The 288,358-nt window shown below is 40.2% G+C and overlaps 1 protein-coding gene across 4 annotated transcripts; it reads left to right on the top strand.

The window, feature by feature from the left end:
- The first annotated feature begins 78,437 nt into the window (after positions 1-78,437).
- Positions 78,438-253,930, top strand: LOC140490231 (trans-2,3-enoyl-CoA reductase-like). 4 transcript variants are annotated; one of them, XM_072589091.1, is made up of 13 exons: positions 78,438-78,530; positions 78,753-78,872; positions 102,030-102,081; positions 120,687-120,731; positions 158,925-159,028; positions 166,104-166,219; positions 174,249-174,354; positions 178,512-178,584; positions 198,132-198,175; positions 209,888-209,945; positions 211,643-211,728; positions 212,246-212,291; positions 212,371-213,276. In XM_072589091.1, the coding sequence occupies exons 2-13, from the start codon at positions 78,789-78,791 to the stop codon at positions 212,517-212,519; spliced, it is 963 nt and encodes a 320-aa protein (XP_072445192.1). In that variant the 5' UTR covers positions 78,438-78,530; positions 78,753-78,788; the 3' UTR covers positions 212,520-213,276. The 4 variants fall into 4 exon arrangements, with proteins under 4 accessions (XP_072445192.1, XP_072445193.1, XP_072445190.1 ...); XM_072589092.1 differs by lacking the exons at positions 78,438-78,530; positions 212,371-213,276 and adding an exon at positions 251,086-253,930 and having other exon boundaries at positions 78,621-78,872; XM_072589089.1 differs by lacking the exon at positions 78,438-78,530 and having other exon boundaries at positions 78,621-78,872.
- The last annotated feature ends 34,428 nt before the right edge of the window (positions 253,931-288,358 follow it).

The raw sequence follows: 288,358 nt of genomic DNA, 5'->3' as shown, positions 1-288,358 counted from the left end.
CATGAGGTTATGCTGCAGCTGTACAAAACTTTGGTGCGGCCGCACTTGGAGTATTGTGTACAGTTCTGGTCACTGCATTATAAGAAGGTTTTGGAAGCTTTGGAAAGGGTGCAAAGGACATTTACTAGGATGTTGCCTGGTAGGAAGTGAAGGTCTTACGAGGAAAGGCTGAGGGACTTAAGGCTGTTTTCGTTAGAGAGAAGAAGGTTGAGAGGTGACTTAATAGAGACATATAAGATAATCAGAGGGTTAGATAGGGTGGACAGGGAGAGCCTTTTTCCAAGTATGGTGACGTCGAGCACAAGGGGGCATAGCTTTAGATTAAGGGGTGATAGATATAGGACAGATGTGAGAGGTAGTTTCTTTACTCAGAGAGTAGTAAGGGTATAGAATGCTTTGCCAACTTTAAGTACATTTAAGTCATCATTGGACAAGCATATGGACGTACATGAAATAGTGTAGGTTAGATGGGCTTCAGATTGGTATGACAGGCCGGCGCAACATTGAGGGCCGAAGGGCCTGTACTGCACTGTAATGTTCTATGTTCTATGAATGAAGCAGGAGAAAAAGCCAAGGAAAGAAACAAGAGAGATGAAACAAAAACAGAAATTGCTGGTGAAACTCAGCAGAATTGGCAGTTCTATTGAAGCGTCACTGGAACTGAAATATTAACTGCTTTTTTTCCCCCATACATGCTGCGAGACCTGCTGAGTTTTTCAAGCAATTTCTTTTTTCTGTTTCAGCTCTCCAGTAACTGCAGTTCTTTATTTTATGAGACAGAGGAGGGTTGATAAAGATATCAGACTGATAAAGACACCAATAACCTAAATGTGGAAGCTGTTTTTGCTGGCCTGCCTGTTTGCAGGCCATTTTGATCAGTCATGATATTCCTCTCGCCTGGCTTGACTCCTTGCCCTGGGTGACCCTAGCCCACTAGAACATGCTGTAACAACATAACTTCTGTTTTTCCCACATAACTGGTGAACAGTTTATCTGCCACCTTCATTGACTCAAAGTCTAAGAACAATAGCTCATTATGTTTGGTTATGCTGCTCCTCGGACGCTGCCTGAACTGCTGTGCTCTTCCAGCACCACTAATCCAAAATCTGGTTTCCAGCATCTGCAGTCATTATTTTTACCAATGTTACAATCTTGGCAAGGCTGACCTCTGCCTGGTGCATGCTCACGTAGGCCATCTAGTGGCTATTATGGTTCTGTGTCTGATTGAGCAACTGTCAGCTCAGTATTCTGTGCACAATATAATCCCTTGTACCCTGTAACGCTTTGGAACAGCATCGGACCGTACTAAGGGGAGGTGGGTTTTTTTCCCATGATATCATGCAATAAAGTTTGTCCACGCTCAAGGTCTGAATCTGGGTGATTTTTTTCAACAAAGAATAATAGTGAAAATGTTTAATTCCTCAAAATGAAATACAGAAAGAATAATTTTCAGAACATGCATTTCTTAAGTGAAACTTCTTCTACTGTTCTTGTAAGTAGCAGGAATGCATGGGACCAAAACCATACAGTTTCCTAGCACACAAAGCTGCTTTGCAAAAGCTCACATGCAGGTTTAATGTCAGAATGGATTTCTTGCAATAAATAATCAATTTCCTTGTTTTAAATTCTATGTTTCCAGCTGATTTTCAAATCATGCCTTAAGATATTTGATATGTGCCTTTTACAACCTTAATCCAAACATGGATTAAAAAAAAGCTAAACCAAAGAAGGGTAGTAAAATGGCTGACCTTGACAGCAAGATAGCATTTAGCTAATTATGCCATTAAGGACCAAAACCCTAACAAAACTGTAGTCAATCAGGATCAGAAAATAATCTACTGGATACAGTCATATGTCCCAAAAAAGATGGTTGTGCTTTTTGGAGGTCAGTTATCTTCACTCCAGGATATCTCTGCATGAATTCCTCCAATTGGTGAAATAGGCCCAACTATTTCCAGTGTCTCTATCAATGGTCTTCCCTCCATCATAAGGTTAGAGATGGGGCTATTTTGTCAAAGTTCAGAATCTTCATGACTTCTCAGTTACTAAAGCAGGGCATGTCTGAATGCAGAAGGATGAGGACAATATCCAAGCATGTGCTAATGTGTGGCAAGTAACATTCACATTACACATGTACTAGGCACAATTATATCCAACAAATTTCTTTTGCCATCTACCTCCTATCGCTTTGGTGTTTAGTGGTATTACTATTGCTGAATCTCACCCTGGCAATATTATGTGCATTACCATTGAATCAACATGTGTAAGACTGCATATGGGATTGAAGTCAGGTACTAGTGGAGCCAGAACCAAGGAATGACCTTGATATCTGACATTTTTACATGTCTGCTGAATTTTAACCTTAATAGCAATTCTTTGGAGAACAGCATATGTAACACAGCTTCTCCCCTGTAATTTCTTACTCCTGTACAACTTCGGCTAATCTTAATCAGAACATAAAAATTTCTTTATGTCATGTAATATTTCTGATGATTGTAAGTAGCAATCAGGTTATTGCTTCTCCAAGTCTTTACTCTTGCTGTCATTGGGCAGTACAGGCAACAACATATTCAGGAATTCCCACTTACAAACTCTAGCTAGTGGAGCTAGCATTTAATCTTTGCAGCCTGCAAAAACCTAGCTGAGATTCTGAAGAACGGCTGTCACTTTAGCAATACCAGATCTTCTTTGTCTTCAAACCAGAGGAGCATACTCATTGAAAACATTCATGGGAAACTCCATATCCCATGTTCATTTTTATTTTAAGAACTTTCATTTTATGCCAAACTATTTTAATGAAAATAAATGCTTACGTCTTTGCTATGAGTTGACAATTCCTTTTAAGTCTTAACGTGTGAGTTTGATTTAAATTGAGCCCTGGAGAGTTTCTGCTGCTGCTTTTAACAATGAGTTCAGCCTGGATTTCTAGGATTGGCTATTCTTCAATTGATGGAAAGTGACTTATTTACTGTTGACAATGTAGAGCTGGAAGCTCTGGATTTTCTGAATAAACCAGTCTTTCAAAATGTTATTTCTCTTCCTGTATAATTGAATCAAACTGCCTTAGGCCACACACATCAGAGTTCACAAGCCATAATGAATGATGTCAACTATCTGAGAGACTCAGGAATGGTTGGAGTGGAGGGGTTGTGAAATTGGATTGAGCCTGTAAATAAACGTAAGGGTCAGAATTTGAAATTAACTCATGCCTGTTTTATAATGATACAAGCAGCATGTGAACTTGCACTGCAAACTAATCACAAATACTAGTGTTCGGCAATCAAGAGCAAACCAAGTTGCTGAGTGACTGCTCACTTCAGAAGAAGGCCCATGGTTATGAAAGGTGAGCATTACTTACACCCAGCTGACTCCTTTTAACGGGAAAGTACATTTGGCTACCTACAATGCTGGAACTGCTTATGGGAGAATCTCCAAGCAGGATACAGCGTGAAAATAGGAGTGAAGGTGGTCCCAAGTATTTCTGGTGCAGCACTGGAAGCCTTAGTAATCCAGTAGATCACCAGAATTGTGTGACATTTCTATGTGGAAGTGGTACCAAATTCATGGATCATGTACTTGCTTATGTTGACATGCTCCCACTGTCCAGTTGTCTTACTGTTGCCTGTCAGTCTGCCAGCCTATGGTCAGTTGGCAAAGTTGTTTCATGAGGTCAGAGTTAAATAGGTTGTAAAAGTTAAGTAGGAATTACTATGTTCACACTAAAATCAAAAGAATTGCACAGATGATTCTTGGGCATCTTGAAGTACGAGAACAGCAGGATGCTTTAGAAGGTCTTGGGAGGCAAATTATCAGGATTTAACAGGTTAGGAGACAAAAGGGGAGATAGAATGAGCATATAATGGTTGGAGCAAACATTACCAGTGACAACCAGTCTAGGGCCAGATAAAGGGCTTTGCTTGGGTGAATGAAATTATGTACATCAATTTAAATCAAACTCCCATGTTAAGACTTCAAAGGAATTGTCAACTCATTGCAAAGATGTTAGCATTTACTTTCATTAAGACTGGAGTCATGCCTTTTTGTCTAATTATGTGCTGGCAAGACTGAAATGAAAGTGATAGAATGAGACTAAAGTTTTTGGAAGTGTCTTGTATTCAGTAGAGTATTCTGGCTAGTCTAAGTCAACTTCACCCTCTGAAAGTTTGAATAAACAAGCATTAACTTGTACTCAAAGTATTGTGTTGGATCATGAGAAGCTACCACAAAATGAGGTTGTTGAGGAGTGGGCAGGTCCTGTTCCTCAGCAGCTACCATTGGGTTCAATCCAGTGACTGAAATACGAAGGGAGCAGTGGAGTGAAAGCATCATGACTGCTGCCAGGTAATGGCCATTCACCAGCAATGTTATGCTGAGACTGGACACACAGCAAGTTCATATCTGGTGGTATTTGGTTGTGGTATGTCTCAGGTGGCACTCACAAAGCCACATGTTCCAATGCCATCAGCTTCATGTGGGAACTTGCTATCCTGGCAAAGCTGCGTGCCTTCTCTGCCAGGTTTACCCTGTTCACCAGAAACATAATAAACTCCTGTTTTCTGTCAAAAAGCTGTTACTTCTCCTATACAGCAACAGAGACCAAATTAGGAGATGTTTAAGATGTCATCTGCTGCAGTCTTGAACCATCCCAGCTTAAAGAAATTCAAGCTCATGGTTTATTAGTGAATGAGAAAACTTTTGTGCATACTGCTTTAATCACACTTGCAAAGACTCCAGAAACAACTCTGGTTTCATTTCCAATGCACTATCTCATTGAGTCTTAGCAATAACCAGCACTCCCTGTCAACCTCTTCAACTTTCTGCTGCTGTGCAATTTTAACAGTGAGGGTTAGCTTGAGTGGCAACATTGAAAATAGCTACATCAAAGTCAAACAGGTGTCATGTGGTCTCTAACCTTACCATCGCTGATCTCCCTACCCTTTCTACTTCCAGCATACACACTTAATACATGCACTAACATCTTCACCAAGACTATATTTGGTGCTAGCTGTACCACATGTATAAAGACAGAAGCAAAAAAAAACTCATTTAGGGCTTCCCCTACCTCCTCAGACTCCACACACAAATTCCCTATGCTATCCCTGATTGGCCCTACTCTTTCTTTGACCATTCTCTTATTTCTCACATAAGTGTAAAATGCCTTTGTGTTCTCCTTAATCCGTTCTGCCAAGCCTTTCTCATGGCCCCTCCTGGCTCTCCTCAGACCATTTTTGAGCTCCTGCCTCACCTGCCTGTAATCCTCTAGAGCTGAGCTTGATCCTAGCTTCCTCCACCTTATGTAAGCTACTTTTTTCCTTTTGATGAGAAGCTCCACCACTCTCGTCATCCAAGGTTCCTTTATCTTACCACTTCTTGCCTGTCTCAGAGGGACATATTTATTCATCACTTGCAACAACTGTTCCTTAAACAGTCTCCACATGTCTATAGTGCCTTTACCATGGAACAATTGCTCCCAATCCATGTATCCTAACTCATGTCTAATCGCATCATAGTTTCCTCTTCCCCAATTAAATATCCTTCCATTTTGCCTAATCCTCTCCTTCTCCATAGCTATGTAGAATGTGAGGCAGTTGTGGTCACTATCACCAAAATGCTCTCCCACCACAAGATCTGATACCTGCCCTGGCTCGTTTCCAAGCACCAAGTCTAGAATGGCCTCTCCCCTCGTCGGCCTGTCAACGTACTGAGTTAGGAAACCCTCTTGAACACACCTTACAAAAACAGCTCCATTCAAATCTTCTGCTCGAAGGAGGTTCCAATCAATATTGGGAAAGTTAAAGTCACCCATTACAACAACCCTACTACGTCCACACTTTTCCAAAATCTGCTGACCTATGCTTTCTTCCATCTCCCTGCTGCTATTGGGGGGCCTGTAGTAAACCCCTAACAAGGTGACTGCTCCCTTGCTGTCCCTAATTTCCACCCACACTGACTCGGTAGGCAGATCTTCCTCGACAATGGAAGCCTCTGTAGCTGTGATACCCTCTCTAATTAGTGGTGCGACACCCCCTCCTCTTTTTCCCCCCTCCCTATTCTTTTTAAATGCTCTAAACCCTGGAACATCCAGCAACCATTCCTGCCCCTGAGAAACCCATGTCTCTGTTATGGCCACAACATCATAGCACCAGGTACTGATCCATGCTCTAAGTTCATCACTTTTATTTCTGATACTCCTTGTGTTAAAGCAAACACACTTTAACTGATCCCTTGGTTCCTTCCCAGGAAAATCCTTCCCACTAGCTGGTCTACCTCTTGCTATTGCCTCATCTGCATCAACTCTCATCTCCGGTATACAGCTCAGGTTCCCACCCCCCTGCCATACTAGTTTAAAACCTCTCGAACTACTCGAGCAAACCTTCCACCCAGGACATTGGTCCCCTTCCACCCAGGGGACATTGCTGTATCTACATGCAGCAAGGGTACCAGCACTGTTATCAAACCTACATTTACAGAAAACTACAGGCATTTTGGAGTCTTATTTTGCAACTAGGCTGTCTGCTTTACAAAGGAATGAATACCTATCTTAGCTAAGATTCTACAAATGAGTACATACCATGTGCTTTTCAACTCCCAGAACTGGATATCATAGCTAAAAGGAACTTGCAAATCCAATCCACTCTGCAAAATAACTTGTATACTTTAAATATTTTCTGTTTCTTCAGAGAACTGCTCCTATCTTTTGAAGAAACTATATGGAATAGAGGAACAAGCATTCACTTACATGTTTCCATGGAAGTTACCTAATATCTTTATCTCCTGGCAATTTTTTCAGTTGACCATATTGTTAGTCTTAGTCCTTCAACTAGGAATGATCTTAAATCATGATAGGAGCTCAGAGTCAGCAATAGAACATAGAACATAGAACATAGAAGAATACAGCGCAGTATAGGCCCTTCGGCCCTCGATGTTGCGCCGATCAAAGCCCACCTAACCTACACTAACCCACTATCTTCCATATACCTATCCAATGCCCGCTTAAATACCCATAAAGAGGGAGAGTCCACTACTGCTACTGGCAGGGCATTCCATGAGCTTACGACTCGCTGAGTGAAGAACCTACCCCTAACATCAGTCCTATATCTACCCCCCCTTAATTTAAAGCTATGCCCCCTTGTAATAGCTGACTATTGTAATAGCCTCATGAAGGGATGCTTACTATCATCTTGGTCCTACAATAAAATGTCCGTACTCTCGGGAGGATTTAAACTATTAAAATTATCTCATTATAAAAGGTACTTCCAGGTACTTTCTAGCACATAGACTCTGTTAACTACTCTCAGTACATAGAATCTCTCATTTTAGCATTCTAGAAAAGGTTAGAGTTCCAAGGTATAAAGTATGAATCTACAAGTTTTATAATGATTATTTAATGATGTGCTATTATAAGAATCAAGCCTGTGAAACATTATACTGGTTAAAACATAATAAATGTAGAATAATTAAAATAAATTCACCTTGAATGATCCACTTGAAGGGTATGTGAATCTCCACCAGAAAATGTTGACATTGATTACTACATTCAATGGTACTCCAAATGCATCAGTGCATCAATTGAAATTGAATGGTGTAATTTAGATTGAGTGTTGATCACAGATGATCATGACTCAGAAGCCAAGCATTTGAAAGTGATCACAGCTTGATAAATTTATTAAAGTAGTTATATAGGCTTCTACTGGAGCTATAAACAAACAAATCTCACTGCAAATCTCACAGCAGTTACCAATTCTGGATCAAAAAATGGGGGATGCTACACCTGAGATGAGGTGGGAGAGATGCTCAATAAATAATCAACAAGAGATCCATTCTCAGGTGAATTTGAAGTTGGAGCAGGTTGGGGAAGGCCTTGGAGGGGATCCAGAGGAGGTTTACAAGAATGATCCTGAGGATGAAGGGCATGTCAAATGAGGAGTGGTTGAGGGCGCTGGGTCTGAACTCGATGGAGTTTAGAAGGACAAAGGGGATCTGATTGACACTTGAAAATTACTGAGAGGCCTGGATAGAGTGGATGTGGAGAAGTTATTTCCACTCATAGGAGAGACGAGCACCCGAGGGCACAACCTCATGAAGGGATGGCCCTTCAGAATAGAACTAAGAAGAATTCCTTCAGCAGTGGGTAGTGAATCTGTGGAACTCATTGCCACAAAGGTCTATGGGGACCAAGTCATTTGAGTGTGTTTAAGACAGAAATGAATAGGTTCTTGTTTAGCAAGGGGATCAAGGGTTACAGGGAGAAGGCAGGAGAATGATGTTGAGAAACATTTCAGCTATGGATCAGACTCAATGGGATGAATGGCCTAATTCCACTTCTATATCTTATGGCCTTATTATTATCCCCTTTCACACTTTGAGTTTCTGCGATTGTCATCATCTTTATGCTTGGGATGAGGCAACATCACAATATGTGAAAGGGCAATAAAATAATTTCATATTTGTTCACAACCATTGGGTTTAAGCATATGTATTATTCAGAGGAGGTAGGAAAATAGTTCATCTGACTGTTTCAACTCGAGGTTAATGAAAAGATTTCTGACTTTCCTAAGTGGCTGGGAATATTCACATTAAATTATTCTATTTTCTTAAGTTTTAGGTCTGATCTAGAGACAATATTGCCAAAGGTCACATGACATGTTGCTAGCCATTTGAAAAAGTTGTAAACATTTTAATGAAAAGGCTTGAAAGTTCATGATATCTTCATGCTTCTACAGGCAGAGTATATCTTTCATCTTGTGAACTACATTTAGAGAAAGTATATATCCATGCCAACTACATATATTGTTACTTCTGAATTTAGGACAAAGAGCCACCACAGACAGCCAGACATTGTGGTGTGACTACAATCAAGGAGGATGTGTATTTTAAATGTGGGAAACTTTCAGCAATGGGGATAATGAAATTGGTGGGTCACAGAGCAAAGTGAATGATTTCAGAGTTGTATCCTGTTCCTCACACCCCAAAAAATCACAAATAAGTCTAATTAGCAAAACTGGAGAAAATTGTTCATGCAAGGAATAGTAAGGGATGGGGGAGGTGGTGGATATCATATAGTGTAATTGAGGTGAATGGTTTTGATACATTTAAAGCAAAATCTAGGTCAGAACATGAGGAAAAATGGATTAGAAGAATATATTAATGGGGTTATATGAAGAAGAGTTGGTCGGAGGAAATGTGAGGTAACAATATGGCAAAGATCAGTTATAAAGTCATGGAGTCAAACAGCACAGTAACAGACCCTTCAGTCCAACCAGTCCATGAGTAGCATAATGCCAAACTGAACTAGTTCCACCTGTCTGTTTGTGGCCCATGTCCCTCCAAACCTTTCCTACTCATGCATATATCTAAGTGTCTTTTGAAGATTGTATCTGTGCCCATATCCACCACTTCAGGCTGCATTGTCTATCATGTTTATAAATTTTGTGCAATAATAATTGCAACTTCAGCATACTTCACCATAAAAGTTGGCATGGTTAATTTCATATTTATATTTTCAAACCAACAGGAACAACACATCATGTTCTCTTCTTTACTCCAGGTCTCTGAAAGTAAAAATGTGTGCTTTTGTCTACAGGGGTGAAGGTGTCTCATGTTGTATGATGAGGATAAACATTATATTGTCCGCGCTGCCAACAATACCTTTTGTATATTGGTTTCTGCAGAGTTTGCATAGTCTGGTGTGTATCAGGATAGCCATCTGCTAGTCTAACTAGAAGAGTCTCTTGTAATAAACAAGATATAGTTTTGTGCATCTCTCTGCAACTACTTATGTAATAATGGTACACCTTAATACAGGGACTGTTAAGAAGGCATGTTTGGGATCTGAGTCCTTCAAGATTCTTAATTAGTCTCCTTAAGTCCTCATAACATCATCACAGTGGATGGTGTTTATGCTGATTAGTATTAACCATTTCAGACTCGTACAACACCTCCTGATCTACACTGTTAGGTTCCGGATGATTGGTCCAAGAGACTGCTGAGTGAGTCTCTTGGAATAAGAAAGCAGCAGCAGGGAGCTGTCATAGCAGGAATTGAAGAGACTATGCATTGGTGGGTTTTATCCTAATTATGTTTCACCCAGCAGTAACAGAATGCTAGCAGAAAAGGACAATGGTTAAGGGAGAAGTACAAATGTATCAGATGTTGATTGTACTGCCAGGCATTCTGTGTACCATAGTAGTGAGGAGGTGGGAGTTCACTTCCATCATGTTGTGTCAAGCTCTCTTGTGGCATTTTGACTGGAAGCTACCCTGGAACATGCAGTCATGTTCAAAGACATGGCAACTAGTATCTCACTGTAGGAGCCACACTGCCAGTTTTTGCAGTTTTAATGTAGCCTCAAACAGCTACAATACAAATTTTGAACTCCATAGACGTATTTGGAGAAATTGGTGAACAGATTGATCAGGGCTTCCACAGTATCATGCATCATCTCCTGTTCCCCTCTCTTAAATACAGGCAGGATTGTTCTGCCATTATTATAAATGACTTGTGCTGATTTCCTCCAAAAGACTCCATAATTTCCATGCTAATTGCCATATTTGGGTCAAAAGAGTAAGGCTCCCGTAAGAAACTATCTGAAAAATCATTAATACAACAAGACACAAGGCCTTTCTATCAAACAAGTCATTACAGGGGCAAGTGAATTAACTTTAAAATGAGGAAGCATATCCAAACTTCCAATTTTCCTCTTTAATGGAGAAGTGAGTGACTATAATCTTGGGTAGTTACGGCATTGTGCAGTTAATTCACTACTGATGCTTTGCCTGATTCCACGTGTGGAGTGAGTTCTTCAGTAAGTGACCTCGTTACATATTTTATCGAGTGTAATTCATAGACTGTGTCGACCTGTCTAACTGACTGCCAACACATTTCTCTGTTTCAATAAACTGTGCGTGCTTCATCTAACGATGTGCAGCAATGCAATTAACATGGTAATGAAAAAGATAGCTGGCCATGAAGGAGTTGGCCTGTGAAGATTCCTATGGCAACACTGCTCAATGATAAGGAAATCCAGTTTCGAGTAAGCTATACGTTGCCAGTTCTTTCTGCACAGTTAAAGAACAGGCACTGATATAGCTTCCTGTGGCGAGCATAAAATCATCACTATTATTACAGATTTATCTCTTGATCCTTATTGGCATCAACCTCCATAATCTCCTCAATATAATCACAGCGGCTGTTGCAAACAATTTACTCACACCAAAATAAAGATCTGTGATTTGGAATTATGGTTTTTGCTAAATAACATGCGTTTGATTAATTGTAGTTCACATTCATGAGTAGGAGATATTTATTTACTTGTGAAAGTTTCAAGATTTTGGCATTTGAAGAATATGACACATTTCTCAAAACCAGGTAGTGCTGTTATCTAATACTGTACCCAACAGCTCTCCTTCTGTTTTCACTTCCCACATAAGCAACTCTCGGGCACAGAATATTTAATTTATGCCTATACATGTTTAAAAGCTTCATTTGAGCTTGAGAATACACAATGCCTCCCTACTTTTGTAATGCAAACTTTAAGGGAAAGTCTCTTTCTTTCTCTCCCTCTCTCTCTCTACAAATGCTGTCTGACCTGTAGAGCTTTTGAAACAATTCTTTCAATTGACTCGTGGGATATGGACTTTACGTTGCTTCTGAGAAAATTCTGGTGAACTGTCTTCTTGAACTGCTGCATCTATGTGCTGTCGCTAGACACACAATATCATCAGTGTGGGAATTCCAGGATTTTGATGCACCAACATTGAAGGAATGGTGATATGTTTTCAAGTTGGGATGGTGAGTACCTTGGTAGGGAATTTGCGGGTGGAGGTGTTCCCATGTATTCATTCCTCTTGTTCTTCTAGATAGAAGTTGACATGTGCTTGGAAAGTGCTACCTGAGGATCTCTGTTAATTCCTGCAGTGCATCTTGTAGATAATATGCACAGCTGCTGCTGAGAATTGGTGATTTTGTTTTGGATAATAAAGCTCTTCAGGAGTTGATCTTTTGGACCAAATGTTTCTTGATAAATACTAAAGAAGTACAGCTTGGCATATAGGACCCAACTTCAACACTTGTAAACAACAAAAAAGAAATGTGAATTGTGGGGATTATAATGCAGATCTTCAAAAGGACTTAATGAAGTTCGTGGAAGAGGTGAACAATTTGTAGATAACATTTAATTCAGTAAAGTGTGAAATGGTTAACTTTGATTGGAAGAATGCAGAAAGACAAAATTGCTATGAACAATATGAGCAGAGTGCACGATTGTATTAGTCACACTATTCCACCTGATGCAACATTAAGTAAAGTATTTATACCCAAACCTTTGATTATTATCAATCATATGCTTTCCCTATACTAAATTTGGAATGAACAAATCTATCAATTTTTTTTAAATAAACACAAAATCATTGATTTATTACAAAACAAATCTCTTTCAATGAAGATGCAGAATTGGTTAAAATGACCAATTTGTCATTCAATATATATATATGTGTGTATATGTATGTGTGTGTGTGTATATATGTATACTGTATATATGTATACTGATATAAACACACACACTGTATATGATGGTACAGGTTTCAAGCACTGAACGGCCTACTCCTGCACCTTTTTTTATGTTTCTATGTTTCCACAGCTAAATAACCTAAAGCTATGTATTCACACACCCACATACACTTTCTGATCAATGGTGGATTTTCTTGAAGAGTAAAGCATTCAATGTTTCAAGTCTGTTTGTCTGTAGTTAACTCATCAATCATGCATGGTTGTCCTTAGCAGCTTGGCAAATACAGCTTTCTCAGGACATGCAGTTTTAAGAAGTTCTTTGTTTTTCTGGGAGAATGACTGAATCAGGTTTCACCCTGATTTCACAACCAAGGTTTCAGGAACAGGAGCGGAGAGTTGGGAAGCTTGATATGTAACAAACTTTTCTCAACTGAATATCCAAACTTAAACTTTAAGTCTGTAAACATTATTCAAAAAGAACTGCCATAAAAGCCAGTTATAAAATATTTACCTGAAGTATGTTGAAGTAGGAGGAGAGAGTGAGGACTGCAGATGCTGGAGACCAGAGCTGAAAATGTGTTGCTGGAAAAGCGCAGCAGGTCAGGCAGCATCCAAGGAACAGGAGAATTGATGTTTCGGGCATAAGCCCTTCTTCAGGAATCAGCAATTATCTGGATCAATGTAGTTTGTATCAAATGCCTTCTTTAATAGAGAAGTTCAAAGGTGTATTTCCATTGATCTTTATGAAGTCTAGCCATCTTCACAATTCTTCACTGAAGTGTATAAAATTGATTAAATATGAAACATCTCTCTGCATCACTGAAAGAGTGTGCAGGAGCAGAGGAATGTCGAGTGCACGTATATGTGCACAATCACTGAAGGTGAGAGGACCAGTTGAGAGAACACTGCTAAAACTCGTGACAGCCTAAGTTTTACAAATAGTGGCATGAGGTACAAAAACAAACAAGTTATGATAAACTTGTATCAACACTGGAGTATGGAACAATTGGGCACAAATGTAACACTGCAATTTTATGAATAATGTAAAAGGTTTAGACAGCATGCAGAAAAGAGTCTTAAGAATGGTTTCAAGTTGGTTAACTTCACTGACATAGATTGGAAAATTTGAGCCAGTTTTCATTTGAAAATGGAATATTGAGAGGAGATTAGATCGACATATTCAAAATCATGAGATTTATGGACAGGATAGATATCTTATAACCTATTCTTTTTGATAGATGTAGCAATAATAATCCAGCGCAGATTTAAGGCAATCAAGAAGAGAAGCAATTTCAGTCTTAGGGTAAACATATTCAGGCATCGAAGGGTTAGGATGTGGAATGTTCTACCTGAAAATGTTGTTGTGGGGAAAATTATCAGCCTTTGAGTCAGAGTCTGGGTTCAACGACAGACTTTATTGTACAAGGAAAGACTGAAGCTCCGAGGAAAGAAAGACACCAATAGCACAGTGGTCAGCTGCAAGTCTTCTCTTGACCTGGAGCACATGTCAAGCTGCTTTAATGCATTTTGTAATACAATAGGGCAGTGATGAGGCTATTGTCTTTGTAACATGGTTTACTTCTTGTAAACATTGCAGAATCATTGATAGTTTTGATGCAGTCATTGTCAGTTCCAGCACAGCCTTCATTAATTTCTGCATAATCCTTGTCAGTTTCAGTGCAGACATTGTCAGTTTCAGTGTCTACACAGAAGTCCATTGCTGTAGTAATGGGTACTAAGTGCTCTTCCTGAAAGGGATGATTACTGCAGACCTGGCTATTATCCGTATCAAACTATCAGCATTTGTATCAGAGGTGTTGGCTGGACCCAGACACTTTGGCAGGCAGTATACACTACTCATGTGTATTCCCTCCCAACCCACCTTAAACTAATCAACTAGTTTGTGAGAGACATAAGCTGGCCTTCTGGTGACCCTAGGTGGTATCTGTGTTCTGCTGTCTCTGTCCATACTGTGGTCCAGCAGCCATCTTGTGTGTCAAGTGGCCAACTTATGACTCAGCAGTCATCTTGTGTAACCGTGTGCCTAGTGTCACCCTGCCCTGTGCCATCTCCCACTTCAGTGTGGTAGAGGTAGGTTGATTTGAGTGATTTAAATGGCAATTGGATCATTATTTGAAAAGGGAAAGTATGTAGGGCTATGGGGAAAAGGTGAGTGAGTAGCACCAGGTCGGTATGCAAAGAGTTGGCAGGGACATGATGACCTTAAGCTGCCTTCTGAGTTGAAACCATTCTATGATTCTTTGCATGTAAAAACATTTCCTAAATGACTGGTTTTAATTTTTATACTAGTCCCAGACTCTTTAACCAGTGGAAATCATTTCCCTCCAGGTATCCTATCTTTTCCCTTTAACATGTTTAAACAATTGTCAAATAATTTAACTCACAGAGTCTAAGTATAGTTTTGTCAAAAGTACACTGCACTTCCCTGATGGTCAAGAAATCCTTCCTAACTTATAATGCCAAGAGCTGCTCACAGTACTCCAGATGTGGTCGAATTAGGACGTTGTATGGCCACAGCAATTTGTGTCCCCTCGTATTCTAGTCCCCCACATGTAAATGCCAGCATTCCATAAGACTATTTGATTATTTCCGTTTCATATGTTTTGATGATCTACCTATCTCGACGTCTACTATGTTCTCACCTGCTTCTTTTCTCATTCTGTTACAAAACTATCTAGCCATGTAGATTTATTGCTTTTTAGTTATTTTCTTCACCTCTGTCATTTTGTTTACATTTTTAATCCATGCTTCATCAGTAGTTTCCTTGGGGTATCTGGTTTAAGTTCTGATGGCAGGTAATAGTCTATATGTTTGACGTTCCCTTATTTTCATAATTTATTTCAGCATTATTAGTTTTGCACAGCAGCCACTTTGCATTTGTCCTCTCTTTTTTGAAACTTCGTTGTAAAAAATTGGTTGGTGATTTTTAATTGCAAGTTTCTTTTCCTTCCTTTTCATTGTAGTTCTTACCATCTCTTTTGTCATATAGCTGTTTTATTTCTCTCTTGCCTGCTCCCCAAAGTCAATCAGTTGTTTTTGTAACATACTTTTGAGCTATTTTTCCTTTAGTTTTATGATGTCATTTACCTCTTTAGTCATCTATTCCTTTAACACTATACTGAGGCCTCAGCCAAGATTTTGTGCTCAAGTCTGGAGTGGGGATTTGATTGTAGCAAAACAGGTACAACTGAGTCAAATTAAGCACACTAATGAACAAGCCTTTTGATCTCTCAAACTGTTGGTTTTGAAAGGTCCTCATATTAAAGTACATTATATTATATTTGTAGTGATTGGAACAAGGTCAACCAGATGGATCTCGTAGAATATGAGTGGCACTGTTAGCCTAGTCCAATCAAGGAGTCCTGGCTGACAGATATAAACTGAAGAGTAGGGGTTCTATTCGCACTCTGAGTCAGCTCTGTGCTAGCTAGATGAATAACATGTTTTTTGCATGTATAAGTAAAGAGTGACTTGATGACTGGATACTGGCCTTTGTGGAGTTATTTCAATATTAACTTTTATTTATTAATTTGCCTAATGTGTATTCATTAGAGTTTTTTTCATCACATGAAGGATATTGCTTAATTAGTTCTGATATTTACTTATCGACAGGAGGAAGACAGTTTTGGTTATGACTGTACTGGGCTTTAATGTGGTAATGCTGAGAAGATGTTTTTGAGTTTACATTGATTATATTTCCAGCTAATGACTCTTATAATTGTTATCTTCATGACAGGTGTTGCAGTTAATCCCTTTAGTGTCACTTTAAACTTTAGTCGAAAAGGAAATTGGGAGAACTGGGGAATTAATGTCATAGTTCTAAACAGGCTGTATCTTCCTCCAGTCAATTCCGATGAAATTTCCCAGCCTTTTGGAGATAGAGTTGAAGGTGTTAGGAGGGAAGCACGGTATCTAACACAGTCACGGTAGATATTTTCTAACCAACCCATTCAGAGACATTTATGACACAGCTCTGGAGGAGGTGGGGCTTGAATCAGTGCCTCCTGGCTCATTATAATCATGGCACATTGCCATTGGTCAGAAACTTAACTGCATGTGTGGCAATCAGCCTGCTAATTGAGCTGGTTAAAATCCAAATTAAGGGCACTGTCTGCTCCTATTAGCATTTTACCCTTTCTGAAGTGATCATTGCTACAGGGTGAGACCAAGGGCAAAGCACTGGCAGTCTCCTAATAAATTCCTAGAAGGAGACCATATTGTCAGGAGCTCCATTTTATTTTCCATGACCAAGGAAAACTTTATCAGCAGCAATGGCTGCATTGGAACCCAAGTCTCAAGCACTGCAATAATCTTCTACCACTAATCCTCCACCAGGCCCTGCCTATCACGCCAGACCTCCTCAGAATAATGTCTGTGAGGGTGAGTCAACATTTGAGGCCATTTGCATCAATTTATACAGGCAACAATACTTTTTGATATGTTGTTGGTTCCAACGTGACTTCAAGCTGCTTTCTCATAAAACCCTCCACTCAGTCCACGATATTTTTTATTCTAGCATCAGGGAGGTCACACACCATCTGTGATTCACTTTGGTGGTTGAAGAAATTCCTGCCCATCCTCTGACTATTACATCCCCCATAGTTAGTGAATTTCTATACTTTGGTGTGCTTCCCTGTGTGGTGCCTTTGTGTTCAGGGCTACATTCCTTCAAGGTGATGTTTCCAGCATTCAATACTGAAAACGTACTTGTAAACGTTACATTGCTGGATTATTCCTGCTCAGCCAGTTCTTACTATCAATGATGGATATCTACTTACCATGTGAGTGACTCCCTCTACTGGTGGAATGACTTCCTCCAGGCAATTCACATCCTGTTGTGTTCCCAGTTGCTCTGCATGCCTGTGCTCAAGTTGAAACTGCAAGAGGCACATCACACACACATTCATAACACACAAAGTTTGTTGGATAACCAACATGGCACAAGAATTGTAAGCAATAGCTCTCAGCTGTCCCATCATTATATTTAGATTTGCTTGCAGTCACAATCCCAATGCACTTTGCTGAAGTGGAAACCATTTTGAGAAATTTTGATGAGTATTCATGAAGGCAAAGTGCCTGCTTCTCCTCATTTGGCAGCTTGTCCTTCTTTGTGGTCTCCTGCTTCATGGTACCAGCCATGCTCAACTTGTAGGACCACCTTACAAGAACACTCACACCTAAAGACAGTTCATTTGTGAAGGAGACAATAGAAACAGAAGAGCTAAGACAGCCACACCTCTCTCTGTGTCAAATAAATTCAATCTTCAACGGGGTCTTGGAAAAAGCGAACAGCTCAAGCTAATAAATCAATAGTTTAACTGTAAACCTGCATAACCACTTTAAATACCATCGCTGAGGGAGTCTTCATCCCAACTTGCATCATGTTCTGCTGAATAAGGTCACCTCATTGCAAAATAGCAATGACAACATTGCACACTGACCTTCGTGGTGATCTCACTCCTCTGAATGTTGCTCACATTCAACAATCTTTTGAGTGTAAATTCAAATATAGTGGAATTTTGAAAATGTGCAAATGACTGTAGAGTGCCATTTTAGGACATTGGGTGGCCATGTAACCATCAAAAATTAGACGCTTCAATAAAGCTTCATTTCCCTCACTATGGAATTATTATGGAAACGTCATATCTTTCTGGCTGTAAAATGTACATGTAAATATAGTTTTCATTTTACAGATTAACTCTGTTTTTATTGCTAATGTGTCTCAGTCCTCACTTTGTGTCACTCTTACAATTCTGACATTAAGTTTGTATCTTTAGACTCTTTGTTCCATCTCATTAGTCTGCATGGGATCTAATTTTTCTCTTCATCATCCTCACTGTTTTTTTCACCTAAGCATCTGTTGAGCATCCTAAGTACCATATAAACACAAGTTACTTTTGATATATTACAGTATTTGGAAATACTTCTCATGTCCACATTGTCAGAATTTAATGATTGGAGACATCCTATGTAACTTTTTTTCTCAGGAAATCAAATGGGTCGAATATATATTTTTCATAGGGTAGTTTCTGCAATGGGCTGGATATGACACCCAGCTTTTGTTTTTATTTCTAATTCCCTTGTACAGATTATAATAATTGAGCTATCACACTAACAACCTAAAAGCTATGAGGTGTACCCCACCAGGGCAAGTTCTCAAACTGTATCTAGTAAATCTGTTAATTTGCCAGACTTTAATAGAATTTGAAATGGTTTATTTATATTTCTTACTAATGAACCTCTCATTCCTTACTAAGTCTGGCTTGCATGTGACTGGTATCCTCAAGAGTAACTAATAATGCCCAATAAATACTGCGTTGTCAGTATTGTTCAAATTCTAAACATAAATAATATTAAAAGAGCTTCATCTGCAAGTTTCTAAAAAATATAACCTGCATTCTTTTCTTCCAATGCCAACACGTCCATTCAAAATGAACATTTTTAAATATTAAAAAAGTATTGTAAAGCTAGCAAGAATATAGCTCAGTTTTAATAGGAGTTACCAGTAAAGTGTACTTCATTTAAGTTTGCACTATTTCTGTTCTGATGGCACCTATAACAAATTCCTGTTTATATGACCATTGCTCATTGCAATCTTATTTTCAGGAAGATCTTTTCTCCTAGGCTCACATTTCATTCACATTTTAGTCATGTTCCACCTGCTAATCAGCATAATTAACCTTCACAACATTTTCTTGCACATGTATTGCAAATGTCAAACAGCCATAAATATCTTTCTCTTAATAAAATGTTCAAAATCAAGGAATTTTAATTTCATTCTGGGGATTAATTAAAATGATGGTAACAGCTTTGATTTAGTACGGTTTTCGACTTCAGGCAAGACTAACAAAAATACTCTTATTATAAAATTTGTACAAGTTTTTGATTGTTGTCGCTTTCTTCAATTGTGATGTAACAAGGCATAGGTCTTGTTTGTAAATCATTAAATTGCAAATTAAAAAGGTGCTGTGACTAATTCCAAGATTTGGGCCAGCACAGGAAACAATACAGTAGTTGGGTTCTAGCTCATCTGTTTTTCTTTAATTGTAAACAGCACCATCTTTTTAAGCAAATAAAAAAGATTAACAATTACATTGATTCTTTTGTAATGCATAATTTTTGACCATTTAGCCTCGAATCTATGGTTTAGATTCAAAGCCACATTCCAAGTTTTGAGTAGCATTTCCCATAGGGCATAGCTCCCCTACTAATGCAAGACAGAGACAAAGGCTGGAAGCACTGTTGGTAATTTATGCTGTTGTAAAATTCTTCTTTGCAGAGTTACGGACAATATTTGAGCTGACGTAGACTTGAATGTTTGGAGGCAGGCCAAGGAATTTAATAGGATTGTAATAAAATATGAATTAGCTGTGTAATATTCCTTAGCAATGAGCCTCTTGTTGAAATACAAAGAGGGGTGCAGGTTTTGGAAACCCAATATTATCCTGCTCACTTCTCACTTTTATACTGAGATACACTGAAAGATCTGCAGTAAACAGAATTGGTTGGATTGTAAGTTAAATATGTTCAGAGCCAAATAACACAAACATTCAGCATTCTAGAGTTAATGGCCAGACAGCAGGTTTTCCAAGCTACCAGGGTCAACCAGATAATAGCGCAGCCAGGAGTGAAATCAAACTGATAAGCTGGAACGTCTTTAATAAAGTGAAACCGGACATGCTGTTTCTTTCACCATGTGAAAGGTGCATGCTGACAAGATGACTTTGAACAGTATATATTTCCCTATCTTACTGGTGATTTCCAACTTTTGGATGTGACTTCAACTATCTTGAAGGTCTATCTTTGATTAGGATCTATGCCAGGTGCCAGGTGACCAATTCAATGTATTGTGGGACTGCCACTTGCTTTGGCAGATGATAGTCAATCTAGAGAGCTCTCACATTTGCTGCAGTGTTTGGATTTCCGCAGCCACTGCGAATCATAGGGCTCAAAATCTCAAATTCCAGGTTGGGTTTAGGATTATTATACTCACAGACAGTGCGTCTAGATTAGAGTGGTGCTGGAAAAGCACAGCAGGTCAGGCAGCATCCGAGGAGTAGGAAAAACGATGTTTCGAGCAAACGCCCTTCATCAGGAATAGAGGTTGAGTGGAGAGATAAATGAGAGGGGGGTGGGGGTGGGGAGAAAGTAACAAAGAGTACAATAGATAAATAGGGATGGGGATGAAGGTGATAGGTCAGAGAGGAGGGTGGAGTGGATAGGTGGAAAGGAAGATAGGCAGGTAGAACAGGTCATGGAGATGGTGCTGAGCTGGAAGGTTGGAGCTGGAGTGAGGTGGGGGAAGGGGAAATGAGGAAACTGGTGAAATCCACATTGATGCCATCGGGTTGAAGTGTTCCGAGGCAGAAGATGAGGCATTCTTCCCCCAAGCGTCGGGTGGTAAGGGAGCAGTGGTGGAGGAGGCACAGGACCTCCATGTCCTCGGCAGAGTGGGAGGGGGAGTTGAAATGTTGGGTCACAGGTGGTGGGATTGATTGGTGCGGGTGTCCCGGAGATGTTCCCTAAAGCACTCTGCTAGGAGGCGCCCAGTCTCCCCAGTGTAGAGGAAGCCGCATCGGGAGCAACGGATACAATAAATGATATTGGTGGATGTGCAGGTGAAACTTTGATGTATGTGGAAGGCTCCTCTGGGGCCTTGGATGGAGGTGAGGGAGGAGGTGTGGGTGCAGGCTTTGCAATTCCTGCAGTGGCAGGGGAGGGTGCCAGGACGGGAGGGTAGTTTGTTGGGAGTCGTGGACCTGACCAGGTAGTCATGGATGGAATGGTCTTTGCAGAAAGCGGAAATGGGTGGGGAGGGAAATGTATACCTGGTGGTGGAGTCTGTTTGGAGGTGGCGGAAATGTCGTCAGATGATGTAATTTATGTGAAGGTTGGTAGGGTGGAAGGTGAGCACCGGGGCGTTCTGTCCTTGTTACGGTTGGAAGGGTGGGGTTTGAGGGCGGACGGGCAGGATGTGGTCGAGATGCATTGGAGGGCATCTTTAACCATGTGGGAAGGGAAATTGTGGTCTCTAAAGAAGGAGGCCATCTGGTGTGTTCTGTGGTGGAACTGGTCCTCCTGGGAGCAGATACAGCGGAGGCGGAGGAATTGGGGATATGAGATGGCATTTTTGCAGGAGGTAGAGTGGGAAGAGGTGTAATCCAGGTATCTGTGGGAGTCGGTGGGTTTGTAAAAATGTCAGTGTCAAGTCGGTCGTCATTAATGGAGATGGAGAGGTCCAGGAAGGGGAGGGAGGTGTTAGAGATGGTCCAGGTAAATTTAAGGTCAGGGTGGAATGTGCTGGTGAAGTTGATGAACTGCTCAACCTCCTCACGGGAGCAGGAGGTGGTGCCAATGCGGTCAACACTGTAGTGGAGGAAGAGGTGGGTAGTGGTGCCGGTGTAACCAAGGAAGCTGGACTGTTCTACATAGCCAACAAAGAGACAGGCATAGCTGGGGCCCATATGGGTGACCATGGCCATCCCTTTGGTCTGGAGGAAGTGAGAGGATTCAAAGGAAAAATTGTTAAGGGTGAGGACCAGTTCAGCCAAACAAATGAGAGTGTCGGTGCGCCCCCTTTATCCACTGCTTTGATGGTGAGGTTGGGATTTGGAGCAGAGGGAGTGGAGGGCTGCGCATTGTGAGGGTGAGAGGTTGGAGTGGGGACAGGGGTAGACGGGTTGAGACGGTTAATATCCCGGCGGCAGTTGGAAATGAAGAGATTGAGGGGGAGTAATAGGCCAGTGTGGATGTCCAGGTGGATGGAGTGTGTTGGAGGTGGGTGAAGGGGTCCTCGGAAGGTGAGCGGGGGTCCTGATTGTAAAAGTAAGCTTGGAGGTGGAGGTGGTGGAAGAAGTGTTCAATGTCACGGCGTGTATTAAATTCATTGATGCATGGGCGGAGGGGGATAAAGGTAACGCCTTTGCTGAAGACTGATTGTTCGTCCTCAGTGAGGGGGAGGTCAGGGGAATGGTGAAAACTCGGCAGGGCTGGGAGCTAGGACCTGCTGAACACCTCTTAGGGAACATCTCCGGGACACCCGCACCAATCAATCCCACTGCCCTGTGGCCCAACATTTCATCTCCCCCTCCCACTCTGCCAAGGACATGTAGGTCCTGGGTCTCCTCCACCACCGCTCCCTCACCACCCAACGCCTGGAGGAAGAATGCCTCATCTTCCGCCTCAGAACACTTCAACCCTATGGTATCAATGTGAATTTCACCAGTTTCCTCATTTCCCCTTCCCCCACCTCACTCCAGCTCTAACCTTCCAGCTCAGCACCGTCCCCATGACCTGTTCTACCTGCCTATCTTCCTTTCCACCTATCCACTCCACCCTCCTCTCTGACCTGTCACCTTCATCCCCACCCATTCACCCATTGTACTCTTTGCTACCTTCCCCCACCCTCTTGCCTGACCTATCACCTCCATCCCCACCCCATTGACCTATTGTACTCTACGCTACTTTCTCCCCACCCCCACCCCTCTCATTTATCTCTCCATTCTGCAGGCACCCTGCCTCTATTCCTGATGAAGGGTTTTTGCCCGAAACATCGATTTTTCTGCTCCTTGGATGCTGCCTGACCTGCTGTGTTTTTCCAGCACCACTCTAATCTAGATTCTGGTTTCCAGCTTCTGCACTCCTTGTTTTTACCTCACAGACAGTGAATGGTGAGTGTTGGTGTTTTTTTTTTATCAGGTGTTGTATTCAGTTGGTTTAAACAGGGTATGCCTTGTGTATCTTTTAGTCACTAAGATTTTCCTGGCGCTGGAAGAAGTCACTTCAGGAGTTTTATCGGAAATGAGCAAGGCAAATCTTTCAGAACTGGCAGGTAAGCTAGATTTGGAGTTACCTTTGTCTGTGTGGAAAGGGGAGGTCATTGCTGCAATAGCTCGACATTTACAATTACCAGAAATGGGCTTGGAATTTTTGGAATTGTCTACATTTCAATTGCAAATGAAGCAGCTTGAATTGGAGGAAATGGCAAGGGAAAAATAAAATGAGGCAAAATAAAAAAGGAAAAAAAAGAATAACCCTGGCACTGTAATGATATTAATGACATAACTGAGTAGGCAGAGATATCAGCAACAACAAGAGGTTTGTGTGTGGCGAGTATCATCAAAGGTGTGTGCGGATGAAGTGGAATATCTGAACATTAGGTGTTGAGTGCCAGGGAATGCTGTGGGTAAACAATGGTGGTGTAGTGCTGGGAGATGAGTTGGAGATGTCACTTGGAGGTGATTCTGACCACTTCCACGAAGTGATTATACATCTTCGGGTATTTTTAAGCATTCTTTTCCTGGCATGTGGGTGTCGCTGGATAGGCTAGTGTTGATGCCTATTTTGTTCTACAAATCCAGACGACGCAAGTTTTCTGTACAAAAGCAGCAGCTTTATTATCAGACAGCCGGCGAGAGATTCAAAATGTCCCCAAAGTAGCCATGTGTCTCAGCTCTACACACACACATGGTATATTTATAGGAATTCAACAAAAGATTTATCAGTCACATGTGCAATTGCCATCACATAGTTTAAAGTAAGTAATGATGAATTTACAAAGCCCGATGAATGTCGATGTCCTGTGATGACGTGTGAATGGATTACAGAAACTGATTATCGTATTGTTCATGATTATGTGTTGATGGGAAGAGATTAAGGCAGAAGGGTTTTGCTTGCTGTAACTGGGGGATTCACATACCTATGCTAATATAGAGAGGAAGTAAGACAATGGGAGGCAGTTTAACAGGGTTGTGGTCAAGATGAAAGTGAGGACTGCAGATGCTGGAGATTAGAGTCAAGATTAGAGTGGTGCTGGAAAAGCTCAGCAGGTCAGGCAACATCCGAGAAGCAGGAAATCGATGTTTCGAGCAAAAACGCTTCATCATGAATGATGCTGGGACTGTCAGGGGTGGAGAGATAAATGGGAGGTGGGTGGGGCTGGGGAGAATGTAGCTGAGAGTGCAATAGGTGGTGGGGGCAAAGGTGATAGATCAGAGAAGAGGTTGAAGTGGATAGGTGGGAAGGAAGATTGACAGGTGGGATAGGTCATGAGGATGGTGCTGAGCTGGAAGGTTGGAACTGGGGTAAGGTGGGAGGAGGGGAAATGAGGAAACTGGTAAAGTCCACATTGATGCCATGGGTTTGAAGGGTCCTGAGGTGGAAGATGAGGCATCCTTCCTCTAGGCGTCAGGTGTTGAGGAATTGGTGGTGGAGGAGGCCCAGGTCCTGCATACCCTCGGCAGAGTGGGACAGGGTGAAAGAATCTCTGGCCACGGGGAGGTGGGGTTGATTGGTGCGGATGTCTCTGTGAGATGGTGTCCGGTCTCCCCAGTGTAGACGAGACCCCGTCGGGAACAACGGATACAATAAATGGCATGTGTGGAAGTGCAGGAGAAACTTGGATGGATGTGGAAGGGTTGTGGCCAAAGCTATCAGTCTTGTCTGGGAAGAGCAAATACCTGTGTCTGAGGCCACAGGGAAATCCACATATCTGGCTCCATTAGGCTCCGTTTCTGAGATAAAGTCAACCTTCCCTGACTGAGATGTTCTGTCTGTATTGTAAGAGTACAGGCTTTCAACTGATGCTGCAGTAAGTCTTTTGGTAGTGGAATGTTTAACTCTTGAGTCCCCAACGTGTCTTGAAAGAGACATAAAGCATGGAACTGACTCATCTGTGGTATTTTAACTTCCTCACTAGCATTTGTACCCCATGCCGATTAAGAAGCAACCCATATTGCTTTGCCTCACATGTAGGCCAGACTCTGTGACGATCTTGGATAGGTTTTTACAATCACCAAAAATGATTACATGATTGTCATTAGGTAGCTTTTATTCCACATTTCAAATCGATTTCAGATTTCACTGTGTGCCATGATGTCCCTTTGTCCCAGAATATTAATTAGCCTGAGATTCAGAGTCACTGGTCCAGTTGCAGTTACAACTGCAACACCACTCCCCTAGTTTTGCCTAGTACTCAGACTCTGAAATTTGACTTCCCTGGTGGCCTGTTCCCACGACTGTTCAATGGTGACTCTTGAGGCAGTCCTAATCTGTAGCAGTAATGCACCTCACCTGTTGGCCACTTCTACCACTAATGCTTCTAGACTATCACTTTGAAATCTTCTGCAACTCTGGAATTCACTTTGCCACTATTTTCATTGCTGACTATTGTGTCAATTCTCTTGTCATAACAAATTGGCTGTCAAGGTTTTCTGCAGATTGTGTGCAGAAATTACCACTGTTAAGAAACCAAGAGCCACTTTGGAAACATCAGTGTGAGTTACAATAACTATGAGGTGCCTATGTGAAACTGTGGAACCCTTTGATCTGAACAGGCTTGGACATATAATCAAGAGCGATTCTTGGGACTGAGAATTAGGATATATGAACTTCTAGCGCATTGAGACAGACCAGTGACACTGAACCCAAGTTTTATAATACTTGTGAACAAACAATCAATTGAGGATTGGGGAGACCTGCAATATCAGTTATTGTTGGCGAAATGGTTCAGTGGTATTCCGATGAATTTGCTAATCATCATATGGTTATTTTTTGCCAATCTGTCATATCTGTCACCTCATGGTTTAAAAACATTTTTACTTCCTTCTGAAATAATTTGCTTTGAAAATGTAATTCATCATTCAAGCACTTTCAGAAACAACCTGAGGTCTGATAAAGTGCTTGTTCAGAAGTTGAAGACCAATGGTTCTGACTTCCATCAATGGAGCAGAATATGTTGTGAGGACCTAAAGGAGCTGAACTTCCCTCCTGAACTTATCATTAAAATGAAGAGAGAGTAAGAATCAACCTACCTCTGTTTATAACAAAAATAGAAAAGACTCGAAACACACAGAAAAGGTGGATGAATGAAGTAAGTACAAACATGACAATTTTTTTGTGGTCTGCTTTGACAATGCCTCCATGTATATTTATGCAAGATAAGATGCTGACAGGTTCTGTTATCAAAGATCTGGGTGATTAATATAAAAATAGCAATTGTTTTAGACAGAGAGAGAATTATGGAATGGGTCCACTTAATTTAACACATTCTAATTATTAACATACTCATTGGTTCTTTACAGAACGTATGCAAGGTGATTATGCATAGAAATGTCACATGAAATAACTCTGCAAATGCTGGCATCCGTCACCAAGTCAACCTTTATTTACACGTTAACAGTCCTTGACTATAGTCAGCATCTCTGACAGTCTCCCTTTTTAATCTGTCAGCCAGGGTTCCCTGAGTAGACCAGATGAACAGCCCCAGTCAGAGAACTGGGGCATTGTATGAGGTCCAGCTAGCTGATCTTGTTACAACCACTACACCATGAGCTGGCATGGAAGATAGGATCAGCCACTGGGGGTTGGAAGGGACTTGAACTGTAATGAGGAGTGAGTGGAAGTGCAAAGACTTTTCAATGTGAAGCTTAGATGACTGAAGTGTAAAGAGATGACTTGGACAAAGTCCCAGAGTACAGAGACAGGCCTTTTCAATAGCCCATCTCAATATGTAGCAATCAGCTCACACTGTAACCACCTCCAATCTGCTTTTGAGGGTCAGAAAGTGGATTCCATTCCATATCCACAGGAAGGAAATTTGGGTCTGATGAAAAAACTGTTGACTGACCTGGATCTGCCAGCTTGGGAAATTTCCCAATTCCAGCTCATAGATAGCAATTTGGCCCAATGAGCTGGATTGTCCTGTCAGTTTTAGGACCCTGAAGGATGATCGAATGAAACTACAAAGTCCTCATGCCTCCTGTATCATGAAGAGGGACTTGCCTCAGTCATGGAGAAAATAAACACTTCCCACATGCCAATGTCACAAATAAACATAACATTTGCATATATATCATTGCACTATTCATTCAATTTAGACGACAAAGTATGCAGAAGCTACAAACAGTTGTTGCTAGTCCAAGAAGTATATTAGTATTGCAATAAAATGTTACAAGAATTATTGAGCCAACTGCCAGCTCAATGGTGCAAAATTTCAATGAATCAACATTCTTAGCAAACTCTCAAGGATATTACATCATATTGAGAATGGTAATGATAATGAGATGATGTTGAATAGTACAATGTAACAGTGACATTAGCAGTCAAACATGTAAAAGCGACTGATTGCATATCTCACTGCAGTCTGTACTGGTGAGATATACTCTCAGAGACCAGTATTATACACAGAAGTGTAAGAAAAGAGTTTGAAGAAACATACCAGTGTCAGAGGGCAGTCACTCAAGGGTAATAGGAAAATATTACAGGCCCATATAATACCAAGGGACAAGGTTTATCATCTGTGCAAAGTGCAGAACAGAATCCAAGCCACAAGACCTTTAGTGACACAAACTGCATTTCACAGTACAAAGCTCTTCAATTCAATGGAAGTTTATATTTTTGAGGCTTGCTCTTTTCTGATTCTCTGATAGATTACTGATGCTTATCCTGTCAGGAGTAGCTTGCATCATCACATGTGCCCATTCTGTTCCCATCTCCCATTTTTGCAGACTTTGTGGAATTATACATTGTGTAAATATGTTTGTTATTTGTTTTTGGTCATTTTTTTTGTCCCTTTAATTGTATTGGAAATACATATCCAAGGGAATGGGTTTTCATGCTTTTACTTTGCATTCAGTGACCAGGAGAGTTCTTGTCCTTGAGTCACAACTTCTTAGATTTCCTTTCTGAACATCACAAAGAAGGAAGTAAAGCTTTCAACTCAGTGAAGATCTAAAACAAATAATTTTATCAGCAATTAAGATTTTATTTTCAATGATACTTTGAAGATGAATCTTGTGGACAATCCTGAAGTTCATGATTTCCATGGAATCTGAGAGGTGGTGAGTTCTGTAGACCTCACATTAAAATCATAGCATTATTAATTGATAGCGTGTGAATTCATATCCCTCAAAGGCAACATGCACAATTGAACATGGTTAAAATCAAATCTGAAATACTTAATCGGTATCAATATAATGAAGGCTATTGGATTAAAGTAAAAGCATGGTAACAATGCAACAGATTTCCAAAAACATTTGGGAGGGGGTGGTGGGGTGGGGGTCAACTTTCTTGAGCCTCTCCTATGCACATTAAAGCAAAATACTTGGGGATCTATCTCAAAATCCATGATCCATGCCATAGCTTAAATTTTAACTGCAATTCTTAACTACAATGTGAGGGCTGGAGAACGGAACAGGCTGGGTAGCTCTTTCAGGAGCCAGTACAGACATGATGGGTCAAATGGCTTCCTTCTGTCCTGGAAAATTCTATGATTCTATGTGTAATGATATAGCAAGCTACTGTTTGCATCTGAATTACTACCAGCATTTTATTGAGAAGGCCTTGCACCATCTTTTTGGGGGAGCCAGAGACAGATAATAAATGTTCAGCTTGAATTATCTGTATCCTGGTATGCATTAAAAAATAGTTCTATTAAGCTTGCACCAGAATACAAGAATTAAAGTCAACTGCTTTGCCATGACCACTACAATAAACGTGGCAATTTCTATTTAGGTCATTATTAATCATAACACCAACTCCATAGAAATGATGTCATAGATTTAAGAGAGATGCAATTAAATATAACACTCAGTCAAGTCAATTAAGTTATAATTGCATTATTTCCAATGGTTAGTGGAATTAAATGTAATTTCTATAATATATTAATGGAATGTATTTTCATTGTTCTCACATTTTGTGTACCCAGTAAGATGTAATGCATAGTTATAACAGTGTCACTATGTACTTGATTCATACAACATTTTAAAGGTTAACAATTGATCAGTAATAATGAGAGATAATTGCATGTAATGGAGGAAATACCAAAGTAATAAAAACATTACCTTACACGTTAAATAACTGAGTAAATAATAATACCTGAGCAATTAACAATTGCACCAAAGGACTCCAGGATCCCGTATAAAAGTGAAATCGTAGCTATGGTACAGTACTGACTCCAACTTTTATTTGATAAACTTTTTACCTCTTAAAGGTAGGACATTTAATTGTTTACCAGATACAAATTACCTCTGACAGTTATAGCATAAGATCATAAATACAAAGGGAAATGGTATTGGTTCTGATCAATAAGTGGAATAAAATGGAAGGCATAATGATCAAACTGAAGTCAAAGCATCGTTACTTGAACGATTCTAAATTGTGTAAATTGTTCCTTTGATAAAAATGGGCAGGTTCAGTTTGGACTTGGTTCAGTTTGTTGTTCACTGTTTATTTCCTCTGCCTGCCAATATCTAGAGTCCCAGACGATATGCCAAATGGTATGAGTCCCGTGTAAAAATGGTTTGACAGAAGCAATAGATCAATTTTCTCCAATAAAGATGACGATGATCAACACCTGATCTCTTTAATGGTCCTGGAAGTTATATTTGCCTCTGATTTGTTTTGAATTTAATACAGCATTTTTAAACCTGTATTTCAGTGAAATTATGCAATTGTTCCTCTTGTTCCTTTATTCCTTCATGGGGTGAGAATATTGCTGGCAAAGGCAGCATTTGTTGCCTATTCCTAATTGTCCTTGAGAAGTTGGTGATGAGACACTTTCTTGAACTGCTGCCATCCATGTAATGTAGCTACAATGACAATGCTCCAGTGACAGTGAATGAACTTCACCATAGTTTCCAAATTAGAATAAATATAGCTTGCAGCAACTTGAAGGTGGTAGTATTCCCATACGTCTACTGTCCATCAGCTTCTAGGATATGCCAAAGTGAGGATAGAAGGACAAGTTAGTAAGTGAATTTGAATAGTCACGGTGAAGAAGGCATATATTAGGAAGAAGAATATGGATTTGTGTAACATAATTGCAAATCTCCAGAAGTTCCAAAGACATTTACAGATAATTAACTTTTAAGCATTGTTGTATTGCAGGACACCGATAGATAATTGTTTAAAGTCTTTTGCTTCAGTGAGGCATTGGTGACAGGACCTTGCCAATCATGTTACAGAATCCAGTGATTAGAGGCTGCGAATGGTCTCTGCCTGACCATGCTCCCGGATTTAGTGGGGGATCGGGTGATTGGAGGCTGCGAGCGGGTCCTGCCTGAGCATGTTCCAGAACCCGGTTACAGAACCAATAGTTATAGGATTGGAGGCAACGGTGGCAGCCAGAGATTGGAAGGGGTAATGTTAGTGGTGATGTTTGTTCCAGGAACGACACAGCGAAGGAGACTGGTGCCTGGTGGAGCACTTAAGACGAAACTCTGTAAAGTTAGGCACTGTCTTTATTTCTTCATTTGTCTTCCTTTATATTCTATGTTTAGTTTATTTTCCTTTCTTCCATGATCGCGCCAGAGAGTGGTGACACCATACAACACTTTTCACTGTATTTTATAACAAGATATCTGTGACAATGAATACATCAAACCAAGTTAGTCTGTTTCCGTGATGCTAGTTTGGGATAAATGTTTGTAAGAAGAGAAGAATTTTTGCCCCATTCTTTTTTCATCTTTTAATGTGATGAAACAAGGTAGTCTTTTTCACAGAGATAACCAGTGTTGCAAACTTGGTTTTGAAAAGAACTAGACTCTGGTTCATTCTAGAACACTGATCTCCAAAATATTTAAATACGAGATCAGTTTTTGAATACAAATGCAACCCAGGTCCTGTTCCTAACAAAATATAGAATGGACAGTTTATTTTCAGTGCTGTGCAAATCTAAAATCAAATTAGATTATTTACAGTGTGGAAACAGGCCTTTCGGCCCAACATGTCCACACCGAAGCGCAACCCACCCATACCCCTTACCTAACACTACGGGCAATTTAGCATGGCCAATTCACCTGACCTGCACATCTTTGGACTGTGGGAGGAAACCGGAGGAAACCCATGCAGACACGGGGAGAATGTGCAAACTCCACACAGTCAGTTGCCTGAGGTGGGAATTGAACCCGGGTCTCTGGCGCTGTGAGGCAGCAGTGCTAACCACTGTGCCACCGTGCCGCCCATTATAGGGATACTCACCCAGTGTGATGCTTATGCCTGCACATTACCTGCCAGTACCTGGGACTGGAATTGCTGGTCACGAACAGTTTATGAAATAAGGTGTCGATATGATGGATGCGATACAGGGGCTTGGTTATCTTCACTTAGAGGAACGCTGTCACACAGAAGGTGTGTGGAGTTAAGGAAACTTTGACGTTAAAAGCAGAAAAGTGAGTATGTTCCTGTGTTGCAAGTCCTAAACAAAAAAATCACTGTGCCTGGATCCAACTTTCAGTTCATTATCATTTTGCACAAGAATTATCTCCATGTCAACTCCATTGCTTTGTAAATCAAACAGCTGATGGAATTTTATAGCCAATCCAGCAACGTCCACTTGAAGGAATGGGTTTGAGACAAACACGATGCTTTGTTCCACCTCATCTAAATTCCTGAAATTGCCTGTTGAATTCCTAGCCAAACTCATCAGATCTGCCAGCATCTCTGGGAAAAAAAGCAAAGTTAGTGTTTTGAGTCTGATGACTCTTCATCAGATTAGATTACTTACAGTGTGGAAACAGGCCCTTCGGCCCAACAAGTCCACACCGCCCCGCCGAAGCGTAACCCACCCATACCCCCACATCTACATCTACCCCTTACCTAACACTACAGGCAATTTAGCATGAATAATTCACCTGACCTGCACATCTTTGGACTGTGGGAGGAAACCGGAGCACCCGGAGGAAACCCACGCAGACACGGGGAGAACGTGCAAACTCCACACAGTCAGTCGCCTGAGGCAGGAATTGAACCCAGGTCTCTGGCGCTGTGAGGCAGCAGTGCTAACCACTGTGCCACCGTGCCGCAGAACTCAGAACTCTGTTGAATTCCTCTGCTAACTTCCTCATGTGTGTATAAATAATTTCTGGTTGGAATCATTATACTTTGTCTTGGATTTTTTTGAAGTATTTCCTCCAGACTTAGTAAGTGCTACAATATTTTAATTTTGCTATTGGCAGGATCACAGATGCAGTTTCAATTTAAATACATTCATAGTGCTGATAATGAAGTGCAGGTTCATAGCTCCTTGAAAATGGAGTCGCAGGTAGGTAGGATAGTGAAGAACGTGTTTGATATGCTTTCCTTTATTGGTCAAAGTATTGAGTACAGGAGTTGGGAGGTCATGTTGCGGCTATACAGGACATTGGTTAGGCCACTGTTGGAATATTTTGTGCAATTCTGTCCTCCTTCCTATTGGATATTGTGAAATTTGAAAGGGTTCAGAAAAGATTTACCAGGATGTTGCCAGGGTTGGAGGATTTGAGCTATAGGGAGAGGCTGAACATGCTATGGTTGGTTTCCCTGGAGCGACAGAGGCTGAGGGATGACCTTACAGAGGTTTATAAATCATGAGGGGCATGGACAGGATAAATAGACAAGATCATTTCCCTGGGGTGGGGGAGCCCAGAACTAGAGGGCATAGGTTTAGGGTGAGAGGGGTAAGATATAAAAAAGACCTAAGGGGCAACTTTTCACGCAGAGGGTGGTACATGTATGGAATGAACTGCCAGAGGAAGTGGTAGAGGCTAGTAAAATTGCAACATTTAAAAGGCATCTGAATGGGTATATGAATAGGGAGGGTTTGGAGAGATATGGGTCAGGTACTGGCAGGTGGGAATAGATTGGGTTGGGATATCTGGTCAGCATGGACAAGTTGGACCGAAGGGTCTTTTTCCGTGCTGTACATCTCTATGACTGTATGACTCAATGTGTGCAGAGTCACTGTTCTTTCTCTGCAGAGTTCACAGTGGTGATGAATTACTTCAGAAGCCCCCAATTTCCTTGCATTGCTTGGGGTATAGGATGTGCAACACAGAAGCATTTCCAGTCATTTTTCTTCATCTGCACGGACCGATCGGATAAGCACATAATTATTTGCAGGTCTGTAGAGATCAGGCAGAGACGTGGGATTAGCTGAGCTGCTGTTGCAGAGTGTATTCATGGATATGAGCTGAAAAGTCTCCCTATATGGCAGGATTGAGCAAAAATCCCCATCGCCTAACTACTGGACAAGATCCTGGGCTTTTCAAAACTTTTAAAAGTCAAGGGGACAGCTGGGCTGAGCTCTGAGAAAAATACACAAACCGGTCTGGAATTCCAACGTACACCTCCACTCTACAAAAACACTCAACCAAACCTAACACTTTCGATTGAAAGTAACTTTGACATCTCCGGCTACCCAGCACAGCCTACACAGATACCGAGCATTCAACAAAAACCGAAAGAACTGTGGATGCTGTAAATTAGAAAAAAGATAAAAGTTGCTGGAAAAGCTCAGTAGGTCTGGCAGCATCTATGCAGAGAAATCAAAGTTAACGTTTCAGGTCTGGTGACCCTTCATCATTTCTAAGGAAGGGTCAATAGACCCGAAACATTAACTTTGATTTCTCTTCACAGATGCTGCCAGACCTGCTGAGCTTTACTGAACATTCAACTTCAATCAAAATCCATTTACACATACTCTTAACTGTTGGGAAGCTAATGGACTTCAGAAGGAAAAACCAGAAATGCAATGGACAACACAGATTTGAAGGGAAGTAACAGGGTATACAGTCTGTATAACTGTTAGCCCTGATTTCAGCAGGGAAAGCCTTTCCAACATCATGTTTCTGTACAAACAGCATCCCCACAGGCTTCCACCACCAACAAGCAGTTTCGGAATCAAGAATCACAGAGGCCAAACAGAGAAGCTGAGTTGAAAGGCTGAACCAAGAGCACCGTTGGAACAAAGGACATCTGAGCAGGGGAAGCGAACAAAGCACTATCCGAACAAGAGCTTCCAGACACAGGCCTATTCTGAACCGATAACAAGAACCTCAGTAACCAGGTGCACTGTAAAATCCCGTGTTCCTCAGTACTGAGCTAAAACTCCCAAGACCTAAATTTACCATCTTAGAGAACAGGGACAGGAAGGCAGGTGGTGACAGTACATGGGACCCCAAGATAAGAAGTCTGATTAAAGTTCCTGTGATTAAAACTGTTGTTTTATGTTTAAATAGTGCTTAATCTGTGTTTCATTTAATAGTGCATTTCATTAATATCCTCTATATTGTTGATAGTGTTAATTTCGCTGTTTATTGTACTTACCTTTATTTCTCGTGTTATCCTTACCTTTTGTATTGTCAATAAACAGAGTCTTTTGCCCTGAAACACCTATCTACTGCCTTCTTCATTTCACATTCCTAAATAGGTCCAATGTCAGAACCAGGAACCTGGGGTGATGCGAACCACCTAAAAATCAAAATTACAGATTGCAAACCAGAGCCCGACAATGTTTCTAATATTGCAATACCCTGGCTTCACACATCAGTTCCTTTGTCCTCATTCCCGCAACAAAATGTATTTATTTAAATTCTGCAGTGATGATCTATCTGGACCAAACTGAAACACAATGTAACAAGCTGGCAGAGCCTGTGAGGAGCACATGCATTTTTGTTGCCACACAGCTTTTGTGCATACAACAAGGGAACAATCGGGTGGTGAGATCAACTGTCAGAGACTCTGCGGTTGACCAATCACAATCCACATGTTGGAGTTTACAGATGTGTAACAATAGCTTGTTTTGCTACTGGAGTCTCATATAAAAAGTTTTTTTTAAATATATCTGTACAGATATAGAGAGGCTAACTTCTGCAAGGAGGGTTAACAAACAAATCACAAAAAACTATAATATTTTTGGATGATTCCACTATTAAGAAAAATGTCTGAAACCAGATTGAAGATCCTTCAAGACAGAATTTACTTGTATTTGGAAAAGAATGGACTTATTAAGGATACTCAATCTGGCTTTTTGCAAGGGAGGTCTTGTCTCACAAATTTGATTGAATTGTTTGAGGAAGTGGTGAAGATGATTGATAAGGGTAGGACAGTCTTACATAGATTTCATTAAAGCACTTGACAAGGTCCCTCATGATAGGCTGGTCCAGAAAATTAAGCCACATGGATGGGATCCATGGCGAATTGATAAGTTGCATACAAAATTGGCTTGGTCATGGAAGACAGAGGCTCGTTGTGGAGGAGTATTTTTCTGACTGGAGGCCTGTGGCCAGTGATGTTCTGCAGTTGATTGTAATTAATATAAATGATTTGGATGAAAATGTTGGTGGTCTGATGAGTACATTTGCAGACAACATGAAAATTGATATAGTTCTGGAAAGTGAGGAAGGAGAGGGAGATCTACTGGATAATTGGGCAGAGAAATAGCAGATGGAGTTTAATCCTGAGAGTGTGACGTGATGCATTTTGGGTATTCCAAGATGGGGATGGGAGAAATTTGTGGCTGTAAGGGCTGCTCCTTTGTTGAGATGTTGGAGCTGATTTCCTTAAATTCCAGGAGCAGTAATTACGGTTTTATAAACTGTTACATTGTTTTGGAGCTTTAAGGAGAAAAGATCAAAACAACAGCACTTTTTTAAAAAGAAGAGGGACAAAAGGCAATGATGATATGGTCAGTGAGAAAGAGAGAGAGAGAGAAAGAAGGAGAAACCTACATTGCTGTCTCTATAGCAATGAATCTGCACATCTACTTCCTTTGCTATTTGAGTTCAAGTATTTCTGAACATTGGAGTGCACCTAAGAAAAATTAACCAACAGTGAAATTCACAGCTGACCTTGGAAGAATATGTGTGGGAGAGCTCACAGCACAGGAGCAGACAAGTGCATGGTTTTTAAGTGTAAGCTTGCTGCCATTTTTAATAGTGAATAGAGTTGATCCTTTTTGGTTATGTTTTATCAAAATCTGTCTTGATTAAAATTTGAAAATATAAAACATAGATACAAAGTTATCCTGGATCAGTAATTTTAGAACAGTAAGTCTGTGCTATTTTCTGGGTCTGGAGATTGTTAAAGTATAAAGATGGCCTTCAGTAGAGAGATGTGTTCTTAATGTCGGATATGCGATATTATGGACAATTTCCATGTCGCTGACGATTATGTCTGCTGGAAGTGTTTGGTTGTGATTCCTATCAGGTTGCATGGGTTGGTTGGAATGGCAGTTAGAGACAATGAGAAATTTACATGAGCTATGGGGTGTGATGGATGGCAGTTAGACGAAGAGAGAAAAATCAGATACAGACAGGTACATGGGTTACTGCCAGGAAAGATAGGAGGGGTAGACAGATAGTTTGGGAGTTTCCTGTGGCTATCCCCATCTCAAACAAGTATGCTGTTTTGGAAAATGTAGGGGATGATGGACTCAGGGGAATGTAGCACAAGCAGCCAAGTTTCTAGTACCGAAGCTGGCTCTAATGTAATGAGGGGTATGTCAGGTTCCAAATGGTCAATTATTTTAGGGGACTCTTTAGTCAGAGGCACAGAGAGATGTTTCTGTGGTGACGGAGAATTCAGAACAGTGTTGGCTCCCTGGTGCCAGGACCAAGGAAATCACAGAGTGCTGAATATTCTCAAAGGGGAATGGGACCAGCAGGAGGTCACTGTATATGTTGGAACTAAGAACATAGGAGGAAAAATGATGAGACACCGAAGGGAGAATATAGGAAGTTAGGCAAGAATTTAAAAAGGGGGTCCTTGAAAGTAGTATAATCTGGATTACTCCCAGTGCTGCGAGCTGGTGAGGGTAGGAATAGGAGGACAGAGCAGATGAATGTGTGGCTGAGGAGTTGGTGCATGGGAGAAAGGTTTACATTTTTGCATCAGTGGAATCTCTTCTGGGGTAGAAGTGACCTGTACAAGAAGGATGGATTGCACCTTAATTGGAAGGGGACTAATATATTGGCGGGAGATTTGTTAGACCTGCTTAGGAGAATATAAACTAGTAAGGTGGGTGGGGAGGTGGGGGTGGGACCCAGGGAGATAATGAAGAAAGAGATCAGTCTGAGACTGGTACAGTTGGGAAAAGGAGCAAGTAAAACAGGACAGGCAGGAACAAAGCAGGGAATGAGGTAGGATTGATTAAATTAAACTGCACTTATTCCAATGCAAGAGGCCTAACCGGGAAGGCAGATTAACTCAGGGCATGGTTAGGAACATGGGACTGGGATATCATAGCAATTAAAGAGATGTGGCTCAGAGATGGACAGGACTGGTAATTTAATCTTCCAGGATACAAATGCTGAAGAAAGGATCGAAAAGGGGGCAAGATGGGAGGGGTGTTTTTGATTAGGGGTAACATTACAGCTACACTTAAGGAGGATATTCCTGGGAATGCGTCCAGGGAAGTTATTTGAGTAGAACTGAGAAACGAGAAGAAGATGATCATCTTATTGGGATTGTACTATAGAACCCCCAATAGTCAGCATGAAATTGTGAAACAAATTTGTAAGGAGATCTCCATTATCTGTAAGAATGATGTGGTTATAGAAGGGAATTTTAACTTTCCCTACATAGACTGGGAATGCTGTAGTGTTAACAAATTTCTCTCCACCTAAATCCTTAAATGTATACAAGAAAATTTTGTGATTCAGTATGTAGGTGTACCTAGTAGAGAAGGTGCAAAACTTGACCCATTCTTGGGAAATAAGGTAGGACAAGTGACTGAGGTGTCAGTGGGGCAGCACTTTGGGGCCAGCGACCATAATTCTATTAGTTTTAAAATAGTAATGAAAAAGGATAGACAGGATCTAAAAGTTAAAGTTCTAAATTGGAAGAAGGTCAATTTTGATGGGATTAGGCAAGAACTTTCAAAAGTTGATTGGGAGCAGATGTTTGCAGGTAAAGAGGTGGCTGGAAATTGGTAACATGAGTCTAGAGATAGCATATTCCTGTTTGGGTGAAAGGCAAGGCAGGCAGGTCTAGGAAATGCTTGATGATGATAGAAATTGAAGTTTTGGTTAAGAAAAACAAGGAAACATTTGTCAGGTATAGACAGCAGAGATCAAGTGAATCCTTAGAGTATACTTAAGAGGGAAATCAGGAGGGCAAAAAGGGGACATGGCACGGCTTTGGCAAATAGGGTTAAAGAGAATCCTAAAATGATTTTATAAATACATTAAAGACAAAAGGATAACTAGGGAGAGAAAAGAACATGTCAGGCTGCCTTGCTGATCTTTGTGTGGAACCGCAGGAGATGGGGGAGATACTAAATGAGTATTTTGCATCAGTGTTTATTGTGAAGAAGGGTCTGGAAAATACAGAATGTGGAAAATAAATGGTGACATCTTGAAAAATGTCCATATTACAGAGGAGGAGGTCTGGATATCTTAAAATGCATACACATGGATAAATCCCCAGGACCTGATGAGATGTACGCTAGAACTCTGTGGAAAGCTGGGGAAGTGATTGCTGGGCCACTTGATGAGATATTGGTATCATTGATAGTCACAGGTGAGGTACTGGAAGACTGGAGGTTGGCTAACGTGTTACTACAATTTAAGAAAGATGGTAAGGAAAAGCAGAGCACTTCAGACTATATAGTGGTTGGACACATTATTGGAGGGGATCCTGAGGGTCAGGATTTACATGTATTTGGATAGGCAAGGATTGATTAGGAATAGTCAAAATAGCTTTGTGCATGGGAAATCATGTCTCACTAACTTGATTAAGTTTCTGAAGAAGTAACAGAGAATTGATGAGGGCAGAGTGGTGGACAAGATCTGTATGAACTTCTGTAAGGTGTTCCATCAAGGTTCGTCTTGGGAGACTAGTTAGCAAGGTTAGAACTCATGGAATACAGAGAGAACTAGTCATTTGGATACAGAAATGGCTTGAAGGTCGAAGACAGAGGGTGGTGGTGGAGGGTTGTTTTTCAGATTGGAGGCCTGTGACCGGTGGAGTGCCACAAGGTTCAGTGCTGGGTCCACTGCTTCTTCTAATTTATATAAATAATTTGGATGTGAACATGGGCGGTATATTTAGTAGTTTGCAGACGACATCAAAATTGGAGGTGTAGTGAACAGTGAAGAAGGTTACCTCCGAGTACTACAATTTCTTGATCAGATGGGCTGAGGGGTGGCAGATGGAGTTTAATTTAGATAAATGCGAGGTGTTGCATTTTGCAAAGGCAAATCAGAGCAGGACTTATAGAATTAATGGTAACGTCCTGGGGAGTGTTGCTGAACAGAGTTTGGAGTGCAAGTTCATAGTTCCTTGAAAGTGGAGTCTCATGCAGATAGGATAGTGAAGAAGGTATTTAGTATGCTTTCCTTAATTGGTCTGAACATTGAGCATACAAGTGGGAGGTTATGTTGCTGCTGTACAGGAAATTGGTTAGGCCACATTTGGAATATTTGTGTGCAATTATGATCTTTTTCTTATAGTGTGAAACTTGAAAGGGTTCAGAAAAGATTTACAAGGATGTTGCCAGGGTTGAAGAGTTTGAGGTACAAGGAGGGTCTGAATAGGCTGGGGCTGTTTTCTCAGGAGCGTTGGAGGCTGAAGGGTGAGCTTATAGAGGTTTATAAAATCATGAGGGGCATGGAAATGGTAAATGGACAAGTTTTTTTCCCTGGGTTGGGCAAGTCCAGAATTAGAGGGCATAGGTTTAGAGTGAGAAGGGAAAGATTTTAAAGGGACCTAAGGGGCAAATGTTTCACGCAATGGGTGGTGCAGGTATGGAATGAGTTGCCAGAGGAAGTGGTGGAGGCTGGTACAACCACAACATTTAAAAGGCATGTGGATGGATACATGAATAGGAAGGGTATAGAGGGATATGTGCTAAGTGCTGGCAAATAGGACTAGATTAATTTAGGATATCAGGATGGCATGGATGAGTTGGACTAGAGGGTCTGTTTCACATGCTGCACATCTCTATGACTCTAAATGCAAGAGGAAAGTATGCAGTAAATGGCAGGATCCTTTGGAGCACTGATAAACAGAGGGAGGTTGGGCTGCAAGTCTGTAGTGCCCAAAAGGTAACAACACAAGTAGATAAGGTGGTAAAGAAGGTGCAGGGCATGCTTGCATTCATCAACTGGGACACTGAACATAAACATTGCGGTTGTATTAACCTTTAGTTAGGTGACATTTGGAATATTGTGTGCAGTTCTGGTTGCCACACAACAGAGAGAACCTTTTGAGGTAGACACAAAAGAAGGTTACTGGGATGTTGCCTGGATTGAAGTGCATTGGCTGTAAAGAGTTTGGAGAGGATTGTTTTCAGAAGTGTTGGAGGCAGAGGGGTGACCTGATAGCAGTATATAAAATTGAGTCATGGTTAGGGTGGATAGTTGGAAATATCAAATACCAGGGGATATATTTTTAAACTGAGGGGAAACACTTAAAACAGATGGCTGAGGTAAATTTTTTTATGCAGAGGAACAACCAGGTGGTAGAAGCAGAAAACATAGCAATGTTTAAGAGGCATTTAGACACCTACATGAATAGGTAGGGATTAGATCATGTGCAAGCAAATGTGACTAGTTTAGAATGGCAACATAGTCAAGACAAACATAATGGGCCAAAGGGCCTGTTCATGTGCTGTATTGATCTATGTTCTGTGCTGTATGAAGTTTTGGTCATAGTTATGACAAACAATAAGGTTAGAGTCTTGTGGATGAAAGAGAAAAGAGATTAGATAGTAACTGCACTGGCACAGTCATCAGTGGCTTTGTTTTTAAGAGTGACAATTGGTCTGAAAGGAAGGTGGGTAGTGACAGTCAGCTTGAAATTGAAGAAGAAAAGATTGGTGTTCAATAGCTTAGGGGTGAAGGGAGCAGAAAGTGAATGTCACCGATAAGGTAAGCTGGTGGAGCTGTGACCTTGAGGGGAGTCAAAGCTAGTAGAAAACAGTGACATTGAGATAATAGGGAGGCAATTTGAGTTTTAAATGCTTCATTGAATAGGAGGATGCAGCAGTGAGGGTTAAAATGAAAGAGGAGTGACAGATGACACACCACAGGTTGAATTTTATTCTGGGAGTGAGTGTTTCACCTCTCACCCCTGTGTAGAAATCAGGGGGAGTCCAAACCTGGCAAGTCCAGCCCTACCATGGTCAGACCACTTCGTGGATTGAGGTGAAGTGTCTGTCTCTGTCACAGGAGAAAATTCTACCTGTCAAAGCTGCCAGCAAATCAAATGGCCAGCTTTTGTCTGCTCACAGCAGTACTATTAGAGGCAATAGCTACTGTTGGACTGCAGCAGTCCCAGAGAAAAGCATGATACAATAGAGACTGACTGAAGGTAACCTATAGTCCAAAGAGTGCATGAGTGGTGGAGTTGAAAGGATGAGAAGAGGCACTATGGGCAGGAGAAATAATTTGATGGAGAAGGTGCAATAATTGGCACAAGGGGCCTGATAATTGGCTCCTGGTGAGGCCAAGTTTCCTATAATCAGTTTGCCTGTCTCACTGGGTGGGCAGGACACTTGACGTAACTAAAATCTCAGTAGCACTGGGAAGAGGCTGTCAAGCAGCCATTAATAAGTCCTTAAGGGCCTCATTTGGCTCATAGGTGAGCTGACCTTCCATAACTTTCATAATATGAACATGGATAAGGATGAGTTAGACAGGGTAGGCACCGGGAATAAAGCTGCAAGCATAGTGAGAGATTTTTGACTCTCTTGCCTGCCTGACACACTGGCTTTTGTGGACTGTAAAATTCACCTCCATGTCTGTCATTGAATGCTGTAGGGAACATGGCATTAGTTGGTTGCCTTTGTGCTTTGAAGCCCATGTGGCAATAGAAGAGTAGGAACAATGGAGAGCAGTGTCATGTTGAGGTCAGAAGCATTATGTATGACTGGAGAAAGGCAAATGGATACTTTCGATTTAAGCTACAGATTCACAGCAATAATCCAACAGAACAGCATATTATCTTAAAGTCAGACTAGAAAATCAAATTGAATCAAAGTTCCAGCAATCAAAAACAGCTACCAGATAAAAACAGAACTAGCAAATGGTTGATGTGCTCTTGCATTTAACAGGCCCATCACTCAGACATTCCCAGTTGAATTTCCTTAATTGCAGAAGGGTATCCATCAACATTAATGGAAGAGCCATTATTCTCTGGTCAATGAATTTTATTCCACTTGAGGCAAATAATGTCTTGATGCAGTGGCACGTCCAGGAAAGATAGGCTGACCTTTCCTCCCAACTGCAAGATCAGCTAATTTAATTAGTTAACTATTTATTAGCCTGCAAATACTTCTCCTACTGTTCTATTCTCAAAGAAATGAAGTTAAGTTAGAAAGACAACAGCTGGCTGTGAAAGGAGCTGATGACTGGAGCAGCAAAATTACATCATGTCGTTACATCGCTAGGCACGAAAAGGCTTCGGTACATTAACAATTGGAGTCAGTTTGTAAGCCAGCTAGGCTGCATTAACAAGGAAGCGTTTAATCAAAATAATAAAGATGTCAAACAATTCACTGTTTGATTGGAGGAAAATAAAAGGCACATCCCATAGAATCGAACCCGAGAGTGTTTTTTTTTAAGATGTAGAGAGTTGAACTTGACTTCTATAATTATAGCCTCTGCTGATAGCTTTTACTAGAAGAAAAAAAACAGTTCAAGTTATCTGAAGAGTTTTCTTTTAATGTTTCTACATCAATATCAAAGGCTTTAGAATTGAAAGAAGCACTAGTATATATTGTCTTATTGAAATCAGAGAGCTGCTGGCCTTAACAGAAACATAGTTGAAGCTCTGGACATGTTCTCCAAGGATTCAATTTGTTTATAACATTGCATAAAATCAAACTTTGTGAAATAAAGTGCATAATCATTGATCAGATTAAATGTAACTTGGTCCACTGTATTTAATAATGAGAAAGGATCCTGAATATTGGTTATTAGATCTTGCTTTTGCTCCATTCAGAGATGATTAGGAGAAGAGCTTTGGTAGTACAATATTCAGATTAAATGTACAGGAATGTAACGAGATTTACCCTATTGCATACATAAAGATGTCCCATTGGAAAAAGATGTGCAATAAGTTAAACGATCATATGTAACTGAACTGGATATCACATTGTTGTGCACCTTTTTCAGACCAATATGTTGGCAAAATTAGAGCACAGCAGTTCATAAAATCCCTGCAGTGCAGATAGAGATCATTTGACCCATTGAATCTGCACCAACCCTCCAAAAGGCATCCCGCCCTATCCCCACGGTTACCACCTAGCCTGCACATCTGTGAACATTACAGGGCAATTTAACATGGCCAATCCACCTAACCTGCATATCTTTGGACAATGGGAGGAAACCAGAGCGCCAAGAGGAACCCCACACAGATACGGGGAGAATGTGCAAACTCCACACAGATAGTTGTCTCTGGCTGCAATTGAACTTGGGTCCCTGGCACTGTGAGGTAACAGTGTTAACTACTGAATCACCATCTTTCCTTTTCAATACAAGCCAAACATTGATTTGAATTTCAGTCCAAGCACGTAAAGTCAGGAGACTGTGAAATTTCTGGCTTTGTTTCAATTTCATTTCAAACTTCTTGGCATACAAACTCCTCATGATCTTCACATTATTTGATTTTTGTGAAAAAGAAGTAGTAACAAAATAGAGTGAAAATAACAGAATCTTCTAGTATACACATCAGGAAAGCCTGTGCTTAATATATGTACAAACTGCTGTCTTTCAGCACATGTGACCTGGCAAAATCTCTGAGTTCATTTAGGATGTTTCAAAGTCACAACAGCTGCTTAACTTACAGAAGCAGAGTGGTCTCAGTTTTCACAGCCGAGGTCAACAAAGCTTGTGGGACGAGAGGGAGACAAATCCATAAGTGGAGGGACATGGAGGTTATGCTATTGTTAATGACAGGGTCACTTTAAGATAAATCATGATGTAGACTCACCTGATAGCTAGCTAGATTGACTGACTACCCAGCTGGTGGCAGTAATGCAAATTTGACTGCTGGCACTTGTGATCAACACAAGAGTCAATGGGTGGAGGGGCCTCTCTCATGTTGGAGAATCAGGCATCTCTCTGTTTAAACAAGGCAATTGTGGCAGGTGATTGATAGGGAATTTAAAGGTCAGGTAGATCTGGCCCTTCTTTGAATGTAGCTGGAAGGTTAAGGCTGGAAATATCCAAGAGCTCCATTTCAGGGATTAAGTTTTCAAAAATCTGTAAAGTTGTCGGAAAAATGCGAAATGCAACTTGATTGACTTCAAATGCAGAAAGACATTTAGCCTGTGCGTTCTTCACCAGAAAAATATAAGATGAGAAAATTGCTCTGATCCAGATGCTTTGTTCTGGGCCATAATAATAGTAGGCCTTCTGCAAAGCCACTCTAATGAATCACAATGTGATCCAGCCAAGTACAAAAGGGTTGGACAATTTGATTATAATCCTTCATTGCTTCCTCCTTTGAAGATAATAGTTGAGACGTCATATTGAGGTTGTACAGGACATTGGTGAGGCCTCTCCTGGAGTACTATGTGCAGTTCTGATTGTCCTGTTATAGGAAACATATTATTAAATTGGAGAGGGTTCAGAAAAGATTTACCATGATGTTGTCTGCAATGGAGGGTTTGAGAAATGAAAATAGGCTAGAAAGGCTGGAATCTTTTTCACTAGAGGGTAGGAAGTTGAGGGGTGACCTTATTAAAGTTTATAAAATCATGGAGGACATGGATAAGGTGAAAGATCAGAGTATTTTGTTTGGGGTGGGGACTTCACAACTGGGGGTTTATTTTTAAGGTGAGGGGAAAAAGATTTGATAAGAGCATAAGAATCATAGAATCTCCCCACTGTGTGGAAGCAGGCCATTTGGCTTATCAGGTCCACACCAACCCTTCAAAGAGCATCCCACCCAGACCCACTCCCCTGTAACCCTGCATTTCCTATGGCTAATCCATCTAACCTAGATATCTTTGGATAGGGGCAACTGCTAGGGAAAGTGATAGGTGCAGTTACATTGTTTAAAAGATATTTGGATAAGTTTATGAATAGGAAAGGTTTAGAGGGATATGGAGAAAGTGAGGACTGCAGATGCTGGAGATCAAAGTCGAGACTGTGGTGGTAGAAAAAGCACAGCAGGTCAGGCAGCATCCGAGGGGCAGGACAATCGACGTTTCGGGCAAAAGCCCTTCATCAGGAATGCTGAAGGGCTTTTGCCCGAAACTTCAATTCTCCTGCTCCTTGGATGCTGCCTGACCTGCTGTGCTTTTCCAGCACCATACTCTTGACTTAGAGGGTTATGGGTCAGGTGGGATTAGTTTAGTTTGGTAGGTGTGCATTGGTTGATCCGAAGGGTCTGTTTCCATGCTGTATGACTCCATGACATAGAATGTTGCAGCACAGCGAGACAAATGACTGAGGTACAATGACTGAAAGATTTGACCATTCAGTCCCTTTTTTTTTTAAAGCACTATTCCTTTGACACCTACCCAATCTTATTGCAGCTATCCTTTTGAAGTGTGGCATACGCTATCACTTCTTTGCTTCTAAGCAATGTCTTTCCAAACAATAACAGGTGTTCAAAACTCAAAGCTGGGAAGTACATCATGGTTGTCAGCAGTCCTTGTTAAATCAGTACAGATGATCTTTGCTCAGGCGATCCCAGCACAATAAGTCAAGGACAGCTGCCAATACTAGTCCAGAGGCTTGGATATGGTCAGTTAGCGTCAGAAGTGTCTCTTGACATGACGGATGAGGAACTGAAAGTCAGGCAGCACAGCAGCTGTGTTGATTCTTTCTGATCTAGTGTGTGCTGTTTTCCTTCTGGAATGAGAGAGAAGTAAGCATTAAGGGAGATGAATGTGAGTGGCACGGCTGTTAAATTTGGTGCAGTGTCCTGGGGAAGTGTCCTGAAGCTGTAAGTATAGGCAGAGGGCAATGCAGGGTGAGTTATGTTGGGGGTTGGATTGGCTGACATTGAGTGAGGGAAAATGTTGCAGGGAATAGTGACAGTAATACAACTGAGTCTTGACGTGGGGTCTGTACTGTAGCAGAAAAATCAGATTCAGCCTGATGATTCTAACTTCAGAAGTAATTTCAGAGTGTTTGAGGCATTTTGATGCAACAATCTCATTCTAAACTATTCAGATTTGACATTGATGGTGCAGCAGTAGGTGTTACCAAGACTTAAACAATGTGTTTTCAGCTCAACTATTACATTCCAACTTGTGACTCGCCCTTTTGGAGACAATGGGAGTATTGGTGCAGACACAGTATGGACACAGGAAGCTCCAAATATGTACTCTACTTTGTCGAAGTCTTCCTTGACGGACTACTGGGACATTGAGGAGTTTTCCATTGAAGGAGAAAATCTCTTTGTCACTGAAGGGACAAGAAACAGCCAAAAAGGTGCACATGATTGTGCCTGAGGAGGTAGTACTGGGAGCACTATGTTATGCTTCTGGTTTTGTTCTACAACGTATTTAAATAGAAGAAAGTGAGGACTGCAGATGTTGGAGATCAGAGCTGAAAATGTGTTGCTGGAAAAGCGCAGCAGGTCAGGCAGCATCCAAGGAGCAGGAGAATCGATGTTTCAGGCATGAGCCCTTCTTCAAGAATCCTGAAGAAGGGCTCATGCCCGAAACGTCGATTCTCCTGTTCCTTGGATGCTGCCTGACCTGCTGCACTTTTCCAGCAATGTATTTAAATAGTCTAATCAGGTTCAAGGAAGGTGACTTAGATTAGCACTCACCTCCACCCTATTCCAAAAATCTTTCAGCATCATCTGACCACCACCACCACCATTTCCTCCACCTTTTATTTTCCCTCCATTTTTACTTTGCTCATGACCTGTGGTCAGCACGTTATTCCTCCTATTGCTCCAAATATCAATGCTCCACAATATTCTACATACCATATAGCTGAAGTTATACTAATGCTGGTCTTTTCTGCTTAGATTTTCAACATATAATTTCAGTTACATCACACTGTAAAACCAACATTGGTCATTCTAAAAGATGAGAGACTTAACAAACAATCCAGGTCTTTTTCAAGATATAATTTCAGCTGCATCACACTGTAAACTTTTGATATAAATTCTGTGTCTTACGATGTTATGCTCCACAACCACCTGATGAAGGAGCAGCACTCCAAAAGCTAATGCTTCCAATTAAACCTGTTGGACTATAGCCTGGTGTTGTGTGATTTTTAACTTTGTGCATCCCAATCCAACACTGGCATCTCCAAATCAGCCCTGATTTAGTTGTAATCAGCAAGAAATCATTCAGTGGTTTAACACACAAAGTCAAAAATAGATACCGTGATAGTATTCTTGCCTCAGAATCAGAAGATTGTGTATTCAATTCCCACTCACATACTTGAGCAGATAACCTTGACAGATGATTCCATTTTAGTAAGCCAAGGAAATACTGACAACAAGATTAGAAGAACCAAAGATACATACACCAAACACCAACTTCATCAGCAAGCACAATATCGTCAAGCTAGTGGATCCATGCCTTACCATCCACTTCACCCTCAACAACAAAACCTACAGACAAACCAACAGAACACCCATGTGATCTCCAATTTCAAGATTCTTAGCAGAGGCAATAATGCAGAGACTTGAACAAACAGCTCCGCCAACCATCCAACCCAAACTTTGGGTCCGCTACATGGATGACACCCTTGTCATCACTAAATGAAACAAATTAGAGGAAACCTTCAAGACCATCAATAACACCCTTACTGGCATAAAATTCACTAGAGGGGAGGAAAACAACAACAAACTGCCATTCCTAGATGTCGTAGTAGAGCGAACAGCCAATGGGGAACTTCAAACTGGCGTCTACAGGAAAACAACACATACGGACCAAATACTGAACTACAGAAGTAATCACCCCAAAATCCACAAACAAAGCTTCATTAGAACATTATTTCAATGAGCCACCACACACTGCAGCACAGAGGAACTATGAAGAGCAGTGGAAAATCACCTATACAGTGTATTCAAAAAGAATGGGTAACAAATGAACACAGATTTCTCAGCAACAAACCCAAACAAGCAAACAAAACATGTTCAGAAACCCAGTCACTCTCCCCTACATCAAAGACATCTCAGAAATGACTGCCAGACTACTGAGACCCCTTGGCATCTTGGTAGCCCACAAACCCACCAATACACTAAAACAGCAGCTAATGAACTTGAAATACCCTATACTGACACAAGCAAAACTAATGTCATTTACAAAATACCTTGCAAGAACTCTAACAAATACTACATTGGGCAAACAGGCAGAAAACTAGCCACCAGGAAAAATGAACAAGCCACAAAAAGATATGATGCACTCTAACTAGTATCCCTACACACAGATGAGGAAGGGCACCACATTGACTGGGACAACACATCCATCCTAGGACAAACCAAACAGAGATATGCACAAGAATTCCTAGAAGCATGACATTCCAACCAAAACTCTATCAACAAACACATTAACTTGAATCCCATTTATCACCCCCGAGAAAAAGAAAAGGACAAGCCGTCAATACAGGAAATGATATCACCAGCCAAAAGGAAACCAAAACACATAAATAGAAAGCGGGCCATACCACTAGTGCTTCATCCGGAGGCTCACTGATGATCTTCCCTAGTATAGTGATGAAACATCTGAAAATATACCTTACAGCTCAGCGAGCAAACCTACATCCAGAACCTCAACCTGAACTACAAATCTTCTCAAAACTCGCTAGATGATTCCGTGTCATACTGTGAGAGTACTGCAGTGTTACACAGCTAACTTTCAGATAAACTCCTTTGAAACTGCTTGATGGGAAGCCAGATTTAACCTGATCAACATTTATCCTTCAACCATTGTCACTAAAAATATTATTTGTTCTTTATCATAGCTTTTGATCTCCAGACATTTCGAATTGCTTCACAGCCATTGAGCTATGCTTAGAATGCTACAATGTAGAGAAAATCCACAACCAATTTATGGATAGTAGGTTCCCACAAGTAACACTGAACTATATGACCAATCACCTTTTTAAAATTATATTGACATTAGTTAGCGAGAATTCCTTAGATGTACTTCATGTGGTGCCAGTGGATCGTGTACTGGTACAGACTTTGGATTGATATCTTATTCAAAAGGATGAATTAATAATCCAGACTGAGATATACAATCCCCTTTGGAAGCTCAGCATTTAATTTGTAAGAAGAAAGATGGCTAAAATGTGACCATGTTCTTTTTATATATCAGTAATTATTAATTGTAAAACCACTTCCTAAAAACTATTGATTTAATTTTGTGAATAGGCAATTCATGTGAAAGGTGGTTGTAGACAGAAGACAAATGGAGTTGGTCTTAATAACTAATAGATGAACTGTCTGAACTGCAGCTGTGGCCTGTGTCTTAAAAAATATATTTGGTTAATAGGGTCAGATTTTGAGACATATTTTTGATTTTCTATCATTGAACTTCAAAATATGTCAAGAGTATAACTCAAAAAGTGCATTTACAGTTCAAAAGACTTACTTAAGAATTCAACAAAAAAGCAAGAGATTCTTCAGGGATTACTTTAAAAAGTCACGAAGAGTCACATTAATGCTTCGGTTTGTAGCAAATCTTGGCCAATGTGGAGTATTGTGATGCTTTGTGCATTGTACCTCAGAAAGAATAAATTGACCTAACTCAGAGGGTGTGCAGTGGAATTCACCAGAATGATGCCAGACAATCTGAATACTAAATTCTAAGCATATGTTGCATAATTTGATTTGCAAGCCTTTTAGTATAGAAGTTTGAAAAGAAGTTTAAAATGTTAAAGGAAGCACAGGTAAAGAGCATTTTATTTTCTTCTGGTAAGTCAGTCAAGGGCAAGGATTATAATTAACCATATAGTTCAGCTCTTCAGGGACAACATCTTAAAGCACCTCTTTGTTCTTACAAAAAGAAGTAGGAATCTAACATTCTCTCCCCAGAACACTGTGGATACTGGTATAATTCAGATATCAAGACTCAGACTGATACATTTTAGTTAAATAAAGGCATTAAAAGTTTTGGAATTGAAATGAGAAAATTGTGATCAAGCAGCCATGATTCAGTTGAATGAGAAACCAGGTCAGAGTCACTGGCCCACACTTTTTCAAGTTGTTTCTATTCTGTTACAATCCCAATAGAGTACTATGATATTTGGAAATATATTTGAGTTCTATTGATTAACTGGTCAGAAATGGTTTGAGATTTTCACTGTAATAAACAAACTAAAAGTAATATTGTCTAAGGATTATTTAAGAGGAAACCTATTCTCCTAACCATAGAAAACTTTTCCTGTTTAACTTACAAAATAATTGAAATTTCTCCTCCATAGTTCTACTTTATTCTGTCCCTTGAGCAGGTATTTAATTTTCCAGGATCCCGTCCAAAACTATTCTCTACTCCTGACAGCTTGCCTCTTCTTTTTCCTCTTCCAGCCAAATGATATCTAGTTCCCAAACTGACTTTCTCAGTGGGTGTTACCTTGGGAGATATCTCCCTCCAGCAAAAGCTGAGCAAATTATTCAGCTCATTAAAATTGTAATAATCATGGACTATTCAATGCTCATCCTGTCAGTCAGGATTCTGAGCAGTTCACACAATTTCCTTCACTACTCCATTTTATTTTGACAAGTTTGAAAATATAATAATTTTAAAATATTCATATTCATGACAGGTCCAATTACAGAATGAGTAGAGAGCTATAACTTTACTATTATGGTAGTGTATGCTGAGATGTAAAGATGTCCTGTAAATTTCTTTATTACTTTAATTGCTTTTTAAAAATTAAACCTGTTGTCTAGTGTGTAGCTTAAACTCAGTCCGATTACATTTTTTTTGTACTTGCTAAAATCTGGGAAACCTCAAGAGCATGAGTAACATATTAAATGCAGTAACAAAAAGTATTGTTCAATGCTTGGGACCATTAGATACTCAATATTTAAAGGTGTATCCCATGTTGTATGTAGCAGAGGGTTTTATTATGGGACTAGTGGCCTTTGCACAGGGACAGGAAAGATAGAATGTTAAAATCTTTTTGAGACAGTCAGTGATTTGTTTACTGCTCAGGTCTCTCTTTTCAGTTGCAAGTATTGCTATGAAAAGAAGCTTGGCCATGCTTCCAACTGGACTGAGAACCATCCCAGTTTTCAGAAATACTGGGAAAGCTTGATTCCGCTGATATAATTTCTAAGGGATAATATGCCCAAGCTATTTTGAATCTGGCATTCTTGTTCCTTACCATGCATTGCTCCAGGGAGCCTTATATGGCGATCTCACTGTAACAGCTTCACAATTTAGGAGGGCAGTGTGTGGTCCACATTTTCCCAATAAGGTTGGGATGTATTTTAATTCAAAATGAATTATCTCCTTTCACTTGAAACAAAAAAAACTGAAGAAACAGAAGACACATAACATCATATTGAAGGCATGCAAGTAATTGACTTATTTTTAACTCCTGTGATTAGACCAGGATTGATCATGGTGCTTGGCAAGCCTTGCACTACAATTGATTACATGCTCAAGCACCCTCAGTTAATTGAGACAAGCACTTCCTCAGCTGTCATCACAAAGCTATACAAGATTCTAAAATGTGCAAGTAATTTTCTGACAAATTTATGTAGCCAGTTTCTCATCAATGTAGTTGAGCAGACAGTATCTCTTTCAAGCTCCTTAAGTTATAACATTCCTTTTACAGCTCAAATATATGTACTGTCTTAAATGTGCTGCATTCTGCTTTCCATTCACCAACTATTGGAACTTCGTTTTTGCAAAGAGTCCAAAGCTTGGAAGTTTCATTCCTCATGGAAAAAAATATGGTGGTTCCGAATCTGCAAGAATATTTATCATCAGAAAATACTTGGCAACTGTGCAGTGACAACCAACACTGCGAAATTGTAGTTGTGTTGTATTGCCTTTGATGCACAAAGTTAAAGTTTTAATTTGCTGCAAAAAACAAATACTGCCGTAAACTTGATGTTTTTAAATAAACCTCTTTAAAATTGTCACCATGATATGATCAAAATGTTATAAAGGATACAAGTTATTTAAATTACTTCACTCCACACAGAGCACATTTTTTTCGCCATTATCAGCTGGAACTATAAATTGGTTAGCTCCTAAAAATGGATGTTGGGAATGTGATAAAGGCAGCTTCATACTGGCTGCTAATTAATAAGAAGTTCTGTATGCAGTCACCTCTTTGCAAGCTGCAAGTGAACAGTGCGCCAATAGGTTGCCTACTATCATAAGTAATTTTTCTTAGAGATAATCTTCACCCCTTAAAGGGGATGTGCATCACTTTGGGAAAAGGTGAAGAATGATCATGAAAGAGGGTGTGTTGTGTCATGTCTCACAGTTAGTATGCAGTAATGTTTATACCTCCAGGTCACATATTCTGATGATATTATGAACTTAGCTGATACTTATGATACATTACACATCCTCACAACTTGTTCCATGTTGTGTTGATCCCTGATCAGTAAATTGCTGCTTGTGCAAATTGTCTGTCTTTCAATGTCCACATGATCATGACATAATTGGGTCAGGATATCTTGATTGAATATTTTTTTATTTTAAAGCCTGTTGAAAATGGCTCTGCTTGTGACTTCTTTTTAACTGTATGGCCAAAAAGTTCTGAGGTCTGTGGAAATCTCTTGCATTGTTTCTGGCCATCCACTGACGATTGTATGCCAAAACTGGAAATCTTTCTCTTGGACTCGGCATTTTATTTTTCTGTCCAAATCACATTATGTCGATATTGTGCACATTTTAAATTCCATATCAACTTTATCCCCTTGGATATGCAGCTGTATAAATTCTTGAGTGGGTACCCTGTTCAAACCACTGGGGCTTTTCTACCTTTGCAGTGAAGCTTTTAACCATATGTTGATTATCATTATTTGCAATTGAGACAGAAGGCTTTTGAATGGCGTCTGCCAAGTTGCTTCCAGTAGTTCATGATCAATCTTGACAATAAAGCATTTACCAAATGGTATGCATGGAATCTAGTGATACCAAACGCTGATGTCATTTTTTTCAATAATTCACTGAAACTGATCTCAAACTTTCAGAAGTGATTATAATTGGTTAACATTGCAATAGATATACTTCAACATCCTTTAGCGAAGCAACTACATTAAAGACAGTCTCTTTCTATGGGCCAGAATATTACATGAATGCATCAGCTGGAAGTAATTATTCTAATAAATCAAGCACTTTGCTGATATTCCTGCTCCAAAAATGGTATACTTTTCAAAAAACATTCTTGAGTCATGACGTTTTCTCAGAAATGTTCAGGCAATATGGCTGTATAAGTTAAATTGTCCCAAACACCTCTGTAAATTTTCTTTATGTTGTGGAGAACACATTGATTGTACATCCTTAACTTACCTGAGATCTGGTTCCATTCTAATGTTGGCTGCATCCTGACATATGTAACATGGATGGCAATAATTAGACTTCTTCAACAGCAAACTGTAATTTCTGCAATCTACAAAGACAGGGCTCCACATGCGTTCATGCAGCAACATTCCCACTTACAAATACCTTTTAGGTCACTGATCCGTGGAGATATAATTCTTATTTCTTTATTGTTGTTGAGTCAAAATCTTGAAACTCTCACCCTAACAGCTTAATTGGCTTGACTTGCATCAAATGGATTGGCAGTTCAAGAAGCCAACTCACCATTATCTTTTGAAAAGCAATTAAGGATGGGAAAATTGCTGGTCTTATCAATGGTGGTCATTTTTAATTGTTGATCATTGATAGTTCATGATAATTGTTGACAGACTGTCGATGACATATTTTCAAATTGTCCCAGAAAAATCACCTTATGTTTTTCAGAATGTTTCTTCAAATCTCCAGCAGAACATGGATGGCAAAATTTGATGCCCTTTTTTCAGTTGTGCTTGGAATCCCCTGTAACTTGTTTAATCCCAGTTGTTTATGAGAGGACATTAAGTCAAGCATTGGTCACAAAACTTTCACTCCACCTACTTCCTAAGCTCTAGCAGATAATTGAAGTAGCAATCCCCCCCTTAGAGATCTTTGGGTCAACTTACTTCTAGCTTAAACTTCAATTTCTTTTACCAAGACATTGACTTGCGATAGATCTAAAATTAATCTTAGAGACAATTCAAAGCCTCTAATGCCAACTCAGAGCCTCTTTGGAACCTGAAACTATCTGAGAAAATATCTCAGCTAGGTATTTGAAGAGAGATAATCTGTTCTTGGAATCTTTAAGTCATTATCAGTCAGAACAAAAAAGGCACAGAGATAATTCAATAAGTTCTTAGTAACTTATGTCGGAGAACAATGAGATGAATTAGTTACCACACAACACTTTGTGACAACCTTTGTAAATAAAGTAGTTACTTAGAGATAAGATGAGGTAGCTTTGTTCAACTCATTGGTCTAAAGAACAGGATTGATTAAGAAGATGACACTTGCATGCGTGATTATGCAGATATATGTGTGAAGGGAATGGAACTTTGTACCTTAAGGTGCAATATGATATTCACCACATTTACTTGCTCAACTAAATAAAGTGGGAGGAAAGAATTGACTGGTAAATAGGAGTAATTTATTCGTTCCCAATATTATCCAGACTTTAATTTACTTATGCCAACAACAATTCTTGCTTACTAGCAACAGTTAACTCAGCAAAATAAATGTCTGTGTTTGGGCTTGGAGGGTAAACCATTCAAAATTTGAAATGGGATACTGACTTACTTCAACTTTTGTATCTTTCACAGATGTTGGAAGAGAACAAGCAACCAAGCAGCTACCTCGAAATTAGTTCATCATGTATTTGTCTAATGATTTTATTATGAAGGAATGTTAACTAGACCGTAAATAAATACTGAAAGAATTGCAGATGCTGTAAATTAGAAACAAAAGGAGACATTGGTGGAAAAGCTCAGTGGGTCTGGTCTGGCAGCATCTGTGAAGAGAAATCAAAGTTACCCTTTTGAGTCTGGTAATCCTTCCTCAGAACAAATCCTTTCTCTTCACAGATGCTGCCAGACCTGCTGAGCTTTTCCAGCAACTTCTGCTTTTGTTAACTAAATCTTGCTTGCCTTGAGAAGCTTGGAGGTGAGCAGGATTGAATCCGTTGATTTGGACATTTACAGCAATGCTTGTGGGCCAAGGGGAGCAGATGCATTCTCTTTAGGTGTCATAAATTTTAGCAGTGTGAGCTGTTAGCCACCTGATTAGCCAACAGTATCCGGAACTTGTCAACATTCTTAATTGGACAACTGGCCTGTTAGCATCAGATTAGGAGGCTACCTATCCTAAAATTCTTGAGACTATTTCCCAAAGAAATCTGTGTCATTCTGTGTGCTACTGATCACAGTTTTCTTAAAACAACAAAATCTTTAGTTGTCTTGCATTTAATGAAACAGAGGTAGTCAATGTTTTACTGCAACATACTTCAGACACATCTATGGGCTGTCATTTCTTCATTGCTCTGCAACTGGAAAATCTAAATTAGTAACACAATCCTAAACATTTTCAGTTGAAGAAGCTGTAGTGATTGTAAAAAGGTCAGCTAGGTGAACCTTAGAACATATTTTTCCTGATTGGGGCTGGTCCAATCCAGGAGCCCTGGCTGACAAATAGAAACAAGAGTTTCAGAGTTTCTGTTCACTCTGAGAGCTGGCTCTGAGGAAGTCAGACCAGAGTCAAGTACGTGTAAATAAAGAGTGACTTGATGATGGGATACCAGCCTCTGTGGAGTTATTTCAGAAGCAGTGCAAGAAAGTGCTGCTGCCATGTATAAACAACATAAGAGAATAACATAATCATCGTCTCTGACTGACTAACCTCTGCAACAGATTTATTTAATTCATAGCACATCTCTAGGTGTTGCTAGGATACAGTCAGATGCACTAATATTTCTCCAGATCTAAATCACTCCAGTTATTTTTCAAACGCGACCCATGAGAATGTGTAGAAGATTAAATGACGAACAGCATCTGGCCCCATTACACAATATTCCCCTTTGATTGGTTTAACTTTAACCATGGAGTTTCAGGAGGCACGAGTGGCCCTTATCTTAGGGAGCTAAGGCCCTCACAAATATTTATAAAATTAAAGTTAATAAGATCAGCTGGATCTTGACTAGATTTTAACATGTGGCTATGTATTCAGCACCTGATTCTTGCCCAACTAAAGACAGCCGACGCCATGTGTCACCATCCTAAGAAGGTGGCACAGTGGTTAGCACTGCTGCCTCACAGTGCCAGAGACCCGGGTTCAATTCCCGCCTCAGGCAACTTTTCCCCGTTTTCCCCGTGTCTGTGTGGATTTCCTCTGGGTGGTCTAGTTTCCTCCCACAGTCCAAAAATGTGCAGGTTAGGTGAATTGGCCATGCTAAATTGCCAGTAGTGTTAGGTGAAGGGGAAAATGTAGAGGAATGGGTCTGGGTAAGTTGCTCTTCGGCTGGTCGGTGTGGACTTGTTGGGCCAAAGGGCTTGGTTCCACACTGTAAGTAATCTAATCCAAAAAATAGTAATCTAATCTAAAATAGTTTAGGTTACTATAGGATGCCAAAAAAAAAACTGCCATGAGGTTAATTTTTTTTTGTGGCTTTGTTGGTTCTCAATTCAAGTCTTAAATCAGGGTTTAAGAAGAAAACTCTATTCTGATACTTCAGTGGCATATTGAGAGAGTATGGCATTGGAGATGTTATTTCTTCAACAAGAGATTAATCTCAGGCCCCTTTGTCTGTTCACATGGTTGGGAAGGATCCCATGTTACAATTTCAAATAAAAGCAAATGGGTTTGCCACAGTGTGTGGTGGCTATGAGAATTTCTATATAAATGCAAGCCCTTCTTTCTTTAGCTTGACTACTGGGGATTATTTCTGTGGGTTCTCACTGATTGCCTGCAGCTATGAAATTTTCCCCTCTCACCAGTCAACCCCTAGCTTTTGGCAGGTTTCAAGAAGGAGTCAATTGAATGAAGACCAACAGTTAAAGCCAAGACTCATTTGAAGCTAATCAGAGCAAGATGACACCTATGCATGCTGCCACGCCCTCCCCCATGTTTGGATCTTTCACCACCCTGAAGCTCAGTTAATGCCACTATGGAAATCAAAGCAGGAAATGTTCAGCAGGGATATTTAACTGCCTGCTGGACATGCACATGGATAGCCCGGAATTGAGGGGTGCATAGATAACCTTATGTTATTTTACATTAGGATTAATCCTCGGCACAACATCATAGGCCGAAAGGCCTGTTCTGTGCTGTACTGTTCTATGTTCTATGTAAGTGAGGTATTCAGTAACGATGGTGTGAAGCACAAGATCAGGTTGATCCTGTCTTCTGCTAACAGTCCTCCATTTTTTTTACATCCTACATCTTCCACACGCTTGTATCTCATTTGTATCATTTCACTTTGCCCTCAGCAAAGTGGACCCATTTTCTCCTTTTCACATCTTCATATATATCCAGTTCACATACCTATCTCTCTCCATTCCATCTTTGATCACTGCCTTTGTCTTTTGTTCTGGGAACCCACACAATCTATTCCACGCATTTCTCTTCTGTATTGACAACACAAAATATCATTCCCAGCTACTTTCAGCTCCAGTGGTGAGTTATACTTGACTCTAAAATTTAGCTGTGTTTTTCTGTCTGCGTATACTGCAATGTTTCTCTGGTATTTTTCATTTTTATTACATAAAAAAGAAACATTTTGCTCAGAGATTTTAGGAGACTAATAATGGGGAGTAAAGAAGTAGCAGAACAGCGATATGATTACTATGGGCAGATGTTGATATAGGTCTGAATGGCATGGGCTGTGGTGGTATTTGTGGTAGAATATGACAAGAAGACATTGAAGGCCTATTTTGATGTCAGGAGCATCTCACCCCACCTTTTATGCTTTTGATGACCAGCATGGCAGTTTTCTTGTTAGACAATGGAAGCAGCTGTGATTTGCCAATTAATGGGATTATAGCCTGTTAAACACCTTACTAATAGCCCAGCACAACTCATTAATAGTCAGCTTCCTCCAATGAAACACATCATCCAAGCTCAATGTTATGAATTTTCAACATGGAAGACAGGGCGGGCATCTGGTATCTTCAGCTAAGCACTTGCTCCAAAGGAGCACCATGCTGGATACCAGCCACCAACATCTCATTGTCACTGACCATACACAACCCATTTCCATAGACATTGGCATCCAAAATATGTTAGTCTCTGAGAACCTTCATGGCATATTTCTGATTCACTTGCAGGATGCTTTGCAGTTTGATGTTGCATGAGCATCATTCATGGTAATGCTGTCATAAGGACACTGTGCCTTTAGGGGCACCTACCCAGCTCAGGGACTGGTCCAGTGCATCTCTGTGTTCCTCACCTTCTGTCATCATTCTCTCCAAGCCTAACTAGATAGTCCCTGCCTTGTATAAGGCCAGCACGGTAGCTCAGTGGGTAGCACTGTTGTCTCACATTGCCAGGGACCTCATTTAATTCTAGCTTTGGGTGACTGCCTGTGTGGAGTTTGCACTTTCTCCTCAATGCTGTGTGCGTTTCCTCCGGTGCTCCGGTTTCCTCCCATTGTCCAAAGATGTATAGGTAAGGTGGATTGGCCATGTTACATTGCTCATAGTGTCCAGGGATGTGTAGACTAGCTGGATTAACCATGGAAAATGCAGGGTTATCAGGTAAGAGAGTGGGTCTGGGGGGGGGGGGGGGGGGGGATGCTCTTTGGAAGGTCAGTGTGAACTTGATGACCTGCTTCCGCACTGTAACTATTCTATTCTTTGTGGGATTTGCTCTGTCAGCCAGAGATATTGGCGCATATTACTTCTATCTCTGCTGTTGTTTAGTACAGAAATAAAGGAAGCAAGCTTGACAGGCCTCAGACAGGTCAAGGGCATAGCCTTTGCATAGAGAGTTCTGACATAATAGGTTAAGAGTAGCCTCCAATACCAGTCCAGAGTCTTGGAAATGACTTGTCAGCCACTCGTAATGGTCAGAGTCAGGAAGTTCTCCAAAAGGGCAAAGAGCTGAATGTCAGGCAGCTCACCAAGCATCTGGAATTTTTCTGCCATATTGTGGGCTACTTTCCTCCTGGAGTCAGAGATAGCAGGTACCACGGGAGATGAAAGTGGATGGCACAGCTGCAACAGTGTAGGTGGATAGATAGCCCAAGCAAACAGATAGGAAGCAGATAGGTCATGGAGGGTTAGTGGTGTCAGGAGTTGGGGTGGGCCGTAGTGAGTGAGCGAAACATTACATGCAATGGTGAGACTGGTTGAGCATTGTGGAGGAGGCAGAGATACTGTAAGGATTGGATATTGGAGAGAGGATGGTGGTACCAGTGCTGGAAGACTGAAGATTGGCATTGACATTGATCTTCTTGCTAGAGTGCTGATGACTGAGACTGCTTCAGACCAGCCAATCTAAGACCATGGCCTCACATCATGACCTCCACTGCTGGTCCTAGCAGAAGAGGAAGTCCCATCTCTGCACCACCTCATCCAGCACGAGTTGGATGTTGTGGGGGAAGGTTGCTAGTATTTTGGTAGCTTTTTGCTGAGGGTGGAGTTATTCTGGAAATGGCATGTGGTAAGCTAGAACTGGATATGAGAAAAGCCATGCAGTTGAGTTAAATAGTTGATGATGTATGTGTAGCAAGGTGTGGTGAGAAATATTGCTGGGCCTTTCCATCCGAATCCCTCTACAAAACATGATACAATTGGGACTTAACCAAAAATACCTAAAATTCAGCCTTAACTGAGGAAAATCCCAAAAACCCCACCAAGTTGAAGTTCCTGGCTGTTAGTTTGTTAGAAGCAATCTATGAAGCAGTACATTAAAAATTTAGTGGATGATCTGAAACTTGACCAAGTAGTTGATAATGAGAAGGTTATTATAGTCTTCATGAGGGCACAGCTTTCAACCTCTGAGTCTTTACATTTTGGAATTCTCTACTAAAAAATCTGTTCTATAATTCTGTTACTTTCTTTAATAAGTGCCTTAAAGTATGCCTTTCTGATCTAAACTTTTGTCATTATTCTGAATGTCTCCTTACGTATCTCAGTGTAACATTTTGCCTCTTAACCATTTTATGAATCCACTTGACATTGGATAAATATTCTTCCTTGTCATCTCTCCTTTCTCTCACTCCAGAGACCAGATTCTTAAAATCTTGGCTGACATTTCACTATAGTAATGAAAGAGTGCTGCACTGTCCAAAGTGTTATTTTAATCGAGATACTAAATCACCTGCACTCTTTAATTGTCACAAATGATCTCATAGGTACTACTTCAGAGAATAGCAGGAGAATTATTTCTGCTTTCTTGGTCAGTATTTAGCCTCCAACTAACATTGTAAAAATGATTATTTGGCCACCATCACATTGCTGTTTGTAAGAGCTGGCTACACACAAATTGGCTGCCATATTTCCTACATTAAAACCATCACTATATTTCAACTGTACTTTAAGTGTATGATAACACTGTATGATATCTTGAAGTCATGAAAGGTGTTATATAAAATCTATCCTTTCTCTTCCTACCTCTGCCTTCCCATCTGCCTCCTTTAAACCTATGCCTAAGCTTTTGTTTAACTCTCCTGTTATATTTTATTAACTTGCTTAGTGTTAATTATTGATTAATGTATTTCTATGGAGCTTCTTGGAATGTTTTTCCACACAAACAGAAATATATAAAAACAATGGGTTTTCTTATTGCTGCCTTTAACTTTACTATTGTATTCATATTAAGTATCTGTCCATTTATCAAGTTATCACTTAAGTGAACTGGAATCATTCAAAACCTCTTCAGCTGCATCTTCCCAAAGTATGTACAGAGTGTTACCTCATGAATGTATTTAGGTTTCTTGCACAAATAAATGAGGAAAATAATTGATCTGGCAGAAAGAAAAGGAGAAGTAAAATGATAATTCACATTCAGCTTGTGCTGGGACTAACAATTACAGTTCTTGCTACAGTATAATTATGTTGTTTATTTCTGAAGTGATTTTAAGCCTTTTAAAATTCCTATAATTATCTTAATCACAAACACACATACAAGCTATTAGACTGAATGATAATCCCAAAGCTTTTGTTGGGAATTCCCTGTAGATTTGAACAAAATAGTTTGAAGAAATTGAAAAAGAGGGTGAAGAAAGAAATTGAAATTCTGTTTTTACACAATAACTTGCATTATATCACAGTGTGTTGCTTTCATATCATTAAGTGCCATAATCAAGCATGATCCCAATGCCCACACACACACACTTTTGAGGAGGGATCAACCCATACTGATGGGGAGCAGAATGCTGAGTTGATTATTTTCCCTGCTTAATTTGCTAAGATTTCAATTAACTACTGTGCAGATGACAACCTCCTGGCTGAGATCAGCTGACACAAGCAATCAAGATCAAATTTGTGGATATCCAGCCCACATCACACTGTGAGATGTAATGGAGGAACATTTCATTTGCGCATTGAAAATATAGGAAATGTGCAGAGAAAATAATGGGAGGTCATGGTGTATTGGTAAGGTCACTAGAAATAATCCTGAACTCAGGCCGATATTCTAGCAAGAAAAACAAACTGCAGGAGAAACTCAGAAGGTCTGACAACCTCTGCGGAGGGAGGAGCAGAGTTAATGTCTCAAATCCAAAATGACTTTTCAGATGAAGAGTCACATCAGACTTCAAACTTTACTGCTTCTCTGTCCACAGATGTTGCCTTATTTGCTGAGTTTCTCCAGTACTTTTATTTAAATTTTGGATTTCCCGTATCCACAGTACTTTGATGTTTGACAATGGCAGATGGTCAAATTTGAATTCAATACAAATCTGGAATTGAAACAAGCTAGCCTAATGGCAACATGTAATCACTGACAATTGACATAAAAATCTATCTAGTTTACCATTGTCTTTTAGGGAGAGAAATCTGCCATATGTGCATCTCCAAACACACAGCAATGTAGTTGACTCTGAACTGCCTTCTGGATAAGTACAGAAGGGCAATAAATGCTGGCCCAGCCAGTGACACCCATGTCTCATGAACTAATTTCAGACGTCTATGATTCGTTCCACCTAATGCATAAAGGAGAACTTCAACTTATGTGATGCATGTATGAGATGCAACACCTGTGATTCTGAATCTTGAAAAGGAAACCCAATGTTAAATGAGCCCAGGTATTCTCAAAACAAATGGAGAAATTGCTGGAAAATCTCTGTAGGTCTGGCAGCATCTATTAATGTTTCAGGTCCAGTAACCTGCTGAACACATTGCAGAACTGAAGAAGGGCCAGTGCACCCAAAATAGTAACTCGGCTTTCTCTCCACAGATGCTGCCAGATGTGTTGAGAGTTTGCAGCAATTTCTGTTTTTGTTTCTGATTTCCAGTATTGGTAATTCTTTTTTTTTCCTCAGGAGTTCTCAACCTGATTCATAGGCTTAGACACACAGTATTAAACCTGTTCTAATTTGTTGTTAATTACCTCTAACTAGTGCTTACCAAAAGACTTATACATGTGACAACATTACAAAATCTCACATTGATGGGGCTGGAGTTGTTATGAGATTGGGAGTGAAGCATACAATTGGAATAGAATTTTATATCTGGCCCATGTTACATTTAAACTAATAATGCTTGGCTGCTGACACTAAATGCTAGCAATGCATGAGTTTCTGAGCATAAGATTTCCTTGTCTTGATAAGCAAAATATAAAGCACCAATTTATTTTTTGAAGCAAAGTAAACAGCGTTGAAAATATCACACTGAGGCAACAACAGAATCGAATATAATGTCACCCTGTCAACAGAAGATCCCTTTTCCCGGTTGTTATTTAATCTGAGTCTATCTTAAACCTCCCTTACATGCTAATTGTGCCCCATTAAAATAAGCTTTAGTGTTTTCAGAACATAACGCTGACAAGCAGCTTATAATTTAAAAACCCACTGTAAGCCACATTTAATTACTCAATAAGTAGAGATGCTGTAAAACTTTTCAAGGACATATTTTCTTTTCCAACTCAATTTGAAGCTCCAAAATTAGCAATGAAAATAATTTCTATAAGCAGGTTCTATTCTTTGACAATAAACTGAATATGATTCCAGCTTCTTTATGTTGGGAGGGGTTGAAATCAGTTTTTTTTACAACCATCTGTTCAAGTATCCATTTCTTGAATTATTGTGCTCAATAGCTGGTTAGGTCAGGTGGGCATTTTCTGCTGTATCTGTTCTACAGGAAGGATATTATTAAACTGGAGAGGGTTCAGAAGAAATATACCAAGAAGTTGCTGGGTATGGAAGGTTTGAGTTATAAAGAAAGGCTGGATAGACTGGGACATTTTTCACTGGAGCGTAGGAGATTGAGATGCAACTTTATAGACGTTTATAAAGTAATGATAGAGTTAATGGTCGTTGTATTTTCCCTAGGAAAGGGGATTTAATGACTAAAGGGCACAGAAAGAGGAGAAAGGTTTAAAATAGACATAAGGGGCAAATGTTTTACACCAAGGATGGTTCACATGTAGAATAAACTTCTTGAGGAAGTGGTGGATATTGGTACAAATACAATATTTAAAAGATATTTGGCGAAGTACATGAATTGGAAAGATTTGGAAAGATATGAGCCAGGAGCAGGGGCAAATGGAATTAGTTTAGTTTGGGATTATGTTCAACCCAGACTGGTTGAACTGAAGAGTCTGTTTTCATGCTATATGACTCTAGCAGACGGGGCTGGTATTTATGAATAGTATAGCTGTCAATTGGTTTTGAGGCAATGTACTGTGTTCTGTCTTTGAGACTGATCATGCCAACAGTTATATTCCAATCCCTTGAAAATCACAAAAATTGCTAAATGATTCATTTACATAGTTGAAGGATGCAAGGTATCTGATTATGTGTTTTCATATTATTAATGGTCTTGTCAGTTCTCGAGACTGATACTTTTATCAGAATAATATCCAGACTGATATGATTTGAAGATTTTATTTAAATTGTTTTTCCTTGTTATAGCTCCTTCACACTCTTATGATTTTCTATGCTACATTTTCCACATACAATTTTACTAACGGAATTCTAACAAGTAGTAGTAGTTTCAAGATTGTTCTTTGCAGATAGAATTGTCAAGAGAAATATTTCAATTGGGCTGAATTTTGCTCTTCAGAGATGGTGTAATGGAGTTTTTGTAAATCTGGCTTGATGTACAGAAATAAATTCTATGTTCATTCAGATTAACACAACAATGGATGGAACTTTTTGATCCCTTGAGCATTGTAGGCAATGACAAGAAATGTGGGAAAATACAGAAAATAACGGAAAGGAAATGGTTTCCAAATTTGACACCTTAAAGTTCAAATGGCAAGTACATAATGAGGATGGCATAGTGGTTAGTGCTATTGCCTCATAGTACCATGGACCTGGGTTCAATTCTAGCCTTGAATGACTGTGGAGTTTGTATGTCCTCCTTGTGTCAGAGTGGGTATCCACTTGGGGGCTTCCTTTCCTTCCAATAGTCCGAAGATGTGCTGGTTAGGTGAATTGTCTATGATAAATTGCCCATAGTGCTTAAGGATGTGTAGGTTAGGCAGGTTACCCATGGTAAATGCCGAGTTATGGGGTTGCGATGGGAGGCCTGGGTCTGGGTGGAATGTTCTTCAGAGGGCAGGTGCAGGCTCAATAGGTTAAATGGGCTATTTTTTGCACTGTAGGGATTCCATGGTGACTGTATACTTTCCAAATATTTGCATCTCATTAATAGCCAAAATCACCTCACTTCTACATTGGGTTCAATTCACCTCTCTTTTTGATGCCCATTTCCAATCTGAAAGTAAGAGCAGTAACCTGATAGCAGCAGCTTGCTGATGGTACTAACCCAGGTATACATCCAATACTGTCCATCACAATGTCCCTGTATGCTCCACAGACTGTATCCTCCTGAACCTTTAGTTGATGCAAGTCAATATTGACAAACCACCAGTTTCACCGTATCATCATGCCTGTTTGAGGACCAACGCCCTCCTGTCTTTGATCACATACCAAGTTTGGATTGCCACTTCCCAGAAAAAGTGTGCAAGTAATTTTCTCCTCTCTGATATGCCATAATGTCAGCAGCTCAAACTCCAACTCCCCAACTGTGATCCAATCTTGCTTGACTAATAAACACGTGCTACAGATACATTGACTATGGATCACCTTGGATTCCAGCGTTTGCCACATGTTGCAGCTACAACACATCACCCAACCTTCCAATGCTAGCACATTTTATTGAAGTTGTAAATTAAATCATTCTTGTATCTCTGCTCTTTACATGCTCCCAAACCAAAGGGCCTAGCTCACTCAGGTAAAGAGGATCCAATTTCAGCCAGTTCTTAATTCGGCTGCTCTTTCAGTGCACCCCTTTAAAATGAACTTCTTAAAGTTCACTATCAAATAATTTTAAAGTTTTAATTTTATTTGGATACCATCTACAAATTGCAGTTTAACTTAGTTTTAAATTAACGATTTAGACACTGCATGCATTTGCTGATACCTGAAGTCTAAGGGACTCAGTACAGAGAAGAGAGCTATCCCCTCAAACAAGGTTCATGACACCTTTATGGAAAGCTTCAGACTGATGCAGAACATACAGGGCCACTAACAGAATTTGTTATCGGTCTCCTTAGTATGAGATGAGATTTCAAAGCACTCAAGCAAAACCTTGCAGTATAGAAAGGATGGGTCACATTATTGTAAAATACTGTGCCCTTCACAACTGAAGCCATTAAAGCTGACAAAATTGGGGATCAATGGCAACTTTCTGAGGATAAAGATGAGGATAAGGATTGGGAGATTGACCAGAAAGAACATTCAAAATAGTATGATAGAGCAATGCATTAATGACTGTGAGAAGTATGAAAGAACCTGATTGAAACCAGTTTGCAGGAAGACTGAGCTGTGCTTGGCTTTCTGTTGGTTATATGGCAAGTAGCCCCTTCTTAATGCAAAGTACATGTGGTTAAGACTATTCTCACTGGAGTTTAGAAGAATGAGGGGAATCTCATTAGAAATCTATAAAGGTCGAACAAGCCATTCAGGACAAATTCAGGAAGGATGTTCCCAATAACCAGGATGTCCAAAACCAGGGGTTACAGTTTAGGAATATGGAGTAGGTTATTTAGACTGAGATGAAGATAATTTTTTTAAATGTAAAGATTGGTGAGCCTGTGGAATTCTCTTCCACAGAAAGCAATTCAGGCCAGAACATTGAATGCTTTTAAGAAGGGGTAAGATATTGTTCTCAGGTCTAAAAGGGTCAAAGATTATTGGGAAAAAGTGGGAAAAGATTATTGAGTTGGATATACAACTATGATCATTTTGAATGGTGGAATAGATTTGAAGTCACCTACTCCTGTTCCTAATCTCTATGTTGCTCTGTGAACCTGGTTAACTTTTTCTTTGCCTTTCTTGACTTTTTCTGTTGCTTCATAAACCTTTCTATATCTGTATGATTTTACACTGGATATCTTTGTCTGGTCCTACTTTCAAGTATCTATATATATACCAAGTATCTATCTATACCAAGTATCTACTGGTCACAAGGGGTAAGAAGTAGCAGTCAGTGGGCACTAACATTACACCAAAGTAAAGAACCGCGGATGATAGAAACCTTAGGTAATAACAGAAATTGTTGGAGAAACCCAAGAGGGCTGTCAGCATCTAAGGCTCCATTCAGCATATAATATTTAAATGATTTGAGTGAAGACTCTCATAGATAGCACCTTGAGGGAATGCTGAGGCATGTTCTTTTCACCCTTCAATCATTGTTTGTTGTTAGAGAGTTCACATAGAACTGGGAGCGCTTGAGCACCCTGTTAGGACAGTGTTTTATCTGAAAGAAGTAGCATTTTATTGCAACTTCTTTCACCAAGACTGTCACAAAATATGGAGATCAGAGATGTAAACTCCTCATTGTACATCTTGGGAGGTGTATGCAGCAAGTCAGCTTGGTAGCAGGTGGGACTAGATTGGGTTGGAATATTTGGTTGGCATTGACGAGTTGGACCGAAGAGTCTGTTTCCGTGCTGTACATCTCTATCAGTCTATGACTATAAGTAAACTTCACTGTGAATCTTACTGGGGATGTGAAAAGGCAGCAAGGGTGGGAGATTTTAACTGGTGGCATGGAGTCCCTTGAACCTCTTTCTCCTTGTATGATGTCAAAGGAAAAGGTGTAGATGAATGGTAGATATTTCTTAGCATTTCTGTCTATTGTTAAAATGGTTTCAACCATGACATGATATTAAAGCTGAAGAGAACAGTTAAGAAATCCACCTTTAAAATATTTAATATCCAAATTAATTAACTAAAATATATTGCGATGGCTGGGCAGACAATGAATTGCAGTTATAGTATGTGCGAGCTATTGGATGCTGGTGCGAAATATGGCATCCACATCAGCAACCAGTGTTGACTGCTCAATGAATTCTGGTTCAGATTTGATGAGCTGCAGTCCAAACCGCAAACACTGTGACATATCAGCAAGGGGAGAAGTACCCGGACACTATGTTTCAGGAGACAGTCACATCCCTTAGATTAAGTAAATTAAATTTGTCCATGATCAGGGATAGATGGATGTAACTGTGAATCAGACAAATATTAGGATCCAGAATTTGGCTTTGGAGAAACCTAAACCACTGCTACTATCTAAAAGGTAAGAAGGCATTCAATAAGATGCTATATAAAAGGTTATTACAGATGAATACAAGCGATAGAGCCAAGATTAATGGGTCTTTTTCAGTTTTGAAAGATGTGATTAGTTGAAAGTGACAAAGATCAATCTGAGGGCTCAACTATTCATCTATCTATATTAATGAATAGAATGAGGGGATATAGAGTAATATATCCCAATTTGCTGATGATACAAAAAGAGGTGGAGGGCATGTTGTAATGAGGTTGTGAAGATCTGCAAGGGGATGTAGATAGGTTGAGTAAGTCTGCAAAAACTTGGCAGATGGAGTTTAATGTAGCAAAGTGTGAGGTCATATTCTTTTGTTGGAAGAATCAAAAGGCAGACTATTATTTAAAGGGAGAGTCTCTTAAAAAAAAGTGCCCCACAGAGGGATGTAGATGTTCCTGTGCATGAAACACAAAATAGTTAGCATGCAGGTGTAGTGTGTAATTAAGGAGGCAAATGGAATTTTTGACTGTAATGCTAGGGGTTTGGAATTTAAAAATTGTGAAGCCTTGTTCTCACTGCACAGGGTGTTGATGAGACTGCACTTAAAGTATTTTGTACAGTTTTGGTCTCTGAATTTTAGAAAGGGTGCATTGGTATTGGAGGCAGTTAAAAAGAAATCCACAAGGCTGATCCGTGGGATGAAAGGGTTAACTGATCAGGAGTTGTGAAACAGGTTAAGCTTTTATTCATGAGACTGTAGAAGAATTATCTTCCTGAAACATTTTCTCAGGGATTTAACTAATTAGGAATCTCAAAGTTAAGGGACATGGTTACAAAGTTAGGAGCACATATTTAAAACTGAGGTGAGAAAGAATTTTTTCCTCCAGGTTATAGTAATGTTTGGAACTCTCTATTCCAGAAAATTGTGCAAGCTAGATCACAGAAAATATTTGGAGAGCAAGTAGGTATATTTTTGAAATATTGGGAGTTGAAGGTTGTGAAGACCTGGCATGTAAGAGGTGTTGAGGCCTGGAGTGAATCAGCCATGATCTTTTAGAATGGTGGGGCAGTCATGCGGGTCTGAATAGCCTACCCATACTCTTTCTTCTGTTTAGGCCTTTAATGACAATGTACACTCTTGAAAAGCTCATAGATGGAATGAATATTTGCCTTCCAAAAGGCATGGAATCATGATTAATTGTGTACTTTTCCTCACAATGTGGATATAGGTGTGCAGGTCAGGCACACCCCAAATGCCTGCATATTGTTTTCTGTCTGTGTTATCCCCACTGAAGTGCAACACATTGGCTGGAGTCATCAACAGTATAGTTCAACTATCCATGTACTCTGATGCTAGCTGCCATCAAGGAGTAATTGCTTCTGAAGAATGTGTAGTATTTGCCTATTATAACTTTTTCAAACCTAGGGGTTTTCAAAAAGACTGCTCATCTCTCACTGAATTTGACATATCCAATTCCGGCAGAATTGGATCTGTTATTTTAACAGTGCATTGCTTGGCATGGAAGGGTATGTGGAATTTTTGCTGGGGTGAGAGAGGTTTTCCATTTAGTGGGTATCTCCTGCAGGAACCCTTTTCACTAAGCTGCTAACATCTCCCAGTTTAGCCACACTATTATTTAGTTACCTAATTGCATTTTTAAAAACATGTGTATTTATTCATGGCCTCCTTGCAAATCAACACTGCAAGGAAATTGAATTACAGGCATGTCAAAATGGATAAAGACAATTATATTTTTAGTGAAACAATTGTCTTCAACCTCATGCAAGTTTAGGAGAAAATGCTGGTTGGTTCTTTGGATACGACTAGCAGTCATCTTTATTCTAAAATGACTATTATAATTGATGTAGTTTAATGGCTAATGCGATGCTGTAGCTTCAGAGACCTTGTTCATGATTGTCCAACCTTCAATTCCTTTATATTTTCATAGGTGCTATTTGAGAATGACTAATCTCTCACAGGTGTCACCATGTTAGCAGCATGATGTTGAGAGAAATTTGCATTTGCAGTTGTTCAACAATTTTATCAGAAACACTCCAGCCAAAACAATCTGATGTGTTTTATAGCATCCCTATAAGGGTTGCTGTAGGATTTTTGCAGACGTTTAAGGAATGCTATTAAATTTTGGAAGACTTTGCATAGGATAAATTCCGATTAAAATTTTCTTGATGACAAATGCGCTGCAGCTATTATCATAGCATGGAACAGTGCTCACTGCTTTAATTTTGTATAAACTGTTGAAATATTTGAAATATTTAACCTTGGACCAACTGCTATGTATGCTTGGTGATAGAATCTGCAGTGTGTTTGCCAGTAACCATACTTTATCTTCAGTTCAGGCTGAATTGTATGATTTATTTAAAGCTTGCAGCTGCTGGCAGTATCCAATACAATAAACATCCCAATGAGATATCTGTTTCGAAAATGGATGTTCCATATCACTGAGACCCAGTGTGCAATGAGCAATGAATGCATTGCAATAATAAAGCAATTGGCATTGGATTAGAGAAAGCCACTGCAGGCAATAAACACACTTACCAAACAGCAAGATATCAGCACCTGTGTCTCATTAATCATTCCAAAATGTCTCTTCTGCTTTGTGGCTCAATGACAAGTTAAAACCTGTGTGATTTATCATGGGTAACATGACAGAAGTGGATTAAACCATCATTCCTCCCTATGTAATATCACAAATACCTCAAGTAAAAGTAAATTTTCCCTTTCTTATTTTAAACATTAACACATGCTTAACAAAAACCAGAAAATCATTGTGTGACATGCAACAAATATTATTTTTCATTAATCAGCCGAATATTGTAAATCATTGGATTTCCACCTGTTATTGAATGGGCACTAATTCACCAATGTAATGTCATCATGGATTGACAATATGTTCTGACTGTTGGTGTAAACATTCAGTGTTGTAAGCTTAACAGGTCTTATGGCACAGTGGTGGTGTTCCTACCTCAGGGTCAGAAAGTCAAGGACCACCTGCCCTAGAGGTATGCGCTATAACGTGCAAACCGGTTTACTGGAAATAATAATTGAGTCATAAGTGGAAGTTAAATTAAATGAAATAAGTTCTTGCTCTGGCAAATCTCTGATTTTAAAATGCTCATCTTTACTTTCAAAACTCTTGATTGTCTTTCTTTTTCCTTTCTCTTTAAACTCATCCAGTTCTCTAAGATTTTGGTGTCCCTCCAATTCTGCCCTTTTGCACTTCACTAGTTTTCAAATACCCATGATTAGCAGTAATGCTTCCAGGTGCATTCTGTTATGAAGATGTGGGTGTATCTTTAAGAGAATGAAGGGCGTGGAAAGTACACCGAATGCTGGAGAATTTACAAAGTATCATTTTGATTTAAAAACAAACAGGACTCACTGAGTGGCCTGGAGACAAAAACAAATTTGAATTGGCCAATCAGTTTAAATTATGCCCTGAAAAAATACCAATTTCCAAATAAGTTTGAATTGAGTATATTGACACTCTTAAAAGCCAATGACACAATCGGATCCTCTGAGGTATAAGACCGGTAAAACTTGAACAGTTGAGAGGAGAACTGCCAGTCTTAGCATGTACCAGACCACTTGAAAAAACATTCCTCTTAAAAGTACCTTTTCAATCAGTAACCTGTGATGCGGAAATTTCTAACAAGGAGAAAAGAAGACACAGCAAGATCTGAAGATGAGAACCTACAGCTGCCTGGTTTTGAGATAAGAAGTCTTGTTTTGTAAATCTTAATTGGGAGTTTTATCGGACTGGTACTAGAGAAGGGAAGGTAACAGATAGGTTAGAGGAAGGAGTTGTAAATAGTTGTTAGTTAATTATTCTTTGTTATACTTTAAGAAATAAAGTTGTTAATTTTTAATTTAAATAGTTCTTGGCCACTCAAATTTTTATGGATGATTGCACGAGATAAATCTTTTCTGAGTTGCTGGTTTTAAATTTAGCAGAAGGGTTTACCCTGTATTGTAACAGTTCTCTGCATGAGAAACTATTTCCTCATATCACTTTTGCTTCTTTTACAAATTACATTAATTATATACTTTCTCATTCTTGGTCCTTTCATGCGGGGAATTTTTGACCTATTTTGTCTTTCCAATCTTCTGATTATTTCAATCAGATCTCCTGTCAGCTTTCTGTTCTCCAAAGAATATTGTTCAACTTTTCTAATCTCTCTTTATATCTGAAATTACTTTTCCCTGCAAACATTCTTATAAGCTTCTTCTGCACACTCTCTAATGCCTTCATATCATGCGTCTCAGGGTGGATGGATTAACTGACCATCACACAGTGATACAGAGATCCATTCAATCAATGGGAGCAAAAAAATGACACATTGTTAGTGAGAAACACTATACTAAGCAAGATTGATGCCACTCTCTACAGCCAAAAGAAAAAGTGCAGATAACTCTATTGCCTGCCTGCACTCAGGACATTAGGGTTAGAGAAGAACTTATAGTGGAAAGGGGAAGAGCCAGCTGTCATGGTCCATGTAGATACCAATGACATAACCAGGATAAGGAAAGATCTTCAGCATAGTCAGTATGAGGAGCTAAGCACAAATTCATCTCTAGAGTATTGTTTGAGTAACATACAAATTGACATTGTGAATTAAGATTAAATAAATGAGTATTAGGATTAGCACTGGTGGTTACAGCATCAGGGACCTGGGTTTGATTCCAGCTTTGGGTGAGTCCAAACTCCACACAAGCATTCTCCTTGTGTCTTCATGGATTTCTATTGGGAAAACCATGAACAGACAATATTTATGGGCGGCACAGTGGCACAGTGGTTAACACTGCTGCCTCACAGCGCCAGAGACCCGGGTTCAATTCCTGCCTCAGGCGACTCTCTGTGTGGAGTTTGCACATTCTCCCCGTGTCTGCGTGGGTTTCCTCCGGGTGCTCTGGTTTCCTCCCACAATCCAAAAATGTGCAGGTTAGGTGAATTGGCCATGCTAAATTGTTAGGTGAAGGGGTAAATGTAGGAGAATGGGTCTGGGTGGGTTGCGCTTCGGCGGGTGGGTTTGGACTTGTTGGGCCGAAGGGCCTGTTTCCACACTGTAAGTAATCTAATCTAAAATCATGGGATCGACTCCAAAGGATGCCCATTTTTGTGTATAGATGCAAAAGGTGTTCTGATATAGCAGAATCTTTAAGGGATTTCATTCTAACAAGCTTGAGGTTAGCATCCTGACGAATCACATAAATGAAGTTGTGCAGTGGGGTTTAAATTAATCAAGGGCTGGAGAGGAGGGTTGAAGATTCTAACTAAAGGGACGTTTTAAGAAAAAACAAAATAAAGAAAGACAGAAGAGGTGCAAGGTAGTGAGGTGATGAACAAAACAGATGAACTAATGGCACAGATCATCGTGAATGATTATGATGTGGTAGGCATCACAGACACGTGGTTACAGGGGTGTCAGGACTGGCAGTTAAACATCCAAGGCTTTTCAACTTATCGAAAAGACAGAGAAATGGGCAGAGGGGGTGGGGTTGCCTTTTTAGTTAAGAACAAAATTAAATCTATGACACTGAATGACATAGCGTCGGATGATGTGGAGTCTGTGTGGGTGGAATTGAGGAACCACAAAGGCAAAAAAAACCATAGTGGGAGTTATGTACAGACCTCCTAACAGTGGTCAGGACCAGGGGCGCAACATGTACCGGAAAATAGAGAAGGCATGTCAGAAAGGCAAGGTCACGGTGATCATGGGAGACTTCAATATGCAGGTGGACTGGGTAAATAATGTTGCCAGTGGATCCAAAGAAAGGGAATTCATGAAATGCTTATAGGATGGCTTTTTGGAACAGCTTGTCGTGGAGCCCACAAGGGAGCAGGCTATTCTGGACATAGTGCTATGTAATGAACCAGACTTTATAAAAAAATCTTAAAGTAAGGGAACACTTAGGAAGCAGCGATCATAATATGGTAGAATTCAGTCTGCAGTTTGAAAGAGAGGAGGCAAAATCGGATGTAATGGTGTTACAGTTAAATAAAAGTAATTATGAGGGAATGAGAGAGGAACTGACAAAAATAGACTGGAAGAAGAGCCTAGCGGGCAAGACAGGAGTTTGTGGGTATAATTGAGGACACTGTATAGAGGTTCATTCCCAAGAAAAGAAAGATTATCCAGGGAGGGATTAGACAGCTATGGCTGACAAAGGAAGTCAGGAAATGTATTAAGGAAAAAGAGAGATCCTATAAAGTGGACAAGAGCACTGGGAAATCAGAAGATTGGGAAGGCTTCAAAAACAAAGAGAGAAATAAAGGAGAGGATCAAATATGAAGGTAGGCTAGCTAGTAATATTAGAAATGATAGTAAAAGTTTCTTTCAATACATAAGAAACAAATGACAGGCAAAAGTAGACATTGGGCCACTTCAAACTAATGCTGGAAGCCTAGTGATGGGAAATAAGGAAATAGCAGGAGAACTTAATAAGTACTTAGCATCAGTCTTCACAATGGAAGACATGAGTAATATCCCAACAATTAAAGGGAGTCAGGGGGCTGAAAGTTGAGTATGGTTGCCATTACAAAAGAGAAAGTGCTAGAAAAGCTAAAAGGTCTTAAAATTGATAATTCTCCTGGCCCCGATGGGATACATCCTAGAGTTCTAAGGGAGGTGGCTGAGGAAATAGTGGAGGCGTTGGTTGAGATCTTTCAAAAGTCACTGGAGTCAGGGAAAGTCCCGGATGATTGGAAGATCACTGTTGTAACCCCCTTGTTCAAGAAAGGATCAAGACAAAAGATGGAAAATTATAGGCCAATTAGCCTAACCTCGGTTGTTGGTAAAATTCTAGAATCCATCATTAAGGATGAGGTTTCTAAATTCTTGGAAGAGCAGGGTCAGCTTAGAACAAGTCAACATGGATTTAGTAAGGAGAGTTCATGCCTGATAAACCTGTTGGAATTATTTGAAGAGGTGACAAGTAGGTGAGACCAGGGAAACCCAGTGGATGTGGTCTACCTAGACTTCCAAATGGCCTTTGATAAGGTGCCACACGGGAGGCTGCTGAGCAAGGTGAGGGCCCATGGTGTTCAAGGTGAGCTACTGGTATGGATTGAGGATTGGCTGTCTGACAGAAGGCAGAGAGTTGGGATAAAAGGTTCTTTTTCGGAATGGCAGCCGGTGACCCGCAGGGTTCAGTGTTGGGGCCGCAGCTGTTCACATTATATATTAATGATCTGGATGAAGGGACTGGGGCATTCTAGCGAAGTTTGCAAATGATACAAAGTTAGGTGGACAGGCAGGTAGTACTGAGGCAGTGGGGAGGCTGCAGAAGGATCTAGACAGTTTGGGAGAGTGGTCCAGGAAATGGCTGATGGAATTCAATGTGAGCAAATGCGAGGTCTTGCACTTTGGAAAAAAGAATACAGGCATGGACTACTTTCTAAATGGTGAGAAAATTCATAAAGCCAAAGTACAAAGGGATCTGGAGTGCTACTTGAGGATTGTCTAAAGGTAAACATTCTCCCCGTAGCCCTTAATTCCTTGTGACATCAAGAATTTATCAATCGCTGCCGTGAAGACATTTGCATCCCGGCCTCCACTGCAATCTGTGGCAATGAATTCCACAGGCCCACCACTCTCTGGCTGAAGAAATGTTTCCGCATTTCTGTTCTGAATTTACCCCCTCTAATTCTAAGGCTGTGTCCACGGGTCCTAGTCTCCTCGCCTAACGGAATACAATCCCAGGATCCTCAGCTGTTCCTCGTATGTTAGATCTACCATTCCACGGATCATTCGTGTGAATCTCCACTGGACACACTCCAGTGCCAGTATGTCCTTCCTGAGGTGTGGGGACCAAAATTGGACACAGTACTCCAAATGGGGCCTAACCAGAGCTTTATAAAGTCTCAGTAGCACAACAATGCTTTTATATTCCAACCCTCTTGAGATAAGTGACAACATTGCATTCACTTTCTTAATCACAGACTCAACCTGCATGTTTACCTTTAGACAATCCTCGACTAGCACTCCCTTTGTACTTTGGCTTTATGAATTTTCTCACCGTTTAGAAAGTAGTCCATGCTTGTATAATACCAAGCTATTATGTACCCCGATAGAATGCTTTCTATGGTGCATCTGTAAAGATTGGTGAGGGTCCTTATGGGTATCCTGTTTCACAATCGAAACAGTACTGTTTGATGCTGCTATCTCTGCCAATGTTTTCTGGATCTGGTTGGGGTGACCTTTTTGACTGGGGAGGCTCTGACCCTCCCTTCAACATGCCACGCACCTCCAGACTTTTCCCCATGAAACAGGGAGACAGCTTATTTCTTTCCTCTGCAGCATAGGTTGAGGCTTGAGGATCCAACACCATGGTGTGAAGGGTTATTACTGCAGTGTCTGAAATGATATCCAGCTGGGCTCTAAACATAATACCAGAACATCAGAAGTCAAAAGGTGCTTCAGGCGGTGCACATTTCATTCTCCGTCATTCGGTGATTCGCTGAGTAATGTGTCCGTCACCTTGCCTGCTGATATAATAAAGTGAGAAATGTCTGGTTTCTGAAACAACTCCCTAAGCTGTAGTGGAAACGATCCCATGAAAAACACTTGCTGCCATTTTCTTTTAATATGTAGTGTGAAAATTGCAAACTTAGTTTCTTTATTAAAATCTGCAAATAAAAACCTTGCTTGTGCAGTTCATGAAATTAAATTCAGAAATCACAGTTTACTTTAAAATGAACGCATATCGACATCCTCCAACTATTCCTTAAACAGAAGTGTTAACGCATTCATTTAATCGTTTTGTGCACCTTTTTTTTATTCCAGCAGTTACCTTCAATTCTGTGAGAAACATATTTTCAATTATAGTGACAGCACAGGCTCATTGTGTGTTACCTGAGGAAGTACTGATCCTGACAGTCTGAATTTGAAATTAATGTTACTCACATATCTAGATGTCAAAATCAACACTTCTGCTGGCAGATCTCCAGTGGGCCTTTGCTTTATTTGAAATACGTTATTTTCACAGTGAACGTGCGAAAGTGAATTTAGTTTTACTTTGTCGCTTGGCTGCTTTTATGCAGCTTTTGTACTGCCTCATTTCCTTTGCCTACAGTTCTTCAGTTCTTTAGGTTTATCACAAATTCTTATTTTACCTCGCTGTCTGAAAGAAAGACACAGCTTACATTTATCTAGCATTTTTCATGTTTTCAGAACACTGTAAAGATACTTCGCAAACAATTAAGTCATTTTCAAATGCAGTCACTGTTGTAGTAAATGTGGCATGCAGTTTGCACTCAGCAAGTTTCCACAAACCGCAATGAAATAAATGGTATCATACTTTGTTATTAGTTGTTGATTAAGTGATAAATATTTGCCAGGGCAATAGGACTTTTCCCTTGCTTTTCAGTGAATGGTGAGATAGCTAACATCCACCTGAGAGGGTAGATGGCAGGTTTATGTAACTGTGATCTCAAAAATGACACATCTGATACTGCAACAATCCCTCAGTATTGCATTGGACAATACTGTCAGCCTATAGGCTCAAGTCTTTCTATTGGTGTTTAAACCTAAAATGTTGTTACAAGCATGCCAGCACTGAATCAAAGCTACCAGCCTCGCTGAAATTGAATAACTGGAATTATTCAAGTGAACTGTAAAAGCCAGGTCAAATATACAGCTGTAAAACTAAAAGGAACAAATCATAGTTTGTAAATTCAAATGCATATGCTATAAATGTAAAACTAAATGACTAACAGCAAATAATATGAATTAAGTAATTATTAAGCTCAAATACTTGACTAGAAATTTATATTTTCTTTTAACTATCTCTGTGAGTTTCCCCATGATCTGAAAGTACTGATTCCCTACTTGGGTATAGTACAACTCACATTGTGTTTTCTACTTCCTGCTCCTCTGAAGTAAACATTGTTCATGGCATTTACAGAAGATTCTACCATGGAGCAGAAAAACAGAAAGCAAATATTAAACCTGTTCACAGCTAGTGTCTTACCACACAGAATTGCAGCAAAACTCTCAATATAGTGATCAGGAATGTGAGCCTGCCTAGTTTTCTATAATCGAACATGAGCACTGAAGTCAACTGCAATGACCCTAAAATTGCTAAAGATGATATCATCTTACTTAGCACAGACTGGAACGGAATGTGAAAATTATTTTTCTACATAGCTCAGCCACTCAGTACATACTGAGCCATTAGAGCTCATGTTTATTTGTACAGCCAAAATGATTAAGAAGGCTATTTTGTCTAATCTATTTATATATATACAATAATATTTAATTAACATTTTAGGGATCCAAATTATTGATCTTTTGAATATTTTACTGTATAAGGTTTTGTTCTCAACCCTTTGAATTCTAACGATACCAGTGGAATTTGGATAATCTCATCTCTGAATTCTGGCTACCCTGAATATCTCAATAATGCAGCATCACGCTGTCACTTTGAAGTCATAATGATAAGGATAGGAAGTAGTCAGCCTCTGTGAAAGCTATTCTGCCATTTTTAAAAAAAGGGAACTTTTGACACATCACACTGCGACAAGCTAAATATAGAAGAGGATTAGAGGGCCACTGTTTTCAGTCATGTCAGAAAAGATTATATACTTGAAATGGAATGTTGCATGACCTTTTGGTACATTGTTCGCCTCTGCCTGTATTTAAATGTTAGACAATTATGACAATCAGCTCTGTTTTAAGCAAGTTAAGCAGGAAGGATGCATGCACTTTGTAAAGGAAGAGCTGCTATAAAGGAGAGTATGGTACCTGAGAAACAAAACGAGATTAAATCATTCCTTTCTTTATCCCAGCTTGTATTGACAACAGGCCACTTTGGACAATATGCAATGCAAAAGCATTCAAAAATTTCTTATGTTGAAGTGGAAATTCTTGACGCTCAGACAAAGAAGCAGATTTGCATCCTGGAAAAAGTGAGTGACTTCCTTTGTTAACTGCATGGGCTAAGTCTGACTTGTCTGTGAATTAGTGTGCTCATGAGACATTGGTTGATAAAATAATCATCTTGCATGTTGTTGAAAATGTTAGCATTAAACACCTTAAAGTCCAACACTGGATACCGAAGACCCAGTGTTGTTTGCAGACCCACAAAGGCTGGTGTTTGACTTTGAAAGACGTATATTAAACTTTACTCATGGCAAAGATAAAAGCTGGTGTGGTAAATATTGCATTGGTTGCAGGCTAAAGATCATAAAAGTGACACATGGAAGACAAAATTGAAGGTAAATATGTACCTGTTTGCATCTGACTGGGAGGCATTGATTGGAACCCACTCCTAGGCCAGCTCCTAGCTTTGTTGAAGCAACAGAAGATTCACTTGGTTCATGGCTATTGAATCTAATTGTTAATTTGTAAAATAAGTTGGCACTATATGCTGGGGTTGCTTTAGCTTGGATGGTTGGTTTGCAAAACAGTGTGAAGCTGATTATAGAATCTGTCAAGCATATTGTTCTTTTGAACTTTCACAAAAGGGATAGTGTTGGAAATAGAATGGAGCAAATATTGTGCAGTTAAATGATTTTTTAAAAAGAAATAACATCTGCCTACTTTTTAAAAAATGTTGGGAAATGAAACCATGAAGAAGTGCTTCCACAGAATTTACTGCTTAGGCAAAACCTTTCATTGTTTCCCCGACTGAAGTTTTTGGAACTCAGGGGTCCTAATGCTGGGATGAAAAAGCCAGCATATAAGGCTGAGAAGACTAATTTATTCATTCAGAGAGTTGCGTACCTTTGGAATTCTTTGCCACAGAAAACTGTAGATTTTTGCCATTGAGTATAATGAAGAATGAGAGAGGTTTAGGGCTCTAGGAAAAAGAAAAGGGAGATGAGGAATAGGCAGGAATCTGGAATTGTGGTCAAAGATCACCCATGATCTTACTGAAGAGCAGAGAGACTTGTGGAGTTAGAGATTAACATGATAAATCCTGGAGAAATTAAGTAGTTCTGGCAGCATCTATGGAGAGAGAAACTCTGTTAACGTTTCGAGTGTGATATGACTCTACTTCAGAAATCACTCTGAAGGAGAGGCATATGGGATTCAATGTTAACTCTGTTTCTGTCTCCACAGATACTGTCAGACCTCCTGCATTTCTCCCACATTTTCTCGACTTCTTTCAGATTTCTGACATGTGCAGCATTTCACTTTTATTTATGCGGTTATGTGCCCTGCCCCTGTCTCTGTCCCTTACGCTCTTGTATTCATACAACATGAGTCTGACATTGAAACTCATTTCAAATGGGAGCTTTCCTGCTTAATGATGTGAGGTTTCCAGAGGTTTAACTCTGAAGTCGAGTAAAACTTACCTACTTTGTCTGGGAGGAGCCATTCAAGTTGTCTGTTTGTGCTTGTACCAGCCTGTTAATGCTTCTTCAACTGTTAACAATCTTGTAGTTTATGTTAGCCTGATATCTATAAGCAGGTATTAATGTCTTTTACAAATTATGGTTAACTAGCTCCGTGAGTGTTTAACAAACTACTTTGAGGTGCTCAAGTATGTATCTCTTTAACCGAAGACTTATTACAGGTTAATCATTCACTAATAAGACTAGCAGACTAATATTATGAGAAGGATTGGTGGCACCCTTTGCATTAGAGGGCAATCCTAACAAATCAGCTATGAGCTGAGGAAACTTCTTACGACGTAGTACAAATGTGATGCGAACTGCTTCTGCATTGAAGCAATCATCAGCAGTTCATGAATCCACAGCCACCTCAGGAGGAGAGGAAAGAAAAGTTACCAAAAAGTGAATGCCTCTTTCAGAATGCTACAGTTTGTAAAAGGGAGCACAGGTCCAGTCAGTTTCTATAATGTCTGTTGGCAGCAGTCAGACAGTCTGGACCAAGAGCTGAAGCACAAAGCCCCATTTCTCCAAAGCAAACTTAGTCCAGCAAGAGCAAAGGAAAAAATATATAAAGCAACTTGTGAAATCTGAAAAAAAGTATAGCCAAAGCTGACGAAGGAGCAGCGCTTCAAAAGCTTGTGATTTCAAATGAACCTGTTGGACCATAACCTGGTGTCATGTGACTTCTGACTTTGTCCACTCCAGTCCAATTCTGGCACCTCCATTTCATTAGTTTAGACCTTAAGAGGAAGAGTGAAAATAGTTAAATTCTAGACAATGTTCTTAACTGGGCATCTGAAAGGAGGCTTAAATTGTTATATCTATTGAAGGAGTATCACTTGAACCATTTCAAATTGTCATTTAAGCTGCATGAAAATCTTTCAAAAATGCGGTCATTCTTTGAGGACATTTGTGGAACCAGCAATATAATTCATCTTATTAAAATCTAAACTTTGAAAGCAGGGAAAGAATTTATTAAAACTAATTAGTTTTGATTTTTTAAAAATTGTACAACCAAAGCTACTTAAAGATTCAAAAATTCTACACTACCATGTATTTCATTTATAAAGGGCACAAATTGGTTGGGGAAGGAGCATAAATCATAAGAATTATCCACCTTGTTGAAAAGGATCAGAAGCTCTTACAAATCATAGAAACATAGGATACGTTAGGCTGTGGAAGCAGGCCATTCAACATATCGAATACACACTGACCTTCCAAAGAGCATCCCACCCAAGCATAACCCCCTACCCTATCTTTCTAACCCTGCATTTCCCATGGCAAATCCACCCAGCCTGCGCATCTTTGGATGCTATGGACAACATAGCACTGCCAATCCACCTGACATGTTCATCCTTGGACCCTAAATAGAAAAGTCTTAACAACTGTCCTCCTTCTCATTTCTTTATATCATAATCTTCAACTAATGAAGATATAACAATTTAAAGAGTTTCCAGTCTTCATAGGATTGCAAACAATTTTAAAATGCTATTGAAAGCTTCCTAATTTAAAGATTTCTGAAACCTTTAACATTAAACTTAAATAGACAACTTAAAGTACAAAAGAAAACAAAGCATTGACAAAGTTTTAAACTTTTATTAAAGCAAACAAATAAAAGCAATGTCCAGTTCTATCACAAGAATGTTACTTTCTTTTTCAAAACAATGTGCAATACCCAAAAACAACCTTTAAATAACAGAAACAATGTTGGTTCAATGAGAATAGAAAACAGTACATTGTTTCAAACATCTATCATTCAACGTGACATATATCAGCTGGAAGAAAATTTTGTAGGTCTCATAAAAATATTCACTGAAACCATGCACATTTATACACCAAATGAAATCAGCTACAGTGATATTTGGCAACTCTTCAATATTCCTATTGATGAAGACATCATTGATGTCAAAAGATTGAAAGAACTCTTATCCTTCACCCACAGAAGTATCTTCAGTTCTGAATTCATTAAAAACAATGAACATTTATCAACAAAAAGATGACATAATAGATTGAGAGGTGCTCATTTAGGTTTTTCTTTTAACAAGTTGGAAAAGAGATGACTACTTTTCATGCCTCAATACGTGTCTCCCATCTCACAGTTTAAACAAGTCAAAGATTTAATGGTGTTCCAATGCCAGCATTTATATACTTTTTTATAGCAGAAGATGTGCAGGAAATAAAAGACACAGCAGTTTTTCCAGACGTTAATATTCAATATTCTTTCACAAGCAGGAGATCATCTACTTGTCAAAGTCAGAATGAATTTGTGAAGTCAGAGGCTAGGGAGAAGTGTTGGTGATAAACTTCTTATGTCTTTATAACCAACTGCATAAAAGGTTTAGTAAGGGATAATAAATGGCTGAGGGGAGATATTGTATGAGGTAGCCAGCCTAATATGTTTAACTCTGAAGCCTTTGTACAGCTGCAGCTATTGAGAAATAGATAATTTTCTCTACTTGTGGGCTGGGCTAGTAGTTCTAGCTCTCTGTTTTAGTTCTAATCTATTAGTCTTACCTCTACTGCTATCAACCATGTAACGTAAGCAACTTTGTTTGGTATCTCATTGAAGATACTGAAATCTTTTATCAAATATAATATAGTTAACTAATCTTAATGTGACCTCTTATGCTGAGTAATATGTGACTTCTTATTTCCGAAGTATGTGCCTTTTCTGACAAAAGAAATCTCATTAGTAGTTAATCCTTAACCACTTAATAACAGAAAGTATCATAAGTGGATAGTACAAGTATTGGTGGCAGCATATTCACTCAGAATCACAGAAATGTTATAACACAGAAGGAGACCATTCAGCCCATCATTAAATGCTCATTAAATGAGAATCATTACCTCGCACCAACCTGCTGCTTGCACTTTATCCCCTTCTGTGCCTAGCATTGCATTTGCTACATAAGAAGAGGTGACAGCGTGTCACTCAGAGTATAGAACAGTTATGGGGTTGGACGAGTTGTTGTATGTTGCTGTGCGATGTCAACATCACATCTACAGTTTGTGCCATCAGCTTATGCCACAAGGACACAGCACTTGCTTCAGACTAATGGCCAGGTGAGAATGTGAAAGGGGAAGGATGTTAATGGGGTCACAGGAAACTGTAATCAGTTAGGAGATACAATAAGAGCCACTCAAGGGTCTCACAAATTCTCATTCAATCTATGAGGTGGACTTTAGTTGGTCAGATATTTGTTTCTTCCAGAGCCTGGGAATATGTCACTTTGTAGTATGAGGATAGGCCACAGTTAGCCCGACAGGTCAAGCACTAACAGTCAGCTATGACAGCGAGGTCAGTCAGTGTGATGTCCATCCAGAGGGGTGGACCAATTTCTCTGACAATGTCACATTGTGGTAATGCAATTGAGTAGAAGTGCAGTTACTGGTGAAGCAGGAGAGGGGTGAGGTGACCCCAGTGAGTGAGCAGGAAGCAGGATGGTTTGCAGTTTGCAAGGATGAAGTGGATCAGAACTGTCAAGTGGACATGAAGCATACAATTGAGTGAGAATTGTAGCCCAGTAGCCTTGAGGTGATGTGTGTGCAGTGGCAGAGTTAGGGTAATTGATAGCTTTATGAGTTTGAGGTAGCACTTACCCTTGAGAAGTGCATTTCTTTCTGTGACACTGCACTGATCCAGGCTGTCAAATGGGTCAAGGCTGTCTGTACTGGATGGTATGACATCCTTTTCAGTTAACAGGAAAAATCACTTCCTTCTTCCCCACAACCCAATACACCAGCACTTCCAGGCCTCTGTTGGTGAACTGAGAAGCTAATTTGAATTTCTTGACATTTACTTCAGCATAATGATGATGTAATGATTGCAACAAAGTCATCCAGGTGGAATAATAGTTCTCTGACTGGGGCTGTTAACCGGGTCTAATCAGGGAGCCCGGGCTGTTAGATAAGGACAAGAGTGTCATACATCCTGTTACTGGATTGGATGGAACTGGATCAGTGCCAAGGCTCTCCTTAAAGGGGGACTTGGCGACAGGATAACAGCTTCTGTGAAGTTATTTCAGATGAAGTATTTTTGACTCGTAACATCTGAAAAGGTGAGCAGTTGGTCTTTAAATATGTCACCCAGTGGCATGAAAGTTGTAAAGTCGAACAGCAAGAAGTAATTCCAAGTTTCCTGCTACATAATTCCATGGGACGGGCCCCAAAGAAGCCTACTTTCTATTTGATTGATTGATTAATTGATTTATTGTCCCTTGTACCGAAGTACAGTGAAAATCTTTGTTCATAAGCAGCACAGGCAGATCATAGTAAGCAAGGATATGCATAACAAAAGATTTAGATGGAGCCATACAGGTTACATTGTGCAGGGCGTACACGAGAGATCAATGTTAACAAGGTCAGCATTATTTGAGGCTACAGAGTTCATTCATCAGTCTAATAATGGCTGGGAAGAAGCTGTTCTTGAACCTGCTGGTGAGTGTGTTCAGGCTTCTGTATCTGATAGAAGAGATTGTTAAAGATCATTCCTGGGATGTGATAGGTCTTTGATGATGTTGGCAGCTGTTCCATGGCAGCGAATCAGATAATTGGAGTCCATGGATTGCTCCCATGGTGGCCTGGGTTGAGGAAACCACACTCTGTAGTTTCCTGTGATCCTGGGCAAAGCAGTCGGCATTATGCACCTGGACCGTATGCTTTCAATGTTACATCTGTAAAAGTTTGTGAAGGTCCTTATGGACACGCCAAATTTCCTGAGCCGCTTGAGGAAGAAGAGGCATTGTTGTGCCTTCTTGACCAGCACAACTACATAGGAAGACCAGGACAGGTCCTTGGTTACCATCACTCCGAGGAACTTGATGCTCTCTACCCTTTCAGACTCAGTTCCATTGATGTAGATGGAAGGGGGTTGAGGGGAAAATGTGTACACTCCTTCTTTTGTACCAAGGTCAATGATCAATTCTTTAGGTTTGCTGAAGGAAGTTGTTTTCATTGCACCATGTCATCAAACCCTCTAACTCCCTTCTGTATTTTGGCTTGTTGTTGTTAGATTTTCATCCTACTATGTGGTGTTGTTGACAAACTGAAAGATGGCATTCATTCTGAATTTGGCAACACAGTCGCAGATGTACAGGGAGTACAGCAGAGAACTGAGAATTATGTGAGAAAATTTGACATGGGCCATAGCAGACCATATGCCTTTAATCTCTGTCTCAAATCGACATTCGCTAAAAATGAGGAAAATTTAACCCTTTGTGTTTTGTAGAATGATGATCTGTTTTATGATTACCAAATGAAGAGTAAAGAGCATGTGAAATAATTATTAGAATAGAAGGGTTGCAAACGTTTGGAATCTGAGGTGTAAACAGAAAATGCTCAAAATGCATATCGGTTTTCTCAATTAATGGAAGTGAAAAAGATAAGTAGACTTTTTTTTATTGGAAATCTCTTATTTGTACTCAGATCAATTTTCTTCATTTTCTGCTTCAAAATTGAATCATGACATGATTCAAAGAATAAAACTCTGAACAACTTATATCAAGTAATCAAATGCCATTTCTAGACTCTGTTATATAACTAAGATGTATCTCTGTATCGCCCTAATTAAGTATTACTATGAAAATTCGGAGTAAATCCAGAGAACCTTGAGCATTCAAAAGGAAATTGAGGAACAATATTGTGCAACAATACCTCAAAGTGTCATCAATAAATGTAGAAGGCATTGAGAAATAGACAATCAAATACTAGTCATTGAACTTTTCCTAAATTGCTTGAATTGTGCTGCATATGGGCATTGCTAATAAGGGTAGACCAATGTGGCTAATAATGTGTAATACTCTACCATAAAGATTAATTGAAATTAATAAAATGGATACAGTTAGGACAAAGCTAGTTTGTTACATAAGAGAGAACAAAGAGCATTGAAATTATGCTGATTGGTCTTGATGGAAAAGGAATGAAAAAACCTGTATAGAACATAACCACCAGCAGAGATCATTTAGGCCAAATCAGCTGTTTGTGTGCTCAGACATGATCTATATTAATGTAATACTGGAGTGAAAAGTATGTTGTAAATGTAGTGCACATTTTTGCTTGACTTTGGTTCTCATAGGTTTGGTTCAGGATCATTAGATACTAGTTATTTTAATCTCAGATTTCCAGCATTCACATCAATTGTTCAAAAACCCTTTGCTCAATCTCTTTAAATATTGGTAAGAAGAAGTGAGATTTGCATTAAAGTAAAAGGAATGTGCTCGTGGATCCTTGATCTCATAATGATATTGTTTAAAGTCCATATTTTGGTGTTTGCTGTTTCTGCTGTGACAAATCCATGCAAATATGATAGCTCACAATTATTAATAATCTGCTGACATTCTAAAGAAAACTCTGGAAAGAATAAACAAATGACATTCACAATAATGTGGAGTAAGTTTCTCACAGCTGGTCACTCATTCACACGGGAAGATGTTTAGAACTCTAGTATCATGAAAAATGCATTGTTTTTAAATAAGATGAGAAATTTGGTGGTAACTGCACAGAAAATTAAATAAGGCAATAAAGAAAATGTTGCTGTTTTATGAAGAATATTATATGGAGAATGATTGGTATATAGAGTGGGCTGTATTCAGCCACCTAAGAGGGACACTAATCACATCACATCGCTGACTGCATTATCTATAATATTTATGTGCACTGAATTGAAAGATGAGTTGTTTTAGCCAAAAACAAAACAGCTAGAACTCATTTGACCAGTCACATTTCATTTTATTTTTATTTAATATCAATCCAGTGATCTTGCACTCCATTTGTATTCCTACAAGTAAGTCTTGTAAAACAGTTCAATGACATCTGAAAAATAATTGGACAATAAGATGACTTTGAATGTTTGATAGCTAAGGAATGTTGGGTTAAATTAATAGCAAGATGCTTCTGTTGCCATTGCAAATTGGAAAGACAATTAGTTTCAGACAATTAGAGCTTAATCATTGCATTTTTAATGTAATATGAAAGAGCCTTGAAAATACCATACACGTTGTTCCTCGTTTCAGTAAAATTATAATCACCACCCTCTCAATTTTGGTTTCTGCTACTCCACTGCTTGGATATAAATGATGAAGCAAAAATGACACATTCCTGCACTGATCATGGAAGTAATATGGGACTAGAGTCAAGGGCTGAATCTTATCGGTGTGACACAATTGAATGAGAAGTCCAGCGAGATTCATCTCATTGTTAGCAGCCACAAGTGTTAGCTTTTCACAAGCAATGTGATGAGTTTTTCGCTTGGCAGTAAATTATCAATTAAGGAAGGTTATTGCTTGTCAAACACCAATTTGCCTCATTAACATTTGGCTTCTCACCTTACTGACCTTGTAAAATAAGCTAGGAGGTGAGAAAACCCAACATGAAAATCAGAGCAGATACCTGACTAATTCAGCTCACCACTTACTCCATATTGTGGAGTAATGACTCCATATTGTGTTCAATGAAGACACAGCCCCACAGCTTGATCCACGGGCACCAGACCAATGCCCAGCCCCCATCCAAGGACATTAGTATCTGGCACCTGCCAATCTCTCATGGCCATCCTGGCACCTCTGATACCCAGGAATTGCATTCAGGAAGCAATGCGGGTGGCCCGGTGGCTCAGTGGTTAGCACTGCTGCCTCACAGTGCCAGGGACCCAGGTTTCAGCCTCAGGCCACTGTCTGTGTGGAGTTTACACATTTTTCCCGTGTCTGTGTGGGTTTTCTTTGGATGCTGTGGTTTCCTCCCACAGTTCAAAGATAACGCAAGTTTGGTGAGTTGGCTGTGATAAATTGCCCATAGTGTTCAGGGATGTGTAGGTTTGGTGCATTAGTCAGGGGGAATGTAGACTAATTGGGTAGGGAAATGGGTCTGGGTAGGTGAATCTTCAGAGAGTGGGTATGGACTTGTTGGGCTGAATGGCCTGTTTCCACACTGTAGGGATTCTATTCTATGACTGCCATTGTTTATTATACAGAAAGGATGTTGTGTGAGGCACACAACTTTGCTTCATTATTGCCATGTAAATGTAACATTGGTCTACGCTGAATGCAGTGAGAAGTTGAGAACTTTATATCGGTCTGGGAATGAGGAGTATTGGTGAGTTGCACTCCCTTCTCAATGACATTGTGGAGGGTGGGGGTCACCTCAGCTGAGGCAACAATTTCACCAAGTTGCTGCACAGACTGACTGAGTGTGAAGGGAATTTAGAGACATGCTCCTCGTTATCTTTGCGCAGCATGTTTCATTGTGTGTTGAACTGAGCTCCTCCCTCATCTGAAAGGTAGACCACGGGTGACTGTTCTGAGGTTTAAGAAATGCAATCACCTTTTCTGAGCCCATTAGTGTTACTTTCCACTGAGTGTAATGGACCTTATCATACATGGGATGTTGGTTACTGTAGCAGCCTTACTAAGAAGGTGAAGACAGATGGAGGAGGTGCAGGACCAATGACAAGCACAAGGAGCAATGGTAAGGCCCTGCAGAGGATGAGAAACATCCAGCCTGGGGAGAACTCACTTCTATTGGGCCTCATAGGAAGAGTGGAACACGCAGAAGGCCCAGAATATTTTAACCTCGACTCCATTTCCTGGGCATGAACAAGGCACAGTGCTGATGCAGGGTCCATGTGCCCACACATGCTGGGATAGAACTATGTTGAATGCTGAAGCAAGACCTGAGGGCTGCAGGACTGGGGGAAGTCATCATATCCATGTGGCTGTGATGGTAACAGCCGCTCTGATTTTCAATGGTACTGGCTCCTTCCAGGGGATCAAAACAGTAAATGGTGCCATCTGGGCACATTCTAATCCCCCATGCTGAGGCCAATGCTGCAACCCAGGCAGTCGGATTCAGGAACATCCAACTTTGTCAGTTGCAGAGTATTATCAGCTGCACACACGTGGCACTGAGATGCCATATCCCAACTCTGCAGAATTCATCAACAGTTAGACATTCCCTTAATGTTTAGGTGACCTGTGACCACCTTTGCCACTTTCTGAGGTGTGTGCCCAGTACACTGATAACTGGAGGGAAGATTCTTCAGTATAATCTGGAGCAAGTGTGCCACGCCATCCTGCACAACTGAGCTGGACTTGTTGGATGGAGAGGAACTGGGGGACTGGCAGCAGTTTGCCCAGGAGGAAGATGAAGACACTGGGGTGAACAAAGCTGTCCATTGTTCATGATAGAGCTTAGCTGCATTGGCACTTCATGTCAGGCAAAGACTCATTGACACTTAGTTCCAATGGTTGAGAGCTGGGTGTAGCAATCACAGACTGTGAATTAATCATTGGCCATGACACAGAAATCTGGTTTGCAGCCTCTAGTGGTTTTATTTGTATATGCTCTTGTGTCTGCAAATGGAAGCTCCTGTTATTCCTTGCCCAATTGCTTGTCTCCTAGACAGAGACAAGCTGCTGATCTACAGTGGACATTGAGCTTAGGGTAGCATTGACTAATAGTGTGTTCAGGCAGGATGTTGCTTCAGACCTATAAAGCATAGGATGAGGTGTTTAAACTGTGATTTGGGTAAGAAGGCAGGGTAGGCAATGTGAGGCAGATATGTTGGCATGGACAGTTTTTTTTACTGCTGCATCTTCTATTGCTGGCATTGGGCAATGGCAGATTACCAACAGTGTCCAGGTCAAAGATGGCATGAACTCATGGGGTGCCAGTTTTTCTGTGGATATCCTCTGAGCGATAAGTTGTTCTGGGAATATGTGTCGTAAAAGAGGGTCAGAATTAGATGTGAGAGACACCATAGGTATGAGACAGTTAATAGTTAACTGGTTTTGCAATTTCTGTTTTTCTGGCCTTCAGGCAGAGCTCCATTTTTAAGCGTTCAGTCATTCTTGTAAGTTCTTCCAAGAACAAGGCCTTTAGTTTTCTGTAAGTTGTTTCATCCTGTCCAATGAAAGCACTAACATCAAACATGGACATCTTAGCTCTGAGAGTCTCAAAAAAACCTTCTTGTGATAGCTGTATTTTTCAAAAGGCCAGAGCTTTTCTGGGAAAAGTTTATTTCCTCATTTCAATCTTTTTGTTTGCCGTGGGTTCAAATTACATGATGACCAAGTGAGGACCAGGGTCATACCTCATCTCTTAAGCTCCTTGTGGTCAGTTATGACAAGTTTTATTTTCTTTTCTGTCACATACCTAATACATTCACCATGAAATGTAATTTAACCACATCAAAAACAAAAAAAAAGTCAATTCTGTGGATTGCCAGTATGAAGGACAGTGGAGTTTTATTACCCCTGTTAAAGCAAAAACAAAGAAGGCGGGTGGGGAATCTGATACGTGAAAGCAGTTAAAATTTACAGTAATTTTAAGAGTTTTTGAGTTGTGAGAGTGAGACCAGCTGCTGTCCATTTATATTTTTTAATTAGATTCTCTATAGTGTGGAAACAGGCCCTTCGGCCCGACAAGTCCACACTGCCCCTCCGAAGAGCAACCCATTCCCCTACATTCACTCCTGACTAATACACCTAACACTATGGACAATTTAGTGTGTCCAATTCACCTGATCTGCACATCTTTGGACTTAACAGTCTACTCCTTGTATCCCAAGCTGAATACTCTACAGACAACCTTCCATCTCAAGAATAACCTGTAGAAAGTTTTGAGTTAACCCAGAGATATCGTTCTGAATTTATATTCTTTTATAACTTTGTTAATTTTGTCTTGAACAGATTTTTGTTCACTGCTGGACGTATAACCTTTGGCTCAGCCTAGTCAAATGAATGCAGCACTGTGAGGAAGATTATGCAGGCCTTGAGTGTAGTACAGTCAATGCCTCTGCATACTTTGAGAAAAGAGTACATGACATTAAACACCTAGATAGCATACCATGGGAATTGCAATACGCAATTTTATTTTAATTCTTGGAATCTCTGCAAGACTTACCCTCCTTGCATACATCTGAAAATAAATGGTGTTAACCTATACCCAATTCTCCTATTGGTTTGTTGAGTCATGCAGCAATAATTATGAAGTATTTCATTGCCTTTGCAGCATGCACACTGACAATTACATTTACTGTATTGCCATAGTGACTATACTTCAAAATGTACTTCAGTAGCAATGACATTTTCAAAGGTTTAGTATAGGAGCAATTTGCTTATTTTTCATTCATCCTTCTCACCAACATTATGACCTACATAATCTCTAGTTCTACAAATTCCTGCCCTCTTTTAATCTTTCTTCCTTTGCAGCCCTTTTCTAATGACCAAACAATTCTTGCCTCTGTTTTCAAATTAACCAAGGGCTCACCTCACACCACCTTTGCAGTCTTGTCTACTCCTAAATTCCAAGATGTGCTCTAATATCTTTGCAATCACATAAATTCCAACTGCTCACATCCATTCTTTTGACCATATCTTGAGAAAGTGAGGACTGCAGATGCTGGAGATCAGAGCTTAAATATGTGTTGCTGGAAAAGGGCAGCAGGTCAGGCAGCATCAAAGGAGCAGGAGAATCGACGTTTCGGGCATAAGCCCTTCTTCCGAGTCATTTATTTTCAATGGTATAAGCTTACGTATGAAAGCTAAAACAGCTTAGGATTCGTACTGAAATTGAGACAATGTACAAGCAGATCTATACATTTATATTTACATTTATATTTATAATCCATATCTGAATTATTTACCAAATCAGTCAGTTCTCCGCAGTTATCAACTAATGACTGAATCTTGATGTATGTTATCAGATGAGTTTTTCTGCATTGTAAGACTATTGTCTTGTGATCCTTATATTTCAAATATCACATCATCAATAGGTGGCAATGTCTCACCATCTATGTTTCATTCTCACTGGAAAGTTGTTGACAATTTATTTCTTGTTAATAAAATATAAGACTTTTTTAGGTTATAAACATCACACTCTGTCCAGACATGCTGTCTCCAAACTAGCAATTTCTTTTAATGCATTTTTTTTTCATAACTTTCAAACCAGGCAAATGATTCTGTTATTTAGCTTTGATCTGCAGAATTCTGGAATCCTAATTTAAACAACTTTAGACTTTTTGCGATTTCTTTAGTTCTGAGGAATATTGGAGTCAAAAAATTAACTCTGTTGTTCTCTCCACAAGTGCTGTCAGACTTTGTTTTTATTTCAATTAACATCCTTAATCTGCATAAAACCTAAAAACTTAGTTCCAGTATTACAATGCTCCTGTTGCTAACTGCAGGTAGCTCTTCTATAACACACATTTATTAAACAATTTGTGTGTAACGTGATTTGCAAATTGCCGACTTTTTTTTATATGAATTGAACTCCTGTTCGCTGTTACGCGATTCTCATCCCTGGCATTAGGTGTCGCAGTGCGTAGAGGACGAGATTCCGCGACGGCATTTCACGATCAGTTGACCCGTGCGCTTTCTTGTGAGGAGGTCCGTAAAAGGCATTGTGAACTGTTTTTGCTAGTGAACTTGGAAAAGCATCGTGAAAATGTCTCTGCAGCCTGAGGACAAGAAGTTGGGAGCAGTCTGTAAACTTTTAAAAACTTAAAATAGTTGAGATGAGAGTGAAATTTCACTGGAGTTGACTAACAGTAAAAGGACAATATTGAAGAGCAGTTTGAAACTTGGCTTTGTTGTTTATATTAAGAGCTTATTTTCTCTCTTTCTCTTTGTTTAAAAAAAGTCTTTGGATGTTAAAGAATATCTGCAAACTTATGTGAATCTGTTTCGGTGACTAATCACTATGGTAATCAACTGCAAAAAAAAAATGAGTGGGGGGATTGGATGTGGTCAGCCAGCTGCTCAGGGTGGTCAGAATCAGGAAACTCTGCACACAGTGGGTGAGGGAGAGCTAGGTGGGTGGCACCTTTTGGTGCTTGTGCGGAGATGTCGTGAGGGAGTGAGTAGGCTCTGCAGAAGCGATTCAGGGATAGTCAGGGTCAGGCGTTAGCAAGGATGAGAGTGAGTGGGGAAGATGTTGCAGGAAATGGTGGGTACAGTAGCAGACATAGAGTCAGTGTGAGGTACCAATGAGCAGATGGTGGCATTTCACTGGCTGAGTGGAGAAAGTCATTGATCTTCTTCCCACATTCTGTGCATTCCTTCCGATGGTCAAGACTGTCTTGGACTGGATGGCAACCCTGGTGTAGGTTGGCGTTGTTCCAGTAGGATGATGTTTTCCGTTTGCCTGGGAGAAAAGGACATCCTGCCTTTGCATCACCGCATTCCCATCATCATCTCCCAGCCAACAAAGAGAGGCACCTTGTGTGCCATGTCCAGGGTCAATGCCAGGAACCATGCAGGGCAGCTCCAGACTGACCGCTCTTGTCGGGGTGCACAATATATTTTTAAATATGGTGCTGCACCATGGATGTACCATGGGATATCCAGGAAGTGATGAGTTGTTTTGACAATGTCACATGGTCTGATGGTGCTAGAATGTGTGAGACGTGTACCAAAGGGTGGGGTAGGTAATAAATCAAGTGGGTTTTGTAAAATATGGTGATTGTTGACCCCAAGCACCACAATGTGAAACCCTCTGAAAAGCTTGGTAAAATTGACACTTAGCAAAATAAATTAAGATTTAGCCCTTGATCTATGAAGGCAGGTTTCATTCTGGGATCTGACTTGTGCAGTGTTACTGTTGGATGGGATCAGAAGACTGGCTAGAATATAGAGCAGCCAGCAGGTATAGATGCCAATGGAGAGTAATACAGTGCTATGCAGCAGGTCAAAATTTACTTACTCTGTGCTTTTGTTTGTGTTAGGCTAACTATCATTTTAGTTTACGATTTTTACTGGTATTCTTGGTGGTTCGTCCCCTAGCTATGTTTTTCCCATAGGTCACATTATTTCTATTGCACAATTTTCTATAACGCTGCATCAGATAGGAATGCAACTACAGTATTATAGGAGAACTATTTGTATATGTCAGCAAATGCATCAAGCTAATTTGAAATGTTTATGCCATTTTCAGTAAACTGAACTGATCAATGAGAATGTTATTTATGAGTGGCTTTATTGTTATTCCTTTGTGACATATGGGTATTGGTGTAGGTCAGCATTTATTGACAAATCTGTTTGGCCTCAAGAAGGTGGTGGTAAGCTGCAATACTTGAATTGCTACAGTCCATTGGCTGCATTCCTTGTACAGTTAGAAAAGGTTTTTGATGCAGTGACTGTGAAAGAATGGTTTTTTTTAATACTAAGTCTGGATGGTGTGTGGGTTGGAGAGGAAATTGCAACTGGTGACACTCCCATGTATCTGCTGCTTTTGGTCTTACAGGCTCTTGAAATTCTCAAACGTATCCTCAGTCACCAGAGGTGTGTTAGAGTGAAACTCCACTCAACAGATTCATGTGATCCCATGAATCCCATACCAAATTTGCAGTGGGATGGAGGGAGTTTCATCAATGGTTAAGGTGGAATTACACAGACTTTTAGCAGAAGGCATTCTTCTGCTGGTCCCAGTCTCCTAGTTAATATCAGAATAGAAGGGCAACAGACATAGCCTTACTGATAGTGCCCCCTTCCCCCTCCCCAACACTCTTTTCATCTCCATCAGTGTTTGTAAATGTGAGGGAAAATCTCAGAAAATTGGCAGATTCAGCTTCGACTGTGATTTCCATCTTCATGTCTGCATCTGTTCAAGTTAATGTTGTCATAAACTGAGGAACATAGGGTGAGTGCTTTGTAAAAAATAATTTACAGCGCAGAAACAAGCTGTTGAGCTAACTAGTCCACACTGTGTTTATGTTCTCTTCAATCCTCCTACTATCTTTCCTCATCTAACCACATCATCATAAACTTCTATTCTATCCTCCCTCAATGTCCTCGGCAGAGTGGGAAGGGGAGTTGAAATGTTGGGCCACAGGGCAGTGTGGTTGATTGGTGTGGGTGTCCCAGAGATGTTCCCTAAAGCGTTCTGCTAGGAGGCGTCCAGTCTCTCCAATGTAGAGGAGACTGCATCGGGAGCAACGGATAAAATAAACGATATTGGTGGATGTGCAGGTAAAACTTTGGATGTGGAAGGCTCCTTTAGGGCCTTGGAGGTGAAGGAGAAGTGTGGGCGCAGGTTTTGCAATTCCTGCGGTGGTAGGGGAAGGTGTCAGGATGGGAGGGTGGGTTGTCGACCTGACCAGGTAGTCACGGAGAGATCGGTCTTTGCGGAAGGTGGAAAGGGGTGGGGAGGGAAATATGTCCCTGGTGGTGGGGTCTTTTTGGAGGTGACGGAATTGTCGGCAGATGATTTGGTTTTTGTGAAGGTTGGTAAGGTGGAAGGTGAGCACCAGAGGCGTTCTGTCCTTGTTACAGTTGGAGGGGTGGGGTCTGAGGGCGGAGGTGTGGGATGTGGACGAGATGCATTGGAGGGCATCTTTAACCACGTGGGAAGGAAAATTGCGGTCTCTAAAGAAGGAGGCCATCTGGTGTGTTCTGTGGTGGAACTGGTCCTCCTGGGAGCAGATACGATGGAGGTGGAGGAATTGGGAACACAGGATGGCTTTTTGCAAGAGGTAGGGTGGGAAGAGGTGTAATCCAGGTAGCTGTGGGAGTCAGTGGGTTTGTAAAAAAATGTCAGTGTCAAGTCGGTCATCATTAATGGAGATGGAGAGGTCCAGGAAGGGGAGGGAGGTGTCAGAGATGGTCCAGGTAAATTTAAGGTCAGGGTGGAATGTGTTGGTGAAGTTGATGACTTGCTCAACCTCCTCGCGGGAGCATGAGGTGTCACCAATGCAGTCATCAATGTAGCGGAGGAAGAGGTGGGGAGTGGTGCCGGTGTAATTACGGAAGATCAACTGCTCTACGTAGCCAACAAAGAGACAGGCATAACTGGGGCCCATACATGTGCCCATGGCTACCCCTTTGGTCTGGAGGAAGTGGGAGGATTCGAAGGAGAAATTGTTCAGGGTGAGGACCAGTTCAGCCAAATGAATGAGAGTGTCAGTGGAAGGGTACTGTTGGGGACATAGGGAGATGAAAAAACGGAGGGCCTGGAGGCCCTGGTCATGGCGGATAGAGGTGTAGAGGGATTGGATATCCATGGTGAAGATGAGGCATTGAGGGCCGGGGAAACCAAAGTCTTGGAGGAGGGAGAGGGCATGGGTGGTGTCTCGAACATATGTGGGGAGTTCCTGGACTAGGGGGGATAGAACAATGTCGAGGTAGGTAGAAATGAGTTCAATGGGGCAGGAGCATGTTGAGACAATGGGTCGGCCAGGGTGGTCAGGCTTGTGGATCTTGGGAAGGTGGTAGAACCGGGCAGTGCGGGGTTCCCGGACTATGAGGTTGGAAGCTGTGGGTGGGAGATCTCCTGAGGTGATGAGGTTCTGTATGGTCTGGAAGATGATGGTTTGGTGATGGGGGGTGGGGTCATGGTCGAGGGGGCGGTAGGAAGAGGTGTCCTCGAGTTGGTGTTTGGCTTCAACGGTGTAGAGGTCAGTGTGCCAGACTACCACTGCGCCCCCTTTATCTGCTGGCTTAATGGTGAGGTCGGGATTGGAGGGCTGCGCGTTGTGAGGGTGAGAGGTGGGGGAGAGGGGTAGACAGGTTGAGGTGGTTAATGTCCCAGCGGAGTTGGAAATGAAGAGGTCGAGGGCAGGTAATAGGCCAGCTCGGGGTGTCCAGGTGGATGCAGTGCGTTGGAGGAGGGCGATGGGGTTCTCGGAATGTGGGCGGGAGTCCTGATTGTGAAAGTAAGCTCGGAGGCGGAGGCGGCAGAAGAAGTGGGCGGCACGGTGGCACAGTGGCACAGTGGTTAGCACTGCTGCCTCACAGCACCAGAGACCCGGGTTCAATTCCCGCCTCAGGTAACTGTGTGGAGTTTGCACATTCTCCACGTGTCTGCGTGGGTTTCCTCCCACAGTCCAAAAATGTGCAGGTCAGGTGAAATGGCCATGCTGAATTGCCCGTAGTGTTGGATGCAGAGGTAAATGTAGTTGAATGTGTCTGGGTGGGTTGTGCTTCGGCGGATCGGTGTGGACTTGTTGGCCCGAAGGGCATGTTTTCACACTGTAAGTAATCTAATCTAATTTTTAACTTGCTTCCCCTCACATGTATCTATGCTAGATAATTATTGCTCTTCCTGTGGTAATGAATTCCACAATCTCACCAATCTTTTTGGATAAAGAAAGTACTTCTGAATTCCCTAATAGATTCCATGTTGGCAATATATTGATGGCTTCTTGATAAATAAGGGTGGCATAGTAGCTCAGTGGTTAGCACTGTTGCCTCACGACATCAAGGATCCAGGCTTGATTCCACCTTTGGGCGACTGTGTAGAGTTTGTACAGTCTCCCCATATCTGCATGGGTTTCATCATGTCTCCAGTTTTCTTCCACAGTCTAAAGATGTGCAGGGTAGTTAGATCGGCATGCTAAATTTCCCAGAGTGTCCAGGGATGTGTAGGCTAGGTGGATTGGCCATGGAAAAACATAGGGTTTACAGGAATGGGTCTGGTGGGGGTATGCTCTTCAGAGGGGCCAGTGTGGACTTGAAGGGCCAAATTACCTGCTTCCACATTTTAGGGATTCTACGAAATGTTCTTCCAAGATTAGACATACTCATTCTGTATGCACTCTGTCAAAATGTTTCATAACTCTCAAGACCTTTATTAGGTTATTCCTCTGCCTTTCCTTTTTAAAAAAGGAGAATCAAGCTGGCTAATTGTTTCCTGATCTACAGCATTTTGTGGGTCATTTTGTGGGTCATTTTGTCACATTTTGTTGATTGACATCCAAAATTAATTTGCCTTGACTCAAAAGAAATGGCAGCATAATTTGTAATAATGTTGAACTGACATCCGGCTCAGTTCAAGCAGATTGTTTTTGTTCTTATCAAAAATTAACAGAGCATCATTGGGTTTCCTTTTTCTTTCCCACATTCACATGGTTGGTAATTGTTAAAATAAGATAAAAAGACTGCTATTACTTGAAATATAGAACTGTGAATGAATCAGTGGCAGAGTGATTTTTCATGAAGAAACATTATGCTTACTCCTGATAATCAAAAGCTTGAAATGTAAAGCTACCATGGTACAATTGATATCATTGAAAAATGCATCCACATTTTTAAACTATGTATGTATAATGTTGATAATAGTAAGTGACAAATAATTTTTCATGCTCATATACTTCCAGAATTTTAGAATAACTGAAATGATACATATGGCATCACCGTAGATCAACAAAGGAGAAAATCATCTATTCGTACCTGGTCATAAGCATCATTAGTCAGAGCATTAGTAATTAATGGTGCAGACAGAACAAGAATGACTCATAAATATGATTAATTTAGATTGCTTTGGGTGAACTGAGGTAGGATAATGTATGATTAATACTTCACAGAACTCAGTGTTTTGATGCATTTATTCCCACAAGTGAGACAATCCTATCATAAACCTCACAAGTGAAAATAAAACTCAAATCCCAAAAATGGTCCTGAAGTGCTTTATTTCTAAAGGTGAGTAAGGTGTTTTTTTCATAATTAAATGTTAAGCTCTCCCCTAACATTGGGAGTTTTACGCAGTGAAATGAATCTGAAATAGTGCCCTGTGAAGATGCGTCATCAGAAATTATTCCCATGACTCTTTGTGGTTTGTTTATCAAAGTTCACGAGCAGTCCGTTTTAATTTGATTATGAAGAAGAAAAGCTACTAAACTTTTCTGGCTAGCTTGTGAAATGTTCATCAGTTGGACATTGAGTTTTGAATGATTTAAAGAAACATAAAGGAATTGAAATGATTTTGTGTTGTAACTTTTAAAAGTAGGTGTGTCTAGAGACCCTCACCATTTTTCTTTTATTTTTCTAGTTGTTCTCTTTGCTTTGATGAAGTTAAGATTGAAGGAGGGTTAGTTGAACTTTGAACAACTGTGTTTTGAAAGAAAAAAATGAGCTAAGGTAACTGTTTGCTGTTGGTGACTGACCGAGAACAAAATACAACTTAATTACTAATGTAAGGAACACTGTGGATGATTCAGCGCCATGTGTCGCTATGCCCAGGGCTGGTGGCTGGTTGGATGTTGATTGGTTGGTCAGGGGAGGACCAGTACTGACCAGCCAATCAGAGAGTACATAGATTTTTTAAAAAATAAATGAAAGCCTGTTCTGACTGGTTTTGGCAAGTGCACAGTGATTTTAGAAGCTTTCCAACTGACTGCTCTATTTTTACTCTCTCTAGTTTCTATCCAGTTAAAGAATTGCTGAATATTTTGAGAAAAGAATTCCAGTTTGTAAGAAATAAGTAATTAGTTCTGGAAGTCCACAGAACTGTTCACATTCACCAGTGACTTTGAATTTGGATATATATTTATTTGTCTGTAAACAACTCATTATTCAAGGATTGCATGAAGGCATTGCATCCATTACTGGAAATTGCTTAACTGAATGGTCAAATTACAATTCTTTTAAATTTATCTTTTGACAGTGTCTGTGGGAAATGAGTGGGGGAATATGATCAAAGAAGATTGGGCTTAAGTCCTGGATTTTAATTTTACTTTGTTGTTTAGCTTGGTCATATGGAAGTTACAGTATTAACAATTTTTAACTTTTGTTTAAATTATAAGCTCAGTGCTCAAGATCTGTTCTTTGTAAAATTACAGTTAGGAATAATTAAGCAATTTTAAGGGTCATTGAGTATTGTAATTTCACGATATTGTGAGCCCAGTGATAGTAAGACTGTTTTGGTTTGACTTGCTATCCCTGGTTGTAATTTTTGTCATTGACTTTCATTAAACTGAACATAACCTCTTAAAATCAGGGCCACGAATGGGGGCCCTTTCTAAGAATCAAACAGGAATTTGGTCAATACGTAAAAAGCCTTTCAATGATGTCATGGGGATGATTCCCAATAAGCATAAATAACACAGTGTAGGTAGAATCACTTGATGGATAGAAGATGGAAAGTAGATAGACTTTAAAGAAAAGTCTCTCAAGAATGTAGCTATAAGACTAGAGCCTGGTATATCATAGATCACCATTTATAAGAATATTTAGCATGAACATGAAGTAGGCTGATTACAACACTGAAGACCAGTTGTGACTTAACATTTTCTTTAATTGGTCTGTCTTCAAGTAAAATTCATAATTGTGGGTGCAAAGCCACAAGATAATTTGGGAACGTCCACTGATCTTGCAGTGTGAAATATTCACATTATTAGAAAACATATAATATTTGTGTTCCATTCAGTCATTTGGCCTCCTTTTTTGAAGTGAAGAGCACAGATACAGCTAAAAATAAGGTTAAACCAAACAACAACTTGTATTAATAGAAAATTAAATCCAAGGTGTTTTCATGGAGGAAGATATCAATCACTGATTTGAAAAAGCAAGTATTAGGAGGAGTGGGGAAAAAAAATGTTATGAAAGCTCTTTTGTGGCAAGAAAGTGGAGAAACAGGAGAAATGGAGGAAGAAATTCTCAACCATAAGGATGGACTGCTGAAGCAAACAGTTATGTGGTTGCATCCTGTAAAAGAGGCCTAATTAAAGTCAAGCACAGAGAGCATGTGAGGGCCAGTTGATACAGGGGAATGTTGTAGTGTTGAAGTGTACAGTGCTGAGAGATATTCTAGTGATAGCGAGACTATGAAATGATTTCAACTCAAAATGAAAAATTTAAGTTGGAAATATTAAGGGAGCAATGCCAATGTAGGTTGATGAAATTGGCAGTCATGGAGGGCCGAGACTTGATAATAAAGTACAAAATAGGCAGCAAAACTTCAGATGAGCTGATGTTTGAGTGAGAAATGCAGCTTTTTATGAAAATGTTTTTATGTGGTATAATGACGCTGATGAAATTCATGATGTGCCTGATCACATGACTCTGAAATCAGTCAGAAAAAGCACGCCAGGATGGAATGAGCATGTGAAGTGAGGATTGAGAGACGATGTTAAAAAACTTTATTTGAGTGCCTTTTCTTTTTAACCACGTATTGCAGTGAAGCACAGAAGGGAGCACAATACAAGATGTATATATGTAAGTAATGTACAGTGCATGTGGAGTCAAAAAGCTTCATATAATGATAAGCAGCACTCAGTCTCTGGCACAGCATATGCACAGACATTCGAAGCCTGAGATACACCAGAACTGTATTTCAACGTGCAGGTAGCTGACTTAAAACACAAGATAAAGCACTAGGCAAATGACAAAAATATGATTTCAAAACACGAGTTGCTCAATTTTTTTAATCAGTTATTCAGTTATCTGTTTCACCACGGTTTGTTTTATTGCAAACCTTCTGAATGCTTTAGCAATGATAAAGATAAACGCTAAAACGATGAACAACATTGTATCTGTTGACGTTAAGAGTTTTGTCGTTGAATACCACATTCAGAGGAGGCCATGTTTTGCACAGTTTTTTAACGTGGATCTTCATGTCCTCCACTTCTCATTACCCTAATACTCGAATCAGTAATGATGGCCAACTTCTTCATTATTAACCTGCAAGAAACACTTCGCCAAATTATCAAGGATTTTCTCAAGGTAGAAACTCCTGGAAGCATACTAAAAGTAAAAGGTTTTCCAAACAAATAAACTGCCAGCAAAGTGACAAGTGAGAGTCAGAATGAAGCCATCACTTCACCAAAAGCAGCTAATAGCCTGGCTCTGCAAAACAAGATGTTTTCAATGTTTTAGCATGAGTTTGACATTCCCAGTTATCTGCCAAAAGTATCAGGTAAGTAAGTCTGAAAACAGGTCAGATTGTTTGATGTAGCCATGAATGAAAAGCTTTTGTGGGGAAACTGGACCACAAACTAATGTCTTGCTTCATATTTTACAGATTCTCCCTTCATTTACAGTTGCAGATGTCAAGCACAAGTTCCACAAAATTTGTAAGTAATGCTTTTAGATGTTGCACTAGGATTTTAATAAAGGGACACTGTAGATTCAGGAACTATCTCCTGTCAGTTTGATTAAACTTTCACCGTCTGTTGGATAATCCCTTGGTAAACTTTTTGAGATGCCATATTGCAGTAAAACACAGAAGGGAGCACGTAACAAGGTTTATAAAAGTGAAATTGGAAGTTACATGTGTTTATTATAAAACATATGGGGAAGAATTTTCCCCCTTTCACACTTTCGTAAGTTTGCAGATGACACCAAAATTGGAGATGTAGTTTTCAGCGAAGAAGGTTACCTCTGAGTACAATGGGATCTTGATCAAATGGGCCAATGGGCTGAGGAGTGGCAGATGGAATCTAATTTAGTTAAATTTGAGGTGTTGCATTTTGGAAAGGCAAATCAAGGCAGGGCTTATACACTTAAAAGTAAGGTCCTGGGGAGTGTTGCTGAACAAAAAGACCTTGGATTGCAGGTTCATTGTTCCTTGAAAGTGGAGTAACAGGTAGAAATGATAATGAAGAAGGTGTTTTATATTGCTTTTCATTTTTGGTCAGAACATTGAGTCCAAGAGTTAGGATGTCATGCTGCAACTGTTCAGGACATTGGTTAGGCCACTTTGGAACATTGTATGCAATTCTGGTCTCCCTTCTATAGGAAAGATATTGTGAAACTTGAAAGGGTTGAGAAAAGATTTACAAAGATGTTGCCAGGGTTGAAGAGTTTGAGCTATAGGGAGAGGCTGAATTGGCTGGGGCTGTTTTCCCTGAAGGCTGAAGGGTGAACTTATAGAAATTTATTACATCGTGAGGGGCATGGATAAGGTGAATAGACAAGGTCTTTTCTCTGGATTGTGGGTGTCTAGAACTAGAGGGCATAGGTTTAGGGTGGGAGGGGAAAGATATAAAAGGGTCCTAAGGGGCAACCTATTCACACAGGGTAGTGCGTGTACGGAATGATCTGCCAGAGGAAGTAGTGGAGGCTGGTGCAATTACAACATTTAAAAGACATCTGGATGGGTTATGAATAGGAAGAGTTTAGAGGGATATGGGCCAAGTGCTGACAAATGGAACTAGATTAATTAGGATATCTGGTCAGTATGGATGATTTGGACTGAAGGGTCTGTTTCCATGCCATACATCTCTATGACTCTTTGACCTCTAAGCTAACTGCAACAAAGCTGTATTTTACAGAAAAGGTTTTTCTTTTCCTTTTTTGAGTTCTGTGACTTCAAAAATGAAGAAAAAAGGAACAGGCTTTCTTGTAATTTTGAATCAGAAGGAACAACAACAGATTATTTCTCACAATAGCCAAAAGAATTGCTACAAACATCCATTCCATCTACACACACATGCTGACACACAATAAAAGATGTCATCCATAAAGTTAACGCAAACTTAAATTGCTAATAGTGAAAAGGGACCATTCTCCCTTGTTCACACACTCCTTAACAAGCTGGTTAAAATGTTTCAGGCCTAAAGATTTCAGTCTTGCTTCACTGGAGACAATGGAAGGTGAAGAAAGTTTCACTTCTTAACATAGATGAAAGTTTTGTTAAACTCCTGCAGGAAACAAATGTAATCTAAAGTCAAAGTGAAGAGCTCCTCTTCTCTGTCTAAGATGATTTGATGCAGGCTCCTCTCTTGTTTTTGGTGACAGATTGCTTCCCTCTCATGTTCATAATGTATACTATTCCATAAGGCTGTTCTTGTAGATTGAATGTGTATGTGCTCTTTCTCACGCTCCAGCAAGATCCAGTCTCGTGACAACACTCATCATTGCACTGCACTGTCCATTCAATATGTTGAAACCAATGTAATGGACACACAATGGGGAAATGTTAGAAAATGAGAAAGCAACCTCTGGTAGTCTGGAACTATATGGCTTTCATTTTAAATTTAGATTGAACATAATGTGAACGAGTGTGAGATTATCCATATTGGTTGGAGGAACATAGTTGCAGCCTATTTCTTATGAAGTGAGAGATTGGAATGTGTTCATATCGAAAGAGACTGGAGTCCTTATTCAGAAGTCACTAATGCTTGCATGCAGATGCACAAAACCTTAGCCTTTATCACAAGAAAAATTGAATGCAGGAGCAAAGAGGTCTTGCTTAAATAATATAGAACATGAGTGAGGCCCCACTTGAAGTTTTGTGTGCAGTTTTGATCTCCTAGTCTACAGAAGAATATACTTGACAGAGATGGAGTGTAGAGGAGATTCACCAGACTGATTCCTGGGAAAGTGGGGACTGTTTGGTGAGGACAGACTGAGGACAGTAGGCCTCTATTCTCTGGAGTCTAGAAGAATGAGAATACATCTCATAGTTACTTACAAAATTCTTAAAGGAATGGACAGAATTGGTGCAGAAGGATGACTTTGCAGAGATGTACATATGATTAGTGGCCTCTTTTTCATGTGCCATACTGTAAAGTTCCAAGTTCATACTTCTAATTGCAGAGACAAATTGTGATTCAAGACCATGTCATGCCATTAAGAGAGACTCAAAGCAGAGGTGAGATAGTGAAAGTGATAACTGAAAATATTTGGCACAGTCGAACTGTGCCATACATATGTAACTCTACAAACAATTTGCTAAGCAGAATATGCAGGAAGCAAAATGCAGATCATCTGACCATCATTTAAGGTGCAACTGTCAACATGACTAAAGTACTGGATCCTCAAACTCTGGAATCACAAAAAGAGAACTCTTAATGATATTCTCAAGACATTCCAAAATAATTTGATGCCAATGAATTATGAATTATAGAATCATTGAGTCACATGACCTGGAAACAGACTCTTCAGTCCAATTCATCCATGCTGACCCGACAACACAGTCTGATCTAGTCCCACTTGCCAGCATTTTGCCCATATCCCTTCCTATTCATGTACCCATCCAAATGCTTTTTGAAATGTTGTAATTGTACCTGCCTTCTATAGGAAGTATGTTGTTAAACTTGAGAGGGTGCAGAAATGATTTACAAAGATGTTGACGGGACTGGAGGGTTTGAGCTACAGGGCTTTTTTCACTGGAGTGTTGGAGGCTGAGGGGTGACATTATAGAGGTTTATAAAATCATGAGGGATACAGATAGGGTGTATAGGCAAGGTCATAGCCATGATGGTTGGCGCAACATCGAGGGCCGAAGGGCCTGTACTGCACTGTTATGTTCTATGTTCTTGTTCCTAGGGTGGGGCAGTCCTAAACTAGAGGGCAAAGGTTTAAAGTGAAAGAGGAAAGATTTAATAAGGATCTGAGGGGTAACTTTTACATACCGAAGTTGGTTCATTAATGGAATGAGCTGCCAAAGGAGGTAGTGGAGGCAGGTACAATTAGCTCAAATTCTCCAGTCCCAACAACATCTTTATAAATCATTTCTGCACTCTCTCAAGTTTAACAACATTTTTCCTGTGGAAGGGCAACCAAAATTGTATGTAGTGTTCTAAAAGTGGCCTCATCATTGTCCTGTACAGCTACAAGGTAACATCCCCACTACTACACTCAAAGGTCAAAGCAATGAAGGCAAACATTTTCTTCTCCATCTTGTCTACCTGCAACTCCACTTTCAAGGGACGATGCACTTGCACCTTTGGTTGGCAACACTCCCCAGGGCCTTATTACTAACTGTATAAGCCCTGCCCTGATTTGCCTTACCAAAATTCAACACCTCACATCTATCTAAATTAAACTCCACTGGCCACTGGCTCATCTGTTAAGGTTCCATTGTATTCTGAGGTAATCTTCTTCACTCTCCACTCACATCACCTATTTTGGTGGCATCTGCAGATTACTAACCATGCCTCCTATATTCATATCCAAATCATTTATGTAAATAACAAAAAGCAGTGGACCCAGCACCGATCCCTGTGGCACATCACTGGTCACAGGCCTCCAGTCTGAAAAGCAACCCCTCTACCATCACTTTCTGTCTCCTACATTCAAGCCATTTTACTGGGAAGGCCAGCAAGCTAATTGCGTGATGAAAAAGGGAAAAAAAAACTAATCTGTGGTCAGATTGTATTCATTTCGAATCGAGTCTCATTCTGATGTAGTGGGTAAATAAGGTGTTTGATTTAAAGATCATAGAGTCATAGAAATGTACAGCTTGGAAACGGACCCTTCGGTCCAACCCATCCATGCCGACCAGATATCCCAACCCAATCTAGACCCACCTGCCAGCACCCGGCCCATATCCTACCAAACCCTTCCTATTCATATACCTATCCAAATGCCTCTTAAATGTTGCAATTGTACCAGCCTCCACTACTTCCTCTGGCAGCTCATTCCATACACGTACCACCCTTTGTGTGAAAAAGTTGCCCCATAGATCTCTTTTATATCTTTCCCCTCTCACCCTAAACCTTTGATCCAATACTAAGGTTACGCTGACTTATGTGATTTCAGTCATTAAAGAAGAACAGGAAAAAATTGTATTTGTCAACAATTACGACAATATATTTTATGCCCAATTAAGACACTGCAGTAATGTTGGAAGCAGGAAGGACAGAGTTGCTCATGATGTCACATTGCTTGGTAACATCGCAACTTCTCAAGTATTGAAGTAGTCTGCATTTGATTTATTGTCACTTGTAGATAAATACAATGAAAAGCTTTGTTTATGAGCAGTACAGCCAGATCATAGTCAGCAAGAGCATGCAGATCATAGGGTGAAAAATAAAACTTGGACACCACACAGGGTGTGCACTAGGCAAGAACAATATTAACAAGATCAGCGTTATTTGAAGTTAGACAGTATTCATCAGTCTAATAATGGCACAGAAAAAGCTGTTCCAAACTTGCTGGTGCATGTGTTCAAGCTTTTGTATCTTTTGCCTGACAGAAGAGGTTTTAGGAGATCATTACCAGGGCATCATGGTTTTTTGATGATTTGACAGCCTTTTCGTGGCAATGAGCCATATAAATGGAGTCCATGGATTGAACGTTAGCTTCTATAGTTTCTTACAGTCCTAGGTAGAGCAGCTGCCATTCCAGGCTGATTTGCACCCAGACAATGTGCTCTCAGAGGTACATCTATAAAAGTTGGTGAGGGTCCTTATGAACATGCCAAGGTTCCTGAGCCACTTGAGGAAGAAGAGGCATTGTTGTGCCTTCTTGACTGTTGCATCCATGTCGGAAGTCCAGGACAGGTTGTTGGTTATTATCACTTCTCAGAACTTGACACTCTCAACTCTCTCAACATCCGCTCCTTTGATTTAGAAGGGGATGTCTTCTCCTCATTTCTTTCTGAAGTCAATTATCAGTTCTTTTGTTTTGCTGACATTGAGGGAGAGGTTGTTATCATTGCACCACATCACCAAGCCCTCTGTCTTCTTTCTGTATTCTGACTCATCATTGTTTGATATTTGTCCTACCACCGTAGTATCATCAGCAAACTTGTTGATGGCGATCGTTCAGAATTTGGCAACACAGTCGTGGGTGGAGAGGGAGTACAGGAGGGGGTTGAGGATACATCCTGGGGGGCTCCAGTGTTGAGTGTTATCGTAGAGGAGGTGCAGTTGTCGATCCTCAGCTTTCAGGCTTGGGCCAATAATTAGGAAAAAACATTCACATCACACAAATGCCAGAAAATGAACTCCAGCCAGCATAGATCCTTGATACTCAATGGCATTATCGCGCCACTAATAATCCCACCATTAGCATTCATGGGATTAACTTTGACAAGAAAACTATCTGGACCAGCCGTATAAATATTGTGATTCCAAAGTCAGGTCAGTTTTTGGAGGATAAATGTGATCCATGCTAATGGGCCCCCTGGCTTGCCATAGTCATATGGCTTTACCACGAGGCTCCCATGTTGCAATCAGTTTCAAGCAAGTCATAGTACAGCTCAGAATGCAGTCCTGAGTGCATGTACCATAGTGTTAGAAAGGGAGTTGACACTGAATATTGAAAAGTTGTAGAAAGTACAGATATTGACAGTGTCACAGGAATGTTCAGAACTGTGAAAATATGCCACAAGCAACTGAAAAAGAATAAAAATCAGGTTACAGTTGAAACACTAGGTCAGACAAAACGGCAACATTTTTTTCTCTGGAAACTCTGTTCAAGATGAGTGGTGTTATAAAGCAGATCTGGCAGTTCTTGCATACACAATGGGAAAGTTGCAATATCATGACATATCTGCTTAACAAGCCAGAACAGCTGCATATAGCTAATCTCTTATCACTGTTGGAAAGAGGTCGTTTCAACATGCAAGTCACCTTAAATCTCTGGTGAGCAATAAAAAGAAAACAGAAATTTTGAAAGCATTAAATGAATGTGTTGAACACCAAGTGAACATAAATTAAAAATGGTACAGGATCAAGTACAGTGAAAGAATCCATTGGTCAATGTGACAATAAATCAGATCAATTGCATCCAATTATATGCATCAGGAAGCAGAACAAGGAGGTACAGATAGCTCAGTGCAAAAACAAAACATATATCTGGTGTTCCAGATCAGAGATGGCAAGCCAAAGCAAGTATAAAGTTTGGACTGAAAACTTCAAATTACCAAAAAAGGTTTGAAAACTGTTGGAGCACATTAAATTATTGAGTGAAATAGATCCGATAGGAGTACAATGATGAGCTTATAGCATTAGAATGTTCTACTTGTGAATGTCATCTCAAAATAGATGAGAGTGTAAAACCAATTCAGCATCTGCCAAGCAAAGTTCCAGATGTCCTTATGGCCAGTCTAAAAGATAAGGTATATGAGCTATAAAAGGGGGGAGTCAGTACATTTGTTCAGAGTGGGTCCTCAGATGATCTAACTTTGAAAGTAGGCGAAAGTGAGGACTGCAGATGCTGGAGATCAGAGTCAAGATTAGATTGGTGCTGGAAAAGCGCAGCAGGTCAGGCAGCATCCTGCTCCTCTGATGCTGCCTGACCTGTGCTTTTTCCAGCACCACTCTAATCTTAGCTTGGAAAGTAATCTAACAAATGAAGGGATGTGCAGGAAAAGTACAGGTAATTTTGAGTAGAGTAAGAAAGTGCAGTGCACGTACTGGTGGTGGATCAGATATCAGTCTCATAATGGTGAAAGGGAATAAAAGTGTAGACAGATCTTGTGGGCGGCACGGTGGCACAGTGGTTAGCACTGTTGCCTCACAGTGCCAGACACCCGGGTTCATTTCCTGCCTCAGGCGACTGACTGTGTGGAGTTTGCACGTTCTCCCCGTGTCTGCGTGGGTTTCCTCCGGGTGCTCCGGTTTCCTCCCACAGTCCAAAGATGTGCAGGTTAGGTGAATTGGCCATGCTAAATTGCCCGTAGTGTTAGGTAAGGGGTAGATGTAGGGGTATGGGTGGGTTGCGCTTCGGCGGGTCGGTTTGGACTTGTTGGGCCGAAGGGCCTGTTTCCACACTGTAAGTAATCTAATCTTGCTGCTATAGACATGATAGGCACAAAAGTGCAAGTTAAGGCCTTGGTTGTTGGATCACACAATTAAGTGAAGGTGACAGAACTGTCTCATAGCAGAATTAGAAATGGACATCCATGTACCTATGAAAATTTGATAAATGTCAATACATAGAAATTAGGAACAGCGGTAAACCATTTTTGAAGGGTGGCACGATGGCTCAATTGTCAGTGCTAGGGACACGTGTGCCTATCTGTGTAGAGTGTGCACATTTTCCCATGTCTGTGTGGGTTTGCACCAGGTGCTCCAGTCTCCTCCCAACGTCCAGAGATGTGTAGGTTATGTAGCTTGGTTATGACAAATGTAGGCTTAAAAGGTAAGGGTTGAGTTTGAGGGGTGGTTTGCGGTGGGTGAGTCTGGATGGGATGCCCTTTGGTGGGTAAATGCAGACTCGATTGGCCAAATTGTCTCTTTCTGCGCCCTTGGAGCAATATGATTTGGCACTTCAGCCTGCTCTGTTATTCAGTATAATCATGATCATGGCTGATCCTCTACCTCATGTTTATGTTTTCTCTCCATACGCCTCAATGTATTTAAAGTCTAAAAAATTACCTATCTCTTTCTTGAATACATTCAGTGACCTGGCCTCAACAGTCTTGTGAGGTACAGAATTCTGCAGGTTGACTACATTTTGAATTTAAAAAAAGCTTCCTCATCTCAGTCTTAAATGGCTTACCCCATTTTCTGAGACATCCCTGGTTCTAGTGGAAACATCCCTGAATTTAGTGTGTTTGGCCCCGGTAAAATTTCATATGTTTCATTCAGATCCCCTCTTACCATTTTAAACATTAGTGAACAAAGGCCCAGGCAAACCAATCTCTCCAGTCAAACCAGTCGTTCCCCCACCTTATCCCAGATCCATCCCTACAACTCGGCACCGCCATCTTGAACTGTCCTACCTGCCCATCTTCCTTCCCATCTTTCTTCCCACCTATCCACTCCATTCTCTACTCTGACCTATCACCATCACTTCCCACCTTCATCTAACTATTGCCTTCTCAGCTACCTACCCCCCCCCCCCCCCCCCCCCCCCCCCAGTATCACTCCCCTCCTATTTATCTCTGAACCACCTATGTTGTCAGCCCAGTGAACCTCTGCTGCATTCTCTCTGTGGCAAGTATACCCTTTCTTAGGTGAGGAGACCAATACTCCAGGTATTGTCTCACTAAGGTCCTGTATAACTGCAGTAAGACTGCTTCTGAACTCAAATCATCATGTGATGAAGACCATTTGATTTTCTACTTGCATCTGTCTCTCTACTTTCAAAGACTGGTGTACAAGAACATCCAGAAACCTTTGCACTTCTAGATTTCCCCATATATCCTCATTTAAACAATATTTTTCTGTTTTTCATACTGAAGTATATAACTTCACATTTCGCCATGTTGTACGCATATGCCAGATATTTGCCCCTTCACTCAAGTTGCCTAAATCACCTCGAAGCCTTCTTGCATCCTTCTAACAACTTCACAATCTCTTTCCGTTTTGTATCATCAACAAACTTAGAAATATTGCATTTGGTTCCCTCATCCAGGTCATATATAAAATAAATATATATGTATATATATTTTATATATAACCTGGATGAGGGAACCAATATATATGTGACTAGCTGAGGCACAGGCACTGGTCTTGGCAGTACCCCATTAGTCACTGCCTGCCACTCTTAATTCGGGCCAATATTTTTCCCTCTATCCTTGTGCTTTCACTTTATCTACTTATATCTTCCAGGGATCTTCTGAAAATCTAAATACATACCTCCACAGCTTCTCCCTTATCTATTCTGAGTCTTATGCTCAAAAGATTCTAGTAGATTAGTTAAGTGTGCTTTGTCATTCATAAACTCATGCTAGTTTCTTCTAATCCAGTTAATGTTTTCCAAAAATTCTGTTATCAACTTTATTATTGCAAATGTTCTTTTATAAAGACTTGAGGATTTTCCACACAATTGGCTAATTGGTCTTTAATTCTCTGTTTTCTCTCCCTCCTTTTGAAATAGTCTGGTTACATTTGCCACTCTTAAACCTGTAGGTGGTACTTCAGAGTCTGTAAAATTTTGCATCCACTATTTTCAGAACTACTTCCTTTAGTGCTCTGTAATGTAGGGGAATGGGTCTGGGTGGCTCTTCAGAGGGTCCGTGTGGACTGGAAGGGCCTGTTTCCACACTGTAGGGAATCTAATCTAATCATCATTGCAATGATTTATACTTTTACTAACAATGCTATTCCATCTCCTTTCCCTTTTCATGTCTTTTTCCAAAACAATGAACTCTTGTGGAGTTCAGTTCTGATGCTTAGTCACCCTGCAGCAATATTTCTGCAATTGCAATTATATCATTACCAATTATATCCATCTAACTGCTAATTCACTTACCTTACTGTGAATGTTCCACACATTGAAGCCACAAAGCTTTTTGACTTAATCTTTTTAACCTTATTTGTTTTTCACTGCCCTATTTGTTTTTCATATTTGATTTTTCTGCTGTCTGCTCTTGCTTCTTACTTTTCTGTCTTTTCTTTCTATTCTCATTTCCCTTTCTCTGTCTCCCTACTTCCATTGCCCTTGCCATTCTAGCGACAACACTAGTAAATCCTTCCCTTCCAATCCCCTATATTCTGCATGAATAACCTCACCTCTTTTTGTAGATACTGTTAGTGTCATTACGCACTATGACCACTCGGTTTTGAACCTTCCTTTTCAGAATGTCCTGTAGCTATTCTGAGATGCTTAACTTTACTTCCTTCCCATTACTTTTATTAGTTTATAATATTGGCCCTATCTTTCTTAGTTAAATCCAAGTACAGCTACATCTTTAAAAAGAAATATGTTTTTCTCATTTACGGCAATTTGCAGACAACCCATTACAGCAGTTCTAGAAAATACGGCCGAACGCAATCTGTACGTCATAATCAAACTTTAGGCACCTCTACAAAAGCCCCACTCATTTTCCTTTGTTCCAAGAAGTATTGTACCTTAACACCAAAAGAGATCACTCAGACAGTTCAGACAGTTAATTGAATGAATCTTTATACCGTCTCCAATTGATTAACAAACAGAACTTCAGCTACTAATGCAAAACAAGCAAATTAAAGCAGAGGACTCTCAACCTCGCTTAATATTACTTGTGAATGGTAAATCTGGCTAAGTTCTCCGAAGGGATCTCTAATCATCGGATCATGGACACATGGGTAATTGCTTCTGTGATGGTTATTCTCCAGAGTCATCACGTTGATTTTACTGCTCCTCAGATGCTGCCTGAACTGCTGTGCTTTTCCAGCACCACTACTCCAGAATCTGGTTTCCAGCATCTGCAGTCATTGTTTTTACCTCATCGCTGCCTGTGCTTGTTTTGTTCCCCCTTTTAGAGGGTGGTACTTTGCTTCTTTTCATTTGATTACACTGTGAACCATGAAGCTTTGTATGTTATCTCTCCTGTGTCCTTGACATCTTCGCTGTTGACTGCCCATGTGAGCTGCTACTAATTGCATTACAGTGCAACGGCTGTTTATCACCAAGTCAATGGTTGCTAGTCATTTGACAGTAACTTGTCAACTGCTGCAGTCAGCAGACTTTGAGACTTCTCTGTCAGATTTGACGTATTTTGTCATAACCCTGGCACCTACAGAAGAACAACACCAGATTTTAAAACCTAGCCTTGGAACTAAATTTCTTCTTCCATCCAACCATTCTGGTTAACCTACAGTAGCTTCTTTTCAAAAGCTTTCACATTCTGCTTAATGCTCGATGAGTAGAACCCACAAGCACAGCTGAACTTGGGCCAACCAGAACTTTATAAAAGTTCAGCACAGTTTATTCCCTGCTTTTAGAATAGAATCACTCTACTTACAATGCGCAAGATCTCACATGCTTGGTTAATGCTTTTATCAATATGTATCACTATCCTCAGAGATCTATGCATATAAACCTTCTTCTGTTCATTAGAACTGTGCTATACTGTTGTGCTATATACTGCTTCCCCCAGTCTCTTTTGCTAAAGTACACTATCTCAAATTGCTCGTTGAGGGCTCTTCTCGAGATTCTCATTGGGGCCGCAGCTTTCTTTTCAGGATTTTATCTCATTATCTTTAATTCCATTATTAGCTCATGCAGTCATGTAGTAAATAACATTACCTTTTGTACTGGCATTGGATCCTTTTCAGGGGTTTCTTCCTTCGGTAGCTAAGGTGGCACAAATACCAAGCTGAAAGATTGTCTCTTCAGTGGTGGAGAGTGTGGGGCGATAGATAGACGTGATGATAGATCGATGTCCTCACACAAAGTCATGATTTGGAGATGCCGGTGTTGGATTGGGGTATACAAAGTTAAAAATCACACAACACCAGGTTATAGTCCAACAGGTTTAATTGGAAGCACACTTGCATTTGGAGCGAAGCTCCTTCATCAGGTGATAGTGGAGGGATCGATCGTAACACAGAATTTATAGCAAAAATTTACAGTGTGATGTAACTGAAATAATACATTGAAAAATTGATTGTCTGTTAAGCCTTTCATCTGTTAGAATACAGTGATAGTTTCACTTCTTTCATGTGTAAATCACAAAACCCTTTTTTTAAAAGTTGCATTCTCGGGTTAGTTGTTAACAAAGGTGATAGCTAGACAATATGTTGAAAGTGTTGGCCCCCTGTGTTCTCTGTCTATGCCATGATGTTTAGATTGATTCTAATCCATAAAGTGAGATAACGGAGTTTTACATGAATGCATGCAGTTTTTCAGCAAAGTACAATGTAACTCTGCAAGTACAAATTCACCCCACAAAATATGTGTGCATGTGGGTCTTTGTCTGTCTGGGGTTGTGTGTGTGTGTGTGTGTGTGTGTGTGTGTGTGTAGTGCAATGGTGATCACCTATAATGTGACATGAACCCAAGGTCCCGGTTGATGCTCGGCCACTTTTCTCTGCTGCCTGTCCCGAAGTCCACTTTGGAGGATGGTCACCTGAAGGTCCGAGGCTGAATGTCTTGGACCACTGAAGTGTTCCCCAACTGGGAGGGAACCCTCCTGTCTGTTGATTGTTGTGCGGTGCCCATTCATCCGTTGTTGTAGCCTTTGTTCGGTTTCCCCAATGTACCATGCCTCCGGGCATCCTTGCCTGCAACGTATAAGATAGACAATGTTGGCTGAGTCACATGAGTACCTGCTATGTACAACATGGGAGGTGTTCCCGCGCATAATAGTGGTATCTATGTCCACAATCTGACACGTCTTGCAGCGTCCACCGTGACAGGGTTGTATGGAGTTGTCCTGAGAGCCGGGCAGTTTGCTACAAACAATGATCTGTTTGAGGTTTGGCGGTTGTTTAAAGGCAAGTAGTGGAGGTGTGGGGAAGGTCTTGGTGAGGTGCTCATCCTCATTGATAATGTGTTGCAGGTCACGAAGAACATGGCGTAATTTTTCAGCTCCTGGGAAGTACTGAACAACGAAGGGTACCCTGTTAGTTGAATTTATGTAAAACTCCGTTATCTCACTTTATGGATTAGAATCAATCTAAACATCATGGCATAGACAGAGAACACAGGGCCCAACACTTTCAACATATTGTCTAGCTATCACCATTGTTAACAGCTAACCCGAGAATGCAACTTTTAAAAAAAGGTTTTGTGATTTACACATGAAAGAAGTGAAACTATCACTGTATTCTAACAGATGAAAGGCTTAACAGACAATCAATTTTTCAATGTATAATTTCAGTTACATCACACTATAAATTTTTGCTATAAATTCTGTGTTACGATCGAGCCCTCCACAATCACCTGATGAAGGAGCGTCACTCCGAAAGCTCGTGTGCTTCCAATTAAACCTGTTGGACTATAACCTGGTGTTGTGTGATTTTTAACTCACACGAAGTGGTGGACTGCTGCTATTTATGGTGAACATGTATTCAGAAAGGTTGGCTTTGCAGTGGAGATTAGTAAGAACTAGATGAATATTGAAGACATTCCCTATTCCATGTCTCCCGTGCATCTAGTGATTACAGAGTCAAGGCACCCCAGGTGCCCCTCCCCTACTGTCTGTAAATGTATTGCCAGCCTGCTCCTCAGTGGGTTCAACTGCCCCCCTCTTCTGCATGGACTAATATTATTTCAGTGAATCGTCCACCTGTCTTTACCTAATCCCTTGTGTTATCCTGCAGACTGATGGGAAGTTATAGTATCATTGCACTGGACCACTAACCCCTTTGTGTGCATGCAACTCTGTTACAGAGTATTTTGTACACACCCGTACTCGTCTGGAACTTGTACAGATATGCCTGCATGAATTGGCTCACATACATTCAGGAGTCATGTACCATCTAGTGCTCAGACTGAGAGCACAAATTTGCATCTGCCTCCCTCTCCATCACACACATATATAGCTTGAATTTTCCATGACAACCTTTCTTTCTGAAATGTCACCACGCTACTTATTTTTGTGGATTTGGGGATCTCGTTGACTTTTTTCTAGCTCTTGATCCTTTTCGCTGTTTGATGCAGAATCCTTCCCAATCATCATCATGGAGTAAAATCCATCAATAGAATCATTGCCCCATACTCTCTCCCAGTACACTTTTACAGATTCCGGTTGGTCTAGTGTGGTAGAGGACAGAAGAGGCTGTTATGTTAAACAAGATGGAGTTAATTGTATGAAAACAACTCTGTATAACTTATAAACTGAAAAATCTGCATTGCTGTAACAGCTCAACAGGTCTGGCACCATCTGTGGAGAGAAATCAGAGTTAACCTTTCAGGTCACTTCCTCAGCTGCATTGTTGCTGACATTATAAGAGAGCCCTTGAATCTGGAACCTCAGCACATCAGTGTAAAAGGCAAGGCTGAAATATTTGCAAGCATGATTAGTCAGAACTGCAAAGTCGATGATCCATCTCAGCCAACTTCTGAGGTCCAATGAGTCATTTAATTGTCCACTACCATGCATGATATAATTCATAATTTGACTATAGTGCTTGGATCTAATCCATTGGTTTGATGTGTTTGTGCATTTTGCAGAAGTTAAGTTTTATTTTTACTTTTCTTAAATAAGAAATACTTTCTTCTTGGACATGTTTCTGCACAAGAAAATTAACTTGTTTAATTTGAGAAAGTTTGACTACCAAATTCTTTTTCCATATCTGCAAACAGTCAAGCAAACACTGGATTGGCAATATATCGTTTTGAAACTCAAAACCACTGATATAACCAAATGAGGAGTGGGAAAATAATGAACTCCAACCTAATCCTCCTCATATGGTTGGAACAAGAATAAGCAGAATCTGGAAATTGACCTTTTGCATTTTGCTATGCCATGATTTACATGGCACTCTCTCATACTTTATTGTCATTATTTCTATCCAGTTTACTGGCAAAGTAAGTAATTAGCTGTTTGAAGGGTGTTAAAAGATCAATATTCTATGTAAATTGCCTTTTTAAAGAAAACATTTCTGTGAACAAAATTGCAATTGCAAGAAGCATAGACATCAATCCGTTGTGATTTCATTCGTGGGTGGTAAATTATTCTCCCATACTTGGCAAACAGACAGAACATGGGCATTGCTGTTTATAATGATACAAGTACATAGCATTATTTCTTGGGAATATTTTCAAGGAATTTGGGTAGAGCAATCAACACAGCAAATTTCCACTTATTAAATTGCCACACTAAACGTTGTAGCAGAATTTGCAAGTCAGAGAGTCTGCCCTGGAGTTATCGTTAATTTTTATGTTATGTAGAGAAAGAGGAATGGGTCATTTAGCTCCTTAAATTGTTGCAACCAATATAGGCCAGTGACCTGATTCCATTCCTTAACGCGATCCTCCACTGGTCACAACCTTTTTTATTACATTTAAAAAGGGAGATGTTGTTTTATATGTAGCTCATATTACAAATAAGTCAACCAGATTTCTTAAATAAAAACTAAAGTAGTTTATAACAGAAGGCATAATCTTGCAAAATATAATAAGTATTGCTTAAAAGGTTTAAACTATGCAACAATACACAATTACTCTTCCTCAGAAATAGTACACACACAAACCATTCAAATCTGGGAAAAGTGTTAAAAACTCAAAGCTTTTATCATAGAACTACCTTTGCTGAGTAATTGTTAAATTCAGGAGAATGAGTTATTAACAGATTGTCCAAATGTTTTTCTGTAGTCACTTGTACACAAATGGTTTGCAATAAGTTATTGTCTCCCATTTGCCCTATATTATTAAATTCTTTGGATTAAAAAAAAACTTTTATTTCTAATTTTTAACATATTCAATTCATTCTCTATCAATTGGCATTTGCAGAAGCGAGTTTCTAACTTTGAGCACCTCTTGAATAGGGAAATGCTTCAAGATTTTAGTCTTAAAAGATATGTCTCTAGACTTGAGTCAGTATTCTCAAATCCAAAATACTCCACCCAACAAAATTTTTCGAACATAGAATACTTTTGTTTGATGTGACCATTCACTGGGTCATAAATCAGCTATCAGAGTATCACATTTTCTGGTTTTATTTTCTGAAGACAACGATTCACTTCTGTGTAATGTAGGAGGAAGTGGGAACATATTGTGAAGCAACAGGATACATTTTTTTCCTGAATCCTCCATCTCCCTATTCACCTCTGTGAGTCTGCTAAGATTCTCCAGTTTCTCTCTTTTTATGCCTCATCTGTTTCTTTAGTATACTGAGAACTTCAATTAAATTCTCCCTTAATCTACCAAATTCCAGGGATTAGAACCATTGCTTGTGTAGTCTGTATAGTTCAATCCCGAGTTGCCAATGTTATTCTGATAAACCTATGCTGCACACTCTCAAGAGCCAATGAATCCTTCCTGAGTTAAGCTGCCTGTGGTATAATGACCTTCATGTAAGTCATGACTCTGACATCCAATCAGAGTAGATACCTGTCTAAAGTGAGCATATGATGAAGGAGGTCTTAGACACATACTCTAGAGATTTATATTTGATAGCCTATGATGTACAGATATAAACAAAGCATTTTTGCAGTACATAAGAATGAAGAACCTTCCAGAGAAGGAGCAAACATCTTCAAGGACAACGTATGGGCCGATACTTACAATCCTAATATGCTTCACACCATTATCTCAATTTATAGGTAACTGTATTGGCTTAAAATACAAGATAAAGTAACATCCAGCACTGCTCATATTTACTCCATATGTGATCTAAGCAGACCTTTGTGGAGCTTAACCATGACCTCCACCCCTATGCTTGTCCTCTAAATATAAAAGTCACCATTCCTTCAACCTTTTTGATCTTTTAAATTCTATCGTTCACGAAATGAAATTTGAAATATTCTGCAACTATGAGGGTATGGACCATTCAATAATGTCTTTTGGTTAACAGCTGTAGACTAATATTTGTCTTTTTTTAATACATTTTTAAAATATTCCCTCATCATGAAGTAATTTGTAAGTTATAGAATTATACTCGATCTGTTCAAATTCCCACCAGGAATTTGGGCTTTATTTTGGTACTTTTTTTCTATGTGTGATTTAAAGTACAGAACCAATGTGTTGTGACTTTGAATCAATTCGTTTTACGTTTTTGATGATGCTTTATTAAAGCAGTGTAAAGTTCAGCCATGTAATTTAGTCGAGGCACTGGTTTGATGAGCATGCACATCTGAGTGTGATTATCTCATCCCACTGTCTTTGTACATCACATTATCATAGTCAATGTGTTGAATTAACATGTGACAGTCATTACTAAATAGCACCAGCACTCAGGAGATCTTCCATCCTTCTCTTCTTTGTATATTGCAAGTGATGGTTTGAACAGATTGAGAAGTCTTGATTTAATCATAAACAAAACTCCTTCTTCACATGCTCCTCAAAAATGTTGACAAATCAAGTTATTTACATATTGACAAGCTCAATGTTCCTCTCAGGCAAAGTATTAACTCTATTTCAGTGGTAGTGTTGTCTCGCATTTGAGTCAGAAAATAATGGATTGTCATCCCACTCCAGAGAACTCAGCGACTGTCACTTCAGTGATGTACTCAGTTTTATCATCTTTTGGGTGAGATGTTAAATAGATTTTTCCCTCTCAGGTGCATGTATAAGATCCTGTGACACTATTGTAAATAAACAATAGAGCAGAGGAGTTCTTTATGATGTCTTAGCTTCTATTTATCCTTCAACTAGAATCCCTAAAACTGACTGTACTATCATTATGACTTCATTGTTTGTAGAATCTTCACTGTATAAAGTTAACTGTCATATTTCCTGCAGTAAAACAGTGATTAATCTTCATATGTACTTTATTGATTAATTTTGAAACATTCTGAATCACAAAGGATGCTTTATAAATGCAATTCATTTGTTTAACATTTGTTTGTTTTCAATTGTTTTTCTTTCATGCTGAACCTCAATGTAAATATTTTAAAAAAAAAGAAATTTGGCAAGAATTGCCTTGAAGAAAATGCATTGTTAAATGATAAAAGTAGAAGGTTATAGAATAGATTGTTCTTATACTGGAAAATATTTATCCTAAAATTGGCCTGCAGAATATCAGCTCAGTCTTGATTTGAAATTCCTTTTTCATTGATGTAGTGAACGCATCAACATAAATTGTTAAAATAAATGGTTAAGCACCTCTTAACATTCAGATGCTAGCATAACATAGCTACTATTATTTGACAAATTACACATTCTCCTATTGTCCTAATGTCTCCCTTTGGAAGACGAACTGAATGAGCAGTCTAGATTTTTTTCAATTGTCTTTCGCATCCCAGTCCTGCGTGACAATAAAATGACAAACGCCATCAACTCAGCACCTATTAGAAAGTAAGAATACTTCACTGTCAGGTCAGGTCAGTTTAGGAATGTCCTTCCCCTTATACTCATGGAATAATAAACTGCTATCACCCAATGACTTTAATAGCAAAGAAAAATGGTCATTGTAGTTAGTCACAGAAAACTTGTGCACATGCATGGTTCTGTAATCATTATGTAAACATTTCTGACAGGAAAAATATAGTCTAGATTTTTGACTGATCAGTAATTTTAAATCAATATAATGGTATGTTTTGTATTTTATGGACAACTTTGTTTGTTGGGAATAGACTAAGAAAAAATCTGATCTAAAAACATTGTGGCACAGAAATCAGTCAAATGGTTTACTTCACACAAAGGACACTAAATATTGTTTTTGTCACCATTGTGTTTCTTATAGGTCCCCAGTGGCACCCTTCACGTGTTGGTCTTCAACTGGAATGCAGTAAGCTTTATTATGTATTGTTTTCTTTGCATTTTAAGATAGAATTGTATGATTAGATTAGATTACATTACAGCGTGGAAACAGGCCCTTCGGCCCAACAAGTCCACACTGCCCCGCCGAAGCGCAACCCACCCATACCCATACTTCTACCTAACACTACGGGCAATTTAGCATGGCCAATTCACCTGACCTGCACATCTTTGGAGTGTGGGAGGAAACCGGAGCACCCGGAGGAAACCCACGCAGACACGGGGAGAATGTGCAAACTCCACACAGAGTCGCCTGAGGCGGGAATTGAACCCGGGTCTCTGGCGCTGTGAGGCAGCAGTGCTAACCACTGTGCCACCGTGCCGCCCATTGTGATGACGAACATTTAAGTCATACATACTAACTATGGGAACTACATACTAAATTACTGGAACAGCTTTATATATTTGATCAGTTTGTGTTATCAGCAGATACCACTAGCTCCTAAATAGGTTATATTGAAATCTACAATGGGAGGAAGAGAGTTGTTAATTCATTGCCTCAAGACTCCATTTCCTCACTCTAAACCCCAATATTCATTTGCCTTCATAAACACTTCATTCTGCACTAGAGTACAATTCTTTTCAACTTAATTTGTTTTCAGCTTTTCTAATCTTTCTGTCACCATGGACATTTGACAATTTTTTGCCACTCATTTAATATATCCCTCCTTTGCAGAGCTTCTACTTCCTACCGAAAACTTCCCTTCTCACTTACTGCAGGTATCATTGGCAAATTTAACTACCACAGATTTGTTCCCTTTATTTAAATCATTGATAAAAACTGAAAGTATTTGCAGCCCAGGAATGATCCGTGCAGCATTCCATTAGTTAGTTTTCCAATTCCTTATTCACATGACTATGATAACCCTTACAATCACTGTTTCCCAAACTATTCCAATCATGACCTTATTTGGTAGGTGAGAATTCCCAAGACACAAAACCCTTGTGAATGGGGAACCAAGATGGCAGGAGGTTATTCCACATTTAAATCAATTTATTCCCATTTGATCTCTGTTCTTTGATACCCTTATCAATATGATCTCAGCCTTCAAAATTTCAATTGACCAAGCATTCGCATTCTTTTGGAGGAAGGCAAATTTACAGGTTTTCCAGAAACTTTGGGTGAATATTTACTTCCTAATTTAGTTCCTAAAATGCCTTCGTTATAATTGTCTGATAATACTCAGGAGAATAAATCCTTTGCATCTAACCTGTAAAGTCCAAATAGAATCATAGAGTTATAGAGATGTACAGCATGGAAACAGACCCTTCGGTCCAACTTGTCCATGCTGACCAGATATTCCAATCCAATTTTGTCCCACCTGCCGGTACTCAGCCCATATCCCTCCAAACCCTTCCTATTCATATACTCATCCAGATGCTTTTGAAATATTGCAATTGTACTAGCTTCCACCACTTCCTCTGGCAGCTCATTCCATACACGTACCACCCTCTGTGTGAAAAAGATGCCCCTTAGGTCTCTTTTATATCTTTCCCCTCTCACCCTAAACCTATGCCCTCTAGTTCCGGACTCCCCCACCCCAGGGAAGAGACTTTGTCTATTTATCCTATCCATGCCCTTCATGATTTTATAAACCTCTATAAGGTCACCCCTCAGCCTCCGATGCTCCAGGGAAGACATCCCCAGCCGATTCAATCTCTCCAACCCTGGCAACATCCTTTTAAATCTTTTCTGAACCCCTTCAGGTTTCACAACATCTTTCCAATAGGAAGAAGAACAGAATTGCACACAATATTCCAAAAGTGGCCTAACCAACGTCCGATACAGCTGCAACATGACCTCCCAACTCCTGTATTCAGTACTCTCACCAATAAAGGAAAGCATACCAAATGCCTACTTCACTATCTTATCTACCTGTGACTCCACTTGCAAGGAGCTATGAACCTTCACTCCAAGATCTCTGTTCAGCAATACTCCATAGGACCATACCATTAAGTGTACAAGTCCTGCTAAGATTTGCTTTCCCAAAATGCAGCACCTCCCATTTATCTAAATTAATCTCCATCTGCCACTTCTCTGCCCATTGACCCATCTGCTCAGGATCCCGTTGTAATCTGAGGTAACCTTCTTCACTGTCCACTAAACCTCCAATTTTGGTGTCATCTGCAAATTTACTAACTGTACCTCTTATGGTCATATCCAAATCATTCACATAAATGATGAAAAGTAATGGACCCAGCACTGATCCTTGTGGCACTCCACTGGTCACAGGCCTCCAGTCTGTAAAACAACCCTCCACTATCACCCTCTGTCCTCTACCTTTGAGTTGTGTATCCAAATGACTAGTTCTCCCTGTATTCCATGAGATTGAATCCTGCTAACCAGTCTCCCATTGGGAACCTTGTCAAACACCTTATGAAGTCCATATAGATCACGTCTATGACTCTGAATTCATCAATCCTCTTTGTTACTTCTTCAAAAAACTCAATCAAGTTTGTGAGACATGATTTCCCATGCACAAAGCCATGTTGACTTTCCCTAAGCAGCCCTTGCCTTTCCAAATATGTGTACATCCTATCCCTCAGGATTCCCTCTAACATCTTGCCCACAAATATCTCAGCGAGGGACCCAGCAATCACTTCCCTAGCTTCCCATAAAGTTCTCCAGTACCCCTGATCAGGTCCTGGGAATTAATCCACTTTTACGTGTTTCAAAACATTCAGCACTTCCTCCTCTGTAATATGAACATTTTTCACAATGTCACCATCTATTTCCCTACATTCTATATCTTCCATGTCCTTTTCCACAGTAAACACTGATGCAAAATACCCGTTTAGTATCTCCCCAATCTCCTGTGGGTCTACACAAAGGCCGCCTTGCTTACCTTTTGCTTATCTTATCTTTATTCTCTCCCTGGTTACCATTCTGTCCTTAATGTATTTGTAAAAACCCTTTGGATTCTCCTTAACTCTATTTGCCAAAGCTATCTCATGTTCCCCTTTTGCCCTCCTGATTTCCCTCTTAAGTATTCTCCTACTGCCTTTATACTTTTCTAAGGATTCACTCAATCTAGCCTGTCTATTACTGACATATGCTTCGTTTTCTTTCTTAACCAAACCTTCAATTTCTTTAATCATCCAGCATTCTCTACCCTTACTAACCTTCCCTTTCATCCTGTTTCTGGATTCTCGTTATCTCTTTCTGAAGGCTTCCCATTTTCCAGCCGTCCCTTTACCTGTGACCATCAGTCCCCTGTCAGCTTTTGAAAGCTCTTCCCTAATGCCATCAAGATTGGCCTTACTCCAATTTAAAACTTCAACTTTTAGATCTGGTCTATCCTTTTCCGTCACTATTTTAAATCTAATAGAATTATGGTCACTGGCCCCAATGTGCTCTCCCACTGACACCTCAGTCACCTGCCCTGCATTATTTTCCAAGAGTAGGTCAAGTTTTGCACCTTCTCCAGTAAGTACATCCACATATTGAATCAGAATTTTTTTTTTGTGTACACTTACCAAATTCCTTTCCATCTAAATCCTTAACACCAGAGCAGTCCCAGTCTGTGTTGAAAATTAAAATCCCCGACCATAACCATCCTATTATTTTTCGGTTAGATGAATGTTGTTAATGCAAGGGAATACCAATCAGTTCCATTAAATGTGTCAATATACTTTAACCCTTGAAGGCATTGTACACTTCTGGAGAAAGTACATTTGTATCTCTTTAAGGCTAATGTTTTCAGCACTTGAGTCCCAAAACTGAATGTAATAATTGTCTTCAGGTGAAGGATCAATTCTTCACTTTTTTGCATTCCAATACATTTGGCATCACACTTAGCTATTTTATTACTTTTTGAATGTACATGCTATGTTTTAATGATTTGTACACATTAGTGTGGATCACTGTGGTCCTCCACATCTCCATCATTCATTATTAAGAATATATTGACCTGGATCTTTCCTGAAGCAAAATTCTACTGTCAGATTTAAGGGATGCTGTGGCATAGAGGTAATGTTACTGGGCTAATCATCCATAAACCCAGGCTAATGTTCTGTGGAATGGGTTCCAATCCTATCAAGGGAAATGATGAAGTTCATATTCAATAAATATCTACAATTTAAAAAAAGCTATCTTAATGGGACCATATGACCATTGTTTTAAAAATTTGATTTGCTAATGTTCTTTGGGGAAGGAAATCTTTCCTCCTTCCTTAGCCTGGCCTATATGTGACCCACAGCAATATGGTTTGCTCTTAACTCCCCTCCGGCCAATTAGAGATGGTCAAGAAATACTGAGCTGGCCTGTGATGCCCACATCCAATTTTTTTAAATGAAAAGATAAAATTGAAATGTTAGTGAGAGAGTGAGTTATTATTATTATTGGTATTAACTGCTGAATGCCTGGTGATAGTGTCACATAGCATATTGATGTGCATGTTCAGTGTGAAGACTGGACTGTGTGTAATGGGTCCTTGCACTTTTCATTTTATGGACAGATGAACAGGAAGGATGAAGTTAAGTAAATGTTTCTCTTTTTAGATGCCTCACCACTTGCCACTCAACCACTGTAGTATCGAAGTTCTTTAGGATTCTGTTATCTCAGTCAGAGTCACACTTTGTGATGGACTTTGAAGTCTCCAATCCTTGCTGCCCTTAGTTTTTCTCCCAAGTGTTTTTCAACATAGAGGAGTTGAAGGTGAGGGTGAGGAGGAGGTGTTCAGTGATCAGGAGTCAGAGTTCCTCTGCCCAAATTTGAATCAATGTTCAGCACTCCTGGGATACCGTTCACTTGACTATGTACCATTGCATGACCACTTCTACTGAGATATATCTGGAATATTGACTGGAAGGTAAGATTATGTATGTATATTAATATCAGGATTGTTTAACTGGACTATGGGGCAGGCAATTTTGGCACAAATGCCGAGACATAACTTAGAAAGACTGTATCAATAGGGGTGGGTGTGCCAGTCTTGTTTCTGTCCCTTAGAGCAAGACTGGTTTCATTCAATTTGCCTTAACTTGGTACACCCTTGTGGCTTGCAAAGCAGTTTCACATGGCAGTTATGTGCCAAATACATTCCTTTGTTTGGCCAACTATTTTTTTTTTGCAAATATATGAAGTAAGAGCAGGAGTAGGGCATTTGGTCTTTTTAGCCAGCCCCACCATTCATGATTGAACTGACTGTGGCCTCAAACTTCACATTCCTGCCTACCCCTAATAACTATTGACTTCTTATTAGTCAAGAATCTATCTTCCTCCATCTTAAAAATATTCAATTACATGTCTTCACCACTCTATGGGGGAGAGTTCCTTGAATTTATTTTCTCAACTCTCTGAGAAAATAAAAATTCTCCTCATTTCTGTCTTAAATGGGAGATATCATGTTTTTAAAGGGTGCCCCCAGTGCTAGTCCCCTCCACATGGAAAAATATTCTTTGAGCATCCACATCGACAAGTCATCTCAGGGTCTTGCATGTTTCAGTAAAATTTCCTAAAGTCCAATGGATGCAGGCTCCCCTTGTCCAACCTTTTCTCATAATACCTCCTATCAATACATAGGTAGCCACGATGTGGAGGTGCTGGTGTTGGACTGGGGTGGACAAAGTTAAAAATCACACAACACCAGGTTATAGTCTAACAAGTTTATTTGGAGGCACTAGCTTTCAGAGCACTGCTCCTTCACCAGGTAGCAATGGTGCAGGATCATATAACACAGAATTTATAGCAAAAGATCTCAGTGTTGTGTAATGAAACAATATATTGACCAAACCTAGATTCTAAAAGATGAAAGACTTAACAGCAAACTAGGTTTGTTCAATATCTTGTTTCAGTTACATGACACTGAGATCTTTTGCTATAAATTCTGTGTATTATGACCCTGCTCCACAGCTACCTAGTGAAGGAGCAGTGCTCCGAAAGCTAATACTTCCAAATAAACCTGTTGGACTATAACCTGGTGTTGTATGATTTTTAACTCAAAACATAGGTATCTGTTGAATAAACCTGCTGTTAACTACTGTTTTGGAATTCAATCTGTTTTTCAATAAGAAGACCAAAACTATACCCTATACTTGAGACATGACCTCACCAACACTCTATTCAACTATAGCAAACTATCTCAACTTTTATATACCAATCCCCTCACAATAAAGGTAACAATGTAATCTTCTAAATCACTAGCTGTATCTGCCTACTAACATCTTGTGAACTACATGCCTTGACACTGAGGCCTCTTTGTATCTCAGAGTTCGACAATCTCTCTCCATTTAAATAATACACTGTTTTTCCAATTTTCTTCCCAAAGTAGACCAGTTCACATTTTCCCACATTATACTGACATTGTACTACCTGGTCAGGTCCACGCCCCCCAACATCCTACCCTCCCCTCCTGACACCTTCCTCTGCCACAGCAGGAATTGCAAAACCTATGTCCATAGCTCCCCCCTCACCTCCATCCGAGGCCCCAAAGGAGCCTTCCACATCCATCAGAGTTTCACCTGCACATCCACCAATGTCATTTATTGTATCCGTTGCTCCCAATGTGGTCTCCTCTATGTTGGGGAGACCAGATGCCTTCTCGTAGAGCGCTTTAGGGAACATCTCTGGGACACCTGCACAAATCAACCCCACTGCCCCATGGCCCAACATTTCAACTCCCCCTCCCACTCTGCCGAGAACATGCCTCGGAACACTTCAACCCCAGGGCATCAATGTGGACTTCACCAGTTTCCTCATTTCCCCTCCCCCCACCTTACCCCAGTTCCAACCTCCCAGCTCAACACCATCCTCATGACTTGTCCTACCTGCTAATCTTCCTTTCCACTTATTGGCTCCACCAGCCTCTCTGCACTATCACTTTCATCCCCACCTCCATCCACCTATTGTACTCTTAGCTACCTTCTCCCCAGCCCCAACCCCTTCCCATTTATCTCTCCACCCCAGAGGCTCCCTGCCTTCATTCCTTTTGAAGGGCGTTGGACCGAAACGTCAATTTTCCTGCTCCTTGGATGCTGCCTGACCACATAATTGTCCATTCATTTAAATGATCTATCTTCCTTTGCCACCTCTTTATGTCAGCTTTTCAGCTGACCTTCTTGCCTATCTTCGTAACATCAGCATATTTAGCAACCATACATCTGATCCATTTATCCAAGCCATTTCTATAGACTAAATAATTGTGGTCTCAACATCAATATATTTTGTCTATTATTCACCATTTTCAAACAGAAAAGAACACATTTAATCCCAACCTCTGCTTCCTAATTATCAAGACATCCTGTATCCATGCTAAAATGACATTACCCTTATTTGGAGCTCTTATTCTGTGTATTAACCTTTAAAGTGACACTTTGTCAAATGTCTTCTGGAAAACTAAGTGTAGAATAACCATTGGTTCCCCTTTAACTGCACTTCTTGTTATTTTCCCAAAGAATTCTAATAAATGAATCAAACATGATTTTCCTTTCACAAAACCATTGTTGTTTCTACAAGATTACAAAGTGCTCTGTTACAATATCCTTCAAAACAGATTCCAGCATTTATTTTATGATTGATGTTAGACTAACCAGCCTTTAATTTTTTTGTTCCTATTCCTCCTTCTTTCTTGAATAAAGGAGTCACATTAGCTATTTTTCTATCTGATAGGATTGTTCTAAAAACTAGGATATTTTGGAAGATTAAAATTAACACATCTACTATCTCAGCAGCCACCTTTCTTAACATGCTAGAATGAAGTCTGTCAGGATCTTTTTGAGGAAACTTTTTCTGTAGATGCTTTGTGATATCCCTTGAAGATATAGGGTACCTCTTTAAATTTCTCCTTTTCTGTCATCTGAATTCTCTCAATCCTTTTCCAACAAATCTTAGGTGTTCCACATTCTTGATATCCACAATAAAGTATAACATGTAAGTTTGGACACAACATATTCGAGTTGAGACCTATTCTGTTCTTTGTATAGTTTCAGCATAGCTTTCTTATTTTTGTGTTATTATGTCTCCCTTGGAGTCAGCTATCTGGGGAATGCTGCAGGGTGTTGATGCACAATTCCCATCAATGCTGCAGAAAATCTTTCTGGCCATTGGAAAATCCAGGCCAATGTTATTTCCTTTTTAATCCTTTATCCCATTGTCTCATTTTCCTTTTCTTTACCTTTTCTCTCATTTTCCTTTTTTTAAATTTTTTAACCAATGCATGCTGTTGTAGCTTTGTATTAACTGTTATTTTTTGTGTCATATTTTCGCTGTCTTTTGTCTGCTTATCTCGCTGTAGGTAGGAGTAATATTTACAAAACTGCCATCTGGTTGTTTGAAATACTGGTTCTCCTGTCTTGCTTTTCAACTAGAGAAGTGACAAACAATTTAAGATTACTGTGGTCACAGGATAAGTACAAGATCAATCTCTTATGTTTTTCTTTGTAACAAACAGTAACAGGTTATCTACTGATAACAGCCCCTACAAGGAATGTTCAAGTGAATGAATAATTTTGTTTTCTGTGTATTGTAGTTAAATAGTACAAATATAGAATATACAAGGAAGCAGGAAAACAGTAAATGGGGAGCTAATATCATATTAACAGTTTGTTGCTTGCTGTTTAGAAATGAAATGTTATAATTGTACTTGGTTGGGCAAAATTAGCGAAATACACACTGAAAGAAATATTTATTGATTGAATCAGGTATTGAGATTGTGATCTAAAACAGGTACAACTGTTCTAATTGTCTTCCCATTAAGAATTTAACTGATGAGTATCCATTCTTCAAAGATGTTGCTCTGTGGAGCTAATTCCTCATCTAGACTCATATGCAGGTGTAACTTTTCTTTCATACCTGCTGTTTCTGCCTCTCTGTTCAGCTGATGGTGAAGTGGGGAGCTTGTTAACGAGCTAATGTTTGTCTCCAAAGTGAAAGTATTGAAGTCCTCATTATCTAATACTAATTCTCCCAATCCTAAAGGATTTCGATCTGTGTTGCAAAGATAACTTTCAGTGTTGTGATCACTGAGCTTGCTGTGGTTCAATGAAGTCTTGTCTCTTCAATCTAGCTTGAATAATCTAGCTTGACTGAGACAAAATACATTTTCTCTTTAAATTAAACATATCCGTTGCTAGCCTTTCCCATGTCTACTCCGGACGTCTTGATGAAATATTTAGGCAAGTGTTTATGTAAAGCTCACAGATGGCATGACAAAATGTAATCCTTTAAGTCTTCCAAAATTTTGTCCATCATGCTGATTATCGCCATCTTGCTCTGTACTTTGTGATTCCCAGATTTCCACCGTGAGATGTCTGTAGAATTTCCCTGTGCATCTGCTTTCCATTGCCCTCTGTGAATCAGCGCCAGAGAACACAATGTCTGTACTGTTACTCCAATCGTTTTCTTTTTTATCCCTCATTCAGTTTAACACTGCAGCATAAAGTTGTATCAGGTTACAAACAGAGCTGCCTCAGATCCACGACTGACCTTTGGATATTACCTGTACTGGTACTGGATAGTTGGCCAAGCTTCAGTCAGTCACTTGGGTCTATCCTTCTTCTTTGAGCTAAGAGCTCAGGATCCTGCTTAGACTACTCTGTTGATGTCCTTAAAAACATTTATTTTTATGTATTTTCTGTTAATCTTCCAGAAAGTTTGACTCCTGCCCAAAGCCCTTGTGTTTGAGATTGTCCATCCAATGTATAGATGAGATACATCTGTCTTATTGTCCTCCCTTCTGTCTTTAATTTAGTAGTCTTGATAAACATGAAGTTATCAAGCAGCTGTTTAGCAGCCTTTGTAATCACATGCATCCTTAATAAGCAGTTTATGGTTCTACATTGTACAGTAGGCCTGGCCGTGGAAAATGCAGGGATAGGGTGGGATGCTCTTCAGAGGGATGGTGTGGACTTGATGGGCTGAATGGCCTGTTTCCACACTGTAGGGATTTTATGAGTGACATTTTACTTCTTTTTACTTGATGAAATAATGTCAGATTTGGCACCCTTCAAAACCTGGTAGCACAAGCAACTGCCTGGTGTTTGTATATCATTGAGCCGCCCCAACTAAATCAAAAGTGTATCTCTTCAGCCTAAGCCTGATACTTTGTATGTGGCCAGTAGTTTTTAAGGTTTCTCTAAATTGCAGTGACTGACTGAAGCTTGGCCAACTATCCAGTAACTTAAACAAAGGCATATGCTTCAATTTGATTTTGAATTTTAGTCTCATGAGGTAGTCTATGAAACTTTGATATCCTCATTAATCTGCTAATGTTTTTTTTCAATGCTTGGGCAGCTCCTTTCTGTCGCTGTGAAATTCTGCACTGTGATATAAACAGGTTTTCATGTCCTGTCAGTTTGCACGTAGATAAGGGCTGTTATTTTTGTAATTGATTCACCCACAGCTGCCCTCGTGAATAAACTCAGGTTACAGTGTGTTAGAACATCAGTAGAAAGTATCATCTCTTCAATCTTTACAAAAGTTACAGTCTGTTTCTGACTCAAGTACCATTGCTGGCCTCTTTTCTTACGGTTTGAGTAAGACAGCAGAGTTAGCGATATACTTTCCTACTTATTCACAATGCCTAAGAAGCAGTGTACATCATCTTCAATGCTGAAAATGTATTCATGTCCTCTGTCCTCTTTGGATCCAGCGTAATGCCTTGTTCTTGTTCAGTGTTCTAGAAATGTAATCACCATTTAAGGAGATTAGCATTTGTCATTGAAAATAAGTATTGCATTCTGTAGTGCCTTTAATATGTTCCTGACCCCTCTGGTCATGTTCCTTCTTTGTTTTACCTTGCACTAGGATATCACCCAAATTTTCAAATGTTCTAGGTTTCTCTTTCAAGATTCCATGCAATGCCTGTTGTAAAATCTCTACTGTAGAGAAATGTGTAATGGTAGACAGTTGAAGCAATACTGACCCAGGGTCACCGGACTCAAAATATTGACTTTGTTTTCTCTCCAGACCTACTGAGTTTCTGCAACAACTTCTGCTTTTCTTTAGTTCAGATCTCCTGCATGTGCAGATCTTTATTTTGTTTAACTGCTCCAGTGGTGTCCCAAATGTAATCAGTAATCCAGACTCTTGTTTTAAGAGTCACTGTCAGCACTGACAATGTCCAGTTTTGTGAAGAAAGTGTGTTTTGCTAATTTTTCCAAGCAATAATCCAAGGATGAAATAGAGTGGATTTCTCTTCCAACTCCTTCATTTAACAGAATGAGATCCACACACAATCTTAGTTCTCATTTGTCTTTGGAATAATTAATAGTGTTGTGCACCCTTTTCAGTTCTATCACTTGTTGATATGACATCTTTTCAATGATGCTGCATAACAAAAATTTTATTTTTTCCATCAAAGGATTAGGAATTTTCCTGCAAGTAGATAGGCTCAGCATTTTCTTAGGGTAATGTAATACTCCTGGTTCAACTTGCCTGAACCAACAATCTGAGGAAACTCTTCCCAAAATTCACATTGGTCTTAATTCTGACGTATTGAAACCCACCCCTCTAAGACACCAAGACAAATACTAATCACTATGTCACAGCATGGTGGCATAGTGATTAGCACTGCTGGGTTTGATTCCACTCTTGGGTGACTGTCTGTGTGGAGTTTGCATGATTTTTACCCCATGTCTTTGTGGAATTCCTCTGGTTGATCCAGTTTCTTCCCATAGTCCAATCATGTGCAGGTTAGGTGGACTGGCCATGCTAAATTGTCCAGTTAGGTGGGTTAGCTACGGTCAAAAGTCCCATGTGGGGTTACAGGGATAGGGTAGGTCTGGGTGAGATGCTCTTTGGAGGGTTGGTGCAGACTTGATGGGCTTAATGGCCTCTTTCTACACGGTAGGAGTTCTATGATTTCTGCTCAATGATGAGATATTCTTGTTCATCAGTAAATATAATATTTCTCTGATATTTTGTCCTCTGTGACAACAAGGTTTAATAGCGATTTATCTTGAAGACCTGTGTCTTCTGAAGCTTGGATACCCAAACGTATGAACAAAGAACAAGAGTAGTTCCCTTAGTCTTTCCAGCCTGCTCCACCATTCAGTAAGATCATAGAATTTAGAATTGAATTAGGTTTTATTGTCACATGTACTCAAAGGAGAGATACAGGAGTTCCATTGAAACATTTACAATCACACCATTATCTTAGGTACGAAATCTTAGAAGAAAAAGGAGAAAAATAAAGAAATAAGTTAAAAGTTCAACATTTCAGCTCTGGCCAATATAAAATAGTACATAAGAAGTAAGGGTGAACTTCCAAATTACAGTCCTCCTTCAGCTGTAGGCCTGAAGCTGCTCCATGCTGGGCTTTTCCCAGGAGGGCTCGATCTCTTGATCCCTGTGCCTTAACTCTACATCCCCACTTACCAAAATCATTCCCTTGGTAATCAAGAATCTATTTACCTCTGCCTTCAAAATATTTAAAGCTTTTGTATTCACTGCATTTTGAGGAAGAAAATTCCAAAGACACTCAAATCTCTGAGAAAATGTTCTTTTTCTCTCAGTCTGTCTTAAATGAGTGCCCCCTTTTTAAAAACTATGACTCCCGCTTCTATACTCCTCCATAAGAGAGACTACTCTTTCCATGTCCACGCTGTCAAATCCCCTCAGAATCTTTTATGTTTGAAGTAAGTCACCTCTGGCACTTCAACTCCAAAGGGCATAGGCCTAGCCTGTCCAGCATAATCTCAAAATGCAAGCTGCTGATTCCAGGTACAAGTTTAGTAAGCATTCTTGGAACTTCTTCCAATGCATTACATTGTTCCATAACCATATTCCAGATGTGGCCTCACCAATGCTCTGCACAACTGAAATATAACCTCTTTATTCTAGTACCTAGAAGGGCTTATGCCCGAAACTCTGATTCTCCTGCTCCTAGGATACTGCCTGACTGGCTGTGCTTTTCTAGCACCATGCTCTTTGACTCTGATTCTGGATTAGTGGTGCTGGAAGAGCATAGCAGTTCAGGCAGCATCCAAGTAGCTTCGAAATCGACGTTTCGGGCAAAAGCCCGACTCTGATCTCCAGCATCTGCGGTATCATTATCATTCACATCGAACTCTTGATATTACAATCCTCTCCCTCTCATGGTTTTAATGCCTGAAAATGTCATGAGTGAAATATATTTTGTTAAGTAGGGATCAAGTCCTTTGCAGGAAAGGTGGGAAAATGGAAGTTGAGATCTGTTTCAGCCATGATTTAATGAAATGGCAGGTTGGTGAATGGTTTACTTCCATTTCTACTGTTTTACATATTCCTGGTGCTTGATGGTTTTAGCTAATCTAGGAATGCTCCTGCACCATCTGCTGCTGAGATATAACTAAAAGAGGTAGAACTCTTTTTGATTCATATCTTCAGATATATCTTTAGAGACTCGGATTATATCCGGAATGTCAAACTAAGTAACCTGAGAAGTGCTGAACAGAAAAAGGGGAGGAGAATGTTTTGTTGAAAGTTGTTGAATAATGTGCTTGTTGGATTCATGCTTTGTCTCCTTTGAGGTAGGATAAGTGGGACTTATCCCTGAAAAAGTCTTCAAATAAAAATGATATTTAATAATTTCTAGGTAAGATGGATACAAATAGACTTTTTGGAAGTATTAAAAGTTGAATGTTGTTATCAGTGTTGAGAAATAAAGGTGAAATACAGTATCCTGTAGGCACTTAGGCAGTTAAGAAGGTATGTATGGAACAAAAACTGAAACTTGTCCTAACTTCGTAATTTATTTGTTATTATAATTTATGCAATTAAAATAGTCTTACACCAACTTACATTTTTGTAAATACATATAATAATAAAATACTGTTACTGTTAAAAGGAGGCTGCTTTAAGCTAAAGTTCCCAAATTGTTTTAATATATAACATGTTCCTTATTTTTGTAGGTGTTATCACCTGATTTAGAAAATGAGTGCAGCCATTGACACCCAATTCAAACTATGAATAAAAACTATGCAAAAAGTGACTTGAATTGAATGATCTTTCAACATTTTCACAATATCAGCTGCAATGCTGCCAACGTTTCAATAGTCCCTCGATATGTGGAAGTTACTTCATACTTGTGATTCACATGGGGAATTCAAACATGAATAAATCTAAGTTTAAGAGTCCCATGTGCATTGTATTTTAAAAGCAGGATGAGCAAGTGTTGTCATCATTACAACAGCTGTTTGTCTTGTGTTCAGCATAAACCTCTGCCAGCATTGGTGAGATCAGAATTTTGTCTTTGGTAGGACTTTTGGAGTGGCCCGGGGGCATTAATATCTTGTTAACCCTCCGTTACAAAATACATCGAAGTGACAATGCTCTGTATTTATACAAAATCCAGTTAATATACATATTGTGTGAAAAATGTTACGAGTAAGTTCCATTGTCACGTATAAAGCATGCATCTTATATTCAACAACGAAAATAGATAGCCCTTCATTTCAAGAATTTCAATTTAACCTGGAAAAATAAGAAGTTAAAGGCACTGACTACATCCCTGAATCTAATCGTTTTTCACATGACTACATTTATTTTGCCCCCATGTCCGCATGAACAGAGGTTTGCAAAGTGACAAAACTGTCAGGGGCTTCATCTCTATTTTCTGATTTAGGTCATTTTCAGGGGTTTATGGCCTGCACAACATATTTCCAGAGCCTCCCAATCCAGCCGTGCTCTCCTCTCCAGTGAAAAATGCACTAAAGTGGATCCAGCAATTGAGCAACTGTCCAGCAGTTGCACTGCACCTGCATACTGCCATCCACTGTGCCTGATGACATCCTGGGGCAGTGAGGCAGGAAGATCAACTCCAACTTGCCTCCAGCCACTGACTTCAGTCACCCCGTTCTGTTGTTGCTATATATAATGGGTGCTGACCGCACTGTGCACAGGTCAGCAACATTTTGCAGCCACTATCTGTGTCCTGTCAATTTCTGTGGTTGATGTCGCAGCCTACTTCTGAGCATGTACTAGCTACATTTCTGCATTCAGAATAATCTCTCGGTTTACACATTTGTACTTGAAACATTCAAATTAAATGTTATTGTTTTCAGAAACCGACTTCACTTAACCCCCCCACACTGCCACCTAACTGTGGTAGTGCTTATATTTTTCCCAGCACCCATGTCATGTGTGGGACACAGTGAAATACAACAGGTGTACAAAACTTTATTCAATATCCACCCCAGGAAGAAAGGAAACACCCAAGTGGGCAGTGACAGGAAGTGGCCTTCTCAGAGGGCAATGCTGCATGTTCAAACAGTGAAGGGGAGGACAGGGATTAAATCAAAAGAGAGTTGGAGGGGGAAATAATGCAGTCCACTCCCTGCGGTGCCCATCTTTCCCTGAAACTCTCAAGGGTGTTAGTAGACACCATGTGCTCCTTCTCTGGGGACACCCGGGCTCTGACATAACTGCCCTAATGACGCCCTCCATGGCACACTGTCTGGACCTGTTGATGGCCAGTTTGGCCAAGCCCTGGAGCAGACCCATGAGAAGGTCCTCTGACCTGCCCTCCCTCCTCTGCACTGGGTGCCCAAAGATCAGGAATGTGAGACTGAAGTGTAACCAAAAAACAGAGGAGAAGGTTTTTAAGAAAATCATAAATCAACTGCAAGCACCCTCACCCGCATATATACATGTTTCGTGGACTCCACAGCACCACAGAACAAGCAGTTGGGCTGGGAGTTTGTGAACCACCACAATCTGCGGTTGCAGGGGACCTCTGTGGGCAGCACCCTCCACCCCAGATTCCCAAAAGAAAGGGGGAGGACCCCTGCATAGAGAGCCCTCCATTGAAGAAACTGACTTCATTCTGTCTAACATGTTCCATCAAGCATAAATATGCATTTAAAACATAAGATGGGGTTTACTCACTAGGAGTGGAATTAAATGTGGTCTGGGGGTCTGCTTAATTGTGAGGGAAGGCTCAAGGTGGAGAACTTCTTGCCTAGCTGACTTCCCTGATTTAAGTAAAGGTTGGGAAGTTTGAGTTTGGCCTCCCCATCCCTCAGCCAATTGTAGCCCTTAATTGATAAATTGAGGGCCATTTCTGGGTTTGAACATATTGCTACTAATATTCTAGCACTTGTGGGAGGTAGTCCATGGCCTATGTCCATGCATTTGTGAGCCCGTGGTCTTCCTGATTGAAAGCCTATATCTCATGGATACTCTGTGGGCTGAAAATCTTTACCCATCTCTCCCTCATTGCCCCTACATATTGAGCCTCACTTTTCTCTTGAGCCTGCTTTGCTGTCTCCAATGAATCTACCCACAACATATCTCTATTCTGGATCTCCAGTGCTGCTGTCTTCAATCACATGCTTGCTGCATTCCCAGCTTGGCCCACTCTCCTTAGTAGCGCTGCTTGGACTGAAGCGCTACCAGCCCTGTGCCTGGCAAGTCTTGAAGGCAAGAACCGTGCCTCAAAGGCAAGAATGCCAACTGCAGGCAAAGTAAGTGCCTGAGATGCAATCTCATTGGGACATGCGGAAATGGCTGTGAAAGTGTTGGTTTCTCAACTATTCGAGTCATAGAATCATACAGCACAGAAACAGACCATATGGTTCAACTTGCCTGTGCCAAACAGGGAACACAGTGGCCATTAAATTCAACACATGGCTTCATTAAGAAAGCCTATTAATTTTGCTTAATTTATTGCCTGAATTTCCAGCTCCTACTTTCTCACCTGCTCAGTGTACTGTATATAAATTGTATTTTTGCTTCTGGTTTTACATTCCCCAGTCTTATAATACTTTCTTTAATGTTGTTTCAAAATTGGGGTGATATGCAGTTGCAATGATAACATTAAAACTGAAGTATGATCACTGTAAAGATTGGGGACAGAGAATTTTACATGAACAATCGAATTTTCTGAGTGTTAATAACACACAGTACAGTGTCACTTAGGCCTGGAACAAAATTGGGTCAATTTTTAATATATTTACCTGTCAAACTGCCAGAGACACTGCAGACAAATAGATTTATTGGTGATCACTGTTGCCCTATCAAGTCAATTTGGCTGTATTGCAGAAAAATGAGTGCAAAATTGAAACGTGGTTGTTCAAGATTTCTTGTTAACGAGTTTTGAGAAGATTTGTAGCTCAGGATGAGGTGTGGATGTAGGTTTGCTCGCTGAGCTGGAAGGTTCATTTTCAGGCGTTTCGTCACCAGGTACTCGGTAACATCATCATTGAGACTCTGGATGAAGCATTGGTGGTATGGCCTGCTTTCTGTTTATGTGTTTAGGTTTCTTTGGTGATGTCATTTCCAGTGGTGACATCATTTCCTGTGGTGACATCATTTCCTGTTCTTTTTCTCAGGGGTTGGTAAATGGGATCCAAGTCGATGTGTTAGTTGATAAAGTTCCGATTGGAATACCATGCTGCTAGGAATTCTCATGCATGTCGCTGTTTGGCTTATCTGAGAATGGATGTGTCGTCCCAGTCGAAGTGATGTCCTTCCTCATCTGTCTGTAAAGAAAGTGGCATCCCAAACACTACATTGAACAAACAGGCAGAAAACTAGCCACCAGGACACATGAACATCAACTAGCCGCAAAAAGACACGATCCACTCTCACTAATATCCTTACCATAGATGAGGAAGGACACCACTTCAACTGGGACAACACGTCCATCCTAGGACAAGCCAAATAGCGCCATGCACGAGAATTACCAGAAGTGTGGCATTCCAACTGGAACTCTATCAACAAACACATTGACTTGGATCCCAATTACCATCCCCTGAGAAAAAGAATTGGAAATGACATCACAGCAGGAAATGACATCACCAACCCAAGGAAACCTAAACACATAAAGCAGACCATACCATCAATGGTTCATCTGGAGGCTCACTGATGTTACCTGATATGACGAAATGTCTGAAAATGAACCTTTCCAGCTCAATAAGCAAACCTACATCCAGAACCTCAACCTGAGCTACAAATCTTCTCAAAACTCACTAACACCTATGAGCACAATATACTAAAACTGGCCAGAAATGGGAGAGCAATGCCATCCGACAGAGTACCACTCGTGAACAGCTGTACTTCCTGCACAAATGTCTAAAGAAACAGGTACCACCTAATGTCTTCAATACAAACCTCCCCTTAACACCCCACTAGCCAAAAGAATAGCAGAACAAAATGGCCACAGAATGCTTCAAGAACTGATAAATGATGGCCAGAACAATCAGGAAATTTCACGTCAAAAATCTTTACTCACCAATGCAACAGACCATAAATGGACAGACACAGTACGACTAGCCATAGACATTAGACAGTGACAAACACAGAAAATGAAAGAAAACTAGACCAGCAGAAAAAAAGAGACAAACTTACACAAAATAACAACACTGACAACACAGAAGAATGAATAAAAAAACTTATCTGACTGACCCTTAACAGACACTGAAAAAGCCATCTTAGTAATAAGATTAAATTACAACTTGCAGAATGCAGACAAGAAAGATTTCTTAGCAGCATTAGAAACAACACTGAAAGACAAGCAACTCACAGGAGAAACACAACAAACCATCAGACAAAGATTAAGCAGGAAAAATGAAGGAAACACACTCAATACACAAGAAAGGAAAGACTACCAGAACTTGTTATTCTACCTGCAGACAAAGGATGTTTGACAGTCATTTTAAATCAGAGACTGCATTGAGAAAGCGAATGCACTACTTGCAGATACCAACACTTATCAACAAGTGGCAATAGACCTGATCACACAACTAGAGAACTGCATCATAGCCCTATTCAAAAAACTTCAGAGATCTGCAGAAGTAAATAAGACTGACGTCCAGAAAATGAAACCAGATGGATCCAACACACCACATTTCGACAGATTACCCAAAATTCACAAGCCCAGGAGCCCCCCTCAGACCCGTAGTCCCGCTACCTGGAACACCAACTTAAAGATTGGCCAAGGAACTACGCCAAAGACTAAAACACTGCGTAGAAGACTCACGCCACTCCATCCATTCTACCCAAGAATTCCTGAAGACCATCAAAGACACCAAGATTGAAGGGGATGGAATAATGGTATCCTTTGATGTAACAGCCCTGTTCACATCCATCAACATCAACCTGGTCATGGAAACACTGACTACACTATTAGAATAACCAAAGATACATACACCAAACACCACCAACTTCATCAGCAAAGACAGTATTGTCAAGCTACTGGGCCTATGCCTTATCACTCACTTCAACATCAACAACAAAACCTACAGACAAACCAACAGAACACCCATAGGATCTCTGATATCAGGGTTCTTACCAGAGGTAGTAATGCAGAGACTCAAACAAACAGCTCTTCTGAATATGCAACCCAAACTTTGGGTCTGCCACATGTATAACACCTTTGTCATCACTAAATGAAACAAATTAGAAGAAACCTTCTAGACCACCATTAATACTCTTAATACACTAAAGAGGAGGAAAACAACAGCAAACTGCCATTCCTAGATGTCACAGTAGAGCGAACAACCAATGGGGAACTTCAAACCAGCGTCTACAGGAAAATAACATATATGGACCAAAACCTGAACTACAGAAATGCACAAATGAAGCTGCATTAGAACATTATTTCAATGAGCCACCACACACTGCAGCACAGAGGAACTACAAAGAGCAGAGGCAAATCACCTAATCAAAAAGAACGGGTACCAAATGAACATAGTCCGCAGATTTCTCAGCAACAAACCCAAACAAGCAAACAAACATGTCCAGAAACCCTAGCTACTGTCCCCTAAATCAAAGACATCTTGGAAATGACTGCCAGACTACTCGGACATCTTAGCATCATGGTAGTCCACAAACCCACAAATACACTAAAACAGCGGCTAATGAACTTGAAAGACCCTATACAGAGAATAATAAAAACTAATATCATTTACAAAATACCTTGCAAGGATTGTAACAAACACTACATTGGACAAACAGGCAGAAAACTAGCCACCAGGATACATGAACATCAATTAGCCATCAAAAGACATGACCCACTCTCACTAGTATTCTGACATACAGATGAGGAAGGACACCACTTTGACTGGAACAACACATCCATCCTGGGACAAGCCAAACAGAGACATGCACGAGAATTCCAAGAAGCATGGCATTCAAACAGGAACTCTATCAACAAACACATTGACTTAGATCCTATTTACAGGCCCCTGAGAAAAAGAACAGGAAATGGTGTCACCACAGGAAATGACATTGCCAACCTAAGGAAACATTAACACATAAATAGAAAGAGGGCTATACCACCAGTGCTTCGTCCAAAGGCTCTCTGATGACGTTACCTGGTATGGTGATGAAACGTCTGAAAACGATTCATCCAGCTAAGCGAGTAAATCTACATCCATTTGTTTTTAGGTATGTCTCCAGAAAAAAAAATTGTTCTGCCTGCCTTAAAGCTGTTGCAGAACCTCCCAACAATTAAAAATTAGGGAATGCGGTGCAAATACTGACTTATAACAGATATTGGACTTGGTGCTATCTTGATAAAGGGGATCTGTGTGCATGCATCCTATGATCTTTATGGGATATTGGACTATAATTCAGCCTTCAGCTAATGATTTGAAAACATCAGTTCAAATCCCACCATGGCAGCTTGAAATCTTATATATAACAAAGTTGGTATTAATAAAGTATTAACAACTATACCACCACCAGATTGTTGCAACAATGCAGTGGATACCCTAATGACTTCCAGGGAAATAAATAAATATGCTGCCCTTAGCTGATCTGATCTTTATGGGACTCCATAGCCATAACATCGATTGCAACAACCCTCTGAAATTGCCAAGCAAGGCATTCACATATCAAGAAGGTGACTCATCAGCAAATAAGAATAGAAAGTGCTCCTATTTCAGTTCTTCAGCAGTGGCAGTGCTTTGTTTTTATATGGTGTGGAGGTGCCGGTGTTGGAGTGGAGGCAACAAGGTCAGAAGTCAAACAGCGCACAGGGGTGGCATGGTGGCTCAGTGGTTAGCACTGCATCCCCAGGGACCCAGGTTCGATTCCAACCTTGGCTGACAGTCTGTATGGAGTTTACACATTCTCCTTGTGTCTGCATGGGTTTTCTCCCACAATCTAAAGATGTGCTGGTTAGGTGAATTGGCCTTGCTAAGTTGTCAAAAGTGTTCAGGGATATATAGGTTAGGTGCATTAGTCATGGGTAAATATTGGAGTAATAGGATAGGGGAATGGGTCTGGGTGGTTTACACTTCAGGGGGTCGGTGTGGACTTGTTGGGCAAAATGGCCTTTTCTACACTGTTGGGATTATATGAGGTTACAATCCAAAAGGTTTATTTCACCTGACAAAGGGACAGTGCTCTGAAAACTTGTGATTTCAAAGAAACCTGTTAGACTATAAGCTGGTGTTGTGCGACCTCTGACATTTTTTTTATCATCACTCCCTGAAAGGCAATTACAGATGGCCAATATATACTGGCCCTGTTAGTAATGCCTACATCACATGAGTTATATTTTTAAATGTGCAGAGTAGTCCAAGTTCATTATCTGAAGACTTAGGTTCTTGGCCTCTCAGATCTTCTGTCATTGTTCAATGTCTCGCAACTGAGAGCAAATAACTTTGAAAAGGTTCTGCCCACTTCTAACAATCACAAAACATTTTCCTTTTATGAGATCAGGATGTTTGCCAATCTAATACTGGGTGCTGGTATGTGCAGTTAATAAAGATAAGAGAGAATCCTGCTCAATGCAAGAAGTAATTTAATAGGACACACAGTAACATTTGATATTGGTACCAGGATCAATCCCATGCTTTCTTCATGGGGTTTTAACCCATCTCACTATCTTGGCGTTGTACCGTTAAAAAAGAGAATTGACACTACAGGTTTGTAGGTCCACTCCCTCCACTCCTCCACCTTCTCCACTTTTCAAACTGCCAGCCGCACTCAACAAATGCTGCCAAACTTTGAATGGCACAACCCCTCACAAATACTGGCACAGAAGCTCCTGGAGAAATGAGCTCACATTTCAAAAACCCATTGGCATTGGGCATTGTTAGTAGTCAGGAGGAGATAATGCTTTAGATGAAAAATATACTTTGGTTGGTCTTATAATCTTTTGCAGCAGAATTTCACTATAGATTAATATGATGTATTAATTATTACTGAATCAGCGCAAAATGTTCAACTGAAGCAATAAATATGAGCTGTAATGGACTAACTAGAGACCAGCCACAAATCACCATATATTTTTGTGCACTGAATGTGTGCTGTTCAAATTAAATTCCTTTTGTCTCTGTAGGTCATGAAGCTAACATATATATTCTCCTATTGGGACTGGCAATAACAATCTTTTAACCACAGAGGTGCTTTAATATTCTTTATTTTCAAAACTGTATACTCTATTTTATGAACTAGCTACACACATTAAAGGAAAACACAATACAACTGGATAATATGCACAAATCAATGGACTTGATAAATCAGCCATTTCAAAATAAGTGCCACCAGACTTGAAATAGAGTCATAGAGTCCTACAGCATAGGCCCTTTGGCCCAAACTAGTGCATGCCAACCAAAATGTCCCTGCACACTAGCCCTATTTCTCTGCACTTAGCCATATCCTTCTAAACTTTTCCTATCCATATATTTGTCCTAAATGCCTTTTAAATGTTGCTAATGTACCCGCCTCAATGACTTCCACTTGCAGCTCATTCTATATGTGTACCACCCTCTGTGTAAAAGAAATCGCCACTCAGGTTCCCTTTTATTCTTTCCCCTCTAACCTTAAACTGATGCTCTCTAATCCTTGATTCCCAAATGCTGGGAAAAAGACTGAGTGCATTCACCCTATCCATGCCTCTCATGATCTTGTACACCTCTATAAAATCCTCCCAAATGTCACCTATGCTCTTAAGAAAATTGTCATAGTTTGTTCAACCTCTCCCTATAGCTAAGATTATTGATGCTAATTCCATTTTCTCCCCACAGAAGCTGTCAGATACCTATTTAGTTTCTCCACCAATTTCTTTTGTTCCATCTTGGTTCACTTAATGCCCTTTCTGGACAGCATTCTGTCTGCTTAGAAGCATTAATTTGAAACGTGGACTATACGAGTCCACCGGTCAAAGAGATATACAGCACGGAAACAGACCCTTCAGTCCAACTCGCCCATGCTGACCCGATATCCTAAATTAAACCAATCCCGTTAGCCAGCACTCAGTCGTATATCTCTAAATTCTTCCTATTCATATACCCATCCAGATGCCTTTTAAATGTTGTAATTGTACCAGCCTTCACCACTTCCTCTAGCAGCTCATTCCATTCATGCACCACCCTTTGCATGAAAATTTTGCCCTTTAGGTCCCTTTTAAAATTTTTCCCCTCTCACCCTAAACCTATGCCCTCCACGTTTGGACTCTCCTACTCCAAGGAAAAGACCTTGTTTACCCTATCCATCCCCTCATGATTTCATAAACCTGTATAAGGTCAGCACTCAGCCTTTAATGCTCCAGGGAAAATGGCCCTAGCCTATTCAGCTCCTCCCTGTAGCTCAAACTCTCCAACCCTGGCAACATCTTTGTAACCTCTTTTCTGAACCATTTCAAGTTTCACAACAACCTTCTGGTTACCATTCTAAAGCACTCACAAGCTGTTTCAACTGCACTAGGAACTCTCGAACTAGCTCTGTTTTAAACAGTGGGCTTTAACTTTCAGGGGAGGTGTTCTTTGCTTTTCTCCTTTTGGTAAAAAGTAATAGGAAGCTCTATGGATTGCTTTGGAAGTGTTCAGGTGATTTGCTAGATTAGGTAGGAACTGACTGCTCTTCCAGTTTTGGAGGGCAGAGGATTTTGTCATCTGCTCACACACAGGACTGTAATTGCTCTGGTAATTGAAGTGTTTTGGTCAGTGATCAGCCTGTCAGAAACACATAGCAGAGACTGCAGAGATGAACTTCTCTTTGCAGGGGGAGACGTGTAGGGATTTCTGAGGAAGGTTGTGTCCACCAAGGTCTTTCAGGAAACTCTTCTCCAAACTTCACTTCATTCGTGAACAATGCCTTGAAATGCTGGAGATTCACCAAGGTGATGGTCACAGGACAATGTTTGAATAGGACCTTCAATCCCATAGCAGAGTGAGATGGTTTTACTCATGAAATGGGCATCAACACTGAAAGCAAGTTAGGAGTTCAGAAGGTATATACACAATAACACATTAAGAACACTGAAAGTGAGAGTGAGATTGATGGAATGGGCAGCAGATGCTGTCTTCCGTATAGTTCAGGTGACGCAGATGTATTTAGCCCATTGGCTTCACTCTACATACTACAATGCTACATGACTTTATCTTGCAAGAGTAAGGGAGCAATATCAATGACTGAGTTGCACAGTATTTGCACAGTGTGCATGGCATTACTGATTAACTGGAGGACTGAGCAGATTGTGAGACATTGATGTGAGATTCATCTGCTTAAAAAGATCTGTAGGGATGAGGTGAAGGATGTGAACATTCTGCCAGAATCCTTACTATTGAGGATTGCTGCAGGGTGATCGATGAGGGAGCAGTGCATTGGAAAGTGTCTGAAGTTGGTACGGTGCTGAGTAGAAGATATCCTTCAGAAAATACATTGACTGGTTTTGTCCACCTGTGTAAGGGAATTGGAATCCTTACAGCACTGTTATCATATCCTTGGAGTCGGATGCAAGGACATGATCTCCCTTGCCAATTAATCTCATTCCCTTTGGAAGTCTTCAAGGGCCCTTGCAGAAACATAACCCATTGCCGCAACTATGAGTTTCAGCGTGATCAGTTATTTTTCCCCTGTTGTTTCTTTAACTTGTTTTTACTAGCAGTCAATTGCAGTCCTGGCAGTCAGCAATAGTTTCTCCCTATTCAGTACACCCCTCCTTTAAGACAGTCAGCCTGCCTTTAAGAGCTGCAGGGTAGCTAGAATATTGAATTACACGCAAACTGCTCATCATTCAGCCAGCCAGCTACCTGGAACATGCTTGACTGAAAATGACAGTCAGACAAATGAAGCAGCAGGAAAAGTTTGCTAGACAGGACGGGATGCAGACAGTTCACAAATCATGGCCCCCCACACCAGAAAAACGAGGACACGTTTAAACTTCTTTTGTAAACCCATCAAATTCTAATTGCAGCCTAAATCTCACCAACTTCCAGTTGTAATGCACAGATTATGCACAGATAATCCATTCAAATGGCCAAACACATCCCACACCATTTTGTGACTTATTTAAAAATAATGAAATACAATTAACTTTAATACAAAGGCAAGAATTGATTTTTTTTAACTTTACACTGACAACTGTCAACCTTTGTCCAATTATTCCCTCTTATTTAACCACACTTTATCTAAACATTACATTTAATCTTGTCTTATATCATTATGGCACAACGTAAGAACCAATAATCTTTAAAGCTTTATTGACTAACTTAAGATACTTGGTCTTTAGGGTTGAGATAAAAATGGACTGGAGCAGTTAAGAGTGACCATCAAAATCACTAGACCCTATAGCCAAATTCTCAGGAATACACAAAGGGAATGTGTAATGGCTAGGCATGACTACCCCGACTCCACCCCCTCCCCAGAAAAGGCTATTCAAGAGGTAATGACAGGGATATTAAAATTCATAATTTGAAATATAAAGCTCATAATGAAATATTTAAATGCCTGAAGGGACACAACTTCTCGACAGGAGGGATATTTAGAACAAAGACTTAACTACTGTGTGCAAAGAGGAAGAATGGTTCCCCCACTCTGCTTCCCACCGATGACTATATCAAAAAGCATAACAGGGATACTGTGATAATGGAACATCAATACTCCTTTTGTAAAATTGAATTGATCCTGTTGTGGGCCAATAATCAGGTTTTTCACATATCAGTCCCACCTCCTGGGAGTAGCCATGATACAAGCTGTGATAATTTGCTACAAATATAATAAAGGCATTCGGAAATGTGCAGTAATATCAAGAAGGATAAAAGGGCTGTCTCTCTCTCTCTCTCTCTCTGGAAAAAAAAAGTGATCAGCCCTGGGTGAATACTGTCTGTGAATCAACATCTTTGAAGACACGGAAAACTGCTGTACAACTGTCACCAGAAGAATTGCATCTGAAACACAACACAGAAGAATCAACACATTTCTTTCATCAAAGTATCATGAATGTTTTTATTGCAATGCCTATTCCTGTCAGCTTGCATGTTATTCTGTTTACTTAAATGTCAATACATGCTGTGGAATTTGGGAATTTTTAAACCTTTTAAAATAATTTTATTCAATGCCTGAGTGTGTTTTAATAAGCTAACTCCTTTCATTCTAATTAACTCAAAGATATTCATGTGGCATTTTCCTCGTTTTAATACACATTCAAATGCATATAAAAGTGGGAACTGTAGTGATTGGAATGAGGTTAACCAGGTGGACCCATAGAATATGAGCTTCCTGATTGAGGGCGTTAACCTGGTTCAATCCAGGAGCCCTGGCTGACAGATATAAACAAGAGTTTCAGAGATACTGTTCACTTTCGGAGGCAACTCTGAGCTAGCTGAGTTAGTGCCATGTGCGTGTAAATAAAGGGTGACATGATGACAGGATATTAGCCTTTGTGCAGTTATTTCAAGAACAACCACGCTTCTAAAGAATTCAAACTCTGTAATAGCAACCTCAGGAAAGAGAGAGGGGGATTTACTCACTACTCTGTATTTGGTCATAACACTGTGAGCAATGTCTCAAGAGATCATAACATATATTTTATTCTTTAAGAATAGAAATATTGGTTTATTTTAAGCAGTAAAAATGCAGTAGTGAATGTATTGTTTCCTATAGGACCTTATGAAGAATTTCATAACTTTCAACATCTGAATCAGTTGACATTAATATCGAAGCATGGAAAAACAAAGAAAACGAGTAGATCATCCCACTTTTCAAGCCTGCTCCACGATTCAATGTATCAAAAACTGTAACAAAATATTACCTCAGCTGGCTTTCAAAGGACACAAGGACAATCAGAATATTTAAGGGAACACTAGTGTGGTAATAATTGTGCCCTTTCAATATATGTGCTAGCTAAAAATATGTAATGGTGCTGAATGTCCTGAGCAGTTCTGTCATAATGTCACAATAGCACAGCAGGCGTGCAATAGAATAGTCAGAAAATAGACCAGGATTTTGATGCACCAGGTTCTGACCTTGGATGTACCTTGTGAATGTTGAGGCGCCTGTCTATTATGAGGCTTATGATGCAAAGAGTGTGAGACTAGAAACAAGGCAAAATCACAATATCGACATTGATTTTCAGTCATCCTTCAGTCATTCTTGCATCTGAATCACCCTGAGGGAAAGGGACTCGGCTCTGGATGCACCCAGCATCTCCAGAGGATACATCACTTTCATAATGACCTTACCTTTATTGGTGTTTAATAAAATGGCCCTGTTTGCTGTTGACTGCAAGTCCCAGTGTTTAGACCTATTTGCCATTTTTCAGATATGTAGTTGCTTGAGCTTGTACACAGCATTCAGGTCCAGGCTGATAAGTGACAAGCAATGACCATTTTCACCTCACTCTCCATGGCTTTAGTGCAACAGGAGCTTTTTAAACAATATGCTCTCACGATGTCAAAAGCAGTCACTTTTATTTCACATATTAAATTTAACCATATTTTCATGTATATGCCAAGATCACAATGAGTGGTCCTGGCAGAAATCAAACTGAAAATCATTGATTATTTTACTTGTGACTAAGTGCTGTTGATAACAGTGTCAGTGACACATTTAATGATTTGAGTAGGTTGATGAGATGCCACTTTGGCAGATTGGAATTGCCCTACTTTTTGTGGAAACACAAAAGTACTGGTCGATTTTTCACTTTTTCAAGTGCATACGAGTGCTGAAGCTGCACAAGAACAACATATACAGGGACGTGGACAGTCAGAACCATGGGTGTACAACGTCGCAGTTATCAAGTCCTATACTGCCACATTGTTTGCTCTATCCTGCACAAGAAACCACTTGTTACTGAAGACTGGGATTTATGATGATAAAGATGACAGAAGGAGGCTGAGTTGGATGTGTGTGTGTCAGTGACATCTAGAAGAAGGTGTGTAATTGTACATGTATGTAAACAAATACAATGAATTTATACTAACCCTAAATATTCTAAGAAGGACTACTTGTAGATATTATGCCAGCATAAATACTTGAAACACTTTGAAATTGAATACTTTAAATTCAATATCTTGACATGCAACTTCAATTCAACTCTTTATTCCTTGTGAAGTATACAACTGGGGAATGTTACCACAACTGTACAGATCGGTGAGACCACATATGGAGTGCTATGAGCAGTTTCTATTTCAGAAAAGATATTTCATTTAAGGCAGCTCTGGGTGGGTTCACTAGGATGATCTATGTTATGGAGGGATTGTCTTGTGAACAAAAGTTAAACAGCTTGGGACTCTACCTATTGGAATTTAGAAGAATGAGATGTGATTTCATTGAAGCCCACAGGATTCTTCAGGGGTTTGACAGGATAAATACTGAGAGAATGTTCCATCATGGGAGAGTCTAGGAGCAGAGGACATTGTCTCAGAATAAGGGGACAGACTAAGTTGAGGAGGAATTTCTTCTCTGAGAGGGTTTTAGTCTTTGGAACCTCTTACCACATAGATAGCTGTGGGGGCAGAGTCTTTATATATTTTTAAGGTTGAAATAGATAGATAGATTCTTGATCAGTAGACAATTGAGGATTATGAAAAACGTGCATACAAGGAAGTGTGAGGAGTATCAGATCAGCCGTGATCGTATTGAATAGCAGAATGTACTCAAGGGACCAAATGGCCTACACCTATTCCTATTCCTTATGGCCTAACATTGAGGCTGTTGCTGTATCAATGTATGGAGCTGGAGAAATTGAGGAATGAATCCCAATGCACATGTTGAATACTTACCTCAATTTTACTTAATATATGAAATTGTACAGTGGAAGATATAACAATTGCTTCCAACTTTCACCTGTGCTGATTACACTAAGCTTTTATGAAATTACATATTGTCAGTTTTCTTAATTCAAGCAATCACCTCTCATTCAATAAGACAGCTTCCTGTTCAAAATTTAAACAAGGTACGAAAAGCATCAGATAATAATGTGTAGTTGAATGTGTTATCTTGCATTTAGCACTCAAATAATCGTAGCACCGACAACAGGGACTAATCCATCAAAAATCCTTTGTAAAGGAGAAACATATTGGTCAGACCAAAGTGGACTGAAAGGAAAATTGTTTGAACAAGCTGCTTTACTTCGTGCTCCAGTGGTTACTGAGCACTGACTTGAAGCCTGGCTCCAGTAATTTCATACATCACTGGAAGTGTTGAAAGTAAGCCAAACTCTTTTCATTCCTAAAAGGCTTTTTCCTTCCAGTTCTGCTGTTTCTCCTGTGCAATTAACTGGGAAGCAGCACATCAGATTGATGCCTGGCAATGTGCCAGATAGAGAGAATATGGCTAGTTTGAAGAACATTTCAGTTCTGTTAAATCTGTCCCTTGATGTCCTATGTCCAGTTGTGTACATTAACGTTTTTATTTTATCTCTCATCATTCTGGTAAGTCATTGATAAATTATACATTTAAATTATGAGAAGTTACTATAATTAAATATTGCACTGTCTAGCCTCTGTCTTTTAGGTGGTGAAGTAGATAATCACCAGTGTTGGTGCTTAGTTTGATGCCTGAGAACAAATCGTGAATTATGTGTAGGATGCCAGGTAAAATTGAATTTGAATTGACATTGGCAGACAGTACGTTTTGAGATACTGATTGCAGCTCAGTGCCTTTTAACATGGGTGTAGATTTAGATAATCTCGAGGTTTGTGCACATACAAAGAGAAAAATAATAGAGAGAGATCCTTACAGGAGGAAGCCATTCAGGCCATAATGTTATAGCTATTCCACTGCAAATGTTATCCAACCAGTCCAATTTCCTCACATCTTGCCTTAGACCTCCAAAACTTTTCTTTTCATGTTCTTACTCAATACCTTTTGAAAACCCCTGATTGAAACTGCCTCCAACTCACTCTCTGGCAATGTGTTCTAGGTCCCAGCTATTCAATGCACAATACTGTTTTCCTCATGTCATCACTGTTTCTTTTGTCTAATTAACCTTACATTGGTCTCCTCTAATACTTGATGCCTCCGCTAATAAGGACAATTCTCTGCTCTGTTAAGGTTCCTCATGATTTTGAACACCCTGAATGAACTCCCCTCTTCCTCTTTTCTTCTCCACGGAGAACAACTCCGACTTCTCCAATTTATCCACATAACAGAAATCACGCAACACTGAAATGATTACTATAATTGTTTTCTACATGCCACATCCCCCTTCAAAGCTCAATAAAGTGCTGTCACTTGAATTGTGAGCAATAGTGATTTGAGGCAAAGCCAGAGTTATAATGTTTGCCATAGCCTCTTTGCTTTTGTACGGTATTTTGAAAACCAAAATCCTATCTAACTTTTCATCTACTTTTCTAATCTATCCTGCAACCATTCATGATATACCCTGGTGTCTCTGATACTGCATCCCCTTTAGACTTGTGGCCTTAATCTTGTCTTGCATCTGATCATTATTACCACACCACTTCCACCAGCCTATATATCTTCTTTTGAAGTCTCACTAGCCACAATTTGAGATGCTTCAATTTTTCCCTTTCATCTGCAAATTATGAAGGAGGAGTCAAAGTCTAATCATTAAAATAGACAGAGGAAACAATGGTTCCGGTACAAAAGAAAATCCCTGAGAGCCCCATAGAATAACTTGCTGCAGTCCAGAACACAATTTTTTTACTACTGTTCTCTGTTTCCTCTCACTCAGCCAAGTTCATAGCAATGGGTTTCAACATCATTATAAAAGCTATTAAGTGAAATTTTATCAGAACCCTTTTCAAGTACCATGTTTACAGCATGTCACTCAACAAGCCTTTCTGCCACCTCATTAAACAATTGAAACAAGTTAATTAAGCACATTTTTTCCTTAACAAATCTGTTGTCTTTTCTTAACTAATCGTCAGTTTTCCAAGTGTGAGCCATAACTTTTTGGTCTTCATAGCTTAAACTACAATTCAGGTATAGGAATTATGAGAAATAATTTTTAACAACTCAAAATCCAAATTATACACAAATGTCTTTTCTTAGATTAGATAGAAAAACCAGTTGAAATATGTTACACTCGTTGGTCATAATATGGAAGAAATTAAAGCCAGTGAGCATTCACCTCCTTTAGATTGTGTTCTTTTGCAACTGATAAATTTGTATACCTGTAATGGCAACTCAATCCTTACAATATTTATATATTTTCTTACCAAAGTGGGCATGGGTGTTACAATACTATCCTCATTAAAATCTTGACTAAGTTGTAACTGTCCAAGACAATTGATCTGTCTTAGACCATTTTCTGAATCAAACTTGATTGCGGAATTAGATTTTCTATCATTCAAAACGCTAGCGCTGAAAATTATGAGAAAGACTGGTCTGAGCCATGGCGAACTGCATGCCATGAATCTCACTCCAGATAAACAAACAAACAAGCCCCATGAACTGCAAATGGGTAAATTTTAATAAAAATTGTGAATTTCAGTTCAGATGATTTTGTTTATTCCACTAAAAAAAGCAAAGAACTGTGGACACTGCCGATCTAAAGCAAACTGAAACAGAACTTGCTGGAAAAATTCAGCTGGTCTGACATCAGTTGTGGAGAGAATACAGAGTCAACGTTTCAAGTCCTGTGACCCATCTTCAGCTCTCAGCCTGTTTGACCAGATGAGTGCCATGGCTATTTTAAGTCTCTGTTTGTTTTTCCTTTTTAAGACCAATCAATTCATGAGAGTCTCAGGTATTAAAGTCAGATGTTGGAATTCAGTCAATAGTTCTTTTTTCATCATTATCACGATCATAGGAATTGCGGAGGGAAATGTAAAAGGAAGAAAGGCAACGAATGAATATGAAAAGGTATTGGCTGTTAACATAAATTTATAGTTTTCTATCAGAGAAAGAGAAAGTGGGGTCAATCAGAGAGAGAAGAAAGGGATGAGTACTTTCCATCTATCGTTGTCAAAGTGAAGAATCCATGAATGGCATAGTCTGGTGAAGATAAATAAAGCACTCAATCAGCTAAAATAATTAAGAGGAGGTATCCCATAGGCTGGGTGCACTTATAGCTGATAAGCCCAGGAACAAGCAAAACATTATGAAGGAAATGACAATAAAAGTTGGAGTGGCATAAGTTATAATCTTCAATTCTCTCTGTACATTGGAGTGACAATGAGTACTGGAGAATGGTAAACATAAGATCTTTCTTCAAAGAAAACAATAAGGCGAAACTCAGGAATAACAGTGTGGTCAGTTTAACATTCGCAGTGGAAAACTTTTACAAACAATGATCCAGGAAAAGATTAACACTCACTTGTGAAAGAAACAATAATATTGTTTTAATTGAAATTTAAGATTTAGATTCCATGGATAATTAAACCTGGGATCATCTATTCATTAAGTTAAATGATCTAATACCATGTTTGATGGACAGAAACTGGCAAACTTTACCAGCAAGCTTTGCAAGACGAATGTATTGTTTGAAGTGAGCCCTTTAGGCCCCAAGCTACCTAGAGATGAAAGTCTATGTCTTCCCATCCAGCAGGTCCAAAGACCAATCAGGCTCCTCCCTTCCCAGTTGCCAAAGTTAGAACTGGACTTAAATAGTAGAAAGTGAGGACTGCAGATGCTGGAGATCAGAGCTGAAAATGTATTGCTGGAAAAGCGCAGCAGGTCAGGCAGCATCCAAGGAGCAGGAGAATCGACGTTTCGGGCATGAACCCTTCTTCAGGATTCTCCTGCTCCTTGGATGCTGCCTGACCTGCTGCACTTTTCAGCAACATATTTTCAGCACTGGACTTAAATAAAGAGGAAACAGAGAAAGAAAAAAATTACTGGTGTTGTATATTGATGACTGGAGTGAAACATAACCTTTCACTTTTGTAAATATATACTCACCTCCACGGTTAAAATATTTGTTGTAAAGTTTTTTTTTGTTGCTGGACTTTATTGAGTTGCACACATTAGACAGGTTAGTATCCTCTTCAGATATCTCAAGGGCCAAACGTTGTCCATCTCTCAAAAGCAATTGTCTCCTTGACTGCCGGTAGCATGTGGCATCACACTGTGCGACTGAACTGTGCTATTGTTGACTGCAGCCAGAGCCTTGCACTTTAGTGCAGACAACACCAACATTATACAGAATATACAGGGAATAGGATATGATCTGCTCTACTCAAATTATCTGAACTTACTCCTGGCTGGTCAGTGGGAGTACAGAATCACTGATGATTCTACATATCTCTTGAGGTGATGTTTCGTTCTATCACTTTTCGAGGGAATGTGTTGTCTTTCAAAGCTGGGATGTGTGCCATAAGAAGTTGCACGTCAGGATAACTTAGCAGTCTGCGCAAATATTGACAGAATGCTGAAAGAGAGACGCTTTAGGATTGTGTCCCAAACTTACTACCTGTCATGAGAGAGTTAACTGCACAACAGTCAGACATCTTTTTTTAAGAACAATACAGCACAGAACAGGCCCTTCGGCCCACGATGTTGTGCCAAAAAGATAAACATCGTAAGATAAACAAAGAACTGCAAGATCTGAAACAAAAGCAGAAATCGCCAGAGAAACTTATGGGTCTCGCAACATCTGTGGAGAAAAGCAGCATTAACATTTTTAGTCCAGTGACCCTTCTTCAGAACTAAAACTCAAATATCATACGCAGACTTAAAATCTGCCTTACCTTCATGCCAATTAATGTTAGTGTCCTCTCTTGCTGATTGCTGACCTGTAAAGGGCAGATACTGAAAGAGGGATCATCCAAAGATGCCAAGCATAGAATCATGTGCTTAAGAAAATAATTGTGTCCTTGGTGGTAATGGGAAGACCGTGCAATGAAATTCATTGTGTTGGTTGTCTGTGAAGGTACCTGCATCCAGTCAAGCCAATCTAAGGAAGGTGTTGCCCAAGTACCACGAGAATATTACCTGCTCCACCAGGGGCCCGAACATTTTAGACCACTGCTACACCAATGTGAAGGATGCCTACCGCTCCATCCCCCGCCCTCATTTCAGGAACTCCGACCACAATGCCATGTTTCTTCTCCTGGCTTACAGGCAAAAGCTCAAGCAGGAGACTCCCTCACGTATACAGGCCCAGTGCTGGTCAGAGGAGGCAGAGGATCAACCTCGGTGCTGCCTGGAATTGGCTAATCGGACCATGTTCAAACAGGCCACAGGTACCTTGGACGCCACCACCGTCACAGACTTTATCAGCAAGTGTGTGGAGGACTGTAAATTGAGGAAGTCAATCCAGGTGTTCCCCGACAGGAAACTCTGGATGAATCAGGACATACAGAAACTGCTAAAAACCATGCGTGACGCCTTCAGATCAAGAGACCCACTCAAATACAAAGAATCCAAGTATGACCTTTGCAGAGCCATTAAGGCAGCCAAGGATCAATACCTATCCAAACGAGGGATCCAGACAGATACCTGGCGACTATGGCAGGGACTGAATGACATCACAGGTTCTAAAAAGAGACAGTGCAAGGTAACAGATGATGACACGTCCTTCCTAGATCATCTCAATGCCTTCTATGCTCACTTTGAACAGAATTTCAGCGGAGAGGTAACAACTATTCCGACAAGTCCTGACGAACCTATCCCGACAGTCACTGCATCAGAGGTCAGATCAGCTTTCCTTTGCATGAATCCAAGGAAAGCGATGGGACCAGAGAGAGTACCAGGCTGTACACTCAGGGCATGCGCAGATCAACTGGCAGAGGTCTAAATGGATGTCTTCAAGCTCTCCCTGCAGCAGGCCACTGTCCCTGCCTGTTTCAAGAGGGCTACCATCTCCATTAATGACGACCGACTTGACACTGACATTTTTTACAAACCCACCGACTCCCACAGCTACCTGGATTACACCTCTTCCCACCCTACCTCTTGCAAAAATGCCATCTCGTATTCCCAATTCCTCCGCCTCTGCTGGATCTGCTCCCAGGAGGACCAGTTCCACCACAGAACACACCAGATGGCCTCCTTCTTTAGAGACCACAATTTCCCTTCCCACGTTTTTAAAGATGGCCTCCAATGCATCTCATCTACATCCTGCACCTCCGCCCTCAGACCCCACCCCTCCAACCGTAACAAGGACAGAACGCCCCTGGTGCTCACCTTTCACCCTACCAACCTTCGCATAAACCAAATCATCCGCCGACATTTCTGCCACCTCCAAACAGACCCCACCACCAGGGATATATTTCCCTCCCCACCCCTTTCCGCCTTCCGCAAAGACTGTTCCCTCCGCGGCTACCTGGTCAGGTCCACGCCCCAAACAACCCACCCTCCCATCCTGGGACTTTCCCCTGCCACCGCAGGAACTGTAAAACCTGCGCCCTCACCTCTATCCAAGGCCCTAAAGGAGCCTTCCACATCCATCAAAGTTTTACTTGCACATCCACTAATATCATTTAATGTATCCGGTGTTCCCGATGCAGTCTCCTCTACATTGGGGAGACTGGGCGCCTCCTAGCAGAGCACTTTAGAGAACATCTCCGGGACATCCACACCAATCAACCACACCGCCCCGTGGCCCAACATTTCAGCTCCCCCTCCCACTCTGCCGAGGACATGGAGGTCCTGCGCCTCCTTCACCGCCGCTCCCTCACCACCAGACGCCTGGAGGAAGAATGCCTCATCTTCTGCCTCGGAACACTTCAACCCCAGGGCATCAATGTAGACTTCAACAGTTTCCTCATTTCCCCTTCCTCCACCTCACCCTAGTTCTAAACTTCCAGCTCAGTAACTGTCCCCATGACTTGTCCGGACTTGTCCTACCTGCCTATCTCCTTTTCCACCTATCCACTCCACCCTCTCCTCCCTGACCTATCACCTTCATCCCCTCCCCCACTCACCCATTGTACTCTATGCTACTCTCTCCCCACCCCCACCCCCCTCTAGCTTATCTCTCCACGCTTCAGGCTCACTGCCTTTATTCCTGATGAAGGGCTTTTGCCTGAAACGTCGATTTCAAAGCTACTTGGATGCTGCCTGAATTGCTGTGCTCTTCCAGCACCACTAATCCAGAATCTGGTTTCCAGCATCTGCAGTCATTGTTTTTACCTCCTAACATGATCTCTGTGCCTAAGAAGGCTCATGCAGCATGTCTCAATGACTACCGCCCAGTGGCCCTCACTTCGGTGGTCATGAAGTGCTTTGAAAGGCTGGTCATGGCATTGATCGACTCCAGCCTCCCCAATACTCTTGACCCACTCCAATTTGCCTATCGAACCAACAGATCCGCATCAAATGCCATATCACTTGCCCCTCACTTCTCCCTAGAACATCTTGACACCAAGAACAGCTATGTAAGAATCCTACTCATTGACTACAGTTCAGCCTTCAACACTATTAACTCCTTGAGACTGATTACTAAACTTAGTGATCTCGGAATAAACCCGACTCTCTTCAACTGAATCCTCAGTTTCCTGACTCGTAGGCCGCAATCAGTGAAGACTGGGGACAATATTTCATTGTCACTGACACTTAATACTGGAGCCCCCAGGGTGAGTACTCGGCCCCCTAATGTACTCACTGTATACCCATGAATGTGTCACCAAATACAGACTAATGTAAATTACAAGTTCGCTGATGACACCACCATAGTCGGTCGAATCTCAGATGGCGACGAAACAGACTACAGACGGGAGGTGGAAGATGTGGAAGAATGATGCACTGAGAACAACCTAGCTCTGAATGCCAGCAAAGCCAAGGAATTCATTATTGACTTTTGGCAGGATGTGACACATTAAGAGCAGAGAGGTTGGAGCAAGTTAAGAGTCTGGATTAGTGGTGCTGGAAGAGCACAGCAGTTCAGGCAGCATCCAAGGAGCTTCGAAATCAATGTTTCGGGCAAAAGCCCTTCATCAGGAATCAATTAAGAGTGTCAAGCTTCTGGGAGTGGTTATCCACAACAAGCTTTCTTGGACTCTTCATGTGGATGCACTGGTAACAAAGGCCCAACAACACCTCTTCTTCCTGAGGCAGCTGAGGAAATTTGGCATGACAGTGAATACCCTTGCCAACTTTTATAGGTACACCATCGAGAGCATTCTGTCTGGATGTATTACTACCTGGTATGGCAACTGTACCATTCAAGATCGGAGGTGGTTACAGAGAGTGGTGAACTTGGCCCGGACAATTACAAAGGCCAACCTCCTATCTATAGAATGCATCTACCAAGCCCACTGTCAAGGAAAGGCTGCCAGCATTCTTAAAGATCCATCCCATCCTGGCAATTTTTTTCTACAACCTCTGCCATTGAGGAGAAGGTACGGAAGCCTGAACACATGTACCAGCTGGTTTTGTAACGGTTTCCACCCTATCGTTGTTAGAATACTGAATGGACTCACAAACTTTTAACATTCGCCTGTACCTGTGTTTTGTTTTTTGCTGCAGTTTACCTATTATTTATTATCTATGCAGTTTAAGTATGTGATCTTCCTGTATTGCTCACAAGACAAAGCTTTTCACTGTGCCTCGGTACACATGACAATAAATTCAATTCAATTCAATTCATCACTACAGGGAGTCGCCTCTCTTTAGCCGCCTCTAGCATCTTCTGTCCATTTGAGACTTTTGTCCTCTATCTCACTGTTATCTTCACTCTTTCTGTTTTGGGCTGAGAATTCTCACTCTAATTTTATCTCAGAGACCTTCCTGGTGAGTTCTATTTTTAAAAGGGTTGGTTAGAGCTTTTATTTTCAATAAGCTAGTTTATCCTTTTACATAAATTATATCTTATAATTAGACAACTATAACATGAGCAGCATTCTTCCAATATTCAATAGGTCTGCCTCTATTTGAGAAGAGAAAGCAAAGTTAGCATTTTGTGCCTTTCTTCAGAAGAAGCACTGGACCTGAAGAGTTAACTCTGCTTTCTCTCCTCAATTACTGCAAGCCCTGCTGAGCTTGTCCAGGAATTTCTGTGTTTGTTTCTGATTTTCAGCATCCACAATTCTTTTTCTCGTTTAGTATTCTTCCAGTATTGAATTATTTCAATTGTTGCAGTAATGTAGAAACTACAGCACTCACTGTGTTTCCTGTTGAGATTAACTTAATATTGATTCTTGTCTTGCCTGTTTGCAGCTGGTCCTCTCCTGAATGATACCAAAGTTGTTAAGAACCTTGCAGCATCCTCCATCGTTACATTATACTTCAGAGATCTGGGGACCCAGATAAGTTGGATTACGGTAAGACGTAATGGCATCACAGTGGTCAGAACCATGAAAGGAGAATGTGGAACATCTTCCCTTGCTGACAGTGCTAACTAGTACTCTAGAATTGTATATTTTATGTTTGCTTTAATAAGTGTGATGTTTCCTTCCCACCTAGCCTGGTTGCATGATGGTCAGGTAATATTTTTGAATAACATGCTCCAGAAATCCACCAAGAAATAGTCATTCTTATCCCAAATGTATATGTTCTAAATCCATTGATTTGACATAATCATGCAATATGGACTGGTAAATCAATAATGTCGACTTTTTAAACTTGTACCGAAGATTATGCCTAAAATTAATTGAGAGACTGTATGTACACATGTCTGACTTTGACCAGTATTGCTTTAGATTGAGTTCAAGTCATGGGGTTATGTATCACATCAAGTCTAGAGTCATAGAGTCATACAGCACAGAAACAGACCCTTCAGTCCAACGAGTCCATGCCCACCGTAATCCCAAACTAAATGAGCCCCACACGTCTGTGCTTGGCCCATATCTCTGATAAAGCCAATAGGAGAAGGTCACCTATCCCATGTAGCCTGTTCGATATAATTATGGTGTATTCTGCATCAGATTGAGATACCATTCACCATGAGATTCCATATATGGTCTGGAGAGGGATGAAAAGCTAAATCAAAGTTCTCTGGTCTATAAGGGGAAATAAATATTTGTAACTTACTTGTAAGTTATAGGCCTCAGTCATCATGTGGGACTTTTGTCACACCTCTTCTTCCCCAAGTTTATGTGTATTTCCTTTCATGGCAATACACTTCACTGTGCAACATGCTGCAGCCCATTTCAAATTGTTATTCCAGCAGCATCAAATAATGCCAAATACTGGAAACATTGGAGGTGAATTTTCAGGCTTAATTTTAAGTTTCTCCAGTAATAGCTCCAGAAAAATAACAGAAATTCTACTTAATCCTTAAAAATTATATTGTAAGATTTCTGCTTTATCTGATGAATTTTCCGGGGTTGAGAGGGGTAAGTCCCCAATGTCTCAGGAGGCTAGTTATTCGCATTGATGTATTATATTCTCATGACACTATGCAGGTCTATGGTTCTGGCCTCTGTGAGTTCTGCAGAAGTATAGTCAATATATCTGCAGCAGTTAATTCTTACTTCGCAGTGCTAATCTTGTATTCTGTCTTCAAGTGAATGCATGATAAACACCCCCTGAAAAGCAAACATTGCTTTGGTTAGGTTTAGACTCACAAAGTCATAGAGATGTACAGCATGGAAAAGAACCCTTCTGTCCCACTCATCCATACCGAGCAGATATCCTAAATTAATCTAGTCCCATTAGTCAGCATTTGACCCATGTCCAGGAGAAAGTGAGTACTGCAGATGTTGGAGATCAGAGCCAAAAAGTGTGGCGCTGGAAAAGCACAGCCAGTTAGGCAGCATCCGAGGAGCAGGAGAGTCGGTGTTTCAAGCATAAGCTCTTCATCAGGAACGCGTCACATTTGTGATGAACAGCTTATGCTTGAAACGTCGACTTTCCTGTTCCTCAAATGCTGCCTGACCAGCTGTGATTTTCCAATTTCACATTTTTTGACTTTGACCCATATCCCTCTAAACCCTTCCTATTCGTGTACCCATACAGATGCCTTTTAAATGTTGTAATTGTACTAGCAGTCACCACTTCCTCTGGCAGCTCATTTGGGAAATATATATAGGTTCTCTAGAATCAGATTGTAGAATCCAAACTGAACGTCAGTGGGTTTTTTTGACAGGATACACCTAGGCAATTTCCCATCTTGTCAGGTGGATGCCATTGTTTTAACTTTACTGGAAAGTCTCAGTTAATGGAGTGCAGCTAATTCTGGAGCAGCAGTCTTCAGAACTACTGCTTGAATGTTATCAGGGCACCTAGCCTTTGCAGAATCCACTGTCTTTAGCTTTTCCATGATATCATGCAGAGTGAATCAAATTGTCTCAAGACTGGTATCTGTGATGCTGAGAATCTCAGGAGGATGCTGTAATGGACCATCCGCTCAGTATTCAAGTTGAAGGTTCTTTCAAATGCACTGTGAGCTCCCTCATCATTGAGGGGTGTGTGTTAGGTGATCCTCCAGTGAATTGTTTAACTACATCACACCTAAGCAGTGTCAGTGCTGCAGAGATTAGGCATAATTGCTTTGCTGTCACATGCTGTTTTTGCTGCTGGTTAATTCCGTGTTATAGCTTCACCATGTTGACACTTGACTTTTAGGTCTGTTTAGTATCATGTCTGAATGAACTCCTGCATTCTCCCAAGAACCAGGATTGTTCCCCTGGCTAAGCATTAATGGTAAAGTGAACTATGAGTTTACAGATTGCAGCTGAGTACAATTCTGCTGCTGTTGGTAACCTACAGATGGATGCCAATTCTTGTTTTATTTGATTGTTTATGAAATCAATTTCATTCAACATGATATCCATTGGTTTGGAAAACTATTTAATTCATCATAACATGATTAAGGGTATCCTCAATGCAAAGGGGGAAGTTTGTTTCCACAAAAATTGTGCAGTTATCAGATCTATTGACATTGTAAGACAGATATGTGACAGGTACATTTTATCCTGTTGCTGGCTCCGTCATCACCTATCGTAAGTCCAATCATGTCCCTTAATATTCATCAGTTTTATCAGCAGTGGCACAATGAAATCACTCTATTGATATTGAAGTTCCCGTCACAGTACAGTATACATTCTGTGCCCTGTCTCTCTAATTGCATCATCCAACATGTTGAAATATTGAATTATCAACTGAATGTGAGTAATAGATGGTAACCAGCAGGAGGTTTCCTTGCCCATGTTTGACTTGATGCCATGTGAATTCATGGCGTGCAAAGTCAATACAAAGTGCTCACAAGGCAACTTCCTTGTGACTGTATACAACTATCCTGCTGGCAAGTCAGGACCTGCCCAGGTCGGTAGTAGTGCTATCATGGATATTATCTGTAAAGTATGATTCCATTCTGTGTCAGCTTGTTGCTTGAGGAGCCCATGTGCCAGCTCTCCCAACTTGACCACAACCTCCCTGATGTTTAGTCTTCACAGTGTTGACAGTTCTCTGTGTGCCATTGCCATTTCCAGTAACTCACTTAATGCTGTGTGACCTGTCTGATCTCATTCCTGTTATTTGACTTTGTACCAAGTTGATTCAACTGAGTGACTCACCAGGTAATTTCAGAGAACAGTTATGAATCAACCTCTTACTATGGAATTGGAGTTACATATAGGCCAGACTGGGGAAGAATAGCAGATTTCCCATCTTCCCTAAAATGCATTCATGTACGAGATGGGCTTTTATGATAATTGTTTCATAGTCAACAGTAGACTTTCTTTTCTTCAGTTTCGAAATTTTTTAAATTTCAAATTTCACTATCTGCCATGATGGCGTTCAAATTCATACCCCGAAGCATTAGCCAGTGTATCTCCCAATGACAATATTACTACATCACCACATAACCATATCCCTTAGCAGATAGAATTCTGAAGTTTCATATAGTCTTTTGATGATGATTTATCCTTTATCCGAACATCCAAAACCCAAAAAACTCCAAAATCTGAAGTTGTTTTGTGGAGTTTTTTTTCTCATTAACAAGGTTGTTTGGCGAGCAAACAGTTAACCCAAGTTGACACCCACTTGATGTGTGTCACTCAGATGCAATGGGGGAGGGGGGGGGGTGTGACACACACATTCTTAGTTGGAAGTCTGCTTCTCCAGTAAGAGTTGTTAAAATTTCACCATTAAACTGTCACTATTCTGAAACCCAGAAAATTCCGAATTTCGAAAAACAGCTGGTCCCGAGCATTTCTGATAAAGGATCTTCTAACTGTACACAAGTTGAATGGTAAATGTTCAATTATTTTCATTGTTACTGTACTGAAAAGGCATTTTTGGTTCAAATATTAATGTAGTTGCAGTGAATATTTTAGGTAGGCCACATTTGGAGTGTTGTGTGCAGTTCTAGTTGCCACACAAGAGGAAGGATGTGGAGGCTTTGGAGAGGGAGCAAAGAGGTTGATCAGGAAACTGCCTGGATTGGATTGCATTAGCTATCATGAGAAGTTGGGCAAACGTGGATTGTTTTTACCAGTATGAGGGGTGGTCTGATAGAAGTATATAAAATTATGAGAGGAATGGGTTGGGTGAATAGTCAAAATCTTTTCACAGGGTGGAAATGTCAAATAATAGAACGCATAGGTTTCAGGTGAGAGGGAAAAAATTTAAAGGAGGTGCGCGAGGCAAGGTTTTTTTAATGCAGAGGGTGCTGGGAGCCTAGAATATACTGTCAGAGGAGATGGTAGATGCGAATACAACAGTAACATTTAGGAGGCACAGTGAGAGACACATGAGTAGACAGGGCATATACAGACCATTCACAGTCGGTTGGGATTCGTTGAGAATAGCATCACAGTCAGCACAGACTCAGTGGACAGAAGGGTCTGTTCTGTGCTGTACTATTCTGTGTTCTGATATAGTCTTATGTTTGCGCAATATTGTGTGTCTGGTATAATGAGCTTTGCCACTCCAGCTGGTGTTTGATTCCGCAAATGAACCTGATATATACTGACAAGTAGCAGAATGGGCCATCTGTCATCTCAATGATGCATGATTGAACATTATACTGCCTGATTCACGTGATGCTTCGTTTTGGTACCTGGAAGCAGCCGATAGCAAGAAGGTTAAGAGCAGAGTGCAACATGAATATTGGTGTGTCCAGGTGTGTTGCTGACAGGAATTCACAAGGTCTTACATGTTGTTCTTCAGCCAAAACACAAAGGTGTCATATAATCCAGAGTCCTAAAGTTGACATCTTACAATGCAAGTCCTTCAGGGCCATTGTCTGCTGTAGTGATTGTTTCTGCTTTCTGAACGATTCAGCATTGACAGACTTAATATGTCATGCATGCTATTTTATCAAAAGACTTTACCTTTTGGCAATGTTTCTTGCTCTTCTGGAAACCAGAACTCTCTCAGACTCCTTCCGGGCTGTGACATCTGAATGTTTTATAGAAATAAACAAAATGTAGGAATTAAATTCTAATTAACACTACATTCAAGCAGATAATAATAAAATTGATCAAAGATTAACATCCATTACAAATTAGTATTTTAGGTTCAGGAGTAGGAACAAATGATTAGAGCTGAAATTCCGTAATTAGAGTTACGCCTTAGTGGTCCCCTTCAAGTTTAACCTTCTTGACAGAATTGATGATTCATAGAAACGTGTCTCAATCACGTGGCCTGCAGCTGCTCACCCCACCATAGTCACTTGTATGGCATCCATCAAGTTATTATCCAGCAACCATTTGGTCCATAATCATCATTCACCTGCCATTTCCAGTGTCTCTCTGCCCCATATTCAGCACTCAATGTTTAGCGTCATGTAGAGCTCACACCTGCACTGGGGCATTGAAATAGCAGGTATGGTAGATCATCATGGGTAATAGGAATATATGGTTATCTACATTTCATTCAACTGAAAAATGGAGGACAAAGTGATGAATTTTCTTCTTTGCAAAATTTAAGTAGTTATGGAACAAGTCCACATGTGTGGCTTCGATGTCATAGCAAAGCTGTGTGCACCCCTAAACACATAACATTCTGACCATTGGTAACATGTCAATTCCCATATGAGCTGCAAGCGTAGAAACTTTGTGAACCTTTGTCCAAATGTTACCATGGGACTTCATGAGGTGTACTAACATTAATATAGTAACTGTTACTGCCAATGGTTATTAAGCATCATGTTATGTTATTTATCAGCTAACTAAAGAATGGCTGGTAGAAAGATAGAACAGGTATTGTTGGAGATTTCACTATTTCCTTGACTTTTAATAACAATAATCAACAGGGAACTGATCAAATGGCTCATATCGTCCATTTATTTTTTGACTCCTTTCTACTGAAGTATGACCTCTTTGAGGGGAAAGCTATAAATTGCTCATCACAAGACATTTTTCAAAATAGATTTTGCTCCTCAGATGCTGCTGTGCTTTTCCAGCACCACTCTGATCTAAACTCTGGTTTCCAGATCTGCAGTCCTCACTTTTGCCTATTTTTCAAAATAGGATTATTTCTGATGGATTACATGGTACTAAGAATTGTTAATCAGTAAAGAAAGCTCAATCATCAACCCAGGGCTGCCGGGTTATGAAAAGAATAAGGAAGATTCAGTAAAGACTGTAACATATAAATTAATGGTGATTTTAAGATTGTCCGTAATTTGCTGAAACTATAGCAGGGGTATTCATTCAGTTTGGGAACCCACTTCTAAGTGGGCAACTTAGAACCTACTTGTGCATTTTAGAAGCACAAATATAGAAAGACAGTGTACGGTCATTCTGTAAAGTGTAAATTACAGAGAAACCTTGATGTCTATGTACACAAAACTCTAAAGGTGATAATAAAGGATAAGATGCTTCAAAAAACAGATTTGGAATACTTGAAGAAATGATGCAGAAATATCATCAATCTCTGGTTAGGACTCAGATGCAGAATTGTGGATAATTCCAGGCATATATCAGGGCTTTAGAAAGGTGCAGATGAGTTTGACCAGACTGCTGCCAGTATTTTACCAGAGATAAGGAACACTATCTGCCCAGGAACAAAAATATTTAAATCTTTCTTCTTCCATGAAGGCAGTGAACATTGAATCCTTTAACTAGTCCAGGGTCATAGATCTGAATCTGATCCTTTCCCTGATTAATCTGCAGATAAATCCATGTACGTATGTAAGATGGCAACCCATGCTCCAGTTCTCCAGAACTGGGAGACTGAAATAAATCAAATCACCTTTCTATAAAGTAAATATACAAAAGAAAATAGTTCACAGGCTGCTTGGTTCACAAGCTGCCTCTTGGACACACTAAGTGGAAAATAATTGTGAATCACAAATTGAGGGAGTAACTCAAAAGCATTGCACTGGATCAGTCCGACTCGCTGTTTTGCCTACCTAGCAAGGAAATATTTGATGTAATTAATTTTTTCTAGGCAGATCTTCTGTGAAACTTCACTCGTAAAGCTGAAATAGATTACCTCTCCTTTCAGGTGTTTCTAACAGAATATACTGGGCGTCTCTTAATCTATTTGCTGTTCTATTTTCGCATACTAAATCTGTATGAAACAGAAGAGATAAACCATTCCAGACGTCACCCAGTAGTGCAGTAAGTAACTTCTTATCTGGTCTTTTGTCACATAGAGGTTTTGGTTATACTTCTTTTTAAACACTTAAATCTATGAGTCAGTTAATCATTTTGTGAAGTGTCTGGCACTGAATTTTCTTGCTATCTCTCATTCGAAAATTATTCCGTTCATCAGCAGAAGGTTTTCTTGGAAAATCCATATGTATATGGTCTGGTGTATTTGTTGTTCAAAAGTGGAAGGCAGCCAAAGTCATTAAACTTTCAAACACTTCAGTGCAGAAGCCACATAGGTTCTATATGTTTTATGGGGCAGTTAGCACCTGAAAGGGTTAATCAATATCTCAAGATAAACTCCACCCTCAGGATATGAAGGACTATTGCAAGGAAGAGCTAACTACTTCCAGGCTTCAGGGTTAGTACCAATCTTAAGTTTAGTACTAAGTGCAATGTAGCTAAACAGTAATGTACACTTAAGTCTAGTCTTAATTCTTTAGTCTAACCAAATGCCTCACAAGAGGCTCTCATGTAACTCAAGTGTAACCTTATTTAGAGTCATATAGTAATAGAGATGTACAACATGGAAATAGACCCTTCGTGTCAACTCATTCATGCTGACCAGAGATCCTAAAGTAATCTAGTTCCACTTGCTAGCATTTGGCCCATATCCCTTTAAATCCTTTCTATTCATGTACCCATCCAGATCCTGTTAAATACTGTAATTGTACCAGCTGCCATGACTTTTTCTGACAACTCATTCCAAACCTCTCTGTGATAAAGTTGCCCCTTAGGTCCCTTTTAAATCTTTCCCCTCTCACCCTAAATCTATGCCCTTTAGATTTGGACTCCCCCGCCTGAAGGAAAAGACCTTGGCTGTTCACCCTAGCAATGATCTTCATGATTTTATGAACTTATATAAGGTCACCCCATAGCCACCAATACTCCAGGGAAAAAAGGCCCAGCCTATTCATCCTTTCCCTATAGCTCAAACTCTCCAACCCTGGCAACATCCTTGTAAATGTCTTTTGAATGCTTTCAAGTTTCACAATTTATTTCCTATAGCAGGGAGACCAGAATTGCACACAAATATTCCAAAAGTGATCTAACCAATGTCCTTTACAGCTGCAACATGGCCTCCCAACTCCTATACTGAATGCACTGATTAATAAAGGCATGCATACCAAATTCCTTCTTCACTATCTTGTCTATCTGCAACTCCACTTTCATAGAATTATGAAACTCCAAGGTCTCTTTGTTTGGCAACATTCCCCAGGACCTTACCATTAAGTGTCAACTCATTCATGCTGACCAGAGATCCTAAAGTAATCTAGTTTCACTTGCTAACATTTGGCCCATATCCCAGTCCTGCCCTGATTTGCATTTCCAAAATGAGGCACCTCATATTTATCTAAATCAAACTCCATCTGCTACTCCTCGGCCCATTGGCCATCTTATTTACTAGTAAGTGCTATTTAATAAACCTACTCTTTTCTGAGACAGTGCTTCTCTTCCACAGAAGACTTTGTGTGGATATTCTTCTCCACTTGATATCCATAACTCAGCCAGGAAGAAAGATTGGTGACAGTGAATCTACCCACAGCATCTTAAATGGGACCAGTAAACATGACCATACAATATGTTGCTGTCAATACAGAAGTTTCCATTCAAGCTGTAGGGAGATGGAAGAGAAATATTCACTCACCTGCTTTGCCCTTTATCAACAAATGACGTCCTAATGTTCACAGCCTCTTATCCAAAAAATGAGCAAGCACAGATGACCTGGTGTCATGACAGGGCAAACATCTCAACAGTTGTGACTTTCACAGGAAATTCTTTAAGGCTTCATCAAAGATATAATGATTCATTCCTGAGCGCACACATCTGTATTCTGAAAAGATACTGAAAAGATCTATGTACTGAAAAGATTCAGTACCAAAGGATCAGGCAATGATTTTTAAAAATGTATTCATTGCTGCCTAAGCCAGCATGTAATGCACCTTCTCTTTTTTTAAACAGCAATGAGATCCATGTTCACAGCATTGTGAAGGTGAAGATCTTTGTACAGTGTGTTGTAATAATAATGGTCAATCACAATCTTTGAGTCCAGAGCTCCAATGAGAGGTCCTTGAATACTTGTGCTATTTGCAGACACAGTTAGAATTTCATAATATGTACTCAGGTTCCGATGGTGGAACTGGAATTGGGCACACTTCTCATGAGTCAGTACCCAGCCCCAGCACCCACAATTCAAATTTACTGGGGGCGTCAGAGGATACAAAAGACAGTTGCAATCATACAGTGGTATTCATTTGTGGTATCCACTGTTAGATGACAATGTAGCGAGCGTGAGAAGTTAAAAAAGGAACATCCAGGACAAATGGGACAGCTCTGCATGAAGGCCACAACTTTCCTGTCGATTTCTATGTGATCAGTTATTCTTTTTTTCATTTTTCATTAGAAGACTACATACCTCAAATCTTTCCTGTCTTCTCTCCCTTTCATGTATGGTTTTGTATTCTGACTTCCCTCCGCCTTTTACATCCATGCTCTTTCAATGCACTGTCTTTGCCCCGGCTGGAGACTGGCAACTCTGACAGATGTTCCTCCAACCATCAGGAGTGGTAGGAGAGGCTCTTTTCTCAAGGCAGCCCAAAGTTCTCCCATTTATAGAGTCATAGAGTCATAGAGATGTCAGCACAGAAACAGACAGTTTGGTCCAACTCATCCATGCCGCCCAGATATCCCAGCCAATCTAGCCTCAGCTGCCAGCACCCAGTCCATATCCCTTTAAACCCTTCCTATTCATATACCCATCCAATGCCTTTTAAATGTTGCAATTGTACCAGCCTCCACCACTTTCTCTGGCAGCTCATTCCATACACGTACCACTCTCTGCATGAAAAGACAGCCCCTTAGATTTCTTTTATATCTTTCCCCTCTCACCCTAAACCTATGCCCTCGAGTTCTGGCCTCCCCCACCTCAGGGAAAAGACTTTGTCTATTTATCCTATTCATACTCCTCATAATTCTATAACCTCTATAAGGTCACCCCTCAGCCTCTGATGCTCCAGGGAAAACAGCCCTCGCCTATTCAAACTCTCCCTGCAGCTCAAATCCTCCAACACTATCAATATCTTTGTAAATCTTTTCAAGTTTCACAACATCTTTCCGATAGGATGGAGACCAGATTTGCACGCAATATTCCAACAGTGGCCTAACCAATGTCCTGTACAGCCACAACATGATCTCCCAACTCCTGTACTCAATATTCTGACCAATAAAAAAAGCATACCAAACACCTTCTTCACTATCCTATCTACCTGTGACTCCATTTTCAAGGAGCTATGAACGTGCACTCTGAGATCTCTTTGTTCAGCTATACTCCCTAGGACCTTATTATTTAATGAATAAGTCCTACTAAGATGAAAGATGCTTGGACAGAGATCATTGAGCAACCTGAGTCCTGGGTCCAGTGCAGGAATAGAGTCACCAACCTGCTACAATTTATCATGGTAAGTGGCACAGTCACATATTCTCAAAGGGCCTCAGATGGGAGCAGTATGTAACGTATCTTTGCAAGCAAGCAATGAGGTGAGGCATACAAATACATATTCAGTCTCAGGACTACATGGTGATTGAAACCAAAATGCAAGACAATTTGGCTGGAGTGCTTGGATCGAATGTATGTATTTATTCTTGAACTAATATCTGTGATGCGAATGCATGTTGGAAAGGTGGGTATGTGTGAGATATGACACTAACTCTGCAGATTGTCATGCAGTAGAAACAGACCCCAGTTAGAAAGATAGCAAGGATTGGAGATGCAGTGCCAGATCTGTGGCTGCTCAATCCTAACTAGGAAGAAGCACTGCACAAAGAATAGAAGAATGACTGAATGATCAAAAATGGCATGAGTTGGCATGCAAGTGAAAATGCATTCAACCTGGTGCTTACACATGGATGTGCGGGGACATGTGAAGAAACGCAATGTGTTCATTAGGAACTGATTTTTAATGTTTTCTTTTACTTTCCACTCTAGCCCTTGCAATCCCAAGTCCAATCTGTAGCCATAACAGTACCCTGAAAATCCAATTCTGGGCATGTTGTCAGCATTGGCACAGACATGCACATTCATCTGCTTCTTCCACATTCTCCATCAGCACAGTTATATTCACAGAAGTCATGGAGGTTTTTTGCATTTAAACTCAGGACCACTCTGTGGTGAGTACACTGCACATACATCCCAGCAGTAGAAGGAGACTTTAGCAGGTGGGTCCCCTTATCACATGAAGAACTGCTGGGGACAAGATCTCTGCTGAACCTCACATTAATGATGGCCCTCTGGTTGTGGAGGCATGAAGCCTGGTAGAGAAAGAGCAAAAAGCAGAGGAACATCTGGAGGAGATGTCAGAGGTCATGAGTAGTTTTCCGCAGACAGTAGAGGAATCACTGCATCATGTGTTCTTCCATGGCCTAGGTAACCGAATGCTTGACTTATTCAATGGACAGCTTGGCAACTGTTAGGGACAGTCAGGTGCAGTATAAAAACAGGTGCACTGTGCCCTGCATTTCATTGCTCTAACATAGGCTGTATACACCAGTGGCTAGGCAAGAAGGGGATGAGGCACATGGACTTACCACCAAAGCGACAGAGAGATGCCATTGCACACTGAGAGGAAGGATTGTGTGCCTGGCACCTGAGGGAATTCCTCTCAGGATATCCATGTTGAGCTATCTCTCTGAATTGACTCTATTATTGACATTGTTTTGTCTCGAGAAGACAAGTTCAAGGAGAATACTCCTGCAGCAGTGCAAGACATCCCCAGAGGATGAACCTTCAAGTTGAATTCAAGAGCATGCCTGCTATTTCCAACAAAGGCAATACGGCAATTCACGGAATGGACTTCTTCCACCTCAGTTTACAATGTCAGGAATGTACTGAGGTGGATGACTGTAAACATAAACTTGTGAAAGCACATAGATGCTGTGGAATCTTTTTAAAGATATTAAATTTGTCACATTTCACTTGTTTCACTTTGTTCATGCGTGCAAAAACATCATTTTTTTGGAACTAGCTTGGTCAGACAACTTAACATACTAGCATGCCTCATGGTCTATATGCAAATGGTGGTTGTAGAGGAGACATTTCATTTGTTGTAGACAAGTACTGCTTCCCATTTAGTTTGTACTGAATGTTCCCGTGGTGTTCAGGTTTGCACTTGTGTGAAAAAGACCTGCTCTCCTCACTCTTCTAGTTGAACAGAATGGAGATTTGGAGATGGTTCTGGGAGGGAAGCTGATCTACACCACTAACAATGGAATTCTGAAGATAGCACAATGGTCATTTGGGTACCTCTCTCTCTCTCTCGTTGATGAATCAGACGCTTATTCAGTTTTCCCCAGTATCCTTTTGCCTCTCTATGGCCCTGGCACCATTTAAAGAATAATGGACAGTCACAAGTGCTCTTCAGGCTTATCCAATTTATCCTTGTCTGAGAAGGACTGCTCCTCCTCTCTCATTCTGTTGTTACATTCCTGGGGATTGCATGGCCATGTTATTCACGTACAACATACTACTGGCCCCCAAGTCTACTTGAACTAAAACTTTGAAAACTGACACTCTGGGTTTCTCCATGCCCAGAACCCACTCCAGAGAGGGCAGCTTGCAGATTTGTATTGGAACATGGCTGAAAAGCAGCAGGATTGAAAGGTGTTTGGAGGGATACTAGTGTTTCATATCTGGCAAGTAACAGACAGGTTAATTTGAGATCATTGTCCCGAAGTTTGAGAAGGCTTTAATTCTTGAAGAAAGCTAAGGATCAACTTATTAACATTAATCAAACAGTGTGTGGAAGTAACTCTGAAATATTGGATGGAAAATATTTTTTAAAAATACGTTTGATGTCTCTGGTAGCTCTTTGGCATGATTAAATAAAGAGAATGCACCACCTGCTATTTATGTCATTTTTTTCCATTGCAATCCTTTTTCCACTTATTTTTCTGTGTAAATTTCATTGCCCTGTCATCCCCTGAGATCAAGAAATGCAATAATGTTTTCAAAACTCTCATCTTTTTGGAAAATATGTTCTTCAATGCCCAATAATACTTTTTCTGCCAGGAATTACCCAAGGGTTATGAATTAATTAACTTCTAGTTTGTTCATATCTGCACAAGTGCAATTTATTAGTGAAACTGAAGAGGCCTCAATTGCATTGGCCCTGTTCATTAAGCATTGTCTGAAAACAAAATCACCAAATCATGGAAAGACAAACATGGCTTGTTAGTTATCAACAAGCTGGTCATATTGTGAGACAATTTGAGATCAGACTTATCGATTTTATGTCAAAAATCCCTGTGCTTATTCGCTGAAATTCTTTCTTCACACTGAAGCCATAATTCCATTAGTTCAATTTGTCAGCAGAGAGCCCAGCACACCAGCTATGGGTGTCTCATGTCATTGCTAACTGTTGAAAAATCAAGCTCTTCAGCCAATGTTCCTCATTGACAGCATAAACACAGAAACAATCCCAAGGCTTTTGGAGCTGACAGATGCTCAACATGGCTGCCAATTCTTCCACCCAGCATTCCCTGCCAAAAGCGGTGAATTTTCATTCTTCACCTTCCATTCCAACTTGGTTGGAAACTTCAGTGTTTGGTGAAGACAAGTTGAAGAAATTTTGCCATAAGAAATTAGAATTTGATGCTTTCATCCTATAATCCAAATGAGGTAGAACACTAATCTGTTCCAGCCATCATCCTGTGCCTCAAAACAAACTTCATTCATTTTGAGGTTGAGTGTTTTCAAATATCGGAAAACTGATTCTGGCAAATTATTACCCTTCAAGTTTCGATAAAATATTTTTATTAAATCAATCTGCATTCCTAGCAAATAGCATGTGGGTCACTACAAGCCAAGTTTTTTTTTTATATGTGTCCTGATTTTTAAAGAAACATTTGCAAATGCTGTGTACTAGAATTGGATTGGCACGAGTAGGGAGACATGCAGCTTTGGGACACTAACCATATTTTCATCAATGATTTGCATTATGGGATTGAATCCTATGGCTCTGATTTCTCACCTTGAGCACTCTGGCCCAGCATGTAGTTTGGTTGCCTGAAATCAGTTGATACCACGAAACAATATAACTTGCAAGAGCTAATTGTGAAATTTCAGCAAGGCAGAATATGACTCAAAGAAAAATAAGTACATGAACTTCTGAATGAGAATTGGACAGAAACGAGATACATTGAAATGATCAGAAGTCACCACTGGAAGACCACTTGCATATTGCAAGTTAACTTGAGGAAATGATATATTTTCATATCTTTGCACTCTTCCTGTGCAGAAGAGTATAAAGTGGTGAAAGAATGCACAAGTTGCTTAGCAATCTGACAGCCTATGAAGTAAACTATCGTTCCATGAACAACCATTGTTTTATCAGCACTTTGGGGTAATAAACCATATATAAAGGAAAGTTTTTGGGCTACCATAGCTGATGAGGTAGAGTTCCCATACACGCCAGCTACCCTGATCCCCATTTGACACCAGTCTATAAATGGGATGGTGCAGAGCCAGATTTTAACACTGCAGTGTTTGTCAGAGGCAGGACGACAATGATTAAGCCACAGGCTGGCTTTCACTTCAGAGATTGACTGCTTGTTAGACAGATGTGTGTGTTATGAACTGTGCTAATGAGCAGGTTAGAAATTGGATGATCAGACTTCTCCAGTGTTTCAGTGGGATCCTTTTATGACAGATAAAGATCTCTGCTTTAGCTTGGGAGATTATATTGCCATCTGTGTTCCTCATAACTAATGCCTTTGGCTCCAATGGAGTTTAAGATTCTGTAGAATTTTTCAGCCTGCCAACCAGAAGCAATTTCTGGAATCAAATATACCATCTAAATTCCAGTATAGTAAGCAGGACAACAGAAACCCTGATATCAATAATAACTCAAACGACAAGAAATGGACACAACATGCAAAAATTTTGACAAAAGTTTACCTTTCTAAATTACTTCTGTATATTTTCTTCCTCCACCTTGCCTTTAAGCTTAGCTTGCATCTGCCACTCCCTTCACCACATCAAGCAAATCCTTGAAACTCTCTTTGTGCACAGCTTTACAAATGGAAACACAGCTCTGAAGAAGATGCTGAAGGTAAGCATTAACATAGCCATTAGCAAACCTTATTTCCTATATTGCCCCTTCATTTTCCTCACCATAGTGATTTTATAGTGCAGTACAATATTTTCGAACATTATTAATTTCTTCAATGTTTTAGCTCGTGGATTGGATTAAAATCAAATGTTATCACGAGGTAGCTTCAATAAATCTTTATCTGAATGGTATGTGGTGGAGGTTTAACTTTTGTTTTTCAGAGACCTGTTACAATGTCATGCAGGACAGCACTGATGCTGAACAATGGATAATACAGATATTAGACTGGCATGTAATCTATCTTTTATTTCCCATTGGATTTATCTCGTTTATTCTCAAAAGAAATGAGAGGTGTACTGCCTCCCACAGCCATTTTGTTTTATTAGATACATATGTTAGTATTTTTCATAAAGAAAGTCAACCTGTTCAAAGCTCTTTTTTATAAATGTCCAGCATATTTTTAATCCAAATAGCTGTCATAAAATGTAAATATATATTGCAAATAATTCAGATTTGCAGGTTTAACTGCATTTATGCTAATTCAGTAAAAACAAAGCAATAAATATGGGTGAGAGACAGTGTGATCTGTGATATAATGTCACTGTGGAGATGAGAGCTGGAGTTGATAAAACGTCATCAGACATTAACCAATTGCACAAACAGTTAAAATCCTTCATAGGTCTTCCCCTTTCAGAATGATTGGAATGCAGAATTTAGGTAAAATTTCAGGAAAATCTTTAACACCAAATATTACACTACTTTATTTGACATTTCAAAACATTTTATATTGTTAAGGCTACACAGTTAAGCAGGTGAATAAAATCTGTTGAGTCCAGGAGAGGATTTAATAGTTATTAGTAGAAGGATTTTAACGTGTGGAGGGTTTGATAAGTGCTACGCCCAGAGGAGTCAGTACATACAGGAGCATGAAAAAGCACAGGACCAGAAATAGACCAATCAGCCTTTTGAATTCAAGTGTCTATTGGGAATTTTTAATAATTCTACCTTCAACAGATTTTCCAGGGAATGGTTTACAGGTTTTCACATTTTGTGCTTTCCAACATCATGCTGAACAGTTAGCTCTATCTTTAAGATTATGTTAATTTGTTCTAGCTGGACCCCCCCCCCCCCCTCCAACCTTACACAGCAAACAGTTGCTCCCTATCCTCAAATTAATAGCTTTTTCACTTATACAACTGGAATACTGGTAAGTTTACAAACCCTCTCTATGTAACCAGGATTGATAAGTTAACCCTTTTAGTCCTGGCAAGTCCAAATATATCATTTATGAAATGCGCTGCCCAAAACACATTGGAGTACTTCATCTGCACCCTAACCAAAGCTTTATACAGCTGTGGCAAGCCTTAAGTTGTGGGTGATACAATGCATATGAGTGAGGTACTAAACATAATGTGTGCATATATCTTGGGGTGACATCCACAGTTGCACTGCAGTTAATTTGCTGAGTAAAGCATTTTGGCCCAAATTTTCCAACAATTATCACTGTTGGATTCCCACTCTGTTCCCACTTAATCTGTGTGAGGAGTGAACCCCTTATTTCTGACCTGAACTTCCAATCCCAGAGTATACCTGAAATCCAACTGATCCCTCTTAGTGCAGGAGTTGGTGGAATTCAAACCATGCCTCCTTTAATACGATAATTCTCGGATTCTATTAAGAGTTTGCAGATCTCAAAAATTGAGTGAATTGGATTATTGTCCACCTCTGTTCAATAGCTAAAATATTTTCAAAAGCTTTCAAAGAGTATACAAATTAAAAACAAGGGTCGGCCACTTATTCCTTTTAGCCCACACTGCGATTTGATAGAATAATGGCTGATCTGATTCCTCTACACTCCTACCTATTAAGATAACTTTTCACTCCCTTGCTCATCCACAGTTGCACTGCAGTTAATTTGCTGAGTAAAGCATTTTGCCTTTTCAAAAACAAACAGAAAATTCTGCTTCTGCTGAGAGTTTCAATATACAGTGGAGAAAGAAAAGAAAATTCCTCATCTCTGTCTTAAATGGGCAAGTTCTTACTTTGAAACAGTGAACACTTGTTCACAATCTGTCCATACTGGGTAATATCACTCCACATCTACCCCATCAAGACCCCTTAGGATTTTATATATGTCAATTCAGTCATTTCTTAGTCTTATACACACTAACGGACAAAAATATGGTCTGGCCAAACATCCCTCATAAGACAACTGGACCTTTCCTAATGAAGGGCTTATGCCTGAAACGTCAACTCTCCTGCTCCTCGGACGCTGCCTGACTGCTGTACTTTTCCAGCGCCACACTTTTTGACTCTGACCTCCAGCATCCACAGTCCTCACTTTCTCCCATTCCAGATATTAGTCTGGTCAACTTTCTCTGAAATGCATCTGTCTCATTTAGATTTAAATTTATTGTCACGTGTATATAAAAATACAGTGAAAAGTGTTTGGATGTTGCAAACTGCAAGGTTTTGCAATGCTCCAGTGCAATCTTGAAACACTGAGTGCAAATGCAAGAGTTTACTGCAATAGAGTTCATCATTCCCTCTTCATCTTGTTACCTTCTGCTTCTCCTCCTTTGCTGCTTGACATCTGCAATGGTCTCTAATGGACTCCGGGGTCTCAGTTATGGGCCCACTTCTGTTGTCATGGACACACCCATGCTGGAGGTGGAGCCATGGACCTAGTATCCGACCTCCTGGTCCCCTCTGATTGTCCTCCAAATGTTGCCGCCAGTCATCAGCCTCCTCCACCAACAACATTGAAGCCTCTGTGACATCAGCACCAGAGTCAGAGCTGGCCGTGGATCTGGGGTCTGGTCCCAACCAAAATATCCCCCTGTGGAAAAAAAGACCTGGGAAGACTATTGCCTAAGCTACCACCACTGCTCACTGGGAGCAGCTGCTTCCATTGCCACGGTAGGGAGGCTGAACCTGCTCTCACCCTGCTGAAGATGCCACACAAGGCTTTTAAAGATAAATTAGAAAAAAAAGAAACAAAGAAAGAAGACAGAAGCAGATGAGCCCCAGGCCAAGAACCCTAATGTAGAACTACTACATCGCCACCATCTTGAAAATCCTTCCTTGAATAAGGAGCCTCATGTTGTACACTGTACTCCAGATGTGGTCCCACTAATGAGCTGTGGGACACGTTATTCATTATCCAGGAGCCAATATTTCTTTGTGAACATGTGATATAGGAGCAGGAGTTGGATCATTTGAGCTACTCTTCCATTGAGGATTGACCGTGATCCACAACTCTAAACTGACCAGGCAGGACAAACTGCCCAAAGTTTAGATTGCTAAAATCCAATGCCTTAGCATCGGAAATGACATGAGATACCAGCATTCTTCATGAGACTTCAATATTTGTGTTCAGCATGTGGTTTCCCTAGAAAATTATATATCTAACAATAAATGTTATTTAAAGAGTAAGAAAGACTCTACAGAAGAGGTAATTTATTGACTACGTTTTGTGTTAATAACTAGCAAATTGAAATATTCATATAGGAAATGATTGACAGTGTCAGTGGTAGTTAGATGAAGAAGAGGTTGGAAAATCAAATTTGTTTTCGGGCTATATATTCATGCGGGGCTGTTCAGTAGAAACGGGGGAACATTTAAATGGAAAATAGCACTAGCAGCAAACCAACCTTGGCCCTAGCTTCATAGAATTGTGAAAGCCAAAAGAATATAGTGATGCTTAGATGGATAAACCAAGTTTCATATCTCACTTACACTGCTTGAAAGTTATGGAATATTATTCTTTTTATGGGTTCTAAGTATTATTGAGAAATTGTTATATAACTATACTTAATTTATTTCTGAAAAAAACTAGATTGATTCATACTCAAAGAATAATAATTGGACTTTAAACTTTTTAAACCACAAGCTGTTAAATTAGAACTCCTGAATGAAAGGTCAGAAAATGAAGAAATGAAAGTTTAGTTTCATTTTCTCATGAAATGTATTGATCAATAATTTTGTCATATTGAAGTACTGTTATTTGAGGGAAAAATGGAAAAAGATCTGCTTCCAGAAACTACCAATTTTGTCAATTTAAATTCCAAAACTTCTTCTTTCAAAGGGCACATTCTTTTAAAGCAATTTTAAACCCATAAATGCTGTTTAACTTTATTGTTTTCTTTTATTTCCAGGGATGTGCCTTTTATTGGGGATTCACCATGTGGATGGCTTATTATATCAATCATCCTTTATATACACCACCCAGTAGGTCACGTATATTGCATGATTTAGAATTTACCTGTCAAAAAATGTTTTCTATTTTTATATTTTAGTTTAGACCTTGCAAAACTTATTCATGAATCAATGTAGTAAACAAAGGGATTTGTTTCTTATATGTGCCCCTCATGCTTTCAATTGTACTAATTTGATAGTAACCTGTGATTACTAAATAAGGATTGCAATGATAACTTAAACAGTGACTACGCATTGAAAGTTAAAACTCACACAACACCAGGCTATAGTCCAACAGGTTTCATTGGAAGCACACTTGCATTCGGAGTGACGCTCCTTCATCAGGTGATAGTGGAGGGCTCGATCGTAACACAGAATTTATAGCAAAAATTTACAGTGTGATGTAACTGAAATTATACATTGAAAATTTGATTTTTAAGTCTTTCATCTGTTTGAATACTATGATAGTTTCACTTCTTTCATGTGTAATTCACAAAACCTTTTTTTAAAAGTTGCATTCTCAGGTTTAAAGGCAAGTAGTGGAGGTGTGGGGACGGTCTTGGTGAGGTGCTCATCTTCATTGATAATGTGTTGCAGGTCACGAAGAACATGGCATAGTTTTTCAGCTCCTGAGAAATACTGAACAACGAAGGGTACCCTGTCGGTTGCAGCATGTCTCTGTCTTCTGAGGAGGTCGTTATGGTTCCTTGCTGTGGCACATCGGAACTGGAGGTGGATGAATTGGGCATTGCACCCCATTCTTGTGAGGACATCCCTGAGTACTTCCAGGTGTCCGTCACATTCCTCCTCATCTGAGCAGATCTGGTGTAGGCGTAGGGCTTGTCCATAGGGAATGCCTGTTTTAATATGTTTTGGGTGGAAGCTGGAGAAGTGTAGCATTGTGAGTTGTCTGTGGGTTTGCGGTAGAGTGTGGTGCTGAGGTGTCCATCCTTGAAGGAGATGCGTGTGTCCAAGAATGAGACAGATAGTCGAGAGTAGTCCATGGTGAGTTTGATGTTGGGATGAAACTTGTTGATGTCACTGTGTAGCTTTATCAGTGACTCCTTGCCATGGGTCCAGAGGAAGAAAATGTCATCAATGTACCTGGTGAAACATGTTGGTTGGAGATTCTGCATAGAGAACAAGTCTTGTTCAAATCTGTGCATAAAAATGTTGGCATATTGGGGTGCAAATTTGGTCCCCATGGTTGTTCCATGTGTCTGGATAAAGAACTGGTTGTCAAAGGTGGAAACGTTGTGATCAAGGATAAGGTCGATGAGTTGTAGGATGGTGTTTGGAGATTGGCAGTTGTTGATGTTGAGTACTGAGGCTGTTGCTGCGATGCCATCATTGTGGGGGATGCTGGTGTAGAGTGCGGAAACGTCCATTGTGATGAGGAAAGTTCCCAGTTCGACTGGTCCGTGGGTGCTGAGTTTCTGGAACCGTAATGACCTCCTCAGGAGACAGACACATGCTGCAACTGACAGGGTACCCTTCGTTGTTCAGTATTTCCCAGGAGCTGACAAACTACGCCATGTTCTTTGAGACCTGCAACACATTATCAATGAGGATGAGCACCTCACCAAGACCTTCCCCACACCTCCACTACTTGCCTTTAAACAACCGCCACACCTCAAACAAATCATTGTTCGTAACAAACTGCCCAGCTCTCAGGACAACTCCATACAACCCTGTCATGGTAGGCGTTGCAAGACATGTCAGAGTGTGGACATAGATATCACCATTATACGTGGGGACACCTCCCATCTTGTACATGGCAGGTACTCATGTGGCACAGCCAACGTTGTCTATCTTATACGTTGCAGGCAAGGATGCCCGGGGGCATGGTACATTGGGGAAACCGAGCAAAGGCTACGACAACAGATGAATGGGCACTGCACAACAACCAACAGACAGGAGTGCTCCCTCTCAGTTGGGGAACACTTCAGTGGTCCAGGACATTCGACCTTGGACCGTCGGGTGACCATCCTCCAAGGCAGACTTCGAGACAGGCAGCAGCGAAAAGTGGCCGAGCAGAGGCTGATAGCTAAGTTCAGTATCCATAGGGAGGGGCCCAACCAGGACCTTGGGTTCATGTCACATTTCTGCTGACCACCACTGCACTATACACACACACAGACACTCCTACACACACACACATACACACACACACACACACACACACACACACACATACACACACACACACACATATACACAGATGCGCACACAGACACCCAGACACACCCTTACAGACACACACACTCCCACACTCACCCATGCACACCCTCACAGACTTAAGACACTCTACACTCACTACACATACACATACACTTTCTCACACTCACAACCCCCAACCCAGACAGACACACACATACAGACAAAGACCCACATGCACACATATATTTTGTGGGGTGAATTTGCACTTGTAGGGTTACATTGTACTTTGCTCAAAAACTGCATGAATTCATGTAAAACTCCATTATCTCACTTTTTAGATTAGAATCAATCTAAACATCATGGCATAGACAGAGAACACAGGGGGCCAACACCTTCAACATATTGTCTAGCTATCACCTATTGTTACAGCTAACTTGAGAATGCAACTTTAAAAAAAAGGTTTTGTGATTTACACATGAAAGAAGTGAAACTATCATGGTATTCAAACAGATGAAAGACTTAACAATCAATTTTCAATGTATAATTTCAGTTACAGCACACTGTAAATTTTCGCTGTAAATTCTGTGTTAGGATTGAGCCCTCCACTATGACCTGATGAAGGAGCGACGCTCCGAAAGCTAGTGTGCTTCCAATTAAACCTGTTGGACTATAACCTGGTGTTGTGTGATTTTTAACTTTGTACACCCCAGTCCAACACCGGCATCTCCAAATTACGCATTGAAAATCATTGATCAGTTGCAAGGTGCTTTGGGATATCCTATGATGTGAAACATTAGTCTGTTTTTTTCTTAAATTTACTTTGTTTATGCTTCTTTAAGCCTTGGATTTCATTTCTTGAGTGCTAGTCTGTTTCACCAGCTATATTGAGGTAGGTAGCTATGGTTAACTGAATCTACCAGTCATGGAAATTATTGTTTGACTGGTTTTGAACAAGGAAGTATTATTGTGAGACTAAATCCAATGGCACAACATGCCCAGCAGTCCAGAACTGCACATAAGTTAGGCTAGCTTTTCTGATGAGTAGCAATCCCAATCAGGTTAGCTCTCTTTTCTTACAATTTTCCATTCAGAAACACCTATGCAGTTTGAGCAAGAGATTCTGATCACAACTCCTATTGAAATATGGAGCTTAACTTAAATCGAATAGGTTCCCAGTGCAGGATAGTTGGGAGTAGTCAAATCATATCTCATTTTCATAGTGGTAATTGATCTGTTTTGTGAATTAAATGTTCGGCAGCTCAAACAGCCACTTTGTTAGTTTATGGTCAAGGGTAAGTACGTATGCTGAGTGTGGTAGAGTTGATAGAGTAGCAGGTGGCTTGGAAGCTGTGTAAAAGATGTAGGGTTTAGTGCTGAGTGGGGTGGTTTGAGTATATTCGTTCTGGTGGGAAGTTGCTACAGTATTGAGTCTGGCAACGACAAGGTATGAGGTGCCAATGGTAGTACAAGGGTGTTTGGTCCCAGTGGAAAGGACAGCATGTCAGGTCTCAGCAAGAGTGAGGGGTTTCTGTTGCTGAGAGACTGGAGAATGAATGAATGAATTATCTAACTAATTAATAATTTTATTGTCACATATATCTTGAAGATACAGTGGTAAGTGCTTTGTTGTCACAATCCAGCACCATTTTGAGCTCCAAAAAGAATAAAATAAATGATTTAATTAAGAGTTTATCTTTTGTTCAAACTGGGTCTCAAGCACATCTCCATGTCTTTGACAAAGTCTGTAGAACGTGTTCCAGTTCTCAAGGAGTTGTGCTCCAAGAACAGCAGTGATGACGCCAATGGCCCAGGATACTCTGGCTCAGCTGCGGTATGACACCACCAAGAATCCAGGCTCTGGGCACTGCTGCCACTAAGAGTCTAAGCTTCAAGCCTACTGCTCCCTAGCAGTCCCCACTCCAAAGAATGTACGCCACTATGAGTCCAGGTCTCAGGCCTACCGCTGACCAGAGTTCTCACTCTAGCTATTTCCAGCGCCAAGAGTCCATGCTCAATTGGGTCTGGGAGGATGGGGTGTAGGTCAGAGTTTAGCAATTTTAAGGCATCTTAGGGAGGTGTAGTTGGGGATGTGTGTGGTAATTTAGATGTCAGGAGTTAGACTAGTTTCTTAGCTTCTAACTTTTCTCGTGTAACTATTAACTTAACAGGAACCCTCTGAAATCTGCGATTTAAATGGATATTTTCTTCTACTTCCAGGCAATTCCCTCAGTCTGCTTTGATGGGATTCTAGAGGGGCTTGACATGTAATTCCCCTCTATACAGCAGAAAAGACTATCTGGCCTTGCAGAAAGTCTAGGCAAATGTAGGGAAGTGGGAAATGTAGCTGGATACCATTTTGACTAAAATATTTACTTTGATATAATCAACATTATTCAAATAGGATTTGTTTATTGCAGCCTCTAAAAACAAACAGAAAGTGATTAAAATATTCAGAAGTACTCATAAAATACCTGTTTCATTCTGGGGGATGGAACAGGGGTTGGAATGCCACCATGGATGCTGGTGAAATTTCAGTTAGAATCACAGAGTCATAGAGCGTGGAAATGGACCCTTCTGTCCAACCAATCCATGCTAACCACAACCCCAAACCTTTCCTATTCATGTACTTATTTAAATATCTTGTAAACATTGTAATTGAGCCCACATCCAACACTTCTTCAGGAAATTCATTCTACATGTGAATCACACTCTGTGTAAAAGAAATTGCCCCTCATGTCTTTTTAAAACCTTTCTTCTCTGACCATAAAAATATACCTCCCACTGTTGAAGTCCCCCATCCTGGGGAAAAGGCACCTGCCATTCACCTTATCTGTATCCTCTCATGATTTTATAAACCTCCATAAGGTCATCCCTCAACCTCTAATGATCCAGTGAAAGAAGTTCCAGCCACTCCAGCTTCTATTTCATACAATAAAATCCGAAATTGGATTCCATCCAATGCAACTATTATAAATTACAGTTCGTTCTGCCATAATGCACGTTTCAGTAATGCAAATTTGATGAAATACGATTGACAAAACGTGTGTTGGCTGTAACACGATTGTATCGCTAACACTTTAAGCGCAGTTTCTAAAGTGCAATTTTTCTATAGAATACAACCATCACATTAGAGAAGAAGTACTTGTATTGTAAATACCCATCTGGTTTTCGACTGTCCTTCATGAAAAGAGACTGACCATCCTTTACTGGGCCTTGAACAGTTTGTGACCTGAAAGCCACAGCAATATGGTTGACACTTACCGTATATATTTGTGTAAAAGTCAAATTTTTTAGGCTATTCTTAAAGGTTCGATTTATAGGGTCGTCTCTTACATGGGCACAACTGTTGAGGGGCTGAAATTCAAGTTGCAGTTCAAAATACTGTATTATTAGCAGAAGTCGATTTGATTGCTCAACTAATCCTGGGTAAAGAAAAAAAACATAATGAATTACAGTAAAGATAATTATTGAATAAAAGCAAGAGAAACAAGAATGAATTACTGGAAGGAAATTTTATTTATATATACTGATACAAAAATGTAATACGTCAAAGATTCATTAAAATCCTGCAAAATCACATTGTTCATCATTGTCATGGCCTGTTATAATAGCCTACTTAAAATGAAACATTTATTAAGTTCTGAATGTGTAATCGTCTTGAGTTTCCCGCCAAATTCTTCCGTTTCCCTCCCATTTACTCTCGTATGTAATGATCCTCAGCAATGTTTACAAATTTGTTGAAGAATTAAAGATATTTGTGGCTAATATATCTCAGTTTTATTCAGATATAATGGCACCATTAAAATGATTATCTTTTTCATGATATTAACTTTTGGATATGTACTGAACAATGTGCAGAAAGTACCGATAGACTTAACACTGGTCTGAATGAATGAATGAATCAAAACGTGCTTCGTAAACCAAGTGGGCTAAGTAGAGTTATGAATGAACAAATCGAGGTGCAATGTAGTAAACAAAGAGTGATGAGTAGAGTTACCAGTATGAATGAATGAATGCAGTTTCGTTTAGGTGGGTTAATAGGAACATACAGTTTCTTCTGTAAGACTTTTATAATGTAATATAGTAGGGTCAACTTTTTCACAAGATATATGGAAAATATAAGATTTTTTTGGTCGAAAGTAAGAGTTGACCTCTACGTGAGTTCGACTTTTACACGAGTGTATACAGAAACTGTTCTCTGAAAAGGCACAATGTATCATTAAGTTCAAGGGAAATGTTGACCTCATTAGTGATTAAATAATAAAGGGAAAGATAGGTCAGATAGCATCTGTGGAGAGAGAAATGAGCTAACATTTCAGGTCAATGACTTGTCATCACAATCGAAATAAAATATGAATCTAAGATTTTATCAAAATACAGAGGCAAAACAAAACTGGGTGTAAACCTGAGGGGAGGAAAGAACAAAAGGGAAAGTTTGTAAAAGTATGCAGATATCATGGAATCATAGAATCACTACAGTATGGCAGCAGGCCATTTGGCCCATGGAGTCCACACTGCAATTAATTTGCAGACATCAGCCTTCAAGTTTCATTTTAACATGGAGAAAGTGAGGACTGCAGATGCTGGAGATCAGAGCTGAAAATGTGTTGCTGAAAATGCGCAGCAGGTCAGGCAGCATCCAAGGAGCAGGAGAATCGATGTTTTGGGCATGAGCCCTTCTTCAGGAAACCTGAAGAAGCTCTTCCTGAAGAAGGGCTCATGCCCGAAACGTTGATTCTCCTGCTCCTTGGATGCTGCCTGACCTGCTGCGCATTTCCAGCAACACATTTTCAGCTCATTTTAACATGGGCAAGTTCAAATAATGTAAACCACAAACTCATCCAATGTGCTATGCCAGAACACACAAGTTGTATTTATTTTAAAAAGGTGCCGTGCCAGACTACAGCTGTATTGCTATTATTACATCTATATTAAAGAAGAGAAATGGAAAATGACAAGGGAGCTACAAATCAGTCAGCAGAGTATCAGTGAATGAAAAATAATGAAATCTTTCCTAGAGGGGTAAAAGAGAAATCAAAAATATAATAAAGGGTTGTATGCATGGATTTCAGTATGGAAAATTTTGTTAATCAACTTCATTGAATTTTTGAAGAGGTAGCAGACAGATGGGTTTACAATATTATGGGAGATGTAATTTATCTAGTTATCCAGTGACCTTTGTAAAGTTCCACATGATAGACTAATGAATAGAATCCCTACAGTCTGGAAACAAGTCATTTGGCCCAACACGTCCACACTGACCCTCCAAAGAGTAACCCTCGCAGACCCATTCCCCCACCCTATTACTCTACATTACCCCCTAACTTACACATCCCTGAACATTATGGGCAATTTACCATGGCCAATTCATCTAACCTTCACATCTTTGGATTCTGGGAGGAAACCGGAGCACCTGAAGGAAACCCACACAGACAGAGGAAGAACATGCAAACTCCACACAGTGGCCTGAGGCTGGAATTGAACCCTGGACGCTGGTGCTTGTGAGGCAGTAGTGCTAACCACTGAGCCACCATGTCACCTGAAGATCATTGCAAGTGATGTGTAACAGAATTGGTAGCTAGCTGGTTACAAGCCACAAAGCAAAGAGGAGGCAAGATGGTAGCTATTCAAAGTAGCAAAAGGTGAAAAGTGTGGTGTCACAAGCATCAGTTTAGAAAGTGCTGCTGTCCATAATTTCTAAGAAAGTTTTAGACATCAGTATTGATGCAGTTCGCCTGGGAAGCAACAGTGCTGGAGATATGAGTTAAGAGTATGTTGTTAGAAAAGCACAGCAGGTCAGGCAGCATCCAAGGAGCAGGAAAATTGATGTTTCGGGCCTGACCCCTTCATCAGGAATGAGGCTCGATTTTCCTGCTCCTCGGATGCTGCCTGCCCTGCTGTGCTTTTCCAGCAACACACTCTCAACTCTGATCTCCATCGTCTGCAGCCCTCACTGTCTCCCAGTGCTGGAGGTATGACCATTGACTGTGTCCTTGCAGTCAGGTCTTCCAATATCAGCAACGCTACATCACAGCCATCCCCTGCGAGCACTCCCAAAGTGGAACATCACAAAGTGGAACAACATCAGCTATCATGCTCAGGTTCAGTTTTTAAGGTCATAAAGTGTCAGTCAGTGGATGAGTGAGTGGGTCAGCTGGTGAGTAAGTCTGTGGGTGGATGAGTAACTTGATAAAGGTGTGAGTGAGTAGGGATCAGCTATGTGCAAAGATGGGTAAGCAGATGCTTGAATGTTTGAGGAGTGAGTGAGTAGGTGGTTCTGAGGGTGGCTGAATACATCTGAAATTAAAAAGGGGGAGTAATCTGGGGCAAGAATCTGGGTCAGTCTCATACCTCTACTCCCAGCGTCCTATCCAAGATCAGTGTCAGAAATATTCTGTCAATGTCCTTTACAGTCCGTCAGAAATTCCAACCTCCCAGGCAATTGCCACACATGTGCAGATCAGGGCTTCTTATTGCTCCTAAAATATGTCAGTGACAAACATCTCAACATGCCTCCGCAGATCCCAGTCCAGCAGTTGAACTGATATGTTGCAATCAATACCGAGAAAGATTGAAACAAATCACAAGAAAACATAAATAAAATTCACAAAGAGGCAAATTATGGCCAAACCAATGAAAGATGTTTTACATGTAAGTGTGAAAAAGTCACACATTAATTGGAAAGCAAGAATCTAAAATGGAGCTCAGTGATTTGGGAATACAATTCCACAAATCCAAAAGAATGGTGATGCAGCTCAATAAAGGTCATGCCATAAACAAATTGAGCTCAAGGATCAATTAATCTGGAATAAAAAGATATGGTGACCATAAAACTATTGAGTTGTCACTTAAAACTGGCTTACCAGTGTCATTTTAGGGAAGAAAATCTGCTGTTGTTTCACAATGTTGCTTACATATGTGAGAAGGCAGGGAGTTTGGCTTGGTGAGATTCTCTTTCAAGGAGTCAACACAGACATGACAAGCCAAATGACCTCCCTCAGCACTTAAACATTCGGCAGCAACAGCAAATTTGTTACTGCACCTGGTAATCTCACAGCCCAGCATATCATCTATTTTACCGTTACCATCAAAACAAGAGACCAACACTTGTGCCTGAGGAACATGTCTTCCTCCAGGTGTATGAGAACATATCAGGAGCACCACCAAGCTGAAAGGAAAAATAATGCCAACCTGGTTAAGCTGCACCACAGGACTATATTCATATTGAACAATGTAAGCAGCATGCTTTAGACAGAGTAGTGAGATCCTACAGCCAACAGATTACATCAAAGCTCTGCTGTCCTGTTACATTAAGAGGATGTGATGGCCTAGTGTTATTATTGCTGGACTATTAATCCAGAGACCTGGGTTCAAATTCTGCCATGTCAACTGGTGGAATTTGAATTCTGTAAAACTTGGATTTAAGAATCTTATGATGATGACCATGAATCCATTACCAACTGTTGGGAAAAACCCATCTGGTTCACGAACGCCCTTTAAGGAAGGAAACTGCTATCCTTACCTAGTCTGACTTCCATGTGACTTTAGATCCACAGCAATGTGATTAACCCTTAACTTCCCTCTGGGCAATTAGGGATAGGCAGTAAATGCTGGCCTGGCCAGTGATGTCCACATTCCAAGAATGAATAAAAAAAGACATAAGTGATGATGGATAATTAAACATAGATTATTCATGCGCATTACCATACTGGATAATGACAGACCCCAACACATCAGTACAGAAGATAAGTTTGAAGGAATTTCAATAATCTTCAGTCAGAAGTGTCAAGTGGATGATGAAGCTCAATCGTGGAGGAATCAAGGAAACAAAGGACAAGTCAAGACATTGTGTTTTCAGGGAATGAATTCAAAACAGTAGCAAGCAGTGTGAATTTTCCCCATCATTAATAAAACCTTTGTTTGGATTGGCTCCATCAAACATGCTTTGAAAATGAAGGTGTGCTGAAGATGCTGCTCTCCTTGAAACAGTCTGGCAAAAATATCATTTCTAGGTATACAGTATAGATGGCATAAACTCAACTGGACAATAAATTTCATTGCTGCTCGATTCAGTCAACTGTTTGGAATTGTGTAGCAAATGCCTCACCTCTTGATATCCCAAACCATCTCAACCAGCTACAAGGCACAAGCTAGACATATGATGAAATTTTCTTCACTTAACTCATTGGGTCTAGCAGAAATAACACTCATGAAACTTGATAATGCCTTGGACTATTTATAGGATGAGCACAGGATGAATTGAAACAGGTTTCAATTCTGACAGACAGAAACACTGTGACAGGATTGAGGGATTAATAAATGGGAAAGTCTGCATGTCTTGAGGATCTGGGATATGTCAGTATTTAAGGGAATAAGCTAATTAGAAGTGAACCATATAACCATTATCACAAAATTATTGGAAAAGACTGAGATAAGTGCCTTAGTTCTATGTTATTCAAAATCTGCTTTTCTGGATTTTAATGTTTTATCCTTTAATTTTAGTATGCAGAGAATGTAAAGATCTGAGGTAAAATTGACATGTTATAACCGTTTGCTGTAGTCAAGCTGGAATGGTAAAGTAAATTATGAACTCAATGATAGACTCCTAAAATCAAATGATTATGTTGTTTATTTTGACTATATTAGATTGTGTAACTCTGAGCTAGTTAAAGACAAAAATCTAATTCTGTGGTTGATTGTTTTTATTGACGTCTGCGTTTAAAGTAACATTAGAAATAGAACAGAAAGCCCAGTCCACAATGTGGTTCCCTCTTGCAGTATATATTTTTTAGGTTTTATAGAGATCACTTTATTAGCTTAATGGAAGTAACAATCCTGTGTCAGGAAATGTAATAAATTCAGAAGTCACATGACACCAGGTTATAGTCCAAAATGTTTATTTGAAATCACACAAGTTTTTGGAGCGCAGCTCCTTCATTTGTACCTGATGAAGGAACTATCCTTGAAAAGCTTGTGTGATTTCAAATAAACCTGTTGGATTATAGCCTGGTGTCATGTGACTTCTGACTTTGTTCACTGTAGTCCAACACCGGCACCTCCACGTCAGTAAATTTAACATTTAAAGTTGAAGTGGAGCTGCAGACAGCAAAAATGTCGTACAGAATAGGAATTGCCGGACATACTCAGCATATCGAGCAGCATGTGTGGAGAGACAAACAAGGATGCCATTGAGTCAAATATGACTCTTCATCAGGAATAAAGTTCAAAACGTGTTGGGTTATATGCTATTGAGAAAGGTAGAAAGAGATAAAGAATGAAACAGAAGTTCTGGTTTAGGATATAAGTCATAGTCTGGTGTGAATCTGTTTATCAAATTCTAGCTTTAAGATAGAGCCTGATCTTGTGATTTGCCTTACTAAGCAAATTGTTGACACCTGCATGTGAGCCATTAGTGATTCTTGCTATCACACTTGCTTGGGTTGGAAACTGGAAAATGGACTATCGCTGAGATATAGGATGGATGGATAAACAATTAGTTTTCATTTTCTGAATGTTAAAAATGGCATTTATCACTGAAGTTATAAGTAAAATGTCACTGGCTGGTTGGTCAAAATATCACTGGCTGTTTGGTCTAGGGTATGATTCTTGCTTAGGAGTTTGTAGCTATTTGGCTTGCGGGAGGTCCCAGGTTCAAATCCCTGGTGAGCTGTAGTTGTGTGATCTCACTTTAAGGGTGCCACAGTGGCTCAGTGCTAACCACTGCTGCCTCACAACAACACGGTCCTGGATTTGATTCCAGCCTCAGGCAACTGTCTGCATGGAGTTTGCACTTTCTCACCTTGTCTGCATGGGTTTCCTCCCACGGTCCAAAGATGTGCAGGGTTAGGAGGATTGGTCATGCAAAATTTCCCCTGTTGTGTCCACAGATGTGTAGGTTAGGTGGGTCAGCTGTGGTAAATGTATCCCCTACGGGGATAGGGTGAGGGTCTGTGTCTGGGTGGGATGCTCTTCGGAGGGTCGTTGCCGACTCAATGGGCTGAATGGTCTCTTTCTGCACAAGAAGATTTCTACAATTCTAAATCTAAATCTGTTCACTGCCAAGGATTATGAATCTAATTTCCTTAAATTGGTATTAGTAGTTTAGTACCAATTTGCTTTTTTTTAAATCAGACCAAGATTAGGATAGTGAACATGAAATTAGTTTTTCCCTTCTCCATTTAGGAATTTACATGATAATGAATGTTGTTAATATTGCTACTGGAGCAGAATGGGCAGACAATTTGATTCCACTCAATGGTCAAGATTCCAATTCTAGGGTCAGAATAGTGCCTTTAATTTCTGGATTCCAACACTGCATCACACCAACAACGTACAAATGTTACTATTTTGATTGCGAATTAACTCACCCGAACAACCTTTGCTGTCCAATTAGTAATGTTACGACTCACTGGGATTTTGCCCCACAAATTGAGCTCTGCTATTCCCAAAGTTATACCAAATGTTGTTTTTTATCCCCTAAGGTGTGTACGGTACCCCAATTGACCTGATTTTCACACCAAGATTGATAGAAAACACATACCTGATTTCTGCACTGCAGAGGAATTATCATTTATTACAAGTAAATAGACTATACCTACAAGTAAACAGATATAAATTATTGGAATATAATACTACTAACCAAAAGTCTTAACCCCCCTGTAAAATCCCATTACACACATGCACACACAGACAGGCAAGCAAATAGGGAAAATAGATTATTGACAGAGGTGGGAAAAGTGGAAAGTCAGTTCAGTGGTCTTTGCTTCCTGATTCTGAGTTTAAGATCGTCGTTCTTTGATTGGCTAGACCTCTTCTTGTTCTGAATGCTCCTGGTTTGTAAGCAATGCAGAGGGGCTGATTCTCCCAGAAAACATGTCTGATTTATCAATTCAACAGGCGTAACTTACAGCGACTGCTGCAGAAACATAACTGATTTTCTTCAGGTTCATACTGTGTTTTCGATTGTAGATTGCAGGCAGTTTCTGGACTGGGAGGAGATATCTCCTTCTCTATCACTCTATCACTCACTCACTCACTCACACCCATTGTCTGCAATCTGAACTTCAAATACAATGCCAGTCATGGCTATCAGGTTACTTGCTTGCAAGATTGCAGATACACTTTGAAACACATTTTAAAAAAAAACATTTTCTCTCATTTCAGTCCACATTTTTTTAAAAATACAAAAATAGACAGACACTGTTCTAATAGGAGCAATTGGTGCAATAGGAAAGCAGGAGATAAGAAGCAGCTGACCTGATTTAAGGGATCTGTTCTTGCCCTTGTATTTTAAAAAAAGTCCCAACTGCTGGGTGGGACACCCAATCTATTAGATAGGATAAAAAACAAAATTGCCGGGCAAACTCTGTAGATCTGGCAGCATTTGTGTAGAGAAAGCAGATTTAACATTTCGGACTGGGCAATTATGCTGAACAAAGGACATTGCTTTCTCTCCACAGATGCTGCCAGACATGCTGAGTTTCTCCAATGACTTCTGTTTTTGTTTCAGATTTCTAACACCCATAGTTCTTTGATTTAATTTTACGTAAGACACTGATTTTACTCTCAGCTGGAAGAATGTAATGGCATTCGAGACAATCCAGAGAAGGATCACTAGCTTAATTCCAGAGATGAAATTCTTGTCATGTGAGGAGAAATTAAGCAGTTTGGGTCTATTCTCACTAGAGTTTAGAAAGATTAGACAACATTTCATTGAGATAAGATACTAAAGGGATTGACAAAGTAGACACAGAGTGGATATTTCCCCTTGCTGGTCAATCTAGAACAAAAGGTCATAGTTTTAATTTGAGGGGTGGCAGATTTAGAACATAGGTAAGGAGGAATTAATTTTCTCAAAGGGTTGTGAATCTACAGAATTCATGGAGCTTATGTTGGGACACTGAATACATTTAAGGAGGAGATCAATTTTTTTTTATTCAGTAATGGGTTAAAGGATTATGGGGAGCGAGCAGGAAAGTGGAGTTGAGATCAAGATAAGATCAGCCATGAATGTTTTAAATGGGTAAAGTCAGAAGTCACATGCTACCAAGTGATAATCCAACAGATTTAATTGAAATCACAAGCTTTCAGAACACCGCTCCTTCATCAGGTGAAGTTAGACTGATGAAGGAGTTCTGCCCTGAAAGCATGTCATTTCAAATAAATCATTTGGACTATAACCTGGCTTCCGACTTTGTCCACCCTGGTCCAACACCAACACTTCCACATCATTTTACAGCTATAACATGACATCTAAACTCCTGGACTGAAGACTTTTGCCTGATGAAGGCATGGGTGCCAAGTGTCATCTTAGACTAGATTACATACAGTGTGGAAACAGGCCCTTCGGCCAAACAAGTCCACACCGACCCTCCGGAGAGCAACCCACCCAGACCTATTCCCCTACATCTAACACTACGGGCACTTTAGCATGGCCAATTCACCTAACCTGCACATGTTAGGACTGTGGGAGGAAACCAGAGCACTCGGAGGAAACCCACACTGACACGGGGGAGAATGTGCAAACTCCACACGGACAGTCACCTGAGGTGGGAATTGACCCCGGGTCTCTGGCACTGTGAGGCAGCAGTGATAACCACTGTGCCGCAGTGAATAGCAGAGCAAGTTTGAGATGCTGAATTGCCTACTCTTGCTACCAGTTCTTCTGCTCAATGGGGTAATTTTAATGTAATCTGCCAACCATTCAACATCACTTGACATCAAAATCAACAAGTAATAATGGATAGGCATAACAGTTTTCATTGCCAAGTTGGGTTGAAATTGTCCCCAAAACAATTAGAATTTGTGTACAGGGCAGGCAACAAAGTATTCCTTTAACAAAGAGTCATAGAGATGTACAGCACGGAAACAAACCCTTCGGTCCAACTCATCCTTGCTGAGCAGATATCCCAACCCAATCTAGTTCCACCTGCCATCACGTGGCCCATATCCCTCCAAACCCTTCCTATTCATATACCCATCCAGATGCCTTTTAAATGTTGCAATTGTACCAGCCTCTACCACTTCCTCTGGCAACTCATTTCATACACGTACCCCCCTCTGCATGAAAAAGTTGCCCCTTAGGTCTCTTTTATATCTTTCCCCTCTCACCCTAAGCCTATGCCCTCTAGTTCTGGACTCCCCCACCCCAAGGAAAAGACTTTGTCTATTTATCCCATCTATGCCCCTCATAATTTTATATACCTCTATAAGGTCACCCCTCAGCCTCCGATGCTTCTGGGAAAAAAGCGCCAACCTATTCAACCTCTTGCTACAGCTCAAATCCTCCAACCCTGGCAACCTCCTTGTAAATTTGGTCTGAACCCTTTCAAGTTTCACAACATCCTTCGATAGGAAGGAGACCAGAAATGGATGAGACCTAACCAATGTCCTGTACAACTGCAACATGACCTCCCAACTCCTGTACTCAATACTCTGACCAATAAAGGAAAGCAGACCAAACACCTTCTTCACTATCCTATCTCCCTGTGACTCCACTTTCAAGGAGCTATGAACCTGCAGTCCAAGGTTTCTTTGTTCAGCAACACTCCCGAGAACCTTGCCATTAAGTCTTGCTAAGATTTGCTTTCCCAAAATGCAGCACATCGCATTGATCTAAATTAAACTGTATCAGCCACTTCTCAACCCATTGACCCATCTCATCAATATCCCATTGCAATCCAAGGTGACCTTCTTTGCTGTCCACTACACCTCCAATTTTGATGTCATCTGCAAACTTACTAACTATACCTCTTATGCTCACATCCAAATCATTTATATAAATGATGAAAAGTAGTGGACCCAGCGCCGATCCTTGTGGCACTCTACTGGTCATAGGCCTCCAGTCTGAAGAACAACTCTCCACCACCACCCTCTGTCTTCTACCTTTGAGCCAGTTCTGTATCCAAATGGCTAGTTCTCCCTGTATTCAATGAGATCTAACCTTGCTAATCAGTCTCCCATGGGGAACCTTGTCGAACACCTTGCTGAAGTCTATATAGATCACGTCTACCGCTCTGCCCTCATCAATCCTCTTTGTTACTTCTTCAAAAAACTCAAGTTAGTGAGACTTGATTTCCCACACACAAAGACATATTAACTATCCCGAATCAGTCCTTGCCTTTCCAAATACATGTACATCCTGTCCCTCAGGATTCCCTCCAACAACTTGCCCACCACCAACATTAGTAAAGGGAGGTCATGCCTGACAAACCTGTTGGAATTTTTTGAAGAGATAACAAGTAGGTTAGACCAGGGAAACCCAGTGGATGTGGTCTATCTAGACTTTCAAAAGGCCTTTGATAAGGTGCCACACGGGAGGCTGCTGAGCAAGGTGAGGGCCCATGGTGTTCGAGGTGAGCTGCTGGGATGGATTAAGGATTGGCTGTCTAACAGAAGGCAGAGAGTTGGGATAAAAGGTTCTTTTTCAGAATGGCAGCCGGTGATGAGCGGTGTCCCACAGGGTTCGGTGCTGGGGCCACAGCTGTTCGCATTATATATTAATGATTTGGATGAGGGAACCGGGGGCATTCGAGCGAAGTTTGCCGATGATACGAAGTTAGGTGGACAGGCAGGTAGTACTGAGGAAGTGGGGAGGCTACAGAAGGATCTAGACAGGTTGGGAGAGTGGTCCAGGAAATGGCTGATGGAATTTAACGTGAGCAAGTGCGAGGTCTTGCACTTTGGCAAAAAGAATAAAAGCATGTACTACTTTCTAAATGGTGAGAAAATTAATAAAGCCAAAGCACAAAGGGATCTGGGAGTGCTAGTCGAGGATTCTCTAAAGGTAAACATGCAGGTTGAGTCCGTGATTAAGAAAGCGAATGCAATGTTGTCTCTTATCTCAAGAGGGTTGGAATATAAAAGCAGAGATGTACTACTAAGACTTTATAAAGCTCCGGTTAGGCCCCATTTGGAGTACTGTGTCCAGTTTTGGTCCCCACACCTCAGGAAGGACATACTGGCACTGGAACGTGTCCAGCGGAGATTCACACAGATGATCCTTGGAATGACAGGTCTAGCATATGAGGAACGGCTGAGGATACTGGGATTGTATTTGTTGGAGTTTAGAAGATTAAGGGGAGACTTAATAGAGACGTACAAAATAATACATGGCTTGGAAAAGGTGGATGCTAGGAAATTGTTTCCGTTAGACGAGGAGACTAGGACCCGTGGACACAGCCTTAGAATTAGAGGGGGTCATTTCAGAACAGAAATGCGGAGACATTTCTTTAGCCAGAGAGTGGTGGGCTTGTGGAATTCATTGCCACTGAGTGCAGTGGAAGCCAGGACGCTAAATGTCTTTAAGGCCGAGATTGATAGATTCTTGTTGTCTAGAGGAATTAAGGGCTATGGGGAGAACGCTGGTAAGTGGAGCTGAAATGCGCATCAGCCATGATTGAATGGCGGAGTGGACTCGATGGGCCGAATGGCCTTACTTCCACTCCTATGTCTTATGGTCTTATGGTCTTAACATCAGGCTCAACGGTCTATATTCTCTAACTTGTCCTTACCACCTTTCTTAAATAGTGGCACCACGTTAGCCAACCTCCAGTCTTCCGGCACCTCACCTGTGACTATCGATGATGCTCATATCTCAGCAAGGAGCCCAGCCATTACTTCCCTCACTTCCCATGGAGTTCTGGGGTACATGTGTGGTATTATCCACTTTTATGCCTTTCAAGAGGTCCAGCACTTCCTCCTCTATAACATGGACATTTTTCAAATTGTCACCATCTATTTCCTTACCTTCTATATCTTCCATATTCTTTTCCACAGTAAATACTGATGCAAAATACTTGTTTAGTATCTCCCCAATTTTCTGCAGCTCCACACAAAGGCCGCCTTGCTGACCTTTGAGGGGCCCTATTCTCTCGCTAGTTGCCCTTTTGTCCTTAATGTATTTGTAAAAATCCGTTGGATTCGCCTGAATGCTATTTGCTAAAGTTATCTCATGTTCCCTTTTTGCCCTCGTAAGTATACTCCTACTGACTTTATACTCTTCTAAGGATTCACTCGATCTATCCTGTCTATACCTGACTAATCCTTCCTTACTTTTCTTAACCAAATCCTCAATTTCTTATGTTACCCAGCATTCCATACACCTACCAGCCTTTCCTTTCACCCTAACAGGTGAAATAAACTGTCTTTGCACTCTCGAAATTTCATTTTTGAAGTCTTCCCACTTTCCAGCCGTTCCTTTATCTACGAACATCTGCCCCCAATCAGCTTTTGAAAGTTTTTTCCCAATACCATCACAATTAGCCTGCTACCAATTTAGAACTTCAACTTTTAGATCTGGTCTATCCTTTTCCATCACTATTTTAAATCTAATAGAAAACAAATTAACTTTGAAAGATTATAATATGAACAGTGAGAGGCCTGAGAAGGAAATCTAAGTTTCAGTGGGGTAAACTCATGCAAAACCACATACAAAAAGAAATAATAAAGAGGGAGACATTTTTCTTGAAGAGAAAGAAAAATGAGATAAGAAGGAATATTTCTTTTTAAAATAGAAAATTTCTACAATTAAAAGCCGAAAGAATGCAACTTCTCACTTGTAAAAGTTCATTTTCAATGCCAAAGCAGTTTACTGGCATTAATTATACTGATTATATCATTAAAACTGTGCTTCAACTTGAACTGACAAAATTTAATTTTCTCTGGTCTGTATGTTTAGTTCATATTGGCCACGTAGTTTAGTCAGCATTTTTCTATCTGCAAGAGTTGATTGGAAGGCACCCTCAACAATTGGTGAGGTCAGATGAGATCATCTGCTATATTGCATCTGATGATTGAACAAGTTGATTCTGGAAAGGCAGAGTCCACCACATGAACCATACCTGAGGTTGCCCCTTGCCAGTGGTGTGGGATGAATCCTCATCTCACTCCATTTGCAGGTTCATGTTTGCCTTAGTGTTTCCAATACCACATTTCATTGCTGTATCTACCATCCTTACCTAACAATTTCACAGCAATCAATCCATATTAATAGACAGCCAAGCTGTTAAACAAAGTTTCTATGAGACTAACATTGGAGTGACTCAATCCAGCCAATAGATTTTAGCTATCAGCCTTGAACTGTGCATTTTCACCTTGTCTGAACTTGCTGTACCTTTATTCAACATTACAGCAACGCCTTTATAGTGCTGTTCATCATCTGCACAAATGTATCATCATTTTCAAAGTCACCACAATCTCCTCTTCTTTTTGTCAGGTATTTCCTGTTTGAAAATGTCAGGACCGTTTTTTTATGTCATTAAAAGCCTGCACCATAACATAAACAGGAGCTTTCTTGTTTAGAAATAGGAAAGTTTTGTATTGAATTAGTAATCTCATTTACTGGTATAATTGATATTGACATTGTGTATCTGACAATTAAATGGTGGATATCAAAGATTATTTTTATTACTTTTTTCCAGGCTTTGGCAATAGACAAATCATTCCAGCCATGGTCTGTTTTCTGGTATGTATAATACCAATTTTACTCAAAATGATTGCCCTGTGTTTTAACTATTTCGTATTACAATGCTATGACTTTTGCTCAGTTATTTTGCTGAAATCTAAATAGGCGATAATTCATATTTGGGATAGCACAGCTTCCAGAGAGAATGGACTTGCATGCCCTTGGTTCTCACTGGATTCAATCTAAATTTAAACTTAAATGTAAAAATGTTTTATTTTGTGCTATAAATGATTTTTCCTTTGATTTTTAATTTGGTTCCTTGGGCCTGTGAGAGAGATGTTGATACAATCCTATGAGGACTGAGCTATCTCCTGGTACTAGTCGAAGTCTTGACAACTGTCAACGAACATTGACTTATACTCCTGTTACTTTGGTCAAAAATACTTCCATCTCTTTTATAGGTTTCATCACATTGCTCATGGTCTCACTCTGGCTATAACCTCAACCAGCCCTACAATCTTGTGATAAATCAGCTTTCCTCTAATTTTGGCTTCTTGTTCCATCCCCAATTTCCTTCAGTCACCTATTGATGGTCATTCCATCTGCTGTTGGCTCTAAGCTCTGGAATTCTCTCCCTAAACCTCCAAATCATGTCAGATGTGAAGGTTCTGCTTCAGGCTCCACTCCTCACTTGAGCACAAAAACCTGAACTAACACTCCAGTGCAGTAACGAAGCAGGACTGCATTGTCAGATGTGCAGTTTTCTGGATAAAGCATTAAAGTGACACTCCAGCTTACCTTTCTGACATGCATAAAAGTCTGCATAGCAATATATTATACAAGAGCAGTGGGTTACTCCTAGTTCAGTGGGAGAAAGTGATGTCTGCAGATGCTGGAGATCAGAGTTGAGAGTGTATTTCTGGAAAAGTACAACAGGTCAGGTCGCATCCGAGAAGTAGGAGATGAAGGGCTGATGAAGGGCTCCAGCCGGAAATGTCGATTCTCCTGCTCTTCGGATGCTGCCTGACCTGCTGTGCTTTTCCAGTAACCCACTCTCAACTCTATTCTTGCTTCAGTGGCCAATATTTATCCCTTGGTGAACATCAACATTATTGGATCGTTGTCTTTGCAATCACGATGCGGCTTGACATCCTACATGACAAAGCAAGATAAAGATAAATTAAAGGTAAATTCACCATAGTTTTACCAAACCACAGGACTGCTCTAATTCGAAAGAGAGAGAGAGAGCTATGATCAGACACCAAATGAAGGGAGAAATTGAAAAGAAGACTCTTTCAAGGTAACCTTAGCCAATGTGGGAATCAAATCTTAGAATCCCTACAATGTGGAAACAGGCCCTTCAGCTCAACAAGTCCATACCAAACTTCCAAAGAGTGTCCCACACAAACCCATTACTCTACATTTACCCCTGACTAATGTACCTAACCTACACATCCTTGAACACAATGGGCTATTTAGCATGGGCCATTCACCTAATCTGCACATCTTTGGACTGTGGGAGGAAACCGGAGCACGCAAAAGAAACCCACACAGATGCAGGGAGAATGTGCAAACTGTACACAGACAGTCGTCTGAGGCAAGAATCAAACCCGGGTCCCTGGCACTATGAGGTAGCAGTGCTAACCACTGAGCCACCATGCTACGTTGATATTACTCTGTCTCACAAACAAGCCCTCCAGCTAAATATCACTGACCCTCAAAGTTACATTTGAAAAGTACTGCATTGGCTGCAAGTTGCATCCTATCTGTCTTTCTTCCTTTACCACTCTACAGAGCTGTTGTAGGGATACTTCAGCATCAATTAGTTAGTTGGCTGCTTCAATATGTTGCATCACAGAGCAATAACACAACCTTAATCCCGCAGTATCTGAGATAGTGCTTGGTGCCTGCATCTTGTGTTTTGGCCCATAATTACACCATGGCACATGCCATGATTAACAAGCTTTGGACACAAAGGTGATTCCATTAAAAAAATAAAAGTAATGTATAAATGGAAGCTTTTGTTGTTGATATTTCTCTTCAATGTATGTAGGTGATATTCAGTTTCTAGATGCAAAGAATGGGAACAGGACAGAAATCTGAAATTGGGCCTCTATCTTTTTTATTTCTGCCTGAATTCTCTCAAAGTTTGAAGTTGGCATGGGTGATATTACAATTCCTCCAACTGGCACAGACTACAGATAGATATATAGTCAAGATGGACATCTACAATCATTGATTGTCCAAGTATGCCCATTTTCATGAAGATTCCAAGGAATTTGGTCAAGAAGAAGATACCCAAAAACATCCATATGACCTTTGCAACTATGAGCGCCTAAGGGCAAAAGAATCAGAGGAGAACAGAAATTGAAGAAATGAAAGTCCAAACTGATAAGTTGTTTTTTATTTTTAAACAAAACCCACTCAGCCCTTGACGTCAGATGGCTGACTTTGCATCTCCCAAACTCTGGGTAAAGATGCAATGTCAGGGAGGCAGCAGCACATTGAGATCAGGTTGGTGACTTTAATCACAAATCAAGGTGGATTCCAGTCACTTTCAACACTTAGGGTATATTAGTGACGAGTTTTGAAGGAATTGGGTAGGAGCATTGGGGCGTTGATCTACTTACTGGAATTATGTTGTTGAATTTTTACCTGGAGATGGCAAAGTTGGTTTATTCTGTGATTCAGCACAGCATCCTAGATCAGCTTGTTGGAAGGTTGGAGGCACAAAGTGGCTGAGAACTCCCTGGATCTGATGACTGAAACACTTATTGTTATGGGTTAGATACAAAACCTTGCCCATGATGCTCCAGTAGTCCTCACTGAACACATGTCTGCGTGGGTTTCCTCCGGGTGCTCCGGTTTCCTCCCACAATCCAAAGATGTGCAGGCCAGGTGAATTGGTCATGCTAAATTGCCCATAGTGTTAGGTAAGGGGTAAATGTAGATGTAGGGGTATGGGTGGGTTACGCTTCGGCGGGGCGGTGTGGACGTGTTGGGCCGAAGGGCCTGTTTCCACACTGTAAGTAATCTAATCTAATCTAATCTAAAAACCTGTCCTTGTACCTCGCTACATGAATGGTATCCTCCAGAATTGTGTTCTGTGCTTAATAACTCTGGAGATTTTCTTTGTCAGCCTGAAATATGTCAATCTTTCAAAATCATGAATTTCATGAAGAAATGGTTTTGCCCAAATTAACCTTTCTTTGTGGCTTTTCTTGAAGCACTTCCCTTTTTGAGTCCTGTTATCAAAAACTTATGCAAAGCAGTTTCATAATTTCCTTTTACAAATTAATTGTTCATGATTTATGGACAGATCTGAAATCCATTTCAGAATCAAAACAATATTCAACCTCTCTCTTTCTTGGTGTGAGAACTTAGAAATTGTCTGCTGCTTTACAAATTTGCAGTGAGTGAGTTGAGTTGGAGAGACTATCTGATGGTGGGAGACTGCTCATTTTAAAGTATGTTTTCATTAAGATGTGTTTCGTTTACACACTTAGTTGAGTCATAACTCAGTAGGGATCACACAAAATTTAAATGACCCTTTTGACTTTTGGACAGTGCAGTTTGTCAGCAAATTAACCAGGTTTAATGCTTCACTTGTCCTTAATAAGTTATTTTCTAGAAAATGGTAAATATTTGATGGTGAACTTAAGACAGTAATGTAATTAAAAACAGGCATTAAAGAGTGAATGCTGTTGGATTTGCCACAGTCACATGTCATGACAAGGCCAGTTGGGACCTTGACTGAACTGGCATTTGTTTCAATAATATTTCATGCAAGAGTTCTATTGCATCCGTTTATTGATATTGGTACATTGCATGTATATAATAATAGTGATCACACAAGAATCCACAACTGCAAACTTGGAATATAATGTAATGAGTGCATTAATATGCTTGTAGATTGTCAATTAAATTCATCAGAAAATATACATGACCTCTGCATTTGGACTTCAGATCATGTTAGTTTAGACATCATGCATTAACTTCAAGTAGTTTGGATAAAGGGATGGGGAAAGGGAATGTCTTGTTTAATTTTGTTTACAGCATTCCTGCAAAATGCCGTGTGTTAAGAACACTATATATGGGTTGTATTTGTTTTGGAAGTGATAATGTGCCTCTGGTTGGTGCTAGATAAGGTGAATTGGCAATGGAATCTTTTCATTCCATTCATATGCAAGTCACAGTGTGATGCTTATTATTCATGCTTTTCACTCTATTATCAATTCATGAAGTGATTTCACTTGAACAGATGAGCATTGATAACAATACCTATCATCATCAGGCATAGACATTAGTACTTTTACAAGACTATTGCCTATTTTGTCATAAAACTTTCAGAAGCAAATATCCCATCATTGTGTTTTCTTTTGACTATCTAAGTAAGAACAGAGTTTTTAAAAAAAATTCAGCTGAATTCCTAGCCATCATTTGTAGTTTACCACCACTACCCTCTTCTCTTAGTTATCTCTCCTTACATCTATTGCATTATCATTTTTGAAGTGATGCCTCTATATTGGCTTAGGATGCAAGTAAGCCAAATACCAATAGGGTATCACATGACCACAGCTTCTCTGCTCTATAAGATTTAAAGCATAGTTTGGGTCCAGAGATTACTCTGTCAAATGTGTATTGGGTTAGATATAATTAAATATCCAGAAACTTTCAAGGAAATGGAATCCATGTGCTGCTTTTTATTTCATTGTGTAATGCAAAATGAAACGTGGTTCCTGAAAGCCACTAAAAGCTAACATACAAGATCAGTATAATAGGAAGGCAGATAGAATGTTGACCTTCATTTCCAAGGGAATGGAGAATAATATCAGCTTTGCTAAATCTATACAAGGCACTTGCCATATGCTCAGATGGAAAATTAATGGTGGGGAGGGTGGGGTGGAAGTGGCAGAGTTTGGAACAAACCCACTCCTACATCCAGGAACAGATCAGAAAGTCACCCACCTCACAGCCAAAATGTGTTGTGTTTGGCTAAATTTCTAAACAATGTACCTCACAAAGGCATTTGACTACCAGTTCCAGTAATACTGACAGTGCCATGAGCACAGTTGTAGGCCATTTCAGAATTACACATAGGCTAACAAAGAAGACAGCATCAATTCAGATTGAGATAAGTCTGGTGCATTGGACCAAGAAGGAACTGTTTAACATAGGAATATGGTGATGGGTTATGGGCTAGGGAATATAAGAAGTGGGGGCTACAAAGGGATTCAAAGGGAATGCCTTTGATGCTCAAGCAGAACTTCTTGATGACATTACTATTCCCTTCATTCAAACTGCTAGATAAATTTCTTCAAAAAACAGTCTGCTCACTCCTTCCCAGATACCCATATCATTGTACCATTATGTAGACAGTTTAAAATTGACATCAATTGAGTGGTTAACAAATTGAATTTGTTCTAACCCTTAATTATTTATTAATGTATGGTGAGAGACTGTAGATTTCAGCACCCTCCACTCTTATACGATATCACTGGGCCTTAAGATGGGTAGGAAGTTGATGGGCTAGCTACCTAGCCTGTATGAGATGCATAGGGTTCTCTTATGGCACTGTGGTATTGTCCCTACCTCTGAACCAAAAGGCCTAGGTTTCCGGTCCCACCTGCACCAGAGGTATGCGATAACATCACTGAACAGGTTGATTAAAAGTTTCCATATTATGTGCTTACCTGCCAAAAACTTTGCCAGGAAACATGTAATATCCAACCCATGATTCCATAAAGACTATTGACCTTTGCTCCCAAATGCAAGTTGTCAATCTTTTTTAGGTACCATCCCATTCTTTACAGAGGTGCCTTCCAATATGTTTATTACTGATTTCTTTTAATTCTACGAAGCATCACAACTAAGTCTAAATTTACAGGGAAACAATTTCTGAAACAACCCAAATAAATGTCAGAGTGGCAGGTTTCCCTTCTGTAGGTCAAATGTGATGCTGCTAATTTTTGGAAACCTTTTCTGAATCCAGTTAGGATCAAAAACCTTTCTGATTTTTGCGTCAGCTTCTCACTGCTTCAGCAAACTGAATACTGAGGGCAGCCCTCATCATACGCCTTTGAGAAGTCAATATGAGAATAAGTTGTAATTCAAGTTATAATGTTTGTATAAATGAACAGATTCAAATCCCTCACACCAATTTTCCACAAATTTAACAGATTGTTATATTTACACTGTTGTAACATTCAACATGCTGGCGACTTTAAGATGTTGTGAAAATGCCAAGGGAAATTAAATTGAATTTCGATCAACTGTTGCTAACAGAAGCAGGGTCGAATTTATGATGGAAAGCACGAGGTTAATTTCTAACGTTCTGGAAATATGATTTGCTGCTTTTATGAACTAAGCATTTGGACCAGTCCCAGAGGCAATTATTAGTTGACAGATGTTGCTGCCTCTTAGTCTTGTGTTAAATTGGTTCATTACCTCAGAGAAATACCAATTTTAGGGGGAACATATTTATTTAAAATGATTATACAGGATAAGCAGATTAATAAAAAGCTTACTACTATATATCACAACAGTATATCAAGTAAGTGTTACATTCAGAAATCAAATACATCGATATTGGTTTGATTACTCTCTGAATAAGTACAGAGTTTATTACATTGCCCTTTTTAATGAAAATTGCAGGGTGAAATTGGTCGATGGCAAAAACACCACAGAGATCAAAGCTAATTAGCACCGTATTTTCCATATCAATCTATTTTACATTTCAATCCATTTTACATTTCAGTCTGTTTTATATTTCAGTCCATTATACACTCTGCCCCATTTCAAAAAGGGACTGTCAATACACTTTCAGCTGACATTCAATACTTTTACACCTTGAACTTTAAAATTAATTAAAATAGATCGAAGTGGCCCTTAGTTTCAAAACGTAATACAATGTGAAGTATCAGGCCCCCATTTACTGCAAATATTGTGTAATGTTCAGGATGTGAGTGAGTAGAACAGGCTATCCCTACGTTAACAACAAAATACTTTTAAAAGCATATTTTCATTATCCTACTTCATAATATTAACTAAGACAGAAACATTTTAGACCCTAATCATGAAGGGTGAATGAGAACACAATCTTCCTCAAGTGAAAAAAAACCTAACTAAAATATGCCTGATCTGAGAGTGATTGAACTCCAGAATTAAGATTTTTTTCAATTCCTCAGGAAAAGCATTTTTTACCTTGAAGTGCACAAAATCCACGTATCATTGAATAGGGATGAAAGAAATTAGAAAGTCACTTTGTCGTAATTGATATGTTATTATGGTTAATGAAAGTGTGCCCTGGTTACTTTAATAATTGAACTTTCCATACATAGGTACTGAGTCCAGGGAGCTGCCAATCAGAGATGAAATGGAATCATAAAAGCTCTGACCTGCCAATCTCTCTTGGTTATACTTGTGCATTTCCCACTGAGTGACACTACAGTAATATCACATTGCCCCTCTGAACTGAGGAATGAGACATGGTACAAGGAACACTAAAGGGAGGAGGAAAGTATAGTTCAGAAAGAATGAGAAGAATTTTGTATTTTACTGCTGTAACTTATAACTGCATTAATTTAGTAAGCTAAACTTCCCTTGTCTGATATTTTAAGTCAGACTTTGATGGTTAACATCTTTATTAAAATACTGAGCAAAGGTTTGTGTACAAATGCATTCATACATTCGTTGCCAAGATCCTACACCCCAATTTCAATTCATTACACAGATAATTATTTGCAGAATATTAAGTTTAATAAAACACTTTTGAGATGGAAAGCTTTTGCCCTGAATTTTAATCAGAGTGGTGCATTGAAACTTAGTTTATGTGATAAATTTCACTTTAACTTAAAAAATCAACCAGGGCTTAATGTAATTTAAAAAGCATTTCCACTTTCAGGTTTGAAGATATTTGATTCACTGCTATAATGGGTTCCTGGGATCTGGAGCCCATTTGCAATGAAGTTCCAATTCAGTCACTCTGGAGGGAAGCTGACAATTTTGCTCTGATGATGACTCATCCGGTTTCTGACACATTGCTACTTGAATAGAATCTCTAATATCACAGGACAGAGTGAATGAAAGAGGAAGCCAACCCTTCCAGAGTGGCTATTCCTGTGAAGTTATCTGGGTTGGGCAGGTCATCAAGTTATAGATCAATATGCCCCTCACAGATTATTAATGTAAGGCCATAACAATTCTTTTCCACCAGAAAATTCTTTTAGATTCAATATGAAGAAAATACTTCCAAATGACAAAAGAAAAAAATGGTCAAACTCTTCTTAAATTTAAAATTGTTGTTCAATCAGTAACACAAATAAAAGCAGATAGTGAAAGAACTATCTAACACGTAATAAATAATAACACAATGTCTGTGGAATAACTGAATACCTCAATAAAAAGTTTGCTGCTTCCTTGTCTGGAAAAACTGTCCTGATGCAAAGAAGAAAACAACATTGGTAGATTGAAATTGAATTTTATTTCTGGCTTCATGCAAAATACTGACTGTGCAAACGCACACATTAGGAGCAAGAATAGGTTGCTCGAGTCTCAACAGTAATTAGATTAATAGCAGTGTGGAAACAGGCCCTTCGGCCCAACAAGTCCACACCGACCTGCCAAAGGCACCCACCCAGACCCCTACACCTAACACTACTGGCAACTTAGCATGGCCAATTCACCTAACCTGCACATTTTTGGACTGTGGGAGGAAACCAGAGCACCCAGAGGAAACCCACGCAGACACGGGAGAATATGCAAACTCCATGCAGTCAGTCGTCTGAGGCAGAATTGAACCCGGGTCTCTGGCGGTGTGAGGCAGCAGTGCTAACCACTGTGTCACTGTGCCGCCCAAATCTGTAGTAAAGTATTGCACAGTTTTATTACCCTCAGAAGAAATTCCACTTCATCCCTAAATGCCCTTATTCTGAGATTTTACACCCTGGTTCTAGACTCTCGAGAGGGGAAACAACCTTTTCTTAGAGTCTTAGAATAGAATCATAGAATCCCTACAGTGTGGAAACAGGCCATTTGTCCCAACAAGTCCACACCAACGACACCCCCGCCCCCCACCCCCTCCCCGAAGAATATCCCAACCAAATCCATTCCCCTATCCGACTACTCTACATTTCCCCCGTCTAATGTACCTAGCCTACACATGTCCGAACACTATGGGCAACTTAGCATGGCAATTCACCTAACCTGTACATCTTTGGACTGTGGGAGGAAATTGGAGCACCTGGAGGAAACCCCCGCAGACACGGGGAGAACGTGCAAACTCCATGCAGATAGTCACCCGAGGCTAGAATCGAATCCAGGTCCCTGGCACAGTGAGGCAGCAGCACTAACCACAAAGCCATTGTGCCATCCATTTTCAGATATATTCTGTCAAATCTCCAAAGAAGATTTTATATTTCAGTAAGGTTACGTCTATATTCTTCTACATTCTAATGAAAACCGGACAAATCTACTCAACTCCTCTTCAATATCTGGTATCACCTGAGTGAATCTTCTGTGGACTGCCTCTGTTAGCAATGCCTGCTTTAAAGAGACACAAAATGGTTGACCAACTGATTCAAAAAGCCTGTTTCAGCAATTAACTGAAACAATCAGTGGCTCAGTGGTTAGCACTGCTGCCTCACAGCACCAGGGTCCCACATTCAATTCCAGCCTCGGGTGACTGCTTGTGTGGAATTTGCACATCCTGCCTGTGTCTGCGTGGGTTTTCTCTGGGTGCTCCGGGTTCCTCCCACAGTCCAAAGATGAGCAGGCCAGGTGAATTGGCAATGCCAAATTGCCCCATAGTGTGAGGTCAATTAGTCAGAGGGAAATGGGTCTCGGTGGGTTACTCTTCGGAGGGTCGGTGTGGACAGGTTGGGCCGAAGGGCCTGTTTCCACACTGTAGGGAATCTGATCTAATCAAATAGTGTCTTTGAGAAGGGGTATTCCAAGGCAAAAGGAAGCATTATCTAAACAGCAAGATTACAAGGAATAAGACAGACTTGATAAGGAAATATTCAATGATGAACAGTTCAAAGATTTTTAATGAACACAGATGAAATTATGGAATTGTGACTTGTAAAAAACTTTGAAGGATCACTAAACTACAGCAAGTAATGAATTCCTGTCTCATTAAGGAAAGGATGTGTTCAGCCATAAAAACAGCAGCTAAATTTGTATCACACCAATTAGCTATTTCCTTGAAATTATTTACAATTTTAAGCAACAGGTTCTAGTCAAAGATTTTTCAAATAATCACAGAGATATGTTTCAACATAATTATAAAACTTTATAATAAAATTAATACCGTGACTAACTTTTTTATATAAGAGAAATGATAGAATTTGATAAAGATAGCAAGCGGAATACAGTAAACAAGAGAATTCAAGCAATCCTTTGAGTTAATCAAATCAGGGATATGACCAAAGGAGAATACCCAGTAACTTTGGAATGCAACATAGAAAGATCCCAAAGCCTAGAGATTGCAATGACTATTAGGCAGCATGAAAACCTATGGCTGTACATAGGAGTGTCCATCATTGATCAGGTGTTTCACAAGTTGGTTGTATAGAGAAAAGGGGAGGGCACATGGGCTACTGTGTGTGATTATTATAACACAACAGGTACAAAAATACTGTTTTTCACAGTAAAAGTCAGAGTGTGTGTTTGATCTCTCTTCTGATCTGAGCTATAGATTAAGAGTGGCACGGTGGCACAGTGGTTAGCACTGCTGCCTCACAGCGCCTGAGACCCGGGTTCAATTCCCGCCTCAGGCGACTGACTGTGTGGAGTTTGCACGTTCTCCCCGTGTCTGCGTGGGTTTCCTCCAGGTGCTCCGGTTTCCTCCCACAGTCCAAAGATGTGCAGGCCAGGTGAATTGGCCGTGCTAAATTGCCCATAGTGTTAGGTAAGGGGTAAATGTAGATGTAGGGGTATGGGTGGGTTACGCTTCGGCGGGGCGGTGTGGACTTGTTGGGCCAAAGGGCCTGTTTCCACACTGTAAGTAATCTAATCTAAAATCTAAAAGAGAATGACCTGGTTCTCACTTCAAAGCTAGATTTGTGGCAGATCTTTTGGCCCTCACTCTGCATTAACCAGTCATTGTTTCTTTTTTAGTCTTCCTGCCTGCCATGTAAACATTGTGAATCTCAGTAAATGAATTTTACAAGATTACTTCAGCAGAGAGTTAAATGTTATGACAATGATTTCTCTATCGCTGTAAAAAATCAGCGTTAAAAATGGAAGTTAGTTTTTGCATTAAAAATGGAAGTTAGTTTTAAATTAAATTGTGATCTGTGCCACCAAATGATCCATTTGTATGGCTTTGATATGTACGCCATGTTGAAAAACAAATGAACATTCTCTCGGCTTATGGTCCAGGAGACATCGCTAAGTGGGTGAGTCAAAAATATCATCTCGATCATTCATTTGTTTCAAACAAAGCATTTTTTTATGATGCAGAATGCATAAAGTCTCAGCTTGGACAGTGACTTAAACCTATTATTCGGTTTTAAAGAAGAAGGTATGGCCAACGCCAACGATAATGAATGATAAATATCCCTGCCTTTGAAATGGACCATAACTCATAGAAATGTATCCCAGAAATGTCAAGCAAAGCTATTTATCAGCTCTCAGCCCTCTCAATTCATTGCACAACCCAATTGAACCTTTTCTATCCATAAAATGCTTAATTCTGCTTAATGTTTCATGGTATTAGTTGCTAGTGGATCAGTTATTCAAACCAAATAGCAATTGCATCTTTCCCTTTAGGTCTGTGGAGCTGGGAATTATTTTTCAAATGTTGCCTTAGTTCAGGTGCATAAAACAGGTCAGTGCAATTTTCATTCAATTGTTATTTACTGTCTGCTGTAATAAAATATTAGCTTCTATTCATTTAACAATTGCAACAAATTTTGATTTTTCATTCATTTAGCAAAATCTGAAACATTCTCTGTTTGGAATGGAGAGATTTACAAATGATCTTCACTTTTAAGATAAGGCATGCACACTTGCCAGTCCTGGTTCGGTGACAGTTCGAATAGCACTGACCACTGGGCCAGAAGGTTTAGGTTGAAGCCTGACTTCAAACGTTTGAGCACATAATGAAGGCTGACACTTCAGTGTAGTACTGTGAGAGCCTGCCCTGCCAAAACTTTTGTGTTTCACATTTTGCATTGAACTGAGGTCCCATCTCCCTTCATATTATACATATCTTATTTTGAAGAACAGCAGTCCTGTAGAAGTCCTCAACAATTTCTTCAATCAATATGATTAAAGCAGTTTGGACTGACAGTCATTGGAACAATGCAGATTGAAGTTGTCTGTCGCGACCATGCAGAATCCCAGAAGCAGTCAACTTTGTCAGAATTCCACGAGAAATTGAAGTTTTTGACTGGCAGTTCAGCTGCATCTGGAATCCTCCAACTGAATCTATGAAGCAGATGGAGGAGTCTGCTTCTGATAAGTTAATATTTACCTGGAAAACATTAGATGATGAAAATTTGAATGTCCAACTCACCACCTCCCACAATCTCCTCAAAACTATTCATTTCCCAATACCACCTGAAGCCTTGACATCTCCCCATCCCACTTCCAAACAGACCCCCACAACACAACACGGTTCCACCCATCACCCCGGGACCTCACACCCGCCCTATCACCACCTGTTTGAACTGCCAGGACCTGAAACCCACTCTCCACTCCACCTCATTTGCCAACGTGAACCCTAGGGATCTTACAGCACACACACCAATGCCCCCCTCCAATCTCAAAGACATTCCTTACCTGCTGACCCCAACATCCCTTTCCCCCACTGATGACAATCACATGCTTGTTGCTAACGCAGGCAACGACTGACTCCCCCATCCCCTGCAACTCCCATTAGACTCACCCACATTGTCCTCCATTGCTGGAACAGACATCCCTCCCCTGCTGGATGAATAAACCCACCAGCTACTTGTCACCCCTCCCTTCTCAACTCTGACCTACTCGAAGCACAATATCACTTACATGGCACACTTGACCCTTTGCACTCTTATCCCATAGCTAACGCCATTCTAACCAAACACGCTTAGTATTTCACTGTAGCTGTCAAATTGTCAGCTGTGCCTTTAGGCGCTTAGATCTCAAAACAGGGTACATCATCTGCACAAAGCTGGCATGGTTTGACTTCCCCTGACTCTTCTGCATTATAAAGGAACCATTTAGTTTCAGCCAGGCTCCACATGTCTGAAGGAGCTGGGATTAGAATTACTGGCTAGAGCTGAGAAGTTTAATCCTAAGAGAACAAAAAAAGGAGCGGAGTGGCAATTTGACTGTGATTGCAACTCCTCGGAATATCCTGGCCTATCCATGTCTGTTCATGAGGTCTTACTGTAGATATATTGCCATGTTTTTAGAATCCAATGGTGACTACAAGTCAAAAACGTGGGGGATTCATTTGTGGTGAAGTGCTTTCAAATTGGAAATGCATTCTTTTAATATGCAAGCTATTTAATATAACATTGGTATTTTCTTTTCTTTCAGGCACAAGGTCTCATTTTGTAAAGCCCACATATAATCCCTTCACGTGGCTTTTCAAACTGGTCTCCTGCCCCAACTACACATATGAGGTAATGAAAGATTTTGTTATTTTGCTGTATCAAATCATTTAGCTGACAGCTACGTCTGAAATTTTAAAAAGAAAATTATGCCAAAACCACACACCTTCACAACATTAAAGATGATTAAATATATTAATAGAAAATTTTTCTTTCAAATTATCATTCAAAATTAATAGAACATAAAAAGTGACAGGGCAGAAATATTGGCCCCAGATAACTCCTATTGCCTTAAAGTCCCATCTTTCCTCCCACCAGTTTTGAATACTAGTTTCTAGGTATTAAAAAGCAGTTTCACTATTTAAGGTGAACAAATATGAAAAACATAGTGTAAGCAACAAATGCATTGCCAAAATATTAGCAAGCAAATGCTTTAGAGGCAGGTGTGTGGGTATAATCCATCGCTGAATACTGTATTCTTTTTGCAAGGAACATTGTGTGCTGGTATCTAAGGAAAAGATTAAGAAGTATTGGTGGTTGTAAATCAACTTTAGGATTTATGTTCATTCATTTCATCTCATTTGTGCAGATGGGAACCTGGATTAGCTTCACCATTATGACCCAAACTCTTCCAGGTAAAACACAAAACTATTCATTTGTAGTGCAATAATTGAAAGCCAGTTTCATGCAGACAAGATATACATGTACCAATAGCGTCCTCTCTTTTCTTTTTAGTTGCTGTCTTTGCCCTCATGGTGTCTCTGCAGCTGATTTTCTGGGCTCAAAGGAAGCATTGCAAATACCAGAAAGATTTTAAAAATTATCCCAGCTGTAGAACAGCAATGATCCCATTGATACTGTAAGCTCCCAGAGTCAGTTGTCTTAATCTGGACTTTACACAATAGTTCAAATAGATGACTGTGAAAGAATAGCCGATGTTACATCTTTCCTGATTGACTTCAATGCAATATAAAAATGGGGAAGAATTCAAGAGAGGGACTACCACAGACGCAGGAAACAGGAACAGTTTAAATTGTAGAAATGGAGCAACTTCATGAAACTCATGAAGAAGTTTTTTTTAAAGCAAGTTAGTGATAGAGCAGAAGAAATAATCCAGGAAATTATAGATTCACTGCTCACAGATAGCTCTTCCTCACCATACACTGCTGGTTAGAATACAATAGAACATTTATTGACAGGTGTACTTTACATGAAAAATACAGTGGAAATTTTCATTAGTCACCACACCACAGGAGTCATACATTAAAGAGAAAGTAAAATAAAGACATAGGTAATCACAGTTCAGGTAACGGCCCCGGGGCTCGGCAAATGCCGACCAAGGAACGATGGACCAACAAGACTAGACTGCCACACTGGATCGCTGGAAGCCACCTCGCTGCTAGGTCAGGAGTAGCCTCCTGTTCCCCATCTGGCACTCCCCCAGGTGCTTTATACAATGACACAGACTTTATGTGGAGAATAATGTTATCGACGCTCATCAATTTATACAGAGAAAATTGACAGCAAATGTCAGCCTGTACACAAGCCACAAGAGATATTGTACTCCTCCCCAGGATGCTCTGCAACAATCCTCATCAATAAATGCAAAAATAATTACAACAGAGTTGTAACTGGAGTTGACCTTGAGTTACCATTCCCATAAGTTTCCCACTAAAGAAGCTATAATATTGGGAACTTATGCATTTAGGATCAATTTTTTTTAATTGTATGATAATCGATAATTGCTCATAAATAAGTCACCTATCTGGTCTTGAAAAATTTACTTTACAAGTAAAAGGTTCTTCTGAATTTTATTAAAGTCAGAGAATTACAGAACTGGTATAAAAGTAATTCCTCCTGTAGCTTTCCCTTTCCTAATCCTATTTGCCCTTCCCAATTTTTATTCCTACTTCTGTGCATGATTTAAATCTCTTTCTAGCAGTCACCCAGAATGAGGAAGATTCTTGTTGTAAATACAATCTGCAACAATAGCTTCTGTGGACAGTTTTTTTTAGCAAAAGGAAGCTGTTGTGTTGTCACTACCAAATGATTCTTGCTGACCAAGAAATTCCCTAGCCCTTGCACATGTCATAGATATAGAGGAAGGATTAACAGTTTGATAATCAGCCTCCTTCCATGGCCACCAAGTTCTGGGATGTGTTTCAAAATCAAAGCTTCTGGCTTCGAGGAGGGAGGTCATTGAGATATCAGCCCAGGCCAGTGACTGCTTATAAGGATCCTAAAGTCTCACCCACTGTCCATCTTGCCCTGTTTGCTATGCCTCATACCCCTCCATGCCTCCATGCGTCCTTCTCACCTCCCTTACCCAGCCATGCTGCAATGCTCCACCCTGTTTCCTCAACCCAGTTATGCCAATCCACCAACCTCCAAAGCCCTTCACCATACCCCATAACCATTCTCCCAAAATGTTCAAAAAATACATAACACTTGAGCCTATGGTAATGTTGTGACAGCTTTGAGATGCTAATGAAACTGTCATAGTATCATAGAATCATGGAGATGTACAGCACGGAAACAGACCCTTCAGTCCAATTCATTCATGCCGACCAGATATCCCAAACCAATCTAGTCTCATCTGCCAGCACCTGGTCCATATCCCTCCAAACGCTTCCTATTCATATACCCATCCAGATGCCTTGTAAATGTTGCAATTGTACCAGCCTCCACCACTTCCTCTGGCAGCTCATTCCATACACGTACCACCCTCTGCATGAAGAAGTTGCCTCTCAGGTCTCTTTTATATCTTTTCCTTCTCACCCTAAACCTATGCCCTCTAGTCTGGACTCCCCCACGCCAGGGAAGAGACTTTGTCTGTTTATCCTATCCATGCCTCTCATGATTTTATAAACCTCTATAAGATCACCCCTTAGCCACCGACACCTCAGGAAAAACAGCCCTAGACTTTTCAGCCTCTCCCTATAGCTCAAATCCTCCAACCCTGGCAACATCCTTGTAAATCTCTTCTGAACCCTTTCAAATTTCACAACATCCTTCTGATAGGAAGAAGACCAGAATTATTCCCGAAACGTTGATCCTCCTGCTCCTCAGCTGCTGCCTGACCTGCTGTGCCTTCCCAGTACCACTCTCATGACAGGGTTTCAGAACCAAGGGTTGCAGTCCAAGTATACAGGATAAACCATTTACAACTTAGATGAGAGGAAATTTATTGATCCAGAGAGTGGTAAGCCTGTGGAATTCACCATCCCAGAAAGCAATTGAGTTGGATGTAGCTCTTGGGGCCAAAGGGATCAAAGGAAATGGGAGAGAAAAGTCAGGGACCGGCTAAGTTGGATAGTCGTTCATCATCATAATGAATGGCAGAGAAAACGTGAAGGGCTGAAAGTCCTTTTCCTGCTCCCATTTTCAAAGTTTCTATCCTCTCAGCTGCCGAAAGTATTAATGCTTGCAGGCTTATATTTCACCAACATTCTCCCTCAATCCCCGAAAGCCAGATACCTTCCCACTTTCTGAGCTCACCAAGGCACCTGCTGACTCCTGACCCCAATATTTAGCTGCCCACTGGTCTCTTGAAAGTCTTCCTGAATTTATTTGACAGGAAATATCTAATAGGCTGTTCTTAGATCCCCAGTGAATGTGTATGCTCTATCATAGAATCCTTTGTTATTTAGCCACCTCACCAGCAGTACAACTAACCACTGTTCTCTTCAGATGGAGTCTCTATCTCTCTCCTGTCAATATCTATTGATCTTCAGCTCTTATCTATCTCCTTTGAACTCTGTTCAGTGAACCCTTTATTGTCCTGACCAATAAATTAGAAATCTTGCAATAAGCCGCACTCCTATTGAATTGACTTGTTGCCATCTAAAATGTCTTAAAGATGAAGATGCACCAAATGTTACATTTCACAAAGGATGCTGGCTTGTTCTGTATAAAAGGAATGGATATATCAAGAAGATTTCATCACAAGAGGAACAAGACATTATATTGAAAGATCCTGAAGTCCGATTAATATATGTTTTCTGCCAAATATGTCTAATTATACGCCAAAAGTTTTACCGATCTATCTTAAACTTGCTTCAGTAATGTTTCATCAGATATGAAAATAGGCGCATAGGTAAAGAAAGGTGTTTGGTGTGATTCTTTCCCCACTGATATTTGGCTGGACTTGAGCATATGTGCATTCTTACAAACAAGTTTATGGCATTTTCAAAGAGATCAAAACTCATTTATTCTTAAAATTTGTAAACAAATATCACTAAAAGATATTAACCTCTGATCACTAAGGTCTCATTCAATTTATTGTCACTCTTCTGGCAATTTTAAAATCAGAAACCAATAATTTGCCCATTGAACCATGTTCAACCTCTCAAGGCGCAATTGTAATTTGGTCAAGCTTTTGAATCAATTATTTTTGTGAATCCCAAGACTGCCCTATAATTGACTGGGCCATTTAATTCCAAACAGTACTGCTAGCAATAAATCAGTATTGACTAATGGTTTTATCTGTCCACTCTGCATAATTCCAGTGGATGTTCCCTTTGTGCCATCTAGTGCCCTCATTAACATATTGTGTTAGCTGCATCTGACACTAAGTGTATCTACTGTCATGGATGTAACTCTATTGACATTGCAAAACGCAGGCAAGGAATAGATGATTGACAGTTGAACAGATCCATAGATAGCTTTCATGTCGAAGAAGATTTTCAAGAGGTATTTTCATTATTTTTGCACGGTTCAAGAGAATTTCAAACTTCTTAGCTTTATTGGATCAGGGAGCAAGAGAGAAAAACAATGTATAACAGGAACAAAGGAAACAATACAATGGAGGCTCTCAAGAGGTATAGAAATGTAAGGGATCTCAAGTAAGCAGGACAGCAAAGAGGAGGCATAAGAAAATTTTGGCAGGCAAGGTTAGGGAGAACCCAAGACATTCGCCAACTCTATCAAGAGGAAGCAAATAAACAGGGAAAGTTGGGGCCTATTATAGACCAAGCAGGCAAGCTGTACATAAAGCCAGAGGACATTGATAGATTGTTAAGTGAATTTTTCACATCCGTCTGTATTCCTGAAAAGAAGGATGCAAGTACTAAATTTGAGGAGATGGACTGTGAGGTTCTTAAGCACATAAGCAAAAGGTACTGGAGGGTTTGGAGGTGGGGAGGTGTTAAAATTGGACAAATTCCTAGGTCCAAATGGTTTGTATCTCAGGCTGCTATGGGAGGTGAGGGAGGAAATTACAGGGGCCCTGACCCAAATTTTCAAAGCATCTCTGGTCGCAGGGGAGGTGCCAGAGGACTGGAGGACAGTTGATGTGCTGCCACTTTGCAAGAAGAGTGGTAGAAGTAAACCAGGAATTATAGACCAGTGAGTCTAAGATCAGAGATAGGCAAAATATTGGAGAAAATAGTGAGCGAGAAAATTAATCTCCATTTCGAGAGGCAAAGATTAATCCGGGATAGTCAGCATGGTTTTGTCATCCTTAACAAATCCAATAGAATTTTTGAGGAGGTGACCAAGTATTTGGATGAGGGTCAGGCAGTTATGTAGTTGATACAGATTTCAGCAATGTCTTTGACAAGGTCCCATTTGGGAAACTGATAAAAAACGAACTTGACAAATCGAATCCAAAATCAACTGAATCAAAGAAGGCAGAGTGTGTGGTAAAAGGTGCTTGGATGACTGGAGCCCAGTGTGCAATGTTGCATCACAGGGATCAGTGCTGATTACATTATTGTTTGTGATATTTGTAAATTACATCCTGTAGATGAGCATATTGAGAGACAATGAATAAATTTGCAGATGACACAAAGATTGGCTTGGTGGTTGACAAGGAATGAGTTAGGATACAGGAGGATATAAACAAATTAGTTAGATGGGTAGAGGAGTGTGATTTGGAATATAAACCTAATAAATGTGAGGTGATGCATTTTGGAAGAAGGAACAATGTATAACAAGATGCTAGGAAGCTCAAAGGAACAGTGGGATCTTGGGTGCTTGTCCACAGATCTCGCACAGTGACTGGACAGGTTAATAGCGTGGTTGTGAAAGCATAAGGGATGTTTACCCTTGTCAGTTGTGGTGCAGAGTTGAGTTTATGTTGGAGCGGAGGCCACAGCTGGAGTATTGTGTACAGTTGTGGTCACCAAACTATAGGTAGGATGTGATTGCACTGGAGGGATTGCAAAGAATAATTACTGGGATGGTTGCCTGGGATAGAGCATTTCAGCAATGAAGAGAGGCTGGATTACTCAGGTTGTTTTCTCTGAGCTGAGAAGGTTCAGAAGGGAACTGATAGAAGATTATGAAATTATAATGGACAGGGTGAACAGATGTAGCTGTTCATCTTAGTTGAAGCGTCAATAACAATGTATAATTTTTTTGTGAATGGCAGGAGCTTCAGAGGAGATTTGAGGAAAACCTTTTTCACCCAGGGAGTAGTGGAGGTCTGGAATGCACTGCTTAAGAGGGTAGCTGGTGTGGGAAACTGCACAACCTTTTGAAAGTATTTGCATGAGCACATATAGTATCAACAACATTCAAGGCTATCGGCCTAGTGGAGGAAAGTGGCACTAGTGTAGGTAGTACTATATTTTTGATAGTACAGATTCTATGGGCCAAAAGGCTACTTCTGTTCTGACATGATTCTAAGGTTTATTATAATGCAGAATTGCAAATGTACTTTATTTGTACTTTTGTTTATGGTCGTTATGGTGACAAGCTCAATGAAAATTTGGAAAGGTGAAAGACCCAGGACAATTTGTTCTGTGCAAGTTATTCCCAGTTTTCATTTCTTGAGGCCAAAACATTGAATATTTTCAACAAGGAAATTGATATTGGATTGAGTCAAAAGGGATCAAAGCATGGGGTGAAAGCATAAACATAGTACTGAGTTTGATGATCAATTTTGATCATATTCAATGAGCAGGCAGGCTTGAAGGGCCAAACTGCTTACTCTTGCTCCACTTTCTATACTTCTAGGTTTCGAATTTAAATTAGGAATTTTCCTCCCTGTCAATATCCTCAAATTGAAAGATTATAGATTATTTATTTTCCCCTTTTCCCTCACTACATTGACACCACTATCTGAAACTGACTGTTCCACAATTAAGTTTTTATACTCTAAAATTCTCATCTTCAATTTGCACTTTCGACAGTATACTTAAAACTCCTTTTATTGATTTTCTCTTTGTGGGACAATTGTTCTGCAAAACTTTACTATTTCCTACTTGATATTCTCCTTTGTTACTTTGTAAATTATATAAATAGAAACATTAATTTTGCTTTTGAAACAACATTCAAAAATCTGTCTATTGCAAAAAATAAATATAAAAGCCATTTTGGAGCTAGTCTTTCACAAAACTCATCACAGATTTGAAATTCATGCATCCTAATGTTCCCACACATGATAAAAACACAAATGGGAAGTCTAGACTGTCGAATACGCAAGATCCTGGCAAGTGTTACTGAACAGAGACCTTGGAATGCAGGTTCATAGTTCCTTGAAATTAGAGTACACAGGTAGACAGGGTGTGAAGAAGGTGTTTGGTATGCTTGCCATTATTGGTCAGTGCATCGAGTATAAGAGTTGGGAGGTCATGTTGCGGCCATACAGGACATTGGTTAGGCTACTTTTGGATACTGCATTCAATTCTGGTCTACCAGAAATAGGAAAGATATTTTTAAAATTGAAAGTGTTCAGAAAAGATTTTGAAGAACGTTGCCTGGGTTGGAGGGTTTGAGTTAGAGAGAAAGGCTGAATAGGAAGTGGCTATTTGCTCTGGAGCATTGGAGGCTGAGGGCTGACCTAATAGAGGTTTATAAAATCAAAGTAATGCTACTGGTTGGAAACACTTGGACATTGCATATATTGAACATATTTTCCTTTTATCATCCGCTACTGAATGGTTACAAATCAGAGTTTCAATGAAAACTGGAAAAGCCCCAGTTTTGTAAGTTAAGGGCAATGTGAGTCAGATACAGCAGAATATGATATCAGTAATCAGCCTGACTCGGACTCATACTATTACAAAAAATTACAAAACAGTGGAAGGCTATTCTGCCCATAGTTCCTGTCATGGTTATCTGCAGAGTTGAATGGTTATCTGTCTTCTGCCATTTCCCGGAAACCCTCCTTTTCATGTAATTCCTTCATGTAGTGTCCGCAGTGGGGGAAGGGTGGTGATCCTGTGTGCTAAAGGAGGGGTTGATCGGTTTGACCCTGGAAAGGGCAGGGGTGTTGTGGTTAACTGTCTGCTGGGGAGTGCAGGAAGTTAGGATCCAGAGCAAAAGAAAGGAGTGAAGGGATTTCAGGTACAGATTAGGAGAAGCTGTGGCCTAGTGGTATTGCTGTTAGTTTGTTCACCCAGAGACCCAGGTAATGTCTGAGACCTGGATTCTAATCCTGCCATGGCAGATGATAAAATCTGAATTCAATAAAAATCTGAAACTAAGAGTGTGATGATGACTATGAAACCATTAGTGATTGTCAGAAAAACCCACCTGGTTCACCAATATCCTTCAGGGAAGGAAACAGCTACCTTTACCTGGTCTGAACTATATGTGACTCGAGAGTCAAGATTAGAGTGGTGCTGGAAAAGCACAGCAGGTCAGGCAGCATCCGAAGAGCAGGAAAATCGACGTTTGGGAAGAGAGGAGTGCATCTGGACCAAAGCAGGTTAGACAAGTAATGGGGAAAAAGAGAGAGGTATGTCAGGTCAAGGTGTAGGGTACAAGTGGTTTGGGAAGGTGTAGTTAGTAGGGGTGTGTGTGTGTGTGTGTGTGTGTGTGTTGGGGGCAAATATGGGGTCAGTTAAATATTTACTCAGGAATTAAACCACATATTTAATAGTCTAACTTTGCCTGAGTAATTATTTACTTAATTTTATTGGAACAACATTTGGAACCAAATTAAAATAAGACTTTTGGAGGTTTATGCGTGTAGAAAAAGTGCCCAACAGAAAATTCAATTTCCAGCAACTCCTCCAGAGTTTACAAAAATGAGGAATCTGCAAAGTCCCCAAACTCAACTCCCATCGACACTGTGATAATGATTAATCAGTTATCTGGGAAAATCTGGGCCAATGTTCTCATTAAAGTCAAACCAATTTTTGTACAGGCTCATCTCAATGCCCTTGCTTTTGCACTCCATACCTCTATTTATAAAGTCCAGTGTCCAATATGATTTATTAACTACTTTTTCAACTTGCCTGAAATTTCACTGAGTTCTGCACCTCCTTCTGTTCCTGCACCCCTTTTACAACTGTTTTGTTATTCATCTTTAATTATGATCGAGATTGGAGAGGTGCATTGTTTCCTTCCCTATTCTCTACTCATTGACTGGTTGCAACAAATTTAACTTTAATCAAGTTTGACTATAACCAATTATATAGGTCTCAGTCTGTATAAGAATCAATATTAGGAACAAGTCAGGAAGGCAGCATCCGAGGAGGAGAATCAATGTTTTGGGCATAATCCCTTCATCAGGAATGGGGCTTATAGGCTGGGGCTGAGGGAAAAATGGGAGAGGGGTGGGGTTGGGTTTGGAGGAAAGGTAGCTGAGAAAGCAATAAGTGGATGAAGGTGAGGGAGAAGGTGATAGGTCAGATGGGGGAGTGATGGACAGGTCCAGAGGATGATGCCAAGTTGGAGGTTTGGGACTTGGATAATGTGGGGAGAGGAGAAATGAGGAAGCTGTTGAAATCCACATCGATCTTATGTGGTTGCAGGGTCCCAAGGTGGAATACGAGGCATTCTTCTTCCAAGTGTCAGGTGCAACAGATGCAGTAGATGACATTGGTAGAGGTGCAGGTGAATTTTTGATGGATGTGGAAGAATGCCTTAGGACCTTGGACAGAGTGGAGGGGAGTGGTGTGGGCACAGGGTTTGGACTTCCTGCGGTGGCAGGGAAAGGTACCAGGAGTGAGGTGTGGGCTGGTAGGGGGCGTGGACCTGACAAGGGAGTCGCAGAGGGAATGGTCTCTCTGGAATGCTGACAGGGGTGGGAGGGAAATATATCTTTACTGGTGGGGTGCTGATAGGGGCAGGGAGGAAAAGATATATTTCCCTCCCTACCCCAATCCCCCACCACCAAAGATATATTTCCCTCCCTATCCCTATCAGCAACTTTACCTGTAGTTATGTACCTGTACCTCTACCAATGTTATCTACTACATCCGTTGCACCTGGTGTGGTCTCCTCTGCATTGGAAAGACAGGACATCATTTTGTGGATCGCTTCAGAGAACATCTCTGGGACACCTGCACCCACCAACCCCACCACCCTGTGGCTGAAAACTTCAACTCCCTCTCCCATCGCCAAACCATTACCACCCGACTCCTCGAGGAAGCATGCCTCTTATTCCACCTTGGAACCCTGCAACCACACAGGATAAATGTAGATTTCAACAGCTTCCTCACTTCCCCTCTCCCTACATTATCCTCGTCCCAAGCCTCCGACTCAGGACCCCTCCGAACATCTCCATCACTCCCCCCCCGACCTATCACCTTCTCCCTCACCTTCATCCACCTATTGCGTTCTCAGCTACCTTCCCCCCAACCCCAACCCCACCTCCCCCCAACCACATGTTTATCCCATTGCCCTGGCCCACAAGCCTCATTCTTGATGAAGGGCTTATGCCGAAACATCGATTCTCCTGCTCCTCGGATGCTACCTGACCTGCTGTGCTTTTCCAGCACTACACTCTTAGATTCTGATCTCCAGCATTTGCAATCCTCACTTTCTCCTAAGGAACAAGTCAGCCACATTTCTTTATAAATAAAACAAAGCAAAACTAAACTTAAAGAAGCAAAGCATATTAGCAAGAATAATGTAAATACCATATGTTCTTTTAAAAGAAAACTAACAGGCACTAGCAGATGAAAACTAACAAAAATGTTTTGAATTTGAGTTTTGCACATTCAAGTCGACAGATGTGAATTCATAATCAAGGAAATTAGTGATCTTAGAATCGACTTTTAGAGTATATCTTCTCCCAGTTCTAAAAACAAACTTCCACCATCATTTTGTTTCCCATCTTATAGCTGACTCTGTCATGCAACCACTGTCCCTTTTATTCCTTTAGTTTTGGCAAGCCTGCTCTATGGCACTTTATCAAAAACCTTTCAGATGATCATTTACAACTCGTCAATTGTGTTATGCTCATTAAGTTTGAGTTTCCTCACTAATCACCTCAGTGTGTTAGTTAAACATGATTTGCCTTTAACAAATCCACATTGGTTTTCATTAATTTATCTACATTTGTCTAAGTGATTCCTAGTCTTGCTCATGATTCTCCTTTCTGAAAGCTTTCACACTGAGGTTAGACTGACTATTCTGGAGTTACCATTATTCCTTTCTACAATGGTGCAAGATTTCCATTTCCATAGTCCTCTGCTTCAGCTTTGTTTTGAAGGAATATAGGTGATAACAGGAGAGAATGAGGGGAATTTTGCTGCTTTAAGTGTGATTTAAGCCTGTACTATCACTTATGTACTTAGATGCCAGATCGGAGTACACTGATATAGAGTCATAGAGATATACAGCATGGAAACAGACCCTTCGGTCCAACTCGTCCATTCTGACTAGATATCCCAAACCAATCTAGTTCCACCTGCCCGTACCTGGCCCATATCCCTTCAAACCCTTCATTTTCATATATCTTTTTCAATGCTGTAACTGTACCAGCCACCACCACTTCCTGTGGCAGCTCATTCCATACACGTACCACCTTCTGAGTGAAAACGTTGCCCCTCAGGGCACTTTTATCTCTTCCCCCCCCCTCACCCTAAACCTATGCCCTCTAGTTCTGGACTCCTCCCTCCCCTACCCCAGGGAAAAGACTTCTTCTATTTATCCTATCCATGCCCCTCATAATTTTATAAACCTCTACAAGGTCACCCCTCAGTCTCCAATGCTCCAGGGAAAACAGCCCTAGCCTATTCAGCCTATAGCTCAAAGCCTCCAACCCTGGCAACATCCTTGTAAATCTTTTCTGAACCCTTTCAAGTTTCACAAAATCTTTCCAATAAGAAGGAAACCAGAATTGCACGCAATATTCCAGTAGTGGCCTAACCAATACCCTGTACAGCCTCAAACTGACCTCCCAACTCCTGGACTCAATACTCTGACCAATAAAGGAAAGCATACCAAATGCCTTCTACACTATACTTTTTACCTGCAACTCCACTTTCAGGAGCTATGAACCTGCACTCCAAGGTCTTTGTTCAGCAACACTCCCTAGGACCTTACCATTAAGTGCTAAGATTTGCTTTCCCAAAATACAGCACCTCACATTTATCTAAACTAAACTCCATCTACCACTTCTCAGCCCATTGGCGCAACTGATCAAGATCCCATTTTAATCTGAGGTGACCTTCTTCGCTGTCCACTACACCTCCAATTTTGGTGTCATCAGCAAACTTACTAACTGGACCTTTTATGCTCACATCCAAATCATTTATGTAAATGACAAAAAGTAGTGGACCCAGTCCCGATCCTTGTGGCACTCCAGTCATCACAGCCTCCAGTCTGAAAACCGCCACCCTCTGTCTTCTACCTTTAAGTTGGTTCTGTATCCAAATGGCGAGTTCTCTCTGTATTCCATGAGATCTAACCTTGCACACTAACTCTCACTTCACAGATGTCTGACCTGCCGAGTATTCCCAGTATTTGTTTTTATTTGAGCTAAGGGAAAGGTAAAGAGAAGAAATGGTACTAAGTAACTGGATTGGCAAAGCAGGAAAGAATTGGGAAAATAGAAAGTTGAAAGGTGAGAGAAGAAGGTTGAAGAAATGAATATTTGTGAGAAGAAAACAAAATAAAATGACGAAGCTATGGAAGGGAGTAAAAACCATGCAGAAAATGAGAAAAAAATTTGAAGAAGTAATATTTATAAGAAACAGAGAAAATGGGGAATGGAAAAGTGGTAAGAATTGAGGAGAAATATTAATTTTTTGCATATTGGTGATAATAAATAAAAAAGCAGCAGCTAAATCATTTATAAACCTTTGAAACGACTATAGTAACAAGCTGGCATTGATTGAGCTGGAGGGTACTCAGGATGGAGTCTGCTGGGACAACAGGCATCTCCTGATATGCATTAAATACAATGGAATAATGAACTCAATGTTCTCTTTCTCCATCCATATTCCTTTGCTCCAACTTTCCATCATTTTAGCAGCCGACCTATTATAGATATTAAAACATGAAGATATTTTTCCCACTCTACAAACAAATCCAACAGTATGAAATAACTGTTGGTAACAGATTTCATACTACTTTTAATGCTGCCAGACTTGAGAAATACTTCTTTGAAAAATCTGTTGCAAGCAATTAAAAAGTTTAATTCCTTTTCTGCAATGTTTTCATTTTAAACTTTCAGCTCATTCACTCATGCAAATAAAGGGTCCTGAGTACGGTTGAGTGATCTAATTGTTCCATACAACCTGTTGTCATGGTGATTCTGGTTGATTTTCTGAACCAATTTACACCAAATGTCCATCTGACAGTTCTGTAATGGTCGGGTTGGTCCTAATTTGAGTCTAGATTAGAGTGGTGCTGGAAAAGCACAGCAGATCAGGCAGCATCCAAGGAGCAGGAAAATCAACGTTTCGGGCAAAAGACCTTAATCAGGAATAGAGGCAGGGTGTCTGCAGAGTGGAGAGATCATAGGGAGAGGAGGGAAACTTCTTCAAGGCAGGCATCCTGGCAAGAGGATTCACAGTAGGGTTAAAATCAACTAGGTAAAAACAAGGACTGCAGATGCTGGAAACCAGAGTCTAGACCATAGTGGTGCTGGAAAAGCACAGCAGGTCAGCACTCTGCCTCTATTCCTGATGAAGGGCTTTTGCCCAAAATGTCGATTTTCCTGCTCCTCGGATGCTGCCTGACCTAATCTAGACTTTGGTTTCCAGCATCTGCAGTTGTCACTTTTGCCAGGTCCTAATTTGAGTCTTATTCAGATCCATTTATTGTGAAAGGTAAATGAAGTGATAACCTTTTGCTTTCTTTGCACTAACTAACTGTGAGGATGCTAGGAGAAAGTGAGGACTGCAGATGCTGGAGACCAGAGTTGAAAAGTGTGGTGCTGGAAAAACGCAGCAGGTCAGTCAACATCCGAGGACCAGGAAAATCAACGTTTCGAGCATAAGCCCTTCTTCAGGAAAGAAGGGCTTGTGCCCAAAACGTCGATTTTCCTGCTCCTCGGATGCTGACTGACCTGCTGCGCTTTTCCAACACCACACTTTTCAACTGTGAGGATGCACCTATTCCCTAATTTGACTATATGTTGTCTATAACAGTTGCTAGCACTGTTGCTTCAAAGTGCCAGGAATCTAGGTTTGATTCCAGCCTTGAATAACTGCATGGCGTTTGCATGTTCTCCCTACGTCTGAGTGGGTTTCCTCTAGGTGCTCTGGTTATCTCCCACAGTCCAGGTTAGGTGGACTGATCATACTAAAAGTTGTCCCATAGTGTCCAGGGATGTGCATGCTACTTGGTTTAGCTGTGGGATAGAGGGCTGGGTCTGGGTGGGATGCTCTTTGGAGGGTTGGTGTTGACTCAAAGGACCATGTAGCCTCTTCCTGCGCTGGAGGGATCCTATCTTGGTCTCTCAAGTGAATCTTGTTATGTCATATGGGAGCAATGCAGTATAGCATTTTATTTGCCTGTCAACATGCATTAAAAAATGTTGTCATCCTCTTAGGATGACAGGCGCGTCATAATAGTAAAGCTGAAATTTACTTGACTGAGTGTTATTTCAATCTGCTTATTAAACAGAAGTCTTAGTAATCCATGTCAATGATGGTGAAATAATAAATGTTGAGGCACATCTCTCTCAGGGATTTTACCATCAACTAAAACAAATGAATCCTCAACACCCATTAAGGGAAGTATAAGTGCTTATTAAAATGCACCAGGATAAGTAATATCCAATGTCAGAAGTTTTGTTGGGGGAATTATTTTCCAAGTTTACAGCTACATGGTGTTAGAACACTGTAGAAGTTCCAATATGCCATTGCTACAGAAGAATTTTACACATAAACAGCTCAATCAGCTGTCAAATCTCAGATACCTACTGGATGGTGTACATCAAGAAGCTGAAATGCATAAATCAATAGACAGAAAGACATTCCATTTCCTTTGAAAAGACTAATGTAACAGGCTGGTGTTGATTGAGCTGGAGGGCTCAGGATGCAGTCTGCTGGGGACACCAGGCAGCTCATAACGTCCATTAACTACAGAGGAATAGTAAATCCAATGTTCTCTTTCTCAATCCATATTGCTCTGCTCCAGCTGCCCATCATTTTAGACACTGATCTATTATAGATATTAAAATATGAAGATAGTCAACAGAGTGTTATTCATTGACAAAGCATGGCTCTCAGTGCTTTCAAGCTATCAGAGATAGGGAAAGCTGAACCATAAACTTTGGAAAAATACACTTCACAATAACAATCACAACAACAATGCTGCATATGTATATTCTATACTGTATGTTTGACACAAAACGTCACAATCAAACATGTTCAGTCAGTGGTCTAAAGCTTGGTCAAATAGCTAGGTTTTAAAGGTGTTTCCTAAATGGAAAAGCAGATATAGAAACACAAAGAAATTCAGGATAAAATTGAGAGCTTGAGTCCTCGTTTTTTGAAGGCAAAAATGTGGAGCAAATAAAATCTAGATAGCAGAGGCCAGAATTTAAGGAGTTTGGATATCTTGAAGGGTTGTGGGGCTGGAGAAAATAACAGAGGTAAGGAGTAGTGAGGCCAGAGGAGGGTTTTAAAAATAATGATGAGAATTTTAAAGTTAAGGTGTTGTTAGATTGGAGCAAACATAGTGATCATAGGACTAATAGGTGAATGGGAACTACTGTAAGTTAAAACTTGGATTGCAGAATTTTGGATGACCTAAAGTTTATGGTGGGCAGAATCCAGGAATTCAGCCAGAAGCACATTAAAATCATTAAGCTGAAAAGATGATGATGGCATGAAATAACAGTGGGGCAAAGTTGGGCATTGTTATAGAGGTGGAAATGAGTGAGTTTAGTTACAGTGTGTCCAATTGGAAGGTCATTCTTTCATGAGATGTGTACATTACTGTCTTTTCCAAACTGCCTTTGAACTGAAGGCTGGCTAAGTCACAGAGCCTGATAATATGGCAGATTTCCACCCCTAAAGCTCAGTAATGAAGCAAGTGGGTAGGTGAGCTTTACAAAACTCACTGATGGTTTCATGGTCATTATTATTGACGTTACTTTGATTGAAGATTTTATCAAATAAATTTAAATTCCAGATATGAACCCAAATTCTCAGAGTATTGGCCCACGCCTCTGAGAACTTGGGTTCACTCAACAGATCCATGCTGACTCTTCTGGATCTATCCAGATTTTGCCTTGTGGCTTTCAGTTCTATGCAAATAATTATTTCTATAAAGTTTTCCCACTAACAAAGTTAAACCAACTGGGCTGACATTTACAATATTTTTTGAACATGCTTTTGCAATTCCCAAATCATCCAACACCAATTCTAAATCTAGGGAAGATTGAAAGATTAGTCCCAGTGCCTCTGCAATTGTCATTAGTCACTTCTCTCGAAATTCTTGGATGCTTTATCAACTTTAGGTACCAACAGCCTATCCAATGTCTCCTCCTTACCAATTTTAAACCTTTCTAGTGATTAAGCTTCCTCCTTTGTCATCATGACTTGGGTAGCATCTGTATCTGCTTTTAGTTATGAGGCAAACTATTCATGTAACAACTCAGTCATGTTTTTTGCCTTCAAGTGAGCCATAAAAAGTAATAATTTCATTGACCACCTCCTCCACCACCACCCTCCACCCCCCCCCCCCCCCCCCCGCCCCCAACACACACACACCTGTACTTTACAGGGAACAGATGCCAAAGACACCAAACACACTGCCTTGCACCCACTACACAACTCCATCCTCCTGCTCTTCACCCCTCCATTCCCCCTGCACAGGTTAACCTTCCCCCTCTAGGGTATATATTCAGCAGGACTAAGCTTCCTCTCCACCTATCCATAAGACACAACCGCTCCTCAAAACTACAAACTTGCCCCTCCAGAGGAGACATTATCACTCCACAGGACAATCAGCTGTCCACCCAAAAGAAAGGTCTGCTCCTTTGTTGGACTAAACCTAAATCTAAAATAAGGCATCAGATCGAAAAATCTTTGCAGGACCTTCCTTCAACCTAGCCACCTCACAGCAGGGTAAAAACAATGACTGCAGATGCTGAAAACCAAATACTGGATTAGTGGTGCTGGAAGAGCACAGCAGTTCAGGCAGCATCCAATGAGCAGCGAAATCGACATTTCGGGCAAAAGCCCTTCACCAGGAATAAAGGCAGTGAGCCTGAAGCATGGAGAGATAAGTAGTCAGCATTGAGTTTGTTGACTCAGGATTTAAACAAATGGTGTTGAAGGGCTCTTGCTCAAATTGTGGTGTTTATAATCTTAACAACTTTCATTGCATGGAAAAAGTCAGTAACTTTATTTGTTAATGCTGACTGTTGGATTATGTAGTGGTAATTAACAAAAGGGAAGAAAACAGGATCATTCTGCAAAATGCTACAAGGCTATGCATTAGCAGCAAGTATGGCAGGTACACCATCAGTTGTGATGAAATCCAACTGATTGGCATGTTTTTCTCAAACACGTACCATTTGAATTCACTGTGTATGTCTTCACTTTTTGTTCTCTCCTTAAGAGACAAAAGGACATGAGCATACTCTTTGTTGTTATATCCTTCAAAACCAAGCACACAAAAACAATCAGCTGGGCTGTGATCATCATGTCAGTGGATTCATTGAGCTGCAGTGAGAAGAATTCAAAGTCCTTCAGGTCCTGCTGTTGTTGTCGAAAGGTATCTGTGCACAAAATTCCACCTAACTTGCTAATGTGGAAGTTCTTGCTCTTAATTCTTTTTAATATTTATTCTTTATTCTTAAAGTCTTTGAATAAAGAGTCATTGGCCACAGCCATTGAATCTTTACTTCCTTCACAATCTACAAATGATTTAACAAAAACAGAACTTGCTGGAAAAGCTCAGCAGGTCTGGCAGCATCGATGGAGAGATATTAAGAGTTAGCATTTCAGGTAAAGAGACCCTTCCATGACCTTTCTGATCTGAAGCGTTAATTCTTGATTTCTATCCACAGATGCTGCCAGACATGCTGAGCTTTTCCAGCAATTTCTGTTTTTGTTTCTGATTTACAGCATCCACAGTTCTTTCGGTTTTTATTACAAATGTTTTAATGTGTTTTTCCAGAAGGTTGCAAATGCAAAGTGATGCTTCAGTGCAGGCACAACTTTTTGCTGCTGGTTTAGGGGGAAAAAAAAGTGACTATTGAGCTTTTCAAACAGCCTTTAGCGCCAAGTTACTTCATCTGAAGAATGACTTTCAAAGGAAATTATCCTTGAACTTACTGTTCATCATTGTATGGTGTCATTCCAAATTTCCTTTTTTTACTAAAAAATATTGTTTGGTGACAAAAAAGGCAAACATTCCTATCTCTCAAGTTGTGAACAGGAATTTATTTTCCCACTTGCACTCTGTCCCTTTATCAGAAATATCAATAGTAGGTGCACCTGCTCTTCATAGGTATCACATGTTCCTCCTTAGGGTACATCTGCCTTTCGGACAAAGAGAGTTGACCTCTACCAAACATACCTGTCCCTCCAGTAAAACCAGCTGACCCTCTGCAGTGTCCACCCACTCCTTTACAGAACACTCTTGGCCATTTGCAGGACATAGCTGCGTCTCCACCAAATACGTCTGTACCTCTCCAAAAGCCATCTACCCTTGTACGAAAATATGCATCAACCCCACAGTCACAATCCATCGGGGAGCTGGTGTCTTGATTTTGTTCTACCGTTATCACTCTTAATAATGTTAGTGTTTTCAATATGTTTGTATATTACAACTGCTGCCAACGGGAGGAAGTGATGAAATACCTCAATTTTTTTTTAAACTACTGCACTAATTACCTTCATTTTTCTTTAAGGTATTACAATAAAAGTTTCTTTTGACTTTCAATCTTGCCTGTCTTATTTTTGTCGTGCTGTCCTTTATTACGCTTGTGGAGGAGAGACAGCGACACATTATTACTTTCATTGCTGTTCAGAAAGTCTCTCACCACATTGCCTGCTGTCGCTGTGGTTTCTCCTGAGGGGGGTGAGGGAATGTTCATTGCCAATAACCCCGGTGGCATTGTGCTTGGCAGCTTTCACAGCCTCTGACATCTTGTCAGCTCAGTTACATGTCACTCCAAAGGCATGCTGCATACAGAAGGCCACTACAATTTTCAGAAGTACTCTCTTGGCAAATGATGCAAAGAACTGTTAACTTTTCCGACTAACAGAACTATGATGTAAACCACTCCTATTTTCTTTCCCTTCCATTAAGCTCACACACCAGTGTGACCTTCCCTACTGTCCCTGTGTTGCACTGTTGATTCTGCAGTACCAGTTCTCTTACTATAGCTCTGACAGGTATGCACATGACATGCTTGGAATGATTCACTATAAAACCTATCTCAATGAAGACCCTTGATCACAATGGCAGTTGAACTCTAGATTAATAAACTTGTGATGAAATGAGAGAGGCAAGATGGACTTCAGCTTCTTGAGTAAATGGGACTAGTTCTAGGACAAGAGGCACCTATTTAAAATCACAGAATTGCAGGTCCTAGCAGAAGATTATTTCTCTCCCTGGCTTTCAACCAAATCCCGAGCAGCCTGAGACATAGATAAACAAACATAATAGCCAAGGAGAAAGAGACTTTCAGGGGGGTCACGTGCTCAAATCCCCAGACATGGGCTTCCATGGTGATATTTATTCTTCAGTATAATTGCATCCTCTTATCAAGATAAGTATCAGTGAACAAGCGGTATGAAGAATGAAATAAGCTGAAACGTGAGCTTCAGGGAAAGTCATGGACAGGGAAAGGTTTTATGGTCAGCTTGAGACAGAAGGCTGCTGCATCCAGCTGCAGAATTTAAGCACAGATTCTGCACCATCTGTCCATTAGTTATCTGGGACCGGTAAATGATTGTCACCAGTCATGGATCATTTGCTTTTCCTATCCTTTTAACTTATTCATCATATCTAAACTGCTGATTCTTACTAAACTATTTAGCAAGCAGTTTTAAAGAATACTTATGACCTCAAGCCCCTTTTTTGGATGATTTGAATCCCAAACTTCAAGTCCTACATCTTCCCGTGAGAACTTACCTGCTTTTCCCTTGAATCTACTCCCACTATTTCCACTTCTCGTCCCCATGTTAGTCAATATTGTTGAAGCTTCCCTGTTTTAGGTGTTGTCCTTCACCTTGTTGAATCTACATATACTAGTACCTCACCCCACTGTTCTCATCAATGACTGGCTCCACCTCCAACATATTTTGTCATTCAAAATCCTTGAATAGTTTGTTGCCTCGCATATGCATGCACATCTTTCCCAGAACTATACTTTCTATGTTCATGGGTCACATCTGTACTCTCATATTTCAGTAGAAGACAGAGAAAATATTGATCCAGTTTCAGCCAACTAGTTTCTTGGAGATTTGAGCCATTGGCTGTAACATATTATTCTGTGAGAATGTTTACCTCAAGATTGTTGCTTGATACGTATGTGGGAAAGCTCTCCCAATTTTGCCAAAAGTATCCAAGTTAATAAAATGGGCCTTGCATGGTTCACTTGGCACGGTGTGCCTTTGTCATGTCCAATGGCTAAGTCGATACTGGATGGTCTATCTTTTATTTTAATTCTTATTTTGCAACTGTTTGACACAAATGATCAATGGCTTGCAAGGCCATTTCAAAGAACACTGAAGAGATAACCATGTTACTGTGGTTGAGAATCCCTTACAAGACAGATCAGGTAAGGAAGGCAGATTTGCTTCTCAATAGGACATTTATGAACCAAACAGGTATTTACGACAATCTAGCTTTTTAGCTCAGCCATAGTTACTGAGTCTAGCATTTGTTTTTCCACTATTATTTAATTGCTTGCTAATTTGCTGAACTAGGATTGAATTCACGTGTCTGCAACATTAGTCTAGTCCTTATATTAATAATATAAACCGAAAATACCAAAAATCTTCCATGACCAATGCAGCATGTATGAAGAGAAGAAAAAAGCTCTGCAATCTCTAGATTGCAGGTCCAGTACTATTGCCACTGTAATTCCAGTTCCTTAATTATCGATACGTTTGCACGTATCGATACGTACTTCCACTGTTAATTACTGGACTGAACTTTGTTTTCCTCACCACCCTTGTCATTTTTAAATTAATCGCTGCGCACATTGTTCAATGGCAGTTATGTTATAGAAAATTCTTAAGTTTTACACAAAAGGCAAAAAGAAAATCAGGGTTTGAACTTCTTGGAGGATTAATACTATTTGTTTGCTTAATAATGACTTCCTGTTATTTAGACATAGTTTTGAGGGGTTTGTCTTCACACTTGTCCTTGCACTATGTGAAGCACTGGATACCAATACTGCATTAATTATCAGTGTCCATTCTTAATGTCACTGAAACATCAGTAGCATTTACCTGTGACTCATTCCCAACTCAGGAAGAACTGAAGAGGTTGCTGCAGCCAAAGAAAACTCAGTGGTGTACAAATAAGTGATTGAGCGCAGAGATCATATAGCATGTCACAATGGAGCATATTGAAATGATGACATGATATATTGTTCAGAGGAGTTCACTTTTGCAATATAATAAAGCCAGAATTTGGACAAAATTCAAAATCAAACTTGGATGAGCTGAACCACAGAATTGTTATACCAAAATGAGTGAAATATCATCTACATCATTATAACACAAAGCAGACTTTCAAGGTAACAATAAAGGAATGAAAATTGACACACCTGTTACTGGATTAGTGGTGTTGGAAGAGCACAGCAGTTCAGGCAGCATCCAAGTAGCTTCGAAATCGACGTTTCGGGCAAAAGCCCTTCAACAGGAATAAAGGCAGTGAGCCTGAAGCGTGGAGAGATAAGCTAGAGGAGGGTGGGGGTGGGGAGAAAGTAGCATAGAGTACAATGGGTGAGTGGGGGAGGGGATGAAGGTGATAGGTCAAGGAGGAGAGGGTGGAGTGGATAGGTGGAAAAGGAGATAGGCAGGTAGGACAAGTCTGGACAAGTCATGGGGACAGTTACTGAGCTGGGAGTTTAGAACGAGGGTGAGGTGGGGAAGGGGAAATGAGGAAACTGTTGAAGTCCACATTGATGCCCTGGGGTTGAAGTGTTCTGAGGCGGAAGATGAGGCGTTCTTCCTCCAGGCATCTGGTGGTGAGGGAGCGGCGGTGAAGGAGGCCCAGGACCTCCATGTCCTCGGCAGAGTGGGAGGGGGAGTTGAAATGTTGGGCCACGGGGCGGTGTGGTTGATTGGTGCGGGTGTCCCGGAGATGTTCCCTAAAGCGCTCTGCTAGGAGGTGCCCCGTCTCCTCAATGAAGAGGAGACCACATCGGGAGCAACGGATACAATAAATGATATTGGTGGATGTGCAAGTAAAACTTTGACATACATCACCAATCAGCCACACTGCCCCGTGGCCCAACATTTCAACTCAAGGGCTTTTGCCCGAAACGTTGATTTCGCTGCTCGTTGGATGCTGCCTGAACTGCTGTGCTCTTCCAGCACCACTAATCCAGTATTTGGTTTTCAGCATCTGCAGTCATTGTTTTTACCTTATTTCAACTCCCCCTCCCACTCTGCCGAGGACATGGAGGTCCTGGGCCTCCTTCACCGCCGCTCCCTCACCACCAGACGCCTGGAGGAAGAACGCCTCACCTTCCGCCTCGGAAAACTTCAACCCCAGGGCATCAATGTGGACTTCAACAGTTTCCTCATTTCCCCTTCCCCCACCTCACCCGAGTTCTAAACTTCCAGCTCAGTAACTGTCCCCATGACTTGTCCGGACTTGTCCTACCTGCCTATCTCCTTCTCCACCTATCCACTCCACCTTCTCCTCCCTGACCTATCACCTTCATCCCCTCCCCCACTCACCCATTGTACTCTATGCTACTCTCTCCCCACCCCCACCCTCCTCTAGTTTATCTCTCCACACTTCAGGCTCACTGCCTTTATTCCTGATGAAGGGCTTTTGCCCAAAACGTCAATTTCGAAGCTACTTGGATGCTGCCTGAACTGCTGTGCTCTTCCAGCACCAATCCAGAATCTGGTTTCCAGCATCTGCAGTCATTGCTTTTACACCTGTTACTGTTCAGGCTATGAATCAACCCAAGAACAAAGCCTTAAATAATATTGGAGAACAGTCACAGTGATCATGAAGAGAATGTCTGGCATAGATGAAAAATGTATTTAGTCTACCATGTCCCATGTGAATGGCAGCCTCCATCTTCAGCAAGATGACATTATAAACACTTAACAGGATGTTGGCACTAAAATCAACACTAAATATGAAGAAACTGAGTTTTGTCAGTACTCGATGCTCTCCCTCAGAAGACATTTGGGATTTACTAAGTCATTCAACATATTTGTTCCACAGTCTCTCATACTCCAGTATGATTGTGCTAATATAAATGTATTTTGGAAGATCACAAAGAGCACCACCATGAGTACATGAATTCAGGCAATATGAGTGTTCACAGTAGGTAACAAATTGTTTTCTGCTTTTATGTCAACACATTGAATTCTTAGAATTCGCTTTGTTGTCATGTGTATTCAAATGAGTACAGTGAAAAGTTTACAAGGCACCACTTATGGTGCCATTAAGCCCAAATTCTTAAAGGCAAAAGTGCTTCCTTTGCTCCTGCTCCTCTTGGTATGGTATGGATTATTTGCAGTTCCATCGGCAGTGGTATTTTACAGTATGTTCTTGTGCAAGATTCAACAGTGGAACTGAGCAATTGTTACTAACTCACTGCTTATAAGTAAACTTTTCAGCACAATGCATTTTTGAGAGAATCAAATGATCTCTTCTCATCTTGCCATGTTAATTCTGTTTTCTGTCAGTGGACAAAACTTCACATTTGGCAAAGAGGGAAACGTTAATCCTCAAAATCACCGATAAACTAAAGGATGGATTTTAACCTGATGCTGGCCCTGATCACAAAATAGGATTTCGATTTGTGTAAATTAATGAAGCACCTTTCTAATTAGCTGGATGTGTCATGCATCTGTGGAATGCAACAGATCAATATTGAAATGGTGAGACAAACTTGACTTCTCACCAGTGAAGTAACCTACGAATTTTTAACTGCCTCCCTGTTTATTTTCCACCAGGTGTATAGAGTTAAAAATTAACTAACAGGAGATACTTAGGTTAAGTAAACTTGGAAATCAAAATGTATTGAATATCACTGTTATAAAACTGGTAAATGTTGAGTAAAGAGAAGTTGTTTACAGGCCAGGAGCTCGATGGTCTCAATAGTAATACAATAATTTGCATTTACATTGCTTTTAACCTCACAAGTTGTTCCTTTGCCCTTCATTGAAATGTAATCAAAGGTTAACACCAAACCAAATCAGAAGACAAGTAAACAAAAGCTTGTTCAAAGAAGTAGATAGCAAATACTGATCTTAAAAGAAGAGTGGGATGAGTAAATTGCAAAGAATAAGAATGGAGCTTCAGATATAAGTGCCTGGGTCAGAGCTCAGTGATCTATCCAATTTAACTATATTTCTACCCTTCTATTGAATGGTTTGCTGAGACACCATTTATTATGGTTCTGGATTAGTGGTGCTGGAAGAGCACAGCAGTTCAGGCAGCATCCAAGGAGCAGTAAAATCGATGTTTCGGGCAAAAGCCCTTCATCAGGAATAAAGGCAGAGAGCCTGAAGCATGGAGAGATAAGCTAGAGGAGGGTGGGGGTGGGGGTGGGGGTGGGGAGAAAGTTTTTACCATTTATTATGGGAATAGTCAGCCACATTAGTGCTACTGGAGTGGCATTGGTTAAGGAACAGCTTAGCTTTTCTCAAAGGCTATTAGGGAACTGTTGATTTTACAATAATCTGACAACTTTCTAGTCATTATACTGATTATGGTCTTATTTTGTTTCTTTCTGATTGGAGATTTTTAAAACTTGATAGTAGAAGATGATTTGATAGTGATAAGCTGACTTAATTTAATACACACTTGTACGGAAACCATGACAGAACTACTTTCGAGTCCAGGGAGATGGTGGCATAATAGTGATATTAGTGGATTACTAATTTGACATGAGAAAATAGGTTCGAATCCCACAATGGCAGCTAATGACATTTTATTTTCAATTAAAAATAAAGTCAGGAATTTTAAATAAAAATGCTAGCTTAATGGTGGTCTATTGCCAGTAGTAAATATCTATCAAGTTCACTAAGTATTTTAGAAGGGAAATCTGTATTCCCTTGTCAGACTGGTGCACTTCTTCAGTAATGGCACTTAAATTCATTCTTGCATCCTTCAGCATTAGATTAGATTAGATTAGATTAGATTACTTACAGTGTGGAAACAGGCCCTTCGGCCCAACAAGTCCACACCGCCCCGCCGAAGCACAACCCACCCATACCCCTACATCTACCCCTTACCTAACACTACGGGCAATTTAACATGTTAATGGAATGTTCAAAGTATCTTTCACCATAAAGTTAAAAATAACACAACACCAGGCTATAGACCAACAGGTTATTTAGAAGCCTAGCTTTTGGAGCGCTGCTCCTTCATCAGGTGGTTGTGGAGTATAAGATCGTAGGACACAGAATTTATCGCAAAAGGTTACAGTGTGATGTAACTGAAATTATATATTGAAAAAGACTTGGATTGTTTGTTAAGTCTCTCATCTTTTAGAATGACCATGTTGGTTTCAGTTCTTCCATAAGTAAATTCCAGAACTTTCTTAAAGTTACATTCTCAAGTGAACTTTAACACTAGGTGCCACGCTGACCCAGATAATGCATTGAAGGTGTGAGGTGCCCTGTGTGAGGCTGTGCCCTAATGTTCAGACGGATTCAATTTCTAAAAAAATAATTTACAGAATCTTACATGGATTCATGCAGTTTTTGAGCAAAATGACATGTAATTCTGCAAGTGCAAATTCACCCCACAAACTTATGTGGGTTTGTGTGTGTGCAGAGAGGTATGAGTATTTGTGAGAAAGTATGTGTATGTGTAAGTGTGTGAGTGCGAGTATAAAGGGGTATAAGTCTGTGAGAGGGCATGTGTGGGAGTGTATGCTTGAGCGTATGAGGGAGAGTTTGTGTATGAGGGAGGGTCTGCTTGAGTGTATGGGTCTGTAGGAGTGTGTGTGTGTGCGCGTGTGCGTGTGTGTGCATGTGTGTGTGTGTGCGTGTGTGTGCTTGTGTGTGTGTGTGTATGTGTGTATCAGCAGGAATGTCTGTGAGTCTGTGCATATGTATATGCGTGCAGTGGGGTCATCTGTGGTGTGACATGAACCCAAGGTCCTGGTTGAGGCCATCCCCATGGGTAACCGAACTTGGCTATCAGCCTCTGCTCGGCCACTTTGTGTTGTTGTCTTTCCTGAAGTCCGCCTTGGACGATGTTCACCCAAAGGTCTGAGGTTGACTGTCTCGGACCGCTGAAGTGTTCTCTGACTCGAAGGGAACTCTCCTGTCTGTTGGTTGTTGTGCAGTGTCTATTCATCCATTGCCATAGCTTCTGCTCGGTCTCACCAATGTACCATATCTCAGGGCATCCTTGCTTGCAGCGTATAAGATAGACAATGTTGGCCGAGTCACATGAGTACCTGCCACGTAAGTGGTGGGAGGTGTCCCCATGTGTAATGGTGGTACCTGTGTCAACACTCTGACACGTCATGCAGTGTTTGCCGTGACAGGGTTGTATAGTGCTACCTGAAGGCGAGGCAGTTTGCTGTGAACAATGATCTGTTTGAGGTTTGGCGATTGTTTAAAGGCAAGAAGTGGAAGCATAAGGAAGGTCTTGGCGAGGTGTTCATCCTCATTGATAATGTGTTACAGGCTGCGAAGAACATGGCGTAGTTTTTCGGCTCCTGGGAAATACTGGACAACGAAGGGTACCCTGTCTGTTGCAGCACGAGTCTGTCTCCTGAGGAGGTCATTATGGTTTCTTGCTGTGGCACATCAGAACTGGCAATTGATGAGTTAAGTATCATACCCCGTTCTTAAGAGGGCATCCTTGAGTACTTCCAAGTGCCCATCACGTTCCTCCTCATCAGAACAGATCCTGTGTATGCATAGGGCTTGTCCGTAGGGGATGGCTGTTTTAATATGTTTTGGGTGGAAGCTGGAGAAGTGTAGCATTGTGAGGTTATCCGTGGATTTGCAGTGGAGTGTGGTGCTGAGGTGCCCATCCTCGATGGAGATGCATGTGTCCAAGAATGAGACAGATACTAGAGAGTAGTCCATGGTGAGTTTGATGTTGGGATGAAATTTAGTAATATCACTGTGTAGTTGTTTCACTGACTCCTCACCATGGTCCAGAGGAAGAAAATGTCATCAATATATCTGGTGCATACTGTTGGCTACAGGTCTTGAGTCGAGAAGAAGTCTTGTTTGGTCCTGTGCATGAAAATGGTGGCATATTAGGGTGCAAGTTTGGTCCGTGTGTCTGGATGAAGAGCTGGTTGTCAAAGGTGAAAATGTTGTGGTCGAGGATAAAGTGGATGAGTTGTAGGACAGTGTTCAGAGATTAGCAGCTGTTGATGTTGTCACGATTCCACTGGTACCTCCAAATCATTCTAACACAATGAGTGATGCAAAATATCTGTTTAACTCCTCTGCCATTTCCTTGTACCCAAACATCCATCTCTCCAGATTAATTTTCTAAGGGAATTGTGTACATTCTGACCTCTTTCTTTTTTTTACAGTTTTAGTTTTTAATATTCTTTATCAGTTTGCCCTCAGTTTATTTTCTCTTTTTTCAATATCCTTTTAGTTTTCCTTTGCTGGATTCTGAATTTATCCCGGTCTTTGGGGCAATCACTGACTTCCTTATATGCTTTTTCTTTCAGCTTAATAATCTCCTTAACTTCTGTGGTTAGCCATGACTCATTTAACCTCTTTTAGAATTGTTCCTCCATACTGGAATATATTTTTGCTGAGAATCATGAATTATCTCCTTAAAGGTCTGCCACCACTATCATTTCTGTTAATCTGTTTAATTAACTTTAGCTAATTCTATGCTTGTTTTATTGAAATGCCCATTAAGTTAAACACAATTATTAAATTCTACCATGTTATGGCACTACTTCGAGGAGGATATTTCACTCAAAAGTTATTTATTAAGCCTGCCTCATTAAGGGATCCTGTCCCAAGTTGGCTCCATGACATATTGCTTGAGGAAACTGTCCCTAATGCACTCTATTATTTTGTTGTCATAGCTACCATTTACAATTTGATTAACTCAATCAACATGCAAATTAAAGTGGCTCATAATTGTAGCTGTATTCTTTCTACATTCTCATATTATTTGTTGGTTTATAGCCTTTCCTACAGATTGGCTACTGTTTGGCGGTCTGTCATTTACTCCTCCCTATGTCTTCATTCCTTGCTGGTTTTTTTGCCTTCACCCAAATGGGTGCTATATCATCTGATCTAAATCATCTCTCAAAACTGTTCACATTTAGTTTCTTATTAACACTGCTACCTCACCACCCTCTCTATCCATCCTGTCTCTCAGAAGGTGAAAGATCCATGAGTGTTAAACTCCTAGCTTTGATCTCCTTGTAGCCATGTTTTTGGAATGGTTATAAGATCACATTCATTTACATTGATTTGGGCCATCAGTTCATCTACCTTTTTCTGAATGCTCCATGCATTAAGGTACAATTCATTTAAATTTGTTCTTAAATTTCCCTACAATTTCATGGTTGCTTGGTGCAATTATGACATTCACACATTATAACTCTTTCTTTTGTTTTCAGATAACAATCAACCACACCATTAGTCTGCAATCCTAACACTCCTTCACATCTGATTTTCTAATTTCCATGCCACTGAATTCTGAGTGAAACAGTCTCTTTGGGACTCCAGTGTCAGGTATACGAACTACATGGCGAAAGTGAGGACTGCAGATGCTGGAGATTTAGAGTCGAGAATGTGGTGCTGGAATAACACAGCAGGTCAGGCAGCATCAGAGAAACAGGAAAATCAACATTTTTGGCAAAAGCCCCTTATCAGGAAAGACTCTTGTCTAGGGCTTAGAGAGATAAATGGGAGGGGGTGGGGTGGTTGGGGGGAAGGTAGCTGAGAGTGTGATAGATTGATGAAGGTGGGACTAATAGTGAGAGTTCAGAGGGAGGGTGGAGCGAATAGGTGGAAAGGAAGATGGACAGCTAAGCCATGTGATGGGGACAGTGTTGAGTTAGAAGTTTGGAACTGGGATAAGGTGGGGGGAGGGGAAATGAGGAAACTGGTGAAATCCACATTGATGCAGTATGTTTGGCGAGTCCCAAGGTGGAAGCTGAGGTGTTCTTACTCCAAATGTTGGGTGTTTAGGGAGTGGTGATGGCCACCACCTCCATCCACCTTTCGCAATCTCAGCTACCTTACCCACAGCCCCACTCCCCCTTCCATTCATCTCTCCATTCCCGAGGCTCCCAGCCTCATTCCTGATGAAGGGCTTTTGCCCGAAACATCGATTCTCCTGCTCCTCCGATACTACCCGACTTCCTGCGCTTTTCCAGCACCACACTCTTGATACAAACTACATAGAACATAGAACATAACAGTGCAGTACAGGCCCTTCGGCCCTCGATGTTGCGCCAACCATCATGGCTATGACCTTGCCTATGCACCCTATCTGTATCCCTCATGATTTTATAAACCTCTATAAGGTCACCCCTCAGCCTCCAACACTCCAGTGAAAAATTCCCTGTAGCTCAAACCCTCCAGTCCATCAACATCTTTATAAATCATCTCCGCACCCTCTCAAGTTTAACAACATACTTCCTATAGAAGGCAGGTACAATTGCAACATTTCAAAAAGCATTTGGATGGGTACATGAATAGGAAGGGATATGGGCAAAATGCTGGCAAGTGGGACTAGATCAGACTGTGTTGTCGGGTCAGCATGGATGAATTGGACTGAAGAGTCTGTTTCCAAGTCATGTGACTCTATGATTCTATAATTCATAATTCATTGGCATCAAATTATTTTGCAATGTCTTGAGGATATCATTAAAAGTTCTCTTTTTGTGATTCTGGAGTTTGAGGATCCAGTACTTTAGTCATGTCGACAGTTGCACCTTAAATGATGGTTAGATGATCTGCATTTTGCTTTCTGCATATTCTGCTTAGCAAATTGTTTGTAGAGTTACATATGTATAGCACAGTTCGACTGTGCCAAATATTTTCAGTTATCACTTTCACTATCTCACCTCTGCTTTGAGTGTCTCTTAATGGCATGACATGGTCTTGAATCACAATTTGTCATTGCAATGTCCTATCCAATGTAAATGATTTTGTGTGATTAACACCTAATTGCTTGGCATGCCATGTAGAAGAGTATGCTGTTGTTGGATCATCTTTCTTGACAGTGGATGTTGTGGATCTTGTGAGAAGTTTGAATTAAGAGCACTTGTACATTGTTCAAGTCTCTGAAGCATACAGGGACAACTGCTGCCCTGAAAACCAATGCCTTAGTCTCAGATTTAAGATCTTTGCCCTCAAATACGTTTTTTCCCTTCATTTGATCAAAAGGCCTAACTGATACGTTGGAGGTATGAAGAGTTTTGTTGCCTATATCTGCCTTCATTGACAGGAAATTCCCAAGATGCAGAAAATGGTTCAAATTTTCCAAAATCTCATTGTTAATCTTAACCAAGAGGGGGAGGCATTGTACTGTGGGAGCTGGATGGAAGATAACTTCAGTTTCCTAGCTGTTAACTCTGAGCATTATTGTGAATTGTCCTTTGCAATCTATTGCATAAATGTCTAATGTATTGTTTTTTACCAGTGTCAATTAAACATTAGACAATTGAATTGAGAGTTAAAATCGACTTCAGGAGGTTAGTTCTCAATTGTTTTCCACCATCCACTAGTTTGATTCTTTTTCGCTGACAGTGTGCTGTGATTACCTATAAGGACATCAGCCTGTCTGTATTAACTATATCTTGTTGACTGGAGACCAATTTAATGCAGAAACCTCATTATTTTTATCCTGCATAAATAATTTATACCACATGTATAATTTCCTTTCATTAACCAAGCAAATCCCATTGGAACATAAATGCAGTTCATGAAATTTCACAAAACATGATCAGGCAAAATGTTATAAATGAAAGATATAGATCCTCTTCCATGCATGTTGCTAGTCAATTGTTTTGACCATCAGATAAAGTCTTCTTCACTTAATATAATGATGTGTATACATTAAAGAGACAATTTGTTTATAACATTCCAATTAGGGTATTTGGGATTAATAAAGAGAAACCTTTATTGAAAATGGGAAGGACCAAAAGCATTCCTATTATCAGTTAAAAAGACAGTAGAAGAGAAGACAAGTGCACTTGGAAACAGTAATTCAATTCTCTCAAACCTGCATTTTTAAACCTGTAGATCAGTAGATATTAACCTTTTCCCCTCTTATCCACAAAGAAACAATCATTAGAATGTTAAGGTTCAAAATGTTTTTGAAATAATTATAGCAACTCTTCATTTTCTAATGTTCCAGTAAAAATAAAAACTCAGTAGGATGCAGGGAATACAATGCATAATTAAACCATGCCTGTTTCTTACAATTCACACAGAATGTCAACATTGTGCTCCTGTTAGTTCATGTAATTTTTCCATGCTGTCAGCAAGAAACATGTTGCTGAGTAACTGCATGCTTCTGCAGATGACCCACTTTGGGGTGTGAGGTGAAATCCAATCTGCATATTTTAAAGGTGAGGTTGCATTTCACCTGGAGTGGAATCTGAAATTGTCTGTGAAAGAGAATGTAATCAGGAAGAATAGTGGAAGTGTGGAGCATCAGGGAAGATCTCTAACACTGCATTGTAAGTCATGTGAAGGAAAAAAAAAGAGAAATGATCTATCCACAAGGAGATGAGGAAGCTCTCCATCCAAAAATTATGAAGACAATGGAGCCAGATAGTTGCGATGATCAATTGCAGCCCTGAGGACTCCAGAACATGAATGTAGTGTGGAAGAAAATTCAGTGGCCTCAAATGAATGGTGAAGGTTAATGAATGTCATATGGCAATAGTGTTCTTTGTGACACAGGAGACCATTCATCTCATCAAGTTCCTGTAACTCTCCACAGAACAATCCAGTCAGTTCCATTGACTTATTAAATGTCCATAGCCCTGTAGAGCTTTTTTCCTTTATGTGTCCATCCAATATTTTAAAATTTAAAATTTAATTGATTGTATCTACCATGGCCACCCTTATGGGCTGTGAACTCCAGGTCATTACTACTTGTTATATTTGTTACAACACGGCGGTGAATAATCCTGCTAATTAAAACAAATACCTAGAAAAGCTCACCTTGCCTCATAATCTGTTAAAGTAAATGAGTGAGAGAGAGCTCCCAAATTCCACTACTTAAAGAAAATAATATCAATTTATTCCTTAACTCTGGAAGTGAACATTAAACAACTACTACTGGCAACTCTAAGCCCCCTCTTCTCTTAACTGTTTATTATCTGCCTCCAACTCTATTACAATATACTATTCCAAGAAAGAACACTTAATAAGTTACATCAACGTAATTTGAGAACAGTGGCTGTTGTCATCAGTGTCTGTCTTCTTTCAGCTGAGATCTCCCTGGGTCATCTTCTTTCTTCTCCTGTGAATATCTTTCATATAAAAAAGGTACCTTTGACAGAGAGAGTGTTTTTGAATGGCAGTCTTTCTCAAAGGCAGTTATTTTGTCAATGGCAGTCATTTTGTCCTGCTTTCAAAATGCCTGCTTTTTTAATTCTCCCAACATCAGATTATCTCATTGGTTCAATGTTGTCAAAAACAATAAATTCAAACTCGATCGGGTTTTAGTATCCTGGGGCATAATTTAAACTGTTGGTTAAATTTTAATTGTTGTCACAACAGCAACCATTCAGGTATATATTTCACAGCCAAATATTTTCAATTCTCCACTACATCTGGGACTGCTAGCTTGTCAAATGACTGATGCTTGCAAGCTGTCAGTGCAAAACAGCATTCACTCTCTTGTAAAAGGTACAGTACATGCCTTCAACTTCATAACACATTCAAAAGTTACTTTGTACATTACCTTTGAATTTTCTGTGAAGAAACCCTCAATCTGTGTTCTGTCATCCATGTACTATCAGCTAATGGGGACAAAAAGCTTGTTCTGTCTACTTTTTATAATGCTACTAAATCTCCCCTCAACAATATTTGCTTCAAGATATACAATCCATCTTTTTCACCTTAAACTCTGAATTTATATCATTTGTCCTTGAAAATATTTCGATAAGTCTCTAATACATTTTCTCAAGGACCTCCACAAGCTGCCTAAAGTGTAGTGACCAGTACTGAATACAATGCTCTAGTTGGGACCTAACCAGAGCTTTTATAAAATGTATAGTATAACTTCTCTGCTGTGATAATTAACAGCTATATTTTTGAAGTCCAATGTCCCATAAGGATTGCTATTCACATTTACATGGTGTCTGATCAGTGTTATAACCCCAGCAGGTCTCTGAAGATCTATATGATCTAACAAGTCAGATCATAGACTGAAATCATACTTAGTAGATCATATTTTGCTTCTTTGGTTTTAATGAGGTGCACTTTAATTGAAACCTAAACAAACAACATTGTCGATTTGTTGTTGATAAAACAGAAGTTTATTACACAAAAGAAATTAAGATAATAAGGAATAAATCAAACTATTTGCATATCACACATATTTAAGGGTTTTGATCTCACAATAAAATCTCATTAATTACAACAGCATTCAAATAAGTACTCAAACCCAAGAAATAAATTCCCATTTCTCATTAAAGTTTGACTTAGCCATGGCTTCAATTCTCATATAAAGGTTGACAAGCATTTCATTAATTTTTCTGAATAACTGAATTTGGAATTTCTCACTTCTCATAAACCTTCAAGGCTTATGGACTGGAACTTTTAAACTAAACTCCTTACACTAAGATAACCTTTATCTTTATTTTGTCCCTTTCTGAGAAGCATATGTTTCACATATCCAACTTCAGCCAAACTTCCACAAAACTATTCAAACTAAAACTAACATTATTTCTTCCAAGTTATGACATTTTTGGGGTGGGAGGTGGTATGGGGCAGGTGGTGGGTGGGAAGTGGTTTGGCGGAATATTCCAGAACATTCAATGTCATACCTTAACTCATTATAGTGTTTACTACAGAAATGCCTAAATATTATTCATTAAATCCCTTCAGAGGCATAGAATACCCACATGTCACTGGTTCAAAATTCAAAAAATATTAACATTACAACAAAACTGCAACTCCAGACAGAGAGAAATATCAGGAAGACAAGCACTAAAAGAATTGTATGTGCAATATGACATCATTTGTACTTTATAATCTGTTCTAAACCAATATTGCTGCCTGTATATTTATTGGCCTGAAGAATCTCAGGGTGTGGGTGGTGGTACGTATCCCCTCTCTGAAGCTGCTTGCACCTTATCTCTATTTAAGGCTCAACTCCTTGTGTACTTTAATAATTCTATTTACTGTTAATCAAGATTGACCCATCTTCTGAAGAATTTGTGTCAGCATGCTCATTCACATGATAATCGATAACTTTGCATATCAGCAAGAAAAAATGGTGGCAGTGAATTTACCTAAAGTTTTTCAGTCCATTATAAAAAGAATCATTGTGGTCTCTTTCCTACATGACCATGGGCAACAAGTGGCAATTTAATCCTAAGCATACTTTGACCTTGCAGTTATTACTCAGTTTCAGATTACGTAACTGCTCTGTGAACTCCCTGTTCAAACATCATCTCCTTCAGAAAGCTCTTTTGCACCCCCCCCCCCTCCTTCCAGCAGATTGTCCTCTTCTGTGTCACCTTGCTAATTCTCTGTTATATTGTGATAAAGTATATTCATTTCTATTTCAAGGTGATTAAAGACAATCACGCTCAGAACTAGGGTGAACATCTTTCAGCATATGCCACCATACTTTAAGAGTTCAAACAAAAAAAACATTAAGCAAGACAAATATAAAACTAGCCAATAAAACTGGTTAGTGGTTAAGTAGGAGCTGGGGTATCCTTCCTGCTGCTCAATGCATGTTCATGCATGGGCACATTGTTAGAAATCACACAACACCAGGTTGTAATCCAACAGGTTTCTTTGGAAGTACAAGCAACGAAGGGCTTATGCCTGAAACGTCGATTCTCCTGCTCCTCAGATGATGCCTGAACTGCTGTGCTTTTCCAGCGCTACACTTTCCACTCTGATCTCCGGCATCTGCCGTCCACACTTTCTCCTATATTAGTTGGATTGCCTTGTTTGACTTTGGTCTGCTAGAGCTACTGTATTGTTAGTAGATTGGTGTTTCTATCATTTGAACTGTCAAGCCGGTGCCTACTATCAGTTGTTCAGTGAGTTTGATTGAGAGCCATTGGGACAGTTTTGGTTTGGGGTGCGGGGAGTGTCATTGAATACTTTGGCTTTACCATTTTGAAAATGCAGTGATGAGGAGGCTGATTTGATTTGTCTGTCTGTCTCCATGTTGTACCAGCTTACTATAGAATGATAGATTCCAAGGCCCAGTTGAATTTCAGAAGTTGGTTTAAAATGTAAACACTACAGTTAGAAAAAAATAAATTTGGTGAATATTAAAATGCATAAGAAGAATCACATACTTGATTAAATTATTACTCGATTGTGTATTTGATACTTCTCTGAATAAAAATGGTTACATTTTTTGCCTCTGCAACTCCAGGGGAGTAGTCACCACCTGGCTAACTGCAGTAATTGTAATGTCAGCACTAGCAACACCACAGATAACCAATGAGAGGGGTTATTTTGAAAGTTGTAATTCAATTGAATTCCAACACTATGAACAAAATTTTCAAACAGATTGTTAAAACCTGGCTGTCCCATTTGCTATACCCTAGGTGTCCAAATGTTGCCTGTGAAATATTTCATTGAAACACTTTAGCCAGTTAATTACTCATAAAATGTATTTACCCAGGTGCTCTTACTGTATGAGACAAACAAGAGGCTGTGGTTCAAACTTAGTTTTATTAAAGTACTCACAAGTTAAAAAATAATTAGTACACAACAAATTACGTTAACTAGGTTGACTGCCTGAAAAAAATTATACGACTCTTTCTGGTGAACTTGATTGGGGTCTGGATTCAATTCAATCTAGTCCATCTATGGATGTCCCCAGAGTCTTCTTGTTATAAAGGTGGGTCTTGCACAGGGTCTTCAATGGCTGTGTCTTTGCTTGGAGAATGGTAGCTGGATGTCATTTCTTTATATCCTTTTTCTAAGCCCTTTCTGAAATGTTCTCTGGGCTTAAGCCATTGGGGTCACAGCATCCAATGAGGTTAGGCCAGGTCATCCTATGTGTACCCATCTCCTTTTCAGGTTTTGATTACTCAATGGTACCAAGAGGTCTGGTCGAGTGGAAGGAATACACAAACATACAAACATAAACCAAAGGCAAAGGAAATTCAGCATGTTGACAACAACTCATACCAGTAGATGCACTATAGAAAGCACACTACTTGGATACATCATGGCTTGGTATGGCAACTGCTGTGCCCAAGACCACAAGAAACTACAGTGAGCAGCTCAGTCCATTACACAAACCAGCCTTCCATCCATTGACACCACCTACACTTGCCTCTGTCTCGGGAAAGTAGCCAATATAGTCAATGACACCAAAACAACTGCGCATGCTGTAAATCAGAAACAAAACAGAAGTTGCTGGATAAACTCAACAAGTCTGCCAGCATCTGTGAAGAGAAATCAGAGTTAATGTTTCGGGTCGAGTGACCTTTCCTTAGAACAGTTCTGTGGAAGGGTCACCGGATAAGCAACATTAACTCCGTTTTCTCTTCGCAGATTCTTGCCAGACCTTCTGAACTTATCCAGTAACTTCTGTTTACCATCTAATCCAAGACTCCTCCCATCCCAGTTACACTCTCCTCCACTCTCTTCCATTGGGCAAAAGACACAAAAGTTTGAAACCATGTACCAACAGATTCAAGAATAATTTCTTCCACCATAGGCTGGAACAGGATACTGATTAGGAATGATCAGCCATGATCATATTGAATGGCGGTGCAGGCTCGAAGGGCAGAATGGCCTACTCCTGCATCTATTGTCTATTGTCTATTGTCTATTGTCATAGTTGTGGGTGTATTTGCCGAGCTGAGAAGTTGATTTGTAGACATTTCTTCCCCTGTCTAGTGTCTAGGTGACACCTCAGCGAACATCCCCATAACTACGGCAACCAAGCTACAGATCTTTAGGCTAATCTTGAATAGCTTCTTCTCCACTATTATCCACTTATGAACAGACCTCTCATATATTGGGGTTTATCTTTCTCTGCACCCTCTCTGTAACTGTTATACTACCTTGATGTATTTAGGTAAGATATGATTTGTCTGGTTAGTATGCAAAACAATACTTTTCATTGTACCCCGGTACATATGACAATAATAAAATCAAAATCAAATCATAATTGTGTTCCTCCCTTTTGTTCTGGCTGAGTTCATCTTAATGAGTTTCAGATCATAACAACTCTACCATTGTTAAGGTTGAACAATTCTGTTCTATACACAATTCGGGTCTGGGCTGATCTCAGCTTGTTTTTGACGTGTAGTAACCTTGGCCTTTTTGCATTCCATCAGGCCTTACTTGCAGAAGCTGTGATTAAGTTTGAGTGAGAATTTCATATTAAACTACTGGTCGCGTAATCATACTACCATCTCCCAGCCCACTTTGGAATACAAACAGTGCCCGATATCGGGAATGGAGCAGTCGAGATTAATGAGGAGGACAGGGCATCCCAGCAGAAAGATGCACTGTATAAGAGTGTTCAAGGGGTGTGCAACCATCAATTCCATCATGCAAGCACCGTTGGTCATGGCTGGCATCAGATTGTACAGGTGCATATCAATGATATCAGCTGCACCAACTTCCTGTTCCAGTGCGGTGGCAGGAGATACAGTGAAAAATGAATGCAGGAAAAATATCAACTGCCGATCTGTAACATTGCATTCAATATATAAGTACTTCCATTTATGCTTTTATATGGCACATGGAAAGGAGATTACACAGAACCTCAGTGCCAGCATCAACAAAACATTTCTGAAACTGTAACAAGTCTTTTGGAAAATTATGATTGCATTATAATAGTTTCTCGGGAAGGCATTACCAGGTTATGGCTGGCTTGATTTGATTAGATTGCCTGAGTATTCTGATGCAGGATAAAAAGATTAACAATTTAGAATAAATTGCATAGTTTAAAGGTCACTTTTCATAAGTCAGTAAGGAACACAAACTGCAGTGAATTGCACTTTTTAGAAGAACATTTTCTGTCTCATTTTCTGTGTAAACGTATCAGTTGTGGATTCTGCTCATCAAACTGAGAACTTTGTTTAAATGGTACAAATAGTTGGTGCAATATGATTAAGAGAAATAAACAGAAGTAAAACAACCAATTCAAACAGGCTTTATAACTTTTAAATTTTTATAATGCAATGGAGGATATCTAAATATCTGCATCATTCCACAGTTGAGAATTGAAATCATAAATATTTGTAAATTGTAGCTGTAACAAGTTATAAATGTCAGAGTATTCTTTCATTACAGATCCAGTTCTTGATATTTTCTAAGAACTTAGAACATAGAACAGTACAGGACAGGAACAGGCCATTCAGGCCCAACACAATACCATTCTAACCTAATCCCAGGGTGGCATGGTGGCTCAGTGGTTAGCACTGCTGCCTCACAGCACCAGGGATCCGGGTATGATAACCACCTTGGGTGACTGTCTGTGTGGAGTTTACACATTCTCCCCATGTCTGTGTGGGTTTCCTCCAGGTGCTCCGGTTTCCTCCAACAATCCAAAGATGTGGAGGTCAGGTGAATTGGCTATGCTAAATTGCTCCTAATATTAAGTATATTAGTCAGGGGTAAATGGAGGGAAATGGGTCTGGGTGGGTTATTCTTCGGAGGGTTGGTGTGGACTTGTTGGGACTAAGGACCTGTAGGATTATCTAATCTAATCCTATTGGCCTATATATGGTCTAAATGCCTTTTCAACGTTGCCATATCTGTTTTTACCACCTGCCCTTGCAATGCATTCCAGGCACCTACCACCCTCTGTGTAAAAAATAAAGTTTGCCTGGCAAATCTCCATTAATCTTTCCCATCTCACCTTAAATCCATGTCCCCTCGAATTTGACTGTTCTAATCAGGGAAAAAGGCTCTGACTATCCACACCTCTTGTAATTTTATATACTTCTGTCAGGTTGTGTGACAATGTTATCCTTGTTTTTTTCAGAGGGATCATAAAGGCAGAGGTTCCAAAACGTCTGGGTTTATCTACTTGAAGAAGCTTTTCAGTGTTTTTTTCAAAATGCTTGTACAGCGAAAAAAGAGTGGCTGGTTCTTTCTGTTCAGAGTTTGTTTTGGTTTTAGCAAGCTGTTTTTGTTTGGAAATGCTAGTCAACATTTAGCTGGGAAACCCGAGATATAGCTGGTCAAAGAAACAGCTTCATAATGATCCTCTCTCACTCTCTCAAACATCTCTACTGTAAGAACCTGTGTTTGATTTTACCTTTTATTTTGCCAAGGAGCTGTTTACGGCGATGTTACAAATATTTGGAACAGCATCATTAAGTTGTGATAGAGTCGATTGAGTTTTCAGATAATGACATTCTAAATTCTGTTCTATTAAATGCGGTTTTGTTTAAAACTGAGTGTATGGGCAAGCTGCATCACTCCTGGAATATCCACTATACACCTGCTTAAAATAACTAGAAAAGTTAGTATCTGGGCTACCTTTTTGAAATTTTTTGGAGGTTGTCTGGTCTGGTCCAAAACAGTTGTCCATCAACCTCTGACGCTCTTGCAAATACAATCCAAGTTTGTCCAACCTTTTCTTATCCTGGTAGACCTCTTCTGCATTCTCTGCACAGCCTCCACAATTGTTCTAGAATTGTGGTAACCAGAAGTGCACACAACATTCCAAATGCGGCTAAACCAAATTTTAATCCAGCTGCAACAGGATTTGCCAACTTTTAAACTCAGTATTCCAACCAATGAAGAAAAGCTTGCTATATATCTTCTTTATCAATTTATCCACTGGTGTTGCCACTTTCAGGGACTATGAACTTGCACACCATGATCTCTCAGTATAATAATACTCTGAAGAATCCTATCATTTGTTGTATACTTTCCTCCAGCATTTGACCTCCCAAAATGCATAACTTTACCCTTGTCCAGATTAAACTTCATCAGCTTCTCTGTCCAACCTTCCAACTGATTAATATTGTGATATATTGTGATAACTTTCTCACTATCTAAAATACCACCACTTTTTGTGTCATTTTCAAATTCACTAATCAGACCATATAAATGTACAGAGGTTCCCAGCATTGATCCTTTTCCACTACTGGTCACAGACCTCTAGTAAAAAAGCTCTCTACAACTACCCTTTGTATTCTCTGACCAAGCCAACTTTATATCCAACTTACTGTGGATCCAATGCAACTCCTGCTCATCCTACCATGAGGGGCCTTGTAAAATGCTTTATTAAAGTCCATGCAGGCAACATCCATTGCCTGACCCTTATTCAATCAACTTTATCACTTACTCAAAAAACCCAATCAAACTTGTGAGACAAGACTTCCCCTGCACAAAGCCAGACCAACTATCTCTAATAAGCCTTTTTTTTTCCCCCAAATATAAGTAAACCCTTGCCCTAAAAACCTTCTCCAATAATTTCCTTACCAGCAGTCTACGATTTCCTAGATTATCCTTGTTGCCCTTTTAAACAAAGGACCATATTGTTTATTCTTCAGTCTTCTGTGATTTTGCCTATGGCTAAAGAGGATACAAAGATCCCTGTCAAGGCCTCAACCATCTTGAAGAAGTAACAATGTGGATTGATGATGGCAGAGCGATGGACGTGATCTTTATGGACTTCAGTAAGGTTTTTTGACAAGGTTCCTCATGGCATACTGGTTAGCAAGGTTAGATCACACAGAATAGAGGGCCTCCCTCAGTATCATGGGATAGATCCCATCAGGTCCTTGGAACTTACCTATCTTAAATGTTTTTCAAGACACCCAATACCTCTTCCTTCTTAATATGCACATGCCCCAGAATATTAACATACCCCTCTCTAATCTCACGATCATTGATGTCTTTCTCCTTGGTGAATACCAATACAATATATTCATCAAGGACCTTTCCCGCTTCCTCTGGCTCGATGCATAAGTTTCTCTTTTGTCCTTGACTGGATGCATCCTTTCCCTAGCTACCCTCTTATTCCTAACATACATATAAAATGCCTTGGGATGCTCCTTAATCCTATTTACCCAGGACATTTCACGGCCACTTAATGCCCTCCCAACATCTCATTTAAGTTTTTTCCTGTTATATTTAAGTTTATATTCCTCAAGGGCCTTGTCTGATTTCAGTCTTCTAAATCTTACATATGTTTTCTTTGTCTTTTTAACTAAACTTTCAACATGTCTTGTCATCCAGGGTTCCTGTATTTAGCCATCCACATCTTTCATCCTCACAGGAACATGCTGGTCCTGAACTCTGATTCACTGGACTTTAAAAGGGCCTCACATGTCAGATGTGGATTCACCCTTAAATCCAATTTCAATCCAATAATTCCTTCCTATATTTTTGTAGTTAGCCTTCCCCCAGTTTAGCACTTCCACCTGAGGACCAGTCTTATCCTTCTCCATAATTATCTTAAAACTTAAGGAATTATGATCATAGTTTCCAAAATGCTGCCCCCCCCCCATTGAATCTTTGATCCCTTGGCTAGGCTCATTCCCCTTTACAAGTTGTAGTACGTTCCCTTCCCTGGTTTAGCTATCTGCATACATTTCAAACAACCCACCTGGAAACAATTAACAAATTGTGCCCCTTACAGGTCCCTGGCATGAGGAGAATCCCAGTGAAAATTGCGGAAGTCAGGTCATTCATGACATCAACCCAATTCCTGAGTTCTACCCATATAGCCTCACTAGACAAACCTTCCAATATGTCCTCTATTAGTGCAGTTGTGACATTCGAATCTGACATCATAACAAATGTTCATGCCATTCAATGTGATAAAGGAGTTGAAGAGTGTGTCGCTGGAAAAGCACAGCCAATCAGGCATCATCCAGGAAGCAGGAGAACTGACATTTCAGGCATAAGCCCTTCATCAGGAATGAGGCTTGTGGGCCAAGGGGGCTAAGAGTTAAATGGGACGGGGTTGGGACTGGGGCGGAAGGTAGCTGGGAATGTGATAGGTAGATGAAGTTGGGGATGAAAGTGGTAGGTCGGAGATGAGGGTGGAGCAGATAGGTGGGAAGGAAGATGGACAGGTAGGACTACATTTTCACTCCCACCTTCATCTACTTGTCGCATTCCCTGCTATGTTGCCCCCAGCACCACCCGTCTCCCATTTGTCTCTCAGATTCCTTGACCCACAAGCTTCATTGCTGATGAAGGGCTTATACCTAAAACATTGATTCTCCTGCTTCTTGGCTGCTGCCTGACCAGCTGTGATTTTCCAGAACCACATTTTTCGACTCTGATCTCCAGCATCTGCAGTCCTCATTTTCCCCTAATGTGATGAAGGACCAAATTAAATTGGATAATTCATACAAATATTGTGGGTATGAAATCAAGTCAAAGTCTGGCGATTCTGTAACAAAGTCATCTCCTGTCTCCCAATGTGTGTCTGTATCTATAATTCATAAGTCAGGTGTGTGATGGAGTATTACCCACATGCTTGGATGAATGCAGCTCCAATAACACTCAAGAAACTTAATACTATCTAAGATCAGACAGCCCACCTGATTGGCATCACATTCACTCTCTTCAACACTGCAGCAGTGCATACTATTTACAAGATGTACTGTAGCAGCAACTGATCCAGTCCCATTCAAAAGAAGCTTCCAAACCCTTGTCCTGTAACACCTAGAAAAAGAGCAATAGATGCTTGGCATCACTACTGTTAATCCATTCTCAAACCAATTGGTGAAAACTGAAACCAGACATTAATATTTTCTTTGATAATCATTTTATTCAGACATTGCAGCATTATGTGTCTATTTCCTACACAGCAACAACCAAATGTCCCCGCAGAGTTTCTTTATAAGTGTTCTCGTATATTTTTTTATTCAACTTGTTCAGACATATCATGATACACATTTAGAAGGGGTACATGAACCCCAGTTTTCTAGGGCCACTACCATTGCACCACAAAAGCCTCAAGTGGTCAAGTTACTTAATTAACCAGTGCCATTCACCTATATATCTTCCCTGCTGTGATTAAACTGCTGAATGGACTTCTGTAACTTCAAATAATGTTGACCTTGCTCATTTCTGATTTTGCTTTGTGCACCTTGTGTGCAGCCATAACCTTGTATGACTCACTGTAAGTGCCCTCTGAACTGTGTGTCCTTGTTTGCTATGATCTGCCTGTACTGCTCATAAAACAAAGCTTTTCACAATACTTATGTATGTGTGACTACAATAAATCAAATCAAAATCAAATAACAGTGCAAGTAAAATGCCATCAACAAACAAAATCTACAAGTTCTCCTACATGTCACACAACATCTTGATTAAGAATACCATTCTTCACTGGTATTGTGTGAAAATCTTGGAACTCCCTTCTGAATAGCACTGTAGGTGTTCCTGCACCTCAAGGACTGTACCAATTCAATAAGGTGCCTCACCACCATCATCTCAACAGAAAATGGGGATAGGAAACAAATTTTGGGATAACCAACAATGCCCACACTCTCAAAAGAATGAAAATAAAACTTTTCAAATTAATCTCAAACTATTAACAAAAAGAAACATATTGCAGCATGATCAGTGATTTACCTTTTTTTTTCAGCCATATATATTTCGCAGTAAGAAACGCTGTCTGCACTGTGGAATTCACATACCATCCAGCTTGGTAAAAGCTGGAACATCTCACCCACATGGACAATGTGGTGAAATGCCCCAAGTGCTGCTTCCATATATATGACGGTAAAAAAAGTTGTTTTCTTACCAAATAAATAATTTATTTTGGTAATAAGCTAAAATCACAATATAATTTGTGATAGATGTAAACATATAATGGATGTATTGCCCAGAATCACAGAATGACTTTGAAGTTATTCAACCATTGTGTCTGCACCAGCTCTCTAAATGAGCATGTTGTGGTCACTTCAAGATAATCCTATCCATGCCCTTCTTAATTTTGTAAACCTCTATAAGGTCACCCTTCAGCCTCCGATGCTCCAGGGAAAAAAAAACCCTGTTCAGCCTCTCTCTATAGCTCAAATTCTCCAAACCTGGCAACATCCTTGTAAATCTTTTCTGAACCCTTTCAAGTTTCACAACATCTTTCTGTTAGTGATCGCAAAACTTTCATTGATTGTTGTTCAAATACAACTGTTTCACAATTGATCTTAAGGATGGCAGATTTGCTTCTCTAATGTATTCTTGCTTATATGTGATTCCAGACTCAAAACAAAGTATTTGATCCTTAACTGTCTGTGAAATGGCTGAGCAAGTCACTCAAGTCAGTTCAAGAACAATTAGGGATAGCCAACAAAATGGTAGCCTTGCCAGCATCACCCATATCCCATGAAATATTTTTCAAAAAAGACAGCCACTGGTGAGTTAGGAGATGAGCTATTCTCAGTAGGATTCCAAGTTCCTGATCTACTCTTGGAGCCAAACTATTTATATGGCTAGCCTAGTTTAGTTTCTTGTTAGTGATAACCACCAGGATGTTGATAATGGAGGATTCAGCAATGGTGATGGCATTGAATATCAATGAATCATAGATTCTCTCTTGCTGGATATAATTATGACCTGACATTTATGGTGTGAATGTTAGTTGCCACTTGTCAATCCAAGTCTGGATATTGTCCTGGTGTGCTGAATTTGGACATGGACTGTGTAGATTGGAGCAAAAATCCCTATCATCTAAAATAATGAACCAAACTTTTGACTTTTCAAAATCGTTTTAAAGTGAAAAGGCAGCTGGACTGGGCTCTGGGAAAAATACATAGACACAGAGATGACTGCTTGGAATCATTATTCAGCCCGAAAATCCGAATCATACCTTGACTCTAAAAGAACAATCAACCAGACCAAACACTCGAGACTGAAACTGACCTTTTTTACACCTTGGCTACTCAGCCACTAGACATTCAATGTCAATCAATATTCATTCACAGATTTGACAGGAGATAATGGAACATACAGTCAGTATAACCACCAGACCCCATCTCACCAGAGAGAATGCTTTCAACAACAAGTTTCTTCCCAAAAAGCTTCCCCACAGACTTCAGCCCCAACAAGCAACTTTGTTTTCAAGTACCACAGAGGCCGAACCAAGAAGCTGCATTGGGAAATCAAACCAAGGGCATCATTGCAACAAGGGACATCTGGGAGGGGGGAAGCCAGCCAAATGCTATCCAAACAAGAGCTTCCAGACACTGACCTGCTCTGATCCAAGAGACCCTCACCAACCAGACGTACTTTAAAGTTGTATTTTCCTCAGTGGTGAGCTGAAATTCCCAAGACCCCAAAGTTCTGACCTAGCTAGCAGGGACGGGAAGACGGCTGGTGACAGTGCAGGAACCCCAAGGGTAGGAAGTCTGATTAAAATTTCCGTGATTAAAACTGTATTTAGCTTCTAAAACTGTTTAACCTATTAGAAGGTTTCAATTTAATAGTGTATTTAATTACTGGCCTCTGCGTTGGTGATTCTGTCAATTTTCCTGTTTATTATATTTGTCTTTATTTCTTGTATTATACTTACCTTTCATATTTAATAAATGCCCTGAAACACCTGATTACTGCCTTCTTCATTTCACATTCCTAAATAAGCCCAGTGTCAGAACCAGGATCTGAGGGTGAGTTGAACCACCTAAAAATCAGCAACTTTCTAATCACAAACCAGAATCCTACAATTGATTCAGTATTTGGGGAGTCATAAATACTTCTGAACTTGTGAAAGAAGGGAAGATCATTAATGAAGCAGCTGAAGATGGTTGGGCATCGGGAATTATCCTGACAAACTCCTGCAATGGTGTCCTGGGGCTGAAATGACAGAACCCCAACAATTACAACCCTTTGTGTAAGGTATGCCTTTATCCTTTATTCCTATTGACTTTATTTTTCTGGGGCTCCATAAGGACACCTTTTGTCAAATGCCACATTGAATCTCAATGCTAGTCACTCTTGACATGTATAGTTCAATTAAAGGTTAAAGAAAATAAACACAGAAGTTATGATGAAGCATAAGAAATAAACACAGATGTAGGTTGTTTGGCCCTTGATCCTGCTCCACCATTCAATTGGATCATGGCTGATCTGACACTCCACTTGACCACTTTCCTGCATTTTCCACCAAATCCTTGATTCTTCAACTGATCACGAATCTATCTGTCTCAGCCTTAAATATACACAAGAAATTTGCCCTACAGCTCTCTGTGGCAAGACATTCCAAAGACTCAGCTCTCTGAGAGAACAAATTTCTCCAGTCTTACATTCTGGGAATATGCCTTCGGCTCTTCAACTCACGACCATTTCAGCTTTTATCCTATCAAGTCCCTTAAGATTATGTTTCAAACCTTTAGAAATCACATGTTAAGTTCTAGTTAGGGAATTGTTTCAATTCTGGACACCACACTTTTGAAAGAATACCAACATCTTAGAGTAATGTCGAAGACGTTTATTGTTATGGCACAGAGAATATTGGACTTCAGTTATTTGGAGAACCTAGTGAATCAGAATCCATGTTAGTTGATTACCCTGAAGAAAATAAGAAGAAAGTGCTTCCTGTAACTTTAAACTGTAGATGAGGTCAATACCTGGAGGGAACAGATTTATAATGGCGAACCAAGTAGATCTTTCAGCCCACCAAGTCTGCTCTGACATTCAATGAAACCATGGCTGATCTAATAATCTTCACCTCCACTTTCTTGCTTTCTCCCCCTACAACCCTCAATACTTTAAATCAGTAAGTCTCAGTTTTGCAGCTAATTAACAACCCAGCTATGACTGCCCATTGTGGTAAAAGATTCCACAGATTCATTACTCTCAGAGAAGAAATACCTTATGTTTTCCTCCAATATACTCCATCTGCCAAATCTTTGTCCACTCACTTAACCAGTCTATATCTCTGCATAATCTCTTTGGCATCCTCACCACTTACTTTCCAATTTTTTTTCATTCACAAACTTGGCTACACTACCTTCACATTCCTCATCCAAGACATTAATATATATTGTAAATAACAGTGGCTCCATCAACAAACCCTATAGCATTTGACTACCTGCAGGATGCATTCTGAAAATGTCCTTCTTATCCTATACTTTTGTCATCCATTAGCTAGCTAATCTTCTACTCAGCTAATACAATACATGCAACACCATGTGTTTTCATTTTATTTTGTAGCCTAATGTGCTGTACCTTCTGAAACACCTTCCAGAAATCCAAAGGTATTATAGCTTCTGCTTCCCCCTCGAATATTCAAACTCCTGAAAGAATTCTAACAAATTTGTCAAGCATGGTTGCCCTTTTGTGAAGCCATGCTGCTGCTTCTGCTGAATTATATAATGTAATTCTAGATGTTCAGCTATTACATCCGTCATAATGGACTTGAACATTTGACAGTAACATATGTTAAACTAACTGGGCTATAGTTACCTGTGTTTTTTGTTTTGGTCCTCCAAAAAGCAGAAAGCACTGGGAAAACAAACCCCAACTGTTCTGACAGCATTGTTGGAGAGAAAAATGGAATCAGCTTTGAGATATTCAAAACTGACGAGATGTCAAAATATGATGGGTTTTAGGTTGAAATATGTTGGGTGTGTAACAGTGTAGGAACAACTTTTTAATTTTAGTTAGGTGGAGAATTACTTATCTGTTATTATCTTATTAATAAACACTGCCAAAGTGGACTTTATTGCAAAGTGAAATTTAATGTTATCCACTAATCCTCAGTTAACTCTGGTCCAGAGTGAGTTTGGATTCAGACAGCATTATATCAAGGAGAGAATGCAAAGTAGGGACCTTGCTAAAGTGTCGCATTTACCTTATTAAACCCAGAGCTGTAAGGCTCAGTACAGCATTCCCACTCAGTTGCTAACTGAAGTTCTCAAATGATATCAAATTATCTTTGAGCGTATCATCCTATCTTCACTGATGCTTGACCATGGGATTAGAACATAGAACATAGAACATAGAACAATACAGCACAGAACAGGCCCTTCGGCCCACGATGTTGTGCCGAACTTCTAACCTAGATTAAGCACCCATCCATGTACCTATCCAAATGCCGCTTAAAGGTCGCCAATGATTCTGACTCTACCACTCCCTCGGGCAGCGCATTCCATGCCCCCACCACTCTCTGGGTAAAGAACCCACCCCTGACATCTCCCCTATACCTTCCACCCTTCACCTTAAATTTATGTCCCCTTGTAACACTCTGTTGTACCCGGGGAAAAAGTTTCTGACTGTCTACTCTATCTATTCCCCTGATTATCTCATAAACCTCTATCAAGTCACCCCTCATCCTTCGCCGTTCCAACGAGAAAAGGCCGAGAACTCTCAACCTATCCTCGTACGACCTACTCTCCATTCCAGGCAACATCCTGGTAAATCTTCTCTGCACCCTCTCCAAAGCTTCCACATCTTTCCTAAAGTGAGGCGACCAGAACTGCACACAGTACTCCAACTGTGGCCTAACCAAATTCCTGTACAGCTGCAACATCACTTCACGACTCTTGAATTCAATCCCTCTGCTAATGAACGATAATACTCCATAGGCCTTCTTACAAACCCTATCCACCTGAGTGGCAACCTTCAAAGATCTATGTACATAGACCCCAAGATCCCTCTGTTCCTCCACCTGACTAAGAACCCTACCATTAACCCTGTATTCCGCATTCTTATTTGTTCTTCCGAAATGGACAACCTCACACTTGGCAGGGTTGAACTCCATCTGCCACTCCTCAGCCCAGCTCTGCATCATATCTAAGTCCCTCTGCATCTGACAACAGCCCTCCTCACTGTCCACAACTCCACCTATCTTCGTATCATCTGCAAATTTACTGACCCACCCTTCGACTCCCTCATCTAAGTCATTAATAAAAATTACAAACAGCAGAGGACCCAGAACTGAACCCTGCGGAACTCCACTTGTAACTGGGCTCCAGGCTGAATATTTACCATCTACCACCACTCTCTGCCTTCGACCGGTTAGCCAGTTTTCTATCCAATTGGCCAAATTTCCCTCTATCCCATGCCTCCTGACTTTCCGCATAAGCCTACCATGGGGAACCTTATCAAATGCCTTACTAAAATCCATGTACACTACATCCACTGCTCTACCCTCATCCACATGCTTGGTCACCTCCTCGAAGAATTCAATAAGACTTGTAAGGCAAGACCTACCCTTCACAAATCCGTGCTGGCTGTCCCTAATCAAGCAGTGTCTTTCCAGATACTCGTAAATCCTATCCCTCAGTACCCTTTCCATTACTTTGCCTACCACAGAAGTAAGACTAACTGGCCTGTAATTCCCGGGGTTATCCCTATTCCCTTTTTTGAACAGGGGCACAACATTCACTACTCTCCAGTCCCCTGGTACCACCCCCGTTGCCAGTGAAGACGAGAAGATCAATGCCAACGGTACTGCAATTTCCTCTCTTGCTTCCCACATAATCCTAGGATATATCCCGTCAGGCCCGGGGGACTTGTCTATCCTCAAGTTGTTCAAAATGTCCAACACATCTTCCTTCCTAACAGGTATCTCTTCTAGCTTAACAGTCCGTTCCACACTCTCCTCTTCAACAATACGGTCCCTCTCGTTCGTAAATACTGAAGAGAAGTACTTGTTCAAGACCTCTCCTATCTCTTCCGACTCAATACACAATCTCCCACTACTGTCCTTGATCGGACCTCCCCTCGTTCTTGTCATTCTCAGGTTTCTCACATACGCATAAAATGCCTTGGGGTTATCCTTGATCCTATCCGCCAAGGATTTTTCATGCCCTCTCTTAGCTCTCCTAATCCCTTTCTTCAGGTCCCTTCTGGCTATCCTGTATCCCTCTACTGCTCTGTCTGAACCCTGTTTCCTCAACCTTGTGTAAGCCTCCTTCTTCCTCTTTACTAGACATTCAACCTCCCTCGTCAACCAAGGCTCCCTCACACAACCATTTCTTTCCTGCCTGATAGGTACATACATATCAAGGACACGTCGTATCTGCTCCTTGAAAAAGTTCCACATTTCCACCACATCCTTCCCTGACAGCCTATGCTCCCAACGTATGCTCCTCAAATCCTGTCTTACAGCATCGTAATTTCCCTTCCCCCAATTGTAAAATCTACCTTGTTGTGCGCACCTATCTCTCTCCATAACCAAGGTGAAAGTCACAGAATTGTGGTCACCATCACCAAAATGTTCACCCACTAACAAGCCCACCACTTGTCCCGGTTCATTACCGAGTACCAAATCCAATATGGCCTCCCCTCTGGTTGGACACTCTACATACTGCGTTAGAAAAGCTTCCTGGACACACTGCACAAACACCGCCCCATCCAATCTACTTGATCTAAAGAGCTTCCAATCAATATTTGGGAAGTTGAAGTCGCCCATGACTACGACCCTGTGGCTTCTGCACCTTTCCAAAATCTGTTTCCCAATCTGTTTCTCCACATCTCTGCTGCTATTGGGGGCCCTATAATAAACACCCAACAAGGTGACTGCACCTTTCCTATTTCTGACTTCAGCCCATACTACCTCCAGAGGCAGATCCCCCTCAAACTTCCTTTCTGCAGCCGTTATACCATTTCTAATTAGCAATGCCACCCCCCCTCCTTTTTTACCACCCTCCCTAATCTTACTGAAACATCTGTAACCAGGAACCTCCAACAGCCATTCCTGTCCCTCATCTATCCATGTTTCCGTGATGGCCACAACATCGTAGTCCCAGGTACCGATCCACGCCTTAAGTTCACCCACCTTATTTCTGATACTCCTTGCGTTGAAGTATACGCACTTGAGCCCATCTCTGTGTCCGCAAGTAGTCCCTGTCAGTGCTACCTTCTCCACAGCCTCCCCACAGTCTTGGGCAGCCTGACACACAGCTAGCTTACTTGCTGGACTACAAGTCCGGATCCCATCCCCCTGCCAAATTAGTTTAAACCCCCCCGAAGAGTGCTAGCAAACCTACCCCCCAGGATATTGGTGCCCTTCTGGTTCAGGTGCAACCCGTCCTGTTTATACAGGTCCCACCTTCCCCAGAATGCAGTCCAATTGTCCAAATATCTGAAGCCCTCCCTCCTACACCATCCTTGCAGCCACGTGTTCAACTGCACTCTCTCCCTATTCTTTGCCTCACTGTCACGTGGCACCGGCAACAACCCAGAGATGACGACTCTGTCTGTCCTAGCTTTTAGCTTCCAGCCTAACTCCTTGAGCTCTTGAATGACCTCTCCACCCCTCTTCCTACCTATGTCGTTGGTGCCAATGTGTACCACGACCTCTGGCTGCACACCCTCCCCGTTAAGGATTCTGAAGACACGGTCCGAGACGTCTCGGACCCTAGCACCCGGGAGGCAACAAACCATCCGAGAGTCTCGCCCATGTCCACAGAACCGCCTGTCCGTCCCTCTAACTAGAGAGTCCCCTATAACTAGCGCTCTCCTCCTCTCCCCCTTTTCCTTCTGAGTCTCAGAGCCACAGACCCCTTCACTGCAGCTTACACCTGCAAGGCTATCCCCCCCAACAGTTTCCAAAGCTGTATACTTATTTTTTAGGGGAACGACCACAGGGGAACCCTGCACTGCCTGCTTCTTCCCCTTCCCACCTCTAACTGTTACCCAGCTACCTCTGTTCTCCGGCGTAACTATGTCCCTGTAGCTTCTATCAATCACCCTCTCAGCCTCTCGAATAATCCTCAGTTCGTCCAACTCCAGTTCCAGTTCCCTAACTCGTTCGGTGAGGATCAGGATCTGACTGCATTTCCTGCAGACGAAGTCGGCAGGAGTATCGGTGGTCACCCCTACCTCAAACATCCTGCAGGAGGAACATTCCACCACCTGCGCTGCCATAACTGTACACTTTGTCTCCAAAAACAAGAACACTGAGTCAATAACACTGAGTCATTTACCTGTGGACTTTAAAGTTAGGTTAGAGGAGGCCCTACGAGAGTAGGACCTGGGGTCTAGAACACACCCACTCAAATACTAATCACTTACCTTCCCGCCCCAGCTATGCACTCCAACCTCACTTCCGCTGCCCGCTACAGGTAAGTAATTTTGAAACAAACTGTCTTACCTTAGCTGTAGTCTCCCGGGTTCGCTTTTCCTCGGCCGCTGCTCCCACTCAAATGACCGTTGGTGATTAAAGGGTGAGTATTTATACTCACAGTTCTCCTTCCCGGCTGCCCCTCTGTTTGCCATCACTTCCTCTGCTGCTCCCGCTCTTTTTGTGAAGAGAGGAAAAAAAAAACACCGCTGCCCGCTACAGGTAAGTAATTTTGAAACAAACTGTCTTACCTTAGCTGTAGTCTCCCGGGTTCGCTTTTCCTCGGCCGCTGCTCCCACTCAAAATGGGATTGGCTTGCGAACCAACCAGGGTGGGGAAGTCTTTGTTCGAAGGCCATTGGTCTTTGATCAAGGGAAGCAGTGCAGTTGCTGAAAACTAGCCCCACCAACCTTCCACCAGCGTCATCCTGCTTTTCCCTCTTAACCCTTCTTTCCATACAAGCATTCATGCTCATATTGTGGTCAGTCATCATTTGGCCTCAGATCTTTTGATCCCTGATGGGTAAATTACTGGCAACTGACAATAATTCTGCATACGACAGAGATTGGTGGTTTCTGATTGCCCAGCAGCTCAATGGATGGGGGCTGAGAGTGCAGGTGGATTTCAACCTCTGTGGTCATAATCCCAAGGAAGGACCCACAGTGACTGGTTAAGTTTCTGGCACTTAGAACAGTGGGCTTTCTGCAAGGATGGAGATTTGGGGTTCTTGCCAATCTCCAGATGGCAGCTCCAATTGCCCAGACACTTCAAACATGTGCCAAAGGAGTTAAATTCCAGGCAAAGTGGTTTGGAACTTTTGAAAGCAGTGTAAACTATCATTTAATTTATGTTACTAGAGACACTTAAATAATCAAACAGAGAATATTGCTGAGTCTCACTGGACTGTTTTATTTTAAATAAATTAAATTTCTTATCTTAATAAGCTTTGTCCATTGAACCTGATTCAATGAGATACTATTAATAGTACTTCAATCTAATTTTACTGAATGACACCTAGTTACGATGCTGTAATTTGCACTGACGCCAAACTTTTTCAAACACTATTAGATATATTGGGACCTACAATGTAATCTTTTAAATTCAACCACCTTCAACATTGCACAAATGGAATTTAATTACTCCAATTGTTGATGAGTTAAATAATTGGAAAATTTCAAACTTCATGTTCTCATTTCCAAGGGCGCACTTTTATTGGTTCAATACCTAATAGTTTTGAATTTAAACACCAGAAAGACATTCCACAAAGAGCTGCAGGAACTCAACTGGTCTGGCAGCATCTGGAGACAGAAATTGAAATGTCCCATGTCATGCTATCTTCAGGTTCTCTTTTATTTCAGATGTCCAGTTTCTGCAATATCTTTCTTTCATTTTACTTCATTGTCTCTTCTCTTCCCAATATGCCCACCTTGAAGAAATTCTGTTCTTCTCTCCAATGGGATTACTGCTTGAATCTTACAGCTTGTTCACTTCCATTGTTTTCTATTTCACTCAACAGTATTCAATAAAGTGTTTACCAGAAGTCTGTTTAAGTCACAACTCATTCCTCAGTGCCTGCCTCTGGCTTAGATTTACCCAATGGATTCCAATTGGCGTTTAATCCCTCATGTTTCAACTGCACCCAGGATTACATGTATCCTCAAGACAAACAAACAGCGGCCCTCAAACCAAGATCTTAAGCTTAACCATCTTCAGCTGCTTCATCAATGACCTTCCCTTCATAATTAGATCAGAAATGGGGATGTTTGCTGATGATTTCATAATACACAGCATCATTGCTGACTCCTCAGAAACTGAAGCAAACTCTGATAATGAAAAATAAAACCATCATACCTATTACACTCTCAGCTATCTTTCCACTAGCCCCACCCACCTTCCCATTTGACTCTCCATCCCCTTGGCTGACAAGCCTCATTCCCGATGAAGGGCTCTTGCCTGAACCATAAATCTTCTGCTTCTCAGATTCTGCCTGACCTGTTGTTCTTTGCCAGCACCCCACTCTCAACCCATACAGTAACTACAAGAGCAGATCAGATTAGGAATCTTGCAGTGCATAACTCATCTCCTGACTCTCCAGAGCCTGCCCACCATCTATAAAGCACAAAACAGATGTCTGATGGAATACTCCCCACTTGCCTGAATGAGCGCAACTCCAATAACACTCAAGAAACTTGACACCATCCAAGACAAAGCAGCCCACTTGATTGGCACCACATTCTCAAATATTTAATGTTTCCACCATTGATGCTCAGCAGCAAAAATGTGTACTATCTAAAAGGCACACTGTAGAAATTCAATGAGGCTCTTTTGACAATACCTTGCAAATCTGCAACCACGTGCATTTACAAAGGACAAGGTCAAAGATAGTTGGGAACCTTACCACCTGCAAATTCCCCTCCAAGTCACCTATCATCACTGCTACTTCACTGTCACCAGGTCAAAATCCTGGAACTCCCACCATAATGGCATTGTTGGTCTACCTACACAAAACAGACTGCAGCGGTTAAGAAGGCAGTTCACCATCACCTTCTCAAGGGCAACTTGGGATAGGCAATAAATTCTGGCCCAGCTGGTGACACCCATAGCCTATGAGTGAATAAAAAGATAGTTTTTAATCACTGTGTCCTGAGATTCACATTAATACCATATGCCACCACATATACACACTGTAAAGTGATTAAAAATGAACAATAAATCAGTTTTTCTACTTCTGTCCAAATCCTTGTAAGTGATGGTATGATTAGCCTACCTATTGACATTACTATTGACGTCAATGGTCGAGGGTCCAAACAGATAACCTTAAACCTATTGGATGATTGCAAGGACTGAGGTTCCTTCACTTCTACTTTCTCAATTCCCATACCTGGCTCACTCAGAATTACATCTTCCTATCTCTTAGAATGGATCCAAACAGAAGATCCAAGCCTAAGTATATGACTGGCTTCCAGATGAAAATGACGAAAGTGAGGACTGCAGATGCTGGAGATCAGAGTCAAGATTAGAGTGGTGCTGGAAAAGCACAGCAGGTCAGGCAGCATATGAGGGGCAGGAAAATCGACATTTCAGTCATAAACGCTTCATCAGGAATTCTGATGAAGGGCTCCTGCCCAAAATGTCGACTTTCCTGCTCCTCGGATGCTGCCTGACCTGCTGCCTTTTTCCAACACTATTCTAATCTTGACTCAAGACAAAAATTTCCAGGCAAACTCCCTGACACATTCCAATATTTGAAGCTTTGCTTCCAGCTTATAAAATCAGAGCTTGAGTTCCTCAAGTCGATGAGACTGATTGCCAATATGACGCCATTGGCATCCATTAGTTCCAACATTATAAAACTGCAACATGTTCACCTACACTGCCATCTGTATTGTATTTTAATTAGCCAATTTAATTTGTAATTTAAATTTTAATTAATGCCTCATTCCAGCTCATTATATTTGTATGCATTTATTTCAATTAAAGTTATACACACTGTAATTAAAATTCCCTATTGGATAAAAGAATAAGACAAATCACTAACCAATCAACTGTTTACCTTCTTTCTTGTTACATCACAATTCACTTTCCTTTAGAATGCTCTGAACCTTGGGATACACTTCCCTATCTCTGCAGATTCTCAGCACTGCCTCTCAGATTGGGAGAGACTTTCTGTCAGGGATTTGATTGGACTGGATGGGTAGTTGCATAGATATTGGGATTGCAATTTTATCTTTGTGTTGTCTAAAAGTAACACAATAAACATACATGGATTTGATTTACTTTGAAAATCTCTAGCAGGTTTATTTGCAGCTAAACTAATATATAAAGTGCAAAGTAATATCGAGATGCAAACTATGCTTAGAGTGCTAAAGAACAGAGAGACTGTGCTCATGTGACAATATCCTGGTGCCTGATCACTTACATATTGAGGATCTTAAAGGGGTAATACTCAAATTGTGACAGTAAAGCAGTCACTAAGTCAGGAAGTCAGCCAGGTTGTTTTTTTATTCATACATTGAACACGGGCATTACTAGTTGGGCCAGCATTTATCGTCCATTCTTAGTTGCTTTTAGGTTAGGCTTGGATGGCAGTTGAGTCCAGTGGTTATTGGGTGGGCAATAGACTCGGAAGAGGGCTGTGTATCTGTGTGTGCATGTGTGTGTCCTCTGCATGCATTAACACATTGGCGTGGTGTACTGTACAACTGCGGCTCATATAACTAATGACAAAGCTGTACTCATGCAATTAGCAACATTGTTATCGCAATGTGTGCCCAGTGTGACACGCTATCTAATCAAATCTATAACCTTATTCACCTAGATTTCAGCTCCTGTAGATGGGTCAATTTTTATTTTGGACGATAATGTGCGTGATCATCCATCTGTTATACATAACTTCCAACTTGCAGGGGCCCCTGCAGAGTGTTATAACAAGTAGCGGATCCAATGTTGCTCTATTGTCATGATCACACAAAATCAAAATTACTTCTCAGACAATTTCTAAGTGAAAACTAAAAAAAAAGTAAATCAAATTATCTTCTGAAATGCTGCTGTCCAAGCGATGCAATTACAATATTCAAATGACCTGAGAGATCTTGGATTTTAGCCTTGTGAAGACAGGGAAATAGCAAAATATATTCCAGTCAGGACAATATGAGACATGGAGAAACGTGGAGATATTCACTCTTAGCTTCATTAAAGATGGGGTTGGGATAACTCAAAAATGTAGGAATGGCATGTGTACATATATACTTTTTAAAGTTATGCATTTATTTGCCTGTGGAAGTTTAGGCAAGCATCCTCATTAGAGTTTATAGAAATAAAGAAGTGTCTCTTGTCAGGAACCTGAAGTTTGCTGTAGATAAATTGTCAACTCCCACCAGACAAAAGCACTGTCAATGACAGTGTCAGTTAATGAGCCATTCCTATGACAGAAAACACAATTAAATTCATTGTGCTGACTTCATTTATCACTATATACTATATGCTAATGTAATTAATTCTCTGAAATCTGTTCAGGATTTTGCAGCAAATGCTCTATGATTTGATTTTCAAAACAATTCTTAAGTTCCGTGGGATTCAAGGTCTAATTTTACTGTCTTCATCCAAAAAGGAACACTCTTCAAAAGACAGCACAGAAGTTGAATTTCATCCAAAGTCCTATGCCATCTGGAACTGTTTTTGAGCATCAGTTTTTTTTATCTTCCATATTAATGGGGATTGTGGCAATGATCACATGAGTTCCTTCTTCAAATTTTATTTTTTTAAAACGTGTTCGTGACATACAGACATTTCTGTAAGAGCCAACATTTATTGACCATTCTGAATTGCCTTTGATAAGACGATAGAGACTCACTTTACTCACTTGCTGTTAGTTGTATAGTGTAGATACTCCTAGTATGCTGTTGGAGAAGAAGCTCCAGGATTTTGACTGAACAATGATGAGACAAAATTGGTATATTGTCAAGACTAAATGATGTGTGAATTGGAGGGAGATTGTAAGTAGTAATGCTTCCATTTTTTCTTATGTTGCTAAGCTGTAGAAATCATGGATTGGGGAGGTTTAAGAAACCTTGATGTATTGATACAACAGTGCATCGGATCAATGACTCGTACAGTCCTGTTATGACGGAGGGTTGGATGTCTAAAATGGCAGATGAAGTGCCTACAAGCAGCTGTTCATCCTGGCTGATGCTGAGCTTCTTGATTATTGTTAAAACTGGACTTATTTAGTCATACGAATGAAGACTATTCTATCACACTGAAATGACCAAATGCAAAGAATATCCTTAGTGTGGTCAACAACTATAAACTTGTACAATTTTGAACGTAATTTCTCTTAATATTGATTGTTCCATTTACAAACACCAGAAGCATAACTTCATCTTTTCAAAAAGGTAAAAGGTTCATTCATGGCACAACTATTGTTAACAGCTGTGTAATTAAGCAGCAATAATATGATTAGCTAAAATACAGGTTGAGATGCAAGTTGTGTGATTAATGTATGTATTCATTAATATCATTTACTTCAGAGTAACATTTATTTTTAAAAAGGGAAGAAGTCGAAAAATGGTAACTATAGGCTAGTTAGTTTAATATCTATTGCTGGGAAAATAGAATCTATTACAAAGGATGCAATAGTGGAGCATTTGAAGCTATATAATATGATCATGTAGAGTTAGCATGGATTCATGAAAATTAATCATGCCTGAAAAATTCACTAGAATTCTTTTAGGGGTAGTAGATAAAGAGGAAACAGTAGATCTCGTATATTTGGGTTTTCCGAAGGTGTTTGATATTTTATCACACGTTAGGCTACTTAGTGAGATAAGAACTTATGGTGTTGGGGGTAGTATATTAGCATAGATAGATGATTGGCTATTTCTGGAAAGTTGGGACAAGGTGGGCAATTTCAGGATTGCAACCTGTGAATAGTTTGTGCTGCAGGGATCAATGCTGTCACCACAATTGTTTACAATATATATTAACAAACTGGATGATGGGGATCCAAGATGGCGGCGACCCAGCAAGTCTGAGTCTATAGTGCTCCTCCCAAGACTTGGGTAAAGTGGGTCACCCACCCCCACCACACTCACCAAAACATTTTTCATAGCTGTTTAATTTAATTAGTTGATTAATATTAAATTTAAACAATCTAGTATTTAGTAAAAATGACCAAAGGGAAGGGAGCCCGCAGCTCTCAGCAAGCAGGAGCCCCTCCCCCAACCTCTCCAGCTGCAGCAGACGCGTCCACAGCCGCCCCGGGGGACTTACCTACAGTGGCAAGCCTTGTAGAAATGATCTCCAAACTGGATGCGAAGATCGACGCTTTTATTGAAGAATCCTGAAATCGAGGGACTCACTCTCGGCCGCGCTGCAGAAGCACGACCGAGACATCCAGGAAATCGAGCGCCGAGTCGGAGGGGCGGAGTTAAAGGCCACGACCTCCGAAACTACAGCGCAACCGGCCGTGGATCAGGTCCAGACTCTCGAACAGTGAGTCTGGACCTTAGAGAATTACATTGATGACCTTGATAATCGAGGTCGTCGAAAAAATATTCGTTTGCTGGGCCTTCCCGAACGGGAAGAGGAAGGCCAGCTTACAGCGTTCCTCGAGCAGTGGCTGCCACAGCTTTTAAATCTGGAAGCTGGATCAGGCCGGGTAAGGGTAGAATGGGCCTACCGGGTCGTAATACGCGGGCCTGGTTCGAACCAGCGCCCACGCCCGGTCCTGTTCCGGCTGCAGAGCTATAGGGAGAGGCAGATACTCCTAGAAGCTTTTAGAAATCTTAGATAAGACCCCCAAGCTATGATCTACAAAGGATCCAAGATCATTCCAAGACTTTTCTCCAGTTCTGGTCCGAAAGAGGAAGGCATTCGACGAGGCGAAGAAGCGTTTAAGGGACTTAAATATTCAGTACGCCTTACGCTACCCAGCAACGCTATGCTTTAACCATGAAGGATCCGTGTATAACTTTGGATCACCAGAAAGGGCTAAGGAATTCTTGGACTCTCTTAGATAAACTATAAGAGATAATGAATGTTGGTTTGCCTTCCCCCCCCAACTTTGGTTTATATCTCCCCCTTTTTTTTTCTTTTTTCTTACCTTACTGTTTAATATCATGGGGGATGGGAAGAGGGATTTGATTTTCTCACCCCCCCCCCCCCCCCTTGGGGTTGTTTTCTTTTATTATTTTATATATATATGTGTATATGTATATATGTGTTATGTACGTATGTGTATGTGTGTATAAGCTGGGGGGTTTGGTTGGTGTTGGTGGGGGGAGGTAGTTACCTTATTCTATTTTACCTCTGTCTTTAGGAGCAGGGTTGTTTCTCCCTTATTATTTTGTATTATTATATTTAAATATTATTTGTTGAGGTTGTAATTTTATAGTTATATGTTATATATGGTATTAACATTACCAAATATATCCAGGTGTTGGTATGGGTGGGGGTAGGGTGCTCAATGTTAACTCTAGCTTTGTATTATATCTGAATTCTCCTCATTTTATTGAGGAGCGCCTGGGTCAAGGGTGGGCATTAGTTGGGAGAGGATATGATGGACTTTTGGAGAGGAAGTGACATCCCCTGGGAACAAGGGGGAAAATCTCCACTTAAATACGTTTTATATTTTTTTTATTTAGAAATAGTTTTTTATTATACTGTTGTGAGTGTATAAGAGAGCCTTTATTTTTGTAAATTTTATATACTCTATGCTCGGGATGTTCTGGATAGAATTTCCCCTCCCGAGGGGTCTCGGATTTGCCCAGATGATTATGGTTGATCAGTCAGTTAAGTGGTGCACCTGAAATGTCAAGGGGAGTAATTCGCCAGTCAAAAGGAAGAAAATATTATCAAATCTTAAGAAAGAAATAGTTGATATAGTTCTCCTACAGGAGACACACCTGTCGGATAAAGAACACATGAAATTACGACAGGGTGGATTTGATCAGGCCTTTTTTCCTTCTTTTAGCTCAAAAAGCAGGGGAGTTGTTATTCTTTTTCAGAAGAATTTCCCTTTCAAAATCCTAAATCAGATAAAAGACTAATCTGGATGATATATTTTGATTAAAGCCCTCATAAATGTAGAGGTATATGGGATTTTAAATTTGTACTGCCCCCGGCATACCCCTTTAAATTTATAACGGAAGCCTTTTCAAAATTGATGGCTTTTGGTGCCCGTAATACAATTATAGGGGGAGACTTTAATTGTATTATGGATCCGGAAATAGATAGGATTCCCAAGAGTACTGCAGGAGTATCTCCCAGATCTAGACAATTGGTGGATCTGAACAAAGAATTAGGATTAGTAGATGTATGGAGATGTCTTCATCCACAGGGCAGGGATTTTTCTTTCTACTCCAATCCACATAAATGTCATACCAGAATTGATATGTTTTTTGCCCCCTCAATTTTTTAAAATTCCATATCATCCTGTAAAATAGGTAGTATAGCAATTTCCGACCATGCTGCTACATATATGCAAACTAAGGCGAGGAACAATGGACATCCCCTCGGCATTGCTATATGGACCCCTTCCTAATGAAAGATAGTAAATTTGTAAAGTACTTCTCTCAAGAATTTAAAACTTTTTAAAAAATTAATTCAGGTACAGCTAGCAACCCATCAATGATGTGGGAGACCATCAAAGCTTACATGCGAGGTTTGATCATCTCCTACTCAGCGACCCAGAAAACATTGAAGGGAGAACAACAGCGTCTGCTTGAAGCTTGCTTAAAAGCAGCTGAAACAGCATACACTGATAGACCTTCTATTATTAAATTGCAAAGGATTACGGCTCTTAGGACAGCTCTAAACACTATGCTTACTCAAACGGCTAAGAGGGAAATATTATTTGCAAAACAAAGGTTATATGAATATGGCGACAAACCGGGTAGATACTTAGCATTTCTTGCAAAGAAAAAAAGGCCCCTCAGACTATTACGTTTATCAAGGAAAGTACGGGTATTTTGACTCATGATCATAAAAAGATTAATGTGATCTTTAGAGAATTTTATTCTGAGTTATATAAATCGCAGGATTGTGAAGATAGGACTAGGAAGATGCAGTCATTTTTAAAAAATTTGACCTTTCTGGGCCTAACTCCAGAACAGGTATTGGTCCTAAATGCTCCTCTAACAGTCCAAGAAATACTTGATGCAATTAGGCAACTTCAGAGTGGTAAGGCACCGGGCCCAGATGGTTTTCAAGCTGAATTCTACAAAAGAAATTTACAGAAATATTGGCTGGTCCACTTATGGACATGTATAACTATGCATATAGTCAGGGCTGTCTCCCGCCTTCGCTGAAAGAGGCGAATATCTCTCTTATCCTTAAAAAAGGAAAGGATCCAGAAGATTGTATGTCATACAGACCAATATCCTTGCTAAATGTAGATTTTAAAATCCTTTCTAAAACGTTAGCACTGAGACTAGAAAGGGTACTGCCACATATTATAAAGGAGGATCAGATGGGGTTTATTAAGGGCCGTGGATCATCCAAAAATATTAGAAGGGTTTTGAATATGATTCAAGCCTGTCATCAGGGAAAGATACTAGGAGTAGTAGTTTCATTAGATGCGGAAAAGGCATTTGATAGGGTTGAATTTGTTTTACACATTGGAAAGGTTTGGCATTGGACAGGTGTTTACCAAATGGGTCTCAACATTGTATAGTGATCCCAAAGCAGTTGTGGTTACCAATGGATTAGGTTTGGATAGCTTCAGTGTGGGTAGGGGCTGCCGTCAGGGATGTCCTCTCTTGCCATTGTTATTTATGCTAATAATTGAACCACCACCAGAAGCTATACGAGCTGACCCTAATATAACGGCCCCAAGGATTGGTACAGGTAAACATAAAATTACCCTTTATGCAGATGATGTTCTTCTATTCCTCATTAATCCTCTGATGTCCGTACCTCTCCTAATCCAAGTTATTAATACATTTAGCGCATTCTCAGGCTATAAAATTAATTTTTCAAAATCGGAGGCTATGCCAATGGGTGGCCTTGCTATGACACCCCACTTAGTGGATGGATCCCCTTTTCCCTTTCGTTGGTCCCTGGAGGGCTTCTTATATTTAGGCATTTTTATTACTCCAGTATTTGGTCAGTTGTATAAGGCTAATTTTGTGCATTTAGTGGAAAGGATAAGGCAGGACCTCCAGCGATGGGGAGACCTTCCAATTTCCTGGTTGGGTAGAATAGCACTAATTAAAATGAATGTCTGCCCTGTCTCCTATATCCTATGAGAATGCTTCCGGTGATGCTGCCGAGGATGGCTCTACGTAAATTATATGGCTGGCTGGGTTCCTTTATCTGAAATCATAGACGGCCCCTCATTAAGCTGAAGAAGCTACAGCTTCCACACTCAAGGGGAGGATTGGACTTCCCAGATTTTAGGAAATATCAGTTAAGTTCCCTATTAAGTTACATAGCTGATTGGGTCTTGTCTGATCCACAATCAATCTGGTTGGACATCGAGGCCTCTCAAGTAAAATACCCACTTATTAACCTTTTATTTTCAGACAAGAGGAAAATCATTACAGATCACTGTAAAAACCCTATAATACTAAACACAATCAAGGCTTGGAATATAATGTGGCAAAATGAGGGTAATTCACATAAAAAAACATCCCCCTATGCACCGATAGTGGGAGCATGGAGATTCCAACCGGGGTTTACAGATGCCACTTTTAAACTCTGGAGATCCAGGGGTATCTCATGTCTAGGGGACCTATTTAAAGAAGGGGTCCTGATGTCTTTTGAACAGCTGCGTCAGAAATTCGGATTACTTAATGGAGACCTCTTTCGATACTTCCAAATTCGAGACTATATACAGAAGAAGACTACGTTATTAGATAGTCTTTATAAATCAGATAGAGAATGTAGTGTCCTACGACCAGTGGGGGTATCTTCCGTCAGTACTATTTATCATTTACTACATGATGAAGTATCGGGAGATATGGACAATCTGCTTAAAACATGAGATCAGGATTTGGGACTAGAAATCTCTATAGAAACGTGGAATGATATTTGGGAAAACGCTAGAAGAATTACTATCTGTAACAGAACCCAGGTTATCCAGCTGAAGATACTTCATAGGGCCCATATAGCACCGGTTCGATTGGCAAAATTTAAGGCAGGAGCATCTCCAATGTGTCCTAAATGCAAAATAGAGGTGGGCACTCTTGTACATTGCTTATAACATCCGTAGATATTGGACTAAAGTAGCAAGTACCCTGACAGAAATTTTAGGAACGGAAATTAAAGTGAACCCTGTATCTCTCCTTTTGGGATTTTCAAACTTTCCCTCCCTGGACATGTACGGGAAGAGACTATTTTCTATTCTCTCTTTCTGTGCAAGGAAAAATATTTTGGTGAACTGGGTGGCTGAGGGCCCCCTGGACTTTCAAATTGGTCAGATTAATTATGGAATGTATTCCCCTTGACTTCCTTACAAATATGGTGCACCGAAAGACCAAATTATTTTATAAAATATAGCAGCCCTTCTTGAATTACATAAATACAAATATTTCGGCTATCCTAACAAGGGCTTTTATTTAATTGAGATTACAAACCTGGCTGGTCCGGGGCCCCTTAGGAGAGGAATCCCGCACAAATATGGGTTTTATTACATCTGATGTTAACACATTCTGAGCATGTAAGAGATTTAAATATACACTGTGGTTAGTTGAAGGTTAGATTAGTAGACAGTTGATTTTTGGTTTTTTTTCTTTTTAGGTTTTTTTTTCTTTTGTTAAATTTTGGTTATTGTATATTTGATTTAATTGTATATCAATGTTTGTATATGAGAGTTTTGTTTATTTTTGTAAACTTGTAAAAATGTTAAATTTCTAATAAAAATATCTATAAAAGAAAACAAACTGGATGATAAAAGTGAATATACAATAATCAAGTTTTCAGATGACACAAAAATAGATGGGAAGGCAAGTGGTGGGGATGATATAAAGCGTCTGCAGAGGGATACAGGCAGATTAAGTGAGTGGGCAAAATTTGGCAGATGGAATCTAATGTGGGAAAATGTGAGGTTGTGCACTTTGGCAGGAGAATTGATGAGCTGGATATTATTTATATGAAGAAAGGCTGCAGAAAGGTATGGAACAGAGAGTCCTCTTCCATGAATCACAGAAATCTAGCATACAAGTTCAGCTGGTAATAGGGAAGGCAACTTGTTGGCCATTATTTCAAAGGGAATGGAGGATAAAAATAGGAAAGTTTTCCTAAAACTGTACGAGGCACTAGTCAGATCACAGTTGGAACACTGTGAATAGACGTTCACCCTTCATTGAGGGAAGGATGTACTGGTATTGGAAGAAGTGCAGAGAAGGTTCATTAGGCCGATATTAGGTAAGGAAGGACTGTGTCATCAGGAGGGTTCAGTAGTTTTGTCCTGTACTTGGTGGAATATAGAAGAGTGAAAGAGACCACCATGTTTTCTACATGAAACATATGGGATTCTGAAGGACTTGGCAGATTAGATACAAAAAGTTTATTTCCCCTTGTGTAGGAACAGAGGGCATGATCTTAGAATAAGAGGTTGCATGTTTATAACCGGGATGAGGAGGAACTTCTTCTCTCAGAGAGTAACTGATCTGTGGAATTCTTACCGCAGAGGACTGTTGAGGCTGGACTGTTAAGTGTATTTAAGGCTGAGACAGACTGACTTTTTATCAGTAAGGGAAATCAAGAGTTATGATGAAAAGTTAGGAGACTGCAATTGAAGATTATCCAATTACCCATGTTATCAGTGAATGGCACGGCAGACTCAACAAGCTGAATGGCTTCGGTCTGCCCCTATGTCTTGTGGTAACAGTTTTTGTCCCCTTATCTAAAGAAGTATATACAGTACTAGCATTAGGCGCAGCTCAGAGAATTTTTACTTATTTAATCCTATGTATGAAGGGACTCAGTTGTAAGGAGACATTGAGTAGGTTGGGTCTGTACTCATTGGATTTTATTTTTAAAAAGTGATCTTATTTAAACATATCAGATTCTTAGGAAGCTTGATAGGTGAAAATATTGTTTCACCTTGTGGCATGAGGAAACACTTCTTCTCTCAGAGTTGAGTGAATCTTTGGAATTCTTTACTCGAGAAGGTTGTAGTGACCCAGTCATTAATTATATTCAAGGCAGAGATAGACAGAGCTTTAATAAGGTTGGGAAGCATCAGTTATGGCAAGAAAGTTGAGATGAGGATTATCAGATCAGGCATAATCTCATTGAATGGTGGAAATTATTTGATGGGCTGAATAGCTTACTTCTGCTTTAATTCTCATTGAGTAGAGATAAATTTCAAAATCTGCAGACAGTTAAATATATAGTGAACTCCACAGATGATAATATAGAATATTAAAAGGATAAAGACAAGCACAAGTACTAGCTGAAATTTACTGCAGAAAAGTGTCAAGTGATCCATTTTATTAGGAATAACATGGAGACAACAAAATATACATGTTACAATTCTAAAGAGGCTTCAAATGCAGAGGGATCCAAGGATTTAAGTGTAAAGACAAACTGACAATGGCAAGACAAAGTTGAAAGATCTGTTAAGAACGCATGCAATATTCTACAGTACTCTAAATTTTACTTATAGGTGCATGGAGTATGGAATCAAGGACATTATGTTAACCCAATATTAAATATTGATTCAACCTAAACTAGAGTATTGTAGCTGGTTCTGGATTCCTCATATCTGGAAGTTGTGAAGGTATTTGAGAGTGGGTGGAAAAGCTTCATTAGAACGGTTTCGAGGGTTGAGGAGCTTTATTTACTTAGATAGTTTGGAGCAGTTTAGATTGTTCTCCTTGGAGAGGAAAAGTCTGTGAGCAGAATTAATGAATGATTTCAAAATCATGAGTAGACAAGGCAAAGTAGAAATGATTCTGAGTGGTACAACAAATGAGAACAAGACAGGACAAATATAACGTAATTGGCAAAGGAAACAATGGTGATATCAGTTAACAAAGTTCCAGAAGATGCTTAGGACTAGGTTCAATTGAGGTTATCCAGAGTAAAATGGATTATTATCTGAAAAGGAAGAATGTGCCGGGCAATAGGGATAAGGTGGGAAAATTACACCTGGAGGTATTGCTTCTTCAGAGATTCTGAGACTTATCATAGTGTTGCTCCTTCCAAACTGTAACAATTGATTGAGTAAATGATTCTCAGTTCTAAGTGCCTCTTCAACTTGTAATCATGATATAACTAATTCTAACGAACCATGATACATAGTGGTACGTCCATCTGTACAATTTCTAAATATAGATATGTTTGCCACTCTCAGGAACACTACCAAATGTCTTGAGAATGCTTGAATGAATCTTTACTCACTGGCCATGACTTCAACACATTTCAGGTGCTAACGATTCTATGTGAAACGAAACACCTTCCAGAATGAAACCAATTTCTGTGTGTAAGTAACATATTCTAGGAATATGTTCACATGACATTTTTATCCACATTTCTAAAATTAAAATTAGTACTTGAAATCAAATTGAAAAAGAAGCAATCCAAAACTAGTTGTGAACCAAATGCAACATTTTGGTTCCAAGACCTATTTGTCCTTTTTAATCCACCTTGATCAACAAGCTTTTTAAAAGGAACTGGGTTTGATTGATTTAAAGCCTTTGCTAAAGTATCTACTATTAAAAGCTGCAGTCTTTGATTTATGAATACTGTATATGTGCATAGAACTCATTGTTGATAATGTGTTCAAAAGTTCACAATATACTTGTATTTAAAAATTATAGGATGGATTTTCCAAGTTAGCACGCTGAGCTCATAATCCTGCATTCAGAATAAAATATTGGGATACCTATGTACAGATGTTATTGACCAATCACATGATTTTCTGCCTATTATAATTAACAGATGTAAAATTACCTTAGCATGCTGTTCTCCAAATCCAAATTGCCAATAATGCTTTCCTTACTGTAGTTTACCAGTATTAGGAGTGTTAATTCATCAAATCTATTGAAATGCAAAACTATAACTTGCTTGAAAAAAACTGATTTCCTTCATTAATCTGAATCTTCAGTGCCAAAGTTTAAATTAGATTTGGAATTTTTATGATGCATCATTTAAAATGGCATGATTTCATTAAAGTTGCCTTGCATGTTCAATGAATTTGTTTTTCACTGAAATGTTAACAAAATGAATATAAGAAAGTTTTCAAGAGGATATTCCAAGTTTGAATTATATCAAAATGTTGCATTTGGTTCACAACTAGTTTTGGATTGTTTCTTTTTCAATTTGATTTCAATACTAATTTTAATTTTAGAAATGTGGATATAAATGTCACGTGAACAGCTTTTTACTCTTTATCTATAGAGCTTGTAACTTGGGAACAAGATTTCTTTTCAGCATGCCCCCGATCCCAGGACAAACTATTAAGAACTATTTATTATCATAGCCACCTGACTGCAGTTTTCAGAGAAAAAAATGGTTAAAATTTTAGACTATAACCTCCAAACCACAAGTAAACACTGTGATAAGTCTCAGAATCTCTGACAATAAAAACTGTGCTTGATTCCTTCAGTTACCATAAACTTTGGTGGAGTTATTGGGCCTCATCCAGCAGAGTCTGGGTGTGCATTAACCTCGAAACCATTCTTAAATTAATGAATGGAAAATCATTTATAGTGCACAAGATGTGTAATTCTTCTGATTAAGGCTCACAATTGGATGTGTGAAGTTAGAAAATTAACCCTTGCTGTTATACATGCAGCACAGCAAATCATCAGTATAAACCACAATTAAACTCTCCATAATGACCTTCCCACTGGAACGAACAAACAATTTAAACCTTTTGAGGGTAGGTTGAAGCTTGATATTTCACTTGTTAACTGTTTTTTCATAATACATAACTTAGAAAATAATATTCAAAAACAAAATCAAAATTTAAAAAGAAAAAGTTGCTGCAAATACTCAACACGTATACTCAGAGGAGTTTGAATAAAAGGTCACAATTTGGAATCTTAATTCTGTTTCTCTCTCTCTCTCAGCCTGATCTGCTGAGCACTTCCTGCATCTTCTGTTTTTAGTTCAGATTCCCAGCATCCACATTATTTTGTTTTGGTTGAAAATTTCATACTACATTGAGATATATTCCACTAATAGTTAAGAGTTAAAAGTCATCAATCTAAATAAAAAGACATTTTGTACACTTTAGGATTGATGATTTATGGAAAATGAGTCACCAAGTGACACTGATTAATTTATGCACTAGAGACATAGGTATAAATCAAGTATTCTGCTCATGATAAAAATAATGTTTTTTTTCTATAAAGCATTGATGCATACTTTGCACTCTATTAATGCAGTATGAATTTATGATTAAGCATTCCTGGCACATTGCTTTGTTTAACACCAGTGTATGTCAGGAACAGGATGCATTCATAATGAACTGAACTTGAATCTTTGTAGTCCATTTTGTGCATGTGTTGAAAGAGCCCCACTGAGGCCAATGTTCCATCACCAAATCATCTTTCATTTACATGAGCACAGCACTTGACAGTGATCCAGTTTCACCAGAGCTAGCTATCAGAATGAACAGAACCTATGACACTCCTGTTTATATCTGTCAGCCAGGGCTCCTTGATTGAACCAGCTTAACAGCCCTAGTCAGGGAACTCATAATCTATGATATCCACCTGGCTGACTTTGTTACAATCACTACGGTATACCCACAGTTTGTTTAAGGGAGGTAGAAGCAAAACTTTCACTCAGTGATAATGGAAGAGTTCTAACTTGAAGATAAACTTGTGGATGGTGGTATTCCCATGCCACTGCTGCCCTTGTTCTTCTGGGTGGTTGAGTTGCAGTTTGGGAAAGCATTGCAGAGGGGCATTTGACAAGTTTCTTCAATCTTATTTGTGGGTAATACACTCTTATAATGTGCCAATGACAGAGAAAGTGAAAGATGAAGGTTTTAGATGGCGTGCCAAATGGCTGCTTTGTCCTGTGTGGTCGTAAGCTTCCCAATTGGCTTGAAGCTGTACTCGTCCATGTGAGAGGGGACTGTTCCCTCACAATGTGACTTGTGACTAGTAGATGAGAGACAGCACTGAGAAGTCAGGAGATAAGTTTCTTGTTACAGAATTCTGAGTCCTGGACATTGCATCAGCAATAAATTGCACACAGGTTAATTTTCTGGTAAATGGTGAGACACCACACCAAAATGCTGTAAGTAACAATTGTGTTTGAGTGAGGGCAATGGTACTGCATGGCATGGCAAGCTATTAGATTCCCTCAAGGCTGGTTTCACAGTCTGGCATGTGTGTGCTGCCACTTTTCAGCTTACTCCGGAATACTATGCGGGGTTTGATAAATGTGGATACAGGCAGTTTTTCACATACACTGGAATTGTGATGGGATGCCTTCCACTCAGTAGTACAGAAGTACAGACATTACTTTGCCTCAGTTTTCACAGTGGAGGACAAATAGTACCACTCCTGTTGAAAAGGGCAAACCAGAGGCAGTAGAAAAGCTAGAACTTAGAGCAATCAACATTGATAGGGAAAAAATACTAAGCAAACTATTAGGCTTGAGAACAGACAAGTCACCTAGGCTTTATATCCTACATCCTAAGGTATTAAAAGAAGTGCCAGTGGAGATAGTAGATCCATTTGTTACAATATTCTAAAATTCTCTGGATATGGGAAAGGTTCCAGTAGATTGGAAAATGGCTAATATAATTCCCTTACTCAAAAAGGGAGGGAGGCAAAATGTGAGAAATTACAAACCAGTTAGTTTCACATCTATTGTTGGGAAAGTGTTAGAATCAATTGTGAAGGAAGCAATATCAGGGCATTTGGGAAGTCAAAACACTATCCATCAGAGTCAGCATGGTTTTGTGAAGGCCAAATCATGTTTGAATAATTTGCTAGAGTTCTTCAAAGATATAACAAGCAAAGTGAATAATGGGGATGCTATAGATGTAATTTATCTGGATTTCCGGAATGCATTTGGATAAGATGCCACACCAAAGGTTAATTGACAAGGATGGATCATATGGGTTTAAGGGTAATTTATTAGCCTGGATAAACGAAGGACAGAAGGCAAAGAGTCAGGATAAAAGTTTTTTTCTGGGTGGCAAGATGTAACTACTGGGGTGTCACAGCGTTCGATCCTTGGGCCCCAGCTTTTTACAATCTACATTAACGACTTGAATACAGGAATAGAAAGCTTTATAGCCAAGTTTGTAGATGACACAGAAACAGGTGGGATGGTAAATTGTAATGAGGAAATAAGAATCTTACAAATAGATATAGGTAAGTTAGGAGAGTGGGCCAAAATGTGGCAGATGGAGTTTAATGTGAGAGGTCATGCATTTGGTTCAAAAAAAGGAAGGCGACTTATGATCTTAATGGGGAGAGACCGCATGGTGCTCTGGTCCAGAGGGATCTAGGTGTACTCATTCATGAGTCACAGAAAACTAGCATGCAGGTACAGTAGATAATAAAAAAAACAAATGAAATGTTGTCTTTTACAGCCAAAGGAATAAAATATAAAGATAAGGAAGTATTGTTTCAACTATACAAGGTATTGTTGAGACTGCACCTGGAGTATTGTGTAGAGTTTTGATCCCCTTATTTGAGGAAAGATGTACTGGCATTGCAGGCAGTTCAGAGGAGGTTCACAAATTGATCCCAGAGTTGAGAGGTTTGTCATATGAAGAAATATTGAACAGTTTAGGCCTATACTCTCTGGAACTTAGAAGAATGAGGGAAATCAAATTGAGGTATTCAAGATGAGGCATTTTTATCTAATTGGAGGAACCTGGAACACTTATCAATGATTTCAATGCCAATCATCCGACAGAGCAGGCCCAGATAATAGTCCTAAGTAAAGTGCCTGAGAAGGATATCCTACAAACATCTGAATCTCATTCATTGACCAACATTTGTACATGCTGGGCAAGGAAGGAATTAAGTCCTGTTTGACAGCTATATACTTTTTAGCAGCATTTTCACAGAACTTGCCAACCATCAGGTGCAACTTTGGTGGCAAAGTAAAGAGACATGATGATCAATGATGCCATTTCTCTGGGATATCATATAATCTCTGACCTCTGTTCTGACAAATGATCAGAAGAACTCAGGGGAAATTACTTTGTTGATTTATTTATGTGAAAATAAAAGCTTCTGAAGATTCAAACATTTCCTGCGTCTCTTTTGATCTTGTCTCTATCCCATCTGCTTACTTGCATCATCATATTCCGCATATGATTGATATTCATGTGTTTTTCTTTCTGATATGCTTGACAGCTGGGAGACTAAACTCCTACCATAAATGCAGCATGGATAAGAAATGTCACTTAATGAAGCGATGGACTATAACATGAAAACTATTCCTTATATTCACACTTTAGATCAAAACATAGGATTACGACATTGATTTATTGGAAACCCAATGCAACAAGTATAAAGGGAATTCATATTAATTTTTAAAAAAATTAATCCTATAGCTTTTAGTAGAAATACATCTGGTTTTAGTGCAACGCCAGTTTATGCGTTTGGAAAGTTAAATCAGTAAAGGACTTGTGCTCTGTAATCAAATAACCTCGAGAGATTTTGTTTTAATTAATGAGTAAAATAATTAGTTGTCACAACATTAGTACTGTATTTAACCAAAAAACATCAACTGCCGAATGCTGTTAAATATACACTTTGACAAATGATTTATGCTTTGCCAAGAGCTGTGATCAGCAGTTAAAATGTAGACTTATAAAAATTTCATATGCAGCCATTGATTTAGCAATTAAATTTGGACAAACAAATACACAATTAAGCAAACACATGCACAATTATGAACCCATGAAACATAAACCTATATATACGCAAATACACATATATGAATATACACACCCATATAAATACAGACATACACCTATGCAAGTGGAAACACGTGGATATACACACAACATTTGACAGAATTTTAACATTCAAGGGGAAAAGATCTGATGCATGAGAGGAAATGGAATGTAGGAAACTTGACATGAAACTATTTACCTCTGTCATTTAACTAGTGTGTGGCTAGAGGTGTACAAGAGCCACCACCCCAAGCCTGGTGAATGTGTCTGTCATTTCGATATGTTGAGAGGCAATTAATTGTAAACGTAAGCAGAATTCTGGCTTTATCAGCCAGATGTTAATGTTTCCTGAGCTGTGTGAAATTAATCAGAATCGATAAGCAAGTCCACAGCAGGGATAGATGGCTCTGTAAAATTGACAGGCTGAAAAGAAACAACTGCCTCCCTAACCAGATTAAAGGCTATTGCTATCCTGGTTTGTTCTGTGAGTGAGCTTTCACTGCTTTACAGATGTTTTCCAGCAGTTTTCTGAGAGTCTTTTCTTCATATTTTACAGCTTTTCAGAGCTGTCATCCTTCTGAGCAGCATGGGGACACTTTATGCTGCTCTCTCTTGGATTTCTGATGAGAAAATGAGTAGGAGTACAAACAACACCAGGAGCACCAGCAAAAGCAGGAGCAATACCAAGAGGAGCTTCAGCCATCATCTTCGGAGTTACATGATTTTGATCAGATAAGGTGGATGTGAAGAAGTGGGACGGACAGGCAGAAGATCAACTTTCTCAATATAATGGAGCATCTGGGTACCACGGACCCCAAACTTTCATTGTGTGCCATTTCTAAACTTCGCAGTCTTCTGGAACATGATCTTTTCTCCCTGTGGACCAGGTGGGCATGATATGAACATCACCATATCTTGATGTCTTCACCTCCAATTCCTTCTGCAGTTAACGGCGGCCACTTTCGCTCCAGCTGCTGTATACATCCACTTTGCTGCTGATGAAGACAGAGCAAAGAGGCTCTTACCTTTTCTGTAGTAATTGGATTCCCACAAGTACAGGAAGTTAGAGACAGCACATAAGGCAATCATAGTTTGTATGCCACAAATGATTTCTGAGCCTTTACTTGTATCATTCCTGCACTGCAGTTAAAAGGCTGTGAGAGTGAAAGACTTGAATTGGAACTGACATAGGGGTTGTGAACACAGCCTGGACTATCACGAAAGCCAACCTTCCATCCTTTGACTCCATCTACACTTCTCACCGTAGCGGAAAGGCAGCCAATCTCATTAGGAATCCCTCCCACTATGGTCAGAATCTCTTCCAACCTCTTCCCTTAGGCATAAGATGCAAAAGCTTAAACAAACATACCAACATGTTCAAGAACAGCTTCATCTCCGCTGTTATTCGACTTCTGAATGAATGAGACTTTCTCTTTGGCAGGTGTTGTTACGACTGTCACAGAGAGATACCTCTGGCTTTCTGTTGCTCTGGAGTTCCACATTCCCATGGCATCACGGACAGATTGACAACATTTGTGAAATATGACTAAAATGGAAAAGTATGAAATGGTAAATCTGATGGGGATGACTGACAGTGTTGGCTGCTTCAAAGCAGATTTCAGATGGTGTTTTGAAAAACACAGAATTGCAAGAGGTATTGATCTGGGGAATATTGCGTGGGGGAATGCTAGAGTAGTCTGTGTGTAGGACTGGCACCTGAAACTGGGATGTCAATCACCTTTCCTCTACTCATGTGCTCATTGAAACCTTTGGGGTTTTGTGTCCAGGTTCAAGGGAACACACTGTTCCTCACTTCATCAGTCACTTGACTTGGCTTAAAAGGATGGTTATTTTCTCCCACCAGTGAGAAAAAAAATGTTTCTCTGCAAACTTTCACATTCTACATAATGACTTCCAGTGAAATAGCAAAGAACTGGGAGTGGGTGGGAAGGGTTTCAGGGTAGGGGCATCCATTCCTCTCGTTGTTGTGACCTTGTGAATCTGTCTGCAATGTAGTCATTGTAACCCTATCCAGGAAGAACTTAAATGATAATTCTTCCATCATTTGATGGGTACAATTGTCATCATGGCTGCAGATTTTGATTGATCAGGAAAACTAGAAGCCGATACTAATGCCATGTCTGAGTCAAGCTGTGACATATAAAAGCCGTCTTCTGTTACAACTGGAATCCTAACTTGCTGCCCAACTTTCACAGTGGGAGCTGATAAATTCCATTTCAATCCTATCCACATACACGTAGACACATAGCAGATGGATAATAGCTTGCAACTAAAAATACAATGAATATTTTCACATGAAAGAATCAAACCTGTAGAATGTCCAGTTGTTTATATTTAAAGTGTACAATTCACATGTCAGGGTTAAGAATTCTGCATATCGAATTTGGTTTATTACACATCAGTTCTGAATAAGAACTATAATTAGATTAGGCAAATGTTATTTGGTATCAAATATCAACACCCTCCCCATCTTGGTTCATTAATATCCTTTAAAGGCGTGTTCTGAATAAGGGTCACTGGACCTGGAATGTTAACTCTGATCTCTCTCCACAGATGCTGCCAGACATGCAAACTGTTTCCAGCAATTTCTGTTTTTGCTTTTGGTTTGGTACCCAGCACCCACAATTCTTTTGCATTTTTGCTATCCTTACTTAGTCTGGCCTACATGCGACCCCAGCCCCACAGCAATATGTTGACTCAAAACTGCCCTTTGGGGCAATGAGGTATTGAGCAATAAAGCTAGCCCAGCCAGCAATGCCCACATCCTGTGATTAAATTTAAAAAATATATATAGGGTGTATTTTCCTAGGATTTCTGGGAGAATGTGAAACACCAGCATGCATCCGATGCAGTACGATGCCTATGAATTGTACACTGCAGCCCTGACTATGTTCTGTTTCAATCACAGAGTCATAGATTTATAGAGTCAGAAAGCATGCAAACAGACCCCTCGGTTGAACCAGTCCATGCCAACCATGTTTCCAAACTAAACTAGTCCCACCTGCCTGCCATATTCATGAACTTATCCAAATGTCTTTGAAACATTCTAACTGTACCTGCATCCATCACTTCCTCTTGGCAGTTCATTCCACACACTAACTAATCACTATCTAAAAAAAATCCCCTTCATGTCCTTTTCTAAATCTTTTCCCTTTCATCTTATTTATGCCCCTCCTGATTTTATGAACCCCAATAAGGTCATCCCTCAACTTCCTACACACCAGTGAAAAAAGCCTCAGCCTATTGAGTCTACTTTTATAACTCAAACCTTCCGATCCCAGCACTAGCCTGGCAAACCTTTCCTGAACCCTAGTGATTGACTCAAAAGACTAATTAGTAGAAAATGTAACAGAATAATTTCTAAACTGCATTTTGCAATCATCTCAGCTCATATCTCTGTAGCTGTCGAAATCCCAATGAAAGAACAAATTTCTTGGCAGTCATGCATGTGGTGAGTTTGTTACCTGTTAAAGTAGCTCTTGATGCTTAAATCTCTTCAGTGTTAAGTTGACAACACTGGCTGGGAGTCTACTCACTCATATCCTTTTGTAGCAAGATAGCAGTGCCTCCCATGGACTAACCCATCATCTGCCTTGGCAGGATGCTGTGAGAATCATCAGCAGGGAGCTCGTCAAGACTTCAAGCATGAGAGGGTTGCTGCAGCAGTTCCCACGTGCAGAATAATTTAAAAGCATAAATGTGGCGTTATAGCTTTTACAGCTGTAGAGAATCCAAATATGTCCCGGTTTGGAAGTTATTGATTGATAGTTCTATTCGGTGTTTAATAATGATTGCATTTTCCGTAATTTGAAACAGCAAAGCAGTTTTTGGTGTTGTTACAATGAATCAGATTGGAGGAATTTTTGTTTGCTTTATTTTGTTGCCAAATAAGTCAGAAATTGACGTTCAATTTAGTTT

This window comes from Chiloscyllium punctatum, chromosome 2, assembly GCF_047496795.1.
Source record: "Chiloscyllium punctatum isolate Juve2018m chromosome 2, sChiPun1.3, whole genome shotgun sequence".
Lineage (NCBI taxonomy): Eukaryota > Metazoa > Chordata > Chondrichthyes > Orectolobiformes > Hemiscylliidae > Chiloscyllium > Chiloscyllium punctatum.
This window is presented reverse-complemented; position numbering and strand designations above follow the sequence as displayed.

What these genes read in the sequence shown, in the direction of transcription:
- LOC140490231 (XM_072589089.1), top strand. Translation starts at nt 78,660, where the DNA reads ATGCATGCACTTTGTAAAGGAAGAGCTGCTATAAAGGAGAGTATGGTA. An exon ending in TCCTTTATATACACCACCCA is followed by an intron (nt 178,585 to 198,131) that starts GTAGGTCACGTA and finishes ACTTTTTTCCAG; the next exon opens with GCTTTGGCAATAGACAAATC. An exon ending in AGTTCAGGTGCATAAAACAG is followed by an intron (nt 209,946 to 211,642) that starts GTCAGTGCAATT and finishes CTTTTCTTTCAG; the next exon opens with GCACAAGGTCTCATTTTGTA.